Here is a 288,358-nt window from a genome sequence, read left to right as displayed (position 1 = left end):
TCACAGACACTTCACTGTCACAACGTGTTATCATCCCTGTTAATGACAAGCAGGGGAAGATCAGGTTTATCTTGAAAATGACCTTGAAGCTTTCCTAACTCAGTCCAGTAGAGACAAAGAAATGTCACAAATCTCTTGTAATGGTGTCAGGTTTTTTTGTTACAATGAGTCTTGTTATGAGGAAAGAAGTCAGAGAAACAAGGATGAAAAGGACAAGCAGCAAACCAAAGACCTCTCCAAACACAGTTTCTTGAATCATTCAGTAGAAACTTATATTCTCACTTTCATTTGAAACAGTGTTTGGGGTTTTTTTTCAGGACAGTTCATGTCCTCACACATGCCTGTGAGTGGGAGGAGGGCACCTGTGACAGATATTTGAGATGATCTTATGTCATATTCTTGTTAAATCTGATGGAAGTTTTGGCAGTGATTTCAACAGAGCTGGCATTTCACTCTCTCTCTCTCTCTCCAGTGTCCTCTACTGTTTACACATCACAGGCAAAAAGAGCCTGAAAAGAGTTATAATCCAAAGTCAGAAAAGAAGTTAATTTAAAAAAAAAAAAACTTGCAGTAAATATTGCATGTTAAAGCAACATGCAAAAAACATTTAGTGATTATTTTTTTAACAGCTCAAGAGTTTAATATTAAATGAGACAGCATAGCAACCAAAGAAATCATAAATCCAAAGTCTGACTTTTGAAATAGTTGTTCTTTCTAAAAATGGAAATAGGAGGTAAGTACCAAAGGAATTCTGTTTAGAGAGGAGGAAATGTTATCTTCAGCTATGCCTGCAGTGAAGAAAGTACAATAAACCAGTCATGCTTTCCTAAGCTTATTTAAAAGGGAAAAAAGAAAAGGATGGAGAATATGCTTCCAAAGATTTTTCATACCAAAATACAAAGTTTACTATTTAGAAGTCTTAGATTTTTTTTTTTTACACTACTGAAACATCTTTGAGTTGCTGATTTCTCTTTTGTTAAGCAAGCTATGTTACAGTGTGTCAGGTTATACTTGATGCACCTAAAATGTTTAAGATGCTCTGAATTATCCATTGCAAAAAACATCAGACACACCCTCATGCATTCATTCTTGTCCCATTTATCATATGGACAAGTAGAAAAGAAATTAACAGGAGTAAAAATGATACAGTGTTGTGAAGCAAGAAACATGATGCTCTGCATCAAGCTGACAGGGAACTAAATACTTGACAGAAGTCACAGCAGTAAATGTTGCTCTTAAAGTTTTAAATGATTACCTGGCAGAAGCAGAAATACATTTCCAAATCTATTCTGAGACACACATACAACATATGTGAAATACACACCAAAATCTGAAAAGGTAGTCTTTAATCTTCCCCAAACTAAATGCTGTCTTTCAATTTGTTTTCTGAATTATTCCGATAGTATGGACAAATGTAAATAGCTGGAAAGTGTAGGGTGCTAATGCCAGGACTTCCAGCTCTCAGGGAAAGGAACATCCTACTGCCTGATGAGCTCATGGAAGCATAAGCTTATTGAGAGATTTTTCCAAAAGAAGTGAAGCTGCATGTCACAACTACAGAAATGTAAAATAATTATGTGGGTTTATTAGATGGATAGCTATTTAAAGGGTATGTGCCACAAAAGAATGCTCTTTTGAATATAAGACACCTTCATGCAGTCCATGTGGCCGTTCTGCTGTTACAGTGTCAATACTAAAAAAAAAAAAAAGTAAGTGTGAGGTATATTTCCTATGAGACCTATTGATACACATAGTTACAGGAGATGTTGCAAGCCTAGGACTTAAGTTCAGTTTGGAAACAATTTCTCTGTCACTGTTGAAAAATAGATCCTATGTGATGTCCTATGGAGCTGAATCTGCTTCTCAGTGATCATTTGCTGATTTGTGTTATTTTCATGCTTCAAAAAGCATCTTAGAACTCAATAGTAATATATCAAATGCATTGATGCTTGGGTGGTAGGTTATCACTCATCAAGGTAATCTGAAGTGATTATTGCTGATCAATTAGGAAGGAAAAATTTCAGTAGGGAAGATAAGAAAGTGCAAAGATTTTCTGCATTTCTACAGAAATGTAAAAACCGTCTTAAAAAAATTAAAACTCATAGGTAAATTATGAAGTACAAACATACTGCCTTAAAGAATACTGTTTAGTTTTTCTCTGTGTTCTATCTTAAACTTTATATTTTTCTTTTGCTTGATTCCATAGTACTACCCTGAGTTGATTTGTGTGAGTAGTTGTGTGTGGTAACTCCACTACTGAGATTGATTGTCTTTTCAAGACTTCACAGGGAAGGTACTTTGTTTTACCCTTGCTCCTGGTATTTGAATCCACCAAAAGGATAGTCCCCAAATGCCTCTGGATCTTCACTGAGATAGAAGAGGGGTGGACTGGAAAGCTGACAAATCAGTGCAAATTGAACTGGGAAGGAATAAATATCAACAGCTGCTCTTTGAGTCCTTCTTTTGTAGTGCATTCTTGTTAGGGAAAGACATCCCTACAGAAGGTTGGTGCAAGAGGGGAGGGATGTGCACGAGCCTAGAGAGAGTGAAGGGCACTGGCAAGACAATGAACTGTCAGAGAAAAATGGTTGTTGAACCAAGAGTCAAGGCAGAAAACTGCTTAAGGCGGGGAATAAGCCATTGCACGGTAAGGTGCTAGCACTAAGCCCTCAGCCAGCTGCCGTCTCTGTCTGAACATCCAGGCTGTGCAGCCACTGTGCAATGTGCTCACGAACCAGTCTGCACTTCTGCAGGTCTGCTGGCCCCTACCTGCAGCACCTGGGCAGCTGCTTTCTCTGATCACTCCTACCAGGTGTCTAGCATGCTCGCAGGGGTGCAGCGACCCTGTCATGTAAGCATGGGAAACCTACCAACATTCAATTCTTTCAGAGTGATATGCAGTCATAGAAGTTGTTAAACAGTGAGGTCATCTGAGATGTCTGTATAACATTGCTTGGTGAAGAGAGATGGGCTACAGTGCGTACACAACCCTCAGTACAAAAGATACTCAAAATGATGTTGTAACAATTCATAAAGAACACAACTAGGAATCAACCAGTAGTCCTGGGACAACTCCCACTCCCTTTCAGCCCCCAAATCCACCTGGATAAAAGCTCCATGACAGAAAAGGGGAAACTAAGGTGGGGAGGGGGGCAGGGAACACAAGCAATAGGGATGCATGTGATGTATTTTATTATCGAAAGTAAGGGACTTAGAGCATGCAGCAGCGCTAAGGAGGACCACTCTCCCTACAGCTGAATTAGTATTGCCAAGTTAGTAGAAATACTGTAGGTTATGTGGGCCCTGTTCTTTTTGTGCCAGATCCACTTTGGGGGGTGGAGAAAATGGGAGAGGAATGCAGTTGTTCCCCTGGAACAACCAGTGGATAGTGGAAACAAAATCTCATGGTCAGCATGCCATCCTGGCCCTGGGCAATGTGGTATTTCTTCAGATTTTTCTAGAGATATTGTTCCCGCTCTGATGTCTGCCTTACCAAAGGTGTAAGGTTGCGTCAGCTCTCGCAACCTATGCATCATTGATATTATTTCATATTGACAGTAATGTGATAATGGCCATAGCTTGCTTAGCCAGAACTCTCTGGTGTAGCATTAGTAACACTTGAAATTTCTCATCAAATTGTCCTGGTTTCAGCTGGGATAGAGTTAATTGTCTTCCTAGTAGCTGGTACAGTGCTATGTTTTGGGTTCAGTATGAGAAGAATGTTGATAACACACTGATGTTTTCAGTTGTTGCTAAGTAATGTTTACACTAAGTCAAGGGTTTTTCAGCTTCTTATGCCCAGCCAGCAAGAAGGCTGGAGGGGCACAAGAAGCTGGGAGGGGACACAGCCAGGACAGCTGACCCAAACTGGCCAACAGGGTATTCCATACCATGTGATGTCACGTCTAGTATAGGAACTGGGGGGAGTGGGGGGCAGGGGGAATCGCCGTTCGGGGATTAACTAGGCGTCTATCGGTGGGTGGTGAGCAGTTCCACTGTGCATCATTTGTACATTCCAGTCCTTTTATTATTACTGCTGTCATTTTATTAGTGTTATCATTATCATTATTAGTTTCTTCTTTTCTGTTCTATTAAACCGTTCTTATCTCAACCCACAAGTTTTACTTCTTTTCCCAATTTTCTCCCCCATCCCACGGGGGGGGGGGGGGGGGCAGTGAGTGAGCAGCTGCAAGGTGCTTAGTTGCTGGCTTGGGTTAAACCACGACACAAATCTAAGCACAAATCTTGCCCGGCAGAGAAAGACCTGGGGGTGCTGGTTGACAGCCAGCTGAATATGAGCCAGCAGTGTGCCCAGGTGGCCAAGAAGGCCAATCGCATCCTGGCCTGTATCAGAAATAGTGTGGCCAGCAGGAGCAGGGAGGTGGTTGTTCCCCTGTACTCGGCACTGGTGAGGCCACACCTCGAGTACTGTGTTTGGTTTTGGGCCCCTCACTACAGGAAAGACATTGAGGTGCTGGAGCGTGTCCAGAGGAGAGCAACCAAGTTGGTGAGGGGCCTGGAGCACAAGTCTTATGAAGAGCAGCTGAGGGATCTGGGGTTGTTCAGTCTAGAAAAGAGGAGGCTGAGGGGAGACCTTATCGCTCTCTACAACTACCTGAAAGGGGGTTGTAGTGAGGTGGGTGTTGGTCTCTTCTGTCAGGTGGCTGGAGATAGGACAAGAGGAAATGGCCTCAAGTTGAGGCAAGGGAGATTTAGGTTAGATATTAGGAAAAATTTTTTTACTGAGAGGGTTGTCAAACATTGGAATGGGCTGCCCAGGGAAGTGGTTGAGTCACCATCCCTGGAGGTATTCAAAAAGCGAGTGGACAGGGTACTCCAGGGCATGGTTTAGGGGGCATGGTTAATGGTTGGACTCAATGATCTCGAAGGTCTTTTCCAACCAAAATGATTCTATGATTCTATTCTATGATTCTATATTTTTAGTTTTTTCTTAAAACCTCACTTGTCATGTCAAATGACTGCATGAGGAACCCTCGTGACCATTTGAGAAATTACGTCATTTGAATTCTTATTGTTCAGAACCTCTGAAATGATCCAAGGAAGGGTTCTAAAACCCCAATGTAAAATTGCCTCTCTTTAATCTTTTTTTTTTTTTTTTTTTTTCCTTCTTCAGTCTTATCAAAGTGATTGTTGGGGGACAGCAATAAAGAGATAGGGAAGATGATGCTAACCTGTGATACTTTAAAAATATATATCTGGTGGGAAATTCTGTTGATGTACTGTTCCTTATTTATTTACTAAGGTGACATAATTCCTACCACAAGTTTATTGTGTGTATAGTAAAGGATGTGCTGCTTTTTACTGTTTCATGCAGATTTCTGTGGAAGGTAGTGAGTATTGATATGACAGATCATCTGGTAGGTCCGCGCTTCACTGCCCATGAAACAAACTGAGAGAAGAACACAAGGTTACATACACATATACAACACATACCAAATGTATTTAATATCACAAGATGAAGTACAAGATATAACGCATTAATGTATTTAGACTGGTGCAAGGTGAACAACTCTTAGCTAGCAGTGAAGTATGAAGCCGTTGTCAACCCCATGTTCAGAGGTCGGGGTTGGATTAGTTAGGGTTCCTGGGTTTTTATCCAGAGCTTTTGCAAAGTCTTTTTCAATAGCCAAATGTGAGCTTCCTACTCCGTTTCTTTATCCACAAAACATCATAACATTAACTGGACTTTTAATGTTTGTATAGCACTATGAGATCAGTGTTTTAAGTGAAAGTTGCTGCATGTTTACAAGGTACTGATTTGTTCCCATGAAATGGCCCTGGGGCACCTGAGTACAACCATAGAGATGTATTGGAATAAGGGAAAGCAGAATCTGGTGTGAGGGCACTAGCTGCTGTTTTAATAACACCAGTGACCTGTAGAGAACATCAATTAGGCTCCTATTCTACTCACTTCACAATAACTTGTTTTGGTGACATATTGTTATTAAGGTTTTCTGGGATTTAGTTGTTCTTGTGGTTCTAAAAATCAGAAGAGAGTATTTAGTAGTTGCAGGTGTTACTAAACTATCATTACTAAGCTCTTTCAGAAAGAATTTATGATCTGTTTTATAGATCCTACCATGCTCATGGATCTAAGCTTCATTCTTGATGCAATTGATCAAACTAAGCCTTGTGAAGGCAGTAACAAGGCAGAGGAAGGGGATGTTTTTTAGAAGAAATATTCTTTAAGTGAGTGAGAAAATGAGGAGAAAGAAGCAGGTTGACACTATACTGATGTTAGTAAACCCAGCTGATCGATAACCTTGTTGTTAGAAAAGGCTAAGATTTCCCACTCCAGGAGTTTTTTGTACAAACACCTTTATAAGTGGGCAAGTGTAAAAACTGAAGCTTGTGATATGCATCAGGGAAACAGACACAGTGTTTGGGATTTCAGGCCATTCATTATTTACAAAATGCTTGTGGTTGGCGACATTAATTACTTGACTTCTAAAGAAAGGGGAAGTGTTGGTTTGTTTTTCAGCTTAGAAAACAGTCTTTACTATCTAGCATTATTTATGTGTTTGCAAGGATGCAAACTTGTCAGTTGATCTCCTTATTTTATTTAAAAGCTAAAATCATTACAAGTTGATGAAGCAGATGAATAATAGCTGTTGGGAAGCCTCAGATAAGAAGTGTTGAAAACCGTCACTGGAGCCATACTTGCCATTGAAAGGAACTGAGGGACCCTGCCGATCCCAGGGTGAGTGTGTCGCAGCACGGGGCAACAAGCTGACTAATGTCAGATGTGGTCTCTGCCGAAGCCTGCACAAGTGGCAAGGGGAGGGGGGTGCAGAGAAAGAATGTGTTGCAGTTGTTTGACAGCCACTGGTAAATTACGCCTCTTACCTGTAAAGTCTCTAAATCCCCTTTCAGCATCTCACAAAGAACAATAATTGTTTATTGATCTAAACGTTAACAATGTATTGCTTGTTCTTCAATAAGGTCTAGAAATGTAACTCAAGGGCAGTAACTGCTTTGGGTAAACAAGAAACTTGATGGATGTGTGGCTTTTTTTTTTTTTTCCTTTTTCTAAACTATGAGCATATGGTTTAAGTATTTTGTTGTTATCTTGATGTAATCACTGTACACATGTGCGCCTGTATGGGCTAGAGTCTATCTGTCTTCTAAAGAGTCATTTTTCTCAACAGTGTTTAATACTTCCCCATAAATGCCTGGTTTAAAGCACAGCAAAATGCAGAATTGTGTTTCAAATCATTCTTTTTACCTTCCTGCAACATCCGTGCGTTGTCAGCCACTCAGATGTTACATGCAAAAATAAAAAGCAAGGTGATGCAAGATAAAACATGCAGCAGCATAAACACCAGTGGAGAAATTTTCCATATGCTACCAGCATTTTGTGTGTACTAGGCGGGCACATATAAACAGAAACAGAATATGGTTCTTTGGATAACAACCAGTCACACTTAAAGAGGAAGGTAATAATATAGAGATGCATGTTTGTTTATATTCAGTGGATTTTTAAATGAGTCTACTCTGTTTCACTTCAAGATGGAAGTAATAAGTTTAAAATGAAAGTAATTGCTGCCTAGCAGAACAGCAGGCAGGTTATCATCATGGTCTTAGATAATGACACTGACAGCAGTAGGCCATAACCAAGTTATAATATAAAACTATCTTTCACACAGAATGAGTATAAAAACTTTCCAAGTGTAGGCCTTTTTCCAACTTGGTAGATCTGGACAGCTGATAAACCCTTGGATATCTCAGTGACAATTAGTTACTTATCTTTCAATCCTGAAAATGGAGGTTGAAAGTTAAGTAGCGACATAAAGCTAAATACATCTGGGACAGGTCTCTGGTCCCAGCTAGGCAGAAATGACAGAAAATCATTGAGAACAGAAGACATTAAAAGGTCAGAAATAAATTGTGATCAAGCCCTGTTTGACCATTTTATCAGTTGGTATTTTTCTCTCCTTTTAAGAATGAAAACGACATTTTCCCTACTCTAAAGCTGTTTGCATTGGCATTAAGGATTTACCTACCATCTAAATATGTCATCTTACTTAGATGTGTTTCATACTGAAGGCGGGTCATGTTATTAGAGGAAACTTTGATTCAGGAAAACTTTTTGTGGAAATACCAGTGATAATATAAGAAGTAAGAGAGGCAGGGGACTGGGAAGATGTGGCTGCCTGACTTAGGCATGTGTGCATGATGGAACTTCCTCCTTACAAGCCCTGTGAGTGAAATTCCGGCCACCAACAAACCAAAGGTAAAGCTCTCCTTGATTTCAGTGGGATCTGAGGTCTTCATCCTATATAATTTCTATCCCACTAAGCAGAGAGAGTAGCTTTAATGTAACAAAGACTGTAAATCATAAAATATTGTTGAAAAAAACCAAAATATAAGTATTATATATTTTGTGGATGTATCTTTTAACACATTCATACACATACCTTTTAGATTTCGATATTTCTGGGAAAATGCAGTCATTAAAATATTTCCTCTGTCCTCATCTACCATACGTGTATTTACAGTTTCTCAAAGGTCAGCTCTGGAAATGTGGGATTTTTCCTAGAAATCTTCCTACAAATTTTAGACCATCCCTATGAATTTGGAAATATTAATTTCCTATGCTGCTGTAGTCCATGAGGTTCTTGGTGCTGCAGAACTTTTTACTAAGTAATTAGGGCATTGGAGTGAGTGCCTAAATGTAACTGTATTTGGGTTGCTATCCCTACCATGGTCTGTGATCCTTGGCTCCCCTTAGTTCCCACTGCCAGGTACCAATGAGGAGTTAGTCCCTAGCCACAATCTGCTTACCCTGTCATGCTGATGGTCAGCTGTACAACATGATGCACTTCAAGGGTCTCAGCAACCAGTCTCTCCTCAGGCAAAACCTCTTTTTCCAGTTGCCTCAGTCTCATTATGTATCCAGGTGTGTTCATATAGAGACAGCAGCTGGATATACATTAAAGGGAAAAGGAATTTTTTTATTATTATTTCTTGTATTCTAACTATTTCTTATATTTCACTGTTTAGTGTGGTTTTCTTCTTGAGGCTGGAAACTGCTTTCAGCTGCATATCTTGTCTCAATTCAGATGGTGTTTTGTTCTTCATAACTGTAGTACTTTGAAAAGAGTTCTAACAAGAAACTTCTTTCTATGTTAATTCATTAAACTTCAAGATTATGTTGCCCTGGAAATTCTTGGACTAAAAATGAATTAGAAAGAAAAGAAAACATAAGGAATGGCTTTATTGAATGTAGTGGAAGTGTTCCTGGAAATCCTATGCATGTTCCACAGTTTACCACCCTTTCTTCTAGGCAAACAATTTTCTAATCTGTGCCAGCCTGAATGATCATTATGTTTGATCGACAAATCAATTGATAGGAAAACCAAGCTGAAGATGGAAAGAACAGCAAAATAAATGACAAAAATCAATTGACTCATTCTTTGGTTCTGATTGGTTTTAATTACTGTACTCCTGTTTCTTTAAAAATCGTAACACCAGTATTTAAATATATGGCTTCTTTCTTACTGAATGATAGTTTATACCTGATAACTTTGAGTTTTGCTTTGGTTGATAGATAATTCTATAGATTAAGACATATGCCATCATTTCTCCAGATGCTCTGAGCCAACAACAGCCTAAATATTTAATATGCAGAGCAATATATAGTTTCGTGAGAAATGCAGGCAGGTTACTGTTTGGAGCACTTTAGATCTATTCTTTCTTTTTTTTTTTCATGCCCACTAAAAAACATGCTGCAGTCTCTTTCAAATCCTCTCCAGGAAATATATTGAGACACATTGACTATGTCGCTGTGTGTGATGTGGAACTCTAAGTGATTTAGAGGGCAAGTTCTACTTTTTAGGTAGAAGCTTGTAATTCGAATTTACCTACACATAGTTGTGGTAATGGGGACTTTAACATTTGGATATGTGGTTACTACTTGCTTTTCTTTCAGTCGTGCGCATTAGAACTTTAGTACGATTCTTGTGGAATTTTTTAATTACTATTTTTATTTTTAAGCCAGGTGGTACTAAAACTGAAAACTCATATGCATCCAACTATAATTCTATCTCATCTATATTATTGCCTTGTAATCACAAAGGAAATTAGCGGACTTGCTTTCAAGGGCAAAAATACTGAATTTTCTGTGGTTCTTTGTCTCCTTACAGCTTGTCAGTGGGATTGACCCATGAATCAGAATCCATTGCTAGCTTTGGTCTATTAAAAAATTCAATGCTAGCTAGAACCCAGCATTCGCCAAAATCTTGAAGTGCTTAGGACTGAAACATCCTTAGGGGTAAATATTTTGTAGGTATTCAGAAGAGAATTTGCAAATGCTTGGTTGATTTTTTGGTTTTGGTTTGGGGTTTGGGTTTTTTTGGTGGTGGTATTTTTTTTAAATCTCTGTGTGTTTCTATGTAGTTTTGCACATCACATTTGCATGTTGGCTTGGCAATATTTGGTGCTTCTATATTGAATATCTGGATAACTTTTGTTATAAACCAGCTGCAACCAATTGTTGATGATTCTACTTTTGCTCCTGAAGTCAATATAGAATTCTGTTTTTCCTGTAATGGACCTTACTCTGTAGAGCTAGGTCTCAACTGAAATTAATTTTGATTTATCCCAGCATATACTTAAATGCCCAAAGGTGTAAAGTGATTGATTGTCTATAGTGAATGTGCAAAAATACTTCTTTAATGACTGCAGATACCTTTTATCTGCTTACTTCTAATATGAAGACAGGAAGTCTCAGACTCTAAGTTTGCATGATTATTTTAAGGGATGATATCTAGGGGGGAAGGATGTTTGAATGTATTGTTTCACTTTGCTATACGCTTACAAAATTGTATTGTTCTCTCTTCTGTGTTGCCAGTGTCCCCGTTCTCACTTCTGAAACTCTGTAGCAAGGGATTAGTTTCAGGGAACATCTCTGAGTGGTATCTAATGCTGGAGATTATTCAAATTCTAACAAGTTGCTACTGCATACATGCGAACTGAGATTCTTGGAAGCTTTTAACTTAGTGGAATAGGAAGATATTCAGTTGGAGAACAATTTGAATATTCTCATATCAGGATGACCCCTTCAGCAAAATTAGTTTATTTCCTGGAAGAAGCAGAAATATGTTAAATTACATACCAAAAAAAAATAAAAAGTTCAGCCTTGGGACAACAAGGGATATAAATATAATCAACTGAGAGAAAGTCCTGCCATGGAAAGTGGCTAGTAGCCTCTACTTATAGCGGTTGTTGTCAGCTCTGCTTACAACACATGGAAGAGTTGAATGAAAACTTAGTTTGTGAAGTGAACATTTTGTAAGTACTTGATGTTTTTTAAAATCTAAGCATACTTCTAGGATGACATTTGCAAAGGAAAAGGAATATTTCAGGCATTTGTCCTGTAATTCCTTTGGCACATGTATAGTTTTATGATAGAAGTTTACAAACTGAAGAACATACTATCATTATTTTTGAGTACCATGAAGAACTTCTTATTCCTGATGTCATTCTGCAAGGGTATTCCAAATTTTTTTTTTCTCCCCCCCCCCCCCCCCCCAACTGCATTTGCTGTGATACTGTTTCTTAGACTTAGTTCATCATTTGTGCACAGGCCTTTGTGGTACAAATTAATTGTATAGCTTACTGCAGGTGAAGCAGGTTGGAGGAAAATTTCAAACAGAAGGAAATGCTAAGTCCGGCACCTGGAAATGAATAACCTCATACACTGGTACAGACTGAGGGCTGACTGGCTGAAAAGCAGCTGGTCAGAAAGGGATCTGGGGTGTCTGGTGGACACCAAGTTGACCATGGCCTGATGATGCACTCTTGCAGCAAAGGCGGCCAACAGCTTCCTGGGCTGCATTAGGCAGAGCATTGCCAGCAGGTTGAGAGAGGTGATGCTCTCCCTGTGGGGAAAACCCACAAACCATGTGGTAGATGCAGCCATCCAGGTCTTTAGCAGAACTCCAACAGATGTCTTTGCTGCTCAGTTCAGTGTAGCTGGATGGATCAGGTTGCTTATATTCAGCACCTGCATAGGTCTGTGGTTAATTAAACTCTGTTCTAAAACAGGTAGTATGGCCAAGTTTTCATCATCCAAGCACACCAAACTCCAGGATACTTTTGTTAAAGAGTGGAGTCCCACAGTCTTTTATGAGCAGCAGGTTTTTATTTCTTCTTTTCCATCTTGTTGATGTGGCAACCTGCTAGTCCCTACTATAGAGGGTAGAGGTATTCAGTTTTGTGTATCAATTAGGATATGTAACAGCTCTTCTTACAGCAGTAGGGTTTTTTGGCTGAACTTTTTCTTAGCTGGGTGTGATAAACAGCCGTCAGCACTAAATTTATTGTTCTTAAGTTATTCGAATACTAAGTGCAGCTTCCAGAAATAAGAAAGATGGTCCTTAGCAGTCCAAGATTCAAGAAACTGAAGTGCAGGCTATCGAGCTGTATTGGTCAACTGATGTAAACCTATGAAAAGCAGAAAAGGCAACAGCTGTGGGACTGGAGCTGTCTGCATACATTCTGACATGCACCCTAGTGCTCTGCAGCCAAAGATTTAAAATACATCCTTCCTTTGCGAGTAATTTTGTGCCTATGACCAGCCAGCAAGGAATGCATAGCATGTATGAATATTTCCAAAGGCGGAAGTAGGAATAACCTGTTTAACTGTATTCATTTACAGAGGGACAGTTTTTTAAGAAAGAGTAGCTAATTTTAATGAATTATGTAGGAGTCTTTTAAATTTGCATAAAAACTAGCTGTATTATTTTCTCCTTGCTGATGGTTCTGTTGAAGAAAACAGAAGGGGGGGGGGGGAAATTCCTGGTTTTACATGAGATCAAACTATGCTGCCAGTTGTACAGCATTGCTATTACTTAATTCTATGCTTTGTTGTAAGGTAGCTGTGGAGAATGTGTCTCACATCCTAAAGCACACTTTTTTCTTGTTGTATCATCTTTTCATAAGAATTCACTCCCCAAATGCTTTACTTATACATATAACATACTTACAGAGATAATTGTAATGGCAAAAAATGGGTTAGGAACATGAAGAATAAGTTGAGATTTCATCTGAGGTGTAATTGTAAAATGGATAAGAAAGCACCGGAATATTTAAGAGCAGAGGAAGTAAAATAGCTGGCCTTATTTCTACTGTATGTTTAAGAAGATAAGTAGAAAAAGCCTGTCTATTTTTGTATAAGGACTGTAAAATATGATAAAGATTTGCTGTAGTAAAGGTAAGAAAATACTTTGTATATCATTTTTCCCCTATCTGTGATATATCTTTGCCTTGGTAATGAAGAAGGAATTGTTGTAAATAGCAGAGATGGAATATGAGGAAGAGTTTGAGTTACAAAACCATGGGTTCAAATTCAAGCAAATATTAATCCACATTTGGAATAATTTATTTCATCTTTTAATAAATTTTGCAATTCTGATCTACCAGATCTCTACTCAACAGGTTTGAAATTACATTTTTACTTTATATTTTAATGCCAGGTATATCTAAAAGTATGTTCACTTGCAGTATATTGCTCAGCCACTGGCTATCCCTTGCTACCCTGTATGCTCAGTAGCTTTTCACACAGTGGTTCATACTAAACGAAGGAGACTAAGTTGGACTGCAAAGCACTGAGTCTTGATTATGTGGGTTTTTTCTGAGGAAGTTTCTTCTGTTTAAAATGGGCCATATTCAATGATCTATAACTCTGTGCTTGCTGTCAACGTTTGATTTTTCAATATTTAGCAGGCCATTGCAAATGATCAGCCTTTACCTGTGTGTGCGTGTGTATGTATGTTTATAGAGAGATACAGATATGTAAACAATGCTAATTACAAAATTTAATGAATTCATCACATAACTTTCTTCTTGCAACCGGTGTGGAATCCAATGGGCTTCCTCTGAATTCTCTTTGGATATACATGTTCAGCTGTGCAGATCAAATTGCTTGACTGGGGTTATTTAATGAGATGACACCGTTCTTTAGATAAAGTTATCTTTAGATGCCTTCAGATAAAAACAAGAAATTAAAAAAAAACCCAACTCTTTAGTTTCAGTCTCTTTTAAGTATTTGATGACTTCAGATTTTCATTTTGCATTTGAAATCTCATTAATATCTTTTCAATTTTTTGGTCACATATGCTGCTTCTTTCTTGCCCTTTCTTGCAGTGACCACATCTGTGCGCTAACTGTATAAGCAGCACTCATTATTTGCTTATTCAAGTATGGCAGGATATTCAATTTCAGATTTTTGAATTAAAGAGATGAAAGGTGCCTCCCAGTTCTCCAGGTGATGCTTAAAAGAGCTCAGAATTTTATAGTTCACTAGTTAAGATATCTTTCTGAGGTTAAGCTAATGACTTTTTTTATACCTTATTAGCTATCTGACAGTGCACTAACAAAAATATATTAAACTTTAAAAAAAAAAAAAGATAACTAATGCAGTCACATAAAACATCACTTAATACTGAAAGCCCCGAGCAGTATTACACTCAGCAGAGCTACAGTGTAAGTTTAAATGTAATATATTATGAAAAAATAGAATATTTATGATCCACTGTTCCTGTAATCTTCTTTCACTGTGAATATTTCTTTTTTCTTTTTTCCAACTGTTCTATTTTAAATGGTTTAAAAAGCAGGATATGTCTTCCCAGCCATGATTCCTTGTCTTCAGCAAGGAAATCAAATATACAGAGGAAAAAAACCCAGAACCTCAAAGAATTACAACATCAGTTAAGAGCGAATAGCTTTTCTGTGATCAGTGGAACACCAAAGAGCAACAGAATAAATGATCCAACATTTTGCCTTGCAGTATCCACCTATGATGATCTACATTAGTCTGACTGCCCCGTTTCCCTAGCATGAGTTCAATGTGCTTCAAATATGCCTGTTCTCTTGGTTAGAGATGGCTATTTATCTTGTAGTAGAATCTAAGGATTCAAGCTTTACAGCTGCAACATGTTCTGTATAACTGGCATACAAAAGTATAGAAAGAAAATAATTTCTGTCCTGTAGACCTTCCAATCTAGATACAATGAGAGGTAATTGATACGTCCAAGTAAGTGAGCAAGAATAAGGTAGGAGTAAAATAATTCTGAAAAAAGTATTTTAGGCCATGATGATAGCAAAAAAACTGCCTTATCTCTGTGAGATTTTCATAGATCTGATGAGGCAAAAGAGCGTAAAACAAAGAACTGCTGCCTCACCAGCAGCTGCATCTGGATTCTGAGTGAAACAGTAGCAGGAATTCTGAATATGGTTGTATGCATTAAAAAATGGTACTGTTCTTCTCCTTGATATTATTCAAATAGTCCCTTTTACAATCCTACCTTCAGCAGCAATGGTGCTGGTGACAGTAGGTACAAAATGACTAACCCGTAAAATGTCTTATACTCAGGAAGAAATTTGTAGAAATAAATGAGGGAGATGGTGCCAGATATGTATGAGCCAGAACAGTTATTTTGGCAGAAAAATTTGAACAGATAGAAGTGAAGACATATGGTATTTAGGCCAGAGGGGTGGAAACTGCAGTAGCTGAGACACAGCAGAATGAAGACTTGGATGAAAACCTGTTTCTCCTCTCATTCCAGACAGCTCAAGCGCTTAAATATCTTGTGCCTGAGGAACCTTCAAGATCTAGATGATGTTGTGTGCGATTATATGGATGGACAACTCAAAAATGATTACAAGTTGTGTAACTGAGTGGGAGGAAAGTTAGGGTTGTCCTGAATCTGAGACTAGGCTAATGGAAGGACATTTAAGGAAGGAAAAGAGGGAGGGCTCTTTTTTATTTGTGCTGAGATTGGAGGGCAGCTGGGCAATAACAAGAAAACATTAGAAAATAAGGCTAAGACAGGTATAGAGAAAGGAAGGAATTCACAGTCATCTGGACTTTCCTTTAGGAAATACTACATTAATAATATATAAAGTGTGTGTCTACTCCATAGTTGCAAGACTTTCCCAAATGTCCCTGGTTGCCATGGAGATGAGAGCCTAAGGACTGAAAAATAGTTTGTTTAAATTTAAAATTCTACTCCGTAAAACTAAACGTGGTTCTTGCCTTCAGTACGGAGACTCTTTGGGTCAGAGGAAGAGCAGTCTTTGCTCTCAGAAAGAGTTTGGCAGTGTTGGGAAAAGTTTTTTCACTAGTAGTTATAAAGAGCTAAATTCAGTAAATATCTTCTTTACTTCTTCCCTAGAGGAGAAATCATCTGAAATGGGAGTTGAGCCGGTGAGGTTCACCTTCTTTTCTCAAACTGAAATGCTCTGGCACATGGAATAATGCAAACTAAGTAGGATAAAACACTTCAGTCTAATGACTACAGCAAAATGCTCCCTCATCTGTGTATAGCAAGGTGACAGGGATCTTTTCCCCCTGTGTGCAAATTATATAATCCTGCTCATCGTGTGGCTATGAGGGATGGAATAAAGCGTATTGCTGAGTAATTATGCAATGCAGGCATCACATTTGTATGACTAACACAAAGCGGGAAAACATGTTCCTGAAGCTGTGAGTATGAATCCTCTGCTGTTTTCTTCAATATGCCCGGACAGCTTATTGCTTTGAAAGCAGAGTGCAGTTCGGGAAATTTCGAACGGGAAAAAAATGCTATTGCATTTGTTATTACTCTTCTGTTTCCTTCATCTTCTCAATATATTACTGAAAATTGAAGACAAGCTTATGATATGTACATCAAAAGAAAACTTTCCCTATGATGAATGATAGCCAGACAAGGTCAATAGCAGAAGTGATTTAAGCATTTGCTAAGATCTGTTGTATTATTCCACTGTAAAGTTTGCAAGGCAAGAACACACTAAAGCTAATAAATACTGAGCCAGATTCTTCCACTTATGTCTCTGTTTGTAAAAAAAAATCTAATGTTTTCTGGAAATTCCAAATCTAAGATTTCTGCCATGATGTCAGTTGGTTACAGTTTCATGTTTGCTTGAAAAATGCCTAAGATATGCTTCCAGTTATTTAGGAGTAATCAAACCACTCTGACTATTAGTTTTGAAACAGAATAAAATGTAGATTATTAGAACTCAGAAAAATGAAAATAATAGCTGATGATGATTGCTAGATCATATTACCTTAATACTTGTATAAGAAAAAGTGGATATATTTTTTCACTGTTTTCAAAACAAAATATCCTTGAGTTGAATAAAAGTAGTTTACATTAAACGATTGGCTGAAAATATTGACAGCACTAGTAACAAACACTAGCAAAACATACTCCTAGTATATAGTATCACTGTCACCAAGAGATACAAAAACATATTAAGAAGGAAGGGAAGGTGGAAGGAACAAAGAAAAAGGTGTGTAAAATAAAACCACATTTACACATTTGAAAACTATAGCTACCTCCTCGAATGTAGTAATGAGTGAGAGGTGGTATGAACAAAATTTTCTTGATGAAAGATCATTGCCAGGAAAAGAGTCTTCATGTGGCACAAGCTCCCTATAGTGTACATTTTTTATTCTACAGTCTGTTTACTTTAGCACTGTGCTCATAATAATTGCACTAATAGATTTTTGTTTCCTGGAGTGACCAAGTGATGGCTTGGCGGGAATCAGGCAGGCGAGGGTGTTCAGGTGGCACCACCTGTGAGCCTTTCCGTATTCCCAGGGCACAGCCCTCCACTGGCCAGAGTAACCGGGCCATGGGGCAGAAGTTGCTTCGATAGGTCAGTTGGTCTGGGGGGAACTCCGTACAGACTGTTAATTTCCTAGTAATCAAATCTGCCAATTTAGGACATCTTTGCCCTATTGCTTCAGGAATTAAAAAATTATTGTGCCACTGTGAAACTATTTTAATAAAGATTTTATCAATATTTAATGCATATTAGGCCTTAAATAGAAAATATTTATAAGGAATAAATGGTGTTAAATTAAGAAGCATAATTTCCAGTAACTTCTTTTTATTAATATTTAGAGAATTTCTCCTCTAATCCTTTTTAACAGATCATTCTGCTTGGGGCTGCTGTTTCAATAGTGCTCCATTCTTTGCCTTGTCTTCTAAGTGCCTCATTTAATTTATATATAAAAAATTCAGTAGGTTTAATGTTCTAGTTTCTCATTGTTTTAATTAAAATGGAAAACATGTCCCTTTGTATACCACTTCAAGTCCTGAATATTTGAGCCATTTAAGGCAGCTTTAAAGAAATCTTTCTGTAAAACTATTTTTCTGTGTTGTTCCTTAAGATAAAGTGGACAAGACAGGTAAGATGGTAAACTTTCTTGAACTGAATGTTGAATCTATTAGAAGTGTAATGATCAATAATAAACAAACTTTGCTTTACCAAGGCATCTCTAGGTTTTGATTTCCTCTAAATTAACCCGGCCCACAGATTTCAGTGGATTTTTTTGATCAGATCTCCAAATTTGTGTGCATATTTTATGGCACAGATTGCTCTGACAGCAGGTTACAGAGTTTAAAAGGTCTTTGCATTCCACAGTTGTTGCTAATGCTGTTGAGTTACATGAAACCCTCCGTTTCTGGCAGTGGGAGTACTGTATCTTCACAGCGCCTGCTGCCTCCAAGTGGGAAGCCTTGGTTTAAGTCCAGTAAAACCAAAGGAAAAAGTAGTGTCAACTTTCGAGAGACTCAGGTCAGAACCTGTGAGACCAGCAAATCTGTTTGCCCACAGAGTTCTCAGAAATCCCTGTTGCAGAGGTGGGCTGCAGTTTTTAATTTATTTCCATTCAAAGCTTTAACAAATCAAGTCTGAAAGCCAGAAACTACTTCCCGCTCAAAGAAGTACTAAAATGATCAACTTCAGTCAGGTAATCTAGCACTAGATCAAAACCCCCCAGGGAAATATTTACATTTTGCCAGTTTACTCAGAGGAACGGCTCTAGGGATCTGGAGATATCCTCTGCATATATATTTTTAATTTTTTTTTAACTGAAGGAAACACTGATGCCAGAGCTGAAGCTAGTGATTTAATCATAGGATTGCTAGAGGCTGCAGTACCCTATCTGCTCAGAAATCAATATCTTTGCTCTCAGTTATATTAGAGAAATGTTTACTTCTTCACCTGACCAAGATATTAATTTGTATATGCTGTGTTGTCTGGGGGGAGGGGTTAAGTTAATGATTTGTGGGGAGAGTAGCCTAATTCATTTTGAAATCCTTAATGCTGAACAATTTTCCTGTTATTGACTGATTATTGTGTGTGTAAATATAGCACCATTCACATGCATCAAGATGCTCTACAGAGGATTTGAAATGCTCTGTACGTAGGAAGCGAGGCACTTTGCTAAAACACAGCCATCAGCAGGGCAGCGTGTAGTAGCAACCTTTGTGTTGCTGGTGCTGCTGATTTCAGCTCAAGAGGTGAATAGGAGAATTCAGCTGGTGCATCAGGGGAATTTGAGTAGGTGAAATGCAATTACCCACGTTGGAATATGATCAGGATACCAGTGTTAAACCCCAGCCTGGTGAAAAGCGTGCTGTGGGATTTTTAATGACCATGAGTCAGATAACGTTTTATTTCTCATCGTGAGGACAAAACCTCTGTTAGCAGAGTGCCTCTTGCCACTTGCTGCGACGTTAGTTTAATATGGACTCGTAGGGAAGCGTGTCACCTCCTGCAGCCAGCAGCCATTGCCACGTCAGCCGCCTGCTCTGAGGAGGGCGAGGTGGAGGCACGAGGGAGGTGCAGAGATTTGCTGGCTGTCACAGGGAAGCCTGTGGCAGGACACGGGGCTGGGTGGGATGGTAGGGGCTGCTTTGGTGCGACTTTCCTTAATGGCTGAAGGGATTTCCTGGCTGGAGCGAGCTTACAGCATCCAGCTGTCCCCAGAGGTCCCCTGTCCACAGGCTGACCCACCTCCACTTCATTTGCTTAATGAGAACTGACGAGATCGCGGCTCAAGGTGGTTGGCTACAAAAAGCACATTAAACATGTCAGTGCAGGTGATTCTCCCACTATATAAATTGACAGTGTAGGATTAGCTGGTATTGCGTTGGAAATCTATTAACATTTGAAGCGTTTGCTTGAGTTAGAAGTCTTGATAGAATTACAATTACTTTCCTTCTCCTCTGTGAGCTTTGTTGCTATCTTTGTGCACCTGGTAATGACAAGACTTATAAACCAAGGAAGATGTTTTCCAAAATCTTATGTGGAGCCATATTCCTCTTTTTAGATTTACAAGCCTGTATGGGTAAGGGAGAAGAAGTAAATGGAGGGAGGAAAGATAAGCAGAAACCCACTGGCTTCTGAAGTTTGACAGCATATGCTGAAGCACAAAATTGGGAAAGTGGGGAGACATAAAGGTCATGGCCTTGGGACCTGACATGCCTTGGCAACGTCCAGAATTGCACACGACACGGGTAAGAGTATTTTGTTTCCTATACACTCAGTGCAGGGTGATGCAAGTAGAATAACAAGGCATGATCTCAACCAGGGAGCTGGATGCATGCAACCTTTGCTGACTGGGATTCTGTGTCCTTCTGGGTGCAAGCTGGCAGTCAGGAATGAACAACGTGCTAGTGCAACAGGTCGAGGATATGCAACTTTTTCTTCATAGCTGCATCTAAACAGTTAGGAACCTGCAAACTGCCTCACTCCCCTGGTAAGTGACTCCTGGACAGCCTTATAATAGCAGAGGGAAGAATTACTACTACTAGTTTTAACATGATGTGTGTGGAGCGGTACTACAATTAGCGCAGCATAAGAGGAGGTGAAGTCAGAAAACCAGGTGGACAAGTGAAGCCACATGGATGGTGAGTTTAGGACAGAAACCTGGGAGACAGCTGTGAAGGGAGGATGAGTTGGCAGGGCCTGCTCAGCAGACACAGAAAGGCAAAATGGAAGGAGATAATGACTAACATCACCTGGGGAAAAAGTGAGTGGTCTGTCAAGGACACAACCCTTGGGCCTTTCAGCCCAAGGAGAGAAGGATGATGTAAAGGAGGTAATGTGGTGATCCGTACATTAAGTGTGAGCAGGGAGGAAATCAGAAGGAACTGAGAACTGGTCTCAGGAACTTGACCTAGAAACAGTGAAGGAAAATGTAGATAATGGAAAAATCTTGCCTCCTATATGGAAGCAGATGTGTCATTGCATATTTTTCCTCAGATCAGAGGTTGCTTTAAATTAATGAGGTCAGAAGAGAGCCAGCCATCCCATGTGAGCTGCAAGAAAGAGGAGCAGCATTAAGTGGTTATGCATTATTTATAAAAACAGCATTTGTTTCTCATACTGTATTTCAGGTCTCTTATAGGAACTCAGAAACATCTTAGATTTCATTTTCATCGGTCCTACTATTTATTTTTTAACTTCAGAATGTTTTAGCTCAAACTGTAATGCTATTCTTTTCAGACCTTGATCTGTGTGTGCCTCAAATAATTCATCTTCAGGCTTAGTTTAAGTCTTGATCCTTACGACAGTACTGTACCTATGTACTCAAGTGAGTCCTCCTGTTGAATAATCTGTGTATGTCTTCTGCTGGTGGAACATTCCAAAATATTCCAAATTATTTTTGTCTTGTCTGTCTTGATCTTCATGTATGAATATTAAAATATCACTTAACGTTATGTACTCACCATAATGTATTTTAGTCCTTCCCTTGGCATAGCCATCTTGGAGTCGTGCCAGCAAAAAAATCATCCTTTATCTAAATATAAAAAATCATCAGTGGACTCATTCCCATTAGGATTCTTTTTAGCCTCTGATCAGTTTGTGGACCTTATTTCTGGCAGACAGCATGACATTTCAGCTGATCTTCACCCTCTCCTCCAGCAATGTCTAGATTGCCTGTACTTCCTACTCCTTTAGCTCCTTCAGGTAACGCTTCCTGCATAAAAGCTTCTATCAGGTACTCATTCAGGGGTGCCCAATATATATGTCACATCTGAATCCAGTTATTTTTGTTCATAATTCTTTTATCTAAGTAACAGTTCACCTGCTGATAATGTCGACAGTTTTAAAGCTCTTGCAGTTCATTGCTTAAGGGCTATATTTCCTTTAGTTGGTGAAGAAGAAAAAGCAGCTATGAGATCAAAATATAGGATTAACATTTACTGAATATAGCACAGGTATGCCAAAGGAGATTTTTTAAATTTTGGAAGTTCAAATGTATCCTGATTGTGAAGCGGGGAAATCTAATTACCATTATCAATAACCTATCCAAAGTGCTCGGAAAACTAATATTTACTAATCACTAACAATTTGGTTTTCCAAATATGATAGGTTTTGATTTTTCTCATCCATCAATAACTTGACTTTGATATAATTAAAAATACAGATGCTAATCCAGTCCTGAAAACACTTCATTTAATTAAAAGCAATAATTCTATAACATTATGTGTAGTTATTAAATTTATGTTGATCTTTTAATATACTTTTTAATCTCTATAAGGAATAAAAATATTTGATGTTAATTTATGCAATCTACCATTAGATATATAAAATAAACCCTGTAGTCCACAAAGGTCATATTGTCAAATATCCTGTAATGTGTTTTATGGTACCTTCTAAGAAAAAAAAAAATTAAAACCAGTTCATGAAACAGGAGCAGTTCAAAGAGAGATGCTTCCTAAAATCTGTAATGCTAAATCTACTGTTAACTCCAACAATCCAGAACTTTTAAGGAAGAATGGGAAACAATTACGTTTAAGTTTATAATAAAATCCAGAGCAGAAGGAAATGTCAGACACACATCACATTTTGAAGTAAGAAACTCCTGTGAACAAGTCAATATTTGCACTACGTAATCAAAATGGAGTTAACAACCAACTTCTATGTACAGGTCTGGGGAGATAAATGTCTCAAAATTTGGATCAAAGGAAATATTCCTCCTTCATTTTAATCATGAATAAGCTTGGAAACTAGCTGTACTTATTTAAACAAATGTTCCTTACAATATTTCTTTTTTAGTATAAAACTGATTTGGGTTTGATTTTTTTGTGTTTGTTGGGGGGGGGGGTGTTGGGGTTTTTTAGATATTAGTTCCGTTATTTTAATATTCTAACTAAAAATGCCCTAATAATATTAGATAAACCAAAATATGTAGCATACTGAGACGCCTCTATTTCCACTAGAGGTTATAAATAGATGGGATGTTTCTAAGCGTGGATGAGTGGAACAAATGATTTATCGACTAGATCAATATCACTTGCGGTATCTAAAACAAGAAACATGTGAAGGGAGAGCAATATTTTCAGGCAACACTTTTTTTTTTTCTTTTTCCTAAGCTTGCCTATAGTACATCTTGCAGTCCTATAATAGTGTTGGAAACAAAAAAGATCCTCTACTTATTTACCTGACCAACTGGCAGGTAATTTACAAGCCATTTTCTACGACTTATCTTCAAGCCTACAAAAGAGGGATCCCCCAGAACATGATATGGCATACAGACTCTGCTTTATGCAGCTATAGTCAGACAGACTGGAAGATACACCAATGTCCTGGTGAACTTACCTGTAATAATTCTGATAAAAATAGAAGAACCAGGCTGAGGAAAATCAGTGTTCAGGTGATGCGCTGGGGTATGTGTGGGGGGGTGATCAGTGCTCTATTACCCTTTTTTCTCTGTTTTGAATGATTTTATAACAGAATGGCTGAGTTAGTCCACAGCATTTTACAACCCCTCTCACTTTCCTCCAATGACTAAATCACTCTTTCTCATCTTTTGGTAGCTACTGGCCAGTCTTCATTTATGATGGATAGACAGAAGGGGAAAGGACCCTATTTGAATTAATGAGGTTGCCAAAGACCAAGCAACACAGAGGTAGCAGAAGAGAAATTTATTCAGCTCCATCCATTGTACTTGCAGTGTGAAAGCAGGTGTCTGTTGTTTTAGGATATTCAGACCTTCTCAGTGCAGCTCTTTGGTCAAATGTCAGGCTATACTTGAGGAATATGTGGCTCAAATTTTAAGTTTCATTGCAATCTCTGATGCTGGCCTCAGGGAAATTTCATTTGTTAGCTCCCTCTTGGACAGCATGAAGACATCTTGACTTTCTTGCCCTGGGAATGGAATACTTTTCACTACATATCGCAGTGAGTGAGTCCATCTCCCCCAACAATAAGACAAGCTAAGGAGGCCTTGTGTTATAAATATTTAAGCCAACTTTGTCCCATAAGAGGTTTGGGCTGAAGAAACAAAAATTTTTTTTTTCTTCTTTCCTCCCTGAAGTTTTGAAGAAGGTGACAGAAATTCAGTCATCTGTCAGATTGCTCAGGAACTACTTTGTATCTAAAGATCAGGAAGGAGTGAGAAAATCATGACCAGAACTGACAGGGAAAGCACCTTAATATATAAAAAGTGCTTTCTTATTCCTGGAGACCGTAACTGTATACATATAGTTATATACATATAGCATGTACAATGTAAGTACATACATATATAAATACACACTACATATAAAGCAATTTACATGTATATAGATAAGCTGTATAATATGTTATATACATAGAGTTATGTATATATTAAGAAATAAAGGCCATATGCTATAGAATTAATATCTTCTTTCTTGTGGTACTTACCACTATTTATGCCAAAGTGACACTTAAAAATGTGTTACACAATATCTAAACACAGACAAGGCGACAAATTCCTTTCCTGACAATTGCATGTTCTAGACCAAGCCACATCTTCAAACTAATTTTTGCCTAGAGCTAGGGAAATTCTCTTATTCATTCATGCCAGTGGCAAAACTCCCACTTCAGTGGGATCAGGGCGTGATCCTGTTGACCGGAGTGCCAAATATCAAAAGAAATGAAATGGCTAAACAGTAAGCAACACATAGACCCTTGTGGATTTCAACATGTATGATCCTTTGGCTTAAAAAAAAGGCATAAGCTTCTCCATTGCAATGAACGGAATGGTCTACAGTCCGGAGACCTGGACAAATGGGTGATATGGTCATTCGTGCCTGTCATCCTCTTGAAACACTATGCAAGTTCTGTTTTTCTATCAACCTTTATATACCTTATTTTCTACTTCTATGTGTTCAGGTTGAAATTTTCCATCCTGGCTGGAGCTGAATGCACACACAATGGCAAACTGTACCCCAAACTGTAATGTGGTACATGCCTTCTGCCTGGTGAGACTAAGGCAAGAGCTGTAGCACATTATTCACTCCTCTCTCCTCATGCAATATAAATGTAATCTTATAGCACATCATCTTCAGGCTGAGGGTTTTGGAAGTAAGGAAACATGGAGATTTCAGCCTTTTTGAACCTGAGGTTGGAGAAAAATGTCATGGGTTTTTTCTCACTTTAAGACTTGAGCAAGTGAATAACCTCCATACTTTGAAACATCAGATCCACCTTTGCTGGAGAGGAGAATTTGATGGTTTATACCTGATGCGCAGTGTTTGTTGACTCTATGGAAAATCAGGTTGACTTCTAAAAGGCTGGAAAACCATCTGCAAAATGGTTGCAATAAACAAAATTCAGCAAAATTAATGAGACTTTGCAGCTCTGTTTCCAGATTTTGAAGCCATTGTTAGGTGCAGAGCTACTACCCTGCTTTTTTGTCATTTTTTTCTGCAATTCCAGCTCTGGGTTGTTGATAGGTGTCCAACCAGAGCAGGACATCAAAGCAAGGAAGGAAACTGTCCTTCCTGTGCTCTAAATGCCTCCCTTAACTTTATACAGTACTGACAGCTCCAAGGAGAGATGCTGGCAGGTCTGAATGCTGTAAGGGTAACAGCTGAAGGACAGAGGACCAAGATTTTGGGAAGCTGACTAAGGAGAAAAGCAAAACTTGTGGGTGTAAGGGAGACTACAGATCTATAGGCAGGAAGACTGATGCTACTAGCAGGCAAAGGAAATGGTAGGGACACCAGCAGCAGGTGAGGAGACAGAGGAATTGGAAATTGATTTTGACTTGTACTTCAGGTGGCAAACGGATATGGCATGATGGGACACCTGGGTTTAGGTGACCAAAATAACTGCTCAGGAGCCACTTGAGAATTTGTTTTGCCCTTTTCCATCTTTTCCTTGTTGCATAAATAATTGTGTTCTTGTTTGCTTCTCACCACTCGCCCTCCCTCTTTCAGAGTTTAAAATGTGGATTTTTTCGTTCGGGGAATAAACTAGTTTTTGAAGGGAAGGTTGTAGAGAGAGAGGATTATGTATTCCAGTGTCGTTTATGTGGATAATTCGGAACATGTATTGTGAAAAGGTTTGCATTTGCAGGACTGGCATTCTGAAGCAATTGAATGGTGCCAGGGAGAATGCATTTCTCTTTCTCCCTCTCTCACAGAGTCCTTGTGTGATGCTAATCAGAGCAGATTTAGAGAGTGCATAGTAAATAAAGCCTGAACAAAGGGACATATCCTGAGGAGAAGTAAAGAAAGTATTGACTAGTTGTTATGAAGAGTAAAGTGTCTATTGTGTACTCTGAATGGCACAAGTATTGTTGGGAAAAGGGGCAAATCGTAGGATTAAAGCCAGCCTGTAAACACAAGCATAGTGTGCCGATTTAAAGTTCCTGGGACAACTGCAAACGGTGTTTTCCTAGGGTTTTTTTGAAAGCTTGATTTTGAAACGTTAATATTCTTTAAGCAGGGGATTTTTGTCTTCACTCTGAATAATTGTGTCTATGCTGATTCGTAAGTACACCTTTTTGATGATAACAGGTCACCATGCAGATCTTTGAAAAACTCTCTTGGCAAAAAGACCTAAGGTTAATGCCTGGTATGAAGCTGTTATTCCCACCTTTACAGTACACAAAAAATTACTGACCTGCCTGAAGAAGAAATTAATATTTTACCACTGGTTGATTTGCTGGCAGGATAAATCTCTTTAGCTTGAGGATTTTCTGTTTAAGTAATCTTAGAGCAATTTATTTTGTTTCTAGCTAAGCCTTAACAGTAAATGTATAGGATAAAATATTTGTGCAGAGAAACTAAACATTTGAAATGTCATGGTGGATCAAAGATGGCTATATTTCCTAAACTATAGGATGCCAAGGGTTATCCGGCAAAGTTGAAAACAGTAAGAGAGACATACTGAAAAAAGTTTAGTTATATATGTTTAAATACTATGTCAATGAAAATTACACAATGAACTTGCTTACTAAAGCAATCCAGCTTCATTCCCAGCTGGAATGAAATAATACAATAACTATTGTAAATACAATAAAAATTTTTAATGTTATTTGGTTAAATATATTAACAAATAACATTATTGGTTTTTCCTGAAATTATAAGAAGATAAAGAAGGAACAAAAGACCTCAGGTAGGCATCGTAATGGCAACGGATATGGAAAGACTCAGTGCCTTCTTTGGCTCAGTCTTTATTGTGGCAAGGTTGGCTTTTAGGCCCTTGACATATTCTGTGTCCAGTGTCAGAGTCTCTGGGAATGAACACTGCTAATGGTAGAGGAAGACCAGGCAAGGGACCGCTTAAGCAAACAGGAGAAGCATAAGCCTATGGGACTGGATATGTTCAAGGATATGAAGAAATAGTCTGAATTCATTGCCAGGCTGCTTTCTGTTGTCTTCGAGAGGTTGTGGCCATTCGAGGATGTCCCTGATGACTAGAAAATGGCAAATCAATCTACATTCATTAAAGCCAAGAAGGATTCAGAGAACTATAGGCCAGTCAGTCCACCTTTGGCCCTGAAGAAGGTTATGGAGCAAATTCTACTGATTTGCCATTTATAGGGATGCAAAAACCATTGTGACTGGTAACAGCTACCTTGCATTCACTAAGAGAAAATTGTGCCTGACCAACCTTTGATTGCCTTCAAGGATGAGATGATTGGCTTGGTGAATGAGGGGATAGCAGAGGATAATGTTTACTCTGACTGTAACAGAGCCTTGGACATGGTCTCCCATAGTAGTATTTCTGCAGCCAAAATGGTAAAAATAGGCTGGACAGCTGGAAAACTTGCTAGGCTGCCAAAAGTTTATGAACAGTGATGTGAAGTCCAACTGGCAGGTGATTATTAGTGGCATTCCTCAGCAGCTGGTACAGGGGCAAATACTGATTAACGTCTCTATTAATGTGCTGAGTGGTGGGAATGATGATAAATCCTCATCAAGCTTGCAGATGACACCAATGCAGGGACCAATCAATACACTGGAGGGAAGGACTGTCATTCAGAGATATTTCAGTAACCTAGAGAAATGGGCTGACAGAAATGTCATGGAGCTCAATAGTGGCAGACTGAAGAACATAAGGCTAGGGGGAGATCTAAATGTCACTTTCAACTTCTTAAAAGGTATTTATAGAGAAGATGGAGCTAGACTTTTGTCAGAGGTTCACAGCAAAAGGGCAAGAGGTGGCAAGGGAAATGTAATTAGATCTAAGAAAAAAATTCTTCACTGTGAGGTTGGTTAAACACTGGACCAGGTTGCCCAGAGAGTTTTGGATTCTCCATTTCCAGAGACAGCTAAATTTAAATTATCCCTGCATTGAGATGGAAGTTAGATACAGACGACTCCCAAAGCTTCTCCAACCTGACATATTTAATGATATTGTGAAGAAGAAACTGGTGATCACAGAATTCTAGGACCCAAGTTTGTAATGTTAGAAAAGGCTTGTTAGATGGTCAAATTTATCATTTCCCAAGAAGAAAAAGAGATTATTGCTTGATATGTACATAGAGAAGGTCTTGGACAGACTTTCCTGTTTGTGTGAATGTAGGCCAGGAGCTACAACAGTTACTGTCCTCCACAAAGCATTGCAGGCCATCTTTTGATCTTTGAAAGACAAATTGTAGCAAAGCAGCATACCACACACATAGCTTAGCTTTATTTGCAGCATAACTGAGAATGGAGTTCATTCTACTTTATGTCCCGCTGATAAAATAGAATCTGGACCTTTGGAAGGACTTGGGTAGGAAGTATTAGTAATTCATTTACTGGCTGAAAAGTGCACAAGTTCGTAAGCGACTTCTGTCCCAGAAACTTCTCAAATCTTCTCTTCTGGAATATTATCAAATATTTTCAAATATTTCTTTTAAAGGGTTGCAGTCCCTAAAGATATATTGGAACAATTCTTGTTCTATGTAGTAGTTAACCAATATGTAGTCATACTGACTGAGATCAGATGTAGCCATTTTCTTACATTTGACTAGCTCTATTTTAGTTTTGAGTATTGCGTGCACGGTAATCTTCTGAACAGCTTAATGCTGCTCTCCCATATGCTATTCATATTAATACAGGTTTTGTTGTAACAGGTATAGGAAAGTCAGAGTTTTAAAACCTATTTGAGGTGTTAGTAAAACTATGGTCATCCTAAGGAAAGAGGAAAGACTTCAATCATTTCAAAGAATTTAGGATGTATTTGTGAGTATGCTGATAATTTTGTTTCACGCTGTGACATATTCCCTGAGGATCACTGTGATTTTGGCATGCTTCCCAGTACTTTACCGTATGGGAGAGAGCTTATGGTTGTCACAGTCACCAAGTTTCTTCCTCTTTTAACTCTTGTGATACCAGTTCTCAAACCAATGCAGGGAGCTGAAATGTATATGTAGATACTTGGGAGAATGTTCTGGCAGATAAGCACATCTTCAGGAACGCAAATATCTTAGTATAGACTCACCTCATCCCATGCTGAGGAGCAGTTTGTGGTTCGGTATCTTGTTTACTTTGCTATCATCCTTACTTCCTCTACTCTGTATGGACATGCAAATGTCAGTTTGACAGACCAATTGTTACCTCCTGCACTTAATCTAGTTAATAAACTCCTTGACTCCCTGAAGGATGAAACTCCCCTGACGATTAATAGTAAGTAGTGTGCACTTGGCAGTATGCAACTGTTTTTATGTAAGTCTGTACATTTGCAAACACAATACTATTGTCCACTTGGGGTAAACACATGTAGCTTTTTACAGACTCTGAAGCTAAACCAGACTGGAAGCTAATAGGTGATAATTTTAAAGTAATGAGAATTTATGGTGACTTGTCCCTCAGCATCACTCTTTAAAGTATACCATAAGACATGAATATGAAGGTGCACTTGCAAAATAAGTTAATTTAAAAGACATTATATTAATAAAAATTTCTTGTTTATGCCAATAGTATAGTATTATAGGTCAATATTGCATAAAATCATTAGCTGTCCATACACTAATTTGCACTATAAAATGAAGTTAGAGTTAAATATACTCTTTTTAATTTCTTTCCTTCAAGAAATTGAGAACTATTTCTTTCAATAATTTTCCAGAAAATTCAGCATGTGATAAGAACATCTGTGTCCATTTTCTTGCTGGCAGTATGGCCATAAACCTGAGGAATTTGAAAATTACTTTTTTTTTCAATCTGTTTCTGCCATGTCTGGCCTTGATTCTACTCACTTTGCATAGATGGAAACTATTGCTCTAAACTGTTTTGTGGTTTGGGTTTTTTTTAGGAGAGATGTTTTAACTATGGTAGTCACAAAAATTACTAAAGAAGGAGGATTTATGTTCAAAGTTTCTTTTAAAAAGTCAATCATGACTGCAGGAAACTTAACTGATTGTTCAGTCTGTACACGTTAGATGGGCATTGAAAGGAGAATCTTAATTTTCTAACATTTTGTTAGGAACATCAAGATCTATTATTTCCAAGATGGATGCAGGACACTACATGGCTCAGGAAACTGGTAATGCAACACCGAGCCTATTATTACACAATTCACAGCCTCAGATTCAGACATGGTGATGACTGAAAGTCATTACCATCTGACAACTGCTCCATAAATTTACGTCAAACAGGATGATGATTCCAGTCTGGTTTGTTAAGGGCATCTGTCTGCTTAATAAAATCATCTCTATTATTGGTTTAGATTTCAAAGACTAAACAGGAATAGAAAACAACCATTCAAAAAAAGACTCAAGAGTGCAGCAGGATTGTACAAATAAGTACTCACTGCCCTCATGCCTCTTGGGAGCTTTCTGGAATCCTTAATTGATTCAAAGACCTCAGCTGCTCTTGAACGCTAAACAAACTAAAGGCAGTTTGCTTAGCTGTTTTCCTTGAGAGAGTCTGTGATATTTTCTCACAAATATAAAGATGTTGCATTCAATCACTGATGCCTCGTGGGGTTGGAATGGGGATCAGTCTCTCCCAAAAGCAATAATTTTCTGATCTAGAACTTAAATGTTTTCTGAACCTCATGAGAAAGTTTTTCAATCCCACATTTCCACTGTTGCAGTTTAATGCTTTAAAGGATTTAAATGCTTTAAATCCTTTAAAGGATTACATCTTCAGTGTGAGACAGTGATTAGTTCTCTGTTTCAGGGGAAAACAGGACATCTGACAAGCTGTCAATGCCATATCTTTTATTATGTCTTGTGTTCGTGTTCTTTTGTTCTCTGAATAAGCAGCATAAATGTCATGATAGTATAGATGTGGGCATATAAATAACTGGTTTAAGTCTCTTTCATGCAACTATGTTAAAAATAGGTATGAAATTCAGGAATTTAGGTCAGATAACTTTAATTGAATACCTGGAAAATTATCTTGTTTATAATAGCAGAAAACAAAATAAAACAAAAACATATGCTTCTGTTTTTTTCTATCAATCATAGTGTGTGCGAATGTATGGGTATTTCATAAAGTAATTTTTTTTTAATTTTTTTTTTTGCAAATGACACGAAGATTTTTTTATTGTGAACTCAGGCTTGGGGGTTTTTTCCTTTTTTTTTCCTTTGCACCGCAATTCCACATGGGATTAAACCTCTTATACTGATTGTATTCAAAAGTCATTTCATGTAGCAGCTACAGGGCAACGACTATTCAGCATTTATTTCAACAGTTCTGACAGGTGTGCAGATGGTGGTTGCCCTACTAAGTTGCATCTTCTTAAGTTAGTTTCTCTGCTGGTGTAAACTGATGTCGCTCTATGAAATTCAAAGGGTGCGTTTGGATTTAGCTACAGATGCATGAGATCAGAATAGTGCATTCTGAGTATGCATTCTAGGCGTATTCAGACCATGTAATCAAAAGCTGAGGCAAGAACTAAATATGAAAGCTACAGTCTAGCATCTTCTTAAGTGAGGAAGGAAATAGTAAATGCAGAATTCAAAAATAAGTATTGTGGTTTTGGGGTACCTAAGCATGAGTGTAGTAAAACTGAATTTTTAAGTATTTGATTTTCCTTGCCCTTCTCCTCTTATGTCCTCGTTTTCCTTTTGCCATGCACACAAACACCCTCAGTTTTGTCAGGATGCCTGTTTATAGGGCCATTCTTTCAACCCAATCAAGGAATTGATTTGGGCTAATAAAAAATGCAGTTAGGGAAGGCTTTTTTCATTTTTAAGAGAGAATCCTAATCAGAGCTGTAGCACAGGCTAGCAAATGATCATGCCAGCACAATAGAAAGCAAAGTGCGCCATAAGACAGGAGAAGGAGTAGTTTAAACTGTTATTGCCACTAAACACTCTGCGCTTGAAACAATAGTTTTAGAGGAGTTCCAATAAATATGTACGTACTGCTGTGTGCTTTCAACAAGATACTAACAGCTGCCCACCAAAGTTTCCAACAAGTGTAAAAGGAAAAGACAAGTGGGTTTATTTATCAGAGATTCAAATTAAGTGGGAATACTGGGTTGATAGCAGCTGTGTGCCTTTACTTAGAAACCAGCTACACGATATTTTAGAGATGCTGTTTCTAAGCTTCAGTGTGTGAGTCAAGAAATTTGACTCATAACCTGATACAAAATAAAAAGCAGATGATATGAGAAAGTGGCAGACCAGAGGGATCAGATTTGCTGGCTGTTACCTTGATAGCTTTTTTGGCTGGCGATAAAGGTGACCTCAGATTTTAAGCAGCCAAGGAGGTGCACAACCTGAACTAGGGTCAATATCACAGAAGGAAATAAAAGACATGCTCTGCCCCAGAGTCTAACACATAAAATTGAATAAGCTGTCATCTTTATGTAACTATTTACTCTAGGGTGGAAATTAGTAGTTACCTTAGCAACACTAGTATCACCCGAGACATAGCCACACTGACTCTGATTTACAGAGATGCATTTACTTTGACAACGTATTAAGTAACCTTTCTGAATGTTTTATTGTGTTTTTATGACGAATGAGATGTATTGCAGCCAAGAAAAATGGTTTCTCCAGATTTTAAAATGCTACATGCTGGTCAGACCCCTACCTGGCATAAATCCAAAAGACTTCATCGCCAATGAAGTAATGTTGATTTATTACAATAGAAGAACCAGCTCATCATTTTGAGTAGTGCCATGGTTTATTACCAGTCACTCTTTTTACTTGTCAGGTATAAGGGGGTTTGATTTGCTTCCCACAGTATTTGTAATATCATGGTCATGAAAATGACAATGGTTAACAGCCCTTGGTGCTGCCAGATCTACTGGGGTAATTGAAATGTGTATTTACTGCTAAATTCAGGGTTGACTTAGATTCCCTTCTGTCACAGAATGCTTCAAATATTAAGGACACAACAAAGAAGTCATTACTGAAAGCACAGCCTTCTATCAGGAAAGTTCTGAATTTGGCCCTGTGATACTGCGTGGTTCACATTACATGCTAGTTGAACTTTTTAATCCAGTAAAGTTGCCACCAGTCCGAGCTTCCTTGTTTACATACCACACAGCCATCTTCAAAAGGTACATTAAAGTATATTGAGTCGTATTTTAAATACTCCAAGCAAGAGCGAATCTGCCGTCTTCCAGGCTAAATTGTTATTAGCTCTCAATACAGGGAAACTGCACCTTATTTGGATGCTGAATTTATTGAATTTTTAGTTATTTCAGCTCATGTATTGTGAGTGAATTCTGATACTGCAGATATTCAGGTCACTTTAAAGTATAAGTACTCTGCATACACTGGGAAGGTTTATCCTTATTCTTCTCCATTGTAAACTAAACAGATTGAATGTTTTTTCATGCATGCCTTTCTCTGTCATTTTGGGGACCTTTCTTAGAACTCTGGTAAAATCTCTCCTTGGAGCACAGGCACCAAATGGTGGGACATGGTATCCTTCTATTTCCTGTAGACACCTTGTCCTTAGTGGCAAAAAGTCTTTCCTAATTTTGTTTCATTTTCTTATACCTCCTAGGTCTACAGTTTACTGGGTGCGAGGAGGCTAGTTATTGATTTTTATTTTGTTTGTCCAGTTCTTTTCCCATCTGGAAATCTTGTCCTGGCAAATTTTGAGAACTTGTTCTTTGGCCAGGGTTTCCAGGCATGTTTCAGCCCTATTCTAAATGGAGGATTTCAACCATACTGCAAATGGGCCGTAAGGTACATGCAGAAAGCCGTAACAGCTACCACATATTCAAAAATCTGAGGCATATGCAGGATGAGCATAGCACTGTACCAGCTACTAGGAAGACAGTTAACTCTATCCCAGCTGAAACCAGGACACTGTGGATGGAAAAAAGATACAGAATAACCCCATTGCTTTCTGAGAAAATACAAATTCTGTGTATAGACTACAAAGATACAAGCCACATTTGTAAATAGTGGTATACTCTGAAGTTTCCGAAAAGTACTGGACTCGCTGTGCATGCATTAGGCAATTCCCTAACAATACGTATGTGCTGCAGTTGTCCAGGAAATTCCAAATCAACATAATATGTGTATTCCCGTTTTATATAACCAAGGAAGAACTAATCCATTTAACTGCATCATTGACACCAGAGCTCATGTCCAAATTGTTCCCTGAGATGGCTCAATAGACTTTCTTTGATTGATGCATTCTGGAGCAAACTCTTACTACCCTGCAGGGTAAAATCTTCATTCTTTATTACCAAGTGCATTTCCTTGTGTTTTGCCATACTAATACACACTGTTGCTTTGACAACATCCTAACTGGTCAATTCACACCTTTCTTTAGCAGAAAATTGTTTTCATTGTTACTTACTATACTGTAACCTTCATGCTATCTGCAGATATCACTAGGTGTCACTTAGACTGCTGATAAAATTACTGAATAATTTTGGATGACAGATTGATACCTACTGGACTTTGCTCATAATTCATTTATACCCTATAATCAAACATGATTTTTAGAGATCTGTCACTGATTCAACTCTTATTCCATCTATTGTGCCCTGTTAAATTTTTGTTAAAAATCTTGCCAAAATGAAAGTAGAAAGGAGATAAACGCTTTTAAGAAATGCTGGTATATTCCATTGATGGCATTGCCATATAAACTAGGCAAGTAATCATGCCCAGAAAGAGATAACAGAACTGAATCTTTTAATAAGACCCGCTTCTCATGACCAGCATCAATTATTTTTTTAACTTGAATTTCTGTTGATGCTATAGAATCTTGAGTGAACTGGTTTTTATTTTTGTGTAAGGTTTTAATCAAGACAGTGTTTGTTTAGTAGCCCCAGCAATCTCTTTATCAGAATCCTTTTCTAATATCAGAACTTGCTCTTGACTTTTTAAATCCTTTAAAACTTTCTCAGATTGATTCAGACCTTTGATTCAAGCCTATGTCCCTTGTTTGTGGGGATGAACTCTTCAGCTATTTACTTGAAAACATCCACTCCAGTCAGGTCAAAACATTATTTTTAAAGGGTTACAGATTCTGCTACTGCATCATATTCTCTCATTATGATAATGATAACTACTTTGTTTCCATCCCTGTGTTAAACTTGCTCTTCTTTCCATAACATTTTATTATATTTGGAAACCTCTTCTTGCTTTGTACCAATTATGATTACAGTTGTCAGGTGAATGTTTATTTACCATTACATCTGATTTTTTTCTACCTATGGTTAATAATGGCCTGCTTCCTCATCTAATATTCTTTTATTTTCCTAATATACAAAAGATGTATCTTTTTCTTTCTCGCATGTTGGTTACAGGTTTGCAGGTTTTTTGGTTTGGTTTGGTTTGTTGTTTTTTTTACCTATGGCAGAAATCTTGGTTCTTGTCTTCTTCTAAAATTAATGTTTTAAAATTAACTTTGTGTTACAATAGGAAAAAATGTGAAATACATTTTCAAATTAATTGATTCATCTGTGGCCAATATAATTTTATCAAATACAAAGACTGATCAAATATTTAATATCTGTATTTTCAGTGGCAATGAGAGGTTTTAACTAATTAAGATTTTAATGGAATTAATCTGTCCAGTTTGGGGTGGGAGAGGGTGTCAGTCATTTCCAGGTTTGGTGGTTTTTTGGTGCAGGAAAATAGTTTCCACCTCAAAATAACATTTCTTTTTTCTTACTGGTTTTTACCTGCCTGTTATTTTTCTTCATACTCTTTTCAGTTTATTTTGCATATGCTGTCATCATTTGAGATGAGATCAGTGTTTGTTTAGCTTTTATTTATTCTTCATATTTCTATTCACTGAGAATAACTTGAAATACTAAGTGAGGTCCTTGGTGCTGTATGGAATTTCTGTGATTTGTGTTTTTTTAATAGACACTCAAAACATTACTAATGATACAGCATAACCCTGGAGAAATGGTTGGAACAGGTGAATATCCATTCCCTTGTTCCTATAAACATATGGAAGACAAGATTACTTAAATGTGCCTGCCTGGGAGCTGGCTCCTGGAGTTAGAGATCTGGCTTGTATCTTCTCATCATAAGCTACCTGAAGTGTTTTTGAAATGCATGGAGTGGATTAATTCCTGCATGTGTTACTGTACCACTGAAACACTTGTGAGCAAGATGTCTGGTACTGGTGTTTGGGGCTCTCCTTTAGCGCTCAACTTTTCTGGGTAGGTATAATAGTGCTCTTCACCTCTAATTTCCAATTCAGATTCATCCCGGACCACCATTGACCAAATATTATTCTTGTACTCTTCATGCTTTCTACTGCACTCAGGGGCTCATCCCACAAATGAGCTTTGGCACCCCTTACACTGCAAGATGATACAGTGCAGTGCAGGATTGAGTACATCATTGCTTGAAGTAGATCTTAATAAAGGCTACTTATTTGTTTACATTTCAGTTTAGTGTGCAGAAGTCTGAACAGACACACATAGAGTAGAAGCTCTCTTTTTCTGAAGTGTTTCAACTGTAGAAACAGTCTTCAAGGTGCACAACTGAACATGATGCTCTTGAGCCATGGTTCACCATCCTGCAGCACCAAGCCTCCTTGCAGAACAGCGTGGCTGCAAAATCTGAACACTTTCACTCTGAGGTTTTCATTGCTGGAGTTAGTAAAAGTTCTCTTTTCTAGCAAGCTATACTACAAAGCAGCTACCAGGTATTAAAGGTGTCAGGAGTTAAGGAATGACTTTCTAAAAACACAATAAGCTCACAAGCAAATGTTGTGGGGGAAAAGGGTTCGGTTTAAGTGACAGATGAAACATTTTTTTTAATTGCCTCGAGAGCTGCAGAAGTGTCTAGAGAATGGATGATCATGTGAATTCTAGTGCATCTAGCCCTGCAGTGTTGCAAGGACACAATACAAGTGCATGAAATAAGGAAGATAATGGGTAAAATAGAGATGTATAACAGCTCTAGAAAAATAAGAAATCAGAAATTTGTTTTTCTAATTGTAAACATATGGATAACAGTAACAGTTCCAGATCTGAAAGTAAAGGTTAAAATCAACTCCTTAGGTGCAGAGGAAGAAAAGAAAACATTTTTTGCATACATTTTTGGATCCTGTGGGTTTCTCCCGTAACGGTTCCCTTGGAATTGCTTCTTTCTTGATAGGAGGAACTAATCTTTATGTACAGGAGCAGTGCCTGAAGGAATCATTAGGGCAATGAATATTTCAGAAAGAGCATGGGGAGCACTTCAGGGAGAAAGGCATATCAGCAGAAAACCTGTTCTGAGGAAGTTTATGGCATTTTAAATCATTTCCTGGCCTCTTTTTTGCATGTTAGAAGATCATTATATTGGCAACATACATGCATCACAGTTTTGAAAGCTGGATTTTTCCCTACTACAAAGGGAGAGGGTTACTGATAGCTGTGCGAGAAATGTATTGTATTTCCTATCAAATTTGCCACAATAGTGCTTGAATTCCCTGGGTTTGTGATGGGGGTGATGAATGCCCAAAGAGTCGGCATAAAAAGCTAGACCTTGTCAATCCAGGAATATGTGGGGTGAGAATAGGTTAGTGAACACACCGAGAGGTGGAAGTTGGTATCTTGCTGCTGATCACATGCTTGTCCTCTTTGTAGTGACATGCTTCTGGAAAGGACACCAGGTCCTTCTCTGCCTGAGTTCCCACAGAAGTGAAATGAGCTGCTTTCACCAGAACAAATGTATGCATTGTCTCTATGCAAGGTAGGGGCTCAGAGTTCTTGCTGCTTATTCCTTTTGTCGTTGGGAGCAAGCCCAAGTAGGGACTCCAGTCTGCAAAGCTACCAATTGGGTGTCATTTGTCTCCTTCTGCAAGCCTCAGCACCCCATTGATGGGAACCAGTTGTGGCCACAATGTCCTTTGGAGGCCTCCCTGTGAGTAAGCTACCCCACACAGCTCAACACCCATGTCCGTTTCAGCACATATGCCTGCAACTTCAGGAACCCATGCTCCTGGGTCCTCCACACTTTTAAGGCCAGGCAAGCTAAGAGGAAGAGGACTATACAATTTTTTTTCTTCCTGGTCTTTCTTAGTCAGAGAGGAAAACAAAAGGGAAGGAGAAGAGGAGGTAGTCACAGTTTTCTTGTCTGGGGGCTGCCTACTCCATGCCACCATCAACAGCAGGCTTTGTTTCAGCTCAGTCAGCCCTGAGTGCTGTGTCTGCTGTGGCAGACAAGGTCTTAATCAAGAGACCTCCAAGGCTCATGTGACCAACAGTGACAATGAACAGAGTGCTTATTTGATGTTTTGTGTTGAGTTGTACTATAGCCAAAGCTTTCCTTCCTCATGATTTGTGAGTGATAATTCCCAGGGGAGTTCTCAGTCTGACTGAGGTCAGGCTTTTGTAGTCCAGCCAACAGCTCTGCCCTGCCTGTCTGCAGCTCACTAGTGCATCATAGCACATGGCTCTCTGTTGTGCAACTTTGTGCCTGGGTGGTAATGAAGATGGTTAAAGGATGGAGGAAATAACCAAGCTAACCCTAAAACTGCTGGATATCTTGGAGGACTCTGGATAAGCTATTGTGAGTCAAGTCTGGTGCAAAGGTATCCCTGGCTCTAGACTTTTGGGGCAGAATTGAAGTATGAACCACCTTCTTCATGCTGAAATGTCCTCACAAAGATGTACAGCTCCGGTGGGTTGACCAGACACTCACCCAGCTTCTCTCTCACTCCCCCTGCTCAACAGGACAGGGGGAGAAAATAGGAAAAAAAAAAAGCTCATGGGCTGAGATAAAGACAGGGAGATCACTTACCAATTACTGTCACAGGCAAAACAGACTTGACTTAATTAATTAATGGGGAAATATTAGTTAATGGGGAAAATTAATTTATTGCCAATTAAATTAGAGTTGGAGAGTGAGAACAAAGACAAAAGCTTTCCCCCACCCTATCCCTTCTTCCCAGGGTCAACCTCAGTCCTTCATTCCTCACTCCTCTATCTCCTTCCCCTTCCAAGTAGCATAGGGGCTTGGGGGGTTGTGGTCCATCCATAACAGCTCCTCTCTGCTGCTTCTTCCTCTTGATAACACTTTTCCCCTGGTCCAGCATGGGTCCTTGCCATAGGCTACAGTCCCTCAGGATAAACCTATTTCAGCGTGGGGTCTCCATGAGCCACAGTTCCTTCAGGCAATATCCATTGCTCTTGCATGGGGTCTTCCATGGGCTGTAACGTGAATATGTATTTGTTCCAGCATGATGTCTCCCAGGGCTGCAAAGGAAGCTCTTCTCCAGCACCTGGAGCACCTCCTCCCCCTCCTTCTTCTCTCACCTTGGTGCTTACAGAGTTGTTTCTCACACTTCTTTTGTTCCCTCTGTCTATTGTTCTCTGCCCTTCCTTAACTATGTTTTCCTTGAGACACCACCAGCTTGGCTGATGGGGTCAGCTGTGTCCTGTGGTAGGTCGATCACGGAGCTGGCTGTGTACTGCACACAGCAGCCCCTGGACTCTTCTGGCACCTGGGATTTGCTGTCCTTTACAAAAGTGTACCATGCCTGGTTGGGATGGAGTTATTTTTCTCCACAGCAGCCTGTATGGTGCTTTACTTATGAAACTGTCTTTATCTCAACCTATGAGTTTTTGGCATTTGTTTTTTGATTCTTTCCCCCATCCCACTGGGGGAGAGGGGGGGGAATGAGTGAGTGACTGGTTGGGGGCTTTTAAGTGCCAGCCAGGGTCAACCCACCACAAAAAGTCAGGATTTTGCCAAACAGGTGGCCCTAGGAAGACAGCAGCTCCCAGCTTCTGCTGAGTTAGAAACCTCTGCTTCCTGTATAGATAATATACTTGTCACAGCTCAAGGCAGCTTGTGTCACAGATCAGGAGCTCCAAAGTAGAAGGAACCTCTCATTACAGAGTAGGGGGAGAGAAACTGTCTTGAGATGAAACCTCACTAAAGAGGTTTTAAAACAAATTTAAAAAATGAATAGGAATAAATTGCCAGGGCCAGATGTCATTCACCCATGAATATGAAACTGTTGAACTGCTAACTGTGGTTTGCAATATATTCCTTATATCATCCTCTGTACCCAAGGAAAGAAAAGTGGCAAAAACTTTAAAAAAGAGCTCCAGAGCAATCCTGGTTAATATAAAGAAGTAAATCAGATTTCCATGAGAATAAAATTGGTAGGAGCTATGAAATAAAGAGAATTAATTAGCAGACCCATGAATAAATATGATGCAGCAAATGAAAGTAAATAGTTTTTTTGTAAGAGGAAGACATTTCTCCCTCTATGTGATAGATACAGGTGATACAGTTAATGTCATTTACCTAGTTATGTAAAAAAGCCCTGAAAGACAGGGCTTCCTGAAAAACAGGATATTATCATTAGGAAATGTCTTTGTTGGCTGGTAAATAATTAAGAGGTTAGGTTTTATAATGGAAATTCATTATCGATGAGGTCCCGTATCCTGTGTTTGGGACTTATGGTGCTTAATATGCAGGCATATTTTGAACTTGGAAAAAGGGATGAATTGTGAAGTTAAAGATGATGATGCCAAGTTGGCTATAAAGATGCATTCTGTTCTGAGCAATTAAATAATACAGTGGCAGGAAACAGTGTAAATACATGCTAAGTAGTAGATATTTCCAGTTTTGTGTATATTTACATATATATACACATGTGCATACATTTGCAGCCCTGATGAACTTTAAATGTTACCACACAGGAGAGACCTTAGGTTATTATGAAGCTCTTAGTTTTCGGAGAAGTCAAAAAGCCCCAAGTTACACCACTACGTATATTTCTAGTATACCAAGAGTTTGAATACTGTGTGACATTGCGCTTACCCCATCTCAGAAGAGGGAGCATTAGAGCTCAAAACAGGATGTGGAGAAGAGTAAGGTTAATATGGCTTCCACATGAGAAAAGATTAAAAAGACTAGGCTTCTTTATCATGGAAAACAAGTGGCTGAAGTGAGGTATGGCCTAAAAAGTCACTAGTCAATGGGAGGGGGAAAGGGTATAGGTAACAACACCTAGTTGTTATACAAGAAGTAGGGGACATGAGTTAAAATTATTGGAAAATAAGATTAAAGCAAGTGAAAATTTTTTTCACTAAGCATAAATTGTGGTGAACATTGTCACACATTTCTGTGGTTGTTTGCATACAAATGAGTTCAAAAAGGACAGGGGCACTGACAAGTGTTAAACTTTGGGGGTCTGCATTTACCCGTTGTCTTAGAAAATCTGTATGTCACAGTCTGCCAGATCCAAGTAAATGTATCAACATAAAGATCAATTTAAAGCTATCTTACCTAATCTTACCTAAACATTTCTTCCTTATCTGTCATCTTACAGTCCCTGGCATGGTGGAGAAATTTAGCCCTTCCACATTAATTAGTTCTTTCTGTTTAACTTCTATTTCTATTATTTTAGAGCAAATAAGTGCAAATGCACACACCCCCCCCCGACACACACACACACACACTGGAACACCTCCTAGTTTCATGCCAAACTTAGTGGAGAGTTGGGGAGGGAGGGGAAGAAATAAAATTTGAAACATTTTTTGTTTAAACTTGTTCCAATATCAATGTTTCAATCTTTCATTCTTATAAATTTTTAAACTATGTTTTCTTCAAATTAATTGTTTAAATGTTTAAAAACAAATTACCAGATTAACTAAAACATTAGTTTCCAATTAAACAATACTTCATCCTGAAAACAGAGAAAATGAGTACTACAAAAAACTGTGCTCTTGGTATTTACTGAATGTTAGATCAGCAGGCATGTTGATAATCAGTACCAAGACTTAGATGGTCACAGGAGCTAAATTTGTCATGTCTACATGTGTTTCCAGATTGGCAGTTGGGAACGTTGAGGTATGGGAAAGCACATTTTGTCATTTCTTTAGCTGTAACCATCTCTATGAGAAAAGGAAGATTTGGCTTGAAACATTCTACCATAGTGTGTATATAATCCTAATAATACCTAATATTAATATTATATATGTATTATATATTATTTTACTACAGCATATGTTTTTTTTTTTTTTCACAGGTATATATTAATCCTGGGAGGAAAAGTGGGAAGAGAAAGGGTGAATATTTCTAAACTAATACAGAAAAGAACAAGATTTCTCACCTGTGAGAAGGGATAAAGGCCAAAACTTGCTAAAGCAGCAACCTAAAGAGGAGGTCCCTAGGCTGTAATTGGGCATCTGTCTGCTTTGCTAGGTGCCAGACACCTACAAGAAATCATGTTGAGAGGCTGGTTGCTCAGCACTCTTCAAAGCAAACAAGTGCCTAAATACAGCCTTTGGGAACCCAGCTTGAGGCAGCTATATTTAAGATTCTTGTCCAAAATGCAACACCCCTTGTAAGAAATTTCTAGCAACATTTGGTCCTGGTGGTGTGTCTCATGATTTTGACTGGGAAAGAAAGTTATTTTTTGAAACTTCTGAAAATTAAAAGTTTACTTTTCCTGAAAAATCTCATTTGTAAAATTGTCATGTCCTCTTCCTCTCTCTCTCCTTCTGTCTTAGAAACACATCTCAACCTTTAAAGGACAAGTGCCTCTACCTTGTGAAAGTGTACTTCAATGTTGCTTTTCAAAGTTTAGATCAAGTGATGCTGCCAAGATATTTTCTTCTGTGGCAAATAATTCACAGATTCCAACTCATCGGAGAATCGAAAAGCTTTGTCTTATGCTAGTGTAACTTCAGCAGTATTTTTCTGGACTGAGGATTAAGTTTGCTGAAGCAAAAAAACTGCCGATCTGTCTGATCTATTTCAACAGTGTTGCCAGACGTAAAGATGATTCATCAGTGTTCCTTCTCTAATAGTAACTATCTCAAGTGGGCAGTAAAGAATGACCAAACTGACTATCAGATGGGAAAGAGCAGAAGCTGGAATGGTATTTGCCTTGCTCACTTTGTACTTGGCTGTGTGTCCATGCATTCTCATCTAGAGTTGCAGGAGTTGCTCGAGCATTTAATTACTTGAATCCCAATGAGCTGAAACTGCTTGGTTCAGGAGACAGCATAATAAAAGTATTCTCTGGAGGTGGCTATATCACTTTTTTTTTAAGCTTTACTGACGAGCTAGAAATAGTCACAGATTTTAAGTGTTGCCAATGATTATATTCAAAAAGCATGGAAAGCATGAGCCTACATTTTCTACTACGCCCATGTTCCTCCGGGAACAGCAAAAGAAGGGAATATGGGCTTCCCAGGGAGTTGCTTAATTATCTGGCTGACTGCACAACAGCTTTGGCCTTGTCATAGCCACTGTTATAAACTGCACCAGTTGATAAGGTCCCAAAAGGGGACAGTCTATGGCTAAGCCCACCTATTCCTGTATCACTGCATAACTAGCTCAAGAAATGGGAAGGCTTCACATTAGCTCACGTTGTTCAATGCCTGAAGTAAGTACACAGACTATAGGTGTCTTGTCAATACCAAGGTGGCAAGAAGGATCAGAGTAGCCAAGAGACTCAGGGAAGAGCTAAATGTAAAAACAGTACACACTTGGATTGGGTATTTCCCACATATTAGAGGAAAATGGGTCTTCCAGCTTTCTGTATGAATGGTGTCACTGAAGTATCTGGTATCCAACTAAGCATGCAGCTACCATGTGTCAGTAATTATAAATGACATAATTCTTTCTCAACTTTGCTACTTCACAGTGTTTGTGGGTTTTTTTTCAGTTCTTTGTTTATTCTATTTTTAAACTATTTTTTCCCATATAGTTTGCATGAGAAGGTCAAGGTTTTCCATGTAGTAGAAGAAAAAGTGCATGGACTTTGGATACAAATCCAACCAGAGAAAAACATCACCAAAGAAATCCAGACAGTCAGTGACTCATGTAAAATACAGCTTGACATTTGAGCATGCAAGATGATTCGTGGGATGTGGCTTAAACATCTCCCAATTTTCTATGTCTCTTTATAGAGAAGGCTGTCAAATCTGGAATAGAATATAAGATTTATTTTTATTTCAGGGTAGAAATAGTCTTTTTGATTTTCAATATGCAATAGATGAGCACTTGCCAGTGCACATTTGTACAAAGCCAAAAAAAGAGCATACGTGGGCCAAACAGGAGCAGAACTAGAGTTACAGGCCCTGATTTTTCTCCACAGCATGATTTATATTGATACATTCATTGTGTCAAATGGCATAACTTTGTATTTTTGCACTAGTTTAAGTAAGGAAAGGTCATGCTGCTGGAACTCATATGTTCTAACTTAGGTAAGTAGAATGGAAATAAGAATTCTCCCCTTATATATGAATAATTCTCTTCAGGCTTCCACTTAATTATACACTATGGACTATATAAATATGACCCTTTTGCCAGCTGGGAGATCATCTGAGCTCCAGCTTGACAAGCCTTATTTATAGCATGGAATTCTTTCACTTTAAATATTCCATTTTCTGGGATTATCTTCTGCTTAAGACAAAGTATGTTCTCATTGGCTTTGCACCTGAAAAGGATGTGCATGATAATCAATGCTAAGTTTGAAGAATGGTAAAAAATAACAAAATAAGCTCTGAACTTTCCTCATATTGCTTTTATTTCTCCTGGGGAGGGAGGCATAATAGGCCCTTGAAGATTTGGCTGGTACTTAATCACATGACTCAATATCATCATCACACAGAGATGTACTTTTATTCAAGTCATGACACAAATTATGTCCAACCCATGTGGGAGGAGCTGTTACTTACCTCCCTTCCTTTTCAGCTCCTAAAGTTGCTTAATCAGGATAGGATCAAGCTGAAACCAGAGGTTCCCCTTTGCATCCATTAACAAATTGGACAACCCTCGTACGTTTAGTCGGCTCCACTGAAGGCTGCAACAGAGCTGCCCTTGGATGTACACAGGATGTACACGTATCAGTGCTCTCAGAAGGACTGATTGCTATGTGCAGTTTTTAGACCAACGTAGCTATTCTAGGTACCACAGCTCAATGAGGCCACCTATTGCCCCAACTAGTCTCAGATTGGTTCCACCTGTGCCTCTCATCTTTTTCATCAGCTTTGCATGCAAATGTCTCAAAGAAGTACAAAAAAGTGAGATTATGCCCCTCACACCTCTAAATTGATTATTCAGAGCTGTATGGTTATTTATTCCTTTTCTGAAGAAGTTACATAGAGTTCTTGGGTAGAAGTTGGCTCAAACTCTTTGTGTTACAGCACATACGAGCCAATCCACAGGGTGTTGCACAAGCATGTAGTAAATTAGTGTCAGAAGCAGAGAGAAATAGAGGAAAAGTTGTGATAAGCCTCACATATTCATGTTATAATTGCCTCCTAGTCACTCCTACTGATAAGGTTTATGTGCTGTTTCTTCCTCCAAGCTCTGCTTAAACTCCTATTTTAACCATATGTGCCTTTCTTTTGGTTAACACAGCGATTTGATTGTGCTAGTAGCGTTATTTTACTGTCATAGAAGTCTACATGGAGAATGGGAGGTGATAATACTGTGCAGTGCAATTTTGCTTTGCATAGTACTTGCCTGTTTCCTTAATATATTCACTTTCACTTCTAATAACTATTTTGGAAAGACAAATATCATAATCCATGGATAATTAAGAGGCTAGACTAATTCTGTCATGTCAGTGCTTTCTTAATCTGCCCCTAATCAGATTAAACACCTTAATTTAGAGGTTATTGACGTTGCAGATTGCAGAACACCTAGGGATCTGTTACAGCCTATCATGTCATAGGGATTGTTGTGATTTTAATGACCATTTATAACTTAAAATATTTTGTAAAGAGTAGAAAGAGTGGTTTTGGAATGAAGGAATCCAAAAGTATATTTTAGCATAAGGAAAAATGAAAGTACCCATCTGTCAGGATATTAGCTGGTTTGGCTCACTTTTCAGAGAGGAGTCACTAAAAAGAAGTCTTTTCTTAAAGCTTTCTGATAAAATTTTGACTACTGTAATCCCTGTCTGTCTGTATATATATAAATACATACATGCACAAAATCCATATACTCTGCTATTTACACTTAAAAATGCAAGAACTATTTTCTTAAGAACTTTCTGCAACTTAGAGTTGCACAATGAGTTGCACTGTAAATATTAGAAACTCAACACAAAATCAGTCCCTTAATTACAGAACCCACATGCTGTTTGCTCTTTATTTCAAAATCAACTATAGTCACAAATGTTTTGGTATAGTTACTAGCAATAGCCAATGTGTAGGAGGACTAGTTTAAACTTGGAATTTATGTTCTGTGGCCAACCCTGACTCACAAAACATGGTTTGTACCTAATAAGAACATATTTTAATCACAGGCTGATTGTGTGTTGTTAATGGGATTTTATGAAATAAACCCACAACATTTTCAGGATGTATCAGGAAAAGCCTTCCAGTGAAGATGAAGAAACTGTAATTAAAAAATTGCATAGCAAGTATGGCCAAGTTTTATTTTTATCTCTGTCCCAAAATATATTTGAACAATTATCAGTAGCTTTAAAAGACATTCTCATTTTGTGATTTTGTTAATTCTCTTCTACCGATTTATTTTTTCTCTTGAACAGAACAATATGTTTTTAAAGGACTTGATTTGTGAGTGTGTACTTCTGATCATGCCAGTCAGTTTTGAACACAAATTGAATTGCGACCTTGACTACGGAAGGTTATGACTTCTTTGTACTTAGCCTTTGCTTACAGCATCAGCAATTGGCACACCGTTGGTAGTGCCTATTCTCTCTTGAATCTGCTTTGGTAAAAGAGGTCATCACAGAATATCTGTATTCTTACTTGGTATATGCTGTGAAGAGCTGTATTTAATTTTTAAGTGAAGTAATTCTTGCTCTCATCTTAAGACATAAGGCCAAATTTATCCTGAGTGAAACGCCTATTAAATTTGTTTTACTGTGGATAAGTTTATTTCCTTGTGTCAGGTTCCAGCCTAAAGCAATTGCTTCTGAAAGTTTATTTTGTGATGTTTTATACATGTTTGCAGAAATGTTTCCCTCTTTAAATAATGCCAAACAGCGTGCTGTACAACACATACAGTACAATACTTTAAAATGTAGGCTCTGTGATTTTGAAATATCAATGGACAATTGATGACAGAACAGTGGAAATGATTAATTTGCCTCAAAGCATATAATGCTATTCTTCATGTCTCTCAGACTCAAACAAAGTGCCGAATCCAATTTTTCCATTATTAGCACTATAAACTTTATACTGATATCTGCACAAAATGTTCTTATATAATGTGCATCAATCACTGACGTTGTAATGTGAGAAATAATAGTGTTAACTTGTTTTGCAGAAAAAGGCTACTATTTGGTAAGCTGTGTTCTTTAATGTCATTTAAGAACTTGGGATGTTTTTACCCTTTAGGTTTTGTTCTTAAGCTGTTTACAGAAGGGGGAAGAAATGAAGAGGACAGGAGGAAGAAAAGATAGAAATTATTGCACTCATATCAAATGCTAGGCTAAGAAAACCTCACAGCTAATTGTTTGTAAGATGGACTGGCTACAGGGTTGTAAACTAATTAGGATATAAATCACAGTATGTGACAAGATACTTACTACAAAAAATTGTATCTAACGTTTATTACCAAATGCATTCTGCACTACAGATCAAAATTAACATTTAAATTTGGCCTGCTGACTCCCCTGCCAAAAGCCCAATTCTGTTTCCAGAACTTTGCACATTCTTATTAAAATAAGAGGTTTTAATACTATAATTTTTCTTTTTTGCTTTCTTTTGCTTTCATAATTCTCAGAACATTTTCTCTTTCATTTAGATGCCAATTACAGTTCTCCTGCTGGTTTAGATTGGATGCAGATAGAACCCTAGTATCAAGCATTCACTGATTCTTCATGAACAGCTTTTAACCTGCATGTTATGCATTCTGTTAATTTTTCAAGTTGTGCATTTCTCTTATAGTTTGTATGTAAGGTAATGAAAGTTGTCCATCATGCACCAAAGTCCATCTGCAGTTAAGTTAGTATGCAGACATGACACTGGGATGATTCCTGTCTTGAGAAGCTTATTTACTAGAAGCCGACACCTGAATCAAGCAGGTGGCATATATGCTCGTAGCCTGGTGCTGCTAAAGCAGGTGACATCCACAGCACAGTTGTGATATAGAAACAAGGTAAGTCGGGAAACTCTTATGGAAGACATGGAACACTAAATTAACGATATTGAGGTAGGAACAATGAAGCGATACTGGTCAAAATGTTACTTGGTAATTTCTTCAAAATTAGTCATGAGATTTAATTGTTAAAACTTAGATACCCAGTGCCAATTGAGATGCCATAGGTATTCTGCCTGGCCTCCACCTGTAGCTTGTAGAGAGTCAGCTTGGAGGGAGTGATGTAGCTGAAAATGTGAACCAGGAAAATAGCATCTAGACTGACATGGAGATGACCCAATCAGAGACGTTTTCCTGGCTATAACTCTAGTGACAAGGATGGTGGTGTTTGTGTTGACACTAAGGAACCACTCATATTGAGGATGAGATGGGTCCACCTTCAAAAGGGCCAGAATGGCCTTCAGCCTCACTCATGCTATGAGAGTCGCAGTGTGCCTACCTTTGAAATCTCTTACAAGATCAGAGTGTACCAAAGGACCTTCCTGAGCTTAGATTTTGTAACATGGTAGGCTGGCTAAGCTTCACTAGTTTTTGAACACTGCTGGTTTTTATAGTCAGTGGCCTAGAAAAAACTGCTGTGGAACTATTGCCATGTCCTGCTCAATTCTGACTCTTCAAACCAAATAATCCGGTAAGCATTAGAATTTGGATTTGTAGACATACACCCTAGCAAGTTGGCTGCCTTACCTGTATAAAAAATCATTAGAATTGACATTTTCACTTCTTGTTTTAAAGGGTTTTTTGAGAGAGGACAAAGTAGTGAAGAGACTTTTAAACCAACTGAATTTAAAAATGTCCATTTAACCCAAAGGTTATACAAAGTACTGCATCTGTAATATGATAGTTGTCATGGTAACATTTGGTTTGTTATTGATTACTTAAGTAAATAGCCTCCAAAATCCTGTTGACAATTTCAGACGGCAAAATAAATCATCTTAGTCTGCAGTTCTTATTACATGCATTCATTTATACTGTTCAGTAATTAACAAACTATCACCCTTTATTTGTGACTGTTCTTGTTCACAATGGGAGGGGAGATCAACATTCAGAAGTAAAAATGTAATCCACACCAGAAATGTCTTTTTTATCCTGTTGAAAACTGAAATGCATGCAATGCCTTCACTATGTCTGTCTTTACCTTGTGCGCCCTCAAAATTATCCACCACATGTCATTGGGTATCGTGGGCTTGGATTAATTAGACTTTTGATCCTCCTGGTAATGATGAAGGCTTTTTCTTTACTATTCTGTCTGTGAATTCACTAAGCTTCCCTATTATTTTCTTTTTAGGCTGAAGGTGTTGTGAAAGTTGCCATCTAACTGTTTATGTTTCACATCTCATGTGTTCAGTTTGTCCACACTCCTGAGACCTCCAGAAGACAGAGTACATTCTTTCCAATTTATATTAAGGACCTTCCTGATAACAACAATGAATTCTCGGAAAGTTCCTCATTGTTGTGGTGTTCCAGAAATATCTCTAAAGAAGGAGAGGAGGTATTGGAAATTGTTATTATTGTGTCAGTGCTGGTCATGCTTCTGTGGCCAAAAATATATCAAGTTTCTGAAGGACGTTTGTTGTTAAAGGCCATCTTATGCCTGATGTCACTATTGCAGCACCTGTCATGTTCTAGATAAGTAAAAGGACTTGATGTTTCTGACAATATTCCTGGAATATTAACAGGCACACATTTCTTTTGCCTTTTTTAACAAAACCATATATTTCTGTTGCTGATTAATGACATCAGCAAAATGAAGGTTATTCAAATGGGTTTTGCCAGTGAAATGTCTAGTTGCCGTTTATGATTATCTTCTGCTTGATTCAGACAATAAATAATGCAAACAGTAGAAGGGCATAACAAAGCCTTGCTTTAGACTTTAGCTTCCTCTGCTAATTCTTGGATGCTGATCATCACCCCTGTGTAATCAGTATGATCATAAAGGACTTGGAGCATTTTGATTATGTTGTCCTAGCACTTCCTAGTATTTTTTCTTTTTCAAAAAGCTATTTCTTAAAAGATGTTTTGGATGGCGATACCTTCAGTCATAAAAATTACTTATCATCCTACCTTTTATAAAGAGATTGAATATGTAGCTTTGCGGGGGGTATTTTTCCAACCTGCAAAACGCAAATTATTTTTGTTTTACTGAAAAAAAGGTACAAATAATCCACATTTATGTATCATTTAGTTGGAACGAAAAATTAAACATACATTATTAGTAGATATTTGAAAAATGGAGCAAAGAGATCTCTACAGTAAGTTGAATTATCACCTTATTAAGTATAAGTGAATACTGCTGGAAATTTTCCCCAAAACATCTGCATGTAGACATCTATAATTTTTGTTCTCCAGTCTGCTATCACTGCAATTGTCAGAGTCACAAAATGTATACAGTATCTCCAGCAATGTCATACCTCTGGCCTACATGTGCTGCAGTGTTTGACTTTGTTCTCTTCAGGATACCTGTCATCTACAAAGCAGACAGCCCGCAGCTTTCACAATCTGGCCATTTTTTGGATCTTGGCAGAACACTGTGAGAGCAACTTATTCACAGGGGCTACTTGTCATCATCACCAAAGCTTAATTTTTTGTATTTGCAGAGCATCGCAGGTAAGAACAGAATGCATTACTTGATATTTTGAAGTAGACGTTAAAATACATTTTGTTTGGAGGTGTTTCACACAGGTCCTTCTATATCTGGATGTATCTGGAAAAAAAAAAAGATTCAGCTGACTTCTAGCTTTGCTTTCCTCTTCATCTTTCCTAGAGTTTTGCTCTTTAAACCTTAGCATCAATTTTTGTAGCTAGCAGAAAAGATAATACTTTCAAACCTTAAGCAAGTCAAGTCCAATTGTAATATGCAGGACAATGCTGCAAAGAACAGGATTTACTAGTAATTTTCATAGAAGCCAACACTAGTATCATTTGAACAAAATATTGAAAACTTACAGTTACTAGTCCTTTTGGAAAACATTTTGAACTTTCATAACTAATTCCTACTGTAGATGTGATATGATACTATAAAGTATTTGTCTTACGCATAGTTTATATTGTAATAATACCATTGTCAACACTTAAAATATACTTACTGCGTTTGAGAAGGTAATATCAGACAGTTAGGAATGGATTGGCAGACCTGGTTCAACAAGTCACAAACATACGTGTGAAGTCAAATAGCTCCAATATTTTTTCTCTGTGTGAAAGTCTTCATGATATCAGGACATAAAAAAACTACAAAACAGAATTTGGTTCACTGATCTGGAATGAAAAGGAAAAGTATATATATTTTATATAAAAGGTATATTTTATATATATGATACACAGGAAAAAATAGTATCTTTGCATTCTGGTTTTCTAAATATTTATTAAAAAGCAAGGATCTTGATTATGGCTTCAGTAATATAAATGGAAAACCTGCTCAGTGGAATGTACACTGAGAAATATTTTTTTTATCAACAGTTGTCCTTCTTATAGCTTCACTTTACACTGTAACAGTAACAAGAAAAATTCACTTGAGTAAGTTGTTTTTTATCTCTCTGACAGAGGAAAATGTGTTTAATATTTTTTATGAATGCTTTAGAAATGTTTATGGAAATAACACATTCCTCTTAATCAGAATACTATTTAGATTTTATCCTCTATCATTATGCAATATTCTGTCACATCAGTGTAATAGAATCATAGAATGGTTTGGGTTGGAAGGGACCTTTAAAGGTCATCTAGTCCAACCCCCCTGCAATGAACAGGGACATCTTCAGCTAGATCAGGTTGCTCTGAGCCCCATCCAACCTGACCTTGAATGTTTCCAGGGATGGGGCCTCTATCACCTCTCTGGGCAATCTGTTCCAGTGTTTCACCACCCTCATCATAAAAAAATTCTTCCTTATATCTAGTCTACATCTACCCTCTTTTAGTTTAAAACCATTACCCCTTGTCCTATTGCAACAGGCCCTGCTAAAAAGTCTGTCCTCTTCTTTCTTATAAACCCATTTAAGTATTGAAAAACCACAATAAGGTCTCCCTGGAGCCTTCTCTTCTCCAGGCTGAACAACCCCAACTCTCTCAGCCTTTCTTTTTAGGAGACGTTGCTCCAGCCCTCTGATCATTTTTGTGCACTCCTCTGGATCCGCTCCAACAGGTCCATCTCTTTTCTGTGCTGAGGGCTCCAGAGCTGGATGCAGTGCTCCAGGTGGGGTCTTGCTAGGGCAGAGTAGAGGGCCAGAATCACCTCCCTTGACCTGCGGGCCATCCTTCTTTTTATGCAGCCCAGGACATGGTTGGCTTTCTGGACCATGAGCGCACATTGTCAGCTCATGTCCAGCTTTTCATCCACCAGTACCCCCAAGTCCTCCTCCCCAGGGCCACTCTCAATCCCTTCATCCCCCAGCCTGTATTGATACTGGGGGTTGCCCCGACCCAGGAGCAGGACCTTGCACTTGGCATTATTGAACCTCAGGAGGTTCACATGGGCCCACTTCTTGAGCTTGTCCAGGTCCCTCTGAATGGCATCCCTTCCCTCAGGCATGTCAACCGCACCACTCCTCTTGGTGTCATCTGCAAATTCGCTGAGGGTGCACTCGATCCCACTATGTCATTGATGAAGATATTAAACAGTACTGGTCCCAGTACGAACCCCTGAGGGATACCGCTCGTCACTGTTCTCCATGTGGACATTGAGCCATTGACCACTACCCTCTGGATGTGACCATCCAGCCAATACCCTGTCCACCAAAGAGTCCATCCATCAAATCCGTATCTCTCCAATTTAGAGAGAAGGATGTTGTGGGGGTACCGTGTCCAAGGCCCTACAGAAGTCCAGAGAGATGACATCTGTAGTTCTTCTCTTATCTATTGATGTAGTCACTCCATCATAGAAGGCCATTAGGTTGATCAGGCAAGACTTGCCCTTGGTGAAGCCATGCTGGCTGTCTCAAATCACCTCCCTGTCCTCCATGTGCCTTAGTATAGCTTCTAGGAGGATGTGTTTCACCATCTTCCCAGGCACAGAAGTGAGGCTGATAGGTCAGTAGTTCCCAGGGTCCTCCTTTCTACCCTTTTTAAAAATGGGTGTAATGTTTCCCTTTTTCCAGTCACCAGGGACTTCACCTGACTGCCATGACTTTTCAAATATCATGGAGAGTGGCTTGGCCACTACTGCAGCCAATTTCTTCAGGACTCTGGGATGCATCTTGTCAGGTCCCATAGACCTACACATGTTCAGGTTCCTCGAGTGGCCACAAACCTGATCTTCTCTTACAGTAGGAGTGACTTTGCTCCCCCAGTCCCTGCCTTGTGGTCCATCCACTTGAGAGGTGTAGGAAGAGACACTGCCAGTGAAGACTGAGGCAAAAATGTTGTTAAGTACCTCAGCCTTCTTCTCGTCTGTTGTTACCAGTTTGCCAGTCAAGTTCATCAGAGGGGGTACACTTTCTTTGACCTTCCTTTTCTAGCTGACATACCTGTAGAAGCCCTCACTATTCTTTGCTTCCCTTCCCAAGTTCAGCTCCAGCTGTGCTTGGCCTTCCTGACCCCATCCCTACACAACCAGGTAACGTCCCTATACTCCTCCAAAGATACCTGTCCCTGCTTCCGCTGGCTGTGCATTTCCTTCTTGCCCTTTAGTTTGACCAGCAGGTCTTGATTCATCCATGCCGGTCACTTGCCTGCCTTCCCTGATTTCTTACACATGGTGATCAAGAGCTCTTGCGCTCTATGGAAAACATCCTTAAAGATCTGCCAGCTCTGTTCTAGTCCCTTGTCCCTGAGGGCAGTTTCCCAGGGGGTCCTATTGACTAACTGCTTGAACAGCTGGAAGTTTGCCTTCCTAAAATTCAGGGTACTGACTTTACTCTTCACCTGACCCATATCCCTCAGGACTGTGAACTCCACCAGTGCATGATCACTGCAGCCCAGGCTGCCTCCAATCTTGACATCACCAATTAGCTTGCTTGCATTGGTGACCAACAGGTCTAGTAACACATCCTCTCTGGTAGGGCTGTCTATTATCTGGCTTAAGAAGTTATCCTTGATGCACTCCAGGAGTCTCCTGGATTGCCCACAGCTCACCACGCTATTTTCCAGCAGATGTCGAGTGATTGAAGTCCCCCAGCAGGACAAGAGCCTGCGAGCATGGTGCCACCTGTAGCTGGAGTAAGAAGGCTCCGTCAATAGGTTCCACTTGATCAGGTGGCCTGTACTAAACACCAACCACAAGGTTCCCTTTGCTGCATCAGTCTCTAATTCTGACTCATAAGCTTTCAACCTGCTCATGGCTATTCTTCAGAGACAGCTCTTCACAATGTATCCATTTCTTGACATAGAGGGCAACCCCTCTGCCCCTCCTTCCTCGCCTGTCCCTTCTGAACAGCTTGTAGCCATCGATAGCTGCACTCAATAACAGCATTGCTTTAAAAAATCTAAAGGTTCTGTGTGTAGCTTTGACTTCATGTAACCCCTTCTTTGAGCAAGTGAATCCCAAAGTATGTAAAGCGTGTGTCAATTTAAGACAAGTTTTCAGCTCTCAGAGCTGAAGTTCTGACTTATGTACCTGAAACTCTGTGAGCCCAAAATTAGTTAATCACAGGTTGAATTAATGCTGCTTAATGCTAAAGTATGAACAGTTTTAAAATATGAAACCTGAAATGGTTTGTACATAAGATTATTATGTGTTTTTTAAACCACTGGGTTATGGGTACCCCATTTGTGGGTAAAGTTGTATCATTATGAATACGCCTACTACCAGTATAGTTATTTCCCTGCCAGTGTAGAAATGAGCTTTACTAGTACAAGCTTCTTTGTAACAATTTCACAGCAACAAGAAAGTTGAGGAACCATTTTAATAATACAGGAGATTTGAAAGGCATGGATTTTGCCAAGCATGCTTATGAAAAGAACAACTTTATACAGAAACTGCACTGAGACTTTTCCTATACATCAAATCAGCCATGTATAGATGTCTGTAGAAAGAATTATTCAGATTCCCTAAGGAGTTTAAGCATCTAATGATGCTGATGAACACCAGCTGAGATTTTCAAGGATCTTTAACAAGTTAGGTACTTATGTCCCATTGGATTTATCTATTTAGTCACTTTGGGGGGCGGGGAAGCTGTTAGACTGTTCTGAGCAGATTTAGCTGCTTAGACACTCATTGAAATACTTGCCTCATTTACAGTTAGGGATTGTTTTTTGTTTTAAAGACTTGACAAAAAAATCTATAAAACTGCTGTTAATGACTACACTAATGTATTATTTTTTCTAGAAAAATATTTTTCCAAAGTAGTAGTAATCTAAACTACAGCTCATGAAAGATTGATTTATATGGTTTAAGGAGCATATTGCAATTATGCAATCATATATGCATTTAATAATTTAACTAACGAAAATATGCAATTAAAAAAACCTGCAGAAATGGTCATAAAAGGTGGGAGCTAGTGTCTGAAACTTGGACTAAAGTTTTCTATACTATTGAATAAAACAAACCAGTCTGAATAGGACACTTTTATCTCTAGCGTGGAGACTTTGAAAGTAAAAATGGTTTATTTCACACAGTGATTTAGCTCAGTTCAAAGACCCACACATTTAGCTTTCTTACAGAGCCCTACTGCAACCAGAGACTGACAGATGAAACAAGTCTTTTCATTTTTGTTTTATTACCTGCCATAGTAGTCAGTTATACCTGATCATATAAAAACATATCATAATTTTTATTAAAGCCCATAATTTAATGTCAAGATGTTAACCTTTCCCCATATTATTTCTTTCTTTCAGTTTTCTGAGCATATGGTTCTTAACTGTTCCAGCTAAACCCCTCATGTTTTGACTGCAGTTGCCCAGAATAAAATTGACATTTCTCATAAAGATTACATTCATTTTACCTTTTTGAAAAGCTTCTTGAACTTTAGAACTGCCCTCAGCTTTCTGCAATAGATGATTGGTTTCACCTATTTTTATACTCTTCTTTTCTAAGTTTCAAGGCTACAATTAAAAGTCAGTTTGTTTTAGCTTTTTACCAGTCAGAAGCTAACAGGTAACTCATAAAAGATGTGAAGTCAGTCTAATTTATTTATAAACTGTGCAAAAAGCCTGGTATTTTCATTCTGTAAAGGAAGCCCAAGATTTTGGTAGACTGGCAGAAAGAATTACTTATACTCTTTCTGTTGTTAAGCTTCACTAGAGAGCTATAAATGTTAAAGAGAAGATTAAATGAAAGGTGAAAATTTGAGACTGCTCTTCAGCATGCTTTGTTTAAATTTGACAAAAATAATTTCTGCAGACTATATTTGGCTTTAATTTATAACAGTGAGAATCCAGTCACTACTTTCACATGAAGGCAATGAAGGCAGAAAATGAAGGCAAAATTACATATTATATTAAGACCCAATGTGTAAACACCAAACTATCCATATAGGTTCCTTTCTTGTCAGTCCTTTTATCTGTAATTTACTTCGTATTCATACTTTCAGACTACTCTGTATTTTCCACTTTCAATTAGCTGAGCTTTTCAATATAGCAACTTAAATTAAACTTTCAATTTAACTTACTGCAATAAATTTTGTTAGATGTAAGAAAAGCAGTTTGCTAGACCAAAAGGCTCCAACTGTTAAGAAAATGAGAACCTGCCAATATTTTATGATACTGGCTACAATTCAATAGCTACTTATATAGAACATAGTCAAGCCTTTTACATGATACTTTCAGTATTTTTCTTAGACATATAATCTTGAATGCTATCAGTACATAAGCCTCACTGGGTAGTGATAATCTACTCTAAATAAAGCAAGACAGTGTCTTAAAACCCAAAAAGAATCATATTTAACATTTTTATCCTCCCAAGGCTAGGCTGAGAACAGAAATTAGTGCGTGCTCTCAGACAAATTGCATTAAACCAAATGGGATCTTGAATAAAAATAATATTATTTAAGTTATAAAATGTTCTACTTGAAAATGTTTAATCCAAATGACTTATTTTTAGCACTGCCAAGAGCAATACGCAGTAGATCTACAACTACGTTACTGAATTTCTGTTTAAAGCTGAATAAAAGGCATCTGCACTACTGCTTTTATAGAGATTATGTGTACGTGTGTGTGTGTATATATATGTATGCATATGTGTATCTGTATGGTATTCTCATTCTGATGTACAAGAGTTTATAAGCATAAGAAGCATGGATAAGTAGGACTTACATCAGTATTTAAGAAGATGCGAATACGCCAGTTATTTCCAGCAGAAGGTAACAGACTGACATGAGAGATGTGATTGATAGCTGATACATATGATCTGTGGCATGGAGCATGCCAAATGTGCCAGCCACATGGCACAATGGGCACTCTCAGAACTACAGTATTCACCACACCATGCTTATAGTAATAGAAGTATCTCTTAATACTAAACCCAGAAATTTATTTAGTTCTGCAGATGCCGTCATGTAGCAAAACTTTTAATGGCTCTCTTGTACGAGTTGAAATATACGTTTATGAGTAGTAAAATTTTGCTTAGCTGACATCTCTCTTACAGCTCAGAAGTCTGGTAAGAAAATGTCAGGGGGTACAAACCAAATATATAGAGAGAGAATGACTGCTCGCTCTTAGTGTGTGTAGAAGACTCATCAAAACCAGACAGCTGTATCTTAATTTCCATTATGCTAAGACTCTTCTATGGTCTATGTCAAAGTGAGGGAACCTTAGCAATGGCCTAGAAAAAGCTCCTTGTGTAATAAACTTCCCATTCAGCAAAGTGCATAATTATGGGGTTTGTTTGTGTGAGATTCCTCCTCTCCCCCATCTGATGACCTAGGAGATACTGGGGTGCTATCTAGCATGTGCTAGAGTGTGGCTACTCTCTTTTCCCAAACTAGAAGAGCCAAGGTTCTTAAGAAGCCTAAGAGCTAGATGTGGCATGAAAACCCATACGAAAATGCTCCAATATATCCTATCCTATCCTATCCTATCCTTTCCTATCCTATCCTATCCTATCCTATGCTATTCCATTCTAATCTATTCTATCCTATCCTATCCTATCTATGGAAGATTTTGTATGTCCTCAGTGCATGTGAAATAAAGAAATGTTTTTAAGTCAGCTTAAGCCCTTTTTTTAGAGGGTAGAATAAACTACAAAGAACATTGACCGCAAAAATATTTTTTTTTCCCTTAACAAAAATGTGGGGGGGTAGGGGTGTCCCATACTACCCATGGGGTTTTTTCAAGATTTTATTTCAGGTTTTCTCTGAAAAATAAAAAGATGGCTTTTTTAGAAATTTAAAAGACTTCTCTTCCAGTATATGGTAATAACAACAAGGGAAATAGCATAGGTACAGGGAATTTAACAGCTTGGGGTTTTTGTTGTTTGGGGTTTTTTTGGTAGTAAGGCATGTAAAGCAAAAGAACTAAAGCTCTGCTTTTGCCTCATTGACATGGATGAACTTTCACAAATACAAAAGAAGATAGGGTTAAGCCAAAGAAGAGTATACAATGAACAGGAACAGGGCCAGTTCAAGGTTGACATAGCGTGATCTCACAAGTTTGATCTAACCATTTGAAACCAGTGGCATCATTTTTATGGAGTTGTATACTTCATGAGTTAAATATTGTTTCAGAAGTGGTCATTATTGAAGAGCAGTATAAAAGGAAAGAATAAAATACAAGAAACTTGCAATAAGTATATTTAGTGTATTGCATATACATATTCTGTCCTAAGTTTCTCCCATGTAATACTACTAAATGCAAACCAGTGCAGAATGTGGATCTCTGGTTACATTTTCTGGGAATTAGAGCCCTGTTTAGGTCAATTTATGTACAATAAAATTTTTGCAGTGTGTGGCCTTCTAACCTGCCAAGATCCTAGCTGACACTTCATAAATGAACATCTGAATATCTTTGCCTGAGCTGCTTCACAGAAGAATTTCAGCATTATTCTTAACTGTGCATATTACCCAAAATAGTTCTGGAAATAAATGTTGATCACTTGAGAAAAGTGTTTTTTAACTGCTGACAATACTAAGGCAATTTCAATAGCTGAATTGTACCAAATTATACCATACATTTGCTTCTATATAATTCATTTTAATTTCTTATCACCAGTCATCTCAGCCATTTTCCAGAAAAAATTGTTTTCTTAGATTACATATTTAAAGCTTTGCAAAGAATCATGGCAAATATCTGCAACATAAATAACTTAATGGTCATAAGTTTTATAATTAGATTGGCTTTTTTTTTTCCCTTCATTGTGTTTTTGTTCAGGCATGCTGAACCATCTTTAGGACATTAAGTTTCATAGATTAGTTCATGTTGTGTTGCTTCAGTGTTCATTTTAATTTTATCACTCATTTGAGACAAGATAAAAAAAGGTGAGGGGAAAGTGGCTATACATTACATTGGTTGCTTGCTTTCCAATTTGTCTCTACCTCTTGAAAATAATATGAGAATCTATACACAAAATCTTCATGCTGTTTTCCAGCCTAGAAACTCTACTCAGCAATTAAATTGTCTTTACTGGTTTCTACAGTTTACTGTTTATTGTTCTGGTACTGTTTTAATTGACTTAATGCACAAAATGTCTGGGGGGTCAAGATTTTTGGCTTTAAGCAAGCTAGATGTCATAGCAGGATAGGAAAGGATGGGGAACCTTTACATACCAACAAATGACTTGGGCAGCACAGATAGCTTGTCTGCTTATTAGTCATTCTCTGACAAGTCAGAGGTCAAAATGGGAACAATTTAAGTGAGGATTTGGATTATTTATTCAAGACAAATTCAACAACTTCAGTATTTTCCTTAAAATGCTGCAAACTTTTTTTTTTTCCTTAACAAAACTCTGAGAAATGTGGCAAAGATAAAGGAAAGATTTATATTGGAAGCAATTACTGTGAATGTCATGTAAATGTATTACTCATAAGAACAACAGCTGTAGAAAATTATATGTTTTTACCTTTCTTTCACTTAATCAGGTAGCCAATATTTGATGCCTTTTGATTTCTATTAGGAAAATGCAATATGGATCAGTTAACTTCTGATATAATCGAGTGTAATTTACAAAAATGCAGAGGAAGCTGAACATAATAGGAACAAAACTCAGGCTTTTCCATTGAATTGTCTGTTCCAGAAGCACCTCTCTCTTTCTCTCTTTCTCTCTTTCTCTCTCTCTCCCCCCCCCCCTTCTCCCCTTCTCTCCTGTCTTTCCCCCTTTCTCTGTCTTTTTTTCCTTTTCCTTTTCAACTTTGCTGGAGTTATGCTAGCTGCTTGTCTCAGTTTCTGCTATCCTTCATATTTCTGGTTGCTTCATACAGTTGTTAATGTTGTTGCAGCTATTAGTATGTTGACTTCTGTATTTGTAGACTAAGCTAAACTAATTCCTTGGTCCTTACTCTTAACTTCTAACAAACTTTCAGCCTCATACAGTAGCCTTCTGTTCTTAAAGTTATTGTTATAAGAACTGGGATTACCAAAGCTTGAATGAAAGGGTATAGCGTGCTTATTGAATTTAAGTAGATCTGTGATGGAACAAATATATACATGGAAGGAAGATCAAGGAGAAAAATCTCAATAGTATGGAAACATTCTTGGAATGAAATTGTAATGTAGTTTTGCTTCAAAATGACTATTTCAGTAGTTGCTTTCTGGTTTTCAAAATCAATGGTATAAAGGTTAAACCACAGAATCCATCAATTTTGAAGTAATGACAAAATTTAAACTGAATCATGAAACAGCTTTATTGAGTAATTTTGAACTTAGAGTGGAAATTCATAAATTATGCCAATTGTCATATTGTCAGAACTCCTGCCTTTTCCACAATTCCACCAGTGTCTTTCTCTCTTGAGAATATAATCTTGAAAAAATTTAATCTTGCTTTTTTATCTTTCTCTTGGCATCCTAACTTCAAACTAATTCCTGACTTAGAATCACTTAATTGCCAAAGAGGGATCTTGTCAAATACATTTTGAAAAATCTGAATAGAGAGAAGGCTAATTAAATTATCCTTACAATAATAATTCTTAGAATTCCTGCATTTTTTCATGAGCTCCCTTACCTGATCCTACAGATGTCAGTCTTTGGATTAATGCTGTTTCTGTGTATTCTTCACATTCAGAATTTATGTAGATCTTCCAGGAGTTTACTCAGGATCAATTTTATAACTTAGTTGTCTGTTGTGGTGAGTTGACCGTGGCTAAGGGCCAGAGACTCACCCAGCCACACTCTCACTCCCCCTCCTCAATAGGACAGGGGGAGAAGATAGGATGGAAAAGCTCGTGGGTCAAGATAAGGACAGGGAGATCACTCACCAGTTAGGCACACAAGCAAAACAGACTCAACTTGGGGAAAATTAATTTATTTTTTTGCCAATTAAATCGGAGTTCAATGGTGAGAAATAAAGATAACAACAAAATTACCTTCCCCCTACCTCACTCCTTCTTCCCAGGCTCAACTTCACTCCCTTGCTCCCCACTCCTCTAACTCCCCGTGATGAGCGGTGCAGGGGGGATGGGGAATGGAGGTTGTGGTCAGTCCATAACAGCTCCTCTCTGCCACTCCTTCCTCGTCACCCTTTTCCCCTGCTCCAGCGTGGGTCCTTCCTGCAGGGTGCAGTCCTTCAGGAAAAACTTGCTCCACCGTGGGCTCTCCATGGACCACAGTTCCTTCAGGGCACATCCAGCTGCTCCACCACAGGGTCCTCCATGGGTGCAGTGTGGATATCTGCTCCAGTGCGGTCCTCTCCACGGGCTGCTCCAGCAACCTGGAGCACCTCCTCCTGTTCCTCCTTCTCTCACCTTGGTGTTCACAGGGTTGTTTCTCACACTATTTTTGTTCCTTTTTCTCTCTGTCCAGCATTTTTTCCCCTTCCTTAACTATGTTTTCCGAGAGGCGCCACCAGTTTGGCTGATGGGCTCAGCAGTGTTCTGCGGTGGGTCCATTGTGGAGCTGGCTGTGTCCAGGACAGGGCAGCCCCTGGACTCTTCTCACAGAGGCCACACCTGCAGCCCCCCTGCTGCCAACGCCTTGACACCAACACTCAATGTATCTCTATGTCATCCCCCTTTTCTTGTAGCACTTTTAAGGTTTTAAAAATAGGGCTAGCTTCCCCACTTCAAATCTCATATTTATTTGCAATCCATCAATAACTTAATTTAAAATTGAATCTTAGTGATTAAGCTGGAAACGTGCTGTCTGAAGCTTGTACTCATTGGAGGCATGGGATTTGCTTCATGTGTGACAAGCTGTACGAGCTGCATAGTATCATTTGCTATCCCTAACTGGTAGAGGTAACTCCTTATTCTCCTTACTCTGGCAAAAACCCCAGATGTTTATAAGCCTTGTTATGCCCAGCACTCATCACCATTATTTTAAGAGTAATGAGGCTTTTTTTTTTTTTAATAAACCCAGCAACAATTGACTCAACCTCTGATACCCATGAACTTTTATGTTGGACAGACAGGAATGAAAATTACATTGTCTTTTGAGGATGCTGCATGTCATGCTCTGCTTACTGCTTTTATTCAGCTACTATTTAATAAGTAGCTAGTGATAATAAATATTATTTACTTCTCTGTCCTAACCCATCAAATATTTATTGAACCGAATGTGTGCTGTGAGACTTAACTCAGTGGACTTATCTCATTATTTCTTTGAGTAATACTCTAGTGACCAAGAGTTACGCTGTGCTCCCCTGCCGCACGCCACGTGGCACCTCCCGGTACAAGCAGCCCCACTGCGCTCAGCGGTTCCTTAGTGAGTATGGGACCGGGCAGGGAGGGAGACACGTCAAAAATCGTGTTCCACTGCTGTGCACCCTATGAATAAAGCTTAATGAGAGTTACAGCAGAATAATGTCACCTCTTGTACAGGCTTTCAAGGAAGAACTTCACCTTGACTTGGGGTTCAGAGCTACCACCACCTCCAAAGGTAGGAGGATGTACCTTGCCTCTTAAAGGTGAAGGAAGTGGTGTCTCAGCTTTATGCAGCATATCTGCTTTGTTTGGAAATACATAAAGAAAATCTCCATTTTACAGATGGGACTTTGAGTCACAGAAAGAGTAAATGATTTGTGCAGTCACATAGCTGAAACAGGGAATTGCATCTGGATTTTTGAAAACTTAAGCCAGGACCTTTTTCTGTGATTTTTTTTTTTTTTTTTAAACTAAAAATGCATTGATATTGCAAATGAAGATGAGTATTACAAATCCATCAAATTTTGGACTTCACTTTCATGGTTATTAAAATGCCCTAACACAGGCTTAGACAGTCATTCAAATGTATATTTTTATTTGAATTTGTGTTTAAGTGGGATAAAGTTCAGTAGTGTTTGTTCCCTGAAGTTTGACCTGGACTTGTTTCTAATTTACAAACCCTAATATTTAAGCAATTTAAAAACTAATGTAGTTTATATATGTTGGATGCTAATAATTCTGTTCTATTGTATAAATATATATTTACTCTGGGAAATCCTTATGAAGCTGAATTAAAGGCAAATGTAAACATCGGGGTTAATTTTTGCACATTTTCAAGCACCTATCAGAAGGGAAGAGTAAAATTGGTCATTATGAGTACATAGTGATGAAAAATGGCTAGACACAATAAAGGATAATTTCTTTGGTTTCCAGAGCATAATGGAGTATGAATCATATTTAAAATTAATGGCTGAGAAGACAGATCATGATTTGAATGTCATCAGTAGCTATTTTACTCGTCCCTAGAGCAGCAACAAGCCTTTTATGAGAGATGAGTTCCCGCAAACAAGCCCTTCTAAGCTATCTGAAAGCTCCTCATTTATAACAGAGCTTTAGAAAATGTTTTATTTTTACATTTTTCAGTGCTTGGAGTAGGGGGAGTGGACTGGGAACACCACCTCACTGTCCAGCAAGTAACATACAGGTATTTGTTTGCAAGCAGTTTTTTAATGTAACTTTTGGGGGGGGTCATGTTGGCAGCGCATGTCCTCATTTTCAGGTGGTACGTAGTCCTCCTTTATCCTTTTCTACTTCCGAAATAAATGCGAAATTACTTCAGCAACTTCTGGTATTTTCACTTTTGGGCAGTGCTGCATCCCCAAGCCTTCATTTGAAGCACTACACCAGCACTGATGTTCGACACCCTTGAAGAGTGCTGCCAACGTTCCCACCCCTTGCCAAAGCACTTGTCCGTGTCCATACGTCAGGCCACCGCAGCACTTGTGCCCGGACCCATCCTGCCTCACCTGCGAAAGCTGCTCTCAGACGCCCACTTTGCTGCCTGCTCTGCAGAGCCTGCTGCCAACCATCGAAACCTGACCTGGGTGCAGTGCACGTAACCTAAAGCCTTCAACCGACAGTAGGGCAATGCCTAACATGAGTGCTTATTAAACTACCACCTCTGTTAAGCATTTCTTAATCTGTTTATTCCTGCATACAGGGAATGCATTACAATGCTACTTGTTCAAAAATAGCATATCTGGCCAGCGTGGCTTCTGCTTGTTTGTGGGAAACAAAAAGGAGAGGAAAAAAGCAACACACGGTATCTGTCTATGGAAAAAAATGGTGCTTGCCCTCAGCATTTTACTTACAAAATAAGTGGACCTCAGTAGTCATTTTAGTCATTGGAGAAACACCATAGTGTAGGGGGACATGCTATTGTTTCTATTTAAGTGAACCTTTAACTCCTGTTATTGTGTACACGTGGTAGGCAATAAGTAAGGATAACTAATCGCCAATGAGTCTTTTTGCAGAAGAAGGCATCCTCATGGTTTTGGTAGTCAAAGATATCAAGCAGCAATGAAAAAGGAAAATCTGGGGTTTTTTGGCTTCTATGTATACGTAAAGTAATTCATGCTTTTTGATTTTCAGCATCAGCAACAGTCCTGTGCTGAAAGTTGAAGTCTGCTGCTGGAGATCAAACTTTTAATAAAAGATGAAGTATGCCTTTTGTTTTAAAGGACTATAGGTAAGACCTTTCCTGACATTCAAACTTTGTGTTTACTAAAGCTGCTATGTACTTTCAGTTCACAGGCTGTCCTTAAGCTGTTGGAGTTATTATAGTGGTGTATTACCTTTCATTCTTCCCACCAAATCTCTCATGGCTCATTCGCCGTGCACGATGATATTCTGTGAGGTTGTTTTCATTTTTCAGTAATTTATATCAGAGAGTATCCCAGATTTAGCCATAACTCTATTTCACTGGCAGGCTCCTCTCTCCTCTTCCTTTTGGAATTGCCCCTTGAAGGGAGGACTCATAGAGCACGGCCACTTAGGATCTCAGTTTAAAGGGCCTGCCAAATGATAACTGTTTCAAATCCGCATGAAGGCAGGATCACAGGCTGAAAGCAGGTATTGGAATGGTTCATTCTTACAAACAGAGATAGACCAGAAGGGTTACTTCCATGTATAATAGCTGAAATAACAGTCTGACTTCTGGTTTAGGGCACCATTCTTCATGCTGCACTGTCCTATTTATAGTCTTGTAATGTCAGAAAAACATTTTCTATTCTATTTAGGTTCTCCTATTCTTTGGCAATATCTACAAAGATACAGAAGCTATTCTGCTAAAGGTAGCTGAAATTTTGTTGAAGAATGTTTCCCTTCATGTCATTACAGTATATTGTTTTGCAGAAGCTGAAATGGGTACAGTGAAAGTTAAGGACTCTAATGACCTGTAGCCTGACAACTACAGCAGTGGCCTGAGATTTGGAAGGCGCATATATGCTCAAGTTCTTGCTCTGGTAAAAACATTATTGGGGAGATATATATACACACACATACATACACATGCACACATACATATATATATATTATATATCTATATATATTTAAAAAAAATAACAAAAACAAAGTAAAATTGTCTCTCTTCATGTCACTTTTGTACATCCTAAGACATGGTATCCTGACCACTGCGTGGCAGGATTCTGTCCTCTTAATGAATACTTTCTAAAACAAAAAAGAAACTATTTGAATACACAACCCCCCCTCAATGTTTTGTATAATTTCTTTATTGCAAAGAGACTTGATAAGCTTACTTCTTATTTCAGTGTGATGAAAAGCTAAATGTCAAAACATTGGAATTTAGAAAATGTGATTGCTGTCTCTTGATCATTTATAGTGGGTCATTATCCATTTGCTTTACCAGATAGGCTTGTGAACTAGGTAGAGTAATCCTCTGCTCCTGATGACTCCTCAGTTATTGAAGCACAAGGACTACAGGAAAGTACTTCTCTTTTTCATATATGGAAGATTGGAAGGGATGGTAATAGTGGGAAGTTCATGGGGACATGAATAAATGGAAGGCATCCTCTCATGTGGGAAGACAACCAGTACAAGTTATAATCTAAGTAGTCTAAACTGCAACTTCTAAAAATAGCTGTATCTAGGCATTTCTCTGTTGCACTTCTCATTTTGTGTAAGACATACCTGCTACAGCATTGTGATGTGTAGGAGTGGATCTGATGGTTTAGAAAGGCAACCCAAATTAAATATGAACAGCTAGGTCCAATGCTTATAGAAATACATTAGAAAAACATTACACAGCAGCAATAATTTGAGATCCCAAACACGTTTTTTCCCCATTAATGATATTTTAAAATGCAGAAAGCACTTCTGTGAAGCATGAAGGATGGTCAGGGTTAGCTAATGAGGCTGATAGGTACAATTGCTGCATGCTTGATCTGTCTTGGATCCTAATGCTCATTTGGACATGTCTTATTATTGTGTGGGTGTTAAGTCTGTCCAAGCTCATAATCAATAGATATATGGTCATTCATAGTGTTTATGCCCCTATCTTAGAAAGCTGGAACAAAGTGACCAGGATGTAGTTTTCTAGGTTCATACAGAAAATTTCTTATAGAAAATCTGAGCAAACTAATTGCTGGCATTAACATGGGAGTCATATGAGCTGTGATAATGATACGGATAATAAAACCCGCACCTCTGGCTATCACTTTATCACCTACGGGGTCAGCAAAGAATTTATTCAACCTGAGCTGTATTTTATAATTGGCTATTTGTATCTGGGAAGATTTTGGTACTGTATGGTAGCTTCAGATATCATTCATTGACTGTAAAAGGGCCTAAGTGCATCAGAAGAAAGAATGGTGGGGACCCACAGTCAAAGTGTGTTGGAAAACGTAACCTCAAACCCCCATAATTTTCAGTTTTAAACACACGGGCCTTTGAGATTTAGAGGAAATAGCCTGAACTGGCAGCTTAGCAATAGCTTAGCAGATTTATAAAAACTGTATATCTGCCAAATGAGGATAACATGATGTTGCGTGAACATACTGAACCAAGCGGGGCAGTGCTTTGCTAAACACAGTTTTGTTTTGGTGATGTGACTCCTCAATTTCAAAAAAGGGCAGGAATTTCCCACCTTTAATTCTGCACTGGGTATCATGGCACATCACATTAATGAAAGTCCCCCTATTAACAGGATGCTAACTAGCCAAGGACTCTTAACTGTCTGAAGGTTAACAGTAGGATATTTTTCAGTTATTTGCTAAAAGCTGAATTCAACATGAGACACGGCCACAATTCATTCAGTCTGTGTTTAGATGCCCAGTTGAGAACAGAATTTGGGAGTCCAATTTTCTGAATTGTAGCATATGCAGCAAGAGAGGCATTTTTAGGAAGCAGCTCATACCTTATAACCCTCCAGAAAGCAATTCGGCCTGCATTTCTTTCTCTGTTAGCTGTATAAAAAGCCCAGGGAGAATATGATTTTAATTTAAGCTAGTTTTGCAAAGACTATTTGACTTGGGCTTAGGTATTCTGAGTTTATTATCCCAGGCACATGGGCATAGGTGTCTGCCAGTATCAGTAAGTTAAAATGACACCCACAGCAAAGAATCTGGCAAGCATCTCCAGTCTCCAGCATGAATTGTGGCTTACTGTTTGGTAAGACCCAAGCCCCTTTGCCAAGAAAGAGGAGCAGAAGAGCTCTTGTGTAGTTGACTGTAGCCTCTGAGCTGACAAGGGGTGCTTTTACCTGCCATTTCACACACACAGAGGTGTTAGCTGCCATTCTCAAAAAACCATTCCTACAGCCAGTCACCTGTAAAAGGTGGAAAGAAGATACTAATAGCCAAGAGGTGACCAGGAAGAGTTTCTTAAAGTATCCCTTGTCTTGTACTCCTTGTTCAAACAAGACAGAGGAGCTTAGCAGGACTGGTTCATGGCTGACTACCAGCCCAAAGAATTACCAGATTTCCACTAAGGCATTTCAGTAGTTCTGGTTAGATGCTTTAGCTGTAGGAAAATTACTTAGAATTGACCTAAGTTTTGACCATCTGGGTCTAACATGTGATCCCAAATCTCCTGCTCCTGGATTGCCTATGGTGACATGGCTTTTACTTGCAAATTCTTCAGGTATCAGATCTGCTCCTGAGCTTACTCCTGTTTGGAGCAGCTATGTTAGTAGCTTCCATTAAGATCAGATCAAGATCCAGGTAATGCCCAATCTGGTAAAAAACTCTGGATGCTCAGCACACACCCACAAGATGAGACAACGGTGGTTACCCTCTTCACTATGCTATTTTTCCTGCACACAGGAGAATGAAAAGATTTTTCATCTTTCAGGAAAGTTTCATAATGAAAGGACATATCAGCTTAGGTACAGAAGCAGTAAATCAGATCAGGTTTAAGCTATTCAAAGTGTTTTTCTTATTGTGATTAAAAAAACCAAATACAAAACCAATAAAATAAAACCCACACCAAACCCTCAACAATAGTAAAGCAGCATACATAGAAATAATAAATAAAAAATTATCTTCATTTAAATTTTACCTTTCAAACTATTTCTGGCTCCAAAATCACTCCACAAGTAAAATTTGGTGAAGTAGATTTAAGATTTTCATTTAAATAGTGAAAAGCAGTAACAATTTTTTTCCCTCAAGCTTCCTGAACCAGAGAGTTCCAATAATTTTTTAACATAATAATTTGAAAAGCATTCACTTACCCTGTTTTAAATCTAGCTAGCTATGTATTACTGATCTGAAGGGGTTCACTCAAATTACACATTTATTTTATTGTGTAAGACTCAAGACCATTGTAAATTTTAAAATCACTCTTAGAGTTTGGTTTTACAGGAATAAGATTTTACAAAACTAAAGTGACATAGTTCTAGAACCTTTTGGAATTTAGTATTGTTTCAAAATATGTTATTTGGTAATAAAGCTTCAAGGCAAAAATTTCAACTACAGCATAACGTAGCAGAGGGATATTTCAGTCATTTCTGCTTATTATGCCAGCAGGCAGGTGAATCACATCTGAAGATCTCTATAAAGGCTAGTCATATGGTGGATCTGGGCCATAACTTTGCTAGGACCTTGCCAAACTATATGTGCTGGTTTTTTACATTCCTACAGGACATCCCATATATTTTTGCTTTTTTCTAGTTTCCCCAGGAGCAGCTGCACCATCCCACTATGGTTCTTAACTAGGAAAACAGTATCTAGCACCTGTCTGTTCTGGCAGAGAGCTGCAGCCTGCTCACTGCCTCCTCCTGGGCAGATTTTAGGATAAGGACACAGCATTGCTATATATGTTGAAGGATTTGTTGTAAGCTGGAACTGATACTCCTAGGGGCTGGAACATAAATGTAAACTCAATGACCAGGTGATGTGGCAGAAAAAAAAAAAAAAGGTTGCTGCAGGTCTGTGCTACTGTCTGCACGCTGTCAGACCTCATGAGAATTTTAGATTATATTTGCTGCCTGAATTTTTGCTATTAACTGGAGGATACAGTATCAGGCAGTTTTACAACTGTGGCTGCTGCACTGAAATATTAAAAAAGATTTTTTTTTTTCCTTGGACTTTTGACCTGCGAGACAGGAAACTCCCTGTTCTGAGAATTAAAGCAGCAATGCAGTTTAGATTTCAGTTGCAAGAAATGGAGAATTCTTGGTAAGACAATTGCTGGGTTAAGGATTTGTTTAAAACAGAAAACAACTCGTGAGTAACATAGGCAGCTAAATTGCACCATCTGGAGCAAGAGGCAGATGTAAGCATCTTTATTTAAGAATCAGTTTATAAATAATAATAAAAGATGTGTGGAATTAATTTTCTCCTTTTCTGCAGGTAGCAACATTCATGGGAAATAGCTTTGTTAGTTCAGAGTATACCTATGTAGCACATGAAGCTTTGTGTAGACATCTGGAATAGATATTTCTTAATCATTTTATATAATAAATCCAGAATAACCGGTAATGATTAATAGGCAACATTGCTTAAGGATTTCAGAATACCTGACAGCCTGGACAAAGCAGAGGCAGATGCTTTAGACAGGCTGTAATGAAGACTGAGAGTTATCAGCAAGGCAGGGAAGTGACCTTTTATTGTGGCACGAAGTGCAAGTGCCATCATACACCTCAACACCACACATTGCAGAAATTAGACTGATCCACTGGCTACATCTAGATGATCTTGTTTTCCATCTGGTATTCTGTGCCTTTCAACTTTAAGTTGGGCATTGAGAAACTGAGGCACATAAAATTATCAGTCACCTTCTAAATTTTATAGAGAAAGTGGTATTTTCATAAGAATACAGTCATTTTGTTTTCACAGTACTAATTTGTTGTTAATGATTAGTGAAATGGTAATTGCATTTGTTACTGAAAATTACAGGGCTTGATATAAAATGACTGTTTATCATTCAATGTTTGCAGATGGAAGGAAAAGAGCATATGAAAAACAATTTATATGTCATCCTCAAAAACTTTTTAAGCTTCATCAAAGTTCGTTCAAAGTGAATATATAAATATAAAGATAAAATAAGGCAGTAATCTATGTATATTCAAGCAGAAACAGACTAAGATTTAGAGCCTCTTAGGATAAAAAATAATGAATGAAAAAGACTGCTTAATTAAAACTTAATGTTAAGTTGTGCACTTTTTAAAAAGGTCCATCTAATTCAGTGCAATTTATTTCCAGATGGAAGACATGCATAAGAAAGATGATACTCACAGAAAAAACCCCAAAACTTTAGCGAGACCAAGGCAACCATTAGTAAAGCAACCATTAGCACATTTATAGAGCTTCAGTAGGGGAAGATCTATGAAAAGAGGGTGTTTTAAGAAAGCTGCCCACCAAAGAAACATAGAAAAGTTTAGATTTTGAATATATGGCTATTTTCTCATGTCAAGAACTCTGATTTAGTTCCAAAGATATTTTATGGTCTGTACAATTAAAACGTGTGCATAAACACAAATGTGCATTATGCTGCCTATTCAAAGAAACCTACTAGCTTAATTATTGTGATGTGAGCTAACATACCAAGAAAGGACGAAATTGTTTGTTTTTCAGTGGATCTTTGTCTCTAGTGAACAGCTAGTCAGCATCAGGAAGCTGGATTTATCACAGAGTCCAAAATTAGGCACTAGTGATTCTGTTTGGTGAAATTTAACTTAGATTTAATTAGAGATGGACTGGAGTCAAGATACATGTCTTCAAAAAGCTGTTGTTAATGCTGAAGGGGTAAAAGTTACCTTTGTTTTACTGGACCTCCCAGTTGGTAGTGACCCATGAAAATTTGCCTTTTGGGTTAGCTGGCTGTGGCCACCATGGGCTGTCAAACCAGTGCCTGGGGCAGAGTTAGTGCCCCTATCAGCAGGGTGACAGGCATTCGCGTATGCTTGAGAAATAGGGGCTGGCAATCTATCAGTGTCAACGCTGCTTATAAAAACCCTGTGCTTGGGTTTATTTCTCGCAGGTGGGGAATGAAACTGCAGGCGAATGGCATTCTGCTTCCTCACAGCCCTTGGGCAGCTCTTCTCTTTCCTGGACCAGACGCTCCCAGCCTCCTCAGCCTCATCACCATGTTTCTAACACTTTCCGGTCGTGGTGCCCCCAGCTCAGGGTACTGCCTGGCCACGGCCCCCCTCTGCATTGCCCCCGGCATGCCTGAGGTCTGTGACCTGCAACCAGGTATTGGGAGTGGACACCCACATGCCTGGACAGAGGTTTTTAGGTATTAGTGACATCTCTACCTTGGAGACGGGGTTGTGTGCGTACAGAGCTCCTTTCAGGACTGGCATCTCCATCTAACTTTAGGAATTACAGTATCAGCAGCAATACTGAGCAGCTAGAGCCTGTCCCTCTGATCCTGATTCTACAATTGGTTTGTTAACTAATCCAGCTGCATTTCACATTGATTTGTGGTAATTATCTTCACATGTCTGAGGACAGAACCTGACTAACATTTTTCTACTATTCATTACCACTAACTCTTTTATTTTTATTTTATAATGACTATTTTTCATTAAAAAGTATCACTCTTGAAAAAGTATCTGTGTATTTTACCATTGTCAGGAAAAAAGCTAAAAGTCCCATCATGAATCAAAACAAAAACTATCAAAATCTGTGGGAAAGCAAAGCTATCAGCAGGTTTAAGAAGGCGGCTTAATATTCTCAAAATATTTTCAGAATATTTTAACTTTTAAATTAGTATTTTTGAAAACATAGTGTTCAGTGCAGCGTGTCAAGAATTTGAAACTTTCTTCTTAGTTGAAAAAAAAAAAAAGTTAGAAATTGATCTTTCCCCTATGTGTTGACTTGGCATTGTCTGGTGATCTGAGAATCCTGTAATGGCAGTGAGCAGCTCAGGAATGACTGAAGAGCACCTCCGAGCCCAACATTTTTTCCTGTCAGACAATGATGCTAGAAGTTTTAAAAGGATTGCTCTTGCAATATTGTTTTTCAGCAGTGTCGTGGAACTTGAATATCTGTAGGTTGCTGGTCAACAGTTGCTTTCTCATTTGTGATTACACTTTTTTCATTACGTTTAAGAGCTTCGCTACAGATGAGTAGCATATGGTCTCGCCTAAGGAGATGAGACTTTAATGAGATATAGAACACACCAACAAAATGCATGCTAAATTGCAATGACACGCTTGTGTTGGTAGCATGTGATGTTGTGAAACTAAATTCCAGACAAGACAATACAAACAAATGTACTTCAGCAGGCATGCAGCCACCAAACTTGTTTGCAAGTTGGTCCAGGAGACAGGGCAAGTGGGGGGGCTGCTGGGAGGGAGGAGGGGTAGGGTTCTCTCCTCATTCTGCTACTGATTTGCTGTGCAATTTCGTAAAAGTCATTTCACCATTTTTCTCTCATTTTGCACATGGACATAATGAGGCATGGTATTACTTACTTGCAGATGTAGAGATAAAGTGGTAAGTATAACTACTGATGCAGAAGGGTCTTCCCAAAATTGTTGCATTTATCTTATATACATGCGATTTCAAACAGATAGCTAAACAATAAAAATTACAATCAACAACAACAGAGTGTAAGTGATATGTGACTTGCTGTAACTTGGAGCCATGCACACTATTGAATTAAGGCCACTGATAATTTTCCGTCAGGGAATACAAGAGCCAGTCTTCTATTCAGCTCAAGGAGCGACTACTGAGCCTGCAGAAAGAAACAGATAGCAGTACCTCCGAGAACCTCTGACACTTTGGCTTTCATGCCTGGACTCCCAAATCACCCATTTTTTGCAAGGAAGAGTAAAAGTAATAACACTAATAATATTGCTGTGAGTAGTTCACAAGGTTTGGAAGTGTTTGGTAACATCATTACTCTGTCTTGGGAGAGATTAAAGAAATTAAATGTTAAGATTCCTAGCCAAGGAATACAGTTCCAACAGATATAACCTAGGGTGGCACCATTTGGAGGATAAAATGAAGCTATAACTGTTCCATTAAGACTGCTCCACTTGGGTCCTTCTACCACTCTCTAAGCTTCTTCTTACCCTCCCTGAAATGCAGAGAAATACACCTCAGAAAAGTCAAGTGTGTAAACATCTCATTTTTCTACCACGCTTAGGCAGAAACAGCCAGCTAACTAAAACCAGCAGCTTTCATCTATTTAGCCTTCCCAAGGCATCCCAAGTCTTGTGGTAGAAACGTATTTTTAAGAAAAAATTACATTTTATCTCTTTATGAAGAGTTTATTCATGTCTGTTTGACCTTAACAAAGTTTGGAAAGTTAAAAGTAAAGAAAGCTTGCAGTGCAAGTTACCAAGAAATTGCATTTTTCAGGTACAAGAATTTTCTAGGAAGTACCACAAGATTTGAACTAGAAATAGTCTCAAACTGAAACATTCAATCATCTGTGGACTTTAAGGAAATCCAGATCTCTCCGTGAACTTCATGGGTCATCTTCTATATCTGTTGTAGAATTTAAACTAAAACCAAATCCTGGATGCAATTTTACCTATTTAGAACAGGGCTGAAACCAAGCTGATCATTACAATCCCAGTTCTAGTATACTTGGGGGAGGGAAGATCTGAAGACAGCAGTTGCATCATCCATAACATATCTCTAACATATATGAACTGCAGGTGAGTGCAGATATTCTTACGTTGGCTTTAAAGTGGGTAACTCTGGCAATTTATCTTCAGGAGCACAACATTAGCTAGCTCTGGTTATCAAACCAGATGCCAAGGTGAGTTTTGCACCACGCTGATCTTCATGACACCTTTAGTGGTCAGACAGCGGTAGCCATATGAGGTAATTTAAAGCTATCTTCAATATGCAACATGGTGGTCATTTATACGTATGCTGTGTCTTTTACTACTGATGTACTCTGTTAGCTGCTTTTTGAAAGATGGAAATCTGTCTTAATGCTACTAGCAGAAAGCATTTTCTTGTACTTTACAGAGCAAAAGGACAATGATAACGTCTTCTTACAGCAGTCATGGAGCAGAAGGAAAAATCAGTTTCATTTGCAGTGAGGATTTTCACAGTATGCTTTGGTTTACCTGACTTTGTTGAGAACAGGTTTTGTTGAGAACAGCAAGCTGGATTAACACAGGATGGGCAGCCTGTGGCTTCTGAGTTGCGTGCACTTACCAAGCCATCTGAGGGCACTTTCCATGCCAAAGCTCCACTGTGGTTGTGTTGCCATGGGAAGACCAGGTAAGAAGTAGGGTAGGTAATCTGAGCCCCAGGGGCTGTTGAATTGAGATTACCCCCAACTCAGCTCACATTATCTCCTAACAAAGAGGCGAGGCCCAGAGAACACCTTTGCTATTTGCTACGTGTAAGTCATTTTAAGAACTCTTTCAAACTTCCTGTGCCTATGGTACACGCATGTGCTTTTGGCAGGGAGCTGTTAGGATCAAGAAAGATTTGTGGAGACTTTTTCTTACTGTTTCTATGCCAGCTAGTTTCTACAAAATAATATTTTCCCATCTTAAGGAAAAAAGAAAAAGTCTTTGAAATCATTCAGACAGAGACCAAGGATCTGAGCCGGGGCCTGTGTGGATCTGACAGTGTGGGAAGATGATTGGAGAGGGAGCTGAAATAGCCAGCTCGTAATTTTTATTCACACTTGCTCACTCATACTCTGTATTCATGCTTCTCTCCCTGCCCGCACACCCTTATTTATCTCTTACCTTGAGCCAAATATATTGTGCTATTCTGAGAGATATTTTCCAAAGGAGCTGCAGCGTCTCCTTGGGATAATGGCTCCTGGTAAAAAGATTCTTTTGTTCACTTGGTTACGCACAAAGCATCATCTGTTTCCTCCTAATAGTTTTTCTTCTAGGTAAATGCCTTTTAACAATCAGAATTAGAAACAAATTATATGCAGCTATTCAGACCTTGCAAAGAAAGAACTAAGATTGTCAGCCTTATGTCTTTGTGTTTTTTCCTGTTTGAAAAGTGGGCTAAAGTACAAATGCTGCACCGTGCCCCCTGCTCTCAAGACTATATGGATGATATTTATATACATCTATATTATATATATTTTTTAAATATATACTATAATCTGTATAATACATATATCATTTTTGCAGATGTTCCAGTGATATCAAGACAGTTAAGTATATGGTAACAGGTTTTTTCAGTCCATTTAGCCATTGCATTGCATGAAGGGAAAGATTATATACCTAAGTGACCTTTTTCAACAGTGAATGGTAGCTCTTCAGTCATATTCTCACTGTCTTTATTGGGGCTATTATCATCAGTAAAAATCCTCACACTTTTTCAAGATAGGGACTATGCATCTATACCATGGAAACATGATTATCCGTGAGTGTGGTACCTGGACAGCTATGTGCTTAGAAATTTGTTTTGCTTTTTATTATAGAGAAAGATGAAGAAGAACAAAACTTTGGGAGAGAGAGTTTCCCTTATTAAATATTTACCATTTCAGCTCCTGAGTCAGGAAAGGTAAGCTCTGATTACTTTTTATTTTTAGTATCCAATCTACTTGGAAATGAATGGAATGCAATAACCTTCAAATCCCTTTAGAAGTTGTGAGTTACATGAAATAATTTATTTGAAAAGCACCATGAGATAATGGAGAGTGTATTGGGTTTGCATGGCAAGGTTTTGGTAGCTGGGGGGCTACAGGAGTGGCCTCTGTGAGAAGCTGCTGGAAGCTTCCCCCATGTACAATAGAGCCAATGCCAGCCAGCTCCAAGATGGACCCACTGCTGGCCAAGGCCAAGCCCATCAGCGACGGTGGTGATAACACCTCTGGGATAACATATTTAAGAAGGGGAAAAAAATTGCGGCAGGCACAGAAACTGCAGCCAGAGAGAGGATTGAGAACATGTAAGAGAACCAACCCTGCAGACCCCAAGGTCAGTGCAGAAGGAGGGGGAGGAGATGCTCCAGGCACCGGAGCAGAGATTCCCCTGCAGCCCGTGGGGAAGACCATGGTGAGGCAGGCTGTCCCCCTGCAGCCCATGGAGGTCCACGGTGGAGCAGATATCCACCTGCAGCCCGTGGAGGACCCCACGCCAGAGCAGGTGGATGCCCAAAGGAGGCTGTGACCCTGTGGGAAGCCTGCGCTGGAGCAGGCTCCTGGCAGGACCTGTAGCCCCATGGAGAGAGGAGCCCACGCTGGAGCAGGTTTGCTGGCAGGACTTGTGACCCTGTGGGGGACCCACGCTGGAGCAGTCTGTTCCTGAAGGACTGCACCCCATGGAAGGGACCCACACTGGAGCAGTTCGTGGAGAACTGCAGCCCATGGGAAAGACTCACATTGGAGAAGTTCGTGAAGGACTGTCTCCCGTGGGAGGGACCCCACGCTGGAGCAGGGGAAGAGTGTGAGGAGTCCCCCCTGAGGAGGAAGGAGCGGCAGAGACAACGTGTGATGAACTGACCCCAACCCCCATTCTCCATCCCCCTGCACCACTGCAGAGGAGGAGGAGGTAGAGAAAATCAGGACTGAACTTTAGCCCGGGAAGAAGGGAGGGGTCAGAGGAAAGTGTTTTTAAGATTTGGTTTTAGTTCTCATTACCCTACTCTCATTTGATTGGTAATAAACTAATTTCCCCAAGTCAAGTCTGTTTTGCCTATGACAGTAATTGGTGAGTGATCTCTCCCTGACCTTACCTTGACCCACGAGCCTTTCTTATATTTTCTCTCCCCTGTCCAGCTGAGATGGGGGAGTGATAGAGTGGCTTTGGTGGGCACCTGTGGTGGGTTGGGAAATAATATAAGGCACCTTCTTCCTGCAAATACCCATTTTCTGACTCCACTTTTTCCATATTTAAAATTGGATCTCTGGAGATAAGAATATGAATTGATTTTTTGAAATTGTTTTGTGTTATGTTAATTTAAAATGATCAGCTACCACAGCAGTAATGATCACAGAGGATTGTTCTTTTAAAACAAAGATAACATATCATTGATCTGATACTGCAACCATAACCTTCAAAATACATCAGAGATTTTTAAGGCCACAAGGGAGTTTTTTGATCAGCTAGCCTGACTTTGTGCACATGAGAAGCAAAGAGAATTTCACCCATAGTTCCTGCACAAACTGTTTCTGGACAAACACAAATACTGTTGTTTGCAAGGGTTCTGAAAGTGAAAATAAGGCTTTCTGCACCAGACTTTATGTTCACTAGGTAATTTAACTTCTTTTGAAAGCACAGCTGAGTATTTCATTTTGTTATACACTTTGACTTGAGATATTTATTAAAATCATGAGTGGATCCTGGAAGTGAATGAAAGAGATGAGTTATCAGTGAACATTTGAGTAAGAAATCTGAGCCCAAAACCATGATAAAATGTTGAAGTATCATTGACCCAGTACAGTTTTAAGAAGCTAGGTCTTAGAAATAAATGCAAAGAAAGGAAAAATGGCTAAACTCTTAATCCAGTGAAACACTAATGCATGCTTGTGACTTTCATGATGTGAGAAGTTTCATCAAAGGCAATGAGACTGTGAGAAGTTTCATCAAAGGCAATGAGACTGTTAAAAGTTTCAGAAGATGGGCATAGGCATGCCTGTAAGTGCTTTAGTAGATGGGAATCCAAGTGCCTAGGCAAAATCATTAATTTCTTTTAGCAAGGAGGTAGTACAGAGTTTATGAGAAGTTCAATAAAATAAATTACAAAACAGAACAATAAGAAAACTTCTTTTCAATAGTCATGTTTGTCGTATTACCTAAGGATCAACCACTAATGAGGTTCCCACTGTGCAGTGTAATGCACCTTAGAAAACACTAGATGCTACTTGCTCTGCAGAACGTGCAAGGTAAAGAGAAGAAAACATATCATTTTCATGCAAACGCTGTCTTCCATTATTTACTTTCTTATTACTTCTTCTTGCTTTATTCTTGATTATATATTCAGTTATGTTGTTGTTTTCCCAATGCAGAAGCCTTTGCTTTGCATTTCTTAGCACCCAAAACTACTACTGAAGACAATAGGGCATACCCCAAATATTGCAGCAGCTCTGCAGGTGAGATGTACCACAATACCATTTTAAAGACTGAAGTGCTTTTTTTTGAAGAAGCCAGAGTACATAATTGAACAGAGTTGCCGTCATTAAAATGTAATTAAGGTTGTGAAGCCCCTGAGCATCTTAAATTGTGGCGTGATACAATATTTATCAGGCTTCAGAACACATAATCACATCTATGGCCATTCAGCCACGTTTTGCTTTTTCACTAGGCAAGATTAACCCTCTGTCACAGTTTAATGCAGCTAAACTTACCACTTCTGTATGTGACACCTTAATAATTCTGAGGTGGAAGAGTAAGGACTAGAGTTGCACAGAAGACCAAGCCATTGAAGTGCCAAGAAAACACAGACTCTTAAGCATTTGTTTAGAAAGATGCTTTATTTTTTGTTGTTAATGAATAATGGAGTGAATATAAAATTCTGACAGGCATAATTCTATTGAATAATTCTGATACCGCAATCTACAGGTGACTCACAAGCAACAAACTGATTGATGTTAAGTTTTATGCAGGAAATAATCTTTTAAAAGCTAGGAAAAAAGGTAAATGTGTAATTCATATGGCTAATATTTGAGGTATTTTGAAGGCAAGTTCACACATTTCCTGTGAGTGTCTGCATGGGTTAAAAAAAAAATACAAATGACCTTCAGTTAAAAACTTGGCAACTATTTAAAATTCTACTTCTAAATTTAACTTTGTCATGTATGCTTATTAAGAATATAATTCATCGCCTGGGAGTCTGGTCTGAAATACCAGTATCTATCATAAACACTGGACAATTTTTCAGTGTATCTCCTTTCAGACATTGGCACAGTATCAGCTTCAATGACTAGGTCAAATTCAGGTGTTGGCAAATGACACCATGGGCTTTAATGACAGATTCGTGAATCTGCTGATGAACATATACTACTGTGGTTCAAATGAGTTATGAATATTTTGATTTTCTGTCACATTAAGAAGTTGAGTCAGAAAGGTCTTGTGAACTGTACCTAACTCAGAACAAAACAATGCCACCCTTACACGCGGAGGCCTTAATTAGCTGTTAAAAGTTCTGTCCTAAGATTCTCTATTTTGTTTGTTTTTCCAGGTAGGGAAGACTTGCTCTGGAGGGGAAACAAATATAGTCACCAACATATTTTTCCTTAGAAATAACAGTCTGTAAACAGAGCAGGTTTTTAACATTAGAAACTCGGCATTGTTTAACAGATTTTTGCATGCTATGATGTTACTTGTTATACTTTCATTTGTCATACATAGCACATGCATGCAGTAAGGTTTGTGTTGCTCATCAGTCAGGAGATGAACACAGACACAGTCTGTCTGTCTAAGCCAGACAATGGAGATCAAATCCAAAATTCCTTCCAAATTTAAAAGCAGGAGCTTCAAAATGAAGCAATTTACCCAATAGCTCAACAGATTGAGGACTACAGATGCTACTGCATTTTAGAGCTGAAGACTCCACTTCCAAAGTTATCAATGCAGCTACCACCATTTCCACACAGTAGCTATAGCAGCAGTAGGAAAGAGAATTGTACCTGTTTTCCACAACGTAAAAATTGAAAATTTTGTTGGTTAGAGAGGCAAAAAAAATTCCTCTTAAAATGGTGGAAGACCTTACTAATTTCTTCCTAATCCTGCCCCTGCTGTTCCCTCAGATCATTGCTCATCTTCAGGTTGCCCTTTAGAGAGCAGCACGAGGCCCTCTTCGTTCCCTCACCCTCTGACTCCACAAGCTCAGCCATCAATGTGGGAGTTTCACAGGTTCTCCAGGCAATGCTTTCCAGCCCTTGGGTTGAAACCGGGAGGCACATACAAAAGCTTCCCGTGTTAGAGACATACTGGGAACCATTTGGAGCCATCATCAAGGAGAAGCTTAACAGATGGACAAAGCATAGGGGCATACAGGGGATGTGAAGTGTGTAACCGCTATCTAGACTACATATCTGAGAAGTGATTGCTTGTTTCTGAGGGGAGGTGGACTTGATAACACAGATCACTTTTTTCTGTGACTGCAATGCAGAAGTTTCTCTATGCTAATGTTGGCATTGACATTGAAATTGATGTGTGGCATTTAGGCAAGTCACTTAATCAATGTGTTTGTAAAATAAGGATAATAACATTTATTTGCCTGCCTGAAAAGGATGTGGTAAGGACAGACTAGTTAATGTTGTAAAATGCTATTTACTAGTAATTTCAAATATTATTATACTGCAGACTTAAACCCCTCCTTGACCGATAAATGAAATAGCTGAAGAACCAAATAGAAGCCTGAAACGTAAAGGTGATAGAGGTCTCAGCTAAAGTGGAGGTGGTTAATCCCCATTTCATTAGTTCATGGAGCTAATTATGCTTTAACTGAGGCAATAAATATCAAAAAAGTCTCGAGCATATACCTGCTCTTACTCAGAAACAGAATGAGGAGAAATATTGTGGGATTCAGATTTGATTCACTGTGTAATGTGCCACTGATAACGGGTCAAGGGAGGAGCTGGGTGCAACACAGAAAAATATGTGTTCAAAGCCTCTGTTCTGGGATGCAGGGGCACTCAGGTGTCCTGAGAGCAGGAAGAGCACTGCAGGTAAGACAGAACTAGATGCATCATTACCATTTTCAACCCAATTAACATCCTTGCTCTTCAGGATTAAGTAAGGTCTGTAAATTGCCTTTTAGGTATGGCAGGTTAAAAAAAAAAAGGAAAAGTCCTGAGGGTGAGAAGGATGAATATAATACTGTAGAGTAGCATGAAGTAGATGAAGAAATGAACTACAGTAAACTGGCTTATCTGTGAGCTGTGCCTGGCGAACTCTTCTGAGGCCTCAGACTGCCACCACTTCTCCCACAGATGTTTCTCAGAGAAGGGAGGAATATAAGCTGGTTGCCTAGGGTGGCTAAAGGATCAGGTCCTCCAGAAAAATTCCTTTTTGCCACCTGTAATGCTACCAAGAATCATCCCATTAAAAACAATCATGCTGAGTTAACGCAGCAGTTAAAATAAACAGCCTTAGGTTTTTCTACAACTGTAGTGAAGGGTCATAATTTGATCCTTCCTTATCCTGAGTGAAAGCCAACCAGCAGGATAAGTGCCTCTATTAGAACGTGGGGGGATATCTGCTTCATTAATATTACATGTATCTCAGTTTAACTGCTTGATATTTTCATGATGAATTTGCTTGAAATTAATCAAAGAATCAAGGAAGCAGGGAACCAGACTGTGATTAGTGATATTTCCAATAACGGATCAGGAGTTATGAAAAGAGAAATGGTGGACTTGTTAACTGAGGGATGACCCACTTTGCCTACCTCCAGGTTACAGCCCTGCTTTCCCATTTTTAAGTTTTACAATCAAAACTCAGGGCAAACCCAGCCCAGGAAGGAGGTAGGTGGCTAGCATCTCCAGAGCAGCAGTGAAAAACACCGCGACGGGTGCTGAGCGGGGGACCCGTGACACTGGCAATACTGCTTGGCATACCAGCGGTGAGTCGACTTACTTCATGTATCGGAGTGGATAAGCTTTACAGCAAGATACAGGTGGAGAAACATTTTGCTGTTTTCTGTAAAACAGTTCTAGGAGAGATTGTGAGTCACTGCACACTGGTCTACTACCCAGAGAGAAGTGTCATGCAGAGGCAAATCGTCGTTTGGCTTACCGTGTTAATAAGGTTAGAAACAAAGAGATGCCTCTTTGGGGCTTGAACAAAAAGTGGTAGCTGTAGGACATTCAAACTAGAAAGAATCAAATGTACTGAAATCCAGCCATTTAAGGGACTCAGTTCTGAGAAGGAGACTTAAATGCAGAAATAAAGAATACGGGACGCTGTAGGCTCATCAGGTTTAAAGGACAGCATCTCAGGGGAGTTCTGCTACAGTAGTCTGTGGGCAGAGCCCTGTCACTCAGAAAGACTGTGCACTGAAGAGATTAGGTAGAGACAAGGTCCAGCAACTGCTCTTGTCCCATAGGAGACAGCACTACTGGATATAAAGGCACTGCTATCTGCCAGTCAGTGAATGCTGAAAAATACTTCTGGGAATATTTGGTCAAATTGGTAAAAGAACATGCTCAGTAATTTACTGTTTCTTTTGGGTTTTGGTGATCGCATTTTAAATGACTGTCTGAGAAAAATCACTCAAACCAGCATTTGAACTAGCCATGACAAAACGTCTAGCACCAGCAATGTGCTAAGTATCCACAGCAAACAGGAATATCATGCAAGTTTAGTCAAAACAAGCCAAAGGAACTCAAATTTCCAGATATGAATGCTAGTCCCAGGTTATCTGTGGAATTCCTTCAGACCAAAAATAATGCAGACAAGATTTCGAATTCATAGAAAAGATTTTAAACAACTGGAGAAAAAGTTTCTAAAAGAATTAATGCTTTGTATTTCCCTTCAATACCAGAGTCAGTCACAGTTAAGTATTTGAATAATTGTCATATTTTTTATTAGGTTTTTGTTGAAAAATTGGCCATGTTCTAATAAGATAGTATGAATTCTTATTAAAAGCATGAAAATAAAGCATTGTAAATTATGCATTACTACTTTTTTTAACTATTCTTCATCTCTGCAGCAGCAGTGGTGGCCATTTTCTTTGAATAACAGACTTCTTAGCTAATCTTCCTCTCCCGAATTATGCCGAGATTGTTTATTTAGCATTTTTTGCTCTAGTACCGTGTGCTTAGAAGGTACACTGAAATCTTTCTTCTGTACTTTGTTGCTTTGTGACAATAATGACCTAGAGATCCCTGTTCTATTGGAAAAACTCTATAGAAGGATTGCACTTCTTACTAGGAACAGTGGATCCTTAACTGGATCTTAGACAAGCACTGTGACTATCCAGTGCTCGGTAGCTTCTTGTTTGCCTTGCAACTTTGGCAGTTATCCTGAAGTCACACATTTGGCAGTTCATAAACTCTAGACATCCATCTACAGACACTTTAGAGAAAATGAGTATCTTATTTCAGCAGCTGAAAGGAAAGTCAAGTAAGGGTGCATATATTACTAATTTCTTAGGGATATATTTTACTCACAGTGCACTGCGCTCTGGGAGGCGGGTCAAAAAAAATTATTTTAGATTGAATGGAAGAAGGCATTGTAGCATACATCTTAAACTGTGGTTACACAGTGATACTCTCAGCGCTGGGGCAGAGAACATGGGAAAGGGTAAGGGTGCTCCTGTGGAAACAAAGAGACATAGATCTGGTGATGTACATACAGATCTGGTGATGTACATATTCTCTAGCCCTTCTTCTTTACCAAGAGTTTTCCATGTGTATTGTAGGAGAAAAGGAGTGTTTTGCCTCTGCCTTCAGGCCACAGGTGTCCCTGGCACTGCTCACCTCAAGTTCTAAGGTTCAAGCACACTAGTAAGTTTTCTTACTAAGGAGTCTTCTGCTATCAGTGACATTGCTGCAAAGCCAGTAATTCAGCAGTGGGTCATATGAGGTCCAGAACAACAGTGGATCAAATAATGTGAGATTACTGACTCAAAAATTCTATGTTCAATTCAAATTCTCTCTAAAAAGAAATAGGTGCTGTTTTGCTTAGAACAGAACCATATATTTTTACAAAATCTTGCCCCGCTTCCCTTGTTTTTACTTCATTGGACCTAGTTATTCCAGGCAAGTGACAGTTTTAATCAACAAGAAACTCAGTTTTCATTGATACAGCAATGTCATTCTGTCAGCAAAGATAAATTCACTGAGTGTTATGGTAATTAATATGTACATTGGAAAAAGAGACATTCCATCCACCTTTAATGAGCTATTCTTAGCACTAAAAGTATTTCCTAACCCGTGATAGGAGAAGGAGATTTAACCTTACCCTGTCAAGCGTAACAGCTAGACCAAAAGTGTTACAAGAGGGGGAATTCCAAGGCATCTCAATTATACAGCACCACATGAAATAATTATATTTGGTTACCCTTTAGAAGGATATGTTCTTAAGGGATAACTTTTACATACTGCTCCTCCAGACATCCTGACTGTGCTGCTTTTGATTTTTAAATAGCTCACACAGCTATAACCTCTGCATATTATCTCTAACTATGAATGACAGTATTATAGTTACATGCAAATACCATATTCTGGGAAGACTTTTTTTTTCTTAACTAACCAGGATTACAATGCAAGACAAAAGAAATTAAAGGCTTTGTTGAATTTCTCTAACATAATGGAAAGTTGTCAGAGAAGATTTTTTACTTTTTACTAATAGAGCTAATACACAATGCAAAAGAATTTTTGAAAAGAAGAGAATAAAACTAATCAAACCTCTTTCAGTTAATATGCAAACTTGCACTCAAAGCAGTACATAAAATACATTAACCTGAAAGGCAAAATGTACCAGATTCAAATTAATAAAAAGGCTTGTTTTCATGTTTCTGAGTATTGAATAGGTTATAAAATGAATGTAATTTACTACAGAAATACAACGGAACCCACCTCAGTTCCCCACGATTGTGTCAGTGTTGAAAGAGGTCTTGATGTTTATGAAAAATTGGTCCCCAACATCATGTGAGCAAGCAGGACAGATGCTAAAAGCTGAAATACTTCAGTTTATTCTAAAGCTGAAAACCTGACTAATCGTTTAAGTTAAACTTGCAAAACATTTCTAGATTTAAGAAAAACAGTAGACAACAGGTGACAGTTTTTCTTATTGTTGGCTTTTTTTTTTTAATACAAATATCTATACTTCATTCTATAGAAAGGAAATTAGAAAAACAAGAAACAACATATGGCAGTTATTCTTCTGTTGTTGGCAGTGCTGTTGGTTTTTTACAGTTATGAATACCCATGCTTCATTTTACAGAAAAGGAATGGCTCCTTGTGCAACTCCTTACAAAACCAGGGAAATATTCTGATGACACTTGTATCTCGTATTCCATTTCTGCCGCTTTACCAACATGCAATGAGATAACGGAGGAACCATAAAGCCTATCTCCTCCATCAGCATGGGGCTCAATTTTCTTCCATGTAACTTTAAATTCCTTAAGGATATCAATGCCACATGACTTACTGTAAAAAAAAAGAGGGAAAAAAATTACATTAAAACAAAAAAGAGCTGGAGAAGTGATAGGGAGAAGATAAATATGCAAGGAAATAAAGCAGCAAAAAAACCTAAAAAAGAGCATTAATTTGGCAGATGACAAATTTAATAAAGGCAATATTTATAAAAACAGAGCTAGCATGAAAATTCCCCAAACATGAAAAGAATTATATGGGAGAAATCAGCTGAAAAGTTTTATTTCAAGCAATGTAATACAACTCAAACACAAAGTTCTTCAGAAGTCTTCATGTAAATCTTATTCAATGCTACAAGTAACCCAGCAATTTGGACATAAACAGGAAAAATCATAGTGTTAATAACTTGTAGTAGTGCTAGAGTGGTTTCAACCTACCAGAGTATACATTTTTGGCAAGCACAGATGCAAGATTAAAAGCAATTTCGTTCATTTAAATATACAAAGAATGTGTATGGTATTTTATAGTGCTAGGAAAAAGATAAGAAATAAACAGTTGGTCTTGCTTTTTCCTCACTTTCAGGATGTCTAATACATGTCCTCATTAGTCAGCCCTTTTAAATGTTAGGTATATTGTATGACTTAAGCCAGACTGATATTCACCATGAGTGTCTTTTAATGGTATGATTGGAATAACAATTTGATTGTACAGGAGGTTATGTTCCTTGAGCACTCGAGGTTTTCCAGATGACAGGAACGTAGTCACAGTTCACAGAAATCAGATGTATGTACAAAAAACAAACCAGTGACGATGTGAGTATATTTTGAAATGACAACTGATCAAAAAATAAAGGAAATAATAGAACACAGAACTCAGAAGGATGACTGAGTTTCTGGCATTATGGAACACATGCGATATGAATACAAAGAAAATTTTGGTGGATACTGCTAAATTATGTGCTTTTCAGTCAGACACACAAGTAATTTAAAGTAAGGGAAGCTAAAACATCCTGTGTAAAATCACATAGGTAATACTTGCCCTTAAGTTCTGCAGAGGAAGATTTTGTGTTCATAGGATGATGGTCCTGATTTAGAGAATGACTCAGCTCCCAGGATAGAAACCTTTGTGAGTTTTTCTTGTCCATGTGTTGAAACAGATGACAACACAGGAGTTACTGAAGAGACAGCTGAAGGAGTGCATAGGTCGAAAAGCCACAGATAATTCATGAACTGTAAGAGCAATTCAGTATTTTAACTGTGTGCAGCTGAAACAGCAGAAGGAGGAAATAGAACAAACAATTCTAACAATTTGGACAATGATCTTATGAATGAAGAAATCTCTTCATTTGCATAAATTAATGCCTGAACTGCAAATGGTAGAAGAGCCAGATAATGACCAATAGAAAAATGTCAGGAGAGGACTTAGTGTGGTCCGTGAGACTGAGTTTTAATGGGGGTAAGACATGAAAGACTTTTGAAAGGATTCCTTCTTTATAGTGTACTAATATGGCTGGTATTTGACTACTACCGACCTGACTGACCAGAGACAGCGAACTGTATCACTGATAAAAAAAATGTTAAATTTATACAAGGTTGATGTTAAGGCAAAAATATATATCTATAACAATAATCTTGCCTAAAACACTGTGTTATGAGTCAGTGATGACACAAAGTAAATGGCAGATGGGTTCCAGAGACTCGGTATTCCTAGTGGTCCATGTATTGTCATTTATCCTACCACAATTATTCATATTTCAGATTCTTTGAGGAAAGAGAGCTGGAATAAAACAAGACATAAAAATATTTGTAATTTTTCAGCAGGACAAAGCATTTTGAATACTTAAGTATTTCTACAGCATATTTATCTAAGAACAGTTGGTTAATGTAAGAGAGTAGCGCACAATCAGCTGATTTGCTTATGGCCCCAACAGTCATAGATATAAGGCTTTTCATAACCTGTGTCAGAATTTTAACATAAATTTGGCAAATTCTGCAAAACCAGAACAAATTGGAAGAGATACTAGACTCAAGTTTTTTATATTCCATATTGACAAACTACTAAATTGCAAGCAGACTGTAAAATGGGCCTTTGTACTGCAACATTATAAATGTTCATGATGTCTTCCATTTATAGATGCTTTACTCGAGTAGCTAAATGACAAATTTGAACTTAACAATGCAATGACCTCCAGTTTTATACAGCTCTGCTGACTATGTATTTCAGCAAAACTACTGTGAATTTCAAAAATCAACCACTGCTCTGTAACCCATCTCCTGGATGCTCCACTAAGGAATTACAGTTTTATATTGCTGAAACTACTGATTTTAGTAGAGTTAACGTTTGCATAATAGTGGAATAAAATTGCAGAGGATGGCAGATATCTGCTGAGAGCCCTGGAGTAAAGATATTGTGCAATATTCAAACTAGCTGGGAATAAATGAGAGGGAAGCAGATGGTGTAAGGAACAAGTTTAAAAATAAAACCAAACGTACCTAAGACTGAGGAATGAGAACCCCCCAACACAAACATCATTGTTCTTCTTGTGAAGACCTCAGGGGCTGATGACTTGTCGTAAAGCAAGCCCGCTCTCTCGTCTGCATCGGGAAGACTTAAACTGCCAACCTCAGGACCTAGAGACACACTGGAAAGGTGACGATTACATTAGGAAAGTGAGGCTTTTCTACATTAATCAGATAATTTGGACTGTTAGAATATTTACTGGACTAACAGTAAATTCACAGCACTATGTATATGGTGTAGTACACAAGATTTGAGTGTAACAAATCAGTGGAGAATGTGGGCAAACCCTTCTGTGACTCCTTCCCGTATGTTGGTGAGCAACAAACTCTCTGCAATAACTTCTGTAGATGGAAGCCTACGGTCATCATAGAAGACCAGGAATGCAGTAGGTGTACATTCCTGTATCCTGGCAGGTATCTAATTTACAGTAAAACAAATTAATTTTGGGCAGCCCAGGTGATTCAGGATCACTAACGATCCGAGGAAAGCAGAGAAATGGTAGTTGCATCGCTCTATGATCTGGCTACGACTCACTCCAGGCAAACTTTGCCTGGCTAGTGGCAGTCTCTGTGATGGAAGATGACAGTTTGCTGAAAATCTGAGAAAGAGGAGAAAACAGATGGCAGTCAGAGCAATCTAATGATAGGTGGACACTGGATGGAGGCCCAAAGTTTGCTGACACTTCTTTTAAAAGCCTCTGATCATAGTCCTAGGTGATCAGATCTCTGCCTCTGCTCCCTTCTCATGACCCAACTGAGTAGAGACTTTGTTTTTATTATGGCTTATCTGTAAAGGATAAAATCAGGTAGACTGACAGGGGAATCAAGGAAGTAGAAAACCAAGTCCAGCCCCTCACTAGACATGCCCACTCTGCTCCTAGAAACATCCATCCTCCTCTCCTTTTTAGAAGAAATGGCTGAGCTGAGGGAATGGCATATTCAGCAGGGACTAAGTCTTTGAGGTACAGATTCTTGCAAATCAGTCAGTTCCTGCAGTAGCAACTGCCTACTATGAGTGGATATATAACACTATATGAGCTTTAAAAGGAAGACTAGAATTTGAAAGATCAATCATCTGGATGGTCACAAGCCAAAAGAAAGCAGAGATATATTAGAAGCAGAAAAAGTTGTCAGGCTCAGTTCAAAGTTTTGTGTATGGTAGAGATGGACAAGCCTTGAATTAGGACCAGAGTGCATTTAAAGAGCTGTAGTGGATGTCATGGACACAAAAATGTATTTAGTTTTAGGGCCTATAGATACTGGCACAGTATGGAATGAGCTAGCAACCCATATGAGGGAAGAAGTGATCTAGGGGACACTACCTAATAGTAAACAAGAAAAACAAAAAATGCGTGAGAGTGTATGACTTAGAAGCTGTAAAAACTGCCATTTTTGTCAGCATTCACTCTCAAATATTCTTCTTTGGTAAAAGTGGCAAAAGGGGGATAACAAAGTAATAAGCAGAAAAGTAGTCCATGCACATATGCAGTGGTAGGAAATAGTGTAGTAAGAAAACAGTCAGACGTAGCACAAACACGCACATGGAAACAACGCAAAAGAACTGGGGAAGAGATGCAGTACTGGGACAGTATTTCCAACAAGCCCCCTACTGCATCACTAACTGAAGACTGGCATAAGGAAAAAGGCAATTAACTGCTTATGCCTCACCTTTACAGACACCAAAGTACAATCTGATCACTGGGGATGGCATGCCATCCCGGTGGAACTATGGGACAAGTGGAAAATGAAGAGCCTGAGAAGATAATATAATGCAAAAAGATCGAATATTTGGCACAGGCTGTGATCTGTGCAATCCAGAAGGCTATTTGACTAAGCAAGCAGAAGAGAATGAAGTACTAACAAAGAAAGAAGGTGAATATTCAAGCAGGAGAAACCAGAACTTCTGTGAGAAGTGTGACTGCTGATGCATACATCCTGTTGCAGGAGCTGATCACACAAATGTGAGAAATATCTGCACTGAGTGGCTGGTTAAACTGAAATCAGATTGGGCAGTGATATCAACCATTTCTTGAGTAGGATTAGGTGACTGAATCTAACATCCAGGGAGAATTTTGAGAGATAAACAAAAGGCTCCATGAGATATCAAAAAGGAAGGGTGTTTGAAACTGAGGAACACTGACTGAGAGCCATTAGCCTTTAAACTATTCAAATGGAATTGGGATCACATTAACTGGGAAAACCAAAGGTTACCCATATAATAAATACATGATTGTAATTAATATCTTACAGTGAAAAATCATCTATAATTGTAAAGATTGCTATTTGAATTAAAATATAAACATTTAGCTGTTTGTTAAAAAGAGATGGAACCAAAGCTAAACAAAAACAGATGGAGGATTACTAAAGTTATCTAATAATACAAAGTAAATTTTCTTACTACGTAGTAATGAAGTAGTTGTTTCATTACTATGTACTTCAACATAAAGTATTCAGGAAACAGAAATGCAGCTAATTAACCTGGATATCCTCAGAAACTCATACTGAGGGAGGTGCTTTAGCCTGGATAACTAAGATTATTACTTATAATATTGCTTATTTTATCTTCCACAGATAGCATAGTATAAGCAATCCCTTCCAAATGTATGCACACTGTAAGCTGCATATCGCTTAGTTTTCTTTACTGTGTATTTTTATTATGATACATGCACATAGGAAAAGTGAAAGCCATATTCCTTTTCTTCTAATTCAAATGCCATGGCTGAGTTTAAGAACAAGAGCAAAATATGAACCTAGGTAATAAAAGACAAAGGATCCAACCTAACAGATTCATCTCCAAGCAAGAGAAAACCTGTTTCTCTGTGTGAAGACAGATGTACTTCCTACTAACCTATGCATATCTATGTTCCGAACAAAAATGTGTGTCTGTGTGTATGTGTTTGTCTTGGATGAAGCTTTCTACATTTATAAAATATAGAATTTTGAGTGCTCTAAGAAGAAAAGGTGAATCACTGAGTTATAAAAATATTTCCTATGGAAAACTGTATTGCATCCAATACAATCACCTATGGCAATAGATTGCACACCTGGAAGTGTAGCTCTGTATCATTGGGATTGTAAAGACTGAACCTTCATTTATTGTACTGGGGATATTTTAAGACATATAAAAAATGGTGGAAATCAGGGGTCCTTAAGCTGACAGGGTATCAAAATGTTACTTATGTTTATAATACATAACCTTGCATGATTATTCAACTAGACCTGATCAGGTAACTTTGGAGATCTATAGCTATAGCATTTCTGAGATGAGAGAGGTGCATTTATGAAGATGGATTATTGAACATGATAGATGTACTTCATAGTCTCTTTAGGCAGATTCCAGAAAAACAACAGCTCAAGACATGCATTACATATGTAAGGATATTAGTTTTCAATGTCTTGACAATTGATTACATCAGAATTTGACCGAGATGTCATTATGAAATTGCTACAGTCATGCCATTATCTATGTAGGATTCAGTTATGTTCATATACATCCAGAAATCACTGTGAACTACCTCATAGTGTGTAACATGCCCAATGATAGGCACACATGCAATGTAAAGATACAAATTACATCATCACCTTAAAAGTAAGACTATAGTCTCCGACATCTACAGAAACCTCAACTTAGCTTTTACACCCTACAGTTGTAATTTTAGTTGTTATACTAGCTTTGGTGATTGTACAATGGTTATCCATTATTATACCCTCAGACCCTTAAGTGTTATCATCACACAAGACCACACCGGAAAAAATGATTGTTTTGCAGAGCCATCACTCAGTCTTGTTAAGAAGCCTTGAGTCATAGGAGAGTTTGCAACCTCTCTGCTGGACTCATGTAACGATTAGCCTGTGTTTAGCAGACCATCTATCAACAATGGGAATTTTAGCCTGGTACGTGTGATTTTTTGCCATTGCCATTGCTTGCCTAGTGCCTCTGCGACTATTGCCAAACTCATGTGGGCTTGTGTCTGTGAGTGCCGCTGAGGGAAAGGATTTGACAGCCCCAGGCAGTCCTTGCATGACCTACAGCGTCCTTTATGTCAACTGTATCTGGGAGAGGCTGTTGTGCAGTTGTCAGACTTCAGCTAGGAACCTCAAAATTGAGGAGGGAGACACCCACCCCTCCCATGAACATCAGGATGTGTGTGGCAAAGACCTCAGGAGGCCAATGCCTTGTCATAGCACATATGCCCCCATCTGCCTAAGGAAGACTTAAACTGTCAACCTTAGGACCTAGAGGCACACTGGGAAGGGAGGTATAGTATTAAGAAAAAATGCATAGGTGCTAGAAAGTTTTCTGTATAACAAGTTAAATTGCACTATTAATGAGGGTGGGGTTTTTTTTTCCATATTAATCAGATAATTTGGACAATTACACTGTTAAAACATTTACTGGACTAACAGTAAATTCTTAGTTCCATATATGGTGTTCTCTTCTGCCTATAGCAAAATTTTGAGTGTAGCACTAAGAAACTTATCCCTGTCCCGTCTTTCTGTTCATTCAAAACACTCCTGGTTGCACCTGAGAAATAATTCGGTCAACTGCTACCGACGGCCATTAAAAACTAAACCACAACTAGTGCTGCCAAGATCTAAAAGAATGTCTGCAGAAAGCATTCTGGACTTCGAAAGTTCTGCACTTTACACACAATTTGCACCGGAGTCACCTACTTTTACTGTGGTGAACTCAATACACATTGAAATTCATGAATGCGACTTAGGTACTCTTCTGCTTTTTGAAAGCTAAAATAGTTCTACACATACTAATGAATTTATATTGACAGAGCTGTCAGAGCATTAGCAGTGTGCATCTCCTCCTTTCTTCTCACCTCACTCGACCTCCCCCAGGATTAGACCTGTTACCCTCTGAACGAGTGTCTGGCAACCTCACTTTCTCTTCTGAGTAAAAGGCCAGAGTGCCCAAATGCCCGTAGTGTTTCAGGGAGGAACGTGAGACTATGCAACCAGCCTTTAAGAGACCTCCTAGATAAGATTATTTCTCAGGGATTTTAGGAAAGACCTGACAATGAACAGGAACACAAAATTGCTGCTGAAGCTGTGGTGTTTCATTCTTAATTCCAAGTGTATTGCATATAAACCATACAATATTTGGCTAGCATTAGTAAGTTGCTTGTTTAATAGCGATATATTGTTACAGAAGCCTGCTGCAATAACAGCAGGAATGTTGCTCTGGGACAACTGTTCTGGAGAGCTCAAGCTTCTTATTTCCTAAGTGTTAGACATAAATACACATTGGTAAGACAGAGGTGACACTTACCAAGTATGGTGGGTATGGCATTAGGGAGAGAGTCCCAAACGTTTTATGTTCTTCACCCAACACATAAACACATATGGAAATACCAGGCAATAGCAGTATTGGCAATTGTAGAAGGTTGTTACTATTGGCAGTAATTAATTTAAAGAAATACATATCGAAGGCGTAAATAAAACAGAGTATATACAATGTCCAAAAATATTATGATATTCCTAAAATTCTTCTGTATTTTGTATCTGTGAAGTGTTTCACAAATTCTTACTTGAAACTAAAGACTTTCTGCTAAATTAAATCCTTTTTTTTTAGCGAGACTCATAGGCATTTTCATAACAATTATTGTCCTACATCTGCTCATATTTTTTTATTTGGTATCACACTTTATCACAGTCTTGATTACTGTGTAAACAACTATGAAAGATACTTACATTTTCTGATACTCTGTTATACAAAATAAGGACACCAAATCATAATAATACTGCAATATTGTGAAAGCAAGAAGCAGCCATTATCTAGGACTTTCAGGTTGTTGGAATGTGTTTTCATTTTGCTCTCCATGGGAAGTGCAAATGGCATCCCCATCAACTGTACTTACTGGAATTTTGACAAGCCTGAAACTGGCTTTTTAGTATTTCAGATTGTACATTCGTTTTGATCTTTAAAGACGTGCTGTTATTTAAAGCTCCTGATACCATGACAGGGCAGAGGTAAGACCTTAAAAGATAGTCTCAATGAATACCTTACATTTCTTAAAAAAACCCAAACCAAAAATGAAACCCCCAAACCTATAAACTAATTAATGGATGTACTAACGGATTCTCAGAATGCTTGCTGCAATTTTCAAGGATATCTGCTTTGTTCTTTGTATGTAATCAAATAGTTGAATCCTTGCTAGAAGTGCAGGTTTTAATTATGGAACTGTGACATGCTGTTGAGGTCTAGCTTTGGCAGCAGATGTGCAACACTGACCATTTCTTTTCTCCTATGTGTCTCACCTTGGAGAATCCAAAGATAGGGATATGTAGCTTGTTTAATCTCCATTCCCAACGTTTGACCTGAGAAGTCTACCAAGATAAATGATAATTTTGTAAGGGAGGCATTTGTATTGGATCTGGATGACAACTGTGCAATTAATTTCTTATGGATTCTTGAACAAATGATAGGGTAAGTATGGCTGGCCAATGTGGCAAAATAAGCTAGTTTTCTTTCAAATTTTGAACTCCATTTTGTGTTTATGTACTGAACATGCAGAAACCAGTCCAAAGGTGTGAAGCTGCAATGTGTACCGTAACATGCTCAGATGTCCGACACCTCTATAAAGGACCCAGGGAACCCTTCAAGAATCCATTCTTCTGGATTAATGAAACATGAAACTTCTTGAAAAACTGCCTCTGTGCACAGGAACGCTTTTTCTTGATAGTGCCCATTGTGGGATCCAGTATAGGCACAGGAGAGAGCTCACATTCCGGTGTTTCTCAGTCCTTGGCCATAGACTACTTCTCATCTTTAAGATATCAAAATGTGCAACGGCAATTGCATGTCCATGCATCTCTCCACATGCAACCAAGCGAAGTGGGCCAACCACACCTAGATGTAAAAAGGCTTTCAGGAAAAGGAACTGGGAGGAGTTCTGCCCAGACTGAAATGACGACAAATCTTGGATATAGCCTTCAGGTGTTGAATTTAAACATACAAAGGACATGCCTTGTGACTTGTCACTTTGAGAGATCAGTAATTCTTAAATGTTCTCAACAGCAGAGTTAAAAAATATCTTGCTGTCTTTGGTACCTGCCATCTCTTCTCAGATGGATTAAACTAGGAGTCTATAGACTGCCCACAGCTAAAATGGAGCACAGCTGACGGAATAGGCTAATGAGTACTTTGTGGTACTTGGGACCACATTGTAGCATCCAGGTATGGATGTTTGGAATGCCCCATTTATGTCCATATTGGAATAAAAACTGGGCACACATCACCCTTGGCCGTTGCCCTCTTTCTCTCCCTGAAGGCTAGAAGGTAACTCCAGCAAACCCTCACCATATTCCTGCTCTGGGCAATGTGAGAACCAGCATGGCAGGAACCACACTGTAACTCATGTATGAGTTATCTATCTCATAGCTGTGGGATTGGGCAGTCTAGAAATTACCAGTAGTGCATGACAGCTATAGTGCAGAATCCTGTACCCCAAAGATGACTCTGACAGGTCTGTAAGCATCTTACAGAGCCAGGCCAGGACCAGGGACCAGGTCTGCTCTGAGCCACTTGGTTTAGAAGCACCTGGAGCTCAGGAACTGGCTCTGCAAGAGCCAGTCAAGGCCAGAGACCACACAGATCTGTTGTGGCTGAGATAGGAACAGACTTTATTGATGAAGGAGAATCTGAACCAGCGCCCTAATGAAATAACATTTTTTCCTAACCCAGTTCCTATAGTTTAACATCTCTGTCATCTTTTGCAAAATAAGTGCAAAATATTAGTGAATCAAAATGGAGGTACTGCATGACAAGAGTAGCCATTTTTCTTCAGTACCTTCTAGATCTTGAATGTTCTTTAATCCAAAACTTTGATTTCTATTTGAACTTTGCATATTTAAACAAATCTAAATTGATGTTACAATAATTGTAACTATACAGTTACTGCTCAGCACTGCTAGCAACATTGTAAAGTAGACATGACTTAAGCGTGAGCATCCTTTGAAAGCCTAGTTTAGAGCGGATTGATACACTCCAGCCTCAGTGGCAAGTGAGTGCCAGACACATGCCCTAGACACCACTCCTATGTGATCCACTGCTGTCCCCCAAAAAGAGCAGTTATTAACAAGCAGTCCTCCTCTTCCTATTTCTAGTGGCAGCAGCAGCTGCCAGCTTTGTATCAATCTCTGACAAATGCACAAAGATGCATTCAGCTGTTGGGACAATATTCATTGTCTGAACTGCCATTTTTGCCTGCAGGTAGAGGACTAAACGGCAGTGTCCTGAGAGCCAACCTCGGCCTTTGAGTCTCAGCTAGATCACGGTGTAATAGATGATCACAATAATATATGCCTCAGTATCTTTGAGTTACTTGTGACAAAGCAGGCAGGTAAAATCATGCCCAAGCTGTAAACTGGAACATGAGTAGATACAAATGGTACGGTTCTCAATTTCCCAGTTCACAGAGTGTTAGATATAGCATTTGGGCTTTGTCTATTATAGGGAGAGGGGCTATTTGCAAAATTCAACTTCCTGAGGTTCAAGGTTGCTTGGATGTGAGGCAGGATACTGTGTCATTTCTACTTAAAATCTTCCAAATGAAGGTTAAGAAGCGGTCCCTGTCTTCAGGGAGACGAAAATCACAGCTATATTCCTACTGTTTACACAAATTGCTAATGCTGATTTATAAATCTCTGTTTATGCCACACAGCTAATAACGGTGCTGTGAACTTGCTTGAGCTTCCTGACAATGACGAAAACCAAAGAGACTGTGCTAAGAGTGAAGCTCCTGTTTCCTATGCTCATAAATTCACAGGCTGCAGGAATTGCTCTCCTACCTCCACTTCAACAGCAGATGACCTCTCCAGTACCAAACACCTGGAAGCCCCAAAGCAGCAGCACAGGTTAACACATAACTATTGTAAAAAACCAGTTTCCTGGCTCTTGATAATCAGCTGGAATTTCTCTCCTTTTAGTTTGCTAACTAGTTAACTGTGAGAATGAGTGACACGTTCACGAAAGAACATGATGCACACAGTATGATGCCAAGAAGCAAGAATAAGAAGATGATAAGAGTTGTTAAACTTTGGTTTAGTACAGGCACAGGAATCACTGCCATGCAGAAATTTTGAGAAGCATAGGTAATTTTAAAAACAGATTTTCAGTCTCCAATGAGACTGAAGAAATGGTGGACACTGGGAAAAAAGAAATCCTGATCTATCAGAGCTGGATATGATAGGTAGTTCTGCTACAGCATAAATCCTAGTTCTTTCAGTAACCAAACAAAACCTGCTTGGACCTCCTGCTTGGGCAACTGCTATAGCAAACAGTATGAGTATTGTCCTACTCATTCTTAGGACAGGGAATACTTTTTGCACGCCATAAGGAGAAAAGGACAAAAGTACTTGGATTTTTACGTGTGTCGTTAGAAACTGCTGCAAGGAAAGAACTATAGTGTAGTTAAACATACACTGTTGATGAAACAAATCATTATGGAAACTTTCACTGTGGCCAATTTTGGGTAAAGTAATAAATGAACCGCTAGCATTCATTACATGCTGTGCTGTTTGTTAGTTATCTGGCAGACAGGAAGGGGAAGCAGCACGAAAATTCAGAGGAAGCCAAGATAGGGGAGATGAGTTACAAACTGAGGATAACAATTTAGGAGATGGTTGTGGAAACGAGGTAACGTATCTAGGAGCTGAAAAGTTTATAAACCATGGCTGAAAAGCATTCAAAAGAGGCCTCTAAATAAACGTTCTCACTACATGTCTAAACAAAGCAAAATTGCTGGACCTTAAATAAAAGTGCTAAATGCTGGCCTAGAGGCATGGTCAGGCTAGTGATTAGTTGCCTTGGATATTTGGTGGCCTATCCAAAAACGAGACATGCTGATATTAGGTCAAACTTCCACAGCAATCTACCTGTTCTATTCAGCATTTAGAGCTGCATTAGGATCAGCTGAATTAATCTTACTTTGTTTAGGATTCTTTATGTGTCCGGTTAAGCGACATTTTGCTGTACAGACACGGTGTTTATGAGAACTCATGGATGCCCCCGGAGCCTTGTTTTGCTGACCTTGTGTGTGAGTACGCCAGCACCCTATCAAACGGTCGAGAAATTTATTCCAGCGCTCACGATGACACCAAATCTGGTTGGGGGGGTGGTGGTGGTGGTGGTGGGTTTTTTTGTGTGTGGGAACGAAGAGCTCACCCGGCAGCAGACGCACTGAAAAAGACATCAAAGAGGCACTAAGAAAACAAACTGGGGACCGCCGAGCGACGGCAGACACCCCTCTCCTGCCGGCGCTGCCCTGCCCTGCCCTGCCCTGCCCTGCCGGGGAGGTCGGCTCCGACAGCTGCTTTTTTGGTTTCCTTTACTGACAGAGCACAGCTCGCTCCCTCACCTCACCGCCCAGCCCCGCAGCGGCGGCATTTCGCGTCGCCGCTCGGGGCTCCGCAGCGAGGGCAGCAGCACTCCCTCGCCTCAGGGGTGGCTCCGCCGGCGCCGCGGCCCAGGCCCGGCCCGCGCTCACCCGCAGGCCGCCGCCGCCGCCGCCGCCCGCCCCGACTCCCTGCACTGTTTTGAGGCGAACGGCTCTTTGACACTCCCCCCCCCGCCCCCCTTCCCGCTATTACCCCCCTGCGGGCAAAGAGCCGGCGCTGCGAAACCAAACCCCACGCTCGTCCGCGCCAGTGGGAGGCAGGGACAGGTGTGCCCCCAACACCCCTTCCTCGGCTCCCGCAGCCCCCGAGGCACCCGGAGCCCCGACACCGCCGCACCGGGCACCGGCGCGGGGGAAGTGGGGAGAGAACACGGCGCGGCGCAGCGCGGCGCAGCCCAAGCGGCTGGCACGGCGGGCGGGGAGGGGCGGCGGAGGCGGCCGCCTCCCGGCCCCGGCGGGCTGCCCCGGCCGGTGGGCGGCGCCGGGCTGTGAGAGGCAGGGGGCGCCTCGCCCGCCCGCCCCGGCCCCCCTCCCCGGGTGTATATAGCGGCGGCGCGGCGCGGCGCGGATCCCGCGGCGGGCAAGATGGCGGCCGCCGCCAGCACGCAACCCCCGCAGCCGCCGAAGCTGCCGCAGCTGCTGGAGCGGGACCCCTACCTGGCCCCCTTCGAGACGGACTTCCAGCGCAGGTACCGCCCCGGCCCGCCCGCCTGCCGGCGGCCGTGGCCTCCGCCGCGGGGAGGGGAGGGCCGCCTCGGCAGGGCGAGGGGCGGCGGGCGAGCAGGCGGCGACCGCCCGCCTCTGGGGGCGCCGGGGCGGGCGGGGGGAGCGGCGGGGCGGGCGGTGTCCCCTCCCCCCTCCCTCCTCCCTCCTCCCTCCTCCCCGTGGTGGCGGGGGCTGTCCCTCAGCCGGCTCCGGGGCGGCTCCGCTTCCCGCCCCGGCGGTGGCGGGGAGGGGGGGGGGGGCCGGACCCGGAGCTGGGGGTTTCGCAGCGGCCCTTCCGACGGAGGCGCCTCCACCGCGGGCGGAGCTGCCGCCGAGGCCCGGCAGGGCCTCCTGAGCCGAGCATGGCGCGCCGCTGCAGGGAGGCCTCCAGCGCGGGCCTCGTCGCCAGCGTTGTGGGCGGCCGTCCCGTCCCCCGCAGCCTCGCCGGCGCTTCAGGCGTCTTCGTTGTCCCCCTTGGGCCCGCCTGAAAGCGGCATCGCTTCGTTACGGCGGGGGGGGGGGGGGCTGGTTCACAGGCGAGCCTGGCCCTTGGAGCGCAGGCAGGTGCGCCGCGGGGGGAAGCGCCGTGGGCGCCTTGTGAAGGCGGTTAGCCGAGCCGCTGTTGCCAGTAAAAGTGTTTTTCACTCCGGCTGTGGTAACCTGTAAATAAACTGCTCCCGAATCGCTTCGTTCTGGAGAACTTTCCTTTAGGTGCATTTTCTGTGATATCCTGGAATCCCCAGCTCAGCTGTTCATCAGGCTTAAAAACGATAAAGTAGCAGAGTGTGAGCTAGGTTGGTTTCAGGTTGCCGGTCCGAGCATCCCTTTTTTTTGCCTCTCCCCGGGAACTGCGACGCGAAGCCTCTGGCCGGGCCGGGCGGCAGGCCTGGGCGAGAGCTTGCCAGCTCAGGCAGAGGCGACTTGCATCCTGCAGAGCCAAACTGCTGGCCTTGAAAGACTGCTAAAACCTCCCTGGCTGTTTGAAAAGAGGACTTGGGAGTTTTTAGGTTGCATTTCACTAGCGGTCCTCTGATCGAATTGTACTACTAACCAATGCCCCATATCCCAGAAGTCTGGAAAAGTCTATGTGTGTGGGAGGGAAGCAAGAGGGAATTTGAATTTTTTTTTTTAAAGTATTTGGCTTTTTTCACTTTACTATATTACACATGGTGCTTTTGGCTTAGCATTGCTAGGTGTCCTGTTGGGTTCTGGCAGAGAATAGTGGTAAGGCTTGATCTTGAAAATGGGATTAAGAATTGAGTAAACTGCTAGGCTGATTTACAGAGCATTTTCTCAAACTGTAATCTCTTAATGATAGAATGACTGAGTGTTTTAAACAATGATTCCTGGCAAGCTTGTAGTAATGTATGCAATGCTGTAAAACACCTAATTCTTTCAGTGGGGTGTCAGGGTGTAGGAATTAATAAGTGGGTGGATCTGGCTCTTAATAAAACCATTCTTTAAAACATCTGGGCTTCCCAAATGTGCTTGCCATCTAAATGGGCACATTGTGGATGATGGTGTCTGTGTTTCTGAGGATAGTATGGCTGTGTTGAACACAGTGAGTTTTCAAAACTTTTGTGTACTTCCCAGGTTCATCCATCTCAAGCATAGAGCTTCATATGATCTTGTTTGTATCGTGTCCTTTCCTAGCTTCTGAACCTGAAACCGGTCACTTATCATGCAATTATTGTGGAAACATGTATACTGTTTATTAGTATAGGAAGGGAAAATTTTGTGACAGCCTGTGATAAACGGATGTCTTATTCCATGCCCAAATAAGCCTGTCCTGTCTTTCATACTGTGGATGGTAGAGAGTGCCAAGGAGGAGGAGAGTAAGCAAAGGGAAATGCCCATTGGTGTCTCCATGCAATGCTCATCCCAGCTTCCATGAATTGTGATCCAGTCTGTATTTAATAGCTCCAGGTGCGTTTTTATCTAGAGCTCTTGTATTGGGAGTGCCCAGGGGAAGGGAGTTTTGCAGCTTAATTGCTGCTTGTGTGAGGAGCCAGTTCTCTGGGGTGACTTGAGCCTCTCCAGTATTTGGGTTTTGCTTACTTTTTTCCAGTTCTTATACTGGAGGAGGTGGTGAACAGCCCTGTACAACTCTATTCGCTGTGTCCATGAAATCCTGAGCAGTGTGGAGCTACATGATGTCTGTTCCAGACTGAAGGGTCCTCATGTGTTTAACTGGTTGTTGCATGAAGGTGGTCCACGTCTGATCCTTTGCTGTGTTGTGTGTCTTTCCTGGCCCCTTTTGAGATGGGAGTTAAACTGAAAATAGTCTTTGAGTTGAATACTGTGTGGATTAATATAGTTATGTAATGATATGCCACTTGCATAACTAATCCTTCAAGTAAAAGTGTAAAGCAAAATAAACCTGGCAAGCTGTCCAGAAGCAGAAATGTATTTAAATGTATTTACCTTTGAAGCTCCAAGCATACATACAAAGTAAAGTTGCAGATATTAATCTTAAATCTTACTGGCAGTAAATTCTTATACCTCTAGAAAGGTAGCAGTTATTTTAGATGGTGACTTAAATGTTGATCGTGCATTTTTGGGGCCTCTCATTAAGTAACCCAATGGATCAGATGTATCCCACATGTAGTGTAGGAAAGGCTGTGATGAAACAACCAGGAATATGTGCTGCTGAGCAAATCTGTGTATTGTGAGTTGATCAACTGTCAACTGCTTGCCATGGCCTCATAGGTAGGGCAGGAGGACTAATTCTTAAAATATATTTGGTATTAGCAGTTCTTTTGTAGACTAGGAAAACTGGATAGAAATTATACCACTCAACTGCTGAACAAGTAACAATCTGTTCATTATTCCTTCTGATACTGCTGGCTGGCTTTCTCTCTCTACCTTTGCTCCTGATACACCCAGCTAGTGGCATTTTTTGCCACTTGAATAGCTTAAACGGCAAAGATACAGGTAGTCTCTTGGCTCCGAAGGTTGAGTTGCTCCTGACAAAGGGGAGAGGAGGCAGCTGTTGTGCCTGGTACCCTGTAGCACCAAAAGTGATTTACTTGCTTGGTTTAGGAAGCTTTGGTAAAGAACAGAAGTGAAATAGATTTGATCAAATACAATATGTATGGGTACTTTTACTGTAGTAGTTGACTAAACAAAATAATTAAGGACTGATGGGAATTTTGTAGCTTATAGCTATTATATTGTGAATTGCCTAGAGAAATAAAAATCAGGAATTTTAACAGAGGATTAAGGATGCTTGAGAAACAAAGCTTTTAAAATGTTTGTCTGTGGAAATATTTATACTATGCCTTGTGCAAAAACATATAAAAATAGTCCTCCCTTTATCTTGCTTAGTACCAGTATGTTCTTCTACGGGGGGGGGGGGGGGGGGGGGGGGGGGAGTTGTGGAATAAAAGATTTAGTGTCTATTTTTGGCAGTGACGTCAGCAACTTGTTGACTCACCCTTTGGGCTTGAGTTTGTCTGCTGTTTTACCCATAGCACTGTACTAGCATAGCTGGATTATTGCTAGTGGAAAATTTTATAACTGTTTATGCATGACTGTTGTAGGATGCACAGTTAACTTGATTATGATGGTTTATTCTCACACTCAAAGCAGGGCCATTTCTGCTCTTGTGTTGGGTTGCACAGAACCTTGTTCTGTTGTGCTGAATCTCTGAAGATGTGCTTCTACAGCCTCTTTCAGCAGCCTTTCCCAGTGTTTGGCTACCCTCACTGTGAAAATTTCTTTCTCAATACTGTAACTTCCCTTGCTGCAACTTTGTCCAGTGCCTCTGGTCTTTTTTTCCTGTGTACTTTAGAGGAGAGCCTGGCTCATTCTTTGTTCTAGGTGCTCCCCTGCACCTTTCCCTTTAGATAGGTTAAGACCGTAAGTGGACATTAGCAACCCATGCCTCCCTGAGTTAGTTTTTTTTCATCTCCAGTCTGAAGAAACCCAGCTCTCTCAGGCTCTACCTGTGTGCTATAGATAGTAGAAGACAGACCAGGAAAAAACAGCTAGCTTTCTACAGAGGCCTTAGCTTGTCCTTGTTCACCTGTGCCTTGAGCAGGTGTGGGTCTATCTTGCTGGAGTTCACATCCCCCTCTCCTACCCTGTGCTGTGCCCCTTCACCCCTGGGAGGGTGACCATATCTGCATGGCAGCATGTCTAATACTGAGATCTTTGCACATTCTTCTATTTTTCCTTTTTTGGGGTGGAGAGGGATGTTGAAGGATAAACAGGCTTTACTTACATCAGCCTGGATTCTACAGTGTAATATAATTATACTGATTCACTTTGAGAATTGTCAGATTCATGGTGAAATGAATCACGATGTTGCCTCAAGTTCTGAAAATTTTCCTTTTGGTTTCAAAGACTGTCTCCTTTAATCTCTTGTAAAGTATAACTTCCTGCTTTAGACAGCTGACTTTTTTCCTTTTTTTTTTTTTTTTAATAAAGCCTTGATAAACACTGAATGGGTGCTCTGATGGGAACAAAGTGCTTCTCTAAGTGATCCTAAAATGTGATGCTAGGACCTAGTTAAGTCCTAAGCATAGAGTATGGACTACCATAGTTAAATGGGTGACTAGCAGGAAGAAATGGACTTCTGGTCACATTCCCTCCTCAGTTCTTTGTCATGCATGGGCATATTGTTGCAAATGGTGTTTGTGGGGAAAAATAGAAATCTGTAATTTTTCTTTTTTCTGAAAGCCTGAATTGTGACCCTGAGTTGGGGAGGGGGGTATCTTCTTTGGAAAGGGGGGCAGTCCTTTCGGTATATATAGTGAACCATTCAGCCTTGACCCAAACACACGCTGTTCAGAGCTTGCAACAAGAATCTACTTAAAACCAAACAAAACCCCAAAGTGATCATGTTTGCATAGGATATCACTGTGCTACATTGTTTGACCATCTGTGATACCTTATCCCACAAGTATTTTGTTAACTCCCAAGTGTTATTTAGGCTAAAGACTTTATATAATTTAGCATGTATTTTTAGTCATTTACCTCTTAGAAAATAATTGGTTCAATTATAACCATTAATGCCTGTGGTGTAATTGCATTTTATGGAGTTACAAACTGGTGTTAGAAAGTGCTGCCCATTAGAATTTTCTGCTATAGCAATGTGTATGGCTTAGTATATTTTACCAGCCCCTGCAACTGCCTGTAATCTACTGACTATGTAGTCCTCAGTGAAAGCTTTTTCTTTTTTTAATAGTTCAATTTATAGAGTAAATAAGTAAAAATGTACCACTGCACAGCTTCAGTCTTTATCTTGATGAAAGAAAGCATCAAACAGGACACTGATTTGTTCAGCTAGACAAAATACCAGCAGTAGTGCTTGGACATAGGTATGGGTTGAGAGAGAGAGGGAAGGTCCCATTTCTTCTGAAGTGTTGGTGAGTTTTTGGTTGAGAAGACTGAAAAACCTATTCGGTGGCTTTAGTAGCTGGATCAATTAACAAGATGTCTGTCAGCTGGTTCATAGGTTTCTAGTAATGTTCTTGGACCTCTGCCCTCTTACAAAAGGGAAATACTTGCCATTCTCCTGTTTGTATCTACCTAATATCAGATCACTGATGCTTCATGATGGTTCTGTCATTTTTTTTTTTTCTATTTTGAGGTGCACAGTGGTGGGTACTTGACTGAGGTATTGAAAAGATGTGGAATTGGGTTCAGTAGGACTGACTAGGAAGGCAGCTTTTGGGGGTCTAACAACTTTGGGAATGGAACTTGAAGAGTGATCCAGATGGAATGCTAGTTTTAGGTGATGGTGAGGAGGGGAAAGGCTGGAGTGAGATCTGTCATGGAATTAACACAACTACTATGTATTATCATTGGGAGCCATGATGCTAACTTAGAAAAGCTGGATTTGCCCTTTCTGTTTTGTCTCATATAGGCTGCTGTATTGGGTGCAAAACTAAATGTTCACAAAAAACATAATGTCATACATTGTTGTCTTTTTTTTTTGGTGGCATCCCATAAGTTCAGTTGACTTCTGCTGAACTACTCAGATTCCAGAGCCCTATAGAAACCAATGTGTGTCAGTTTAATGGAACATATGCTTCTGCATTATGGTAGTCCTTAGAATGCTCTTGTGTGTAAGAATGACTAACCCTGATAAGCACAGCTGACTGCATCACTGATGACCTTAATTTTTAAGTATGTGAGGAAATAGCTACATAGGCCAATGCACATCTAATATATGCATATCTGGTTGTAGTCCTCATCAAAAGACTTATGTTGGCAATTGTCTTAATAGCTGCTAGTTTTACAAAAAGGCATGAAAGGATTAGGACGTAGGTGTTGCATTTTGTTAGCAAGGCAGTTGCCTCTGTATATGAATAAAAACTATGTACTCTCTGAAAAACTGAGTGGAGGCCCTCTCAGCTGTATTACACAGCGTTGGCATGTCTGAAGATGTTGCATGGGTTCTGAGAATTTGCCCAGAATTTTAAAACAATAGATTATATGACCAGGAATCTAATTACTGTCTCATTGTAATAGTGAAGAAAAGGTTTGTCTTGCTGAATACTTCAAATTCAAGTACTTATGCATGTTTCTTTACTACTTCCAAGCTGTAAAGAAGGCATTCTTATTATGGAGGACTTTTTAAAATTGACATTCTATCTCATAAAGGTGCTTTTCTCCCCCTGTTCAATTTCAGTATTCATGTATACCCACTTCTTTCCTCTGTCTCCCTATTACCTTCTATTTACTCCCACTATGCTTTCTAATCCTAGCTGCTCCTTCATCTTCTGTCTTCCACAGAAGCTCCTTTTCACTTGTGTAGTGTCAGAGATCTAAAACCTCTCACTCATGCTTCAGTTTACTTTGTACTTATGAAACTTTGCTTCATGCAGTTATTGATTAGTCTAAAAAGAAAATAATGTCTTAAGGCAATGTGTCAAGTGCAACAAGATCAGGTTTTTGTATTTGAAATGTTTAAAACATGAGTTTTCCTCTGGAAAAAAAAAAATATTCTGCTAAAAAAAGTTTTTAGCTGTAATACGTCTGCCTCTTCCCCAAGTGTCTGACAATTTATTTGTCATTCTTATAGCACCTCACATTAACAAGTTGAAGGCCAGGTATTGGTGATGATTCCTGGCCATGCTCCAAAGAGTAGGCGTCCAAACTGCTTGGAACAACAAAGTCAGCTTCACCTCATGTTGCTATTGGAAGGACCTTACCAATGAATGTTATTTGGATGTTACTTGCATTTAAAATCTAGTGTAGGCCCTTGATCTAATATCTCAGAAGAGATGTCTGAAGACCTGTCTAATGACCCTGGTCAACTAGTTCATTTATGTGAACATCTTGAAACTGTTCCATTAGTCTGGATGTTTCTAATGCTAAATTTATTTTAGCCTGCTCTCTTGGTATGCATAAAAGCCTTACTGACAGATTTTTTTTTTTAAACATGCAGCTCCAATTCTATTGACTGTTACTTGAAGGTAGTGGTAGCTCTAATGCTTTCTATTTGACACCCTCCTCCTTTCTTTGGCACTGTTGCTCAGGCATGATACACTTACGGTTCCTGCATGTCCTTGCTGTTCGGGTGTGCTGTGGTGTTGGACTTTGTGGTAGCATGTCTGCCATTGTGCTTAGTTTTAGAGAGAGAAGAATTTCACAGTGGAGCATGAAGTTCTGGTAGGGGTAGACCTACTCTCCCCAAAGTAGGAGTACCACTGCTAGAAGGTTATGCTGAATTCATAAAATGTAGCCTAGATCCACAAAAGGAATTGCATGATGCTCAGTCACACAATTAACTTCTAAGTGTATAGTTCATGGAATAGAAAATGTGAGTTTTGGCCGTTGTTATGTGAACTAGTCTTGCATTCATTGAGCAATTTGTCTCTATTTGTATGTTCCACAGTCCTTAAAAGGAGGTTGGGATCTGTGTCCTCCCAATTCCAAGTGATGCTGATGTGAGGCACCAAAGTAAGGCTTATGTTCCTTGTGGTAGGAGTAGAAAAGTGGAGAAACCCTGCTAAAGCAATACTTTAGGAGAGTGTGGACTTCAAGTATATCAGTATTTCTTCTTTAATTCTTCCCATTCAAAACCAAACCAAAACCCCTGTCTTTTTGGTCAAGAAAAGGCTTATAGGAATGTGGATAAGCTAACGTATGCAAACAGACTTCATTGATCTTGAAGGGTGGTTAAATACTGTTGCAAAGATGTGCAACTGGAAGAGACTTATTTTTCTATTTCTGGGTGGTGTTTAGGGTCTGATCTTCATTTGCCCTCATCTTTGAGAGAGGGAGCTGATGGAGAAGGCTCTTTAGGAGACATTGTATTGGGACAAGTGGACAATAAACTTTCAGTGACAATCACAAATGGATGTAGGTAGTTTATAAGTGTGAGGGATTTTTTTTTGACAAAACGATGCATTGGGTGGTTATTAAACTCTGTGCCAACTGTGTGTGCGGGGCCAGACTTCTGTTTGAGGGCACTTTCTTTTTCCTAGCATGTCACTGACAGGTAGGCTACATGCATGTGTAGGATATGTGCCTCCAGGCATTCCCCATGGTCACACGTGAATGTGGTGGTGTCATCAGATCTAAGTTTTTGGAACTATAAGCATTTGGTAAGATCCTTTGGAGGAAAGGCAGGAGGGCTGAGGGGATTGTCTAAAAGACTCTTATTAAAATCATGCTGAGCTATGGTGTGTTTTAAATGAAAACATGCTGCACTACCACAACTGTTTGGAAGTTGCCCATCTAGAATGAATTCATTGCATAAACATAGGAGTCAGCAGCTCATTTTAGCAGCTTTAGCAGGTATCCTGATTGTACTGTACCTGCTATCCCAGCAAAAAAAAAAAGTTTAATAAATTCTGTTGTTTGTGCCAGGCTTAAGTAGATACCTTAGGTATTTTAGGCTGTCTAAAGTGCCCTTGGACATCCCTGTTTATGCAAGCAAGTCTTACTGTTAACATCATTGTTTGATACCTATTGTGGTAGATAGCCACAGTATAAATGTTCCTGGTTTGGCAGGGATTGGTAAGCTCTAAGTTAATTAATGCTTTCCTTTCTAAGATTTACGCAGCTTATTTTGAAATTATGAATCTTTGATCACTTCCAGCAAGATTTAATTTGTCCTGCATAAACAGTTCTTCCTGCCAAATGCCACTCCTCTAGGAAATTGTTAAAGTTTAATAGAAATATGAAGTGCTGCATACTGCTTTGGTATGCCAGCTTTTTTGAGAAAATTTGGGCAGCATGCCGGTTGTAAATACTTGCACAATAGCTTCGTATTGTTACACAAACAGTAGCAATGACTCCACATAGAAGCATTTGTAAAATAGTAGATGTGATGGTTTGGGACAGGAGCTGGTGCAGGGGCTTTGCAGAGGTTAGATCTAAAATCCACCTTTTTTGAGAAGAAGAAATTGGAGAGAACTACTGAAAGTATCACAATCTGTATACTTTGTACATAAAGGTAAGAACTTAAGGCAAATAAGTACTTTTTGTCAGTTCTCAAATCCTTCCTCAGTTTGTATTTTGATTGGACTTGTCATCTGATGTTACCTCCTCTCTGTCCCTCCCTTCTGCAACTGCCCTCCTTACCCCCCCAAACCCTTAACATCCCTAGGAGAAATGGGGAAAATCCTTCCTTTGTAAGAAAGGAGGAAACGGAGTTGAAAAAAGACATGCTTTACAACTCCAGGGTCTGTTTAGACTGCAGCTTTTTTATGAGAATGTTAAAGTAGTGGAGAACAAGGTAAAACTTGTGCATGCTGAATGAGCCAGGTGACTCAAATCTGCTGTCTGAACAAACAAATCCTCCCTCTCAGTTGACATGAACTCCCAAGCTTTAACTTAATCTTTGGAAAGCTCATGGATTATCATATCTTTCAAGTTCAATACATGGATATTGTTTGTACTAAAATATTTCAGTTTTTTAGGACTAGACAGTGTGTGTCGAGTACTGCCAATGGCATGGACTCTGTGAACATGTATGTGAGGTTTTCGAGTGAAGCGTAGCCTGTTGGAAAAGGTTTTTAATTTCCCTTTTTTCTAGGGATCAGGTATGTTCTGTAAATTTTTCATTCTTACTTAGAGGAAGTGATTTAGAAAAATAACAGCTTTAAAAAAATAACCAGTGTAGCAATAACTTTAAATTTTTCATCTTGCAAGTAGTGTGGTGGCTGTACTATCTTGTCCATTTGGCCCAGTCTTTAGGAGGCCTAATAGTTGCACCTACTTGCCCCCATTTTTTTTCAGTTAGGATGCTACCCTCTTTGCCTGGGGTTTCCTTCTTTGTTTAGCTCTTTGCTACTTTATTGCCACTGGATAGCAGTTCTAACAACAGCAGGTACTTGTGGGATACTGAACTAATTTCAGTATGTAGCACCAGTAGAAAAATAGTCTTTTCATTGACAGACTCCAAAGGGATGGGAGAGAGACTGCAGCAAACGATAGCATTTAGGTTAGCTACTTTGGTCTGTATCCATTGTCTAAGCAGTTTTTTCCCTTTAAGAAAGCAAGTCAAAATAGGCATTACTGTCTGTTTTGTCAAGCAGTAAGGAAGCAAGCCTAAAGTGATAAAGGGGTTTTTAACAAGAAGGGATTAAGGTAGCAGTTTGGTACTGGTGACAGTATTAGAAAGGTTTGTGTTTTTCCTCTTTCTTCCTTGCACGCCTCCCCCCCCCCCCAAAAAAAAAAAAGAGGAAAAAAAAAAAATGAAGACGGCATCCCTGAAGCTTTTGAAAGAAAGGCCTGTGCCTAGGCTGTGTGGAGATGTTGTCACTTGATCTGCAGGTAGCTGTTTCTTAGTCTGTGCAAAATTCAAGGTAGTCGGTTATATCTTGGCTTTCAGTGGTGTAAAGTTTGATTTGAGTGTGAAAGCTAGCTTTTCCTTTGTTTGCTGTACTGCTTCCTTCATAGCTTTTGGAGAAAGTACATAAAAATAGCTTTATTAATTGCACTTTATGTACTTAATGCACAACTGTATACACATAGAGAGCGCTTTTTTGGAGGAGTTTCTAGCTAGCATATGTATGTATCCAGCCTCCATTGGGGTTCATTGGCAAGCTTAACCGCAGTTTATGGAATTCATTGACTTAATCTATGGCATATTTGATATGAGTTTTCTAATGAGAGTGAGTTCTTTAATGATTAATTTTATAAACACCTGAAAGTTTTTTCAAAATATTGCTGCTTTATTTTATAATCCCATTTACAACAATTGGAAAGTATTTAAGAAAAAAGGCTCCTAACAGTCTTTTTTTGAATAGCAGCAAACAGAATTTAATAGTAATGCTATTGCAGTGTAATTTGAATGTTGTTATAGTGATTAGTTCTTTCAGACAGAAAATTAATAATGCTTTTTAGCATTTAGATTTATTTGCTGAACTTCTTTGGATTTTCTTTGTATCATCAAAAAATTCTGGACAGAAAATCTTTTTCTTGTTACTTCTTATCCTAAAATAAATAAATGTATGAGTTCATAAATCTGACTATTTGTTACTTCACTTGAACACTGTAAATTAATGTAAATAAAAACACCTCAAGACTGAAGATGGGCCTTCAGCTCCCTCCCCTCCCCTCCCAGTTTCAGATGCCACAATTTTGATTGTAGGTATATGTAGAACTTTTCTCAGAAGTTCAAAGTACTAATTCTATTAGCTGGTGTGATAGAGGGTTTCTGGTTTTAGGGTTTTTTTGTTTTGTTTTGGGTGGTTTTTTTTGAGAAAGGGGCCTTGGACTATAATGTCACTGTATAAGAGTGTAATGTGTGAAATGTGTATTTTTTCATGTTACTAAGACAGACTACGGATAAAAAGCTCAAGTTTGCATAAGCAGGGCATGACTGGGGGAGGTTAGAGTTGTTAATTACCAGACTTAATCTATAGAGTGATAATGCCAGGTACTGACATTATGTGGGAAAATTTAGCTGTGTCACTTGTATATAAATTCCACTCCCCTAGCGCTAGAATTTGCCATAAGTGAATGCTGACTCATAGTGTGAGCTGTCTTTTCTCTGATTTTAAGATTTTCTTTTTTTCCAGAGGCAGGTCTGAGCATGTTTTAGGGCTGAAAATGGCATATAAATTAATTTCAAATTCACTTTGTCCTCACAGACAGGCACAGGGCACTCCAGCTGGTTCTCATGCAGTGACTGGCTGCTCATGCTAGTGTTCAGGCTTCTCAAGCCCTAAGTATGAGGCCCAACAGACCAGACAGGGCCTGTTCAATGTCACCAGCTCTTCAAATACAATGTCTTCTGCAACGCTCCCAGTACAGTGTGTTTCAACAGGTTTCATGCATGTATTGTTTAAACTTAAACTGCTTATCTTAACTTTTTTTTTCAATTGGATTATAAAAATACAAGTTCCTTGGTGCTTATAAAGTTCTTAATGGCAGCAGAAGACTCAATTTATAAATCTGACTGTTGAAAAATATACTTTTTCTCCTGAGAGAAACAATCTGCTATTTTTTCCATGAACTCATAACAGGATGACAAAGTAGTAGTATTCATAGTACAGAAGTTAACCTAGTCCTTGATACCTTTAACTGGTAGAAACTGTCTGTAGGTTCCACAATTGGTAAAATTAAGAAGAGCACAGTCAATTTGTATATGGTCATATATGTATTTCAGCTGCAACTTGTGAATTTTGGGAATGACATGAAAAACTTTACTAAAAGATTAGGTACCTAAATAGACCTAATCATTATTCTCACTTTAAAATTTAGCAAATTTGGACCTAAATAGCACTTGGATGTCAACTATTTTAGCACAGCCTGTAAACCAGGAATGTTGTTACTGCACAATAACAATGACTGGATTAAAGTATCTTTGCCTTCTGAATAGGATCTCTTTTGGACCATGAAGTTATGGACTGAATATTATAAGATAATGAGTGATGTCTTTGAGTGTCACTATCAGGCATTGTGTTTTTTGACCAAGCTATTTGTTTTTTTGCTTAACAGTAAATAGTAGGAACAATTTCATAAACAAAAACCACATTTCCTTTAATACCAGAAGCAAAAACTTCATCTGAGCTGTGGGCCTTTGAATTGCAGAACAAGTAGTAAGGCATCATCTTCCCTAATATTATAAATAATGTATTGTCATCAAAGTAGACATCAGACTGAGCTTTCAGCAACAGTCATGGTTGACTTTGAGTGGTGTGCAACTCAAAATGGCGGTAGCTGTAAATGGCAATTATGTCCATTAAGTGTCATTGTGGAACACTTTGACCATAAGGACTTCTGACAGAAACATCTCCCAGGCCCTACAGAGGTAGGAAATGCCAAGCCTGCCAAGATCTGATTCTTTTCGAGATATCCTCCTGAGCAGCTTGTTCATCCTTATGTAGCAGGGATCAGTGTAATTTGCTGCAAATCCAGTACCTGTCAGTTAATGTTCAATTATAACAATGGCATCCTGGCTTGTATCAGAAATAGTGTGGCCAGCAGGAGCAGGGAGGTGATTGTTCCCCTGTACTCGGCACTGGTGAGGCTGCACCTCGAGTACTGTGTTCAGTTTTGGGCCCCTCACTACAGGAAAGACATTGAGGTGCTGGAGTGTGTCAAAAGAGGGGCAATGAAGCTGGTGAAAGGTCTAGAGAACAAGTCCTATGAGGAGCAGCTGAGGGAACTGGGGTGGTTTAGCCTGGAGAAAAGGAGGCTGAGGGAAGGGAGACCTTATTGCTCTCTACAACTACCTGAAAGGGGGTTGTAGTGAGGTGGGTGTTGGTCTCTTTTCCCAGGTAACAAGCAACAGGACGAGAGGAAATGGCCTCAAGTTGCGCCAGGGGAGGCTTAGATTGGATATTAGGAAAAACTTCTTTCCTGAAAGGGTTGTCAGGCATTTGACCAGGCTGCCCAGGGAAGTGGTTGAGTCACCATCCCTAGAGGTATTCAAAAAGTGCAATAGACAAGGCACTCCAGAACATGGTTTAGTGGGCATGGTTGATGGTTGGACTTGATGACCTTAAAGGTCTTTTCCAACCTAAGTGATTCTATGATAACAGTATTTTCTCAAAATTGCTTAGTCAGTTCTGGGGTGTAGGTTGGATAATCATTGCATTACTTGTCAGGGAAACCAAAAAAGGGAGCGATTGAAGTAGGTCTAGTATGCAGAAAGACATTGCCAGTATATCATACAATGTGAAGTGGTTGTACAGTGAATACAGTTTATAGGTGTAAGAGCATCCTTTTGATAACACAAATTGTTGCTGGTGCCCACTCCAACCCAGACAAAACTTGTAGTGACAAATTGCTTGGTCTAATGGCATCTGCACTAAGGATTTTTTGCAGCAAAAAGGATATTGCTCACTGGTAACATTTGCTAATACATTAACAAGCACTTCTAATATAAACCTGGTTTTAGAACAATAGTCTTCACATTTTGAAAGGTCAGAGACAGCTTTTAAGTGCACTTGCAATAAGTCCTTTAGATGTTGCTGTGACTGAAGTATAAATTTTGGCACCACACTTGTGCAACTTATGGACTTATACGAAGAGAAAACAGATTGGACTTCTGGTATTTGGCTCTACTGGTTACTGTGGGTCATCAATTTCAAAGGTTGCTCTTGGCATTGTTGACTTGTCAGCAGTGTATGTTGGCTGTTTAAGTAATTGTAAAAATGCCACTGAGACTTCTTCACAGATAGGTTTTCTTTAAATTCTTAATGAGGTTTGCCTACTACAAGCAACAGCATTTAGTTCGTGCTAAGGAAAGCAATGAGACAGTAGTAAACTGGTGATTTTTGTATTTTTTTGATGTTTTCCAAACTAAGTTTCATCAGTCCAGTCCTTCTTCAAAATAACAGATGTGCTGAGAGAGTTAGGATTCTTTGTTGTATTGTTCCCTTGTTCTGTTTTCTAACTTTTTTCTTGGTCATTCTTCCCAGGCTCCTTGGGTTGTCTGCCAGGAACTGTAAGAAATCCAGGGATTTGTTCAGAGGGGAGAAGACTTTCAGACTCTGGAACCTTTTCTGGCATTCATTCTGTCAATATTACTTCATGATAGGTGTCAGACAATGTGGTGCTTACCATCATGTCTGTTACAGTATTTAATACAAACACAATACACATGTATTGAGTTGAACAGGTACATATTTTAGCCTTCAGTGTTTCGTAAATCAAGTGCAATAGTGATGATGAATAGTTGAGAAGAAGCAGGAGAATAAAGGCCAGAAACTGCTCGTGCTGTGTCTTGGTGTTTGTGGGGTGCTTTTTGTAGCATTACTCTTGTTATGTCCAGTGAGTGCTGCTAGTTGGAACAGGATGGTAAGATGGAACTGTGCCAGAGAAACAGCGGCATAAAACTTTAAAATTAGTAAAGCAACTTGTTTACCACCTTGTTGGAGTGGTTGAAAGGTGACACTTGTTTCCTTCTGGCACAGAGAAACATGTTGTTTTGGCATGATGGCTCCAAACCCTAGCTCTGATGTTTCTGATCATGCAAAAGCATAAGTGATGATCGGGAGAAAAATAAGGATATGCTGTTGTTTTTTTTGTTGAGGGACCAACAGTTCTTGTGGCAAAGAAACTGTGTAACAGAAAAGTATGAATAAATAATAAATTGTGGCTGGTTTTGTAATGTATGTAATACTTTGTAATGGTGTATCTCAGTAAAATTTTTCAGATGTCAGAGTGTTTTTATTTTAAACCAGGAAGGGTTTTTTTTTTTTTGTGGAGGTATGGGGTGTTGTGTGTTTTTAATGCCTGTCTGTAGTGTATTAGCTTACTGAATCTGTTTTGCTGAAGTTTTTGATTCTTGTACATCAATGCAAAGAAAGTACTCAATCCCCTGCAGCTTGTAAATGACTTTTCTGGTTTTCTAAAGTTTCGTGCAGAACAGGCTGACCAAGACCGAGATTTCATCAACAGCTCTCTTGGAGAAGAGGGAAGAAGGGAAGTGAAAAAACAGTTAGTCAAGAGTGCTCTGGGTCTCACTGTGCTTTATCAAGGTGGTGTTCCTTACAGAAGAGAAGAGGTATTGTAGGAACCTCAAAATTCAGTGGGGTATGAGCTTTTACCTGGTAAAATACAGACTATCAGGTTTGTAAGAGGTAAACATGTATCTAGAAAACAGTAGAGATGGCACTAGTGTTGTACATGTGTTCTGGCAATGAATGCATCGTTTGTTAGGTTAGAATCTTTGGCTTAAGATTTTCCTTTCTCCTGTTATTTCTATTCATACTCTTTCATCAAGTGATCCACTTGTAGACTATGAAAGAAACTATAAGGAGATTGCAGTGAAGAGAAAATTGTGGTCTTGACAGGTGAACTAGGGAAAAGTCCATTTGTGATACGGAATAAAGTGGGAAGTATAACTGGGGAATATGTAGTTGCTTCTGTTCATCCAGTATGAGACACTATAGACTTGGGGGGGTGTGATAAAACGAAGCTTTGAGGGCTTAAATAGCTATAAATAAGTGTCCAACTCAACTGCTTCCTAATTGTTTGCCAGGCTGTGCAAACTGTGCTTCCCCCCCCTGCCCCCCCAAGCACATTTAAAGAACTTGCCATTTGGTGAAAAAAATTGTGCTCTGTTCTATACTTCATCTGTGTGCTTTGTGCTATATAAGCACAATGGTTTTCATTGGCTTTATTGTTGCTTCCTCTAGTCTCTACTTCAGGTATCAAGATGATGAAAATTAAATTTAGGGGTTTTACGAAGATAGATCTTGCCTAATACAGATACATGTATGACCTTATTTGAATGACAGACATATTTATTAAACAATCTTAAAATTGTATATATCCCTGGCAAACAAGCTGGTCTGTTGCAGTGTAGGATGTCAAATGTTAAGTCTAATGTTTCAGAACTTTTATTGACTTGGAAGCCTGGATAGATAGTGAGCTGTTGAGGATAAAATGTTAGGATACTGTTGCATATACTACCATAGGATTCTAATATATTTTGCTTTCTATACCTTTCATAATACAGCCAAAGCAAATTTTGGCAGAAGCTAGTGGGATTTCATACACACACAAGCATGTACACGCACAGTGCCTATTGTAATATGAATTTGAATTCCTGTCTTGTCATATAGCTTTATTTTTCAACTTCTAAAAAACTTCATTGCCTCTACAAAAAGAAAATGAAAAAGGGTTGGAGGGGTGAGAGCCGAGGTAGAACTGGGAGTAGAGGGAAAGGGAAATAGGGAATGAAGATTTGCAGACCACCTCTAGAAATTGTGATGAAACCTAGAGTTGATCTCTTTCAGAAAGTGTCAGACTTTGCTGCTGTGTTCTGTTTTCCAGCTATGAAGAAGAGTGTGGTGTGGTGGTTGTTTGTGGGTAGGCTTTTTTAAATGATAGTTAGAGTGGCTATAAGATGACTGGAACAAACAGGTTGTAATTGCAACCTGTAGTATTACTTTTCATGATGGTTATTGGCAGTGACATGGTAATTGCAGATCACACAAAATCTCAATAACTTTTGTAGTGGAGTATTGCTTCTGCTGGCTCATTCCTTTGTGCTCTGCTGTGATAGCTGATGAGAGAGAGCTGGTCAAATGTGGGGAGCTTAAATAATGGCATCATTGTACTGTGTATATGTGAGTAAGATGACTATCAGCCTTCAGGTAGAATAATGGCATATTTCAGTGTGACTCTTCACTAATTCTTACTGTTCCGATATGCTGGCTAGATATCGCTGAGAAATTTTTATTAGTAGGTGGAATCACATAACTGCTTTTTGTTAAATTCCTGGAAATACAAGTAACTCTCAAATCTTGAAAGAATAGTTTCTGCACTGTTAGTGATGCAATTTATATTGGATATGATCATGTTAGTACTCCACTGAATACCACATATGGGAAATGTTTATACCTCACAAAAACCCAGCCAAACCAAGATGATATCATGATAAATTTCTGACAATACAAAACTCCCATGATTGTTGCAAAAGAATCTTCAATTAACTAAATATTATGAAAGGGTAAAATATATTAACATCTTGTGTGTTTTCAGATCGTGACAGATATTCTGCATTGCATCTTCTAATTGCTCTTTACATTAGTTACCTCATTCATGCTTTCTCCTCCTGCCAGAACCATTTTTCATCTTCCTTGTAAGCATTTGTTGTGTACCTTTTACACAGGGAGCAATCCATAGTATATATTGTGGGTGTGCAAGCCAGCACTTCATAGTCTTTGGGGAGTTTGGGGTTCTGAGGCTGATAATGAATCTTTCTTTTGCAAAGAAGTGCAGCACATGATTAGCTCACAAGGTACTGGGAAGAAATTTGCTCCAGAGCATTAATTACAAAGAAAGATTTTCAGAAAGATGGAAATTTTAATCAAAGACCCACATACTTAGTAGTAATCTAGACCTGATTTTTTTTTGCATTGTTTCTGTAACCTGTAATGTCTGTGGTGCATGTGGGTTGCATCTTAAAGTAAACTTTCAGAACAAAAGTATTTCTGGAGCAAAATGTATCATACCAATTGGTGATTGTGTATAATTGTTATAACTCTTAATATTTCAGTGTTACTAAAATACATTAATCAGAACATGCTGCATACTTATGAAACTTACAGTTTTCATAAGTGGTGTCAGGGGTGAGGGAGTAGAGGATGTTTTCAGTGTGTATGGAGCTGGTGGCACGGGACCATGCAGCTCACAAATAATGGAGATTACAAATGCAAGCTAAAGTTACAAGTGATCATTGAATATGGCAGCATGTGTTCTTCAGTTTTCAGAGTTAATAGGATGAGATGAATTTGCTATTGAACTCTGTCCAACATATGCTATTCATGGATTTGATAAGGAGCCACTGTGTGTGTGCATGTGTTTTGTGTGACTTTTTTGGGGGAGTGGGGTTTTGTATTTGATTTTTTCTCTCTGATTTTCTGTGAATTGTCTGAGCAGTGAGGATTTTCTGTATCCTTACAGTCAGCAAGCTTTGAAGTTCACTGAATGGACTTCAGAGTGAGCTGTCCTAGATGCAAGTTACACTTGCTTCTAGTTTTATTTTGGCTTCTGGGAGAAGAAACAAAGAAGGAAGTTTAATTATTGACTGATGTAAGCTGGGGTAGTCTCTGTTGCTTTCAGTCTCTTCCCTCTACAATAACTGGAAAACCACTTTGACAACTACTTGTTGCTCAGAATTTATTCTTAAAGCAAATATAGAGGGTGCCTGATGTTGAAATTTGGTCTAGAAAGAGCTAGTTGACCAGCAACAAGGCAAGATGTAGTTTTAAAGCGTAGGCTTTGTGTGCTGTTTGTTTTAGTAAAAAGTCGCTGTCATGTTCAGTGCCACTTGTGTTAATAGGTATCTGCCTCTACTAAAATATTTGTTTTGAAACATATGTAAATAATAAGTTAATAACAGCTTTTGCCTTCATGCTACCTTAAACTTTTAACAGAATGGATTTCATTATTTTTCATGGGTTTTTTTTGTATCTTGGCTATGTGTGAGCTATTTGAAATGTTAGACACATAATTGTATCATGGACACTTGTGCTTGTTTTGAGAACTATGTGGAGAAAAGTAGCCCTCTTGCTTGGAGAGTTCAAAGCCTGACTTTGCTCCAAACTGAGGTGAGGGGAAGGGGGAAGGCCTTACTAAAAGGGAAGGTTGTGGGCGAAGAGCAGGTCCTGGCTGTAGGCTGCTGCTTTGTGCTCGCCCCAGAGCTGGGAAGTGCCAGGAGCCTGTGCTGCAGAGGAGCTGAATGGGAGGGCTGGTGGGGAAGCCAAGTCTGCTGATCAGGTCCTGTATGCTGTTAAAGGGTCTTAATAGAAGGGTGTGATTTCATTTTCCTTTTCCCTACCACATGCCTCAAAAGAAAATAAACTATCTGGGCTCTTGGTAAAAGCTGTCAGGTTGGAGAACTTCAGGTCAGCTTTGTGTGTCTGTGAAGCAGCATGCTCTGGTAGTGTGCTTTGTGTACTGGCTCTCAGCATTCAGCTTTCTGCTCCTGTATTTTTTTGTTGTTCTCAAGATCAGAGTTACCTTTGCAGCTTGCTTTTTATGAGGGCATAAGCAGAAACTGGGAGAACTGCTTGCTTTCTGTATAATGCAGGCTGCATACTCTGGGATAAGAAGCTGCCTACAGGAAGGTAGTAATGTGGTTGGCTTGAGGTGGGATAGTGCTCAAGTAAGACCACCTTTCCTCTGGACAGCCCCAGGAGGGGGACTTGTCATATAACGTATGGAAGTTGAAATCCATATTAGCTGTGTTGGAGTATAAATGTGAGCCCCGCAAACCTCAAGTGTTACATAAGTGCAATGCAGTTCTAGTAACTCTTTAATGCTACAAAAGAGGGATGAATTACTGGTTTGAGCTCTTTCATATTGTTCAGATCAGTTTTTGTTCATATTGTTCATTACATGTACTGATGTGGCTTCAAAATTTTGTTTTTATTGTGGATTTTTCTCAGTAAGCAGTCTGAAAGTTTGTATTTAATTAGGCATAATTGATAATCTTAAGTTTCTCTTGAAGTCATCTGGCAAGCTGAAAATTTGTTTTATTCAGCTGTATATACAATGCATGTAAGGGAAAGAAGAACGTATGTTCAGTTTAGTCCTGAGACTTGCTAATTGTTCTCCTCCTCACACTTACATGATACAACACCTGTAACTTATGTGCTGGTAACCTTGAACGAGTTTCTCTTGCTCTTGTGACTCCATGTGGGACATGAAACTCTAACTGTACTAGCTGTGTGATATTTTGGGTTTGGGAAAGAGGCCATGGTTCTGGCCTGTGTTTACATGTTTGACCTGTGCTAAAGAACTGGTAGCGAGAAGGCCCTTTCTATGAGAGCCTCTTAACCATCTGGTCTGTTGCTGAAAGCTTTTTGTCATAACCAAATGCAAGTGTTTTGTGTAACATAACTCATTGGGATGGCACACCAGGGCTTTCTGAACAAAAGTTATCTGTAAACTTTGTCAAACAGTGTACCTACTGATGGTCTGTGGCTTAACGTTTAAAAGAAATATAATAATTCCTTTAGCGTGCACATTCTTAAAGGCGCTGAACGCTCAGCTCAAATATGTGAGAATAATTAAGAATTTTTCTTAGATTAAATGAATGATGGACTGTAAGAATCCAGGCTTCCTTCAAGAGATCTTGAAATGAGGGAGATGCATACTTATAGCCTTTTGTTGTGTAAGAGACTGTGTAATGGGTGGGCATTAAACTAATTCTAGCCATCCCATTGCAGTGAGTCAAACTGTCTGGTTCGCTCCCTGGTGATGTAGAGGTATGCTGATTTATCTTAAGGGAGGCCTGCAAAGGAAGACAGAGATGTTAAACAAAACTGCCGTAAATAGTAATGGGTACCTCTTCAAAAGCCTCAAAGAACATTGTGGCTGTCTTGAAAATTTAAGATTAACTTTTTATATCCTGGAGACTGGTGTCCTTTGTAAAGCCAGTTCAGAAAGGAGACATGGTAGCATTACCTTTCCTTTGGCCCCCTCTGTTGCAGAATACTCAGGGATATGGATTGTCTCTTGTTCTAATTAGTTATCCAGGAAGAAAGACTCAAAATTTGCACAAGTAATACTTGGTTAAAATGGTTAAGAAAGAAGAAGAAAAAAAATCTATAGTATTGGATAATACCAAGTATGAATATGATCTTGCATCAATAATCCCTCACCCAAAGTCTCTTTTACTTTGTTGATGGAAACTCTGGAATTTCTTGTCAATATTAAATTGGTTTACATTTCCAAAATGCTTTGAAACAATACTGAATATATGTATAAGTAAATTTTGTGTGTGTATACACACATATATGTATAGTGTGTGCTATGCAATTATGTAACTTCTATGTAAGAAAAATAGAAATAACTAGGTACATCAATTCCTTGTGAATGTGGTTACTATAATTGTAACATTTTACAGGTAATACTGATGTAAAAGTTCACCTGACACATGTCAGTAACTACTTTAATTGATTTTAAATTATATGGCAAAGACTTATGCTAATAAGGTATTTGAGGAAAAATTGCCTAACAGTAGCAAAACTTTTTTCAAAGTAGCTGCTGGGCTGTTTTGTCCATATTTTGTCTGTTTAGCACTGTGGAATTCCTTTATCTGTGTGCAAAGATACACACACAAAGAAAATTAATGTAAGCTTAGGGGAGGTGTATGTGATTGCCAGTAATCTAAGATATATTAGAAAGCTTTGGCATTTGCAGTGCTTGTAGTATTTCTGTCATTATCTGCATTGTTGTGTTTATATATCTTGCCATGTTCTTTGTTTTTCTTAAGCAGAACTGGCTAGTTTCAGTAGGTGTAAAGTACTATCTGTGTCCCAGCCTCCTCCTGCTCAGAACCAGGTCAGTGTTGAATTGGGACTGGATTGTTCAGGATTTTGTTCTCTTGGGTGTCAAGGGCCTTCTCCGGGGCTCTGGTCCTAAGGGAATTTTTTTTCTATCTTTGGCACCCCCTCTGTCAATTTTTGCATATGTTTTACACTAAAATCTTTCATCTTGTACCAATTCGGATGACGATTGAAAAAGTCTTCTAACTGGCAGTGTGCGAATTGTATGTGTTAGGAGGGAAAGAATAGGAGATTATGCTTATAGATGCTAATGTATGTGTAGCCTTGTAGGAGCTGAATATGAGTTCAGGCTCTCCAGGAGAAGAAGAAAAGGTTTAAGTATGGAATTTTGGGGGGGTTATATGCAGTTTACAGGTTATAGATTTATTTATGGAATAATAAATACCCAAGGTACTCTGATGTAATGAATACATTGTGATGAAAAAATATGTGTTAATTCTTTGCGTACATAACTTTTTTTCTTCCATTATGCCTCAGAAGTCTTTACCAGCTTTATTCTTGATGCATAGCTCATAAATGAAGAGGTTAATTTCCTGACAAATTATGAATACTTAAAGTTGTTGGCTCATGGTTTTTCTCCTTTGTTATTCCCTTGTGCTGGTGCATATCAAGTTGACCTCAAATAAGGAGGCTGTGCTGACTGAAGCTTTGGGACTAACCTGCTTGGCTTCAGTTCGTAGACTTTACTTTGGCAGCTCTCCAGGCTGAGAATTGGAGCTAGTAGTGTTTTTCTAGGCTTAGTTCCAATAAGAGATATTACTCTTACGTTCTGTTGTATGCCTTTCAGGTGGGAGAGGACAATGAAGGGATGTTGTATGTGTATACAGTTAATGTAAACACCCAGATTTGTAGATAATCATATACATATTTATACTTTTTTCATTTAAGAGTATAGTGCACTGCTTTTTCTATTTTGTAATTTAAATATAGACAGGTACTTTAAAATGCAACTTTTCAAGCAGGTCAGCCAGTGTAAATTGCCTAAATTCCTCTATAAAGAGAAAAAAACATACTAAACATTCATAGGCATGTCACAGTGAGGGTGAAAAATTACTAAAAAGGGAAATCCTATGCAATATATAGTCCATTACTATATTGCTCAACCTTTTTGCTGTTTAAGTTTATCCATCTGAAATAAGTGAATGCTTAGTAATATCAATTTTCTACACAAAAGGTTCTGTGTAAATAAAGCTTATGTCAAAATTTGATATGAAACACTTCTCTGACTGTAGTAGCTGTTTTAGAAGGTGCATATAGAGTCTTAAGCAGACAAGATGAATCTCAAATTGTAAAAACAGAGGGTTTTCTCCACCCAGTAGATAGCTTGTTCATCTTGCATTTCTTAACTCCTAGTATTAGACAAATATTAATATTCCATGATATCTGAAGCTTTCTCTGTAGTACTTTCTAAGAGTAAGACTATGGTTGCACTTGGGTGTGCAGCATATCAGGATGACTAACCCTGGCAATACCAGGCTTTCTAAACTTGTGGGTTTTTGCTTCCTCCTTCTCCCCAACCCCCTGTGTTGTTGCAAGTGGCTTTCTGTGTGTCCCAAGTTACCTCATCACTTCAGATACTTAAAATTCTAGTGTAAACTTCACGGTCTTGCTAAGTCTTGAGTAATTTATGGTAGGTGACTTAAGTCTTGCATAGTAATGCAGTATTAGTTAATACTCTCCCCTCTCTTTTGTTTACAATTTTCTTTAGCCATATCAAATAAAAATTTGAATCATAAGCTTCCTAATGTTGACAGACAAGTTGCGTTATAGACAAGAGGCTACAAAGTAACAGTGACTTCTATGACTATCAGGCTGTCCCTGCTAACATCAAATACAGCTACAATCTCATCAGAAGGCAGGTGTCTTGGAAGCTATGTCATGTGTATTTATGGGCTTAAATCATGTGAAAGCGGGTATGTGGTTGGGATGAATCCAACAACTGCTGAGTGCTCTTTCTGCAGTTCAGTGCTTAAATTTTTGGCATGCAGCAATTCATGTAGTTTTAGTAAGATTAAAGATTGTGTCAAGGAGATACAGTAGCTTAATGTTTCAGAAGAATAGCCGGACTATGTAAAATCTGAACTCTTTTCTAAAGAGGCTTGAATATTCAGTATAATAACTTTGAGAATTTGATGTTTGTAGTTCTCTTTTTTAGATGATGGTGCAAATTGGTTAACGACTAGTGTTTCTTATCTTTGTACTCATTCTTACTGAAGTCTGGAAAAAGCAGCTTTTAGACTGCACCTTGAAATGCTCAATTGAATGAAGTAAGCTGTTGTATACAACTATTCACAGCAGCAGTCAACAATAACACATGCTTCTTGCTTGCTCATTTTCTGTGGGAATAGACTTTGGTTGCCTGGGACTAGTTACACATGCTTCTTAAGTACACAAGTTCTAATTATACTTCTAGTATGTTGATACTAAATTATAAACTCTTTGTATTGTGGACTGTATAAATGTTTAAGAGTGCTTGGCTTTCCTTTTTGGGCCTGTCTTCAGTGAAAACAGTTAAGAATTAAATTTAGACAAACTTGTGCTGTGAAGCCAATGTGGTGCTTCTGCTAAGGTGCCTGAAGCTGGTGTGATAATGTAGAAGGTAAAGTAGCTCGGTGGTGTTCCTCCTACCCCCAAATCTCTCCAGATCTTATTTTCATTTCCAGTCACTGGAGGTAAGGCTTTCTTCCTTAAAATTGTCTTCTAGAAGGGCTACTTTTCTTCATCAGTGTTACAGGGAACCCAGCTAGCAGACCAGGCTTGCTTGGTGAGTTAAATGCATGGTCTATATAAATAGCTCCATACAGCTACTGAGTCTAAATAGAAAATGCTCCTTGATCAAACCAGTGAGGACTGATCAAAACTGGCACAGTGGTTAGCAACCAGAGCAAAAGTATACCTTCCTTCTCATCCTGTGTTTAATACTTGTTTTTCTATCTGTTCTTTATATGTAAAAAAATCTCACACATGCTTTTCTTTCCTGGAGTACTGTGAAGTTTTTTTCACAATAAAATACAGAAAGGTAATCTAAAAGTGGGTGACTAATACTTAAAGGCCAGGAAGAAACCTAGATTGGGAGGGAGTATATTTGTGCGCATGAGAGGGAAAACAAAACACCTTTTCTTTAGCTGGTGTATGAATACATGCACATCCTAAAATTGAGGCTAAACTAATAGGATTTAAAGAGTTATTTAATTAGGTGGAATACTGTAGGTTTTTGGTCATGCTAGATGAGCAGATAACTGTTACAGGGAGCAAGGTTTGTGGTAGTAAAGAAGCTGGGTGTTGCTGTGGGTACCTTTCCTCAAGCCATCTTTTTGACAGCCTCTTAAGTTGGCTATCCATTTAAATCTGTTTAAAGTTTGACAAGGAAACAACCCTGCAGTAAGGGGGATTTTTGTTTGTTTGATGGTTGTCAGGGAATGAGAAGGTTTTTATTTAACTTTCTAACACAACTTTCAGATAGTGAACTGCTTGAATATACAAGCCATTGATCTGATCATTAAATCAAGACTTTGTTTTTAATTTCTGGAACATATTTTAAAAGCAAGTAAAGTAAACTTATGGAAATTAACAATGAAGTTAATTGCAGCTAGAGCAGCTGCATAGTTTTCTGTAGGAAATTCAAATAACAATTCTTAATACATAATGTGCCCACTAAAGTGGGTTGAGTGGCTAAGGTAGTGAGGAATATCTGGTGTTTTATTTGAAATAATCAGAAGTGACTTCTGACTTAAAAGCTTTTTCCTGTTTGGTAGACAACTAAAATGTTTGATTCTTAACTTCTTGGGTGTTTATTTAGAAAGATAAGTCTTTCTTAGCATTGTGTTGAGCTTCATTTATGCCAGTTAATGTTACTTGCAGCGTTACTAAGAATGTGGAAGCCAAACTGATGCAGCAGACTTGAAATCCAAATTTGAAAAGAAACAGATGGCTGCTTATGTTTACTGCTGTGGCAAGCTAATAAAAAACCCCAAACCCCCACAACATTCAAAATAGCTTTATTTAAACAACTAAAATGAAATTAAATAGTTACTGAAGTCCAGACTATCTTGTCACTATGTGCAGAGCTTTTACAACCCATAGGAGGTGTGTGGGCTGGTTCTTACCACACAAATAATTGCTTTAGAAGTGGTACGGACTGACGCTTTCAGGTTACTGAAGACCTTCAAGAGGTAATAACATTTGCCCACCAAAAGGCATGTTAAATTGTTCTTAAGAAGGTCTGTAGTTTTTTCCCCTGAAGCCTCTTGTGTAGCAACTGCTTTTAGTTTGTGTTTGATTCCAACTTTGTATTAGCGCTGTGGGAGTCACTGACTCTTTCCCTTAACTAGACCTTGATATCTATTAATATGAGGATAGTCTGTTAGAAATAGTTAGCAGTGGAATCAAATGGGAATTGATATGCTTCATTAAAAATAATTCTGATAAATAAAACATTTGAGTGAGTTGTTTCCAAATTAAGGTGTTTTTAAGCATGTGTTAATATGATGAGTAGAAACTGTTTTGGAAGGCTCCACTAATAAATACATGCTTTCAATATGGGGTGAAAATTTACCGTACAGTTTCCAGTTAAATAGTACTGAATAACAAGTAGAATTTGTGTACTTAAAGCAAAAATACATTAGTAAACCAGATGAATTTTTGACTGTATTGTGTCCCTATTACAAAGTAATAATATTGTTCCCGTAGCTTACCTGAGAATGTGATTAATGTTCAGTATTACATATTCTAGTGTGTTTTGGCAATATGAAAACCTGAATGTTTAACAAGAACACAATTTCAAATTAAAGTAATAAATCAGAGTTACTGAAGTAAGGCCTGCAGTATGCCACACTCCTCAACGGGCATTTAGAGAGCGGTATTTTGTCCCACATACTTTGGCAGCAAAAGCCTCTTTATCAGCTACTGTCTTTCCAGTCACGCTTGTGTTCACGTCTTTGCTACATGCTCTGCTGATTACCTTGGAAAAGGGCAATGCTGTAACTGTTCAACTGACCTTTCAGTTTATTTTCTCTTGTGTAATATGAAACATGAGCTAACAGTCTTAGTCTACTGATTTTGTGAAAGAAGTCTGTCTCTCTACGCTTCTGTAGCTTTCTGCTCAAATATGATAGAGTTTCTCTGTAGTCATGTTAATTCAAAAAACTCTGTCAACTTTGGATATTGCCACAACAGAGAAGCAAATTATTGTAGCTAAAAGAGGGATTTTAGTATACAATTCATGCATAGTTAAGACTACTTAGCAGAATAGTGAGACTGACTATAAAATGGAGAAAACTCATAGCTAAAGTGTTTATCTGATAAATGTTCAGATGTGTAAAACAAAATAAATGAAGTATGCTACTGGTAAATTTGTTTCCTTATATACAAAGAAAAACATGGAACTCCCATTATTTTGTAATTGCTGTTTGATTTAGATTTTTCCCTCATGATAGGGAAGCTGTCTTGAGCGCTTTGGCAGATACAGAATATGTAGCTGTGCTTGTGGGAAGTTGTGACACAGCTTAGTATCATAAGGTTTTTTGGGGGTGTCTTTTAGTTTAAAAAAAAAAAAAGTAACTATATACCTTTTATCTCAATAGAGGGTAGAAGATAAAACAGCTTTCTTGTAGCAAGTGTTAATACTTGGGTATACACTGCTCTTTCTTCTCCTCTCTTGCTTAAATTGATGTCTTTAAGTAGTTTGCTAGGCTTCTGATGGAAAGAAGTTGCCTCTTGCTTGTTCTAAACACTAGTAATTTTTTTCACTTACCCTGTGAGGTGCATCCATGTGTTTCTAATAAACTGAAGGAGGTGATAGATGAATAAACATATGCGAATGTGGGTAAGAGAGCCTCTAGATATTGTGGGGAAGGGTGTTCTTATAAGTAGGATTGGTTTAGATAAGTCAGTGGAGCAATTATTACTAAACAATTGCATTAAGTTTGCATTTGATACATCTTGTAATCACTCCTGCATTTGGTTCCAAATTGATCACTATGTATGTTTGTTATGAAGCTGATGGCAAAAACATTACAGCTGTCAAATGCTGGTGAAGCCACTAAGTTATCCTAATGTTTAAAGCAGGGAAGAGGCTTGCTTCTAGTCCCATGTATTGTGCAGAAAGCACAGTGCCAGAACTTAAATAAGCAAATAAATAATTTTCTTGCTAAAATACTACTGAAAGGTATTTATCTTTATTAGACTTCCTAGCTTATAGGTCTTTACATCTCTGTTAGAAATAGTAACTGCTGGTAGCACATCAAGAAAGACTGTCGTTTCTCTTTGTTTTCTGCCAGTTTTCATGTTTTGTCATGCTCCTATGTACTAGACTGTGTGTTGTTGTTAGGGCTTGACTTGTGTGTCACTGCACTTTATTTTGAAAAAAAAGTTGATGCTGAATCAGTCACTTATATGAATAACTTTCAACAGAGCAAGTGATTACTCATTGATTATCCCCAAGTAAATATTTCTTGATTTTTAAGATATTGTATTTAGTTTGAGACAAAGCTGCGTTACCTCTCCATACTGAAATCATGGAACATCCAAAGAGAGTTGGAAGTTTTCATCTGTTTGCTCACCATGGAAAGTGCCCAGAAATTATAAGTAACTACTGAAGGAAGGTGTGTGTGGGTGCTATTGCATTTCTTTTTTAAAACTTCTTCCACTTCCAGTGTAGCTTCCAATATTACAGAGTTATTCTAGTTGAAAAGAAGTTCTAAGGACACTCAGATTAATGCATTTACTTGAAGGAGCTTTTTGGATGTAGCTATTGAAAAGCCACTATGTTCATGGGCTTCAGCAATAGCAGACACTACTGAATCTCTTGCCCTCTGTTAATTTGGGTAAATTTTGAAGAAATCTCCTGGCGAGACCAGAAATGTGCAGAGTAGAGCTGTCCTGTCTGTTGGAAAGGAAGTAATGAAAAATTGCATGTTGGCATTAATTACCTGCAGAGTAGAGAAAAATTGGAAAAGTTGCTTTTGAAATTTTTGCCTTTCTTGCTCACTCTTAAGAGAGTTCTCTGCTGGGTGGTCTTTTTAGTAACTAGTAATAAAGCACTTCTTTGGTAGGAATTGTAACAGAAATGGTTTAACTGTGCAAGTTCCTTATTGGAATAACTGTATCCCCAAATTATTTGGATAACAGTTAATTTTATTACATCTGAAAGGAAGTTAATATCATTGGACAACCTGCAGAGTCCTTAGTCTTCAGCTGAAAATGTGTGTTAAATTACCCTGACCTGGGAGAGGGGCAAAGTACTTGTGTAGTGAATAAGTTTAATAGAGCAACTAGAATCTCTGGGAAGCTCAGATTTAGCCATGTACAGACTTCTTGTGACATGTTTCTGAAATAATGATCTTATCTTTACTTTTAACTTGCAGAAAAGCAGAATTAAATTATTGTCTTTTTGGATCTGTGTAAACATCAGCCATCACTGTCCTGTACTTCTAGAGTGTCTGTCTCAGAATTTTTCTAACACTTTAAAGGTTACATGTGTTCAGGTGTTGCTTAATCTATTTAAATGTATATTAAAAAGATTACCTGAATGGGACAGGACTTCTCTATTCAGAAAGTGCAAGTTAATCATCTAAAACTATAAAGTTGATATAATTTAAAATACAGTAAATCTCCTGTACTGAAGTAATCGTACCTACCTGAGAATAACTGTGCCTTTACTTACTATTTTCCTTAAGTGTGATTATTTTGTGTAATACTCTGAACAGGCAAATGAAAACCGAGAAAAGAGAGGTGGAGAAAAGAATGAAATAAAAGCCAAGGCTTCTGTTTTGATTCACTAGTGGCGAATGAAGTTGAAGAAGCAACTGCTATCAGGAATTTGCTTCTGCCGCATAATTCTAGTTCAGTGTGGTCTGACGCGTTTGATTTGCTGGACTGCAGAAATTTGCTTTAGGAAGAACTTGATCCATCCTACTCCTATCTTCCTTCAATCCATCCCCTTAAGCAGCTGAATGAGGATAGTTTGAGGGAATAACTAAATACTGAGTAAAGGAGAAGATGAGAATTGGGGACTTGCTAATCTGAGCAGGGACTTTGCACTGGCTTGGGTATTGGTGAAAGTGTTTGTAACCGCATCTTCAAAGCGATAGCAGCAATATTAGAAAAGGTAATTTGTGAACGGTCCCATGCTCTTTATTTTAAAATACTCAGAGGTGTTGCATCTACATTTTCAACTTCTATTTTCATCTTTTTATTTCCTTTTTTCTTCTTTGAAGTGGTAGGGGTCACAGTAGGAATAGAAATGGGCATTGTTAGTGATGATTGTTTCGGGATTGTCCAGTTTCATATTCCCATGTGTTTCTGCTTTGACTACCTTGGAAGAAATTAATTCTACTCTGGCTTTCCAGGAGAACTCAGTGGAGTACAGCACAGTCTTTATCAGAGACCTTACAGCTGTGCTTCATGAGGTGGCAATTACCACTTCTGTGATTTACTAATGGTGGTTAAAGATACCTGTTGCACACAGTGAACTGCAGTGTGGAGATCAAAAAGCTAGTGCCCCTGATCCAGTGAGCCTGGACCCTGTGGCTCTGTATAGATGTATCGGATCAAATTTGGAGGCAGGAATGCCTATTTTATAGGCAGGCTCTATGAAATGCCCTAGCATGTTGCTTGTTGAATTTGACTAGTTACCCTGAGGGTTGTGGCAGACCACAGGGGAGTCTGTTTTTATAACATAGTTTTCTGGGCAAATTTTACTGCTGCAGATGAACATTTTTTGTCTAGATGTGTAGTGGTAAGAGTTGCTTTAGTACAAAAGTTTACCCAAGTGTTAACATCACATCTTCAGATTCCAACAGTTCCTCTTCTTCCATAGCTATCAAGGTATTTTAAAGAAGTGGTTGCTGTTTACATGTTCAGTGTAGGCACTTGGATGATACCCATCATTGCTAGTTGATGACAGCATTGCAAGATTTTTGACATAATTCTTTAAAGAATGGACTGCCTGTGATATCAGGAGAACTGCAGCTCCTGAGTCTCTCTTGATATATAATTCAAAACCAGCTGTTAATCCTTTCTCATGTTCCTGCAGTAGACTGTCAGAACTAAAACTGGTGACTTTCAATTCCTTATTTGCCAAATTTCTAAGTGTGGCTTTATATGAATAATACATTATTGTAGAAAAATAAACCTTTAAAAATTGTGACAGTTTATTCCTCATCCTATAGAGAAGTAATCTGTAAATGGTGTTATGTTGGTGAAAGCATGGTGCATCTACACTGATGATTTGGGTTTTTTGTTATAGTTTTTTAACCCTTTTGATTGTCCACAGGGATCATAAGGTAGAGTGGGTCTATATCAAAACAGGGAATGTTTTGATGGTCTGTCCACATCAGTAGGTGCATGAGTTTCACACTGCCTTTTTTTTTCCCCCACCACTGGCCCCAGTCTTCCTGCACTGTCACAGTGAGCTTCATTCAACAACTCTGAGCACAGCATGCAATCTCAATATTGTTCCAGAGGTGTGATGGTTTGTATTTTTGTTTACAAGATGTATGAATGCTTTAAAATCAAAACTCCCAAACTAAAAATACTCAGAGAAGTCAGCAGAGCCCTGTTCTTTACCCCTTAGTACTATGACTGGAAAGCTGCAGGAGAATCTCATGTCAGTGTAATTTTGGAGCACAGGGTGATGGTATGTTAGCCCTCGAACAGAGCTGCTGTGTGGGGATGTTAGGAAGATCCTATGATTTCAGCAAAGCACTGTAACAGTTTTCCAGTCATAGTAATAAGTGTAGGGGGACCCAAGAGATTTTTGAAAATGGAGTTCAGAAACCTCAGTAACTTTATGAATAGGGTTGTTCATGATGGTCTGATGGTCACTGATGGTAGAGGACAGGATTTGATGGCCCCTTTGCTTTCTTATTCCTTGTTTTACTGTAATGCTGATACAGCTGCTTCTGTGGAAGGGAAGAATGGTGTGTTGAAAATAAGAGGCAGCATCCCCTAAGAGGCTTCAGGATTAAGCCGATAAATAGGATAAGTGGTATCTCAAAATCTAAACCATTTTTTTTGTTAAGGTTTATTGTTTAAATGAGGAGGAAGGGGAGAAAACAAGCCATTTTTCCCTTTCTGCTTTTGATATTTTAGTTTTTTTCGAACACCTACATTAGAAGAAATGTGAAGAAATGTAACAGACTTAAGTAGCTGAGAGGTTTTTTTTTCTTTCCTTTTGGACTGTAGCTTTATATTTAACACTGACATTACTGTAAATGTTTGTATTTATTGGAAACATGGGAGGATTTGGCTACAGATAGTACCTTACTGGGCATTTTTTTTCATATCCTTTTCCCTTTCATATCTGCAGACTTGGGCTTTCCATATGGATGCCAGATACCATTATCAGTCTTTCCTATTTGCTTTCATGTTTTGAATAAATTAGCATCAATAAGGGGCCAATGTTGTAGAAATAAATTGACACAAAAGCTGGTGTGGACAAAAAGAATCTAAAAGATGAATGGCTATTAAAATGAGCATCATAAGCAGAAGAGGGAATAAAATGATTACTTTCAGTGTTGACACTACAGGTCTTAAATTAAGCTGATTGACTGTTCTATAAACTGCGATAACTACAGCTTCATAAAAAGGTATGAGAATGGACATAAAATGTCTTGAAGCTTTGCAGCCATCTTGGAGTTCAGCACCAGAAAGGTTAAATGAGTGTATCTTGTATGCTGCTAAGGCCTTTTTGGTTATGGTAGTTTGTTTAGACTACTGTGATGCCTAAGAAACTGAAGCTTGTCTGATTAAATCTAAAAGTTTAAAATATTTGAGTACCTTTTTGTCATTTTATAGGGTGGCCAGGAAGGAATTAGTATCTCTGGTTGCTTGGAAGAATAAAGACTTGAAGGCTTTATGTGGAGCCCTAATTCAGTATTAGGGCTTACCATCAGACTACTTCAATAGTCTGCCAAAAGTCTTATTTCACTAAGGCAGTTGACTTTGGGATGGAAGGGGAGGCCTAACTTTTTTATTCTTGTGTTCCATATTGAAGCTACTAATTTTAATATGTGCCTGAGACTTTTAATGGCATCAATAGCTGAAAGAAGTCAGTGGTGATAGGAACTGTAGCATCAAGAGGGTTTTGTATACCATGGTTACCAAATAAATAGAACATTATTTTTTTGGATAAGAACTGTATAGCTTTGCAACGAATTGAAAGATTCAGGCTATCTTTTTCTCTGATAACTGTATACTTCTACTGTACAAGTTTTAGATCTCTAGGTATCCATAAGACAAAATATTTGAGGATGTTTTAGTGATAGAAGTGTGAGGAATAAGAGCTCACCTGAAATGTAAACTGTTGAAGTGGCTTCTGAGTTAATATTGTCTTTACTCCTTCACTATGAAGGTTATTTTACTGGGAAGATACTTGCTTTCTGGATAGCCATTATACTAATTCATGTTTGATGTTTTAATCCTGCTTTTACAGAAAGTCAGCCAATTCCTACACTTCCATTGTAGGGCTTTAAACAAAGCTGCATATAAAGCATGGGATTTAAAGCAATGCTGTGTTACAAATTATGAATGTAACAGTAGGAAAAGACTGTTGTGACCCTGTTTCAAATGATGTTTACGATTACCAGTGTTTCACAGTGAAATAGTGAAGGTTGGGCGGAGCTGCTGTAGAAGAGCTATTCTGTTACCAAATGTCTTGTTCCAAGCTGGGTGTATGTGTGCTTGGGGAAATGCTAAGACTGTGAAGTCTTTTCTTTCCAGTAAGTCTGATGAAAACACCTAGTTTTGGTATTTTAGTTTTAAACCCCATTGGTCTGTTAGCAGAGGTGACATGAATGGATATGGAACTTGAATTAAAAAGCTTGCTTTTAACTCCAGGAGCAAGGAATACACCAAAAGCAGCCCCCTTCTGCACTTGTCAATGTGTGGTGTTGTACCTGGCCATAGTGAGCAACTTAATGTACAACTTTTTCCAGTTACTTCAAACCCTCTGTACCTGAAGTTCTGTGGATCCTGTTGTTGCTCTATTTAGGTTTTTTTTCCCCAAAGGTAATGGTTGTACTTTTCAAGGCATACCTGAGTACAGTTTTTACCTTGTAATCTTCTTCAGTGTCCACTTTAATGCAGGGAAGTAGGTAGAAAAATCTTATGACTTTGCAGTTGCTCATTAAGCTGTGAAGACTTGAAAAGTATGAAGGCAGAAGTCAGCCTTTTGTCCTGACTTGTTGCTCTGGACGCTGTTGTTGACTCTGTTCACATCTCCAGAATTTTACAAGATTGTCTCACCTTTGAAATGTGTCCCATGTGTCCAGAGCCTGTCTGACTATATATGTCATGTGATTATATATGCATAACTGAACATGACATAACTTTCAGTGTTAAGAGGGGATCATGAATGCTGTCTTAACAATCTCATGTCTGTCTTTCCTCTTTAAACATTGGTATGCTATTAGTCAACAATATAAATCTTTGGAATTGGTGAACAAAAATTTTTTTCCTGTCGTTTTCTGTGTAATCCTAGGGTTTCAGTTTGGAAGATAAAAAAAATGTTTAACAAGCTTCAGTAATGTAGAAATGAAAGCCAAAACTTATGTAAAAGCAAAACCTTAAGTTTCCTAAATCTGGATCATGAGCATGCGCTTAACTCAATCTTCTTTCCTTTAAAGCAGCAACAGGATACAGAGCTATGCTTCTGCTGTTTTACAAGACCTTCTATGACAAGTAACCTTGTTCTGTGTCCAGATGTGTTTCATTTCCTGAGAGGAGTTTTTAGAATAGTTCACAGCACAATTGATCCATTTCAGAAGCTGGTGGGTTTTTTGTGAATTTTGAGCAAACTACAAATCTATATTTGATAATTCCAGGGGGTGGTTAAAAAAAATTAAATCTGAATGCTTTCTAGATAATAAATTAAAAACAATTATGGAGAGTACTAGTTTCAAAAATCATGATTTCTGCAATGATGATGCAACAGTAATACCTGAATTAATTTGCTCTATGACAAGCAGTGTGCTTGTGTATAAATTGAAGGAGCATTGTTACTCAGTGTACATGATGCTGTATTACTTGTTCAAAATCTGTCCTATATAAAAAGCTATTATTGTAATAGTGTTTTACATCTCTGATAAACAACTTTTCAAATCTGCTCCCTTCCTTGATCCCCCATCCTCCAAAATAAATGATTTTTATTGAGCATGTAATCTTGCTCACTACTATTGCAAAGTGAGCAAAAACAGTAATCTTTTTTTTTCAGTAATACTCACCATCATTTCTCATATTAAGTGTCATGGTGTCTTTGCTTAAACTTTGAATTTACTGAAAGACAAAAATTGAAACAGTGGATGTACTCTCAGTGCTTCTGTAACAAGAATCCAGAGCTTACAACGTGTGTATTACTGTCAGTGATATTTCCCAAAGATATAAATCACATAATTGCTTTCTGAAAGTCCATTGTCATCCCTCCAACCCCATAAAGCCACTCTCAAATCCTGAATTTGTTTGATGCTTATTTCTTTGGGATGAGATGAATGGGCTTGATTCTTTTTTGCCAGGGAGGACTTATAGAGGAAGAGCAGTAGGCCATCAGCATGCGCGTGCCTCCAGGTTATATGAAGTATATCATAGCCTTTTTCTTTTCTGCAGAGATTTCAGTCCTGTGACCTGCTGTTCTTCTCTGTTAATAAATGTATCACTTCCTTCTTCTCCAGCTTTCAAAGATTTGTATGACTGACTTTTGTTTGAAGATGAAGCTTACCACTTCTTCCACTTCTTCGTGAATGTGGGAAAAACCCCATTCAGCCAACGGTGTTCTTAAAGCTGTGAATATGTATTTGTACCAAGAATGGGGAGAAAAAGATTAATTTTAAGTAGATAGCCTATTCCAGAATACCTTTTCTATTTTAAGTGTGTCAAACTCATTGCTTCAGTTAGATCTTTTCTGGAGTTACAACAGCTACCTATAGCATATACAGAAGGGTTCTTGCTTCAGCAGCAGTGGAACTAGTTAAAAATAAATTCATGCGACAGGCAGCAATTTTGAAACAGCTTAGGTATGGCTGAGAAATAGGAATTTGCAGATAGCACTACCTTCTTGTATAATAGAACCAATATATTTTAAAGGAAGGCTTAAAATTTAGAGTTATACAAATCAAAAGACTTTTTTTCCCAAGGAGAATTGTTCAATAATGGAGTAATTTTGACTTTACCAAATGTCATATGTTGAACTTTTGAGGCTGTTTGTGACTTGCTCTATGTTTCTGTATTTAAACTTTATTTATATAAATCTTTGTGATTGCAGTTGGTTAAAACTGCAGTCAGTCAACTGGGTTTGTGTATATATGTAATAAACTTATACTTGGAAATCTGACAAAATATTCTTCCTCAAGAACTATAAATGAAATTGATTATCAGAGCAGTAGTAGTTAGTAATGCACTTCTGAGGATTATACCCGTGAGCAAATTTTAAAGGAATGGTGCAGGTGGATGGGCAAAAGTTTTAAGTGTATTTGCTATAGTGTATCCTGAGACATTTTGGAATCTTGCTGTCTTTAAAAGTAAGCATCAGTCTTAATAAAAACTTGCTGGGAGATGAACCTTGAAAGCAGTCGTAGTACTCTAAATTAATACAAGTAATGTTATCTTACCTTAACCAGTAAATAGACATTTTAATCCTCTACTTTGAACTAATGAAGGGCTAATTCTAAAACAAAACTTTAAAACAAATCACAGAGCGGGGTCTAAGTCCTGACACTGCAAACAGGCTACCTCTTTTTTTTTTTTTCCTTTTAAACCAATAAGGTGTCATCCCATAGTGCTGTTTTGCTGCTTTACTGTTTCTATTTCCTTTTTCAAAATACAGTAAGTGTAATGAAGGCAGACAAGATGTTCTTGCTGGGATTGTTATTAGTTTTTATACATTTCAGAAGACTTTTCCATTTATGGAGAACATGAACACATTTCTAATTTACATTGGGGATTTCTTATTTAAAACAAACAAAAAACCCATACAGGTAGCATTAATTAAATGCTTAACTGAAGCTTTTAGCTGTGCTTCTTCACATAATAGCTCACATTTTAGGAGTTAAAGTTGACCCTCTTGTTTATATTGTATACCTGATATGTGTTTCTTGAATTGTCGGGAGCTTCTTTGAGAAAACGTGTTGAAAACCTCCAAGCTGTTACTAGCAAATTCTTACATTAGAGGTTTAGGGCATTTCAAGCCCTACTGGTATAAGTAGGGTATGGTCCAAATAATTACTTCCATGAAGTGGTAACTTTGTTTTCCAAATCATTGAAGTGTCAGGGGACTGCAAAGTCTTGCTGATGGTCTCTGTAAAGAGGTTGCCTAAGGAGCTGCTTTCTGCAAGTGCCAGACTAGTTTCTCCATACTTATATGCTGTACTGCAAACTTCTCAGTGTCCTGAGATTGTCTGTCTATTAAAACTGGCTGTGGGAGATGTAGCAGGCCTATACAATTCTCCCTAGGAGGCCTGTGGCTGATATTAATAAGATGGAGGAAAAAGTGCTATGCTGTTCAGAGTGTGAAGTTTTCCTGTTGTGTAGTTATACTATGATTTCTTGACTGCTAATCAGGAGTTGTAGTCTTAGACTTTAAAAGTGCAAACTGTTCCCATAAAGCAGAGAAAATAGACAAACGTGAAGATTGCAACTTTGCACTGTGTAACAACCATGGAAAAATTGTATGGTTGTATTTGATGTTTTTTCTATTTCTGTAGAGGACAGTGAATCTGATATTATAGTTTTAGGATGTAGTGTGACAGTGTGTCTCAATGTTTTTTTAATGTTCTTACACTTGTTAATGTAAGAAAGGCACTTACTAAACTTTCTAAAAAAATCTTATCTATTTTCATTGAAAGGTATTCTCTGTTTTATAACCGCTTGAAGAACATTGAGGAAAATGAAGGAGGCCTTGATAAATTTTCAAAAAGTTACAAAACCTTTGGCGTTAACCAATTTGTCGATGGCGGAATATATTGCAAAGAGTGGGCACCGGGAGCAGAAGCAGTGTTTCTCGCAGGTGACTTCAGTAAGTATTTTTAGGAATATATTTTCTCCTGCACTATGTTTTAGATGAGTATCCTCTTCACTTAAAGACAATTTTGTAGCAATGATGAAATTGTGACAGTAAAAATGTGTGTCATGGCTTAATCTAATAATATTTTACTCTACATTGCAGTAGCCTAAGAATGTACGTGTTTCTATTGTATGGTCAGTATTAGGCATATCTTTTTTTTTTTTTTAAATACCCATAAGGTGATGTAAAGGTTCTAGTCTGATCACACTGTAACTTTAGGTTGTGTCTAAACCACCTGAGGCTCTTCCTGAAGCTCTACAGTTAAGCTTCTATAAAACTGTATGCAGAGAAGAAGAAAAACAGTAGAATAATTTGCTTTATCTTCTTTTACTGATCTAACAACAGTGTTGCCCAAGGACCAAGGCCCTTTGGAATTCCCACTCATCATGAGAGTGTAGACAAAAGTCCTGCTGGAAAATGGTAACCTAAAATCAAACTAACCTACTTGTGAAAGAGTAGGTGGTGCTCTGGAGGGGAGGAGAAGGAAGGATGTTAGCAGAACAGGATGGTGGCAGGATTACATGGAGGAATTGCATTGCTTATTCTGAGAACCAGCAAGATGATTCACTTTTGAACTTGAGACAAAATTATAAATTTGCTCCTTATTCAGAATGCTAGCTACACTCAAATCATGTTCTGCAAATTCTTAAATGGAAGTGACATGCATTTTTGCTCTTAAATCCTGCAATACTAATTCTACTCTCTCCTTTTTTGGGGGGGGGTTGAGGAGTTTTGTTCTTTTTTTCCCTTTCACCTCTCTACTCTATCCCTTCTTCAGGATTAGGTGTTAGTCTATCAAGGTACTAGGAATTTCATTGCTGGCTCTTAGTGAACTGGGACTTTATCTGTGAAATGATTTTGTTCATTTAACTGCATTTCAGAAGTATGCAGTGTTATTTATCCAACTTTTGTTTTGTGGAAATACTGATCTGGTGAATGTTCAGTGTGTGTATTTATATTACCAAAAAGTATATGAATTGCCAATTTGAGGCAGTTAACTACTTCTGCTTAAACAAAGTGTTAAATGTTGAGTTTTCTTTCTTCCTTAGCCCTGTTTGAGGAAACTATTGAAAGGACAAACTCTGTATTTGAGGAAAGAAGTCATGAACTTTAAATTGTATGTCCTTGTATAACTTCAAAATGATAAGACTCATTACATATGCCATAGTAGTATCTGGTGGTGTTTTCTAAAGTACTGTGGTTAAGCTTCTGTAAAAATGTGCGCAGAAATAAATGGACTACCCTGGCAGTGTTTTTCAGATCCATTGCTAAGATTTCTTTCAGTGCTTCATCGCTATCTGGTTTAGTACTGTTTTTTTCAATAGTCCTAAGATCAATACACTAATAAATAGAATAAGCAAAAGAGTTTAAATACTCACGTTGTGCTTCAGTTTCCAAACACAGTCATAAAATACATCTATTTTAATTGTCAGAAATTTCTATTTTCTCTTTTTCTTTAAGAACTCAATGGGAGGGTCTGTGTCCACTATTCACTGTGATAATTTGAGTCTACAGACAATGATTATTTTTATAAAAATATTTTGGTTTTGATGCAGAAGACAAACAGAAAAGTTAGTGCAATGCTGTTTTCAGCCATGATCCTGTTTGATGTGGTTAACCTAGTGAATGATAGAGTAGCTTTCCTTGAAATACTCTTTGTCTTTTCATTGAAATAGACATTGATAAAATAGGTTAGTGTAGTACTTGAATTTTAATATGGGAATCACGTATGTCCTCTGATTCAAAACTGAATAATGAATCATGAGTATAGTTCATCTACTGCTAGATAATAGTGATTTCAGCTATCAATACTGACTGCAAGACAACGAGATGAGGTTATTTTAATAGCTCAACTTTATATGTACAAACACACAGAAAATTCCTCCTTACCCCTCCTCTACTCGCTGCAACCCCACCCATTGCTCAAGGTTTTTATGTGGTGTGATGGGTATAATAGTCTTTAAGTTAAATTACTCAACACAGTTGGAGACTAGAATGTGTTTGTTTTAAGTATGTATTGTAACAGATGGCCATTTTAAAAACAGACTTTTTAATGAAATTAATGTCTAATATTTTGAAAAGAAGATATACCTTGTAAATTGGCTTGGCAGACTAGGGGGGGGAAGTGCATATATACCAGAATATAGTAGCTAAAAACTGGAATGGTTTTCTAAACTCTAATTAATTTAAAATATTTCATGTAATATATCATATGAAGCAGAAATTTAGGACTAATATCTTAGAGTAGTTGTATCTAGATGCTAATGAAATGTGGCAGTAAGAAGTCAAAAGACTAAAAAGAAATTCATTTTAATGTGGAAAAACTGTGTTTGTCCTATATATCATATTCATCAGTCACAGGAAAGTATTCATTCCCACAGGGGAAGATAATGTACTCAGAAAGCCTAGAGGAATGGAAAATTGTCATTCAATTCAGATGAGCTTTAATAATATTCTGATGAGAAATTGGGTTGCAAAACCCTAAGATTTAGATTCAGGTTGCTACAGATATGTTTAATTAAAACTGAATCCCTTTAACCTTCCTTTAAGTTTTCAAGCAGGTTAAAGTCTCAAACTAAATTTATGATTATATTGTATTTAAATTAAGTATCAGGATTGCTTTTAATAAGAATTTTTTTATAAAACTTTTTATAAAGAGAAATGTAATTGAACCATGTGGGGGGAAGTTGGAAATCGTATACAAAGAAACAAACATGGGACTTAAATGACAGCAGCTCTTTAGGTTTTAAACTGAAATATGATGGTATAGAACATAAAACCAGTCAATTCATGCTTTGTTTTTTCGCTCTGTTGTAAGGAGATGGGGATAGCAGTGTTTTCTCAGTGTTTTGCTTAATATGTTGTCTGCAAATCTCTTAGATCTTTGATGGAAAGACACAAAAAATTGACACAAAATATTAGTCCCTGCTATTTAATCTCATAAGTTTTCAAGGATCAAAAACTAGTAAAAATTATAATGGCAAGTGCAGGCTGTGTTACAGAGAACTTAAACTTCTTTCAGAATTTATTATTAAGCTGATAATAGTTGATAATAGCTTTATTATGAACTGTGCTTAAAATAAACATGATTAATTTATTTCTGTAACTGTATACATCTGAAGCTTCAGTCCTGCAAATGTAAAGTTTTTTGTGAATGACTTATGCCTTATAGCAGACAATGAAAGCTTTGATATTAAGATATTTTGGCCCAAATTATGGTATTTTTGTACCTCATTCTGAGACGCTTGTAATGAATGAGATACCAAGAATTATTCTATAAATACGAGCTATCAGTGTGCATTCTTGAAAAAAGCTGGAATCTAGTAATAGCACACAAATCTGTATTTGGATTGGAGAAAGAAAAATACAAATGGAAGAAAATCCCAATACTTCCAGAGTTCTTTTTTGTCTCTTCTTTGAAACTCCATAATTGGAGAGAAAAAGGTATTATATCTGTTGGTATTCTGGTATGATGCTTTACTCTATCTGAAAAGTATTAAATGAACATCCAAAACCATTAAGATTTGTTGATCAGTACTCTTAGCATCTCAGTAAATCGAGTGTATGAGGCAATTAGTGAGCTGAATTTCTGATACTAGAGGCAGGATCAACATTATAGCTACCTTAAAAACTCTCAGTGATAACACACTGAATATTTTATTTGTTTGCTGTATGCTGAGGAACTCGGTGACTACTGGCAATTTATTGCTACTTTACAATCGACTATTTCAAAGTAAGTCACTGAACTGCAAGTTTTCAGGGTAACCCACAGAATTTGTTTGGGAATTAGAACATTCAAAAATGTATTTGGCCATGCAGAGACTCAGTAGGTTATCTGTAAACAATATTTTAATTTAAAAAAAAGTTACTGGCTTTAAGAAGCTTGAAAGAGTAAGTATGTATATGCTAATTTGCAAGTCAGTATTTGATATAATACATTGTCATACTTGTGGTTTCTGTTCTTCAGTTCCCTTTTTGTTTTTCTCTGCCTTCCCTTCCCTCTCAGCTAATGTTAGATCTAAAATGTTGATCACTCTGGAATGTCTGTTCGGTTTTGTTTCTGCTTCCTTTTTCTTGCACTGGTGGGGAAGGTTTCTGCTAGGGCTGGAGGGTGGAGGGAGGGAGAGTGGGGTTGCTGGTTTTGGGGGAAGGTTTATTTCTTAAGTTTTGACAGGCTTCCTTCAGAGCAAAGACAGGGGAACTTAAACCACTAGCCCTCATAATCTGGATATCTGACAGCTGACTTGAAACTTTTCATATCTTAGAATGTTGGTTTTGGTTGGTTTTTTTTCCCCAGACTTGACTCAAACTTTTACTGAAATGGAGTCTAGATACTACTATGATGTGATACTGAACTTCTTACTACTTTCTTCAAAGATTTTAATAGGAAAATACCTGGATTTCATAAGTGCTATACTTCCGTGGCTGCAGACAACTGAAGGCAGTGGACTGAATTATAAGCTGCTATTAATATCCAGGGAGACATCCTATCTGAGAAGTTTGTTTCTATGTCAGTGTTTGAGCTGTTTAATCACTTTTTAAGCAGATTATGTTAATGACCCTGCTATTGAGCTGTTGGAAATTGGGCAATGTAGAAGGAAGATGACCTAATTGGCTACTATGTAGAACAGTATAGTGTCCTTAGAGAATATCTCCATTTATGTTCTGGTTTCATATTCCAAGCAAATGGTATCAAGGCATTTTGTGGGATAGTGGGATTTTGATGCCCCTTCCCTTGTCTGAACTGCTATTTGTTTGGTATCTTCCTCAAGGAAGCTGTGTGAATGCTTGCTGGACTCTATGAGCATCTTTCAGTTTATCAGAAGTATGTGGAATGTAGAAATACAATTGCTCTAAGAGATGAGTTTATTGCACTGGAGAATTCAACCTCAGGTTATGAAGTTTTTTCACTTTTGAAAAAATAGTTACAACATTGCACTAATGTATCAGCTCTTACATTGGAACAAGTGAATGATTTGGTCAATATGCAAGAAGTATTCCTTTCCCCTATGAGAAGCAAGAGGAGTGTTAATTTCTGATATGAAACTCCAAGTTAAGCCGTGAGCCACATAGCTGTATGGCTATATACTTGTCAACGTGAAAACAAAACTAGGAGATGGAACAAGTCACTTAACTTAAGATTTAGCTGGAAGTATTGCATTGGAATTGAGTTTTAATGACAAATGGTAGAATCCAAGCTACTATAATTTGAATTCAGTTCTAGATTAAAGCTCAGTTCATGATTCTTCGGCATGCTAAGGGTGTAGTTCTGAGCAAGAAGTTCTCTTGTGCCTCATGTTGCTGAGGTAGGATGTAATGTTTAAATAATTGGCTGTGTTTGGAAGATCTAATCAGAGATGAGAGAAACTAAAAGTACCAGGCTATTTGAGGTCTTCTGTGTCGGATTAAGACATATCTGAGGCCTGAACTTTTGTAAAGAAGCTCTTGACTTTGTCTATGGCTTATGGGTTTTCCATGATGGTGTCCTTTTTTCCTAAAACCTATTCAAGCTGATTATTTGAACTTCTGCTGGTAATCTTCTCAGTCTTTTTCTGTTTGTAGCTATCGGCAGAGTCTTTGAAGTCCCTGTTCTCAAACTAAGGTATTTCTTTTGCCTTTACGTTCTCAGCTTCTGAATAGTCTGCTATTTGGTTTTTGGTTGGTTGGGGTTTTTTTTTCTTGAGACATTTTTGGCTATGTTTTGCCAAAAAATCTGAAGACTAAGCAGTAAAACTGAGAGAAGCCTGAGCTGCCATTTCTTTGAAGGAAGCCTTCAGTTTTCAGGGTGCTTTAACTTTTTATGCCTCTTGCCTTAATACAAAGGAATATTTTTTTTTTGGTTATAACCTTCCTAAATGAGTTCCTTTCTAGGGGTAAGTAGTAAACAAAGGTTTTAAGTAGGACTGTCTGGGACAGATGGGTATTGCTTTGCATTTAGTCTTAAGTCATGAACTGTGGACATCCAGTAATGAAGGACTGTGGCTGAGAAGAAGGGTTAACAGGAGCATCCAGTATTGCTAGCAGGTGGAGGGAAAGTGTAAGCAACTTGGGCAGAATGGTTAAAGCTGCCTCTAGAGAGCAGAGATGCTTAAAGGGGTAGAGATGCAACCATTCCTCCCCCTAAAGGAGGGAAGAGAGGTGGTTGTAACAGAAGTCATGAGAATTTTTTTTTAATAATGTAAGAATTCAGTGTTTTTGGTGTGTGTAATGAACTCAACTTCAGGCAGTTTCCCCCAGTGAATTTTATAGAGACTGCACCTAAGACTTTTGCTCTAACTTTATTTTGCTCAGTATTAGCGACTCATCACCTGGCATGTTTGGTTCAGTTTTGGCAGTGTAATCAAGAGGTACAGCTCAACTGCAAAGAGTTTCATGAGAGCAATGGAGATGATCAGATATCTCTGGGGAGGAAGAAGGTTGAAAGAGTTCGTAGTAATTCCCATAAGAAGGTATCCTAGTTTTGGCTGAGACAGAGTTAATTTTCTTCCTAGTAGCTGGTATAGTGCTGTGTGTTGGGTTCAGTATGAGAAGAATGTTGATAACACACTGTTTCAGTTGTTGCTGAGCAGTGTTTACATTAAGTCAAGGACTTTTCAGCTTTTCAGACTGCCCTGCCAGCAAGGAGGCTGGGGGTGCACAAGAGGCTGGGAGGGGACACAGCCAGGACAGCTGACCCAAACTGGCCAAAGGGATATTCCATACCATGTGACATCATGCCCAGTACATAAGCTAGGGGGAAAGCTGGTTGGGGGCTGCTGCTTGGGAACAGGCTGGGCATTGGTCAGTTGGTGGTGAGCAATTTTTTCACTTGCATCACCTGTTTTTCTTGGGTTTTCTTTCTTTCTTTTTTTGTTATTTTGCTTTTCATTACAACTTATTTTATTTTATTTCAATCCCTTAAACTGTTCTCATCTCAGCCCACGAGTTTTCTTGCTTTTACCCTCCTGATTCTCTCCCCATCCCACCGGGTGGGGGAGTGAGCAAGCGGCTGTGTGGTGCTTAGGTGCCAACTGGGGTTAAACCATGACAGAAGGTCTTGACTATTATAAATCCTAACAGGTTCCTTAAAGCAGTCTTCTTGCAACTTCTTAAGAAGTTTGTTACTTTTTTCATCTTTTTTCTGTTTTCCCATTTTTGCCTAAATTGTTTATTTCAGACAGTTTAGCTGTTTGCTGTTTAAAAGAAAATTTCAGTTTTAACTCTATTTTTTCCAAGTCCCAAAATCCTGGTGATGTATTCTACATCTTTTTTAAGATTCCCTGAAATAAACTAAATATATGTATTATAATGTATAAACACTATATATAGTGTTTGTAGTTTTAATGTTCTTTTAAGGAGGATTGCTTTATTGCTAAGGTATTGTTTGTTTTATGTTGGTCTTAGTAGTCTTAGTAGATGTTAGTACTGTTTTTTTTATTATTTTTTTGATTGAAGCTTTGGAATAAAACCAAGGGGGAAGACCCATCTACATCTTACTAATATACAAGGTCTTCTGCTGTTAAGCAAGCAATAGTTTAGTAAATACTTTCCTTCTGCTAATGTGTGTATTTTGTCTGCACTATCCAAATACCTTAATTGTGATTAAAAACTATCATCTAAATAAAGGACTGAGTTAATTGTATTTCTGGTTTTGAGCATGGGGAATGTTTTATTATAAAATCTTCATTGGGTTTGACATTGTTCTCTACTGTAAAATGAATAGGTACTAGAATATTTGTCTTACATAATTATTTTTGTCACATTGTCTAGCCTGTTTGATTTGTGCCTTTCAGTTTTGTTCCTTAAAGATTGGCAGTTCTCAGGCTTAAGCAGCTGTGTAAGAGCAACTAGCAACTTTGAAAGCAGCCTAGTCTTTCTCTGAAACTCAAGTTGTCTGTATAGTGTTAAAGACTATCTTTTTGTTGCACAGCAGATAATATTTTTGATTACTGATGTTTAGGAGAATATGTATGTTGATGAAAGTAACTTCTTCATTTCTCTACCTCGCCTGTTGGGATTTCCATGGTGCCAAAAGTGATGATCCTGCTCCAGTGGCATGTCCAGTTTTTTACTGAATTGCTTTTAACCCGGACTACCATGTTTAGTAGCCATATTGTTTTATACTAACTTAAACTAGTCATGGAACTACAGTTTAGGGTGTGAACAGTTTGTTAGCTGTCATAGAGTACCTGCTTAAGATTATTCACTGTACCTCCTGTAAATAGGAGGTCACTGAAGGCTGCTTTTTCTTCTTTCATTGAGGTGTTTGGTTTTTTTGGTGTGGGGTTTTTTTATGGCAGGACATGGCATGCAAATAGATTAGCATGCAGAAAGATTAGCATGTGTTGCTTTAATGTCTTGCAGTTCAATTTTTCTGTGTTGACTGGTTTCTTGTTAGCTTAGGAGTCTCTGTTGCCTAGAACTATGTGAGATAGACATGTTTCAAGGCAAAAAAAGAGTAATTTTCAAACTTGTGGTTTAACCACTTCATGTACTGGGCATGATGTCACATGGTATGGAATACTCTGTTGGCCAGTTTGGGTCAGCTGTCCTGGCTGTGTCCCCTCCCAGCCTCTTGTGCCCCTCCAGCCTTCTTGCTGGCTGGGCATGAGAAGCTGAAAAATCCTTGACTTAGTTTTTAAACACTACTTAGCAACAACTGAAAACCTCAGTGTGTTATCAACATTCTTCTCATACTGAATCCAAAACATAACACTATACCAGCTACTAGGAAGAAAATTAACTCTATCCCAGCCAAAACCAGAACAAAACTTGGTTTGCCACTTCCTTCTAGCCTCAAAATGATTACATATACCTAAGTCTGTCAGTTCAGAAGCTTTATATTCAGTCTCATTCATATGAGTTAACCTTGAACATGCATGCAGACACACAAGACCTTCTCGACAAATGTGTGTTCAGTTAAGCATATCATAATGACCAACCTTGCACATCTCCAGTGTTCAGTGAATCCAAAGAGGACAAAGAATCTCGAATTATGGAATGTAAGCTTGGTTCAGTAAACTTTTTTTAATGAAAAAGGAATCTTCTTCAAGACTTACTTAAATAAAACTGTGGCATTTCAGGCCAAATTTCCTGGCTGTGGTGTTATTGTCTAGCATTGTGTGGTTTCTTAGCCATTGTTAGTAAGTTTGTCTGCAATTTGCCCTTTATTTTTCCTATTTTATACACTTAATGAGTGTTATTAATAGGACATCAGCTTGCCAAAATGAGTCAGTGAGCAGTGTGTGTATCCAAACCTGGTTTGAGCATTCAGTTTATGGAGATTGTTTTTGGTTACTCCATAATCAACAGCTGCTGATTAGTTTTTTACCATAGTGTTATAACAAATATTTCTACTGGCTTGTTTAAGATGTGAGGTTTTTGGTTTTAAATCTATATTTAGCATTACTCTTCAGCCATTATTTTTCATACCACCATGACTTTGTGGTATTAAAATCAGTAGTGTTTGGGGCTGGTGGTGGTGGTGTTATTTTGACTTTGATCAAAGAAGGAGAGGTAGAAATAATTTATTCATTGTCAAATTAGACTTGGAGTATGGTTTCCCAGTGAAAATCTTACACATTTTATTGAACTTCTTTTGAATGTGTATCGTAGTATCAGTTATAAAAGTATTTGTGTCTGCTGTCACTGAAGCTTATTCTGAAACAGATAGAAAACACTGTTATACCTTTGATTCGTAATTGGACACATCTTAAGATAAATACACTTAGTATTATTTCTTATATTGCAGATGGCTGGAATCCATTTTCTCATCCATATAAGAAGATGGAATATGGGAAGTGGGAGTTGTTCATTCCACCTGGGCAAGATGGTTATCCTCCTGTGCCCCATGGATCAAAGTTAAAGGTGTTGGTTCTAGACTTACTCTGTCCAATTCTTGTAACCCTTCTTACTCAGTTGACCTTTTTGTTTTCTTTTAAATAACTTCATCTTCTTTTAATTGTTCTAAGAAGCAGATTCAGTTTATCTACTTGTGCAAAGTGACCTCAATGAGTGAAACATTAACATCTCTTTGTGATGCTTAGGGACAGGCATATGTGGCTGAAATGTGGATATAGTTTTCATTTTGTGACATGATACAACATACAGTATTTACATATTGATAATTTGAAAAATAAGTAGTGTATAGATAAAGTCTTTCTGTATTTGATGCAACTAATCAAGATTAAGATTCTATTCACAAAAATCACCAAGGTATTGAGATTTGATCCTTTCAATCATGGCTTTTGAGGTGATCTTTTTGTGTTGCTTTATTAATAGTACATGCAACTTTGTAAAACTTCTGCCTATCCTTTAGGAATTAAGGGTATTGAGCAGTAGGCTTAGGTTAAGTAAGTTAAACTAAATACAGATTCAGGTAAAACTTAGTTATATTTCATCAGTTGTATTTTGTGAGTATCCATGAGCATAAAATCCTTCTCAGAAATCAATGGAAAGTGTCTTTGAGCTGTCAAATGCTACAGTTGTTACGCTTAGTGCAGATATACATAATGACAACTATCAGTAGAGTTTATTATTTCTAGGTGAATACTGATTTTAGTCAGAGATGTACTTCTGAGAATTTGAATTGTTGCAGTCAGAGCTTGAGCTCCAGAGATACCAGATGCTAATGGGGGACAGTAATGAGTTGTTAAGGAAAGACATGTACTGAAATTATCTATAGACTAGGAAAATTAAGAAACTGGGAGCGTTTCTATAATACTACTATATTTTCAGGGCTCCTATCAACAAAACTGTCACATTGAAAAAATCTTCTTTTTTTCTGTTGAAAATCAGCTTAGGTAAACAAGAAATCTGCTGAAACAAAGATATGCATAAAAATGCTCTGGAAATGCTTACTCAATGTGTGTGCTTATCTCTATGCTTTTTGTTATGGCCTATGAAATCATCCCAGTAATAAATTGAAATTTAGGAATAATCATCCAAGGATGAGAAAGCTGTTTTTGTTTTACAGAGCAGGAAAGAAAACAGTTGTCTGCAACTCAAATACAGTGATTATACAGTAATGTATGAGATTGCAGAATGGTTACTTAATATTTTCCATGGCTTTGAGATGTAAGTAGGTTAGATTTTTTGATTGTTGCCAAATTTACCTTTTATGTTATTTCTACAAAACTGTTGAGCTCACCTACTGTAGAATATTTTGTGCTCAGTGTAGAGATAAGAGGTGTGAATGATGAGAGGTGTTGATAATTATTAACATAATAGCAAAAAGCTTATATTCTTAAGCACATTTGGAAAAACTTAAGACTTTTTTTGTCTGTTCACCTATATAGTCACTGGTCATATCTCCTATTTTGAAGTACAGGTCTTATGGTACTTTCTCTCTTTCCATTCACCATTTTCTTTGAAATATAAACTCCATAAAGCAAAGATTGCATTGTGCATAATTTGTTCAGTATGCAGAATTTTTGACTACTGATTACTCTTGGTACTGATGTACCAGTAAGATGATTTGCTGTAGTTCTGTAGTTGTTCTGAGTCTTCTGAAAAGCCATGAGACTCATGCTGGCAGAGCAGAATATGAGTTTGTTTTCATCTTTTTTATTTATTTTTTTATTTTTTTTACACTGCTATTTCCTTAATTGTGCTTTTACATGGTCAGTTTCAAAGAAAGATGTATGCAGTTGTCACTGTCACTCAAAATATGTGATTGCCAAACAGGTTCATGAAGCTGGACTGTTCTGACTGCCTGTAAGATTTGCTTTTGAGTATGTATATTCTTGTCTTTAAAAGAAAAGTGCAAAGATTTACAAACTTGTTTCATAAGTGTACATAATCATAAGTGATGACTTCATCTGTATGGAACTGCTCCCAGCCCCTCTGTAACTTTGCTAATAATCTTTCATGATGCTTTGTTTTTGTTCTGTGGTGCTTACACAACTGAACCTAACACATGACAATGTGTACTTTCCATGTATTTAGATGGTATAACTAATGTGGAAAAAAAGTCTCCGGTTAAGGTAGTTCTAAAATGATTTATCTGTTACAAAAGCTTGAATGAGGTTAGAATATTCCATATGGTAGGCATGTATGTTACCCTTGTGTTACAGCTGATATTTTTATCTTCTCTCATTCCACTAATGGGTTCAGAAAACTGCTGCTCTTCTGTAAGGTTTCTTTGAGCTACATGGTTCTGTTAGATTATGATCATTCATAAATCTGTGTATTTTTGGGAGCATAAGGATTTGTGTGGTAGAGCATAGTTTTGCAGTTCTTTGTTCATGTAGGAGCTGAGAATAATGGATTATCTGTAGATGGAAATTACTATGCAGATTGCAGAGCTAATGTTTAAACACACAGGCGCTATTGTCTGTGCAGTAGACTAGGCAACAAAAACCGTCTCCAGTAACGAAGGTATTGCCTTTTTTGCTTTACTAAAGAAGCATGGGGAATCACAGGTTTTAAAGTTGCTTTTACCATTATTATTCTTAAATATTTATTTTACCAATAGTATTCTTAAATATTTAAGTCAAAATAGTAAACTTTAGACATTTATGCAATGATTTGATTAATCTGCTAGGGGATAAAAAGTCTCCTCCAGAAGGTCCTTATCTTTAGCTTCTGTCTACACTGTTTTTTTCTTTAGTTCTACACAGGCAAATGCCAAGTTCTGAAATGGTGGCAAGGTCATTCCTTTTAAATAAGTAATTTCTAAGCTAGAATGGGAAATGGATGGAGTGTAGCTCGTGACACTAATTTAGATCAGGTCACAAACTATTTTTGTAGGAAAATAAATGAGGAGCAGAGGTCAACATTTGCCTGTTTTCAATACTAGCAGACTGTCTACTGTACCTCTTCAGGCAGTCTTCTCATAAGTTGTGATGGGTTAACCCTGGCTGGATGCCAGGTGCCCACCAGAGCTGTTCTATCACTCCCCCTCCTTCTCAACTGGACAGGGGAGAGAAAATATAACAAAGAGCTTGTGGGTCGAGATAAGGATAGGAGAGATCACTCACCAATTACCGTCACGGGCAAAACAGACTCAGTTTGGGGAAAAATTAACTTGATTTATTACAAATCAACCGGAGTAGGGTAATGAGAAATAAAACCAAATCTCAGAACACCTTCCCTCCACCCCTCCCTTCTTCCCGGGCACAACTTCACTCCCGGATTCTCTACCACCCCCCCAGCGGCACAGGGGGATGGGGATGGGGTTTATGGTCAGTTCATCACACGTTATTTTCTGCCGCTTCATCCTCCTCAGGGGGAGGACTCATCACACTCTTCCCCTGCTCCAGCGTGGGGTCCCACCCACGGGAGACAGTCCTCCACGAACTTCTCCAACGTGGGTCCTTCCCATGGGCTGCAGTTCTTCACGAACTGCTCCAGCATGGGTCCTTTCCACGGTGTGCAGTCCTTCAGGCACAGACTGCTCCAGCGTGGGCCCCCCACGGGGTCACAAGTCCTGCCAGAAAAGCTGCTCCGTGGGCTCCTCTCTCCACAGATCTGCAGGTCCTGCCAGGAGCCTGCTCCAGCGCGGGGTTCCCACGGGGTCACAGCCTCCTTCGGGAACCCACCTGCTCCGGCGTGGGGTCCTCCATGGGCTGCAGGTGGATATCTGCTCCACCGTGGACCTCCATGGACTGCAGGGGGACAGCCTGCCTCACCATGGTCTTCACCACGGGCTGCAGGGGAATCTCTGCTCCGGTGCCTGGAGCATCTCCTCCCCCTCCTTCTTCACTGACCTTGGTGTCCGCAGGGTTGTTTCTCTTACATGTTCTCACTCCTCTCTCCGGCTGCCGAATACCGCCGTCCCAACTTTTTTCCTTCTTAAAAATGTTATCACAGAGGCGTTACCACTATTGCTGATGGGCTCGGCCTTGGCCGGCGGCGGGTCTGTCTTAGAGCCAGCTGGTATGGGCTCTGTCGAACACAGGGGAAGCTTCCAGCAGCTTCTTACAGAAGCCACCCCTGTAACCCCCCCCGCTACCAAAACCTTGCCACACAAAACCAATACATAAGTAAATATAAACATTGAAGCAGGTGAGTAATTAAAAAATGTGCTGTAGATCTTCTGATACATTTCTGTGTGAAGGGATGGATGCTTATGACAGTTGAGTGACTCCCTTGTGGATTATGACATCCATCTACAAAATAAGGTTACCTGCTAGAAAAGGGCATTTTTTTCTTTCTCCTGTGGATCAGTTGGGAGCTTAGGGTGAGTTAAGTAACAAATACAGTTGTTGTTGTGGTTGTGTGGTGTTTGCTTTTTTTCTTTTAAACTTCTGACAGATATAAGATGAGCACAGATTAAAAAACAAACCCAAACTTTGTGCTTTAATAATTAAGCCTCTTTGCCTCTGTTTCTTTATTCTAATGGGGGTAGTTTGAAAGGTGGTCTGGGACAACCAAAGTTTCTTTAAACAGCGTGTTTGTCACTCCAACAGTGATGGCAGTTGGGGGGCAAGTGTGCTTATCTTCTTTCACGGTTGAAAATGACTGAATTCTTCATTGTCAGAGTATTCTTCATTACCTTTTCACAGTATACAACAAGCTTTTAGAAAAATTAACATGGATAGGCTTCTTTACCAAGTCTCATCATGTGTTGTCATATGCATACAGGAGTTTAATCAGTGTTCCACTTTTTCTTTTACTGTTTATTTATAAATGAGTTTTATAACTGCTTAAAAATACCTGTAAATTAAGTTTTCACTGCAGTCTGTAAGATCCTTAATTTGAAATAGTGTCATTGGAGTTTAGGGGTGGGGACAGTACTGGTAAAAATTGAGATCTTAGTATCTGTAGTGGGGAGCTTGTTTAATATTCTTTTATAGGAATGCCAAGGAACAACACATAAAATGCAGAACAATTTGGACATAGAAGCCAGTAAGAATTCAAACCTAGATGGAAATAATTTCCAAATTCATGGCTAATGATCAAGTTCTAAAATATTTTCATACAGCTAAATAAGAAAAGACAGTAAGATCAGTACTTCCAAAATATTGGCAATTATGATTGAGCTACCTGCTGCCCTGGAACATTGAGTAGGAGATCTGTATAGTGGAACCACTAAGTTTCCTTCCATGCGCTGGAAAGGAAATACTAAAATAGTAGTAATTTTTCAACTTTCTAGTAATGACAGTAGATCTGTGATTTCTGAAATGATTTGACAGAACAAGAATTTTATATATTAATAATTTATCTGACATCTTATCTGACAAGATGCTGGGTAAGTACGTGAAATTAAAACACTGTATGCAACTAAATATCACTTGTACGTTCACAAAATTTAGTTTAATGTAAGTGATTCTGGCTTACTTCTCTTGGGTTACCAAGGTGAGAGTCTGGATGGCTGACATGCCTCCCTAATGAAACTTTTACCAAGACTGAGGTAAAGATTAGGAAGTTGTCTGTAAAACATCAATGACTAAATTTGTTGGTTTATTAAATTTTTGAAGCTGTATGAGTTAACTACAAATAGGTAGCTTTCTCAAATAGATAGTTTTTATGTAATTAAGTGTAGGTAGATAAAAGTAAAAAAAAAAAAGGAAAACCTGTTTTATTGTTAATTTAAATTGGGTTTTAGCACATCACTTCTGGGCACCACAGCAGCCTCCATAACTTCTCTGTGTATTCTGACAGTACTAATCATATACAGCTCAAGGAACAAACAACATAAATTTTCTCTGGAAAGGTCACCTCAGAAAATGGTAGAAACTTCTTAAAAACTCTGCATTCCATCATTTGCTAAATCTATATACTTTCCTCCTTCTCACACATATATCTACGTGTGTGTGTATATATATATTTAAATGGTAAACTTCATAGGTTTTTTGAGAGTATCTTGTGTTGTAATGAGATGATTAGATTTGATATCTTGTGCACTTGTTAACACAATATTCTTGTATTGATATTCCACTCTTACATGTTTGAGTGGTGTCCTGGTTTCAGCTGGGATAGAGTTAATTGTCTTCCTAGTAGCTGGTATAGTGTTAAGTTTTGGGTTCAGTATGAGAAGAATGTTGATAACACACTGATGCTTTCAGTTGTTGCTAAGTAGTGTTTAGACTAAGTCAAGGATTTTTCAGCTTCTCATGCCCAGCCAGCAGGAATACTGGAGGGGCACAAGAAGTTGGGAGGGGACACAGCCAGGACAGCTGACCCAAACTGGCCAACAGGGTATTCCATACCATGTGACATCATGCCCAGTATATAAGCTGGGGGGAGTGGGGGGAATCGCTGCTCAGGGACTAACTGGGTGTCAGTTGGTGGGTGATGAGCAATTGCACTGTGCATCATTTGTATATTCCAATCCTTTTATTATTACTGCTGTCATTTTATTAGTGTTATCATTATTAGTTTCTTCTGTTCTATTAAACTGTTCTTATCTCATCCCATGAGTTTTACTTTTTTCCCCCCTGATTTTCTCCCCCATCCCACTGGGTGGGGGGGAAGTGAGTGAGTGGCTGTGTGGTGCTTAGTTGCTGGCTGGGGTTAAACCATGACAAGTGGTTTCAGTGTTTGCTGAACAGTAGTAATAGGTGCCCTATTAAATTGTGCAAAGGAGGAACTACTTTGAGTCAGAACGCTAACAGATTAATCATGGTTAGAAGTACCTAAAAGTACACTTGTATCGGTGAGGTGCTGGGGAAAGGAAAGTTAGTTGTAAAGAATATTATCAAAACTTAATCCTTACAGTTTTTACCGCTGTATCCTATACTTCGCAGTAGATATGCATGCTCTGTGTTTAACTTGTAAACCTTGAAAAGGAATCAAATATGGTGAGCAGGTAGGTTAATCAGTGTTGGGGAACCAGTGTTAGTAAAATTCATCAAGTGCAATTACTGTCACTGATGAAGTAGGTGGTGCTGCAGCTGACCATACTGATCAGGAAGTCCAGCAGCATAGTATCAGACTGGCTTCCAGTTCAGGTCTCACATGCTTCAAGCAGTCTGCAGTCAAAATGTGAAGGCATTTTTGAGAATGTGAAAACCCAGGAAACTTAATAGTGGAATAACAGGCTGGTGGTTAGTATGGTAGGTATAGAAGTGTAAAGATGTGGTGGGTTTTCTGTAACATAAAATGTAAATAGAATCATAGAGTCATAGAATACCAGATTGGAGGGGACCTCAAGGATCATCCGGTCAAACCTTTCTTGGCAAAAGCACGGTCTAGACATGATGGCCTAGCACCCTGTCCAGCTGAATCTTTAATGTCCAGTGTTGAGGAATCCACCACTTCTCTGGGAGATTATTCCAATGGCTGATTTTTCTCATTGTGAAATAGGTTATGTGCAGGCAGACAGCTTTTACAAAAGGAGCCCTAGGTATCCTAGAAGATACAAGTATGAAACTTGATTTCAATGGGAAGCTTGCTGAAGAAATGTTCATTGTTTTCTTACATGTACAAATACAAACACTTCTAATGTTTCTTGTTTTCACCTCAGCTGGAGGGGTGGGGAATATCCTTCTCATAGTCTGTTAAGTTCCATGTCACTTAAATTTCATGTCTTAAATGGTGTGTAGGATGGAAAAAAAAAAAATCGCCACATCTGCAAAGTTGAACAATGAATGAAACAATTGTTCTGCAGCATCATGGTATATAACCTGCATGCAAAAAGGAGCACATATGGCATTCCTGGTGTTTTGAACTTTAGGCAACAGGACTTAAGTCATCTAGCATACATATTTCTAGACATCAGTGGCGCTGAATGGGAAGTACAGCATTAGTTAAATCTGTGGCAATAACCTTCATGTTTCATTGCTTGATTTGCAAGCCATGACCCTTCAGCAAGTTATTGTAGACTTCTCTGGGTTACGGATTAGGTTTACTAGCAGGAAGAGTTGTTATCTCATTGGGAGGTAAATGGTCTCTTGACTTTGCCTGTTTGGATTTGGTAAACAATGTGCAACTACTCATGGACTCAGAGGTTGTAGTAGTGATGAAGCATTGTAATGCAGTTGACTTGCTCTTTGGAGCCTTTTTTGCAGACTGAGCTTAGCACTGCAAAATATTCTTGTTCAGTTATTTTGGCAGGCTCGGTTCTCCTGTGACTTAGATTGCACAATCCTTGGTAGGAGGTTTTGCTATTTAAAAATACTTACCTCTTAGTTTATCCATATAGAAGACTAATTGTTTCAATTGATATTAGGTGTGTGTTAAAGCAAAGTGTGGGGGGTTTTAGGAGGAAAAGGGAGAGAGATTTTAAAGGGGCTTTGAAATGGAATTTGAAGTCTGAGAGTCCATATGAAGTATATATAAACATGGCTGTGATTTTTAGTGGAATTGTTTTTGTTTTGAAGATAGGGCTGCTAATTATGTAAAGCTTCTGGCACTCTCTTCAGTGTGAGTTACTGGTATGTACTTCCTAATTTTCAGCTGTATTTGTCTATAATGTTAAAAGAAGATTATAGGTCAAGGAGAAAGTGGAAGATAAACTTTAGTATTCTAATGGACTTATTCCACACCTTGGATGCCCAAGTCTTGTCAGATAGCATCTATACTGTCAACGCAGCCAACACCAGAGCTATTTGAGGAGGCCTTCTCTGAGGCATTAATGATAAAGTATTCAAGGTATGCTACTTTAACTTAACTGCTTTCTGATATTCTGATGCACCTAACAATGTGTGGAGAGGGTCAGGTGAGCTCATCCATGATGGTTGACCTCAGAACAGAGGGAACACATTGTCATAGAATCGTTTAGGTTGGAAAGGACCTTTAAGATCATCAAGTCAAACTGTTGATTCTCTGCACCTTTTTATTATTCACCAAAGATAGTGTGACCTAAGGTGTTAGGGACTCCTGAATTGTTGGGCAGGAAGACAACAGCAACAGGAGGGAGAGGACCGTGGAAGGACCATTTGGGGTTGTAGGCTACTCAGTTACAGGACACCGTGGGAGTATGTGGCAGGAAGTGGAGGTGTTGAGTATGATCTGAGTCATCCCCAGAAGATGTTTTGCTGTCAGTTTGAAACAGCCGTGAATGGGAGCATCAAAAAGTAAGCATGCTATGCCACAACCACCCGACTGAAAGGTGCATTATGCAGCAGTTGTCCTTTACACAAATGCTTTATAGTTGAGGATAAGTAATACTTAATGCTTGGGTGCCCCTATTACATACTTCAGCAGGTTCCTTTCTACTTGACATGGCTTGAAACAACTCTAATAAGTTGCACTTATTGTGGGTAATGTACTTTATTACTATAGTTGCTTTTTAAAACCATGTTCTTGTACCCCAAGCCTCTCAGTTACATAATACACATATGAATGCTTTTATATTATGCATACAAATTTTTATAGTCTTTGAGCTACATCACTGTTGTTATGGTAACTTGATTCTGGTTAAGTCACAGTGGGGGGGAAAAGTATTTCTTGAACTGTGAATTTTAGACATTCCAGTATGCCTTTGACTTATTAATTCGATTTTTGGAAAAGATTCTCAGAATCTGGATTCTAGATGGAAAGGAAAGTTTGAATGCTGTCCCTCAGCATAGATACATGTTGTGTTTTCCTTTTTTAAAAATAAACTGGTTGTCCCTCAATACCTAATAAAGCCACCTTTGTGTAGCTAACAGTTATAAAGCCTGTTGTTTCTTCCTGTAGAAATCCATGTACTTTTAGGATAGTTCATGATGATTAAGTGAAGTATTGTCTCTACACTTGTGCCTGTTGAAATCTATTGGGAATGTTTCCATGTGATACTGCTTTCATTTTTAACAACTCTCCTATGGTTTCCTGGATTTTAACAGTTTGATTTTCCTATGACATTTTTATCTCTGTCTACATAGATATTTTTATAATACTAGGCAACTGTCTCCATCTTTTGAATTTTTTATATTTAGATAGATAATATAGTATTTTCTGTATTTTTGTTAGTGTTTACTAATTTCTCTTAGTTTTCCAAGAGAAGCATGGAAATAGAAAAAAGTGCAAAAGATCTCCTTTTTAATCTGATCTAGTAAACTGGTTAAACATGTTCTTAGGTTCTTCACTGAAATTGAAATGCTTAATTCACAAATGGAGCTATATCTCCCTCTTTTGGAAAATCAAGGCATGGCTTCATGACTTGGCTTTGAAGATAGGGTTTTGCTTCTTTCATATCTTGATTTTTTTTTTTAATTTATTTTCTTTCCGTGGGGGAGAAGGGAGGGAGGAAGAAGGGAGAATTGTGAACGAATATTTACTATCCCTAATAAGCTTAGAGTCTAATATCTGATGTCATGATATATTTACAGAAAAATAATCTGCACAGCAAATAGATCCCTCTCCCAATGGCTTCTGAACCACACAGATTCCTCTCCAGAACTTTGTTAAACGTATAAACTACCTGAGAAGTATTACTATGTGTCTGATAGCTAAGGAGTATTTTTTTCAATATTTGATTTAAATGCTTGTCCCTTTAACAGATTTCTTTGCCAGAAAATTGCTTGGAAGAAAAAACCCAAATAAACTGGACAGCTTTGTCTTGACTGACTTAATTTTGACAGTAATCTTAAATTGATGAGGGAAAGAAAAGTTAGAGAAAGGGAGACTTGGAGTAATGTGATTAGTGTGTTCTATTACTTTTTCTTTCCAGTGTAACCAGTTTGCAGTTTAGGAAGGAGAACAGCCTGGCAGAAGCCACATGCTGTCCATTCTTTCAGAGACTTTCAAGGTTTATACTCAATTCACTGGTTAGGAAATAATTTCAGTGACTGCCAGCGCCTTGACAGATATGCTTGATTTCTTGGTTATTTGGGGTGGTAGGAATAGAGCATGGTGAAGTTTTTCAGTGGCAGGTGAGTTCTAGAAAGATCTCCTTTTTTCCATGCCTCTTCCCCCACTCATTTGGGTGGAGGGTCCATTTGGGAGGGTACTCCTGGCTAGGGCAAGCTGAAGTGTTGAACCACTTCAGATCCCTTTTCTTCCTTGCTGTTTCTCCTGAGCTTTGTTAGGCAGGGCTGTGCAGTAGCAAGAGTAGGACCCTAATGAAGAAGCTGCATATGCTTCTTCATTCCTTGCCTTCTATTTCTGAGGCTGTTAAAGAGGGGAATGTTTTATCTGGTTTCTAAAATCTACCAGGTTGAATGAGACAATTCCAGAATAAAGCTCTTAACAGTGTTGTTCTATCCCAAATATTTGTTTCTTTGTCTAAATCTTCTTTAAAGTAAACTGTCAGACAAGGAACTCTGAATTCTGGTCCTGGGTTCTACAGCAGGTTGCATTACCTTACTGGAAAGTGTTCTGCTGTGGTCCCATGTATTAAAAAACAAACATACAAAAACATTGCCTCTAGACTCTATGCTTCTCTCTCAAACCAATATGACCTGTAGAAAGAGAATGGTAATAGTTGCCATGTGGTTTCCCCTGTGTGGTGGGGGGAAGGCAGGGGTGGTGATGTGATTTTTATTTACTTTTGTAAATGGGCTTAATTTATATCATCCATTGGCAAAAGATCATCAGAACTGTCTATTCTCTCCTGAATGCTAAACTCAGGATTGGATACAGTTTGTAGAAGAAAAGTACACACCTAAGGTGTACAGGGAAAGGCATTTTCAGCTGATAGTAAAGCTTCACTTCTCTGTTTCTGTAGCAGCTTAAGGGGGTTGAGAAAAGGATGACAAATTTAAGAAAAAAGTATTATCTTATAGCAGGATTTTATCAGTGACTTGAATGCAGGAACTGTCTTTGAAACTGAACTGCATTTATGAAATAAAACCTAAGACCAGGTTTTCTTACAGCAGCAATATGTCCTAAGTATAAAGTTTTGGAGAGATTAACTTTAATTGGTTCAGATTCTTTTGTATTTTTGTAAATTTGTAGTGCTTTCTCTGATTACACTATTTTTGCAAAAGTAAAAATGTAAACTTTTCTTTGTCTACAGTGTATATTATACTAAAAAAAAACCTCTTAGTGTACAAGCAGTTGTTTTCCTTCCTCATGCCCTCTTAGAATAACTGAGGGAGGGGAATACTTTGATATTTAATTTCTAATAAATTTCATGTAGTGGAAAAACTTGGTTATGTTATTGCAGTATAACTAACATAAACTTCCTAGAGAGTCTTTAAGACCTAATCCTGTCATGCTTTTAGGTTTTGGGTTGAACATACTTTCAAATAAGGTGCATGTTATTGAGGTGAGGTGGTGTTTCCACTTGTGTTCTTGTAGCTTTTACTAGATTTGGGTAATCTTGTCTCAGAAATGAATAAATATGAAGCTTTTGAAATACTATAAATTATAAAATATTGAGATAATAGCTTATTGCCCTTATATAAATAACAAGTCACTGACATTTCCATATTTATATTAAAGCTAGTCCACTCTCTCATCATGTTAGCTATTGTTGGTTTGATGGCCAATTTAATCTCATCGTTGTAGTAAAAGCCACATATACCAATGATCATTCCAAGTGCTTTCAAACTATTAAAGTAACGAAATAATAATACAGTGTTTCAGAGCAGTTTATTGGCTTGCAGATATTCATCAGTTATCTAGATATCAACTCCTCATTTTCTTCTCCCCAACTCAAGTATAAATGGCAAACCACTATATAACAAATTTCCTGAACCACAAAAACATCAGTCTTAATTCTTTATTCTTTAAAAAAAAAAAAAAAGGTCAGCACATGCTGAAGATATCTGAAAAGTAAGGAATTATCATCAAGATAGTATGGCTTACTTTTATTTCTAATATTTGACCCTGTATCATCATCAGTGGAAACAGAAGCAGATGGCATAGGGGAACACATCATAATTGAATACAATGCTCATGCGTGGAATTAAAGTGTGTTTTAGATGCAGGAACTGAAAGCTAAAGGGCTGGATGCTGGGCAGAGAAATTTTCTGATCTTGTATGTAGCTATCATTTGAATTATTTTCCCACACTGTTCTGAAGATCTGTGTATGTGTACACTGGAAGAAGAGGTAGCCAAATGAAGCTGATGTGAAGGTGAAGGTAGGCAAACAAAGCAAGAAGGGGGATATTCGTAAACATGAATTTTAAACATGATGTTTTGTGGCCTGTTACTACACAGTTTCATCTGTCATAACAGCACATCCACATTAAGCTCTGTTTTACACAGGGGTTTACGTTTTATCTAAATTGGTATTTGTGACTAAAATTCTAGAGTTGTCAGACTTGCCAAACTTTATTGGTATAGATAATTTTAAGAAAAAAAGTCTGGCTTCTGTTCGTAAAAAGCCAACAAATTTTACTGAGTCACAGTAGGTTGGAAGTTGCTTGAATGTAAGTGCAGAGTTTTTCTTTAAACGCCCTGAAACATCCACGAGGGGTTGGCAGATGTGCTGTAGGTGATGTGGAAGACCCATGCTAGGCTGTGCCAAGGCAGAATAGTGGGATACCCAAGAGTCTCAAAAATTTTCAATGTGTCTGAAAATCGAACCCCCTGAATCTCACTTGTCCTGCATTGGAAGCACCATTAAATTAAAAGAATTTAATTTTCAGCTTCTGAATTGCTCCAATGTGTTTACTGTCTCTTGTGTATGACACTAGACTGCCCTCAGAGTGATGGTTTCTCCTTAACTGTAACAAATTACTTTTGAGAGTCTTAAACATCATCAAAGCAGACCTGTAAACACTGTACTTAGTTTTATCCTACAGTTTACTCCCCATTTCATAAATTCCCTATACTCTAGTGGGACAGACATGGAACATGTTGTCACTTTGATACTAATGTTCTTGTGAGATTTAGGTCCTGCTGTGTCTTCCAGCAGTCCAGCACTTTGAAAATTGGAAATCACCTTTGCACACCAGTTTTATATATGTTCAAAGACAGCCATTGTTGGTTATATGTTTGCTCTTATTACAGCTATATGTTTCAGTTTCTGTAGTGATTTTTATTCAAATCTGAAAGTTGTTACTTCAAAATTGATGACTTCAGCAGCATTGATGCCTTAAACCTCAGGTTACCAGGACCTGTTTTCACTACCTTGGGTGGACTCATCTATGAAATCCACCACACTAATTACAGCAGTTTCAGATGCTAGACCTCAAGTGTGCTAAACATTTCAGACAAATGTTGAAAATACACCCGACATCCCTAGAATGGAAAATGCAAAGAAAACATGCATACATAACCTTCACATACAAAAGCTGAGCAGTTTAGGTTAAGCTTTTTACTTTTTGGTTTTTTACAACTGTGCTTATATGAATTGTATATCTGTGCCATGTACATTTTTAGAGTAAATTGACTTTTTAATGTCAAATTTTGAAGGATGTTTTCATTCTGTCTTTCTGACACTTGCTTATTTGTGTGAGACCATTTATTTACATGTATTTATACCGATATTTCGCTTGGAAGCCAGAATCATGTGACATTCTGTCATGGTTTAACCCCAGCCAGCAACTAAGCACCACACAGCCACTCACTCACTCCCCCCGCCCTCATCCAGTGGGATGGGGGAGAAAATCGGGAAAAGTAGTAAAACCTCATGGTTTCAGATAAGAATGGTTTAATAGAACAGAAAAGAAGAAACTAATAATGATAACACTAATAAAATCACAGCAGTAATAATAAAAGGATTGGAATGTACAAATGATGCACAGTGCAATTGCTCACCACCCACCGATAGACGCCTAGTTAATCCCCAAGCGGCGATTCCCTCTGCCCCCCGCTCCCCCCAGTTTATATACTAGATGTGACATCACATGGTATGGAATACTCTGTTGGCCAGTTTGGGTCACCTACCCTGGCTGTGTCCTGTGCCAACTTCTTGTGCCCCTCCAGCTTTCTCACTGGCTGGGCATCAGAAGCTGAAAAATCCTTGACTTAGTCTAAACATTACTTAGCAACTACTGAAAACATCAGTGTGTTATCAACATTCTTCTCATACTGAACTCAAAACATAGCACTGTACCAGCTACTAGGAAGACAATTAACTCTATCCCAGCTGAAACCAAGACACATTCAAAGTTCATTAAGGGTTTTGAGTTTTTACATATTATTGTGTGAATGTATTTACCACTAGAGGAGGGGAAAAAAACCCAGAACTGTTCAGGTGAGCTATATCTAGTGTTCATGGAGGTGAATTCTGCATGACTAACTTTGAATTTTCCAGAATCTTGTGTTAGAAATTTCCAATGGGTACGCCAGCTTGGAAGCTATGGGGAAGTAGGGAAGAAAAGACTTTTTCGTACAGAGTTCTAAATAGGTTAGCTGTTGTAAGAGGCTTCCTCCTGTCCACAAAAACAAAAAAGAAGTAGTCACATTGCCCATGTATTATGCAGTTTGATAGTAAAATACTACTGTCTTATGTTTGACAGAGATGTTTAATGTAGATGGTGGCAAGTTCTCTTCATCTGTTTTTTGTCTTTGCTTTTCTGTCCTAAATTTGTGGAGTGTAAATTTAATTCTTTTGATATGTAGATTTCTTTCTTCTTAACTTAGTTTTGGCTGTTTCTTAACAGTTCAAACACAAACTGAGGAGGATGTATTATTTTGTCTAGGAAACTTGGATTTCCTTTCCCCCTGCTGCACTTGTCCTCTTGTTGGAGTGTTTTCTGTAGTGACCAGCATTGCTTCTCCTCCCTGACAATTTTACGTAGTTCATGCTGCTTTTTGTTTAAAAGGTGACTTAAATCACAAAGCTGAAGAAAGCCAAGGGTAAGCTGTAATGTGGGTACATAGCTGTAATATGAAAACATATTAGTGACAAAGGGTTGTTTGGTACATATTATGCGTATTAAATGCCTACTGCAGAACTTCTGTGAACATGCCTGATTGTTTATTACATGTGATGACTAAGTTTAACTATGATTTTTCTAGCAAACTTACCTGTATTCTCCATTATGTTCGTAAAAGATGTATGTTCGGCAAGATATATGCTCTGTTATATGTTCTTAGAAGCCAGCAAAAGTGAAAAAACCTGATAATAGAATGAAATATACAGTGACTATTTTTACCTAGGATTTTCTTTAACTAAAGCTAAAATGAGTGTAAAACAAACAGGTTAGTTTTGATTAGAGGCTAAACTTTTGCCAGTTTGCTTGGTCTACTTGACAAATGCATTTCATGCTATAGTAGTATGCATTTTTAAAGCTTTATTTAATGGGGGCTGTAGCGTTTATATCAAATGGTATGATGTGCCTCATATACCTTAAGGAAAGAACAGGGACATACCTCTTAAAAATGAAGTAGGTAAATCCCAAGGCCAGTTTGAAGAAGCCTATTTAATGAACATCATGATTTTTATATATGTTATTTAGAGAAGATTTTTGAGTTAATTAGTGTAAACTCAGCTATAAAAAGTTGATGAACTAAGTGGTAACTACCTTAGACTATGCATCATAACTTTTAAGAATTAGTTTGAAATGAGTAAAAGCATATTTGCAGCAAAGGTACAGTATCTGTCAGAAAGACTCTTAGGTACTTTGTCAAAAGGGCTGTGTAATGACTATATTAAATATTCTTTATGCATATATAACCTGTAGCAGCAGATGCAGAGTATATATGGCAGCTACTTTTTATATCTGAACACTGCAGAGAATGGACCACAAGTAGTAATAGTTTGGGGTGAGTGGAGCAAGAGTTGTTTATCCGTCTTTCAGTTTTGTGTGCGCTTTATATTACTACTCTTTTTATTACAACTTTTAATTATTTGTAATTAATTGTTTGAAGAAATGCTGAAGCAAATATGGGAATAAAAGCTGTTGGACTGTTTCTGTTAGTTACTTTTTTCAGTCCTGGGCTGAATTGCTATTTGGTTTGAGGTGCTGTTCAACTTCTTGCAGTGTTTTTTGCCTCAGCTAAGCATGATGGCATAGGAGTTCTATATCAGGAAACTTTAGAAAATATTATCTGAAGTCTTTCTACTTGTAACTTGATTAATCAACTTTTTACAATATTAGGAGAGAGGAATAAGAAGTTGATTGAGAATAGAGCTTGGTAATTAAGGAAAGGAAAGCTTCAGTAAACAGGACTCACATAAAATTAAGAAAAGGGTTAAGCAAGCATAGCAAACAAGAATTGAAATTGTTAGGGATCACTTGATAGAGGTCTAAGGAAACTGTTGATTATGTTCTTGTAAACCAGAGAAGAACAGGATTCAACTTCACTAGCTTTGGTGTTGTAATGATTCCTTTTTTGTTAGCTATGTTCCCCTTGACTATGCTTTCTCTGTGCACAGCTCATGATGGTCAAAAATGACAGCAACACGTGAGAAAAATTGAGGTTTCTACTGTTGTGGTGAGGTTCATCCAGTTACAACCATGGCTGGATATATTTGGAAAATCTTCCTTAAGAAGACCTACACTGTGAAGAAGGCAACAAATAAATTTTCTGAATACTTGTTTAAAATAAGTGCTCTCCCCCACTTTTAGAAATTTTCTGACATTTGCATAGTTAAATTGTATGACACATTGTTGGATATCCTTTTCTTTAGAACATGGGAGGTTGTATCTTCACATAATAAAACTGAAAGTTAAGTTTTAAAATAAAAATGAAATCCCAAAGTAAGACTGTTAAGTGTGTAAACCCAACCCTTGCAGGAAGTGGTGGATCAGTACCACCTGTTTATGGTTCTACATTGTTACTATTATATGACAAATATAGGTATGCCTCTGCTTCTTGAACATTTTAGCTGTAGCTTTTAGAATTCTGGCTATGAAAGTTGGTAGGAGCTTGTACAAGTTCTGTAGCAGTCTCTCAGTTCCTGAAAAGTCTAACCAATAAACTTAACCTGATAGATGCTTTGAATAAAAGCAAAACTAGTACTTTAACCAGTTTTTCAGAAGTCATTTTGTTTATCAAGTGCACTGATGCCTTGGAAATGAGGGAAAATATGGTCAATTTGAGTTGAGTGACTACAGAACAACAGAAGTTCTTATGTGATGTCAGAAGAATGGGACGCAGAGATATGGTTAATTAATGTGTGCAACATAACTGTACAAGTGTGGGTTAAAGTGAAATAACTGGCTGCTTATCTAAATATGTTTCTAATATCTTAAGTGTTTTTCATTGCTTAATGGATTAAATTAAAGAGTATGCTTGACTGCTTTTTGTATTTCATAATAAATAAAGTTCTGCCCCAGTATCATCTTTGGATTAAACCAGTACTACATCTAATTAAATAATATTCTTAATTTAGGTTAATTACCTCATATTTCTTAAATTATCCCTCATAAGCCCATGTAATATAAATTACACTAGAATATTAGAGAAAAAGGAACGCTAACATGAATAGCTAGGTGTGGTTATTATATACAGTAATTATCTTATTTCTGTGATGGGTAAATTGGGCCAAACTAATAAAACAAGCAATAGCATCATCAGAAGTGTGATATCAAAAAGAGGAGATAATTTTTATTATTTTAAGAGTAACCTGCAACTTGTCAATGCTATGAGGCAGGAGGATCTTCATAGTGTTGATTTAATTTGCAGAAGTACCCTTTTGGCTGGCTTTGCTAGCACAGTTAACAGAAGAAATTTTCCATGCAACTCTACAGTGTTTTCAATAACTTTTTCTTAGCTTTTTCTGATTAGGTGTTTAGTCTCAATTATTCCTTCTTCCAAAACCTGGTTTGAGTTCTCAGAGTTATAATATACACTGAGAGACACAGCAATTGTACTTCCTTGCTTTACCAGCTTCTGTTAACCTACTGTGCATACATATTTTCACTTTACTTTCTCTTGTGGTTGCGTTAAGGATACAGGCAATCTATCAAAGTAATGAAAGATGCTTGCCAAAGCTGAAAAGGCAATTCTTTGATAATTGTCTTCTTCCAGACTACTTGTTAGGAAATGAGAGCAAAGAAAAGTCACTTTTTTAATAAAAAAGGGAAGGAAAAAAAAAAGTTTAACATCCCCCCTTCTTCATTTGAGGCTTCTTATGATGTTCATACTTCTTCTTACTACAAAAAAAAAAAAAAAGCCCCCCCCAAACCAACAGTCAAACCAGAAAAAAAAGCATCAACTTCTTAGTAACAGCAGAATGAAGAATTTCAGGACTTCACTCACTCATACATTTCTGGGTTTTAAATTTGCAAACCTTCTGTTTTATTGTTTTAATGGCAGCCAAAATACCAAGCAAAACCAGAGTGCTGCTGTTTGTTCTGCCCTGAGGAAGGGGGGAGGTGGGGTGAGAGGGATAGAACAAGGTTCTTTCTGCATATCAGGAAGGAAGGCCTGACAACAGTTGGCTTCATAGGATAACTGCTTTAATTAGACGGAATAAGGGGAGGGATACTGATAGTGAGCAAGTCACCTTCAAATCCTGGGCACCCTGCATTCGTGTGGCATCAGACAGTGCCCTGGTAGATTTTCACATGGCATCCTGTGTGGTCCAGATTCTGTCCTTAGAGAGAAGCTCTCTGTTTTTGTTATTCAAGCTAGTATATAATTCCCTTATAGGAAAACAACTCTGCTCCTAAAGCATGTTCTCATGAGAATTTCTTGCTGCATTTTTAGACAAAGGCAAGGCCATGTGGGTGGTATAGTCACCAGTACCAAGGGGGAGCTGCCTGTAGGTCCCTCTGTTATGCCGAGATGGCTGAGGTTGTCCTGCAGCCAGGGGACATGTGCAGCACAGTACAGACCTGTTTTCCCTAGCTCCTAAATGTGCAACACTCTCCCAGTCAACACCACTACCTTCCACTCCTTAATTCTCATACCCTTTCCCAAGGGTATTTGATAAGTTAGAGATTACATTAATTACTCAATAGAGCAGAGATGGCCTGTTCAAGATCACCAATTTCTCAAATGCAATGTCTTCTGCAAGGTACTGGTACAACATTATCCTAGTAATTATTTCAGTTTTGCTTTTGCTGTGTAAAATCATAATACTCTTTTAGAGTTCCTAGGTTGGTTGAGTTTGGTCACTCTTTCTGGTGAAGTTTTACAAGCTTTTTGAAGGAATTGAAAAGAATGGTCCTTTTTAATCTCTCATTATAAAATAGAGGAAACTAAATACGGAAAGTGAAATAGATGATAATACTTTTTTATCATTAGAATGATGAAGGCATCTGGAGAATCTGAAAGGCAGCAGAAGAAACCCAGCAATTTAAATTTTACTCTTTTGCCACCTTTTGACCTGAAAGCCATCCTGTGCTTCTTGTATTAAGATATTAAAATTGGCTTACTAGATTGTTTGCCAAGTAAACAAATCACAGTTCTCATCTTGATGACATTATACTGCACGTCTATGTAAATTTATAAGAATGTGGTGGGGAAGTAGCAATGACAGGAGAAATTAGGGCACCTAATAGTAATCCATTTTGGAAGGCTCTTTTTCCTATTACTTATACGAAGCTTACATATATATCCTCACCTTTCAGCTCCTGCTTGTGAACTTCACTCCTGTGTCTGACATGTCTGGTTTGCTATCGCTTTGCTAATCATCTCTGTGAACAGAGTCATCCTTCCTTGTCCTGACTTGCATTGTATATTTGCTTGTGTTCTCTAAATTAAATTTCTGAGTAGCGTACTATTTCATTCTCTGCTATGGTTTATATAGGAGGTGTTGTAGAATTATATGTGACTGCATGCATATGTTGCGGTTATTTTATAGGTGGTGATTCGTGCTCAAAATGGCGAACTCCTCTATCGTATTTCACCTTGGGCAAGATACGTAGTCCGTGATGAAGACAAAGTAAATTACGATTGGGTACACTGGAATCCACCACAGTCATATATAGTAAGTCTTAAATATTATTCTCAAAAGGTGTATAAAACCACGTATCGTGTCATCTTGTATCCCTGCTTGGAAGGAAAAAAAAAAAAAAAAAAAAGAGTTGTTCCACAAAAAGAGTAAAGTGATTAAAGTAGCTACCTAAGAAGTGATGGGTTTTAATTCATGGCTTTGACAGAAACAAGTGACTTCAACGATGGATGTTTTTGAGCTACTTTTTCAGTCTCCCATGGAGTATATAAAATATAGTTACCCGTTAAAGTGGTATTTTAAACTTGGCTTCCCACATGCTACGCAAGCTCGATAACTATTCCAGGACTGGGTGGCCCTTCCTGGTACAGAGGAGAGCAGGGAATTATCAGAATTGGGTTTAAAAGTTAGCCACAAATACAAAGTTCAGTACTCCAGTAATAAGTCAATGCTATATGAAGTCAAGACTGAGTGATGTTATTTCATATTATTAGGCTTTTTGGTGTTTTTGCTAAAAAATGGTATGCAGTATTCTGTATTAGGTGCTGTGAGACACGTAGATCCTCTGTAAGAGGGGGAATGGGAAGGTAATTGGAAATGCAATGACCTGTATGACCTAGAGTAAAAAGGAGGAGAGAACATTTAGGGTGCAGACAAGGCCTTACTGAGTTAAGTCAGAAAAAAAAAAAAAGTCCTCTTATGAATAGGAGAGGTGCCCAGTGGAAGTAAAATACGGAGAACAAACCTCAGCCAGAACTTCTTGTTCTTCACGTTGTCCCTTTAATTTCTGTTCACATATGTGTGGTTTTTTACTGGTTTTGTTCTAACTTTTCAAGTTCTCAAAATTTCACTTGAATATTAAACTAACAAATAGAATATAAAATCTTGTAACTTTTTTTTTAATTGGGAGAGGGATGAAAAGAAAAACTTTTTGGGGAAAATAGGTAGGTTTTCCTAAGTTTCTTCAGACAAGACTTTTGTTTTAAAAAGTAAAATCCTGATGAAGGAAGCTCTTCAAGTGCAAGGAAGAGGTTTTGTGATGAACTTCAGTTGCCTCTGTGTTCTTTAAATATTTTCACCCATCTAGAAATACTGTGTACTCACCTACAGACTTGAGGTTTGGGGTTTTTTTTTAATACTAAATAACTGGAATATAGATGATTCTGTGCTGTGGAATTGTGTTCTTTAGAAATAAAATATTTATAAATTTTAGCTTGGAGAAGGCAGAGCAACTTCAAATACAAATACCTGCGAAAAGCAGGTATGCTTAAATAATAAAAACCTATCTTTCTGTTGTCTTTTATTTTCAAAAAGTTTCATAGTAATTCAGAAGAACTTTATAGTACAATGGCTGCTATAAGTTTGTACACTTCAGTGTAATGTAAAAAGGATATATGAAAAGTGTTGACTTATGGATGTCTGGTTTCTTGTTCATGAAGAATGTTGAATTGAAATAGATATTTGCTTTAACAGTTTAGAATGCTTAATTACTTCTGAGATATTCATGCTCTTAGAGGAAAAACAAACCAAACCAAACCTTAAATTGTTTTTCATCTTGTGCAAATAATGTGATTGTGACAACACTTCCAAGTTGTTGTATCCTAAAGATAACTTTTTTTCCTTACAGCATAAGCATCCTTCCCCCAAGAGATTAAAAAGCCTAAGAATCTATGAATCTCATGTGGGGATTGCTTCCCCAGAAGGGAAGGTAGCTTCTTACAAAAACTTCACATACAATGTACTACCTAGAATAAAGGATCTTGGTAAGTAATAAGAGATACTTGCAGAGATAAAATTTTTATGTGCCTGTGCTCATATTAGAAAAGATAATTATCAAGTGTATATAGGTTTTCTGTGTTTTCAGATTACATATACTATAAAAATAGATTCTTAGGGCAGCAAGAATTATAAACAAGTAAAACCTATGGAAAAGGAACATAGACTGAAATACGATATGTGAATCAAAATCTGTTCCACAGATTAAGTAAAATGTGATTGCAAACGCCTAGATAAATATTGCAGGGCAACTTGTTTTCTGCATGGTTTGCTTTCCACTCTAAAAAGGACCTGTTTTTGTGATGTAGTCTTTAGAAAATACTGTGTTCTTAATTGGTTCTACTAATGTATATCTTGATTCTAAGGAAAGACAAAGTAGTATCTGGATAGAAAGGATTGTCCTTTCTGTTTGTCAGAATAAGCGTGCTAATTTTTTTATCCCTGAACAGTTGCTATGAAGTATCAGAAGATGGAAATGTTAAATGTGAGAAATCCCCTTTTCTCAAAGATCTTCTAGTATATTGGAGGGATGTATGAAAGAAACAGCTGGCATGATTATCTCAGGATGCATAGCAAACCTGTTCACCTCAGTTTCTATTTGATAATTATTTTTTCCCTGTGGTGTCTTGCACTGTTTCTATAATGGACAATATTAGAACTTGGTGGCTTTTACTGCCCTGTGATGAAATAGGTTTTGTTACACTCAGCTGTAAAATAACTGTGACATCCATGGCTGATAGCTCTGTGGATGGTGGCTGTGCTTATGTGTAGTGTGATTTTTTTTAATCAGAGTGCCTGAAGAAGCCATACGTTTTTCTTGTAGGTTTACTTGTTGAGTCAGTGTTTCACAGAATGTGGCTTTTGCCTTTCAATAAAGTTGAGCTTGCAGGGGAGATGAGGGAGTTTGCACATCTGGAGGCCCTCAACAAAAAGTATATCTGGATTCCACATTATGTATCTGTGACTTTCTCTACTGCCAAAGAATTTCAGTCATTCCAGGAGTTTAATATGTGTAACAGAATTAAGAAAGCTTTCTGCTTTACCTACAGATTTTTCTTTGGGGAGGAGAAATGTCATGAAAAGGCTGATATACCACAAAATAAAAGCAATATCAAGTTTAGGTAGGGTATACAGAAATAACAGATAATGTTTGTTCTTAATTCCCACAGTGTTTATTTAAGGTAAGTAAGTCTTTTTTTTTTTTAATGTATTTTTAGGGGATGTTAGATTTGGTTTTGGAATATCTTACTTGTTAGGACAAGCTTAAAGACATCAGTATGTAAGAATGCTAAGATATTAATAGTTTGTAGAAATATGTGCATGACAAATAGCAAAATAAATAGCAAGCAAATTGAATGAGATTAATTTGATGCTATGTTGCCATTTATTTATAAAAGTGCTGTAAATAAGTGCAACAAGCCTGAATTGTAAAACAGCAATGAATCTGACAAATTGCTGAGCTCATGCCAACTGTCTTCTAATAATAACTCTTTTATAGCTGTGAAATTTAAAAGGAACAATAAAAAAGAAACTGGTATCTTGTCTAAACTAAAGAATGAAGTGAAGACTTTGGTTAAACTAATAAAGAGAAGTGGTGGTGGTGGGAGTCTCAACAGACTGTAGATTAAACCTGAAGGTTACTTTTTGCTAATAGACCTTATTTGCTAGCTATCTGGGGCATTTGCTGATATTAAAGATAACTTTAGTTAAGATGTGTGGCGACTACTGTGGCTTCACCATTACTATGTTTTTTTCCCTTTAAATTTCCCTCCTTTAATACTGCACTGAACTATCTTAGTGATTCAAGAGACAGCATATCTCCTACCCTCCTGTACTACCTTTGTTCTTTGGTAAACTCAGAATGAAAAACACATTACTTCTGTGTTTTGTTTTTCTTGAAAGACTCTTATAGAGGGGCAGTAAAATCATTAAATTTGGAAGAAGAATGTTTTTGAAGTGGTGAAAAAAGATTCCACGGGGCATAAGGTATAGTAGATGTAATCAGTGACTACCCCCAAATACCCTGACTGCAAGTGTCAAAAGTGAAGCAGAAGTTCAGGACATGCAGATTGGTGTAGTTAATATTCTGAAGTTAAATTAAGATTATATTTGCATAACACTTACTGTTTTCTAAATCTGAGAGGTTCAATACACCTAATCATATGTAGATCACTTGACAAATTGACCGTTCTATTTTTAATGGAAGATCATGTAAGTATAAACTATTAGGTGGAATTACTTCTTGAGAAAGACTAAATTTTAGTTGTTAATCATTAGAGTTAGAAGCAGCTAAAATGAGAGAAGCCTAGAATGGATATGTTACAGGTGTTGAATCATCTTTTAACAACCGTTAAGGCAGGGGCTTGTTTGTTTTATTTCTTCTTTTTTTATAGGATATAACTGTGTCCAGCTGATGGCTATTATGGAACACGCGTACTATGCCAGTTTTGGTTATCAGGTCACAAGCTTCTTTGCAGCATCAAGGTCAGTTTAAGTACTTCAGCATCTTTTTGGTTCTTTTACCTTACTCCCCATCCATTGAAATCAGTATGCTTGTATGTGTGTGTTTGCAAGTAAGTGTTTAATGGAAAGAGAAAGTAATGGCTTAGGTATTTGCTCTAGCTTCCTCTTAAATCTGAAATCAGTTGGGCATAGTGATCAGCTGTTCTGTGAAACACTTTGTATAGGATACAAACAAAAAGTTTGTAAGTAACTTCGGCTGTCATGGCATATTCCAGCTAATCCAGCTTCAGCAGTCTTTATGCATGGGTTTTGTTGTGGAATTCTTGGTAGTAACAAACACAAGGTGTAAGTCATTCTTTTATGATAAACAGAACTGTACACTATTTGTTCATAATAAACTTGATTAAAATCATGGCTCTGTGTATTCTGTAGGAACTTTTTTCCATGCCTGCAACAGACTGTACTTAGATTTGAGGCGTAGGGTGAAAATAGAAGGAAAATGTATTCAGGTAATTGTTAAGAAAATTATGATAAGCCTGAATGTTGTGACTTTTTTTTTCCATCTTGGTGAAGCTCGAGTGACAACTAGGCTAAATTTAGATAGACAGGAAGTTTTAACTGGCTTAATTAGTTGAAAGAAATGTTTGTCAGACACAGGAGACAAATAGTGTAGTACCTAAAACAAATAACTAAGCAGGACAGCAGCAGATGATGTATTTTGGGGACTTTCATAAATGTACATTTACTTTTGTAGTCATTATGGATTACTTTATTCCAGTAATGCAAATATATTCTTGTCTCTTACAAAGTAAGGAAATGTTCAATATTAAATAGAAGCTTTAAGTTGTATCAGTTATCTTTTATACTGAATTTGATGTATTGACAGATTAAAAGGGAAGAATAAAACTTTGAAACTATTCCTGCAAAACATTGCATGCATGCGTGATGTAATTTTTATAATTAAAAAATAGTTTTAATTGTCAGTTTGTAATCAATACCTACTACTTAAGAGGCTGAAAAAATAACCTGTATACGAGTGGAAGCTAGGTGATGAAGAACTGCTGGCTTTGATGCAGTTTTTCTGAGTAATGTTCAGTATTGTCAGCTTACGTTCAGATTGTACCACTCATAACACATTGCATTTTCATGCTGATAGCCGTTATGGAACTCCAGATGATCTGAAAGAAATGATTGACGTTGCTCACTCAATGGGCATCACTGTTCTGCTGGATGTTGTGCACAGCCATGCATCAAAAAACTCTGAAGATGGTCTCAACAAATTTGATGGTACAGATTCTTGTTTCTTCCATTCTGGTCCTAAAGGAACTCATCAGCTCTGGGACAGCAGGCTCTTTGACTATGCAAAGTAAGTGTAAAATGTCACTTCAGGTGTGTTAGTGGTAATTATTTCTTACCAGTTGTATTAGAACTACACTATTCTCCAAACTGGAAAAGTCATTTGGGTTGTTCCAGCAGTTACAATATGCTGAGTTAAATTCCTTTACTTTGCTAAATACTTAAAATCTAAGATGAAATAGTAGTATTTAGGTTTTGTTATTCTTCTGTCCTCTATGGCTGCATATGTACATGTTATATACCATGTTGTCGTGGTTTAACCCCAGCCAGCAACTAAGCACCACACAGCCACTCACTCACTTCCCCCCCACCCAGTGGGATAGGGGAGAAAATCGGGAAAAGAAGTAAAACTCGTGGTTTCAGATAAGAACAGTTTAATAGAACAGAAAAGAAGAAACTAATGATGATAATGATAACACTAATAAAATCACAGCAGTAATAATAAAAGGATTGGAATATACAAATGATGCACAGTGCAATTGCTCACCACCCACCGATAGACGCCCAGTTAATCCCTGAGCGGCGATTCCCCCTGCCCCCCACTCCCCCCAGTTTATATACTAGATGTGACATCACATGGTATAGAATACCCCTTTGGCCAGTTTGGGTCACCTGCCCTGGCTGTGTCCTGTCCCAACTTCTTGTGCCCCTCCAGCTTTCTCACTGGCTGGGCATCAGAAGCTGAAAAATCCTTGATTTTAGACTAAACATTACTTAGCAACTACTGAAAACATCAGCGTGTTATCAACATTCTTCTCATACTGAACTCAAAACATAGCTCTGTACCAGCTACTATGGAAGACAATTAACTCTATCCCAGCTGAAACCAGGACACATGTGCATTGTATGTATTTATATATAATTATGTAGTTCTATTTATTTTTATTTTAAAATAGATTCAAGCTTTTTAATATATAGATACCTACTTAAATATTACATAGGAATATATATTATGTATAATTAAATATTTTATATATTATAAAATAGAATTAGTTTTTTTCATTATATATTTATATATAACATATTATATATGATATATTCTATTTATATATAGAAATAAATAAAATAATAAGAAAAGCTGAAGAAAACTTGCAAGCTCTGGAAATTTATCGTCAAACTGTCAGATTGTTGAAATGTAGAGAAGGTTTTGCCCCAGGACAACTAGCTCCATTCCAAAGAGCTTCCAGGGGTCAATCAACAGTTAATACAGAGCAGGGGTCATTTTCAGTAGGCAGTTTCAGGTACCCAGTTTGGGCACACTTAATTAACTAGTATAAATATAGTGTGTGTCAAACCACGTGTTAATGCCAGATGATGATTAGCATTTAATATTCTTTACTTTGTATTCTCTGAGGTATTGGGGGCAAGGGGATTTATCTCATATGCTGTATATTTCTGTGGTTTAAATGGAGAAATAGACACAGGCAGCCAGCTTATTTCAGTCTCTTTCTCCCATTTTTCCCATGTTTGCTCATCCTCAAACCACCTTGATTCCTCCCTTTTCTTGTCTTTGATTCTTCCCCTAAACGTCCCACAGTGTTTCGCACAACCCCAAAATCTCCTTAAAACATTTCTTAATAAATTCTGCACAGTGTCATTCATGTCTTATTCTATGACAAATTTGCTTCCCCCCCCCCCTTGAGATGCATGATAATTGTGTTTGCCCTTCTTATCAATTACAAAGTTCTGGTTTAACCCTTTCAAGGTTACGTTTGAGTGATTGCTTCAGTGGCTCCATCACTGAGCGACTGTAGAGTTCTGGTCTCTTGTTAATCTGTTAGTTGATAGGTTTTGCGTGCTGCAAGTTCAATTTACTATTTTTCCTCTGTTTCCCTCCCTCGCATTGAATTGCCATTGACTGGATCTGCTTAGATTGCAGATGTTCTTAAACCTTGGATCAGAATTACGTATGTTCAGTTAGTTGCCAAAAAAGATTTTTCTTCTTGTACTCATAGGCTATAGTCTTGAGGCTGACAGTTTCATAGCTTATGGGGGTACTGTTTAAGAAGGTCACTATTGCAGAAGTAATGTTACATAGCATAGGTCAACTCTTTAATGGAAACTCTTGCACAATTTCAATTAAACCATGTGACCAATGTAGTAACTATGCACTATGTCACTTAATAGGATGAGCTCTTCTTTTTTTACTTTTTATTTGGGACTATTAAATTGATGAATTCAGGGGACCTTTTGAATGGAGATTTTAATTATTATAGCAAATGCATTTTAGTATGTCTAATCATAATAATTTCCTGTTTGAGTTGCTTCCTATTAATCTTTAAATTGATATTCAAATAAATTCTATTTCAGATAATCTTGACGCTTTAATATCAATACAATGGTATTTCACACTTTATTTCATTTTATGCTTATGTACAATCAACAAGTGTGTGGTACCGACTTCTCTAGTGAGAAAATAAATTGAATACAATTATGGACCTTTCTCTGTTCCAAGCAGAGGCAGGTTCTTCCTATTGGGAAAGAAAGTGGTGCTGGTATTGAGTGTTTTGGAAGGATTTGTAAATGAAAGAAACAGCAAGCTGCTTTGTAGGTAGCACTTGGCAACGTTAAGCATTTATTCAGAACTGAAGAGCTTCTTACACGGGTCTGTTCAGTCAGTGCCTGTACTCGTTGGGGAGGGACATGACTACATAATTACTTTTTGTCTTATATGATGGGAATAGATGCCAGACTGAATGCTGGAAAGGGGGAGGGGAAAGAGCTGTGAGGGGGAGAGAAGAGATTAGGAAATAGCAGAGACCAGAGAAATTGAATCTATGCTCTACTGATGACTAAAAACAGTGCTCTGGATGACTGAGGGTCCCTGATACATCAGTCCCCATCCCCTGCCCTCTAGTGAAATGCAACAACAAATTTGGGGTTCCTTTTTTAAATTTTTAGGAAAACCCCTCCTTCCCCTTCAAGCACAGGAAGCTGTGAAGTGAATTGTTTTTAGTCATTAAGGGCTTCTTTAGTCCTAATATCTGAAACATTAAATATGCTATGTGTGTTTATAGTCAAATTTTAAGGCTTAAAAGATATAGCAATCATGTTTATTCCAAGTAGCTCAGAACTGATTAAAAAATGGGTTTTTTTTTTCCTCTTTTTTGTGTGTACAGGTCCCAAACATTGGGAAAGAATCAGAACTGACATTTTATTGAAAATGTTATTAATTTCCCCCATTTAGGCTTTATTGACATGCCTGCTAATTTCCATACTAGTAAATGAGCAGCTCTAGTCTGAAAGAGGGGAGTATAAAAATCTCAGAGAGACTCGAGTTGCTTGTAGATGTTCAAAGTTTGCTGAAAATAAATGACACCAAACACAATCTGTTGAATGATATACTGAAAAGCTTGCTTTCTGAGACGAATCTCTTCAGCTAGTACAGCCTTCTTTCCTGTACAATGCTTGTACTAAACCCCTTTCCTTCTGTAGTGGGAAGAATTGTTAAATCTACAGGTACTTAAACATCAAATACAAAGAACGCTCAATTTACTTTGGAATTGAGAGAAACTAATTCTCTGCCATGAAGGAGATTAAGAAACAATTGCTTTATCAGTTTAGTTTGTCTACATATTCTTTGAAAGCCAAAACGTAAGTAAATTTGTCTCACAGCATTTGCAAGATTATTCAGTTGTATGGGAAGGGGACTGTGAATACTTACTATAACAGAAGGTGGCAAAAAAAATCTATATCCATGCCAAAAAAGGACTGTAATCCATGGTGTATTTTAAATACTGTATTTTTAGTAATATTCACTTAAGTAGAGAGTAGCTCCAAGAAAAGCAGTAGTAAAACTGTTCAAAGGCCAACCTGGAGGTTGCATTTCTAGCACCACAGTGCAACTTAAGAAGATAAAAGTGTGTTTTGGATTGTGGACTTTGAGACAATGCTTATGAGCAGTAGAATTGTATATTTTTTTAATCCATGTTTACACAAGTGTTGTACAAACAGTGAACTTTTTGATAAATTGTAAACAGCAGCTTAAAAATTACTCTGTTCAAGGTGTTACATGAGAAAAAAACTCAATTTCAGTAAAATGAGCATTTAAAAGTAAAATAACTGGATAAGTAAGAGAATATTTTCTGCTTAACTTTTTTTTCCAAGAAAAGTATTATAAATTCTGCTTTAAAAAAAGCAACAAAAAACTTGCTTCAGAAATAAACTTCCACTTTCATAATTTTGGCACATTTTTCCAGTTTTTCTAAAATCTGGATCTGGGCAGTTGTTTTCCTCAAACATGTTAATTTGGTGAATCTTCCTCTCCTTCATCTCTATCTCCTCCTGCTCATCCCCATGTCCATCACCTTGCCCCCTTCAGCTGCCAACCTAAAAACCAAAACCACAAAGCTTGAGTGAGGATTGCGGTTTATTTTAATAATACTTTTTAAAAACAAACTTTTATATCCTTTGTCTTGGTTCCTATTAAAAATGTGGCTTTTCTATCTCTCAATTCATGAAAGCTAAATGCTGTAAGGTAGAAGGGATGCCACAAGCTCTGGACCTGTAGTCTAGCTGGCATTGTCTAGTTAATTTTGTGGTAAATTAAGTACCTTGTCTCTGTTGTGATCCTGTTTAAGATAGGTCACTTGAAATAATTGTAAACACCCTATCATCTTAAGTAAGTATTCTGCTTGTAATTTATTTAGCACAAGCTAAGTATAACAATTTTTCCTTCCTAAAATCGTATTCAAAGATTTTTCAGCTGCCAAGTGCATTAGAAGTGATGCTGTAAACTCTGGAAACCAGGTGGGATCACAACTAGAGTGGTTGATTGTGTTTTGATTTAAATTCATTTCTCCATATAGCAAACATATCTAAAATACTAATCAGGCAAAACAATTTAAAAATAATTGAGAACAAGGTATTACCTAGTGAAGATAAGTTGGTTTTTTTCAAGTACTACATAATTAAAACATGTAAATCATGCTGCCTTTCTAGGCTTATTGAGATTTGAGAGTATTGTTTTGTTTTTTAAGGCTCTGATTTCCTCTTCTCTCATTAGGTTTTGTTAGATTCTACACTTTCTTAATCCAATTCTAAGGGATAATAGGTATACTGATACATTTCTGTGAGCCTTTATGAATAATGGTAGAAATAAAACTTGGCAGAAATCATGTGATGCCCTATGTTTTGTGTTTGGTTTATCTTTTTTTTAATTGTGTGACCCTTTTCATCTGAACACTTAGCCAAAATTTTAAGTTCTTGCTCAAACTAGAAGAGTTCGGCACAAAAGTCAGAGGTCGAATTACATTCTGGTTCTAATTACAAAGCCCTGCTTCCTTGAATGCACCAGTATGATCAGCAAGAAGTGATGTTAGTTACAAGGTTCTGGGGCCAGCAGACATCCCTGGCATCTCTTCTGAGGCTTTTTTCCCAGGCCCTGTTTTCAGTGCTTTTTTTTAAGCTGATTTTATGTGTCCATCCTTTGGTGGTTCTGTGAAGGCACCAAATCGTAGCTAGTGGGAATCCTTCGGCCTGTTCACCTACAGGTTTTTTCTTGTTTGTATTTGTTGGTGATACTCTCTGTTTTGGGAATTAAGGCTTGTAAGTGCTGTAGAGGAAATGAAATTTACTTAACTAAGCCATGTAATGGGAGAAGTCTCTTCTTTTCTTTATTTTTTTCTTTTTCAGTTTTATGAAGTCTCAAGTGACATCCATGCCAAATGTGCTTTGAAATGCTGTAGGTAGAGTTCAGAGTATAAACGCTGTGTCCCATAAGCCACAATTTACATCAGGGCAACAGATGACATGCTGGTCCCCTGCTGCCTAACCAGATGTTCTCTCCAGCTCAGTCTTCTGAACTGTTGGTGGAGCAGCTGATTGTAGCTCAGTGTGTTAGCCTTTTTTCAGTTTTTCTCAAAGTGGGTCATCAACTACTATAGTTCACAAACTGCTTTTAGCCTGCTGTCGGTGCAACAGAAATAGGGCAGCTGTCAGGTGCCAAAGCGTGTATTTTAGTTCTGGTTCAGATGGCCTGTCCTCCAGCTGCACCTCCAGAGTTGTGTGGGTCACCTGAAGCTTCTCTTCCCTATCTTGTGTTCCAGCCTCCTGCAGGTATCTCAAGTGCTCTCTTGCATCTAAAATGGCACAGTACACCTGTTTGGATGCTGAGACGATGGCCTTTTCTGCCACCCAGTGTTTAAATCCTATATAGACTTTATGCTGTGTTTTATGGGGAAAAAATGTCCACTGATGTCAATTGATAGTAATTTACTTCACTTTGGGATCTGACTCCTTAAAGGCATGTTGATCTTCTAACATCAATAGCAGCCTTTCTTAAGGTTGGTATTTAATTTTTCCTTAAACGGCTGTTCTTTACCTGAAGTTTTTTCCTTTCTTCTTATTGCCAACTTTCCCAATCTTTAGCTGCCACTGGTGTTAGGTGGAATGAATTGGGAAATACATTTCAGAGATCAGGGTTTGGTTAGTAGGGGTACCTGTCTGGGCTCATAGTTCTCTTAACATAGATGTCCAGAGAAATTTTTTTGGCTTAAGTAGGCCACAATTCAATGTTGAGCTCTTCTAAATATCTGTAGAAGTGAAAACTTGTTGCCTTATGTGGGAGCATCACCATGGTTTCTAACAGTCGGTTTTCAGGAAGAAATGGGTATGCTGCTACTCTATAACACTTGCACGTTTAGCATTTTAAATTGATGTAAGTTGATGCTTTATGGAGTTCTATAGTATTAAAGATTATGGTTCCTTGCCTAATGCACTTAAGAAAAGTTGTCAGTCACATCAGCGTGAGTTACAAAATGCAGATAACTTGGTATGTGTGTTCTTACTGTCCATCTCAGGGTTACTTTTTTCACGTGTGTTTTACAGAGTGCAAAGAGGGTGTACTTGACTGCAAACTATTGCTTATTAATTAACACACACAAAGGACAGGTAGGATTTAAAAACCGCTAGTACACTTACAGCTTCCAGTAAGGCACCTGAAGAGTCTCAGCTGGCCAGGCAGGCATCAGTTGGGCGGGAGAAAGGAGACTGCCACTACCTGTAACAGACCCTTGATGGTGCTGGATTATCCTCTTCAGACTCCGTATGATTTTTCTTTTACAGTTTTGCACCTTTCTATGTTCTTCCTTTTGAATCTTTGAGCTACTGACAAACCTGTCTTTGTCTGTAACTTTACCTTTCTCACCTTGCATAGCTCTAGTCCTTTTCCGCAGCTTTCTCTCAACTAAGCAATTTCCTTAGAAGTTTAAGCTATACAGGTTTTGGGACATAGCTGATCCCTCAGTCAGGACGGGGAGGAGAGGGAAAGGTGGGAGAGAAAGATTACTGAAGAATCAATGTATCGTATACAAAAGAGTTGACTTCCCAGAGCGTAGGTGTAGTCACTGAAGTGTTCTGCAGCTTCTGAGGATTTGGTCAGGTACAGGTGACATTCTTCCAGCTGCATTTATGCGGTAGTAATGACATCCATTGGCAGGTCAAGTTTGTCACAAATATGTATTCATTGGAGAGATACCTTGGCCATAATTCCAGCTAGATTAAAGGTAATTCAGTGAGCTAGATTCCCAGTAATTTGATTTTTTTTTTTTTTTACATTGTTGATTGTAAGGTAATTACAGTAGGAACAGGGATATAAGTTGTGTTTTATGATGTAAAACCTTTAGTTATGCTGATTTTAATTCATTTCCTGCCAGTCTTCCTTCACTACATTAGCTTAGGAAAGCTCTGTATTTAGAGATCCCCATAATATGCACTGGAATTGGATTTTGCTAGCAAAGATTGTTTTTTAATGACTTTTAAGAAAGCACTGCTTGTAATGCGATAGTGAGATGTTATTTTTTTCCCCAGAGCTCATAAATGTAATTATTTTGATTACAGATTGACTTTAAAAAACCTGCCTGCATATGTCCTTAACAGTCTGCTTCTAATAGACTGGACCTTGAGGATGACTATAAAGGCATAAAAGTACTTTATAAAACTTAAACCTTAAAATTTAAGACCTTCTGTGTCTGTGAAAATCTTTGTTTCTTTGTGTTTTCTCTTCCTTTTGGTAACCCTTGTGAATGTTAGCAAGTACTTTCAAGTATGGGGACATAGCAGTTAATAAATTGCCTTTCTTGAGGGGAGTGAGTACTGGAAGCATTGACAGAAGGGATGATATATTGGAACTTACTGCAATATAATCAGAAAGAATAAAATAATAGTGCAAAAAAAAAATTTCAACCATAAGCATATGAGTTATAGTATATGCAGTCTAGACCTGCTGTAGAATTGCTTTAATTTTTTAATTAAACATTCATCTAGAAGCTTAATTGTTTTACTGTACTTAAATTGATGTAACAGGCTGGGAGGCTTTAAATGCACAGATGCTCTGAAACTCAGAGCTTCATGTAAGATACGTGTAACTTTCTTTGAAGTGTCCAGTTTCCCATATTAACCTCCAACATAGCAATCACAGCTTTGTGTGAAGTTTCTAAAATGTAGCTGCACAAAATGTGGTATAGTAATAAAGCAATATTTTGATATGTGAAGAAAAGGGACACTGAAAAATTGCAGCCAATTGTTCTAAATTTTGTCAGGTAGCATATTTTGAAATATAGAGGTCACCACTTCTAGGCAATTAAGTTCAATCATATCTTGAATAGGCGCAGTCACTCTTAGCTGAAGTTGATTATGGTATTTCAATAAAGATCTAAAATTAGATGAGATTCAACACACTGCAGAGAATCATTCCTCATCAGTCTAAATGCAATAATTATCTTGCATTTAGTAATCTACACTTAAATTCACAACTTTCACAGCATTCTTATGTGATTACTGCAACAGGTTATATGAGCAATATCTGTTGTGAATAGAACATTGTGCTGGGAAAAAGGGTGATGGTTGTATAAATTTGAGATGAGGGAGAGGTTTTAGAGAAAATCTGCAAATGAAATTGGGAATGTTGACTTTCTTTTAATAGGATTTCATCCAAAGAATTTCTAGGCTAGAGGAAAATTAGGCATGGTACTGCTCATGGCAGGGAAAGAAGATGGGATCATTAAGACAATTGTCACTTTTTTTTCCGATTCTAGTGTGTATATGTTGTATAATGTACAGATCCACTTGAAATCCATTTTTGGAAAGCTCATTGGAGAGAGAAAGAGAATTGATAACAACAGGGGACAAAACAATTAACCATATCTACAAAGTAGAAGACAATAAACTATCAAAATGCTGTATGCATTTCCACAAGTCAGAAGTGTATTTATGGCCAACAGATCAGAAATGATCTGCAGATAATGATGTTCATCTGTTATATTACTTTCAGTTTTGAAAGAGATGCCATGTTTTCTTGAGGAATGCCATTTCGCGGACCAGCGTAAAAACTAAGTCCTGTCCCTAGAAGTTGATTGAAACTGAAAATGGAGGTCAGTGCATCCAACAGAGCTGGCCAGCCTGCTGCTTTGGGTGGTAGCTGTCTCTGTCCTACCAAATTGCTTCTTAGCTGTAGCCACTGGCTGAGATTCAGTTTTTGATGGGACTATGTTGGTGATTCTATGCTAGAATTTAGGGAGGATTTATATGGACACACTCAGCTTGATACGGATGTTCTCTTTAGGGTTATTTAAATGCCAGAATTGCTTTGACTTTGGAACTAATGTGTTATTGAGATAAATTTTATTAGAGTTCATACTTCTAAAATTACTGGTGAAATTGTAATGAAGATACATAAACTAGTTCTGCTGTGATCACATTATAATATTAATGGATGGACTGGGAGTAGCTTTTGCTGATTTTTTTTCTTCTAGGTTCTGTTCTGGCTGATACTGTTACAGGGCAAGTCTGAAGAACTGAAATAGTATATCATGTCAAATCTGTATTAACAAATAAGGAAAATATTGTATGAAAAGCTTTATCCCTGGGAGTAGAGCAAATTGTTCTAAACCAGGTTCGGAAAAAGAGTTTCACTTTTTAAAAAAAATTAAATTTGTGTGGTGTTTTTTTTTCCCTTGCATTTGTTTTGGGCAGTTCCTTGTAAAAAGGTAGCTTTATAGAATTCTGGATAGTTTGCCATGAGAATCACAATCAAACATGTGTTTGTCCTGGTTCCTCTCTGTGTCCCTTTGATAAGGAGGCTAACTCTTTACCCAGTACTTTTATATCTGTATTACAATCCCTTGTAATCTCTTGAAAATTGGTATAAAGTTATTTAGAAACAAAAGAAATTCATCGCCATAGAGATGACCATTATCAGTTTAGATAGCTGACACAAACGTTTTTTTCTAAGTTATCCCACTATGATTAAGTTAATTAGTTGAGTTGGAAGTGAGGGAAGTTTAAGTGTATGAGTAATACTCTGTAGACCTTACTCCTCTTGATGCCTTCAATCTAATTATTGTGCAGCAAGAGTCCTGTCAAATGTAGTTATAAGGATAGATATACATGAACAAATAAACACAAGAATGAAAAAGCACATCCATGTAATAAGTCACTGCTATGTTCTCTATTAATTGTCTTCTGTAGGAGACGTCTCAGTCTGTTAAAACAAAGAGCTGAGAATGGAAGTTCTCTGGAGAATTATTAAGTAAAAGTATGGGGATTTTGTATAATATAATTAGTCACTGTAGTAAGGCTGTTTTAAGTTAGTGTATGTATTAAAGGGCTTCACAATGAAGAAGAGAATGCTCTTTGCTGTCTTTATTCTTATTCTGTCTTTATTATCTTTTCCTTTACGATACATAAAGAAAGTAAAGTAGTGACTGTTGTCATTTTCCTGATTAAATAAACACATTAGATCACCTGTTCTTGGCTGGAGGGATTTATGTAAACACCATAGAATTTGTCACTTCATGATGTGGAGTGAAGCTGTATTCTTTCACCCTGTCAAAATGAGCATCCAGTGCAACTAGAACCTAGGGCCTGTATTTTTAACCCACAGAGCTTCAGAGATTGGCATTATCATTTACTGTTTTCAGTGCTTTAGGGTGATCAGCTTTTTCCCCCCCTTGTTGTTACTTAGTAACATTTTATTAACACTGTAGCACAGCTTTGATTAGGGCATGAGATTTTAGAACACATTTTAGCACAGGCTTATTATTAGTATACCTAAGTTTTCGAAGACAGTTTTCTAATACAGTAAGTAAAAGAGAAATTTGTGTCTTCTGAGGAAAGAATCCATTTGTTATTAAACCACAATTGGAAGTAAAATTATCCCTATGAGGACTATTCAGTTGAGATATTTGTTTTGGTCAGTGTTACATTTCCATACCCTGACCTTTTGCAAGCAGGTGAAGGCAGTGCTAAATTCCCCTTTGCCTTCCTTCCCCTCTCTTCTCCTCCCCTTCTCCCCTGAAGGAAAAAAAAGGGGGGAGGGGAAATTTTTTTTTTTGTTTCATTTACTGTGATACCACATTAGTCAGAATGGTAAATAATTAGAATAATAAATAATAATAGAATTGTTCATGCAAGGGAAATTTTTACATATACTTCATTGCTTCATGTACCAAGGTTGTTTAAAAGAATGACTTTTCAGGGTTCTAAAAGTTTGGCTCATAGCTGTGACTAAACACTTTTTATTCTGAATTACGTAATTTAGAATTGATGGGGGGGTGATTTATTTAGTTGGAAATGGATTAAGGTTGGACATTCAGAAACAAGTACTTAAAGTTGGTGTTTAAGTTTTCAAATCGCTAAACATACAGCTGGCCTTACGGACAACAAGGATAGGTGAAATTCCTTTTTTATTGTTGAAATTCAGCTCTTGGCATTACATTCCCTGGATACTTTCTACGTTCAAAGAATTGGTGAATCTGAGTAATCGGTCAGCCAAACACTGGACAAAACCAAAAAAATCCCAAAAGATTTCCACTGCTTTTTCTCCCTGTCTTCTGGTTTGAATATTTAGTGTTTATTACTCCAGATTTTTAGGCTTTTTTCACTACCCTGTAATCTGGAATTCTGTATTTCTCTTCCTACAAAATAGAAATACATATTTAAACCAAAGCTTAAGTAGTAGCTGGGGGTTTATGACCATTTTGGGGTTGATGCTTAAGTTCCAAAGATTATTTACGATGTGAATGCTTTTTGGAGAAGAAAAAAAGAAGTCCACTACAAAACACTAAAATTTACATTATCAATGTTTTCAGGCTTCCTTTGCCACCACCTTCTTGGATAAGGGCATTGGAAAAGATGAAAATCTACTTTGACTATGTTATAAGAAATTCCAAGGTAATTATTTTGTCATTGGGTTAAGTGGGGAGGAAACTGAAAATCTGTCAGGAAATGGATAAATGGAAACAACTTTAAGCTGGATATTCTTTCTAATGCCTATCCAACATGGGTTAACAAAGCTAGTGACTTATAGAAAGTAGTATGAAATAGTATTCTTATAAACTAATTAATTGGGTACTGGAAAGAATGAATGTTCTGCAGGTTGCATCAACAGTTGTGCTCTTAGCACAGCACCATTGTCATCCAAATTTGGAAAAACAAAGAAAAGATTTGATTAGAAAGAATGTCTTCACCAAGTGCAAGGTATGAGCAACTCATTTGCCTGTAATGCTGAACAGTCAATATATGCAATAGCAAACATGTTTTAAAATATTTCAGAGTCTTAGCTTTAGTCGTCTTTGTATTTTATCCTGGCCTAGACAACAAAATTTGGTTTTTTACAAGGTTATGAAGTTTCCACTTCAGACTTACGTTTTAATCAGAAGTTGCTATCATTCTGCTACCTTTTAAGCCAGGATCAGTAATAGTTGCCCTAAAATATGGTCTGAAATGGGAGATACCTATAGTAGGAACAGTTGCTCTCATTTTAGTTAGAAATCATGGAATTTCATGGAAAAGCCTTACTGTTAAAAATAGATACATATTTCCAGTGTATTAATTATACTGGTAGATTAATACATCCAAATGGAGATCAGTAACAAGTGGTGTCCCTCAGGGGTCCATACTGGGACCGGTAACATTTAATATCTTTATTAATGACATATACAGTGGGATTGAGTGCACCCTCAATAAGTTTGTGGATGACACCAAGCTGAGTGGTGCAGTTGATTCACTTGAGGGAAGGGATGCCATCCAGAGGGACCTTGACAGGCTGGGGGAGTGGGCCCATGTGAACCTCATGAAGTTCAACAAGGCCAAGTGCAAGGTCCTGGACCTGTGCTGGGGCAATCCCCAGTATCAATACAGGCTAGGGGATGAATTGATTGAGAGCAGCTCTGTGGAGAAGGACTTGGGGATACTGGTGGATGAAATATGGGACATGAACTGGCAACATGCGCTTGCATCCCAGAAAGCCAGTTGTATCCTGGGCTGTATAAAAAGAAGTGTGGCCAGCAGATTGAGGGAGGCAATTCCTCCCCATCTACTCTGCTCTCATGAGACCCCACCTGGAGTACTGTGTCCAGTTCTGGGGTCAGATAGACAGACATGGACCTGTTAGAGTGGGTCCGGAGGAGGGCTGCCACGAAGATGATCAGAGGGCTGGAGCACCTCTCCTGTGAAGACAGGCTGAGAGAGCTGGGGTTCTGCAGCCTGGAGAAGGCTCTGGGGACACCTTATAGCAGCCTTCCAGTACTTAAAGAGGGCTTATAAGGAAGGTGGGGACACAGACTTTTTAGTATGGCCTGTAGTGACAGGACAAGGGGCAACAGTTTTAAACTGAAAGAGGGTAGATTTAGATTGGACATAAGGAGGAAACTTTTTATGATGAGGGTGGTGAGACACTGGAAGAGGTTTCCCAGAGAGGTTGTGGATGCCCCCTCCCTGGAAGTGTTCAAGACCAGGTTGGATGGGGCTTTGAGCAACCTGGTCTAGTGAAGCATGTCCCTGACCATGACAGAGGCTTGGACTAGATGATCTTTAAGGTCCCTTCCAACCCAAACCATTCTGTGGTTCTGTGATTAATATACAAGCTCTAGTGCACTAATCAGACATCTTTCAGCAATATAAGTAGATTTTAAAGCTATCAAAAAATGCTGTTGCCTTGTCTTGTGAGTTTCCACTTCTGTGTTGTCTTAAAAGTGTAAATACAGTACTCCAGGCTTTTTGGGGTGTAGAGGAGTGTTTTGTTTTTAAACAGTTTTCCATATAAGCTGTAGACAGTAGTATATGCTTTTTGTAATTTATAACTAATATAAGGACACTGATTATTCTAACTGAATATTTTCAAGATACTATCTGAGGTTTCCATTGTCACAGTTTGATTTCAGTAGATTAGTGGGAGTACAACTGAATACGTTTTGGTACAGTATCTTTCCCACATGTCTTCGGTGAAACTTACAAATTTGGTGGCTACAGAAAGATCAAAACATATGTTCAGATCGTAAAAGGTTTTAAAATAGGTGCTTAATTTTTTAAAAGTACACTCATAGATAAAACAAAGTATAGCTATGAATCAATACAAAAATTACATTGTAGCTATTTTTGCCAGAGACAGTTCAAATAATAATCTCGCTACATATTATATACTAAACAAAGTTACTTTAACAGTCTCTTATAAATGTGCTTATTGTTCTTGTATTAGTCTTCATGAAGTACAAATTATATAGCTGAAATGATAATATCTAGTAAGAAATTGAGATAAAATCTAAGTATCTTTGAACATAAACCTGTTTTTCAGTTCTTTTACATGAAAAAGTATTTATGTAGTACATTTGCAAGCTCTCAACTCTGTTGGCACAGCCTAAGATGAGCTAATATCTTTCTTTACTTACATTCCTGAAAAATGTAACTTTAAAAATTGCAGCAAATTGAGAAATACTGCACTGTGCTATAGAATGGATTCCTATTTAATATGAACCCTGTACTTTTGATCTTCTGTGCTGTTATGTGCAAAGGCAACAGCTTTGCATTTTGTGCTTGCTGAAAGATAATAGGGACTGATGTGTACGTAAATCGGTTTTGCCAGATGGCTGTGTACCTCTGCAGCCATTTCTTGAGTCTCGTACTAGGGATAAGACAATCTTCAGGCTCTCTGAGCCTTCCACTGGAAATCACCTTTTTCTGTGAATATAACGATTCATTGTACAAACTCTTCTGCCCTTCATGCCAAAGTTTGTCATGTAACTGAGCAGTCTTGTCCCGTGGTGCTGAAAAGAACATTTTGGACTGTATCCAGGGTGATTGTTTATGCTGAGGATAAAATCTGGAAGTGTGAGAGGAAGTAATCTAAACTTTGTATTAGCTAATATTAGTATAAAGAGTGAACCTTCCCTACCCTCTGCTTCCCCAAGAGGGAAATCAGGAAATTACCATTCAGGACATGGAGTCAGTGTTTCAGAAGCCTCCTGTAATATCTGTACTGTATGATGACTGATAATTAACGCTTCTACCTGTCTTAAAATTTTCTTCTCCTTTTACAGATTTGGCATTGCTACCAACTGTCTACAAAGGGAGGGATTTTGGTCAATAAAATACAGACAGGCAATGGGGACTTCAGGGGTCCAATATGCCAGTCTCTGAGAGACTGAAGTAAAAGGATATTCAGATAATACCTTCTAAGTAGAAGTCCTAGGATGGTAAAATGCAAGAGTCGCTCCCTTTTCAGGCTTCTGTATGTGATAGTAACTATTCCTTATGAGGTTGGTTTTGCTGTGCTAAAATAAATTTTTAAAAGTAGCTGAGACATTTCATTACTTGAGGATTAATGTTTTGATTTTGGATTTTCAAGGTAATTACCTATTTAAAAAAAAGTAATCTGTAATAGTATATGGACACTGAATGGTAGATTGATAAGGTTTTGTCAGTGTGTTCCTGGTGTATATATGAACTTGAGTCTTTCTGTTACCACAGTAGAAACTATGGTTCGCTATCATCTGCACACAGAAAACACTTCTCAATTGTCAATGCACTTAACTTTTGGAAAACCAGGTATTTGATGATACGTTTATATTAATGCTGGAATTTTTTCAAGGGCAGAGGTCTGGTGGTCTTTAGTGCTTTTCCTTGGGAGTTTTCAAAATGTTCTTTTTTATGAAGAACTTTATTTCTTTGCTTAAATTCCTGTTGCTATTCATTAGCATTAGTAAAACCAAAACTTCCACCTGAGTTCAAATGAAAACAGTCTGCACTTTCATCTGGAAGGCACAGGCATAATACTAATGCTTTAAGTATTTTTTTGTGTCTGTATTTGGTTTTAGGCTGGCATTTTTACACTTCGTTTACCACTAGTGCTTTGTCAGCTGTAGCTTTGGTTTCTGCATGTTTGAGGGAGGGAATGTGCTCAGAATCCTACCTTGACTTGGGTGGAGGTCACGACAGTGTTTCTCAGCTGTGGCTAAAGTGCATGGTTGCAGGAGACAACCATGTTTCTGTTTGGTTCTTTAGACAGAAGGCTGGGAGCAGTTGGTCGAGTAGGAAACACTAAGGGAAAAGTAGTGAATCAGGCACTTCTTCAGCATCCCTCAGAAGTCACTTGTGAGTCTCAATTTGGAAACCAGTATTTTAAAGTAATAAATTAAATGAGGTTTATAGAAAACACTGTTTCAGGCTTTTAATAAGATGGTTTTGAGAAAGTAAGCTTAAAAATGTTAACAGTTTTCCAGGTATTTAATATCTTGTCACTGCTAATGGAATGAATTGATTGAGAGTATAATTTTGGCTTCCTATATAGGGAATATAGAAAGTCGAGGATAATTCTTTTCTATTCTTATACGTGTGTATAATAGCTTACTATTTCAGGGGAGAAAAAACACCTCGCAACAAAGTAGTTAAGTATCTCTTGGAGTTTGATTCTTCACCAGTCCCCTTCTTAAGTCTAGTGCTGTTTTCTGGGGAAAGTTCAGGATAATGGTCTGTTTAAGATCATGAGTCAGCTGATACGTAATAGCTTGTTGGCTTTTTCTACACTACATTTAGACTTAATTTGAAAGCAAACCCAGTGTTGAACAGTAAACTACTCTGAAATGTTTGCGATCTCAGTTCTATTATGGAAGTCATGAATTGCATTAAATTGTATGCAAAATCCTGATGGTACACTTTAAAAGTGTTGGGATTTAGTTGCATGTTGCAGAACAACAAATTTTGTTAATTTGCAGGCTTGATAATGTGACTAAACAAATTTAATATTTGCTAATAAGCTTATTTTGGGAGAGAAGAATTTTAAATTATCTCAAAGACTTCTATTTTATTAGTGTATAATTTACTTAGGTAGAACACAAGTGGTATGAGTGCTAATGTTATCCAAATCATAGTTGAAATCCATGTAGGCTTTATCAGCACTTTAAAGGGTTTTGTAATTTTATTTTTGAGACATTCTCTATTTTAAAATGTGTGTGTCCTGGAGGCTCTGTTAAAACTGCAGGTAATTGTCTTCAGTACTTTTTTTCTTTTTTTTTTTTTTTTCCATTTACTTAAGGAAGCCCTCTGAGCAAAAAGCATCGAGAATATTAAATTTCATTACAATAAGTACATATCTGCTTTGCCTCCAAGGCTGTTCTTATATTCACATTTTGCAGGACCTAACCTTTACTGAGTAATACTTGAGTTATTGCTTCAATTTTTATGGCAAATAACTGAATGCTTTATTTGATATTATTTAGTTTACTCTTATCAGGTGTAGATAGGACTAGCCTGAAAAATTTAAGTCTAGGACACTGTGCTGCTTACTATATGTAATAAACCTATGTATAGTCCATAGTTCCTTTGAGGAGAGAATGTGTCTTTTTGTGCAAATGGCATTTCAGTAAAGTCATGTGAATATATTCATAAACATGTTTAATTCATTGGCAAAATATAATAGAGATAGTTAATGCAGAATTAACCTGCTAAATTAAAAGAATGGATCTTTCCAAAACATTGATCAAACTTCTAAGCACTGGAAATTGGGAAATTCAGAGGAGAAAACTACTTCCCATGCACGAGAATCTTGCTTTTTGCTGGGTTGAGCCCAGGATACTCGCCAAAGAAAACTTGCCTTTTTGTGTGCAAAGCTTCTTAACAGTTTTCAGATAGTTGTAACTTATTCTTGGTGTTTGCACGTGTCTGTGTGTACAGTAGGTATAGCTTTTCTGATTTGGAATTAGATGGGCAGATGACCAGCGTTCAGTGCTTGGAGTGGAGTTCACACAGTGCGTGACTGGGGCTGCTCTTACTTGTGTTCGCTACTGCTTGAGAGGAATCAGCTGCCGAGGACACACAGCACTGTGTCACAGGGGTTAGTTATAGTGACTTTGGGAGAACCTGCAAGAAGGAGAATTAGTTTCCCTCTATCATCTTTTTTTTTTTTTATAGACAAAATGTTAGACTATTTATCACCATTTACCTAGGACATGTTCAATCACCCTAATTTAACTGTGTATTCTATTTGTGCCAATAGCTCCTGAAGGACCTTACTGTATAGTGCTGCTTTGTGCCACATGAAGTAGAATTTTGAGGAAAAAAATGTAAATATTTTCATGGGGACTTCAAAACTACTACTTGTATTTGAATAAAGGATGTGCCTATTTCTAAGAAATCATTTTCCCGAAGTAATTACTGAATGTGAATCAACTCTAATAAATGCATATTGCTATTATATTGTTTACAGCACAGTGGATGAAAGTGCTTTCTCCCTGCATAACACTGGACTTAGGGGGACCAGGATTAATGCTTCCAGAATGGGTATTGTCTGGTATGGCACTCCAGAAGTCCGGTTTTAATGGAAAATCCTCTGCATCTTCAAAGCTGCTATTCTTTACTCTTAAAAGAAAAATGAAATGAAATACTTTTAACTATAATTAAACCAAGAAAACTATTTTGGTTATTTTATTTTTATTTATTAGTATTTAGTATTTTGTATTTATTCACTTTTTATTCTCAGAATATCAAGTTACAGCTTGATTATTGGATGTCACAAAATATATGATATAATAACCAGTGTTCTGCTTATTAGAATTTTTAAATAGAAAAGTATAATTTTATATTTATATATTTGTCAGGGGCTTCTGCAGATTTGGAGTTTTGCCCATGAAAAAGGCAGTATAGAAGTAATCGTGCAATCCTGTATGCGATTAATTTACCAGTATTAACTTTTATGTTGCCTGATAGAAACCAGTATGATTCAGTTTGTGAAAAGACTTCACATCTTCACTGAACAAATGCTTCCAAATTTGAGAATAATCCTTCTTTCACTTCAACTTCTCAACACTTTTTTGTAATGCTACTAAAATAATTAAGGGCCCTTTTCCTGAAGGCTGGGCTTGAAATTCTGAAATACTTTTGAACTTTTCCATTTTAATTCAGGGAATGGGATGTTAACGCTTAAGCAAAGATGTCTTCTGCAGCAAATATTGATAAAAGTATCCATTATTTTTAACTGTTACAGGAAACTTTATGGAATAATGTCCTGTAAAAATATAGAAAGCAATTTTTTCTTATCAGCCCTTTTCAAAGATCTGTATCCTTCTGTAAAAATGCTCAAAACAGTTGAGAGCAAGTGGCTGTGGTGAAAGGTCTTTCATTCCTACAGCCATCTGTCTTTCATCTTAATTTGGTATGATTCTTTCTGTGAGTGAGAGGTATTTAGTAGTTGTGAGAAATATGTGCCTGAAAACTGTTGTGTTCAAGATGACCTAATGCCATCTTGGAATATGGAAAGATAGAATCTTGACTTCCTTAAAAACATGACTGGCTTACACACATCTGTCTTCCTTCTCCTGTCTGTTTTCCAGTTTCTTAGAAAGCTGTGAGATTGTTTACTCTAATCTCAAGCCATTTGGAAACTTCACTCTTCTGGGAATCAACTGCGTAATGGCAACTGCTGTAGTCAGGAAAGCTGCTTAAGCAGCTCATCAGAAGTTCAGCCCCTACTGGGAAAACTGGTTTCAGTGACCATTACTATCTTTAAGCACCCGTTTTGTTGAAAACAAAAGCGAAGCAAAAATCCCTGACCTTTTGCACTGCTGTGCAGAAGGATCTGTACTTCCCAGTGGAAATTGCTGTTTGGCTTAGTGATGCCAATCACTACACGTCTGAAGGTTTCATAGACACTGATCTGAACAAGTGCTGGGTTTTGCTGCCACCACTGCTCTTCTCACAGCTGGTAGACTTAATGTTGGGATTGATACTCAAATGCCTGACCAGAAACAGACTGAGAGGGACTGTTAACAGGTCACATCCACTTTGTGTGACATTTTGTCACCTCACTCTGACAAGATAAATTGGGAATGACATGTCTTCCTATAGGTCTTTGCTTTAAGTCCCTGAGGGCTGGTTAGCTTTTTTCATTGTCTCTTTGGGTAGCAAAACATTCCCGAGGGCCATAGTATTTGCTGTGAATACAGGAAACTTTTATACTAAAGTTTTTCACAATCACAAGGTCATGCTAAGACCCCATCCTAATTACTGATCTAGTGTTTCAGACTTTCATACTAAGGACTGCATCCCCTTCTGGCCTCAGGGTAGACTATGTACTTCAGACCAGTTTAGAACACTTGCTGTGTTCTGGTGCAGACTCTGCTCTTTGAGATTCAGTAGGAGGGTGATTATCTAGGACAGACACAAATGGCTTAACGTTTGGCAAGTCAGGTGATCTAGCGCTGCTTCAGAGGGATGTTGTCCCTGTACCTCCTGAGGTTAAGTTTTGGTATGCTTTCAAATGCCTGCCTTTTAGTACTCAGCTTTGGTTGTCTTTTCTGATTTCAGACGTGTAGGGTTCTTCTTCATTCATTTACTTCCTTATAGTTCAGATTCTTTCATGTGTCCTTAATGTAGGTCTGTCTTTCCTTACTGATATCAGAGTACTGTTTACTCGTGCATGAACCTGAGCAGGCAAATAATTTTAAAGATTTTATTGCATAGCAATTATGCTTTGTCAAAACCTTTAATCTGCTTGCGGTGACCTATGTGCATTCTTTTTCAGTAGTGGGTGCTCTTTGTTCCATGGTTGGGTCCCAAGAGCTTGCAATGTCAATCAAGGTCACTAGCCCTTGTTCTCATGGGGGACTTCAACTTAACAGATGTCTGCTGGAAATACAGTACAGCAGAGAGGAAACAGTCTAGGAGGCTCCTGGAGTGTGTGGAAGATAACGTCCCAACACAGTTGGTGAGTGAGCCAACTAGGGATGGCGCCCCACTGGACCTGTTGTTCGTGAACAGAGAAGGACTTGTGGGTGATCTGATGGTTGGAGGCTGTCTTGGGCATAGAGATCACGAAATTAGAGAGTTTTCGATTCTTGGAGAAGGATGGGGCTCAGCAGAACTGCTACCTTGGACTTCTGCAGGACAGACTTTGGCCTGTTCAGGAGACTGTTTGTCAGAGTCCCTTGGGAAGCAGTCCTGAAGGGCAAAGGAGTCCAGGAAGGCTGGACACTCTTCAAGAAGGAAGTCTTCAAGGTGCAGGAGCAGGCTGTCCCCATGTGCTGAAAGATGAGCCAGTGGGGAAGACCACCGGCCTGGCTGAACAGAGAGCTTTTGGCTGGAACTCAGGAAAAAAAGGAGAGTTTATGACCTTTGGAAGAAGGGGCAGGCAACTCAGGAGGACTACAAGGATGTCATAAGGTTATGCAGGGAGAAAATTAGAAGGGCCAAAACCCAACTAAAACTTAAACTGGCTACTGCTGTAAAAGGCAATAAAAAAATGTTTCTATAAATACATTAGCAACAAAAGGAGGGCTAAGGAGAATCTCCATCGTTTATTGGATGTGGGGGGAAGCATAGTGACAAAGGCTGAGGAAAAGGCTGAGGTACTTAATGCCTCCTTTGCCTCAGTCTTTAATAGTAAGACCAGTAGTTCTTGGGGTATCCAGCCCTCTGAGCTGGAAAGCAGGGATGAAGAGCAGAATGAAGCCCCATAATCCAAGGGGAAATGGTTAGTGACCTGCTACACCACTTAAACACACACAAGTCTATGGGGCTGGATGGGATCCATCCAAAGGTAGTGAGGGAGCTGGCAGAGGTGCTCACCAAGCCACTTTCCATCATTTGTCAGCAGTCCTGGCTAATCAGGGAGGTCCCAGTTGACTGGAAGTTAGCAAATGTGACGCCCATCTGCAAGAAGGACCGGAAGGAGGATCTGGGGAACTAAAGGTCTGTCAGTCTGACCTCTGTGCTGGGGAAGGTTATGGAGCAGATCATCTTGAGTGCCATCACACAGCACATAGAGGACAACCAGGTGATCAGGCCCGGTCAGTATGGGTTTATGAAGGGCAGGTCTGGCTTGACTAACCTGATCTTCTGTGACAAGGTGACCCACTTAGTGGATGGGGGGAAAGACTGTGGATGTTGTCTGTGTAGACTTAAGTAAAGCCTTTGACACCGTTCTGCACGGCATTCTCCTGGACAAAACTGGCTGCTCCTGGCTTGGACGGGTGTACTCTTCGCTGGGTAAAAAACTGGCTGGATGGCTGAGCCCACAGAGTTGTGGTGGATGGAGTTAAATCCAGTTGGCAGCTACTCACAAGTGGTGTTCCCCAGGGCTCAGTATTGGGGCCAGTTTTGTTTAATATCTTTATCAATGATCCAGGTAAGGGGATTGAGTACACCCTCAGTAAGTTTGCAGACAACACCAAGTTGGGCGGGAGTATTGATCTGCTTGAGGGAAGGAAGGCTCTACAGAGGGATCTAGACAGGCTGGATTGATGGGCTGAGGCCAACTGTATGAGGTTCAGCAAGGCTAAGTGCTGGGTCCTGCACCTGGGTCACAACAACCCCATGCAGTGCTACAGGCTTGGGGAAGAGTGGCTGGAAAGCTGCCCGGCAGAAAAGGAGCTGGGGGTGTTGGTCAACAGCTGGTGGAGCGTGAGCCGGCAGTGTGCCCAGGTGGCCAAGGCGGCCAATAGCATCCTGGCTTATATCAGGAACAGTGTGGCCAGCAGGAGCAGGGAGGTGATTGTTCCCCTGTACTCGGCACTGGTGAGGCTGCACCTCAAATACTGTATTCAGTTTTGGGCCCCTCACTACAGGAAAGACATTGAGCTGCTGGAGTGTGTCAAAAGAGGGGCAGTGAAGCTGGTGAAAGGTCTAGAGAACAAGTCTTATGAGGAGCGGCTGAGGGAACTGGTTGTTTAGCATGGAGAAAAGGAGGCTGAGGGGAGACCTTATCGCTCCCTACAGCTACCTGAAAGGAGGTTGCAGCGAGGTGGGTGTTGGTCTCTTTTCCCAGATAACAAGTGATAGGATGAGAGGAAACGGCCTCAAGTTGCACCAGCGGAGGTTTGGATTGCATGTTAGGAAAAAGTTCTTCACCGAAAGGGTTGTCAAGCACTGGAACAGACTGTCTAGGGAAGTGGTGGAGTCACCATCCCTGGAGGTATTCAAATGACATGTAGATGTGGTGCTTAGGGACATGGTTTAGTGGTGGACTTGGCAGTGTTAGGTTTATGGTTGGACTCAAAAAGATCTTGAGTGTCTTTTCCAACCTAAATGATTCTGTGATTCTAAGATTTCTGAAGTAATGACATTTCATTAGCTCTAAGGAGAGTTGGGTGTGAAATTTTTAGACTAAGCTGTCTAATTGGTGATTGAAACTTTTTAAAAGTTTTCGATGTTGTACTGGACCTTAAGGAAGGATAAAACTCAGAGATCTGTAATGCACTGTTACTTGTGTTACTTAATGCTTTTTTAATTTGAAATGTCATTTAAAAGACAAAGCTGCTTTGCAGATGAAAGATCAAAGGTTACAAGTCTTTTGTTTGGCACTTGACATCTTTTCTGTATCTCAGTACATAAATTGTCTACTTTCAGTCTTATGAATTCTATACAGGTAGCAAAGCAAATATCTAATCAAGTGAAACAGAAAGGTCATGTTATGGATCAATTTCTCTTTAAAACAAAAACTCACAAGGCAGAGAACAGAGGTAAAGTGATAAGCAATTGATTGTAAGTAGTAGGTGGGGAAGGAAAAGACAGTGGGGTAGTAATTAAGATATTTGATAAATTTGATAAAAAAGCTCAGGGAGCTAGATCTAAAGCTAATACTTATTTTCAGTTCAGAGGCTTCAGGGGAAAAAAGTGGCTCTCTATCATTGATATGGCTGAAAGAGATATAGATAAATCTTTAATGATGCAAGCTCCCTGTTAAGGAAGTAGCAGTGGGAGACTTAGAGAATTAGGAACTATCCCCATTAGCTTGCCCAAGAAAGCACAGTTAGAATTCATGCAGTATGGGTAACATTTTTCCAAGCTTTGTGTGAGTAAAGATCTACTGCTATTGAATGTGTTAATTTCAAGACTCATCCATGTACAAGATTGTGATGGACAAGAAGTAGAGAGACCTTACAACTTATGCATCTAACCTCTAAGTTCTCTCTTGGCCCCCAGATCACCTTCACAGTGCAACAGCTTGAACTGCTTTACCAAAGGGATCATGACCACACTGATTGTCTTTTAGGTTGCTTGCTTATGTTGGGGATGTTAAAAAATCCATTTCATCATATTGCTTTATTTTAATCATATCCAAAATACTGTGGCACTGTGAAGGATAATTCAAGAATACTGCAAGAATGTTGCAGGCATTCTGAAAACTTACCAGCTAAATTCTCCTGGAGCTGGAAGTTGGAGTGTAGAGAGGACTCTGTCCTCAGGATTTTTGTCAGTTGTCTTCTGTTTATTTTAAAATAATGTTAAAAATTCAGCGCATGTTAAACTGAAAACTTCAGTCTTCTGTAACTTCTCACCTATTGATATTTGTGCCACTACTATTAATTAGTATTACTTGTTTTCAGAGTAAGCTTTTTTCTTAAAAGTTATTTTGTGTCCAAATATTTAACTTTGAAATATGAGTAAGCTTAATATTGCTGAAATAGAATGGCTTGTTTCTTTTCTAGCTGTGCAGGACACAGTCATGCAATGCTCTTTCAGAAATCCCAGGTCCAGAAAAAGTAGCACTCTACACCTCTGGTTGTTACTGTGGGGAAAAAAGTTAATACACTGCTGCTTTCTCCTCTTGGGATTGATACAGGTGAAGTGACCTGTTGCTGCTGACCCCTTCTGCTCACAGATTATCATATGCCCAAGGAGGATAGCTTTTTTGTTTGTTGTCTGCACGGTTCATTTTGGAGGCATAATGCAGCCTGCATCACCACCGAAAAGCTCTTTTGGTCTGTTAATGACTGTATCAAGTTCTGTTGACTGACAGAGATGTGTATGTTGCCATAGAATGGCGTTTGGTATAATTAGGAGTGCAGGTATTGGGAGTAGTCTAGTGGCATCAGTCAGGATTGTCCCTTGGCTAAAAAGTGGGCGCTTGCTGCACTGCTTTGACTTCTCAATCTCTTATGGCTAGAGATGGCTTGGTGTTGTGGCAACAATATTACCTAGATAACAGCGAGGAATTACTTCTCCATGTAAATGAAGGAGGTTGAAATACAGAGAGCTTATTCTCTTCGTTGTTTTCCAAATGGGATAAGACTGGTTACCCTCTTGTATCACTCAGATCCAACAAAGTGCATCTAAGTAACAGGCAAACTGGTGTATGCTGGTTAACAGCAGTGAAAAAAGAACATCTCCGTATCAAATCTGGATGTTTAGTTCATAAAATAACTTGTACCAGCTTCACTGAAATTTAGCATTATCAGAGTGCCAGTTTCTTTATGTTTAGCAATCCATTGGTGGGATTTAAGCCAGTCAGCTGTTGAAATGTTTGGGGATAATTCAAAAAGTAACATTTTAGCAATGCAGTGCTATTATGTGTTAAGTTAATTAAACACTAAGAATTGAAAATGGGCAAATCATCATAAAGTCTAGATTCTCAGAAGGTCAGCAGTTCCACTCTTTTTTTTATAATACATAATAGTAAATGCAGTTCCTGAATGTCAGCATTAATATGGTTCAAGAATTACAGCTTCAAACTGGTTTAGGTAGGACCAATATTTTTTTGTCCCTAGTGACAAAATTAACTGGTTTAAATGCATTACTTGCATCTGAGTGTGTTATGTTCATCATGGATTGGAATTTAGAATTCTTACAGTGAATCATTTTTTTTTTTATTAGTACAGGAGATAAAAAAAATAAATAATGAGTGTGACTTGTAAGCAATTTCACAGGTTTTCTGCTGACCTAGTACAGGAAAGTTGTTAAATTTCTCATCACCTTGTGAAACCAGGTCATCTAGCTAGATATGCTCATTTCACTTTTTCAAATGAGAAATTGGTTTTTAATGTGTGAGTTACTGTCCCCAAGGGGGAGAAGAAAACCAGCAAGACTCCTCTGCAAAGACCTTCTTTGTTTTGAATGATGTCTGAGTGAATTCTGGATTACTTAAATTTCTTGCAGTGTAAATAATTCTGTTCCTTAATGATAATACAGCATATATTTTCCTCTCTTAGATCATGCATGCAGTGAAAGAACTTTCTCAATTTTATGGTATGCAAAAATGTGAGGGATTGTAAGGATATAATTTAAGATATGGCTTTTTCCCCAAAGAAATTACCTTCTTAATGAATGCTATCCTGTTTCCATATCTGTCTATAAAATTACAAGAATGTACATTTAGAAATGTTCCTGAGTTACTGCTTATATGGTGGTTTATTTCAATTATGCTATAATTTTGGCCTCTACTGGCATTCTGCAAAGTTATTTGTTATTTCTGTCAACTTCTGTTTCTAATGCTGCTGCTCCCATAAACAAATTGACTTGGATGAAATCATAAACCTCTGCATGGTTTGTGTGATTTGTGTGTTTCAAAAAAACCTGTTGTTCTGGCTCGTGTTTTGGAGCTGTGTAGTTATCTCTCTAAAAGTCAATATGGCTGCTAGTATTTGACATCCTTTCTGAAAAATATCCTAAAACTGAGTTTTTCCAAGTTTAGACTAGAATCAGAGTTAATATGTTTGTTTGTTTCTTTGTTTATTTACAATCTTCTGTCTCGTGCAATCAGATGGTTGGAAAACATCTGCTGCTCCTACTCAGGTTTTTGATCTCATGAATTTGCTAACTAATCTTTTGGTTCAACAAATCCATCTTGTTTGTTCTTATCTGTGGTCACTTTTTCATGTAAAAGTCATTACAGTTTTTCTTACTGTTTCTCCATCTTTTTCTAAAGATCAATCTTCAGTGCCAACAAAGGTGGAAAAAATTACATTTATTATCCATTTTGGCTCTTCGGAGTATGTTTTACAAATGTACAAATCCTCTTCACCATCCTAAGGACTTTAAGGTTATGAAGTCAAGCAGTCTGTAATGAGGAGAAATAACTTTTAAGTCTGGCTGGTGCTTGTAGCAATTAATCTATTCTTTGTACATGCATTACCTGTGTGAGAGAGTATTTTTATTGCAATACAGCTACTGCTTTGACTTTGCTCACAGCATTTAGCTTGCAGCAAATAGCTTTCTGCAAATCTGATGCTGGGTCAGAAAAAGATACAGCGAGCATTTCCATGAAGTTGTATTTTGTGACCAGCTTGCCAGTTCATAGGACTTTCGATACCTTTCTATTTGATACCATTCTCTCTCTGAGATAAATTGTTCATTCATTGCAAATCATCTCACCTGAGAAATAACAAATATATAAAAGGTTCTGTAGACAAGCTCCTGAGATCTTCCTAGTATAGTGTTCTATTGTGAATTGGATGATTTGGGGCAAGGCAGAGGAACACAGGGATGGAACAAAAAAATCTGTCATGTAATGCATGCACAGAAAAGGTATTGAACTGAGGCAACTTGCATTGAACTGATTTGCATTTCCTAAATTTAGAGGGTTTGGTAATATTTCTGTCTTTATATGCACAAGTGGGTATCTGTGTGCGGCACATGCAAAGAGAAGGAGAAATACTATAATCCTATTGAAGTAAATAAGAACTGACTATTTGGTGAGATCAGGATTTTACCAGCTTTGTAGTGTGTCCACAGCCTCCCCGTCTTTTTATGTAATACCACTAACTCCAGACTTAAAGCACTCTTCATGAAGTTTTTTGGAGGAAGGAAGGCAGGGACATTTGTTTTGTCAAAATGGGGTTTATTCCTTGTGTCATAATTGCCTCATAAGTCTACTGTCTCCAACATCTGTTAAATAAAGTGAAATGTTGAAAGGGTTTCCTTCATTGCCTTATGCCAACTGCACGCATGGGTAAATTGTACCAGTGACGCTGACTGATGTGGTTTGTGCTAGGTGTGTACCCCTTCCGTCTCACCCACCAGAGGGTCATTGGTGAGACCCCGTATGCTGCCATGTAGCTTGCATTCTTCTGTGCACAGAAACTTGGTAGTAAGTAGGGTCATAGTTGTGCTATCTTGGGAAATTGATTAGAGAGAAATCATAGCATTGGTAAGTGTTGGAGACGTGGGCAAAAAAAGTTTCACTGCCTCACATGGTTGGCTGATTGAGATGGGTGGGCTCTTTGGAGCCATAGCTTGCAGCAGATGCACCTGAGGCAGCCCGTGCTGAGGGTGGCGGAGAGTGTAGTGGTACAGAGGGTCAACAGTGGAAACAAGATATGGGGTCTTTTGAAGCTACTGAGACCAGTGTCCTGGTAGAGGAGGTAATGAATAGTAGGAAAACTGTTCGTGAAACTATTTTGTTCTTTGATATGAATTTAGTTCACAAATGCCTCCACGTGCTTATTTGCTTTGGAACCTCTTGTATTTTTTATTTCATGTCCATGCTTCCTTTGTGTGTGTGTGATACCCCATTCCTGTTGTTCTGAATTTCAAAAAAAAATCTCCTCAACTTCCATAAGTTGGTTTACTCTTTAAACATGTAAATTTGCAACACAGTAGGTGATTTGGTAATCTACTGTTGACATGTGATTTGTAAATAATTGGGGAGGGAGGCAGGTGACAACAGCTTTTCAACTTTTATTATGCCTAGAAATTGCTGTAAATCCATAAAATCTTGGGAATGAAATGTTACCTGTTATAATTTTCTTTCCATTTCTGTAAGATCTTTTCCCGTAGAGTATAACCATCTTTAGAGAGGCAAAGGAAAAGTACAGTGTCAAGTATGAGTACTAAAATGTAGTACATGTGTTCAAACACTAACCTTAGGTGTCTATATAGATAGTTGACAATTTTTCCTAAACCCCTATCTGCAATCTTAAAATTATGTGCAGTAAAAGACAAAGTTTAAGAAAGACAAACTTTTTAGGAAAACACTAATGAAATATGGGGAAGATGCCATTAAAATGGTAAAATGCTCAGTACAAGTACTGTATATGCAAGTGGGGAACATGGTATAAGGAACACTAGTTGATCCCAAGGTTTCTAAAGCTTACAAAATACATTAATGTTATTTCAGCTGGGAAGTTTTGAGGTTCCTTCTGTCTAATTTGAGAATGTGGATTGAGGACTATCGCTTTGATGGATTCCGATTTGATGGTGTTACATCTATGCTGTATCACCATCATGGGATTGGTGAGTAATTTAATCAACTCTAATCTCAGCAGTCCTGTTGCAGCGTGGTTGCTGTGGAAATAGTGCTGTAAAGTTCACTGAATGCTCCAAAAGTTCCAGATTTGCTAATATCTTGTTGTGCTGCTATATGGATAGATCTGAAATTATGAATAAATTTGGTGTTTATAAAATTGCGTATTGCAAAATATCTGTGTCTTTTTAAAAAAGTGACTGTTGCATTTAAAACTTCCTGTTTTACTAGGCACAGGATTCAGTGGAGATTACAATGAATATTTTGGCCTACATGTGGATGAAGACGCTTTGTGTTACCTAATGCTGGCCAACCACATGATTAATTTCTTGCATCCGGAATGCATAACCATAGCAGAGGTAAGATCAGAATTTGCCATCCTCAATGACATTAATATTGATTAGTTTGCTTTGGGATGTGAATTTCCTGTTAATTATCAAGTCACACTTCAGGCACTCAAGGAGTGACATGAGCTGAGAAATGTTAATTAGTGGACAGACTTTGCCTTGTGGGCAAAAACAACTGGAATATGCACTTTGGGAATTTTCTCTGCAATAATGGGTCTTTAATTAATGCGGGGTTTTCTTTTTTTTTTCCTTCATTTCCTCGAACTTGTAATGAGATTTGTTTCTATTAGGTTATTGCTTTTGTATGATTGCCATTTGTCACTAGTGATTAATGGTACTAAAGATTAACAGCCCTAGTGTGGTTTTGCATATTTTGAATTATATTGGCATAATTGACAATTCCCCTTCAAAATAAATGCAATAAATTTACAAATGTTGAATGTGTATGCTAATTTAAATTTAGTATTAAGTTTCTCCAGGTTTCCGAGGGAGTAAATAGACTATATTACTTGATTGAGATCAAATAAACTTTTTTGACAGGAAAATATTATTGTAGTCACATGGAATTGCAAACAGTAAAAAACACTAGAACATTAAAGTTCTATGAATAGGTACATTTTTACTGATATTTTCTCTTTATTTAAGAGAGAAGATCATGTAAGCCTTGAGGATTTTTCTGTTACTATGCTTAAATAATTATTTTCATTGAAAAGGTTGCATCTATCTGATATCATTAGGTACTATATGGATTTCTAATAAAAATTTCTGTATTGCTTAAGATTTCCCTACTTGCCTTCAGAAAATGAATTACTGCTTAACTTCATTTCTTACTTATGGTGAAGTTTTATGTTACAGACAACCACTGCTAAAAGCGTAATGACAAGCTGTCAGAAACAGCATCTGGTGAGCAGTCACTAGTAAACTTGAGGTGGTTTCATTGAGCTGTAGGCTTATTTCAAGTGAAGTTTGTTCATTTTCTATGTAGTCTTAGGTTGTAAGCATTCCTACCAATGAAATTCTGAGTTCAGTCTGCTTGTATTGCCAGGCTTAAGAGTTCTTTTTTAATAAGATGTGTCTTCTGTTTCTCTTGCTTGAGTTGAAAACTGCTTCTGTTTCAATACATCATTTTCTGCCTGGGGGAGTCACTACACAAAATATAGAATTGATCAATGTGCTGCATGGTTAAAGGAGAATTTCAGAAGGAGAAACTATTGACATAATTGAAAATTATAAAAAGCAATGAAGAATGTCTGCTTGCCTACAATGATGATGGAATGAGTGCCACATAAGAAAAAAGTTTTTGTCTAGCCATAACTAATTATAATATATTCCTTAATTATTTAACTGATAATTTTTAAAGCTTTTTAATATTCTGTATATTCACTGTCTTAGAAATTACTAAGTTTTTTGGTATTACTGACTATATGTTTATTTTTCATTTTGGCCTTCTAAATAAAGCTGTGGTTAAAGTTTTGTATAATGAGAAGAAAAACTGTTAAGTAAAATTACATCATGCTTGAAGTCTTATAAAAACAAATGGGAAAAAAACCCACTGCTGTCTTTTTTTTTTAATGCAGCTCATTTCAAACTAAGGTCTGAACAAATGCTTAGGCATTGGCTGTTTACAGTTGGTGGAAAATATACTACACAAACTATCGTTGAATTTTATTTTATTTTTCTTTAGTGTTCTGGTAAAATCTGTGGATATAGATAGATATAAATAGTATTAAATTTGGCATTTTACTTCCCCAAAATCTGGCTTTCAAAATTGTGACTAAAGCAGATGGGAGCTACTTAAATCTCAGTCTCAGACCTTGTCCAGGTAGGCATCATAGCATCACAGGGAAGGGCTTTTGTTTCAGGTCATCTTGTCCTGCATAACTCGGAGAGTATTAGTCTGTTTGTATTCTTTCTGACTGATTTAGGAGAGCTATTGAACTTCCTTTTAGAATATCTAAAAGTTTGGAAAGAATTTCCGCTTCATTATTTGGTATTTACAACATGTGGAATGGGGATGCAGTTTCCTGTGTGATCTAATGACTGCTGAGTAAAGGGGGATAGTCCCCTCCTTTGATCTCCTGGCTTTGCTGTTCATACAGCCCAGGATGCTGCTGGCCATCTCTGCTGCCAGGGCAGGCTGCTGGCTCATGCTCAGCTTGCTGCCGGCCCAGAGCCCCAGGGCCTTCCCAGCTGAGCTGCTCCCCAGACTGGCAGTCCCCAGCCTGTATGGATGCAGGGGTTCGTCCATCCCAGGGGCAGGATTTGACAATTGCCCTTGCTGAACTTCCTGAGCTTGCTGTTGATGGATTCCTCCAGCCAGTCAGGGTCCCTCTGGATGGCAGCCCTGCCTTCTACCTCCAGGATGCCATCCATGAGCTTCATGATGATGTGGTTGGTCTCCTCACTTATGTCAGTATGGGGGCGGGGGGAGGGTATGTGTATGTATGTATAACTTCAAGTGCGAATATCTTTTTCACTAGTCTAATGCAGCAATTGGATTGAAAACTGGATTGAATCCAGAAAACCAGAATGAGCTTCCTAATTAAGCCCTGGTTCTAGTCAGAATTTAATTCCATAAATTCTCTTGTGTAGACACAAGAGGTGTATGTTAACCCATAAAGACTGTGGTGGAATGGCTTCTCACTGACGTAAGTTAATAAAATGGAGTACTGATAGATATTTTGCAATTATTGGAGATTTGCATTTTCTATACAGATAAGCTAACTTTAGAAAAAGAATGCTATGTGGCATAATTGCCTAATGAAATGGTGAAATAAATATTTTAAGAACTTTGAATTACGAATTTAAGAATGATCAGCCTCCATCAATATGAATTTGGAAAATTATGCAGTAAGAGCATGTCACTTTCCAGGGCTAGCTGGATCAATAGTTTTGGTTTTGTGCATTTAGGAAAAGAGTAGACATTGTATTTTTCTTCCTTACTGTACTTTATATTCAGCCTTTTATTTTTATGCCATTCTTTATGCAAAATATCAGTAAACAAAATGAAGGTTTAATTTGTCTTTCATTGACTACTTTCTACTTTCTATTGATTACTTGGAGCTCAAGAGAGCTAATTATTTCAAATTCTGCATCTACTGAGGTCTCTTCCCTCTCAAATATCTACTCTATTAAAATACTTTGTACTAGAGTATTTGATGAGAAAAGTCATAATGCTTTTTCCTGGAACTTTTGCATTCAAACAGCAAATGTGAGTGTAGTAATCGCTGATTTTTATGTTTTTATTTTTTTCTCCCTTACCCAGGTCAATCTGTGAAGCTGTTTATAGTTTACAGAGTATTTGTATAGAAGTATTATCGTATGGTAGAAAATCTGAACTAATAATTGCAACGCTATGCAAATTATGTTGTGGGTTTTTTTATTTAAGGATGTTTCTGGAATGCCAGCTCTTTGTCGTCCTGTTGCAGAGGGAGGAGGGGGTTTTGATTATCGACTAGCCATGGCTATTCCAGATAAGTGGATACAGGTGAGAACTTTTTAAAAATATGTTCTGCTTTTCAAAGTGGGATGTTTCTCTATCTGTGCATACACAAAGCCACTTCTGAATCCTACTGACAAATTTTACTCTCTCTTCTGTTAATGTCCTATTAAAAGAAATTCTGACAGGCTTGAGTACAGGTATTAGTGGCTGAAATGAGAGCTGTCAGATACTCATCTTATGAAACCTACGTGATAAGTTCAGGGACTATTCTTTCCATTCAGCTGATATGTTTTCTTTGTGCAATACACGTAGACTCATTGTGTTTGCATTAACCTGTATCTTGCAACAGCTGTAGAATGGGTAGTCTATATTGAATGTGAACAGGTAGATAAGTAGTTAACCATATGCATATAAATATAAAAAAAACTCCACACTGAAAACATGCGATGAACCCTCCTGAAATTGGACATAGTAATTGGCATTGAACATAGTGCTTAAAGTTTAACCAAAGTAAATGTAAATGAATTATACAAACACCAGCAATTATTACAGTGGGGTAACAAAAAGTATAATAAAAATATAAAAATCTGTAAATGCTCTTCAAGCACAATAATATACTAATAAATACTGACTACAATAAGGATTTAAATCACCTTTTTCCTTAATACAGAGAATCACAAGAAAAGGAATAAAACACTAAATAATCTCAAAAGGCTTCTAGTGATGTTTTAGAGAAAGTTTTTCAATTAGATAGAAGATTGCATCCAAATCCCTCAGGCTATCATCATGATCTGGAAAACAATAAATGTTTTATATGGCCATTAATGCTTCAATAAATATAGTGAGTAGCTTAAAATAAAACCAAATTAACTTATCTTCAGCATCTTTTACTTTTGTAACTAGGAGGTGGAGAGCCGATTGAAAAACAGTTTTCAAACCTCTTTTTGTTCAGAAGACAAACTTGTCAGCTTTTCCAACAGGGACAGCATCATTAAACTTTGGAGCATGTAATTTAGATCCTGGAATGCATCGAGGGCTCATTTTTGTAGTAACAAGAAACATCTCTTTGTGATGGCTTTTTTTTTTCCTTACACCTTCAACTTCCTTACCACACTTTAGGAAGGGCAAAGATGAGTAATTTCCTAGATGGGCAAAATGCGAGTGGCCGAGTTCATATTACAAAGAAAAAAAACAGATTGTAGAATTTTACAAGGGCAAAAGATGGATAATCTAATTTAGCAATCTCTGATATGGTCTGCTTATTTTAATTTGCAATACTCGGGGAAGAAGTGTGCCTATTCTGCAGTAAGTTCTGTTCTTTAACTGGAAAAAAATATCTTGCAGCCTAAGCATGTGCTTAACATGGGACAGCAGATGGAAGGTTAGCATGCTGATGGCATGTTGGATGTAAATTCAGCTATGATAGTCTAGGCTGTTTCCCAGCAGACTCCAGTTATATAGGAATATGTTGATTGTACGAGATCATAGGGTGATGCAGGCAGGAATCTTCTAGCTAAGGAAACTGCAAATAAGCAACCACAGCAGAAGACCTTGAGTTAGAGAAAGAGGTGATGCATGTAGTTCATAACATTTCTTGAGGCAAAAATAAAGCTGAAATGATTGGAAGGGAAAAGTTTAGAAACAGAGTCTATCAGCTGTTTTCAAACTGTCCTAGACTGCTTGCTGTCATTTCTGTCCAGCTATTAAGTAGGTTAATAGCAAGTTTTCTAGGCAACTTCCTAAAATCAGTTTTAAACCTGAAGGATCTTCAGGGTTCCATGAACTAATTCTGAGGGATCTGTAAAAGTAAGATAAGCTGTTTGTCATAACAGTGGCTATACTAGTTCAGATTAAAGATAGATGTAGTACATAACATGATGCTGCATAGGGTCCTGAATGTGTTCAGAGCCAGAATTTATGGAGTCAACCCCCCCAGTCCCCCTCCCCCCCCCCCCCCCCCCCAAAAAAAAGGCTGTTTAGGAATACATGACCAGTTACGGTCAGAATGTTAAATTTTACAGCATCATATCAGCCATTTCAGTGTCACTGCCTTTTTATCACTTTTATTTTTATGTCTATATATTTACGTACATGTATTTAAGTTGCAGTGCTCAATGGAGGTCTATAAAGTACTATAGAAAAAAGAAAAGACTAGCACTGAAATTGGACTAGATTTAGAAGAGGGAGGAAATAGTGTCATATGAGGCAGAAAATTCCTATTGACGTGATTTAATTTAAATTGCTAAAAACCAGGAGCTAGCATGGCAAAAAACGTAAAGCTTTTTTTGTATTACAAAGCTTTGGCATTGAAAGTGGTTTGGAACTGACCGGCAATTCACAGATCGGGCAACGTACAAGTCCCTGCGCTAAGCACCTTCTCATGTTATTGTGTACTTCATGGCAATAGCACAGTGCTATCTTGCAGTGATCCATTCTCCACCACACATCCCAGTGGTTAAGCTATAGTTAGAAGCTGCCATATGCCAGGGTTGCTTGAAATACAGGACTTCCAATATTGTGTGTAGGTAGGTGTGTGCCCACATATTTCTTCCCAGGTTTTGGTGCAGTGCTTTCTTGCAGCTCCTATCAATCACATTGCCTGCTGTATGAGAGGATTCACATGATAGAAGGCAAGTCCTGTTGTCCATGCTTATACGTGGAAGTACAGGAGAAACAAAGTGTTCTAGTTATTATATTTCTGTAGTGGAATTCAAAAGAAAAAATCTCTTCGGATTATCAGAGAAAACTCATCACTTCAAAACTTGGGTGCAGGAGAAGTTAAAGTAATACAGTTCACAATCCATTGGAAATTCTGTGCCAAGATAATGAAGAAAGGTAGTAATCTGCTGTTAGTTAAAATAGCAATAACTTTTCAATGATCTTTCCTTTATTTCTGCAGATAATTAAGGAGCTGAAAGATGAAGACTGGAATATGGGCAATATTGTGCATACATTAACAAACAGACGGTATGAAGAAAAATACATTGCATATGCAGAGAGTCATGACCAGGTATTTTATCTGTTTCTTTGTTTATATTTAAACAAGTAAAAGATGAGGTTTAGAGGTTTGGTGGGTTTTGTTTTTTAAAAATGAGGCAGAGTTGAGAAGGATAGGCAACAGTTTCAGAGATAAGTAGATCTGGACTACTGCTTGGGTTTTTTGGTTGGGTTTTCTTGTGGGCTTTTTTTGCTGTTTTGTTTTGATCCCTCTTTTTAATTAAGGAATCCTGCTTGGAGCGTGTGGGTGTTCTTATTTTTCAGTTTTGTTTTTAAGAAATGAGTCCTAGCTTCTTGGTTTGCCTGCCTGTCATAGGACATAGGAGGACATATGAATGCATATAATCCATACTTTTGAAAATCTGGTTTCCATAAAGTAAGCTGGAGCACTATTTATGATAAGCATAAACAATATCTCAATTTAGCAAATTTGTTCACTGAATCAGTGTTTGCAGCCGTTGTATTCCCTTCAAGAATATATTTCCTCTCCGAAAGTATTGCAAACATCCTGTTTTGAGATCTAAATGAAATGTTCTTTAACAGTGTGGTTCAAAACACATCAATTGTAATGGTTCTGTATACAGAAAAATGAAAAAGTAATGATGAGTTTGGATAATACTCACCTCCCACAATCTTTGTAATGGTTGTATCTGAAGAATCAGGAAACACATTGGTTGAGTATTTAAAATGTTAGAAAATCACTTTTATTTTTTAAGTAACCTACCTTCAACTTTCCTCTACATAATAGAGGTTGATACTCTATTTCCTATACCTTCTATAATAAAAGTCAACAGAAGTGTCCAAAACAAGGCCTATATTTTATTTTTAAAAAGAGAATTTTGAGTTTATCCGCTTCATTTTGTGTACCTATTTACATTCTTATCTCAGAGACTGTTACACAGTATTCACTTAAGGCATGAGAGAAGAGTCCTAATCCTGGTAAAGAACTTCAGGTATTACTTAGAAATGCATATTATTCTGTGATTATTTGCTTTTGTAAAAGCTGATTCTTCATCCTAAAGCATGACATATAATATTACGGTTGCTGTTCTTTTATTTCATGCTGGATTTTATCAATTGAGTTGTTTTCCATATCAGTATGTATTTTTGGGTTAGAATCTCATACTTGAGAAGATCTATTTGTTTTGAATTTAAAAAAAAAGACTATTGCAGATGTACACCAGGATGATATGTGAAAAGTAAGACAGAAAAACAAAATGGGAGTGTAGATAAAATTCAGTTTGAAGATACTTGAAGTGATGCACATGAAGGCTGAAACGATTCTAGTTTCTTATATGTTGTAATGGGCTACAAGCTGACTATTAACACTCAACAGGGCCTCGTGGTTATAAGACTTGTGTGAAAACAGCAACTCAATGCTAATAGCTTTCAAAAAAGCAAATACAGTACTGGAATTATTATGAATGGAATGGAGAGCAAAGAGCAAAATCAGTATGCCACTGTAGTCTTTCATGGTTTGTGTGCACCTTGAATGTTGGAGGCAGATTTGGTCCTGTATATCAAAGGATATACAGCATAACTGAGAAAAATGCTGTGAGAGAGTTGGTAAGAATAATAGCAGGTGTGGATTGGTTTTCATAAGAAGAAAACTAAATACACTAATATTCTTCAGGGTAGAAAAGAGATCACTGAAGGGGGAAGGATAATGTTTTATAAAAATGGCTAGCATAGAAAACATGAAGAGGGAACCCTTCTCTTCTAATGGAAAGATTAGGGGATACTAAATAATACTAACAAATGTCACATTCTGAGTCCAGAGAGGAGTTGTTCATTGCAGTCTTCAGTCTTGCCATCGTTGCATAGGAATTATTTTTTTTTAAAGATAATTTTTTACTTGAGGGAATCATCTATATATGCTGTTACACTGCTAGTTGGAAAACTAAAGGATGATGGTGCTTTTCAGCTAGACCTGTTTACAACTCATCTGTCCCTCTGGAATCTAGTGAGTTTTCATGTTAGAATATAAAGTGAGAATTGGGCTAATTGAACAAAAAATAGCTATTTTGCATACAAATGCTCCAAAATGTTTTCAACTACCTGCATGCTAATATATTACAATAATCCTTTTTACATAGCATTTGCGTGGCCTTTCTCGAGTAACAGTAAGCACTAGCAAGTTAGTAATTCAGTCACTGTTTTTAGACATAATTACTAGTTTGTTTTTTCTTTTGTGTGAAGCCACAGAAAACCAATCACATTCTTGATTGCATATAAATGAATGTTTCATATTCAGTCTGCATCTTTAAACCAGGAGTGTTGTTAATAGCCCTTTATTTGTACATCCCAGGAATGGAGATGTTTGCTTTTTTATTTTCTGTGTTTTCTATAAAAATTCCAAAATGGTAGGTCACTTGTGGTATATGGAGTTGACACTAATATTTCATATTTGATATCTGTAGGCAAAAAGGTTCTTGGAAGTAATTGAGCAGTTTGAACCCATCAGGTGAAATGTAGGACCACAACAGGGGTTAGACAGCTATTAGTTTATTGATCACATACTCGTACTCCAATCAGTGTGAGGAGCCCCAGTAACCATGTGGAGGGTTGCAAGGGGAAAACAAATGGTCGGGTCTGGCATCCAGTCAAGGCTCAGCTCCAGGACGTTCCTGCTTCAATTTACATACTTTCTCTTTTTGGCAGCAGATTATATCTATCACACCCACGTGACTACACATAACACAATACAAAGTTGTAGTAATTAGAAGGTTACAGTCACTGTGACCTCATGATCATCGGCGGTGGCAGGGTATTTTCTTTGTGAATAGAGACCAGATCATGCACACCAAGCCATGTCCTTGACTCCTCGCCAGTCTTCCGAGTCCTCCCTTTACGATAGAGTGCCTGCTTTAAAAAAATATATTAGAAACGCTTCTAGTATACCCAAGGGTTTTCTTCACCTTTTTTTTTTTTTTTTTTGAATTGTTATAGGCACTTGTTGGTGATAAGACATTGGCGTTTCGACTGATGGATGCAGAGATGTATACAAACATGAGTGTGCTCTCACCTCTTACTCCAGTTATTGATCGTGGAATACAGCTTCATAAAATGATTCGTCTCATTACTCATACACTTGGAGGAGAGAGCTATCTGAACTTCATGGGTAAGTAACCTTAGGAACAAGTCTTTCATTTTCTCATCTACAGAATGCTTGGCAGGGAAATAAAACAGTCTGACACGATCTTACATCCACAGTATTTATCACCATGCTGACGTTTGGAGCATAAATGCTTTTGTAAATGTTTAGTACAAAAGGTAATATGCATTGTTTTTCTGTCTGTAAGATGTATTATAAGAAAATAGAATCAATGGGGTTCCTAATTGTAAGAGAAATAACTTTTAAAAATGTGGTAAGCTTTAGTTCACATTACTCTGATTTACAACTCAGACTAGTATTTTAATTGCTGTTCTGCAAGTTTGTCAGGTGGTGAACCTTGCCTTACACAGCTGGGTTGTCTTTCATCTCTATTCTTCTACTGTCCTAAACTTTTTAGGGTAACAGTGAATTTACTAAAGATAGCTCTGTGCTTATTTCAGTTATTGTCAGGAAGTAATCTGGCATCAGTTGAATTATGATTCATTGCTTCTTAGTCAAGAGCAGGGGCTTAATGAGGGAGACAAGGGCAAATCACAGAGATAGGCACATCCTGCTATCGAAGCGGGGAAATAGTAAGGGTTAGCAATACTTTCTTTTTCTTCATAAGCTGTAAAATACAACTTTTGCCTTGCTTCCAATAGTTAATCTCATTTCATCAGCAAGTTACAGTTCCATGTAGTCATCTTAAAAGTTGAATGTTGTTCTTAGTTTTATACAAAATGCTGAAGCTATTTATGCTTGATGCTCTTTATGATATTCATGATATTCATTCATTCCTTAATTTCTTTGCAGAATAATCCTTTATAGTAAAAATCATAGTTCTGTAATGTGGTATGACAAGTTCTGTATAGCAGTTGTGATTGTCTCATGAGGAAAAAAAGGTTGAAATCATGCTGTAAATGACCATCTCAGTCTTCTGACAACAAAACACTTGAAAATTATAGAAGTTTTAGCTTAATACTGCCTTCAACTTCTATTGTTAAATGTTTTGTATTATCAAGTTAAAGGGGGTTGTTGGATGTATATTGCTCTTCTTCCATGATAGTATATTTAAAAATACATTTTTCTAATTAAAAAACTGGAGAATAGTAATAAGGCAATGGTGGCGTTTGATTTGAGCATGTCTGTACTGATATATGTTTTTCTCCTTGGTATTAGAAGAACGCTCAAAAAAGACCATGTTCGTGGGTTTTCTTAAAAACAGTTAAAGCAACTTAAGTACAGAACAAATCAATTCAGTATATGGTATACTAGCAAAACTATTGCTTTCAATAAAATGCAGAAATTTTTCCCAAGAGTGAAGAAAAGTTAATGAAATAAATATTTATTATGTGTGTATTCAGGCACCAAAATGTGCAAGGTATGATGTGTGCGCTTCTGTTCAAACTAGTGATACTACAATAGTTAAGGAAGCAGGTGTTTAAAAAATATGCCAGCTAAACTGCAGATGTCTCTGGCCCAGATTGACTTCGTAAGGTTAGAAAAATGATCAGTAATTCAACATGGCATGTTAAATCCAGTGTGTCAATGCAGGTTGATTGAGCAATTAATATTGTGTATCCTTGAGTACTGCAAATGTTTCGGTAACTATGTTATAGTTTGCTATATGTAAAAGGTGAAAAGATTGTAATAAATGTTGGAGGAGAAAACATATAAATTCAGAATGCTTGCAATCTGGTGTACTTAAAATGCACATGGCAGCATGCTATCTAGTTAAGCAAATACAGTGACAAATTAATTCTTTAACTTTCAGTTTTGAGTGAATGCCAAGAGTGAGGAAGAAAAGCCTCCTGTGGGCTGGGGGGAGGAGTAGAAATCTCCTTTCACAACATCTGGAAAAGGCACTCCACATGCCTCTGTGCTTCCCTAGGTCCTTCCATAAATGTCTTGTACCTTCTTTTTCTGAAAACAGACACCAAAGCAACATACTGCTTTCTCAATGCTTTGCTCACCTTAAGGAAAAACAAACAACTTCTAAAAATATGTTGTATCAGGAGTGGAAATCTGTTTTCTCAAATGTATACTGGAATTTCTCTTTAAAGATCTTGAATAATATTTAATTACACCTATGTTGGAGTATCATTTGTACTCCACATGTGCAAGGAGATTCTTGTTGAGAGAAGTTGTACCCCATTGAGCACCGAACACTGATTGTGGCTTTCTCCCATGTTTCTCACTTTTCATTCTGGATGGTTCTCTGTCCTTCTTGCAGGCATCTATAAGAAACCACTGCAAAAATCCATGAAGTCGTTATTATTTTTCATGTTTCTTGTTGTTTAATTTTCACTGAATGCTTTTCTTTTCCTTCTCAATTGCATATATCCCACTACAGGCAATCAGTGATGTATGCAAGCTTAAATGTGAATAGGAAAGTTTTGTCATTTCAGTAAATTGGTTCACTTGTAACACAAACCATTGGGAGCATTCTTTCTTCTGGTCTGTGTTTCGGTTTTCTGTGCAGCTTTGCAAGTCATCTCTGGGGCTTCATGTGCCCATCTGGCATGGAAGACTTAACCTAGAAAGCGAAAAACTCCATATGCTTGGCTGAAAATGAGCATGACAATTATAAACGTCCTGCTGTAGTGAATGAACACTCTGGAAGGCCAGTTTGTTTAATAGTAAAAAAAGTAGCAATTGTTTTGAAACTTGCGCTATGTCCAGATCCTCTGCTTTCAAAGCAGGTAGGGAGTAACAATCCTAATGCAGCTGTAGTTTGTTCAACCCAACTCCTGTTTTAAGACAAGAGATTGTAATACTGAGACTGGCCAGTAGTGGTCAGAAGATGTCATACAACCTTAGGAAATCATGAAAATTACAAGTTCTTCTGCACAATGCTTTAGTAGGGGCACAGGTGATGCTTCTTTAAGGGTTTCCTCTGCCGCAGCTAAGCTTCAATGAAGATGTTGACATAGTAAACATCTGATTGTCTGAACTTATATGACACTTAAAGAGAAAGCCCCAAGCATTCACAGTGTGTGCCTATATTAAATAGTGGAAGTAATTTTATTATTGGAAATAATAGAGAAAAAAGTCTCTATTCGTACTCAGGTATTTTTTTTGTAGTCATAGTGATATTGAAATAAATATGCATCTAATATTAACTTAATTAAAACCAGAAATGTATGTGGAAAAATACTTGGAGACATAGATCTTTGCCCTCTCTAATATGAAGTTTTGAAAACAAATCCAAAATAAAACCCCTGTATCTGACTAAAATTCTTTATTGTCAATTTAATCCCCTACAAAATAACAAAAAGGCTTAAGATTTGAGTCTACTTCCTCAATTGCTAAATAAGGACTAATAGAAGTTGTTATAAGACTTCTAGAATACTACACAAACCTTCTGATCTCACCTTGAAAATAAAGCAACCACTGTTGTTACCCACTGGACAATGTTGAACTTCAGTTTAAAGACTATCACATACTTCCTGAAAATAATAGTTGAACTTACCACTACAAAACTGTTCTGTCTGTACATTGTTTCATTTTCCTTTGGCTTCATTTTCCATCCTTTCCCTGAGGAAAAGCTGCAGACAACTGTAATTGTTTCTTCCCCTTAAATTTTTTTTTTTTTGCTCTTGCTCATTGCCTGTGCCCTGCACTTGCATAGCTCTTTCCCAGTCCCATGGGGTTTCTGTCAGTTCTTCAGTGAACTTGCTTCCCTGTTCCCTCCTTACCTTGCAAGATACATCTGTTTGTCTATCTAGACAAACAAGGGTAGCTGGTTTCTGTCCTAGAAGAGACATAAGATGCAGCCCAAGGGCCCTTAAATAGCATTTTATGTCCTTGGAATCCTTTATAGCACAAATATCTACTGTTTTATGCCACTGTAGGGTCTTGCTTTTCAGCTTGCTAACAATCATTTTCTTGCTTCCTTCTTCATTTTAAATTGGCTTAAACTCAAATCTATTGATTTAAATGGAGATTAGTTCCTACATGAACTTCTAGCGCTATTTTTCATTACTTTTCTATAGTAAAACAACTCTTAATTAGAACTCCAGAGACCAAGTCTGTCTCCCTGAAAAACAACTTTTATATATATTTATATATATATAAGCTAGAAAATGATTTGCAGTAACTAGAACATTTTTTGCAATCATGAGCATTGACTGATGGTGTTAAAGTTTGGGTTGACATTTACCTCTGTTTCACTAATATCAAGTCCATCTGTAAAGCTTCCTTGTTAGGTCATTTACGCAGTAGTTTATCTACTTTCTCTACGCTTAGAGGTTTTTTTAGATGTGCTAAAACAGTTTCTTCTCTAATGGTTTGGTATGATGAGACCTTGTTCTCTCTTTGGCCTTAAAAATAAAATAAAATGCTATGCATCATCTATTCCTTTGAGTATTTTGGAGAAAGAAACTTAATTTTTTTTTTTTTTTAAAACTGCAGGATTTTGTGAACAGAAGGCTTGTGAAAATATGTTGACAAACAAGAAAAGGAATGGTGTAAAAACTGTATAGTAGCACCAATATCAGGGTGGGAAATGTGTGTACGATTTACTTTAAGAATATTAATTAAAGATTTGAAATAAAAATGATACAACATAACTTACAATATATATGAGAATATTAGTTAAAACAGAATCTGAAATACTTCTTTTTCTATTTATTCTAGATAAAAAGAAATTTTATCAGGAACAAGGATATTTAGCGTAAACCTAAGGGGTTTTGTTTTCTTAAATATGTTGCAAGCAAATCACTTTTTCTGTACACTTTCTTACGCATATTACTCCTGTGCATTGGTTACAGTGTGACTTTCTAGACCATGATCTAAGAAATGGCCGTGCAAGAGCCAAGGAGAACTTTAAACTAGTTCCCTTCAGTCAGCTCCTTTTGATAAACAACCTTGAAGTGCTCAGTTGGTAAAGACTCCAGATTACGATATGTAGTTTGAAGTCATCCTTCTTAATATGCTTACCTAGTATACCTGGCAAATGTGCTTTCTGTGCTGCCAGTTCTACCAGGTGCTTTAATTTCATGGCAGTGTGACAGAAACAATTATCTTCATTTTAAGGTAGAAAACAAGAAGTGTGTAATGTGAAACCTTACCTACGGTTTGGCATAGACTTCTTGTCCTGTAGTGATAGACCACCTACAACTTTGTTCCGTAGTACCCTGTATGACCCCACTCACAACTTGAGGTGGGCAGTGGCAGGGGGAAGAATCCAGATGCATAGATGAGGCTTTACTAATTGCTTTGAGAGTCTCTTCTGGAAGGTCTAGAGGTGTAAACTGTTAATATTTGCTGTTCATTTAGAGTTGATTGAAACAAACTTCATTTCTACACTTGCTCAAAACACATTAGAGTGACTGGGAGAAAAGCAATTAAAGAGAGACTGTCTCATAATTCAAAACTAAACCACACACACACACAAACTGATTTTCCCTATGTCCCATCTCTTCTTCACAAATTAAGTATGTCCAAATACTAGAAAACCATTGTGGGAGTTGATTGTACTTCCTCCTTGAGAAGGTAGGGAAGGAATCTCCATATCTGCGTGTATGTAATTTGAATACATAAATAAAACAGTTACTAGCAGCAGTCTATACATGTGGTGGTGTGTTGGTCTCCATGCTATGGCTTGTCAAGTCAGGAACCTTCAAACAGAAGCCTTCACAGTCAGCAGCATCCTTAGAACTGCACAAGAATCAACAGTTGCTGCAGTCGTGTTCATGGATTGAAATCCGAGTAGGATTTTCCAGAGTAGGAGCGAAAACCCTCTAAATTGAGGTAGTTGTTGTGTATGGTGCTCCTTTTTTCTTTCAGAGTAATGCTGATGTTTCCTTAGTTTGTTCTTAAGTCTGCAGGGTATCAGATATTCTGGTATTAGTGGAGTGTATTTGCAGTAAATCAAGCCATTCTGACATTTTGTTTCGGTTACAAGGTAGGTTTTTTTGAAGGATGGGTAGTTTTCTAGTTGTTTTTCTCTGTTACTGATATAAAGAGATTTGATTTTTAAACCTGAGTTATTTTGGAGGCCACAGATTTTTTTATTTATTATGCTTAGTACCATCATTTAACCATGGTGATGGTGTTACTGAGACTTGTGCTAATGTCTTGAGCTTTTTTCTTAAAGAGTCCATCTCTTGCCTTGCATCTTGTATGAATTGTACAGCTTACAGTTCAGACTCATAACATCTTTTCCGTCACCATGTGTGAGTGCCTACAACCTGGTCTACTGATATAATAGTTTGTATGATGTTAGGGCTTCTTAAAGAATAATAAATGAAGTTGTAAAACAAATATATTGATGTTGTATTAGAAACAAGAGTTCCATTTCTGTTTGTATGACAGCCTTCATTTTTGCTTTATTGTTGTTTTGAAGAACAGTCATGCTAGTAGGCCTCTATATATAATAACTCAACACTATATATTATAACTACACTTTCAGCACAGGTTTTTGGAGGCATTTCTCTTTTCAAGCATTCAGAATCATAATTTATTACAGAAATAATGACAATCATATTGTTATGAAAAGCTTTTATCACATCTGGATTTCTAACTCTACAGGGCATGGCTGTTGTTCTGTCCTTTCATAATTATTTGTTTGTTTGTTTTTCTCCATAGTTACAAAGTTTGGAAACTCTTTTCGGTAAACTATAATTATATACAGATGGCATTGATTAGTTTTACTTAGCTGTCTTTTATGAAAAAAAGAAAATACTGTCTAGTTAAAGATAAATCTAAAGACTACAATATTCTGACTAAATTATATTTTGTTTTCAGTTTCTTCACCTTGAATTCAAATAAATTTAAAATCAATAGGTTTACCTCACTTTTGGGCTTTTTGGCTTTTTTTAATTCAGAATGTAAGCACTGTAGTAGCAGCTCTGTCTTAAAAATCTATCTCAAATTTATTGAGAGTTGTGCATATAAATGCACATACTCGTACATAAGGAACTGTTTTGATTAGTTGTGAGATGTGGTCAAAAATTAAGATTTCTGTAGAGGACAGAATATTCTTGCCTGTTAGTATGGAAGTGTGATAATTTTTGTAAATTTGATAATATATTAAAAATTGGGGTTTATATGTATGTATGCATATGTATATAAAAAGGTTTCTTTGCTCAATGATTCATTAAGTATGTAAGCAATTAAGTGTAGTCATCTTACACTTTCTATGCTGCAGTTAACTTGGATCCAAACAAAACTCTTTGAATGTTTTCTGTTTCTGTAGTTTTCAGGTGCTTTAAGATGTTACATACTGTAGTTACTCTCAAAATTTTTAAAAGCTTGGTGCATCGTATGAACTCTTTCTTATCCATTAGGGCTTTAGAAGAGCCTTGACATTGTATGGCATGTAAAAGTGTCTTCGTGTGATGATTGTGTTCGTAACTCCTTTTTAAGAGAAAAAAAATTATCTAGCTGGTTCCCTCTTCTGAGTACAGAGCACTCTTGGAGATATGTATGTGTTTTTCTTATGGTCACGTGAAGATTTGGTCCATCACTGCATGTATTCAGAATGATAGGTTGACTATACTTATTATAGCTAACCTATAGACTTCTGCTTCTAACAGTCTGGGTCCTTGGTTGGAAGACACGGTGCAAAACTGAAAGGAAGACAAAAGTATTTTTGGATTTTCATGTAAATATTAAGTTGATCTGTAGATGAGACTGAAATCCAACATCCAGGTCTCCATTTGGATTACAAAAAATAATTAATTTGCCTTTTTGATAAGGAGTAGGCTTGTTTGGTGGGTTGGGGTTTTTTTCCCCTCTGTTGTACCTTCTTCAATAAATTCAGGTAATAACATGTAGTTTTCACATAGAACATAGCTTCTGCTTTGTCACAAAGCAGAGAAGTAATGTTTATTTCCTAGTTTATCAACATTGCTACTGACATGCTTAGTGCAGGAGGCCACTCATTTCCTGGATGCCAGATGTCTACAGAAACGGTCTACCTGTTGACAATTAAATCTGTGCAAGGCCATCACTTTGAAGAACTTTGTGTGTAAGAGGAGGGAAAAAGGTTAAGCATGCCCCATTCAAACAGTGGTAAATATGTTGTTTATGGTAAAGCTTTTGTCTTTTCTCTCCCTACTGCTCCCTGTACTTCATACAGTTTTGGTGCTGATAATTTATCAGTACTCGTTTTAAGTTACTTATTTCTGAAACCCCTAATGCTGAAGAGAAGCTACAGCGGCCTCTCACCACACCCAGCTGTCTTTTACTTCTACTTTTTGCAGTCTGTCTGTACTCTGTAATCTGGAAAGGGCTCAGCAATTGCATGGCCAAGAGAAAAATTGATCTATTTTGTCCAAAACCATCTACCAAAGAGTAAAAAATTTCTTCCTGATTATACTTTATAGGCTGGCTTTTAGAGAGAGAGAGAGGTGACACAAACCACATTTTCCTTTATGTCCCAATCAAGTAATTTAGCAACACAAAACTGTAGTAAGCTGGTGTAAGAGCACACGTAAGAATTTGTTAATCAGCAACCCTACCTTTGGCGATGCGTTGTTCTTTTTCAGACTATTTTTGGGCAATGCAGAGCCAAATAGAATTAAACCCCACATGTTATGCAGTAAGGAATTGTTATTTTGAGACATGATTGAGCAGGTGACATTTTGTATTCGTAAAGTCTGAATAATAGATCCTTAGGCATACATTCCAATTTGGATTTTAATGTGTGCTGTTGTGGTAATTTGAAATGAGTTCATCTCAGTAATGTCATTAATTCCCCAAATCAATGTAATTTAAACTGAGGTAACACTTTATGTGGTGACATTGGAATTAAAAACTATGTCTTTATGAGTTTAAGAACTTATTTTCACAAGCCCTATTTATTAGCTTAAAATCTGCTCATTGTCTGAATTTTCTGAGGCCATCAATCTGATGCTCACTCAGAAGTTTACTAGAACATGAATTTAAACAACACTGTAGTTGAATTTGCATTGGTCTTCAAGGGACAAGGTATTTTCTTTGCAAATTTTCATAAGTGGTAAATTCTGCAGAGTAAAGCATATTAAAACATCCTTTATAAATGTTGACCTGTCTTTCTCTGATGTCTTTTGAGATCTTCACTTTGAAATTTCAAACTATGCAGGCTTCAAATGTCACTAGAATTTATCACTGGAAGCATAGACTACATGCTTTGATTTGGAGTGTATTTCTGTTGTAATTTATTATAACCTTGTTGAGGTTTACAAAAAGAAATTCTGAAAGCGCTCTAACCCATTTGGTGTGCTTCCATATGTCAAGAGATTTAATGGAAAAATGCTTTTATATAGTAGCAGTCAGAGAGAGGTAGCTATGTATTGGTGTTGGAGGGAGGAAACGCGTGCAAGGTAGAAGGCAGACCAGGAGAATGTGGGGGTGGAGGAGGCACAATCAGGTTAGTATTGGAGTGGAGCTGCAGGCTCCATTAACTCAGGACAGTCACTTTGTCTTTCCCACTAAAAAAACGCATTCCTGTACATAATTCAGGATAAATTATTTCTGTGAGCTCATGGAAATCGATAAAAATACAGTGAAAATAAGCTATTTTAGTTTTACTTCAGAGTTAAGTGTTACGAGGTTAATCTTGTGTATGAATGTAGAGCTGATTTTAGTCAGCTCTCAAGATGGGAGAGGAGGAATTTATAGTGGAGTAAATTAGGGAGTTTAGGAAGAGGGTGAAATTAGTTGTGGCTGAACAGAAAATTAATTTTGTTAGATTCCCTCCGCCCCCCCCCCCCCCCCCCCAAATAGAACATGTACCTTTTGAGTTAGAATGTCTTGTTGAATACAAAAGACTACTTCTTTCTAAATGTATTATGTAAAAGTGCAGGACAGGAGGAGAAACAGGACAAGTGACTGAACATCACAAGAACAGAGGATTATTCACAAAGCCAAGAGTGCTAGCACAGTCTTTTTATGGCCAGAAGCCCAGAACTTCTATTCAGTGGGGATAGTTACTTGGATCTTTTTGTGAAATTCAGAGCAGGTCCTGCAAGCAAGGTATTTCCATTGTAGCTTCTTAACTAGCATTTTTTAGAGATATTATTTAGAAGTAATCTTATTAATCCACTCCTGACTTGAGTCAGTCCATAGACTATGAAACAGCTCCCTGTTTCATAATCAATGAAAAATCAATAATGCTATACTCTTGTTATGGTGCTGGCTGTGGCTAGTCTTAGAAATATAGTAAGCTATTTATTGATATCCTGCCTTTGTGCTTATGGGAAGGAGGGGAGTGTCTTGATTAAAAATGATGAAGCAGGGAGTCTCTTAATTTAAAATAGTCTTCATTTTCTGAAGTTTAACCTAGACATAGTTGAAGTTTTCAGAAAAATTGTGAAATTCCCTTTTCATATTTAGTAGTTGCATTTATATTTGTAGGCCAGAAAGACTGTATTTTTAATGTTTCATTTGCTATGTGGAGGGCTATTGTTTGGTTTGTACACTGCACATAAGAATACAGGACTAAATCTATCGCTTGTCTCCAAAAACTTAAATACAGGAAGAGGCCAGTAAAAATAAATAAAATGTATCTTAATAAAGGAGCTGTCTACATGTTATGTCCTCTTGGTAATTTTTTGATTCGTGGTGTTTTCTGTTCTATGAATATGTTGATAATACTGAGAGACCAGGCACTCTTGCACAAGTGACAGAAAACAGTATAATGTGTGACTGAAGGGCTTATGTTCCATTCCTCCTCAGTGCTTAACTGTAAATACGGAAATTCTTGTGCTAGAAGAATTTCTACAAGGAATATGTATTGAGAAAAGCCTGTAGAAAGTAGTAGTGAGTATATTGGGTTTAGAAGTTGTAGCCTATCTATCCTTCTGTAAGAAGATTTTTTTTTCATCTCCTAGTTTATAAAGGGATGATGTATCCAAGATACCAAGAGGCTAGACTTAGGGACATAAGAAGTTTTTACTAGTCTTGTGTTACAGTCCTGTCTCTCTATTCCTCCCTCCCACTGTTACCATGCAGTATCAGGTTTTCAAAGGATATGTTGTTTTCTGACAAAAAATGTTCCCTTTAAGACCTAAATAAGAAAACAAGTAGTGAAATAAGTTACCAGCATAGCGTGGCTGTGTAAAAGAATGAAATGGAACAAAAGAGAATGAGTAATGACATTGGCAAATAATTTTTTGCAGATAAAGATGTAATTTTACTTGTTTGAGGATTGTTTTCCCTTTTTTTAAAGAAGATCCATGCAAAGCATTTATCACTTCAGCAAGTTTATTTTTTTAAATAAAAAAACAAAGGAATGAAAAATCATTACTGAGAAATATTTCATATGTCCAATTCAAAATGTCTTTGTGCAAGTAATTTCTAATGGTTTCTTTTCTCTGTTTTGTGTTTTGCTTTTGTCGTTTTGAATTTCCGTATGGCATTGCTGCAGGGGGAGAGGAGAAATCATCTTACCGTTTGTACATATTTGGCTTTCCTCAAACAGTGTAACACAACACTTTTCTGACATTGAAGCAGGCTTTTTTTTCTGAAATCAAAGTTTGCTTCTTCCTTTGACAAAGAATTTTTGTCTTAAAGGTGCAAAAAGCATTATGTGCCCCCTAATATGGTTGAAATACATTTTCAGCTTGGGCCCTAAAAAAGCTGTATCACTTCTTTGTATACAGTGCAATGACAGCATGAAGTATGGTACTTTGAATGCATACATCTTTCAGTGAAATGAAATCCTATTTTTGGAAATAATGTTTTAAAATAATTAATGAATACATGCATGCAAAATAAATTCCAGCAATTACATGAAACTTTGGGGTAGAGAAAGGAGCAGCAGGTGTTAAAATTTTCTTTTAGTAAAAAATTATTCAAGGAAGAAAAGTTGGAGGTAGCTACTTAGATGAGATTGCTTATATTATTTTATACAGCTAGTTCAGAAGTACTTGTTTCAAAACCTGAAAAATAAATTAAAATTTTATCATGTTTTAAGCAGCTGTAATGTAATCTAGAAATAATTTCTGCTCCAATTCTCATTTACCAGTGTAAATGTATTTTGTATCTATTGACTTGGTGTCACAAGGAAAACCTAAAATGATTAGTTAGTTGTATCTTGAGAGGCACCCAGCTTTGTTATGCCTTCAGCTGATTCAGTTCTTAGGGCTAATTTAAATGTGTTTCAACTATAAGATGAATACTGTCATGTTTGTGTCTGTATATAGCAAATTGCTGAATTTCAAAACTGGAAAGGATAGCTGTAATCTGCAAATAAAGAGGCACAGTATAATGGAATGAAGAGAGGCAATAGCTCTAGGCAAATCTCTCTTTCTGGGAAACTGAATCTCATAGATTCACAGTGCTAGACCATTCATCTATGACCATTTACTTGTTTCCTAACTTCCTTTGAACAAAGTTGCTTGAAAAAAACATTACTATTAAGATAGATAACCAGTCTTGCTTCATGATACCTTCCTTTCTTATGGCAATGACTCTAGACAAAAGTTAGCGTTCTGAACTATGAAGACACTTGTTCAGAATCGTCCCTTCCCCAGCTGCCACAAAGACACACCATCCAAAATGCGACTTCTTTCCCACCTGCACCACCTGGCCAATAAGAAAGAGCACTTGATCAGTTCCCAGCGAAGCCCCCCAGATGGAGTTGGTTAGATTTGTTTTTAATGTTAGAAATTCCATTTGATCTTTTCTCAAATTCAGGAAGTAAACTGGAGTTGCAAAAAACCATACTTTTCTATCATGTATATGCCAGTCACTTCAGGCAGGTCACTTTGCTCACTCTTGGTGTCTCCCTAACCTAACTGTATAATCTGAGATCACCTTCCGTCAATATAAATGCAGCTAGATACCAAAATACATAGTTTCCGCTTTCCTGTTGGCTTTGGGTGAGGAATAACATATACTGAGTAGTGTTTTCCTTCATAAAAGCTGGTGGCATGAAGTGATGTGGTGATTTCAACAAGTTATTTATAGAAAGTTCTTAGACTTTTTTTAGCTCTTCTGAGGCTTTTCTAAATAAAAAATCAAGAACCATCACCAGTAGTTTGAAGTCTAGCAGGTATCCTCTGCTTTTGTTTGTGAACCCATGCTGCTCAGCACATGGACATACACCTCACACTGGTGTTCTTAATGTATGGGCTGATACGTATCTGGAGTTACATATGTAATATGCCAGTCATCAGGAAATGTTGGAGTGCGTTACTGGGTCTTCAATTTCCTAGTTATTTGAACAATTTTCTGTACTAAAACCTGAAAATTTGTAGGTGAAATACAAAATCGGCAGAAGCTCTGTGTGATGACACTCTGAGTACCTCTTAAAAGCTTTTTATCAAAAGGCATATTACTGGGAGGCCAAATGGCCAAAATCTTTTCTCTAGTCTTTCTGCCTGTAGTGAGAATGATTACCTGAAGGAAGGGGAGTGGAATAATGCCACTTAAGCCAGCGCATCTTGTGGATCTTCTGATGTCTCTTAAAGCTGTTCCGTGAAAAGGCAAGCCCTGTTCAGAAGTACAAGGGGAGGAGAATGTGAAAGATTACCTAAACATGCAGAAAGGGCATTTTCTGCTACAACTGATTTTTCAAAGAATGCAGTAACATTCAGTTACAGTCTAGTTTGTTTCCCTATTGTGTTTTAAATTTCAACAAACATCTTGTTTTAAGCCTGTTCTCTCAATATTGCAAGATTTTTTTTTTTTTCTTGTCTCCCCACATGCCAACAAAAAATATGATGAAGGCTTCACTGGACAATTGTTCTCTAATCTTACAGATTTGGGAGGCTATTTTATAAATCACTTGCTACTTGTAGCAGAGGTGCCATCAGTACCAATTCTCTAAGTCCTCTTTTTATCTGAGGAGCGATGTTTTGCTTCGGCTTCCAAAGCAATTGCCTGCTGGGCAATTGCTTGATGGGCTTTATCTAAACCTTCTAAATGTTTTTTCTTCTTTCCTCTATTTTATCTTTTCCTGTATTTTTTTTTTCTTTTCATCCATTTCTCAGTTGTGTTGACACTGGTTTAATGTACAGATGAGTTGAGACTATCTTTAAATTACACTTGTAAATCCAGCCCATCTGTTCATCAGGGTACTTATAACGATCTGCCCTAGCTTTTGCATTAGTTGCAGTCTCCACATGCACACGCACACTGGCAGCACCATCCTCAGTTACTCAAACAGGGACCTGCTTCACAAAGTTGCTACGTCTACTCTGTGGAAAACCATTTGGTTTAGGGGTTTTATGTCATAGTCTAAAAGCGTGGCATCAGAAGTTCTTGGTGTCTGATATGATTAATTGTAGATTAGTATTAGATGATAATGCTCTTCAGAGACTGTTTCTTAATTACAATCTTTATGCTATTCTGGTGGTGTAAACAATCATAAAAGTATTTTAATAATATGCAAGCATTATGTTGTTATTGTATTTTAACTTTCCCTTTGTTTTTTATACTCTGAGAAGTGAATAAAGATGGTTCAAGGATCAGGTTTAAATTTTGTAACACTTCCATCCATATAAAACATTTGTATGCATAACACCCATGTGATGCAATTGCAAATCTATGCTAAATTTTAAAAGCTGATGTAGTGAGCATTCCAAGACTAAGCATTTTTGTGGAAGCAGCACATCTCAATGATTTTAAATGAATTTTGATTTTCAACATCATGCAGGTGCAGTTACCCTCCATCTGATAGACGCATTATGTCTTGCAAAAAGTTCAGAATAACGCTTTGAAAACTGTGTGAAACTTGGTCCCTCTTCCAGTGAGAGGGAGAGAGAACACCAGGGCAATTACTGCCTTGAACAGGTCAGAATTACATCAGAGGGTTTTGCTCATTAATACGTACCTTTTGTGCACCTCCATTAGTAGATCTCATTTACAGACAGGTAAGGCATTTCAATTTGCACCATACCTTTTCTGTTCCATGACTGAACTCCATGACTACTTAGTCAGTTCAGTATACTGGCTGATAGTCATAAATAGTTCACTCAATCATTAGGCAGATGTGACTCTTCTTAAAACTCGTCCCTTTTGTAGCATGGCAAAGTACCAGAGACCCTGAGTACTGATCTCTTAACTGTTCTTTCTGAAAAAAACAAACTTGAAAGCCTCAAGATCCATTTCCACATAGCAAAAAAAAAAAAACAACACCCAAACCCAAACAAAAACACCACCAAAAACCCCCAAACCCACAACAGTATGAATTATCTTGCCTTAGGCATCCTGGTTATGATTGACTGTAATGAGCAGAGATCTTGCAACGGATTCTGCTGTTACCATACAATTACTATGCTAGCACTTTGGAAATATGCTAAAACTAATAAACATCCCTTAGAAAAATTGCTTTCAAGTGTCTAGTTAGTCTTAAATAAACCAGTCACCTTCTTTCATTTCTTATGTAGGAGTATCTTAAAAAAAAGTCCCCCATAAAACAAAAAAACCCTAAAGATAACAATGAACAAGCTGAAAGGGAAAAAAAGACACTGAAACAGTGAGTACACAAATAGGTAAATTGATGGGGAACGTTCTTCTGATATACATATGTATATTTATGAACCACTGAGGATACTGCTTTTGAAACATACTTTGCAAAGCAGCAGTTTTGTTCTTTGGAATATTAGTGTATTTCTAAGCTAGTTTTCTTTCCAAATTAAAATGAAAAGTCAAATTTTTGTGAGATGAAAAATCAGGAAATTATTTCCACTTGATAGAATTTAAACTGGTTTTAGTACTGTTTTCTATTTATTTACTCGTAAGCAGAAGGAAAATTAATCAGAATGTAAATGTACTGTTTAATTCAGCATAGTGCAAATGAGAATTTGAAACTCTCAAGGCTTTCCCTTTCCTCCTCAGGTTGCTCAAAACACTGACACTTCCACAAGGAGGTTTTGGCAGGCTTGTATTTTCTACGTTAAGTAGTCAGTTAGTTTTGACTTTGGTTAGTGTCATTCTTTAACCACTTAAATCTGTTGTCTGAGTCATGATAATCCCTATCTGAACTACTGTTAGATGTTTTTTTGAACAGCAACATGTTTTGACTTGTTACTAGATGAGCTACTAGATAAAAATTCCTTCTAAAACCCTAGCAAATCATACTGAAACACTACTGGTTTGAGTGGAAATGCCAAAAAAGTAACATGTAATACTGTGACGTGTTCTGATTTGGGGTTGGTGGTTTTGCTTTGTCTTTAAATAGAGCCAGAAAACATTGAACCAACGTTTGTGTTAGCAACTAGACACAGATCTCATCACTTTTTCCCAGGATAATATCTTATGCAGAGTTACTCAGCTGTTCGATGCTTGAATTGGGACTATGGGCTACAAATGAGAGCAACATCACTCTTTTTTCAGTGGCATGTTGCTATTTTGTGGATCAACAGCTATGCCTGGAGGACTCGCAGCAGTTTCTGCTGATTGCTGCAAGCAGTCCAAGTGGGCTGGGCAGGACTTGTGCAGAGTTACTTATCACCCTGCAAGGCAGCATGGGGCAGCTGATAAGCAATATCTTAAAGCTGTAGGAGGCAGTGGCTGCCAGCTCAGAGCTTCAACTGGATTTTTGCTTCTCAATTGCTGTGACTGGCAGGGTAGTCCCATCTTGGCTAGCCCTAAACTCAACAAGGGCCTCTAGCACTCCTGATGCAGCATCTTGGCTTTTTTATAAACATGGTTTTCCAGTTTCTGCTGGGTCTGATTCACCCTTTACTTTCTCCTTTCTTGAAACTGTCCTTTTGGGTTAAATAACTTCAGTTACACAAACTAGCCGTCAACTGGTAAACTCTAGCATACATATCTGGGATACATTTTGGGCCCTTTAACCTCTTAGAGCTCACACAGTGTATTGCTGTCTGAAAATGGTTTAGTACGAGCATTTGAAAGTGGCAGTATGAAGCGTTTGGTTTTACTTGTTGCCCATACTCAGAGTCCTTTGTCTACACATACAATTCTTTTCATTAATCTTCTTGTCTCATGTATCACATTTACTTTAATAACTGTATAGGAAAGCAGATTGGTTAACTGATATATCCTCTCAGGATTGTCTTAAACTATTAGCAAAGCATATGACACAAAATGTGGCTTCTGTATTTATATTTTCCCCAACATGTTTGAATTTTACAGATGGCTAATATTCATCCCACAGCAGTAGCCCTGAAGCAGAGGGGATAGTTGGCCAATCTTTTTCAGTGTCAGTAGTTGGCATTTATTTTCATCTGCTGTGTATAAAAGAAGAAAAAAAAAAAACCCAAACAAAATCAAAAAACCCCACACAAACAAAAAACCCCACCAACAACAAACCAACCTGATCTAACCTAAATCCTAAATCCTCAGTGCATTATTATTTAGTATCAGACTCGTACATTCTTTTGCTGCGACATAGAAGTATAATAAAAATTTAAATGTCTTCCTGCTAAGTAGTGAAATTGAAGTAGTCGTAGAAACAAAATACACTGCGCTGAGCAGTAGGAAAGCTGGATTTTGCCAGGGCTATGCTTTTTTATCAGCTCGCTGAGGCAAGTCTATTTCCTGAAACAAATTATTTTGAGACCTCTAAGAAACCTGACTTTAAAATGTTTGCAACTCTTCTCATTTTGGAAGGCTTTCTGTATTCTGAAACATTGGTAATATGCAATTCTGGGTCATAAAGTTTGCCTTTCTTCTTAAGAATGGGTTTGGATTTAATAGCCAAGCACTACATGCATTATATTGGAGTGGTGTTATCAGACTCCATAATGATTAAAACACTTGAATGAACACTTTGAAAATATGTCTGTATCTTACTGATCTGTATTTTCTAAACAGTATGTAATTGGAAGATGTGATTATGTTCAAAAAGTTTTTTGACATATGTTGCTATAATGTTTAATTGCCGAGTTAGGAACCTGCAAGGATTTTAATGTAAAAAGTTTTATCAAATGTGATATGTGGCTTATTTTGGAATCATTTTACTGGTTTTTCACACTTCAGTGTGGTGAAATTCTCTGCTAACATTAAGAATCTCTGTATGAGAGCGTTATAAGTTTATATGAAATTTTGTACTCCTTTTTATTTCTGTACACTTTTATTTTGACATTAGGATACTGACTTTTACTTTCCGTGCTGGTTTCTGCATGTATTTTTTATTTTTTTTTTTGTCCAAGGACTCAGAGAAGGCCTTTGACCTTTTACGACTTATGTCAGAGACTAAACTATGTCCAGACAATTATACAGCAGATCAGTTAATTATACCTTCATCAGAACTGAGCTGGACTGTAAAACCTGGGCTATTTAAGCACAGAAAGTTCATATGCCAGTCAGCATGCCATGATGAGATGTGCTGGCATCTATCACAAATATATCAGACTTCTCTCTTGCTCTTTCTTCAGGAGCTCTGCACAACTTTGTCATTTGTTCCATATCTCAGAGCAAAGTGTAGTGCTAGGACATGTCATATGATACATGTCTGAAAGACACCTGCTAGGGACCATAGTCATAAACAGGCTTCTCTGACTCCAGGGTAACTTTTATAAGTGAAGCAGGTCTTTGTAGGAATAGATATCAATTAAATGCAATCAGAGAATACAAAATAAGCTCAAGTAAGGGCTGTCACAACACTGCTACCTTGTCTTTGAAGTACAAGCCATGTTTTCAGCCTGGCTACCCTCATATAAATCTAGAAAACGTACATTTGAAAACAATAATGATAATCTACCAATATGAACTATTCTCTCATATGTATTTTCACTAAGAGGTTGAGGGCTGAGTAGGCAGGTAGCACATCCAAAATGTTGGTGAGTGCACTGCTGAAAAAACGCATGGATAGCGTGGTCACTGTTGTAGTGGAGTTTTTCTATAAGGAGAATGTTGCAAACTGGAAATGTTCCAGAATAGGACTAGCTCACATGCAGTGCAGCTAGCTCTGGAGCTTTTTTTCTGCTTGATTTTAAAATTTTTCTGTTTGTTTCAACTAATTCTCAAGCAAATTTCTTTCTATATCTAAAGTATGGCTCAAGTGAGATACTAGTTACACCTAAGATTTCAACCGTTGTGTAGAATTGTGTTTAGAAACAAATAGACCATTTGATTACATTTTTATATAAATTTATATATAATGTTTATATATATCTGTGTATATGTAAGCTCACAGTGGTGAGACATTACAGTAATAGGTTGCTTTGAAACAGTGCCGAGTCCTGCAAACAGAATACTGCTTGTACCTACAAAATTCACAAATCACTTATGTAACTTTCAAAATGCAAATAACTCCATGTCCTTAATTACATTGAAACATATGTGGTATGTGAACTTAGAAATACTTTTGGTGTTTTACATCAGAGGAGTCTAACATTGGCAGCTATAGCCTTGAGACTGAGCACATCAGAGGTAAGTCACTGGACTCTTAAGAACTGTGCCACAGTGCCCAGGTAGTGCTTGCTTCAGCTGCTGTACTGGCTGTTTGGTGTTTTCCATCTCTTTGAGAAAAGGTGGTGTAGCTAGCAGTATGATGCTGTGCCTTTTTCAAACACTTAACAATAGCCACATAATTGTGTTTTTGAAAATACCTCAGTAATTGCCCAGGTCCACTGAAAACAATGGCAAATGAGAGATGTTTAAAATTGTGAAGGTCTTGAGAAGATGTTTTTTAAAACAAATTATTTTTAGGAAGTTTATAAATACATTCTCAGCGTGACAGGTTTGAGCCAGCCTCAGGTGGAGGACAGGAGGTAGCTGGCAGAAGGAAGCTTTAATGTAGGCTCAAAGCAGTGATATGTGATTCTAGGAGGACTCTCAGGAATGTACTGCTTCTTTGAGGACATAGGTAAGAAGCAGTTCAGAGCTGCAACCAGAAGTATTCTCTGGTGGCTGATTTGTATTGTTTCAAGAAAGCAAGACTTTGTGGGCTTTTTGGGTTTTTTTTGGTTTTGGCATAAGGATGACCAGCCTGATTTGTGGAGAGCGGAACAAGTTCCCAATCAGTGCCTTATCTGCCTTTTTGTTTCCTTGTTGCATCGATTCCGCATATGAAGCATGCGTTTAGATGTAAGTATTCGTAGTGCTTGTAATGATGTATATAAAAGAAAGAAAGGAGCCAACTTCCCAGAATAGATGATATGCTATTGCAGGTGGACTCTGTGTGTATTTGAGTAGTGTCTGAATATGAGAGCTGATGTTCCCTGTGCATCATTTTTACCTTTCACAGGCTTGCATGACTAGGACATCTGCAATCAGGGTAGCAGGGCTGAGGTGGATGTCTGTGCGTGTGCAGAAAAATTAACCTTACAAGGAGAGTCAAGTATCTTTTTGGATATGACTTCTCCCTTACACAAGCATACTTTGCTACTTCCCTGTCTTTCCCCCACCCCAGATAAGACCATTTAATTTAAACATTGTCATTCTGGTGCTCTGCTTTGTTTTTCACTACTGCCCACTTCTCCATGCTCATGTCTCTTCCTTCAAATGACTTCTCCACAACCTGCACAGCTTCTCACAATCTACCTTCTTCTGTTTTGTCCATTGACTTTTACTTTAGACTGTACTGTCTGCCTTTTTTCCTTTTTTTTTTTTTTTGTCTGCATTGTGCTCCTTCTTTCACAAAATGCCTATTTTTTTTTTTTTCCCGTATCACCACCTTACCAAATGCTAAGTTGCCAGTTCTATGGAACAAGATTCATGTATTTTCTTCTCTGTTTATTTGCTTGAAATAGTTGTATAGAACTGTGTGAAGACATAGTGCTGTGTTAATATTTGTCAATGAAAGTATAAAGCTTTATTTTCTTTGAAAGCGTTGTAACATTTTAGAAGTTGAAAGTTTCACTGTCGGCATCTTTGAATGTCACTTGATTAATATTTATATATTCAAGAGTCCTGACATCTGTCACTTGGGGTGTTTAAAAACTTTTCTGTTTCAAATAAATGAGAAATTTCTCAGCTCCTTTTAGATTCAGCCAGTATAGAGAAGTTTGCAAAAATATCTGACACTGTCCAGTCTTGCACAAAGTTGTCTTCCCAGACATCTTTGTTGCTTGCCAGATTTGACATCTATTGCAGTCCTCTCTGTATTGTAAGTTCATAGAATCATAGAATCATTTAGGTTGGAAAAGGCCCTCAAGATCATCGAGTCCAACCGTCAGCCCAACACCACCATGCCCACTAAACCATGTCCTGAAGTGCCTTGTCTACGTGTTTTTTGAACACCTCCAGGGATGGTGACACCACCACTTCCCTGGGCAGCCTGTTCCAATACGTGACAACCCTTTCAGTAAAGAAATTTCTCCTAATATCCAGTCTAAGCCTCACCTGGTGCAACTTGGGGCCATTTCCTCTCATCCTATCACTTGTTACCTGGGAAAAGAGACCAACACCCACCTTGCTACAACCTCCTTTCAGGTAGTTGTAGAGAGCGATAAGGTCTCCCCTCAGCCAGGCTAAACAACCCCAGTTCCCTCAGCTGCTCCTTATAAGACTTGTGCTCTGTATAAGACATGTAAGTTTCTTGTGAATGCCTAGACTCCAAAGGCAAGCTGGTAATTTTTTTTTCTTTTTTTTTAGTTTTTTAGTTTATGAGCTGCTTTTTGAATTGGTCAAACTTTAATTTCAAATTTTCTTATTTTGTGCTGATAACAAATGCATAATTATTTCATTTTAACTTGGTTTGTTCCTATAGCAAGAAGAGAATATTACTGAACTTTCATTTTTTATTTACATCATATTGAAAAGCTTTAACTTTCATATCTATCAAATGCTGTTCAAGTGGTCTCTCTCTTCGGTTTACATTTTCTTTTTCTTTCAGTAATATAATCCTTTATATACTCTTTCAAAATTAGAGGATTAAATTCTGGACTTACTGACACCAGTAAGAAAACTGCTATTTATTGAATATATTAGTGCAAAAAGTTTGCCATCTTTGCGTGACCTCTTCCAGTCTGGTCGTTGATTCACTTTTTAAGCCCATTAACCTGTCAGTTGTGGTATCAGTCGATACCTGGCAGTATGTGACACTTGTTTTTTTGGTGTTTTGTGGTTTATTTGGTTTTTTTTTAACCTTTGTGATGTGTTGTGGAATATTTCTGTTCCTAAATATTTTAGTGAGGTATTGGAAGTGGTTAACTAAATTATTTATACTGTGCCTGTACACATGGAGCATGGTGGACATGTCACAGTATCCAAGTCAGTCTCTTGTTTTTAGGAAGATGCAGCTAATAGAAACAACTAAATGGAAACTGCTTCAGTGTAACAGCAAAACAAATAGTTTATATTGTTACTCAATTTTTTAAATACTGTATGAGAGCATGGAGTAAATTTTAAGTCTGAAATATATTATTCTACACTGGGGGAGGGGTGCCAAAATGTAAACTTACAGAACTGAAAGTTTCTAAGAGTAGATTAGTAAAATAACCATCCTCTCAGGGTCCCTTGTAGTCTAGATAACTTCTCATGTTACTCTTTTCTTGTCTGTTGGTATGAACTGCAGAAACTCTTGAGCTCTGCTCACTAAAGCATTCAAGGGAAACATTACTCTGCCCCTAGAAACTGAATACTATTGTCAGTGACACTACTAATATTTCATTGAATACTCTTTTGATGGAACACTACAAATAAATAAATGAAAGACTGATTTATTCCAAGGAAATGTTTTTTTCTGTCTAAATATAGCTCTGCTAAATAGGAACACGCTGGCATAACTGTCATGCGCTCTGCTTCTATTGAAAAGTAAAGTAAATCATAGTAAGCAATGCTATGGTCTCTCCACTATGCCTGTGACTGGCTACTTCTCTATGTAAGCAAGCTCCTCAGCCATCCAGCCTTTCCTAATACAGGTATAGAGGTGGTGCTTCTGAGCACAATTGCTTGTTTTCTTTTTACTTGGGCTTTTTTTTTTTCTGTAATTGATCTGACAAAAGGTGTAGATTTGAAATAAGAGGACTGAACAATGCTATTTAGTATGGTTGGAACTTTTATTGGAACAATTGGAAAATTATCTCCTTTAAGAACTTGGAACTGTTTTATCAACATTATAAAATTGTACAGTATGATATCTCCAACTTTTTAACATCAGTAGGAAATAAGTGAAGACAGGCCAGCCTTGATAGGAAGGGGGAATGGGAGAGAAGCAAGTCATTTATTGGTATACCACAACCCAGAAAATTCTATTTAATTTTAAACATTATTTGAAGAGGGGGCAGAACTGTGCTTAAGTGTTACCAAAATCTCTCCTGAAATGTGAGACAGTAAGAGTTTTGGGTAACTGCGCTAGCTCCTTTTTGGATACAGTATGTGAGGATGCATCAGCTGGCTTAGAGCTGTTTAAGGGATATTGTTGAAGATGGGAACTATGAGGGAATGTGTTGTTTTCAGAAGCTAAAGGTATTTCTGTTCTGTGCCATGCAGATGTATGAGCAAGCACAGAGAGCTTAACCTATTCCTATAGTGCTTTGAATTATAGTCATTCTCCCCCAAAAGCTTCTTAGGTAAGCCAGACACAGCACTTGGAAATACGCAAGAGAACTATGGTGTCAACTATGTCATTTTGATACCATATGAATCTGACAGAGATGAAGTAAAACATATTTCACAGAAGTTTCGGGTGGGAGTTTATTTCTTTTGGTTTCTGTTTTACTTCACAGCAGTATTTTGCTCTTGAATTCAGTTGAAATTTTTAAAAATTACTTTTTCCAGTTTAAAATGAGGACATACATGAGAGAAGAATACCATAACTGGTTGGGAAAAATGTAATTTAATAGGATTTCTGGTTTTCTCTTGCTTGCTAAATAGGATGTGTTAGGAATAGATTACAATAAATATGATTTGATGAGAATATTTTAGAAAAACTTATCACTGAACTTTGAAAGTGCTGCAATCAGCTAAATATAGTATAAAAAAAGCTAGTTAGATATTGCAAGTTGTAGTATATATAAAAAAATTGAGAACTTCTGATAGAGAGGAAAAACTTCAGGACATCTAATCACAAGTAAAGATTAACTGTATTTATCTGGGCTTGACAACCTGTGTACCAAGCAGTAGCATGATGTTATTTGAAATGGCTGGTATATTAAAATAGGAAAATCAGAGTACTGGACCTTTTAACAGTAGTATAAAATTAGTACAGTATCTTGCAAGAGCACAGACTCAGTAAACATTTGTCAGCTTCTGTAAAAAAGAAATGGTAAAGTATGAAGCCTCTTGAATTTAAGCAAAGTCTGTGATATCAGAATATTTGCTTTCCTGGATGATTTGTTTGTATTAACCTGTGCCTGTTTGCCTTGATGACTGAGGGAATAATAAAGCTGATCTGTTTGACAAAAGGCATTTATTGTAAGTGACATATACTACAAAGGTATCTCTTTTGGAGGAGAAAAGATCAGTAAGCAGTAAGTGCCCTTTTTATAAAACTATAAAAAGTAATAAAATACTTGATGATGAATATAGTTTCTAAAGTTAACATTTTCCTGCTGAGCAATGTTGTACAACTTTGCGTTGCCAAAAGCTTTGTCGTGGATGTGTTTATATACACACAGTTTTCCTGGGTTTGTAAAATTTTTTTATGTTGTACTTTATTCTTTCTGATTTGAAAATCTACATTTTCATTTCTTAAGTAAGAATAGAAACCAATTTTCAGAGTTCTTGAAATGTTTTGAGTTTTAGTCATACCAGTTGTAAACAGATAAGTGAAGGGAGGATGATCATCTGCAGAATCTCCAGGATCATGACAAGCAAGTCTCCTACACCCCTGTAGGAGACTGTGGTCCCAAACTCTTTGAATCCATAAGCAGTTTCTCTGTCACCCAGTTTTGGCTTTTTTAATATAAAAGTCTCAAAAGAAGAGATGGAGAGTATATTGTCCCAATTAAGGTTTTGCCAGAGCTAATATTCCCCAACACACAAATCTTATTTTATGAAACAGTCTTATACAGAAAGTTTCACAAGTGCTGGTAGTTATCAAAAAGCAAAAAGCTGTGGTTCATATATCTAAGGGTAACATTCTGAAAATTTATTTCAGGTTATCTTGAAGGGTTTTTTTAATGTGATTTATTTGTTTGTTTTCTTCAGAGCTTCAACAATTAATCATAGCATTTGGAAGAAATTGCAGTTAGTGTTGCAGTTTAGTCCTTACGATGTTGGGGAGGACCACCATCATAATTTTCTTCAGGATTTCTCAGGGCAGAGGGAGAGGCTTAAAGCTTCCCTGGGAGAATGTTCACTATTTAAAAGCTTAGGTATTCAAATGATAAGTAGGACATTTGAAAGTGCTACCTACCTATGCTGACTGTGTGAAAACGTAGTACAGGCTTCCATGTTAGTTTTATGCATATAGTCTGTAAGAGGATGGGGGGGCGGGGGAGGGAGAAAAAAAAATAATCATTGTCATGTCCTGAAAATGAATGGAGGCTGGTGGATTGTGTTAAGAGGAAGCATCATTCATGCTTCCTGTATTCTTCAGTCCTTTTCTAGGTACTTGCTTTTGGCCACTGTTGGAAACGGGCAACTAAATGGACTTTTAATTCTGATTCAATAGGTTTACTGGTATATTAAGAAATAGGACTGGAATGTCATACCTGAATAGTGTTAAAGCCATACTTCCAAACAGTTTGCTGTGATAACACTTAAGATTGAGAAGTAGTAAAGAAGAAGAGAGAGGCTGTAAAAGCAGAAAAGGTCATATTAACAGAAGCCTTCATTTAGTGCTGTATGAATTAAATCAATGTTATTCTGGTGGAAGAACAAGAAACTACATTTCTAGATAAGCTGAAAGATTTCTCCTTGGAGCAACAAGTCAGACATCCCAGGGAATTCCTCAATTTCATTCTATAGCTGGCCTGGTTCTTCTAGTCAGCTACTGTGGATAGAGTACTGTATCCCTGGTGTGATCTGGCGTTAAACATTTTAAGGACTCGACACTTTCCTATGTCTTTGATACATTAGAGGCATGCTTGTGTTTTTCATGACTGTATCACACCAGAGGAGATGCATTCTTTGATCACTTAATACAGGCAAGGTTAAGCATCCCCTCCTTTCTCCCCTAGGAGAGATGAAGGATCTGAGTTTCTAAATAAATATGGTATTTATCCTGATTTTTGTCTTATCATAGACTGGAAGGAGGCAATAGCTGGTATTTTCAGAAAATGGGAGAAAAATACTTTTCTCACAGAACTGGCTTTACCAATACCTCTTTCTACCATTACCTCATGTGTGAGATTTTCTCTAGTCTGTTTTATGCAGGAGTTACAATATTATTGTTTGCCTGAATTGATTTTGTTAGTCTTTTCTGGACCAATATGTCATTGAATACAAGTGCTAGAGAGATTAAAAAAAAATGAAGGTCTCCCAGTGATCTAAACCAAGTGTTTCAGGAGGAGTCCATTTGGAATTTCACTTTATTATATTGTTACATGGATGACAAGATTTAATGAATGCTTGTAATGAAGCTCATTCTCTCATAATTTGAAGGCAATATAGAGTTTCTTATTTGGTTTTGGTAGTATTAATGTTTAAAAGATTTGGTACAAACGTGAGTAAATACAAAGTATCAGAATTACTTTATATCCAAGAGCTTCACAACTAGGGAAAATGAGGATTAATTGTTTGAAAAGTTTATTGTTTGAAATAATGATAAATACCGTATGCTAACTAGATCTAATTTACATTGATTCTATTTATAATCTGCAGATTGTTGCATTGTCATCATTGTTCACAAAGGTAGTGAGGTTAAATTCAAATCAGTTACAACTCCTGAATGAGTTGATTATCTGGCTTGTGTAAATTGGCATAACTCTACTTACTTTGATAGAAATATGTTAAGGTGGAACTGTTGAAATTTTGTCCCAATGTGTTCAGTCTCCAGTTCATCGGCTTTAAATAGGATCTTTTTTATAGTATTTTAGATCGTTTAAAAACTTGTTCAGCCTTCCACATGTAATTAAACTCTTATCTTTGATGTATCAAATAAACTACTTGCTTTAACTGCTTTTAAAGTATTTAATGTCATACTTAATTCAAAATACAAACAAACCAAAATAACAGGCATCTCTTGACACTGCTTGCTGCATCTTTTAAATATGCCTTCAGTTCTGCTTAGCCTGATTCTTTGAGAGAGAATTGCTAGTAAAAATGTCTAAAGAAGAGAGATTAAGAAAACTTTAATGACCTGTGGGGCGAAGCTTCAAAGCAATCATCAGGAGCGTAACTGCTTTGTGGTGTAAATGCATTTCTAGCCTAATAAACAAGTGTGATGTAAATTTTCATTATAGTAATAGGAAGTTAATTTATTTATTAAAATTGTGATCTTGAAATCTTGTACATAGTAAAGTTGTCCTATATGCGCAATATGTAGGAAATATCAACCTTGAATTAATTCCTAGATAAAATTAGTATGCATTGCACTTCAATGATTTGTATTTGTTTTGTTTCTCTAATCAAAATTTCAGCTAATTTCAGCTTTGTTCTCTGCCTCCCCCACATTAGTTCCATTGTCTTGATTTGCATCATTTGTAGCAGCTGGCTTCTTGTCAATCTGTAGTTGGGACCTTTACATCAAACAGCAAATTAATTACAGGAAAAGAAATCCTGATAGTACTTCTATGCTTAGAGGCTTTCACAATTATCAAGAAGTGAATGTTGCTGATTCTTCTCAGAAATGAGAAGTGGAACATGGGGAAGGGGGCAGCGTGTGCATCACAGGTAGCATTAGTTATCTCTAGAAATGAGTGTTGGTCAGTTACCTGTACCTTCCCTTTCCTAGACCCTCCCCTCATTTGTTGTAAAGTTAAATTAGGAAAAAATAGCAATTAAGAAAAAAAAAATAGTAGTGAGGTGTGTATTTTTTTAAAAGATTTTACAATCTTAGAATAGGTTGGGTTGGAAGGGACATTAAAGGTCATCTAGTTCCAACCCCCCTGCCATGGGCAGGAACACCTTCCACTAGACCAGGTTGCTTAAGGCCCCATCCAGCCTGGCCTTGAACACTTCCAGGGATGGGACATCCACAACCTCTCTGGGAAATCTGTTCCAGTATCTCACCACCCTGATAGTGAAGAGCTTCTTTCTTACATCTAATCTAAATCTACCCTCTTTCAGTTTAAAGCCATCACCCCTTGTCCTGTCACTACATGCCCTGGTAAAAAGTCCCTCTCTGGCTTTCTTGTAGGCCCCCTTTAAGTACTGCAAGGCTGCTATAAGGTCTCCCTGGAGCCTTCCCTTCTCCAGGCTGAACAACCCCAACTCTCAGCCTGCCTTCCTAGGAGCAGTTCTCCAGCCCCCTGATCATCTTCATGGCCCTCCCCTGGACTCGCTCCAACAGCTCCATGTCCTTCTTATGTTGGGGGGCCCCAGAGCTGAACACAGGACTCCAGATGGGGTCTCATGAGAGTGGAGTAGAGGGGAACAATCACCTCCCTCGACCTGCTGGTCATGCTTCTTTTTAGATAGCCTCAATGCATCTCAAGTGCAAAAACACTCTCTGGAGTTTATTGGAAGGCCTGCTTGCATCCTAAATGTTAGTTCCTTCTCCCTATACCTCATCTTAAAAACATAACCAAAAATGCCTACTTCAACTTGTTCTGTCATTATGTATGAACTTCTATTTTTCTTTCTCAAAAGAGAAGTCAAGGGACCCTTTTAAAATCAAGCAACACATGCAAAAAACTCATGAGTGTGTTGTCCAGAAGGTGCCCATAGAAACACGTTTAAAGTGCGAGCAGTCAGTGTTTAGACCCTCAACATGCTTTACAGATATTAGTAAGTAATTTAATCTTCTATCAAGTTGCTGCACTACGTTAAATTCCTTTTTTCTTAATGACCATTAGTAATGGCTAGAACAATAACATTGCTTTTGTACTTTGCTGTGCTTCTATTGTTCTTTAAAAAAAAAAAAAACAACAAAATGCAGCATTCAAAGAACTGTGGTGGGGAAACAGGCAAAGCGAGTGGAGGTGGGGGAGTTCGTATATGGTATAAACTTTCTACTTACAGTGAAATACTCTATTGAAATGATGGGCTAGTTTAGTCTAATTTATTTGCTATCTTCTGTTGCTTATTTCCCCTGTTTTTATGTTTTTCTTGAACAAATAGGTATGATTTTCTTGGCTATCTTTTCAAGATACAGATCATCTCTGACTTTCTGATGGTTTTTGCTATCTTTAACTGAACTATCTCATGTAGTCTATCTTTTCAGTAGTGCACAGATCATGAAAGAAGGTAATACTTTGCCCAGCTCTTACAAGAATATTGAATTTAGTTAGATACAGTGTCTGTTTTGTAGCAATATCTTTCCTCATTTTCCGTACCGTATTGTTAGCACAGTTTAAGAGCTCAGTCCAGCATTCTTCCAAGGTCATTTTCAAAGTCCTGCTGTGATTCTGATTCTTTTATATTTGTTTCTGGTTTTGAGCTGAATATGAAATTTAGTGGTTTAGCTTTTGAACGGGAAATTTAATTTACAACTTGTCAGTTCGTTTACAAAACGGATACCACTGTGAAGGATTCTCCTAAATATATATGCAGCCTTTCTTTTTTGTTCTCTGTTCATTTCTTTGTTCCTGTGAAGCATGGAAATACACAAAAATCACTTTGAAAACGTACATTCATAGCTGTCACTGCTGACCATATCCTCCAGGCCTTCCAGGCAGTGCAGGCTGTGCGAGACAGCAGATGGTGGCTGCACATGTAGGGTATCCATCCAGGAAACAACGTTTGCTTTCTCTCAGCATCCCTGTCCTTCATCTTCCCACAAACCTCCAGTTTATTGACAAAACTTGAGTAACTGCTTGTAGAAATGGTTAGGATCCTTTTTTTTAAAAATAGAAACCCTCTTAAATTTGATCATACTGCTTCCCATACATATTTCCAGGTACACTACTTGTCTCTGTTTTATGGTGAGTAGATGTTCTGTGTAATCTCTCTGAAACGTTTGTGATGAATCAACTGTCATAGGCTTTGAAATGTGTGTTTAACTTTCAAGGCACTTAATGCATTTTAATCCTGTGTAAAATGAATAGTCCAAAATGACTGAGAGTCCGCTAGGCAGCGGATTATAGCACAAGGTACAACCATTAAGTCCATTTGGATTTGTCTCAAACTGCAATAATGACAGTATATAAAACAAGAAGACTTTGGATACATGAAAGTCATTCAAAATACTGACTCCAAAATGAGGTGTTGCTGTGAAACTTCAGCTCTGACAGCTGAGATTTGCTTTGGAGATTCTACATAAGGGAAGTTAAGCTTTTTCTTGATTAAATTACAACTTTTTTCCTTATTTTCTAATGGTGTGTTATCTATGTCTGAATAAACCTATTCCTTGTCTTAAAGTCTATTCAGTAGTTCTGTGGGCTAGATAATCAAGATGAGACTGGCAAACTTATGAAGCATTGTTGTTATAGAAAATCAAATTGAAATACAGTGGCGTTTACACATGCACAAAGGGACCTGATCGGGTGGGCACACAGAGGAACCCAGTGATCAGTCATGCTTCATTCCAACCTGAAATGTGTCTCTGGTGCTCGTGACAGTGTGTTATGTTTGGAAAAGGAGCTCCCCTTGCAAGGTTGCTGAATTGACATATACTGTTAGATTTCCCGAGTTGTCACACCCCTTAAGTCACTTGTTTACAGTATCAAATACTGAATGCATCATCACTAAGCACTGCGCTTTACTGTCTATAATCTAGCCTGCTACTTGAACTAGGATGTCTTTTTGAATTTTTCTAGGAAGTGAGGAACCGAGATTCAAGTCATCTTTTTAAATAGTTATTTTTATACCACTGTGGAAACAATGACAGTATTTATAGCCAGGATAAAAAGTTCAAAAAAAGTGGTCAAAGTGCATCCAACTGGTCTTTTAATTGGAGTTTAAATGATGAAATGGGAGATTTCTACCTCTGTGGTTATACGAACGATAGCGCTGATTTCTGTTAAGTGCTCTAAAACAATGGATTTCTACTGTTAAAGTGATGGGTTTAGGTTTCATAGTGACTCTAAAATTTGTATTCCAGTTGACTGAATTTCTGTTGCCCTCTTTAAAGGATGAGAAATTTTTAAGCATGGCATGATAGCATAGAGGTTATAATTCATTTACAACTTTACGTTTCCCCTGGAGTCCATGGATATTTTGCTCTGGTGGTTTCACTGGTCAAATAAACCTGGAACAAGTATGAAAGATCTGAGAGACATTTTAATATCAAAATGACTATATATATATATGGAGAATTATTCTTTGGAATTTAACACTTGTAGAAAGGAAATACACTTTAATGTATCTTTTTTCTGCAGTTTTAGCGTATTTTTAGCACATGGTTTCACAGATCCTTAATATTTTTAAATACAGGTAACGAATTTGGACATCCGGAATGGCTTGACTTCCCCAGAAAAGGGAATAATGAGAGCTACCACTATGCCAGAAGACAGTTTAATCTTACTGAGGATCATCTTCTTCGCTATAGATTCCTAAATACATTTGATAGAGATATGAATAAATTGGAGGAAAGATTTGGCTGGCTTGCATCTCCCCCGGTAAGCTGTATATACTAAATGATAAGTTTTTAGTCATCAGTTGGGTACATGTTCAGAATAACAAGAATACCAAATTTGCATGCAGAAATTTTAAACAGCACTTTATTATGCACTGTGTAATGCCCCACCATATATTTCAAGTTGTCAAAACATGTCACTGAAATATCTTCCACAGATAATAGAAATCTGAAACAGTCTCCTTTTAGCTTCATAGCAAGCTCTTTTCCTATTATTTTTGCTATTTTTATTTAGTAACTGCAGATTGGATAAAGCAGGCTATAAAATTGTCTGTAATCCAATCCAAGGATTGCTTTGGGAAACTAAATTGTTCTGACAATTTACTTTTATATAAATAATTACTCTGTTACTGAGAAAACACTTTCAGCAGAGTATACACTCTCCTGGTCTTCAACCTGGCACTTTTGTATTTACCTTTTTTAGCCAAATATTGCACTGTACTTTTTATCAAAGCAACTCAATTATTATAATTTCTCAGTGTTTAATTATTCCATACTAGTCATAATCCACTTTAAAGAATTTTTTAAATGGATGTCTAGTTATTTATTAATGGCTTTAGCAAATAGAACAAAGGTGGTATGTGCAGCAGTTTAATGTGGCTTATCAAAGCTATTTCTCACACAGGTTTTGAAAAACAAACAAAAAAACATATCCAGTGCTTCACTTTCTGAATTACTAACAGTAGATGGAATGCAGATCCCCATAACAAGTAGACTGAAGATTTGATTTGATAAAAGGAATCCATTTTTTGCTAAAGGAAAGTGTGATAAAAAGACTGTGTTACTGATCTTTAAGCAAGAATTTTTCAAGTACTCTGTACCTAACATGCTTCTAACTCTTTAATTTTACGTTGGCTTATAAAAAGTAAGCTACAGTTTAGTACTCAAAAATCTTATATGACATTACATAGGTAAGCAATTTCAGTTTGCATGTTAATGTCCTTATCTATGTTGCTTGAATCTTTGACTGTTTTACTTGGAATAAGGTACAGAAGCAGTGGGGGTTTTCTTTTTTATGTTAATTCAGTTAGAAATGAAATATTTTACAGTATTAGATTTTTATTTTTTCTTTCCTAGGCCTTTGTAAGTGAAAAGCATGAATCCAATAAGGTCATAGCATTTGAGAGAGCAGGTCTCATTTTTATTTTCAACTTCCATCCATATCAAAGTTACGTGGACTACAGAGTGGGTATTGAAACTCCAGGAAAATATCCTTTTCTTTACTGTTTTGCTTGTACAGAAAAGCTTTAGAAGTTGAAAACTAATTTTATTTCTGTTTTCTAATATGAATGCAAACTGTAGTTAAAAGGTAAGAAACCACTTACTCGTCATCAGTATAATCTTGCTTTAATTTTTAGCGACAGCAAAAAAATAATTTAGAAATTTGCCTTCTTCGTAAGAGATCATTTTGTAGAAACTAAAAGTAAAAATTGCAATTTAAAGACTACATTAAAGTTTCCTTTTGATGCCTTGTTTTTTGGAATTACATTGAGACATGAAAAAGCAAGTAACTCCTGCTTCTTAAACTGTAGAAATTGACCACAATAACATGAGGCTGTGCATGCAGTCACACAGGAAAATGCATTAGCTTAAACCTTCATCACAAAAGTTGTACAATTTCTGTTTTGTAACTGGGTGGACTGAGAATGTGCCCTTAGCTCAGCTGAGCAGTAAATGATTACTCTTGAGTAATTGGCTGGTTTTGCATTTGTATCCAAATTTGTAGCATTGGGGGAGATTCAAAAAATGAATGCTACCTTGCCGGAGGAATTTAATTTGCCCAAATTCAGTTTGTTTCAAGTCCTTTGACAAACACAGTCTAGTAAATCTTGCTGTGTCAGTTTAAAGCACTGTAGTTCCAGTTTTGGCCTACTCTCCTTTTATTTATCAGCAACTTCAGGCAACTACTGCCATATTTCAGTTGCTTTAGTTCAATGTGTTACTTTAACTCCTGAGCACTGCTGAATTGACCTACAGGGTCCGAGGAACTTAGTGGGATTCTGGTTTAGAAACATCAAGTCAAACCCACTTTCTTTAGTGCTTTCTTCTGCTACCTCTGTGCTGCCACTGGAACTCCTGGCAAAGGTAGAGTGGGGTAGTAAATTGGAGTAGTAAAATCTTAATCTGGTGTTGTGAGATATGCCAATACTTGACTGTCATAGGCTTCAGGTATTGACCCATTTAAGTTGATGCTACTGCATTTTATCTGTCTTGTATGAAATTCTTTGAGTTCTACAGATGGAAAAGGTGTAAGTTCAGTGTTAAGGACTACAACACATAACAGAATTAGCATGACTTTTTTGCTCTGATACTTGTACAGATACGATTAAATCCAGTCCACATTTTGCTGTTTACTTTCTGCCTTTATTTTTCAAAGATGCTAGAGGTTCAATAATCAGAAATGCGTAAGAAATATTTTTTAAAAATCTCACTCTTGATAACTTTTGTATCACTGATTTTCTCTCTTTTCCATAGCATATCTTCATCAGGCTTGTATTTAGTTACGATTGTATATGAGGCTGTTTTCCTAACTTCATTTTCTGGTTTGTGCTAAATTAAGTGAATACCTAGACATTGTTTTTTGGGGTGTGTAAATACCCTACACGCATTGTTACAAAAATTCTACTCCTTGGTATTTACAGCTAAGATAAGATTAAGCTGTGCTTAGGCTTGTGAAACTATTTGGGCTTTCTTTATGTTTATGGAAATACTTTTATGACCAGTTTGTTGACTAAATATTTAATATAAGCAGCCTTTTTGTTTTTATCAGTGCTCTAAATTTTTCAGTCATTTCAGAAACACTTCATGTATCTATTTTACACCACCAGAATCCCTTTCTTCTTATATAAATTAGGCATTTACTGTTTGCATAGAATCCTGAACGTGTTGCTCCTGTTTCAGCTGAGGCTGCTCTATAGTAGCTTTTATGAAGCAAATTGTGAAATCTGCTTTTCACTGGTTTTACCTTGCAATTCAAGGCCCAGTTGGGTTTCAGTAAGTTGATCTGTTGCTAGTTCACACTGGGCATTGAAACAGCTTTCTACTGTATCTTGGCCAGAAACAGTCATTGCTAATTGATTGTGGCTTTTTTGTTTGGTTGGTTTGGGGTTTCTTTTTTTTAATGTAAGCAGAAACTCATGGGAAGATGATTGCTATTCACTTAGTAGTAGATGATCAGGGGTCTTTTTACATCCTTTATGTTTATTTTGGTTCACTGAAAATCATACTGAAACTTAACAACAGCTCAAGTGTGTTCAAAACAAGTATGCTATAAACAAGGCATACAGATGATTTTCCATATTTGCAGTTTATATTGTATTTTTTAATATGCTAGTGTCAGTACACGTCTTTTAAGTGTGTGCAGTATAATTTTATTTACATCATATATTATAGATAGTTTAAATTTAAAAGACCTTTGTTAAAGCATAAAGATCGATATTAGCTTTTAGTTCACTAACTAAAGTTTTTATTGCTAATGGAACTGCCCATTACCATCGTTTGCTTTTGTTAAGGTGCTTTGTCTGACTAATCCCTCCTGTCCCAAGCTAACAGTGGATTTTGTGGTTCTCTGACCTTGGTGGCAGCAGAGGGCTCTAAATGCTGCTGCTGCTGCTCTTCTCTGTGAAACATAGTGCATCTTCACCTCTGCTGAGAGCCTTGTTCGTTTGGTTAAGGAAGCGTCTGTCCCCTTTTACAGTATTGTACTCCTTGCAACTCTGAGAGGAAGTAGTTCTCTTAATTTAGTGTTCTTACTTGGGAATCACAAATGTAGAATCTTCCCATAAATCACCTTTTCAACAATCTTCCCCTATTCATTTTATTCTGTGGCAGTTCAATGGATGAACCAGGGGAAATTCCTGAAAACCCTCTGGGAGGGAACTGTTGCCAACTGGCTCTCAGCCTGATTTAACCTTGGATATTTAAGTCTGAAGGTAGGAACCTTCTCTTCCTTCCAGTATCTCGGATTCTGAAGATGCAAATTGTTCTGAATAATAGAAGTACTTAGGCAGACATATCTCACGAGATTGTGCGAGTTCTGGTTCACAGAGCTGGAAACGATCTTCAGGTTTAAAAAGCTGCAGTGTTTTGCATGGTTGTCCCTCAAGGTGAACACAGCAGTGTTTCCCATGCCAGGAGAATAAAAAACCTCCTCTCAGTTGAAAAAAAAAATCTCATAAAGACACTTTGCTAGAGTTGGGCGTGTGCGTTTGAACAAATAATTTAGCTGCCCCAAATTTGTAGTTTTACCTTATAAAAGCAGATTGAATGTATCTTCATCAGACTTTCCTGAAACAGAACTTAGGAAGTTGCAGTGGTTTCTGTTGATTGTTGAAATAAAAATCATAATATTTCTTTTTAAACTGTTGTGCATAAAGAGGAGAAAATAACAAAGGAGTGAAAAGGAAAATGCAAGTTTAACAGGTCAAAACCTTTTGATTTGGTTCGTAAGCATCTTTACGTTTTTTCTTTTCTCTTTGGCCTTTGAAATAGAAGTCTCATTTATGTTAATTAAGATCTCTTTATCTGGGAAGCTTATTTATTATCTATATTAACAAGGTCACTATGTGCTCATCCAAAGTCATCACATGGGATGAAGCGTTGGGAATCCTTTTCTGAAGGAAGTGCATCAAATAAGACAACATACCCTGATGCCTACATCATAAAAATCTCACTTCTGTTTAGTGCCTGTTGCTAGCAAAGTCCTTGGACAATAAGTTGTCCATAAAGACCTTGAATGTATGTAAACTTTTCATTTCTGTTCTGTCTAGGAGAAAGCTAAGCAGTACTGTATCTACCAATTACGTTCTCAGTATCTTTTCATTGATAATGAAGACAGAATCTCTCCATTATCCCATTCCTCTGTGTAAAAGTTTGCTCCTAACCCAAGGAAAACCTTGGAATTGTGGAACTACCATCAAGTGTATTAAAGAACTGCTGAAATCTTAGTAATAGCTGGTATGCAATGTGCTTACGTGCTCATCATCATAAAAGCTTATTTTCAGGAAACTTCATCTTAAACTAGACATACCTAATGCTTTGACATTAGAACGGGAAGATGCAGATAGTCACTGAAACACTTTTCTGAAACTAAGCTCAAAAGCAGAATCATGTTACAGCAGTTCCTTAAGCATCCTCTACTTAGCTGAGTAGCAGTAATGAACTGTATGCGTGGTCTTAAGCGACAGCACATTTGAGGTATTGCAGCATGTGGTAAAAGAGAGTAAGTAAACATACCTCGCTTCTCACGGCGGAGGAGTCCATGTGTAATATTTGTGATTCTGTTTGTAGCAGGACACCCTAAAAATTCTCTATTCTATTCATATCTCCTCTGGTTGCAAGATCAAAAGGCGAAAGTTAGCATGTGGGTGACAGTGCTGTTCAGATTTGGATCTACTTATTTTCTGTAGTATTGGTAACTACGTAAGCTCTTAGCAGTAAACAGGGGCTAACTTACACTATTTCTGTAATATTTCTAAGACTGGTAAAAGTGAGACAGTGCAGAAGAAAAGGATAGCATGGTTTTCAGAGCATGCAGGAGATTGAGGCTCGTTTTGGTACTTCAATTCAAGAAGGATTTGGCTTTATTTTTAGAAAGGTAAGGGTAACAAATATTTTACCAACCACACAGGTCCATAGGAAGTCCACTTTATACTCCACCTAACCAGGAGAGATGCAAATTATGTGCATTCATTTCTTTTAGACGTGCTAAGTCTTTCTTGGCTGAGATTTCTAAGTTACTAATCAAGAATAACTGACTTTAACAGTACTTCGCATCAGGCAAACAAAAAAAAATCATGAAGTTTTCTTACTGCAGCTCAGTCTTCTAGAGTAGTCAAACTTTTATAGTATAGAAACAATGAAGAACTGTTTATAGTATCAGTTCTTAAATGAAACATATCCCAAAGTTAACAACCACTATTGCCCTCCTATTCTTGCTTTCAGCATTCTTTCTTCTTCCCTGCCAACATCCAGCAGGCTGAGTTTTAGTATCTATTTTCTTTAAATACTTTGGGGTGTTTTAATGTTGACTAGCTTTGTTTCTAACTCTTGTCCTGCAATTGGAGCCATGAATTTTAGGTATAGTTTTGTAATGGAACCTCTTAACCTGAGATTTAAAAAAAAAAAAAAAATGTGTCCTATAACTAGGAAATATGGTCACATGTGACATTAAATCTTCAGAACAACCTCTCCACTTTAAAAGGAATTCTTTATGATCCCTTTGGAACTTAAAAGTGAAGCAGAAGTACTTAGAAACAAGAGTTTGTTGTTACTCTTTTGGGGTTTTTTTAAGAAATTGGTGGATTTTTAATTTGATATTCTGAGGCAGTTACTGAATAAGCCTGAAGAGCAAATTGCTATAGTATATTGATTAAATTCTTTTTAATAAAAGGTTTATCTGAATGATATTGGGAGTTGTAGGAGATGATGATCCTTTCACGACCTAGGTTTAAGTTTGTTTAGTGGATTGAATTAATCAAATTAGTGCATGTAACACTTGTCATTAAATTTGTCTTTATTAAGTGGATGGCTCTGGCATATCAGTATATCATAGTAATATACATCACTAAGCTGTTGTCATATATAGCTTCTCAGATATGTTACCAGGTATGTTAAAAAATACAGAGCTTCCTGCCACACTGGCCTACATTTTTGTAGGCATTCCTCTGTTCTGATCTCATTGAAAATGTCATTCTTTCAGCTCTTCTTTCTTTGTAGGCTGTTGGTGTAGCAAACCTTATTGTACTTTTGTAAGAGAAGTGGTAGTCAGTAGACAGTCGTTTTGGTCCCACTTGGTTTGGAAAGTCTTTTTCGGAACAGTCAGCCAGTCAATAGCTATGTGAAGAGTCACATCCAGCTTGGAGTCAGTTTTTCCTTCCCTTTTCTACTACAGTCTTCTCTCTTGTCTTATTTTATTTGACATTGGGTCGGTCCATTCTACATCGTGTTCTTCCAAGATGACGCACACCCTAGTGTGAGGTATTCAATGACTGAGACCTTGATTTTATATGTGAGCACGGAAGTCCGTAGATGTTGAGCAATACAAATTGCTACTAAGCTTATCTCTGTTTGTGTCTTGACATTTCACGTTGTCATATAGTGCTAAAGTGCAAGCAGGAAAAAAAGTCATGGGAAAAAATGGTTACTTTGTTACAAATATTGCCATTTTTACATAGCATAACATATCAAAGTATTGTAATGCTAGAGTGAATGAATACCAGCGTCATAGACTTATTGTTGGCATGAATTTAGGGTGCATGAAGACATTTGAAGTCAGAGTTGTCCATAAGCAAATGGCTAGATGACACCTGAGGTATCACAAATACTGTCATCAAAATGCTGCAAAAATATACTTAAAAAAAATATATATTAATTCAGGCTCTCTGACATTTGCAACCTGAACCTAGGGCGTCTAATGAGCAAATAAGGTCACTTGAATGAGTCACTGGCGTGCAATTGCTGAAGGCAAAGGCACTGCTTTGCAGGCTGCTTGGAAGTGTGGTTATGGAACAGTGCCTGCCTGTTAGAATTCGGGGGGTATCCAGCATGTGGAAACAAAGGACTTAATTTAGGATTAGCCAAATGCCAAATTCTATCAAGGTAGTTGATATGTTAAGGTTAATAGGTGTGAATAAGAAATACAGCATACTAATGTGGGAATGCATCTTTGATCTGTGTAGGAAAAGACACAGGTTTCCAGCACTATGAGTCTGTATAACTATTAGAGTGGCATATGGTATTGCCCAATTTCTGTTTCATTATGTGAAGGAAAAAGGAAAACATTTCTATGCTCATGCTGGAATTTTACTTCATAAATTATGCTCTTTCAGAAGCCTTTTCATGAGAAAAAGGCAGCTTGAGCTAACAAATTATTTCTGCCTAATTTGCTTCAGTTTTGAGAGAGATGAATAATCAACATCTAGGTCAGCTGTCTCTAGTTCTCTGTGGATAAAATTTTGAATGTTAACAGGGAAACCATTCATAAGTTTCCTTTTTTTTTTTTTTTTTAATACCGACTAGACCTTTCTGTGGGGTAGTGGTTGATTCCAGGGCCTGTCTGCAGTAAAAATTCAATATGGAAACCTTCTTTCCTATATTCAAAAGGAACATGGCTGAAAGGAGGGAGAAAGAACAGGAAAGGGGCTTAAAGATTTCAGAAATAACTCCTTTCCCTTCCATAAGATCCCACACTGATTTTTGTTAAACAATTTTTCTGCAGTGTTGGAAATCTCATTAAAATTAAGCTATATGTATATATTCCCCCCCCTTTTTTTTAACAAGGCTTGTTATCTTGGTACAAAAGTAAATCAGCATTTTATGTTCATGATTACCAACCAATATGGATTTACGTACCTCTAAATTTACATTTGACTTAAACAAAAAGCATCCATACTTGGTTGAAGTAAAAAGGTACAGTACCCCACCTCCCCCCAGTATTGTACCATGAGTTGAGTGCTAAATGGCTTCAACTATATTCTAAATGTCCTGAACTGAAGTTTATCAGGCCAAGGTGTTCAATTTAATTAGAAAATTCATCCAAATACTCCAATATGCTTTTTCTTAATTGAAGGTTGATCCCTTAGTCTTCTCCAAAATTAGGACTGTGTGGAGAGGAGGAACAGAGGTACCCTTCATCTTGAAATTAATTATGCTACTTTTTTCAGTGACATTCAAGAATTATTAAAAACAAAAGGGCCTAACCACTTCAGGCTCTTCACAGGCCTCCTTGCAGCTGTATTTTCCTTCATCTTCCCTGTGTTTATAGTGCATTTAATGACTGAGTTCTTGTTTTCCTTAATGTGTCTTAACAGCATGTATTTTGTCCCTTTAGCTTCTGTATAATTGTCTTTGTATTCTTTTATGCCTAGCTTGAAAATCTGGTTTCCACTTTCTTTAGGCCTCTTTCTAGGATATGAGGTGAATGAAAAGTTCATTAATTAGCCATATTGATCTGTGGCTATATTTCTTGTTCTGTGTGCATATTAATAATTCATAAATTATGCTTGTGCCCATAGCTTGTTTTTTACAAAATTGATTCTTTGAGAAATTGCTGGTCTTTGGTATCCTTTACCTTTCTTTTGATCAGTCTTGAGAATAACGATTGTCAGTGGTACAGCTGTTGGTGTGCCTGGCTTTCCTTTTTCTGGTTTTGTTTCTTGTCTTCACTTGTTGCCAGAATCTCTTCTTTTATACAGGTAGTATTTTGGCAATGAAAATTGCTGCCAGGATAGCTTATCTGTTCTTGTTTTCTGTAGGGTGAATATATTCCTTTGGCCCTGGCTCATTACTGTTGCCTTTGACTTCTCAAACCAGCTAGTGCCTTTGTACATGAAACTTATATGTCATCTTCATTTGTCATCCTGGTCACTTCTCCATCTGGGCACTTTTTCTAACAGCTTTTGTACATACTTTTGAAAAACAAGCAATGAAAGCGTTCTCTACCACGTATCTTTTGCTGTTGGGAAAATGTAGATAGTGGTGCCAGTAAATCCGATCTAAAATCTGAATTGGAGTATCCAATGGGGATGGGGATTATTGCAATCTTGGTACTACTTTCCTAGCTACAGGTCTAACAGCAGAGATCTTGCCTTTCCTAACAGAAGCTTGTTCAGAGTGCTGACATCAACCAACTGTTAGAACAGGTTGCTTGGAGAGGTTATGCAGGCTCCATCTTTGGATGTTTTCAAGAGCTTGCTGGATAAAGCCCTGAGCAATCTGGTCTGACCCTGTAACTGACTTCCAGCCTGAGTCATTGTTGCTCCCATCTGTGTGATCCCATCCTATGACTTGTGATCCTTGTCTTTTCTCCTTCAGACTTGTTTATGATGCTGTGCCCTGCCTTTCTGTGGGTAAACTCCTGTGGTAAGTGAAGGTCACCTTTCTTGCCTAAGTGAGCTCTCTTCTCTCATTAACTTGCAACTTTTTAGCAGTGGCTTTCCTAAATAGCAGCTTTTCACAGCTTTTTTGTGTTATTTCTATCAGAAAAGTTCCTGAAGATGAGCAATTGTTAAAAACCACACAAGAAAACCCTACCACAACACCCCCCAACCTCCCCCCCCGCCCTCCAAAAAAACCTCCACACTCACAAAAAACTGGCTCAGAACCATGAACCAAAGCATGATAAGGGTTGATGAGGAGAATTGCTCAAAAACTGTACTCCCAAGCCCATCTTAAATATTAAGGTAGACTCACCCTCTGATTCCCCTAGTCTCTCACATTGAACATGAGAATCCAGTGAATGTGTGGAGTAGAGGGAAGTTCAATATGTGCTTGCTTTCTGTCTGGCAGCTGTACCACTAAAGGTAAGCATCAGTTCCATGACTCTTGACTCTCCACTCCCAGTTCAATGTGTACATCTTAGTATACAAGAGGTAAGTCACTTATGGTCAACAGAATGGCACTTTACTTTTTCATACATTATATCTTTTAATTCTGTGTGCAGTCAGTTTCAGTTTTGAAGAAGGAGGTGGTGAATTAACTCACTTTATGAACTACCCTGAATTGAATTAATTCGATTTTAATTTTTTCTTAGAATAACCCTGGGTTGCATCTTCAAGGTGAACAAACAGATACACACAGAGCCCTGCCTAGGAAATATAGTAAGTTCTCAAAGTGAAACCGGGAAGGTTTCTCTTCTGTCTCCTGAGACAGATTCAGCTAGAGAAAATTAGCATGATACCTTATATATCTGAATCTCTGGTTGTACCTAAATAAAGAGAAAAATGTGCCTAAGTAAAGACAAAATGTAATTTCAGATAATATGTATTCTACGGGTGTATTTAAGGACACTTGCACTTCTGATGGTGATTGATAACTACGAAAGCTTCAATTAAAATATGAAACCTACATCTGTGAACTTCATGTTTTGCCTTGTGTCACTTCCAATTCTTAATTGCTGAAGTACTGAAAAAAAACAGAAGCTATTTTTGTGTTTAATTTTCTAAATCAAAGTAGTACGAGGAAAACTTGGTGCGTTAATGATAGGTTCCTAATCCACACTTCATAAGGGTTGCTCCTTAGTAATTTGTAGTCTTCCACATTGTTGACTTAGAGTGACTTTTTTTAATGAGCAAAGTTGGAAAGACTTGTATACTCAGCTGTTAAATGCTGATGTGAGTTATTCTTCATTGCTTTGCCAGTTTATTCAACCTGACCTCTGAGAATCCATTTATTACAATATTGAAGATCATTCAGATGTAGGCTGCTTGTATCCTATTTGCTAAAACAAGACTAAGGAGCAATGCTGGTACAATACCTGAAAGCTGGCCTTTGATTTTCATCCAAGATGGGCAAAAATATTTTCCAAGAGTTTAAGGGTTGGATTTGTCAAAATACAACTAACACATTAAAGACTTTATTAAGAAGTTTTTATCTTATGCCATCACACTGTACATGTAGCTAATAAACTAACCATGCTAAGAAGCCATTTAACACTCAGCATCAGATGGAGTCAGCCTTGGTTTGGCTGCTACAGTGGCCAATACTTTAAAATTACAGTGACTTGTCGCTCCACATTTTATTTGCATGTTCTACTGTTACTACTGCTTCTTAATGTTTTTGCAAGAGGTAAAATCTGAAAACATGCTGCTTTCACCAGTGTATATATATTTTTAACTCTAGAAGAAGGTATATGGAACATAAAGGCAGACATGTTGATTTAGAAGCTTTTTAGTTCATTTTAAATTTGGAATTTTTTTCTGCGTTTCAGGGTTTATTTTTTAATTCTTCCTTGAACAGTGCTTCAACTGTTTTAATTCAGTGTCTTGTTTCAATAATGATAGAAACTTTCAGCGGTTTGGTATTACACAGCACTGTTAATGACTGAGGAAAAAAAATTATTTTCTTTTAGTCTACTATTTTATAACTTGTATTTGAAAGAAGAAAGCCTTCCTGTAATATCTTTTTGTATGCTGTGTGTAACTATGACAGCATATATACTGTAGCTACTTCTGTAAAGGATTTCCCTTAGGAAACACTGAAAAAGGCTTTATGGGAAAGTTCTTTGGTTTATACACAGAAACAAAAAAACACCCAAAGCTTTCTCTGCACACCCTAAATAAAGTGTCCAGGGTTACCTTTAACCATTACTTTTGTCAGTAAATCTTTTGATCCATGTAGATGTAATGAGAATGAGTAATTTTAATCTTGTCATATAACTATAATTTCCAGCTGAATTAGGCATGGGATCATGCCAGTGTTACTGTCATTGCCCCTATAACTGGTTCAGGACACCTGGCTGATCCCAAGGCTGCTTAAAGGATCAAAAGCGTTCTCATGTCTTCTGTTGTCCATACACGTCTTCAGTTCTAGCTTAAATTCACTTTCTGAAAGTTTCAGACAGAAATTAAGTGTTTCAGCACAATTTTTGATCTTTTCTGGTCTGTACTTTTATCTTTGTCCCATCTGTATTGCCAGAACCATTATCCTTTTGCTTTTAGCCAAGAAATGGTAGCAAGGAATAAAAATGAAATCTTTATTAGGTATTCTTTTGTATATTGAGAAGTGCAGCAAGACATGAAAGCTGATTTACATATGAGTTTAAAAGAAAATAAATATTTACATACATACCCATGCTCTAGTTGCATGCCTGGAAAGCACCAGAGAGCCAGAAGTATGGGTGATTAAACATTTCATTGTATAATAAAATCAAAACTGTAACAGTTCCTAATCCTGATTTTAAAACAGATTATGAAAGGATGAAGATGAAATTATCAGGCTCACTTACAGTCTCTTTGTATATGTCTGGTAACCCTTCCTATGTGTCCAGTCTTGCTCAGTTGTGTCCAGACTTTCTAACCTGATGAATAACCTGTCATGTAGGTAATCTCTGTAATAGGGCTGTCATATATAATACAGAGGACCCGATTTACTTAACATTATTTGAATGTATTTGTTTTGTGATAGATGTTTATGTGAGTCAGTAATCATCATTTTACAACTGGTCAGTAGAAATTCTTATCTGCTCTTCTGCAAAGTTTTTAATTATGCTGGACCATCACCCCGACAAATAGCACTTGGATTCTTTTATCAATAGTAAGGGTTGAGGAACAAAATACAAATTATCCTATTTTATGATTTGCATTTACTTAGTGGTGTTTTATGTGTCATTAAACATGCATAAGATTAAATTTAAAAAATGTGTTAAAATACATATTTCAAAACATCATAAAAGCATAGTAATTCAGTAATTAATTTGGTAGATAATGACAGCCTTTCCATTTCCAGCTCTATCTATACAAGAGTTCATTGCTTTTGCTACTCTTCTCCAATGTAGTGGTTAGGAAATTTAGTCAGAGCATCAAACTGAACAGAAATCAGGCTTTTTTTTCAGTCGGAGTACAGGTAGTATTTCCAGCACTCTGTTGCTGAAACAAGAGAGACCTCACTGCAAAAGAAAATATTTCTATTATGTGCTTAATTAAAATGCACAACTGTTGTTTAATGTTTTTGTGAAAGTAGTCTTCAAAAACTCATGAAATTCTGAAATGTGAAAAGCAGCTTTTCTGTGAGGTTTAAGTTGGAGGGCAAATGGGCATGTTTACCAAACTAGTTATTTTTCCCTGAGAAATATCTAATTTGAGAAGATCTTAAAATTCTTTTTGACACCATTATTCAGGATCTGATTAACGGTATTTACACCAAATATGCTATGTAGCGAGGTGTGGAGAGGCAGTGATGTTAACTTTGTATTGCTAGAGCGTGCTTTTATAGCCTGGATTTTTTTTTACTTTTATAGCCTGGATTAAGGAAATGGGATAAATAGTTTTAAAATTAGCATAGCCATAACAATTGCATTTGCTGTAAACAGTTTTAAAGGAATCATTATAGATGTCAGGGCTTTCAGCAATATTGATAAATGATTAAATTTAATGTATAGTGTAGATCACAGAAGCAAAGAGTGAAGTGCTTCACGGAGACATTCCCCTGCCATGTTAATAAAATATACAGTGGAGTAGTAGCAGCCATTGCTGATGCTGTGTTTGAAAGGACACTGGAGAGAGTAACTAGAAGTTGTAGTTTCTATTTTTGTATGTTGTACGTTACAACAAACGAATGGTAATTTGAATGTGTTCATAAAATAAAGGGGAGGAGAGGTGTGTATGTAGGGCACATATAAGGCATTGAGGACTAAAGCTGGCAAAGTATAATTTTCCTGATTTTTTTTTTTTTTTTTTAAAGAGGTAACAAACAGGAAGATTTTGCCAGAGAATGTGGTGATCTGCTGTTTCTCCCTTTGGGCACCTGCCCTCTAGAAATCAAAAATTAATTTGGTAGTTGTGGACCTTTCTCTCATTTTGCTGCAAATACTTGTGGGGAAAGGATTACTTAACATTAGTGATTTGGTAGCTAATTGACAGCTTTGCATTCTTTCCTCATGTGCATCTATTTTTCTACTTCTTTGCCTTCTGTCAGCAAAACCTGTGCAATCTTCTAAACTGAAATATCTCCAAGTAAATTTGCAGTTACTTTTAGTTTAGGCTACTTTTTATGTGATGTCATGCTTCCATCTTTCTTATTGCTAGAGATTTAAATCAGGAAGACTGGCAGTTGGGAAATTTCCTAAACTCATCGGATAGAGAGTAGTGTAAAAAGACTTAAATAAAAACAATTCTGTTAATATCAAAATCCTTAGATTTTTGAGCAGGCCTATTTTTGAAAGGTTGAGCAAACACAGATGCCCAAGAGCAGTTTAAGAACCACTGACTTGAAAGAGTGTTGCTTCATTCTTTCCTAATCCTATTAAAAACAAGCCCTAGCAAAATAAGATTTTTCCATGGCTTAAAATTAAGGAAGCAGATTGTGGATTATAGAGCACTGTTATTTCCCTCTCTGTATGTTTTGGGCAGTGGGGAGTGGAGATTGAGGCTTTCTGTTGTAACTTCAGGAGGGAAAAGGATTTTTTAATTATGTCCAAACAAGAAATTCATAGGTAGTGAAAAAATCATAAAATTAAAACTTTCTAATTGTTGTTGTCCCAAATAAGAAGAAATTTACTTTTAAATATGTTAGCTCTTTATTTCCCCATTTATTTCCTTATATTTTCTGATTTTCTTCTTTCAATATTATTTTATCTTTTATTTTTTGCTAAATCTGTTTGAATCCTTTTAAATATCTGTACAGGTATTCAACCTCATTACACTTTGTTAAATAACTCCCCATTTTTACAACTGCAGTCAGAATGTTTGTCTCTTAAAAGTTCTTCTATTACATATAAGCTTTCTTTTGTTCCTCTGTGCTATAATAATTCAAACTCTTTTCTGAAAAACTCTCAAAGGACTTGTGGGGTTTTCTTCTGTAAAATTATATGCTTTTCTCATTAACACTTGAGCAGATTCTGACAGACTGTAAAATATCGCTAAACACCGATTGATTTTGATGGTCACAATTATGTAACTTCTTAAATGTAATTCAAATCCACTTTTTGTTTAGTGGTACATTTTTAGTCTAATTCATCACATAAAGTGCTATGCATATCTACTGTAATACTATAAACTATTCATGGAAGATTCCAGAAGAGACTGGAAGGTGCTTTCTTTACTAGGAGTCACTATACTAAGATGAGATTTTCAAGACAAAATGTCATACAGCTACTATATGTTCTGTATATTTTTCCACTCTTTTCTTATATTTTCTTAATTATTATTTTTGCATTATATTGAGTATATTAGCATGAATTATGTTGCAGCAGTTCTAGTTTTTTTGCTTTCATTTATTTCCCATTTAACAGTAATTTGGCATGGTTCCTTAATAGTTGTTTTTAAGTATCAAATCCTTCTGGATTCTGATGCTGCAGAATATGGAGGGCATCAAAGGCTGGACCACAGTACAGAGTACTTCTCTGAAGAATATCCTCACAATTATCGACGTAATTCACTTATGGTAAGTAAGATTTTTTTTTTTTCTTTCTCCTTTCATCCGAATAACTTTTAAAATTCTTTGGACAAATATGTCTATTCTAGGAGTATTGGGGGGGGGGGGTTTAGTCTTTGTATGAATACACTAGAGATGACAATCTTATGATTTGATTATGACCTATAATGTTACCTGACTTCTCTCTTTTAATATTACATTTAAATTTGCATGCACTCTTGCAGTGTCTGGCACACAACGTTCCTTGCCAACATGCATGAAAACCTTCTAATGTGCTTTTGAATTGTCATTTTTAATGTCATCATTTGCTTTAGCTTCATGTCTGAGAAACTCCATCTTCATGCTTGCTTTTTGATTTAAAGCTCTGTAGAAACTGAATCTTGCGTGGCTTTCTTAAAATCATTTGCTTAACTCCACAAACACGAATTTGAGCACATCATGCATTTGCCAACTGGCTTTCTCCTCCTCAGTTTACAGAAAAACTTTGCAAAATGGAACAGACATTCTCTGATCACATAAAGAATTTCAAGAATATCCAGTCCTAAAGTGGTATGAGTAATGGATAAAGACTTTACCACAAATCACTTCAGATGAAGTGGGAGGCATATCCTCACATACAATTTCTGTTAGCTGAGATGGCGACTAATAAAACCTCTACATTTCTTAATTACTCTTGAAATCATAATTACTTACCATAATTAACAATTTAAATGTCATTTTTCCCATTCTTTATATATGTACATGTATGCATATATACACATATTTCCCATTCTTTATATATGTATTCACATATGCATATATGTTCACAAGCACAACAGAATAAGATTCAAAAAGGCCATGAATTAAGGCAGAGTTCACTGAAAAAGTTCTGAGAATGCTTGTATTACAGACTAAGTTTTCATATCTAAAACATATACATGGGTGAAGGAGTGTGTATCTGTGCATAGGTGTATTTATACACATGAACACCTGTAAATAAGTTACACTTGTAATCTTAACAGGCTACAAAAATGGAGTATCTGCACTGATTTCTGTGGGCCACTCCTCTTCCATGACAGAATGGAGACATCAATTTCCAGTGTCACATCTTAACATCTCTCATGAGATCTAAACTCCTGAGAATTATTGTCACTTTTAATCTCTCTCTCTCTCACTCATAGTCATCCTATTTCATTGTATCCAGGGTATTGGCATTTCTCTCGTTTGCTTGTTTTAAAATAGTTTCATTACATGAAAGAATTCTTGTGCTTTCATCGTGCTTGGTGTAAAGGATCTTGGGAACGTTTTGGGGGGGGGTTAAGTATCTATATATGACAATGCCCTCATAGTGTGGGTAAGTATCTATGCTCATTTGCACACAAAGAAACTAAGGCTCTAAGGTTTCATTCCTGAAGGTTAGATAGCAAATTAATGCTTCCAGAATTCTTGCTTCGTGTGTCCAATTCAGATACCTTGCTTTGGTGATTGGAGAGCATCTTAATTATCTACCACTAACTTAACTTTTGCAAGCCAATTAACTGTAATTTGGAATGTATATTTCACATTTAGACTCTTAGACGGTGAGTGCAAGTCATTCAAGACAAAAAAATGCTACTAAATGGGAAGATGCAATTTGCTAGGAGCATGTGGAAGATAAGGCATGTGATAAGCAAAGCAGCAAATGCACTTTTGCAGCATAAGCTGCGGCATGGCAATGGCACTTCTGGGTCAGAAAGAAACCCAGCAGCATGGGTCACATTAACTTTCTTTTATGTCCTTCAGCAATCCAATTTACAGACCACCTTCAGCCAACACCCCAGAAGATGCCACAAGCACTACATAGAGGTAAAATGCTAGTAAAAGGACACCACCTAAAAGTAATTGGGGGAAAAAATCTGGAAAACCTGACTAAATTCAGCAAGATAGAACTCTTAAGAGAGAAAGAACAAAAGTTACAGTAAATACCTTTAGCAATTTATGTCCCAGTTCTTGGGTAATCAGGCATCCTTGGGAGTTGCTTTAGTCTTAGTTGCAGTTTCTAAAATCCAAGTAGAAGTCTTCCCCTCAAATTTCTTTTCAAAAAGCATACGATGCCACCCCAATAAATTCATAAATGTTTTCCTTCTGTTTAACAATTATCTTATTCTCCTTAAATAATGCATGAGACTTAGTTTCTTGTTTCAAAAATTTTAGTTCCTCCTCCACCACAAACTTCAAAGAAATATTTTTTTAATGACAGATGCACCTCCCTTAAGGTGTGTAAGTAAACATTGTCAGCAAAACATGCCCAGAGGGCTATGACAAAATGAAGTCACAGGCAATAATTCTGCTGCTCAAGTCAAGCTTAAATAGTGCACAATGTGTTACAAAAATAGAAGATTAGATGTGACATGATGCGTTCTAGAAACATCACCTAATAAAAGAAATACTCAAAGTGACATTGCAAAATGAGAAGGGAGATATGAAATTCCTGGAGCAAAGAACCCTGGATGAAGAGGAAGCTTTGTAAGCACTGCTAGGCATTTCACTGTAAAATTTTGTTGATTAACAGGTGATGATTCAGGTTTGTTTAGTAATGCTGTAGAGGGCCAGATTTCAAAATCATCAGACACACCTTGAAAACTCCATAGAAAAATGCACAAAAAATGTCCTTTGTAATATGACTGATTTAAATAATTATTGTAATCTAATTTTTCCATTTCACTGCTTGCTCTGTTCTGGATTGTTAACAAATATATGAAAGGTACATAGCTTTCCATGTAATCAAACTTTCTAATAACAAGCTGTTAACCACTTTGTCATTGTAAAAATAGATTCTTTTTACCACAATTTTATTTCTCTTTACGTCTCCACTGTGGTATTCTCCTAATAGTCTTTTTTGAGGTATGTTTTCTAAAAGTTGTCTGTTTTGTCACTGCTTCTATAAATTTTTAGTTTTGCTTATGTCTTATCATCTCTTTGCAAGTTGTAAATTAAGTGCTGCACACACATTTCAACTCCTGTCAGATCCTAGTGGCCCTTTATGTACAAAGTAATTTGTTGATACCTTACTTGGTTGTTGTAGTTGGATGTGAAACTTAGATTTGGAGCAGGGTGGGGGGAGGGGGCAGGGAGAAAAAGAACCATTTTTAATAATACTCATCATTCAGAATGTCTTGTCAGTCTTTTCTAAGGCATCTGACTAGACTGAATTTTACTGTAAAATGGAACTAGATGTCAATTTGTGTTCTAGTAACTTTAATATTTTTGAACCACACCAAAAGTTAGGATTTATATGAAAACGGTGGGGTTTATACTTTGATACTTCATGCACCAACAGAACTGAGTAATAAGCAGGCTAAATGGAAGTTGCAGAGTATGTTGTGTCATTGGCAAAGTAGTGTGCAGTTTATTGAGAAATATAATTGTTTAACGTATTTCAGCTTTTATAGATTTACCTTTTCTGTAGTTCTTTCCAATTAGTTTAAAAAAAAATAGATGTCAAAGTATTCCTTTCCCCCTGTCCCCAATACTGCTTTTTTTCTGATTCTCTATTTTTGGCATCCACGGATACAATCTTTTCACAATAAATGAAACTGAAATTATATCGTTTGTTTTAAGAATGTCCTTATTGCTGAGTTGGGTTTTTAACCTTGACCTTAATGTATACTATTCAATGTCAAAGTGCAACTTCCTGCTTCCTTGAGTCTATTGACAAATTAAAATACTCACATAGACTGAAGTGATCTAAAAGCTTTTAGTGACCTTAGCTTTGAAAATACTCATTTGAATAACTTTCACGATAAGGATTTATGTATTGAATTTTAAGGGACTGATGTGGTCTTTAACTGTTTTCTCTCCTGACATGCACAGATATACAGATCATATGAAAGAATGTTTGTAGTTAGAAAATTAACTGTTTTAACTAGGGGAATCAGTAAGACTTTAATACCAGCAAGGTCTTTTTTGATTTTTACCTCTTGGTGATTAAGACTTAGAAATTCATTTGCTCATATTCATTGATTGTTTGACTACTTAAAACCACAAGCACGTGTAACGATTCCAAAGTTATTCTGTTAGTCATTTTCTTTCATCCTGTCTTAATTTTTTAAGTCTACTTGTTTGTCAGGGGGGTTCATTGTCTTTTTAAAGTACTCTTAACCTCTTTGAAGAAAGAGTGCAGAAGATAATAGAGGAGAAATTTTGACATACAGCCTGTGCAGTATATGGACTTCTTTTGCATAAATGAAGCAAGATGGTCTGAGAAATGATTTTCTGCATATTCATGCTGTACAGCTGTAAATTGAAAAACAAACTCGCAGGCAGAACTTCACGTTATTTTAAGCATATCTTCTTTGTCATATGCAATACCTAGCAAAATGAAAACCAAAATGTCTGAGGTTTTGTATAACAAATTATAGTCAGAAAGGAAAAGCTATCATGTATTTTATTCATTGATGGTTAATTATATTCTCAGAATAGTGTCAGTGTCTGACAATTAGTAGTGATACAGAGACATGAGATTGTCTAAAGTCCTCATTTTAATTAAAAGTTTGGGATAATGTTGGCACAGACTCCTGTGACATTGCCTTCTGCATCTGCCAGCTGCAATATGCACTATCAAATATTTTTCTGCAGTGTCTGATCTAGCTCTGAGTTCTAGTAATTCTCCCATCTGTTGCAAAATGACCTTGAAATTATTTTTAGGGCTTGGTGTTTTCCAACCCTGAAAGTGGGGTGAAGTTCATTGCAGTTCCAGCCAATTTCAGTTGTGCTTGCACCTGGTACTGAATCTAGTCTGACAGTTCTGAAAGTACCAGTTGTCATTTGCAGAACTTCTTGCTTGTGGGTTTTTAGATACATGTGGAGATTGCTGTGTATTGTAATACTCTCCCAAAATATGTAAGGTGAGACTTCTGCTTATAGCTGCTGTTGTTCACAAGTGCTTCCTGTGTTTGGTATTCCTGTATTGTTCTTAGCTTTTCTAATCTCTCATTTCTTGAAATTATCTGGATATTTGCAGGAAAAAAAAAATATAAGGAGTAAGCATTTGTATGGCTGAAAAGCTTCTTATGTTTCTGGCAAGCAGTAGTAGTACCAATTGGGTTTTGCCTGTTTGCGTGAGAGCCTACGTGAATAGACTATGATCTCAGAAGAACACCGTGTATGTTGGTGGAAAACAGGTTGATTGTAATAAATGGGCTTTTGTCTCTGTATTAGGGTGGCTATACTATTTTAGTGCCAGAAGCCTTGATCTGTGTGGGTTTTGCCTAGTTTCAGACAGTGTAACTGCCTCATAGTTTAAATGGACATGCAGTATAAAAAGGTCAGAGGTGATAACAAAAAACAATTTTGTATGTATTTGACTTATAAACAATGTTCCTATCCTCCATCATCCTGTTAGCACATCTGCCTGTGAAGTCAACTGGAATTATTCCATTTCATTCCTGCTAAATACTCCATTGAGAATAAAAAGACTCTCAATGATAGTTTGATGACTAAAACTTTGAACATTAACTTTGTCAAAAACTTATATTTACAGCTAAGTCATCCTAACTCTGTCCCAAACAGATCTGATGTTCTCCCTTCCCCATATTCCAGTCCCCCATCAGAAAAGGCCTCATGAGCCTTACTGTGTGTGCTTTTAGATGTCCTCCTGTTTTCCTAAAATAGTGGATTTTGTATGACACCTTAGAGGACCTGAGGTAATAATAAGCAATTGGTGTAGAAAGCAGAGGCCCAATACACTTGAGATATCTAAAGCCCTGAGTAACCTGGTCTGACCTCATAGCTGACCTAGCAGGGCATTTGGGCCTTCTGAGGCCCTTTACAACATGGATGAGCCTGGTGGGGAGGAAAGAGCTGGGAAGGGTGTTTAAGATGAACATAGAAAGCTTGAAACAGAACAAGAGGTTCAGAGGATGATTTGATTGAATGATAGTCAAGACATTGGTTAGCTATGAATGTATTCTCTTTAGTATTCTCTACTTTGGGTTTTCACTTCTGTGAATGTTCATCAAGTGAGCCTTGTGAAATGGTGAAGGAGACATGAATGGGATAAAACGTGTGATCAGAAAGATGCAGGTTAGAAGAGCAGAGATCAGTAGAAGTGAAGCTGGTAATTGGAAATATATAATTCAGCAACAGTATATGAAAGGGAAAAGGGAAGACAAGAATAAACTTCCGAGACCCTCCTTCTAGGGTACAGAAAAACATAAAAATTACATAGCTCTGATAATGCCTTTTACTGATGAATACCTAGGTTTCCTATGATGGTTTTAATGGACACACCTCTATACTTATACTTTACTATACTTATCTATCTATAGATAGATAGGTATCTCGGGCCATGTACTATATACATAAAAACCAGCTAGAGATAATGAAGAGCAGCAAGAAGGTGATTCTACAAGTATACTAATAGGAAAAGCAGCTTAATAAAAAATGCAAGTCCCTTGACAAAGGGAGGAGTCAAACCTGTGATGGGCATTATGGACAGTACAGGAGTTCAATGCCTTTTTTTACCTTGGACTCCAAAGGCAAAGCCTGCTCTCAGACCCTTTTGTGTGCCAGTACAGTACCGAAAAGGAAGTAGCAGAGCAATAGGTTGGGGACATCTTAAAGACGCTATATATAAATGGGATACACCCGGAGGTTTGGAAAGATTTCAGTGATGTGATTGCAAGGCTGCTGACTGTCATCTGTGAAAAATCATAGTGGTCAAGGGAAATTTCTGACAACTGAACAAAAGCTGTAGTAAAAGTGAAAAGGAAGGCTTGAGGGATGTGTAGGCCAGTCAGTCTCTCCTCTCAGTCCCTTGAGAAGTTAAGGACCACCTCCTCTTGGAATCCATGTCCAAACAAGTAGGGTATATGAGATGGGTCAGTCAGAAAGCCAACCCGAATTTAGCAAAGGCAAAACATGCATGATCAATTTGATTGCTTTCTGTGATGAAATTACTCTAGCTGTGTGTGTGAGGTTGCTACAATCAATGCAGTAAAACTTTCAGCTTTGACTCCTACAGCACTCTTGCCTAGAAGCTGAGGAAATACAGGCTGGATAAGCAGATTGGTAGGTAGGTTAAAAACTGGCTGGGCTGCTGCAGTTTTAGTAATCAGAGGCTCAGTGTCCAGCTGCCAGCTGGTATCAAGGAGAGTGTCCTAGGAATTGCTGCCAGAGCTGATAGTGTTCAGAGTCTTCAGCAGGGACTGGAATGATGAGACAGAGCGTACCCTCAGCAGATTTGTAGATGACACTGAATTAGAGTGAATTGTTGATAAATTGAATGTTAGAGGTCCAATCCAGATGCATCTTGATAAATTTGAGGATTTAGCCAACAGAAACTTCATCAAAATTAATGAAGAAAAATTCTGCAGAGGAATCCCATGCATCAGTAAAGATTAGAAACCAACTTGCTGAGTAGCAGCCCAACTGAAAAGGACCAGGGTTATGCTAGATACCAAGTTGAATGGAATGGAGTTTGTCACAGACACATATCATAATGTGTCAAAACAGATATCTTCATTAATGCATTTTAGTGTGTTGGAATTCTCTTTAAAATTCTTAATTATAATTTGGACCTAAATAAGTTAAAGGCAGAAAAAGGAGAGGAAAAAAAAATTCATGGCAGTTTACCTAGGAAATGCAAAAAGAACTGCGGTTGCCATTTTTTTCAGTATTTAAGGAAGACAGAACTGAGTAATACAATAGAAGCATGGTTGTTTCAGTGTCTGGGAATGTAAGCCTTTTATTGTATGCTATTGCACATTTATTTGTATAATATTAAGTACTGTATGTATGTGTTCTGATACAAATCAGAACAATGGATTAAAATACTGTATGCAAGCAGAGTTCTTAATCTAAATCAGATATAGACATCAATTAAAATATACCTAATGTTACTAACTAATTAGCTTTTAGCTAAGGTTTATCTACATTTTTATATATTTGAATATGTCTCGACTCAAACATAAAGTAAGATGCTTGCATTTCAACTTTTCCTGTCAGTAATGGATTCCTGACTTTTTTTAATCATGCCACTTGGTGGCAAATTGTAGCATATGCTTGCTGCACAGTCTACTCAGTGCACCTCAGTACACACGGGGAGATGTTACTACAAGAGCAGTAGTTCAGGTGAGAGGTGCTGAAGGAAAAGGAATAATACCTGAGTGGAAAGGCTGAGGAAGTTCTGGGATTCAAGGCATCAGAAGAGGAAGGAGCAGAGGTGAGAAATCTGGGCTGAGAAGGCTAAAAACCCTGCTGGGATCCTTGGCAGATAATCTTTCAGATTTCACTTTATCTCAGGAAAGATAAGCAATTGGTCACCTTCCCCACCCCCCCACTCCCCCCCAAATGTTCTGTGTTCTGTCTATTTAAACAAATAATAAAGCCAGAGCATATACACTGTAGTATTTCTGGAAATAGTGTTGGGCTGAGGGGGAGGAATAATCCTGATACATTGGTAATAAGAATTATCTAGTACTTGTGTAGTGTTTTTCCTTTAAAAAAAATTGTATAGCAGTGGAATGAATAATTAATAATCATATTTAATAATTATTAATATATAATCAATAATTAATATTTATTCATTGTTCATGCCCTAATTGTTTTGTTGCTTCTTGCAGTTTTATTTAAGCCTTAGAGGTGGTTACACTGACCAATGAAATAAGTTGATAAGATTAGGAGATAATGCTGTATGTGGCTCTTCTATGATTTAGCAAGAAGCCCACCAAGACAAAAAACACTGAAACGCATGTTTAATTTGCCCAGGTAAGGAAAAAACATGTGTCTAAAGTAATAAGCTGGCAGTTGCCTCTCTTCATGGCAAACAGAAAACATATCTCTTATCAGTATAAATACAATCATTTGCACAAGTTCTGAAATTGTGCTTAAAACCAGTTTTAAAATTCTGGTTGGCAATTGAGTGGTAGGAGTGGGATGCTTCCATGCTGCTCTCAGCTTCTCAGCTGATGTAAATTGACTTTAAAGGAACTGGGCTAATTTACTCCTCCTAGAATCTAACATATTATTGACCAGAATATAATTGAGAATTGCTGTGTCATGTATTAATGTTAATTTTTGTTCACTTAACTGAAGTAACTTTTTACACATTCTTTCTTAGAAAAATTATTTCTATTTGTTCATTCTCCCTTCTCACTTCATCATACAAACCCAGAGCACTGAATTTCTCAATACACACTTTTAAAATCTCTCCTTTATCTATATGTTCTGAGCTAGCTGACTTCATTAAGTATTTCCTCTCCTGCACAGATTTGTAGAAGTTATTTATCACTGAAACCTTAGGAGAAATCATTAGATTTGATGCCTTTCAAGAAGCATTGGACATAGCTCTGTCTGGTTCAATGAAGATCAGCTGTTCTTTTCTTTTTTCTCCTTTTCCTAAAGCTTTTTGCTTTATTCCGTTTTGAAAACTATGAAAGCCTTTTATGGCATTGGGCTCTAGTTGGCAGATGACATAGTTGAAATTGCAGAATATTAGACATTCCACAGTGAGGAAGGATAGTCTAAAAGAGGATGTTGTCAGAATGAAGCCAATAATCTTCAATCTTGTGTTACCTTTTATAATTGCATTTTTATTGACTTATTCAGCAAACGCATTCATACACTTGACAATTGATGGAGTACCATATATCAAGGTAATTGGTAGGTAGTACATATCGGTCTTGTTTTCAGATAGTGACTCTGCTCTGCTTGGAAGGAATGTCATGTGAAATATATTGCCACGGGTTCTTTTGTGATCTATAAGGAGTCTTTTGATTATATATGTTCGGGGTCTTTTTTTATGGTAATTTGGGGGAAAAAAGGTAAGAGAATGCAATAATTTAATGGTTAATTTTGAATCTGTCTAGTTTTGAGAGTGAGTTTTATTGTTTAGACACTGAAACTCTATAGATACCAAGAGTGAGAAGAATACATTGCTGTGTCATGTTGCTGGTATTTACCTGTATGAAATGACATCATAGACCTTGGGGCAACTTTAATTCACAGCAGAAGAGTGTTGCAAAACTGTCATTTATCATTGTATGGTTGGTCTATTGACCTACCTGTTCAGGCTTTTGAAACTGGTTATTCTAAGTCATATGAGGCCCTCTACTGGTAGCCGCTTTAAAATATATCAAGGTAAGATTTTTTAAAAAACAGAAAAGAGGAGAGATTGCAATGAAGCTGTCAAACTTTTAGGTTATTGTGTAATTCAAGTGCTGGGGACTAAGCAGTCGATAATCACTCTTTAAATGTGGTTAATACGACCCACAACATTGCACAAATGACAAATTTTTAACAGTTAAAATATTTCATGTGTGTTTTTTCGTATACTGTTATTTAGAAATTGTGTCCTGTGAGGTTGATGTTTTTTTCAGCTATTCTTGTTCTGTCATATTTTTACTAGGTGTACATTCCAAGCAGAGTGGCTATTGTGCTTCAGAATATGGATATCCCAAAATGAAGTTCTCTGTAACTATCACTGAAGAAGCAAGTCACAGAAGAAGTGCTGATACACTGTACTAGTACTAAGTATAACAAAACTTGCTCTAAGGAAGCTTCCTGAAACTAAGTATAGTAATATTAGGTGTTTAAAATGTAAGATTAATATTCACATATAATTGCAGAGCTCTTGACTTGCTAGAACCTCTTTTGAGGAAACTTTACAAAAGAGGCAGAAAGGAAAACATTGGGTTTGTAGTTCTAGTAGTACAAAATCACACTTAAGATATTGCAAAGCAGCAGGTATTCTCAATTAAATTGTTGTTTACAGAATTTTATCAGGAATAACAAGAGTGATCCTGCTCTGAAGTTTGTAATTTCTTGTAATACTCATTTTGCTAGTGAATTCAAATGTTCATTATATATTAATGCTTCTTACTAAAAGTAAGTAGTTTGCTTAAATAAAACAGAAGTTTTTGGCTAAAAGGCAGCCTTGATGGTTTGTGGGACCTAATTTGAGGCTCCTCTTCTTCAATGAAGTCCAACATGGAATTAGAAATGTTTATCCAAATGGATGAGAAGGTCCTCTGAGAGTATCATACTTTGCCATTTTTTATTAAATTAAAATTGCACAAAAATGCTGAACAGCAAAATGAGCAGGCCGATTGGTGACCTGCTGATGCTTTTGTGCGTTTTGCTTATTTTCTCCCAATCAAATCACTTAGTCTGTGCATCTCACTTGCTACAGCTGAAAAAAATGACGCAACTATTTTATTTAGATGACTAAAACGTTCAGTGAGAAGAGTGTTTTGTTCTTACTGCAATGCTACCACACTGGAAGATGTACTTAAAATGTAATTCTTCCCATTGCATTTATTTCACTAATGTCAGGACCTTGCAATACTGATTTCACTATTTCAGAAGCTGCCTTTCAGCTTGGAACATGATGATGTTCTTGCACTTTTATAACTTTTGAAACATTGCTTCTCATGAAGAAGCAGTCTCAAAATACAGTGATCAAACTAAGGTGTTTTTTCGATAAAATCAAGGTAGTTAATTATTGGAGTGCTGCTAAGATTATTCAAATGAGTTCTTTCATGAGCTACAACTTTTTTGTAAAGAGTAAGATTTTGTATATTTGAAAATGTATTGCAGAGCATTCTGGAAAATTAATACCAAATTAACGAGACATGCTTTATTTTGTTCCATTTATTTAAAAACATATTTAAATTGGTTCTGAAATGAATGTCTTTTGTACAAATCTGAGTTTTCTAACTTTTAAAGTAGTCAAAGAGGAAGATGTCCGTGACCATTTCCAAGTCATAATTTTACCCAGTTTCCTACGTGAGCCATTGTGTAAATTACTAAATAGATGTGCCAACACTGAAAATCTATTCACAGTTCTTGGAATGCTTACTTGTGGCTTACTTCTTAAGCAAAATAAGGGATGGAATAATGCAGCATGATAGAAAACGGTCTTTTGCAGAGTTCACACTGAACGGACTTTATGAACTTCCCCAGTCTGCTATGTTCTGTGTGACAGAGAATTTTATATTGCAGTTGAGTACCATAATACTGTTTAGGATCATGCTTCATTTTCCTCTACACCAGTTTGATCATTGTTTGCTAGTGGGCTAATAAAAGCATTCCCGTTACACTAAGACTTTAAAGAAAATACACTGAACTGTTTTAGCAACTGGAACTGATTATCTTTTTTTTTTTTTTCCAGATTGTTTTCCTTGTAGTGAAATAATGAGCAACTTCTAATACATGTTATATTTACATTGTATTGATCTAATATGTTTTATAGGGTGGTTTGTTTTTTTTACTGGCACCAGTTCCAGGTTTCAAGATGTAATGCAAGGCAATTGTCTGTGTCAAACCTTTTTTCAAGAGAAGGAATAAATGTATGATGTGAAGTATAAACTGTGTAAAATTACATGCAAAATAAACTCTGAGGAGGATAAAACAAATGCATATATGGTTTCATTGCTTGGTATGGTAGTCTTATCACTGGAGGAAAGTATTAGATTTTGCTCCGTCGTTGAAATCGGGAACTTGTCTCAGTCAGAAACAGTCTAATGAGATTGGTAGAATATTTGTCCTGTGCACATTTTTTCTTTTATGTAGTGAAAGATTAATAGAAGCAGACTACAAGATTTGCAAGATGAACATGTAACTATAGGAAGCATAATAATAAGGGCTTTTTTGGAGTCCACCTCCACATTCTAACAGTGGGTGTGCTCCTGTCTGTCTTGCAAGGCTGGAAAATTTTCCCTTGCAATACCCATGGAAAGACAATTTCTTCCTCCTGCTCTTTATATTCTGAGGGATTTTGAGGAGGAATTCAGCTACTGCTGTTTCCCTTTCTGTCTAGCGTCACACTCAGACTGCAAGACTGAACCAAGGTCCCTCCTTACCATTACACACTGAGGCTTGCAGCTGCCTGTCACCACAACTGGTTGAAGCCTCAGACACATTCTGAGAAGCACATGAGCTCCAGAGCTATTTGCTTGGATGCACCTCAAATCAGCACTCTTCAGTCAAATACGATAGTTTAGCTCTGTCACAGAAGTAAATTAAGTGGTCCATGGTGATGTATCCCTGGGCACAAAGCTCTCCACAGAGATTTAGACATCATGGAAGAACTCTCTTTAAAGATAGTCTCTCTTAGTGTAAGTGACTGATAAGGATTTATATTTCTACACTTAGAAATATATACTTCCCTGTCACCTGAAAGAGTACTGGTAATTCTTGGTAGTTCTAGCCCCAGAAATTGTTATTCTATGGTCTCTCTAACAGTCCATGAGAACTCAAGTTCATCCTCACCTGCCAGTTTATCTAAAGATTCAGGCTGACCTTCCCTCCATCTTGCATCGTGTGTGCTGAATGGTTCTTTCTACTGAATAATTCTTCTCCAGATCAGGCTATTCTTACAGTAACAGTCATCCACTAGACTGGCGTATTCTATGGGCAGTAAGTTTTGATTTCCTTGCTGTTTTCTTCTCCTCCTACAATTCAAGCCTTACTGTCCTGAGGTTTATTTTGAAGAATGGAGTGGTTATTTCAGCTTGGTTGAGTACTTCTGGAAAACAGATTTTAATGGAGAAACTGTTTGACCTTTCTGTTTGTTTTTTTTCTCCTATGAAATTTGTCTTGCTCACTATATTCAGTTTAGTGAAGAGTTTGTTAACCATGTGCTCTGAAAGACAGTAATGTGGTGTAGCTAATCCTCTGACAAAGGGAGACCAGCTGTATGAACAGTAAGATACCAGACTAGGTAAGCAATTGTATGGTACTCGGACGTAATGCAAGGTGATATTTTTCTGTATTAATCTGTCAGTCATAGTTCTGCTTTCAAATGATGTTTTAAGCAGCTTGAAGAAGTTTTACTTTCCGCATTTTTTATGACTCCAGGTTCTTAACTGCCCATTAATGGTTAAAGGAAGAACTTCCTGTTTATTTAAGTCTCCCTTCTCAGAGCTCAAAAATAACTTTACTAATTAAGTAGTGAAGGGTGAAGGTTAACTGAATGAACAGCAGAAATTGTTTTCTTTAACTTAAATAAATGTGGATATTCCGTTCTGGATATGTTGAGGTCTATGAGCCGTCTTTCTTCTGCTCCATAATTTAACTTTCTGAGGAGTTTAAGTATTCAGCATTTAAGAGTTTCCTCATTGACTAATATTTCCAAACTGGGCATGTTATAATTGTTGCAGGACTGCTACAGAGATGAAGCAGTATTTTACATATTTTCATACATCATACCTTAGCTGGGATCTGAGTTTCATAAAAGTCAGCCTGTAAGTGGCATCTTCCTAACAATGAATGGAACTTTTTTGCCAAGGAAGACTCTGTACGTGTGTGTTTTCACACCTCATAGTACATGGTGCAAATGTTTTGAAGGGGTTGAGGGTGTGGGTTATATGCTATAATGGAGAGCTATTTGTTATGCCAAACATATGTTTTAACTCTCTTTTAGATTTCCAGATTATTTAGAGTTGTATCAAATTCTTGAGGAGAGAAACAGCATCTTTCTGAAAGTTTCATGAGCATTTAAAAAAATGAAAATCCAAAAGTTTTGGTCATGCTTGCTTTCACTTACAGAGAGAAATATTTTTTTCTTCATGCAATGTTTCCTTTATGTAGGCTTTTTCATTTTTGTTTTCTCTGAAAATAAGTTGCAGTAATAGTGATAGGCTGACATATGACTGCTCTTATTAAAGAGGATTACATAAATTGTTGGGTAAAAATAACTCCAGTTAAATACATTAAAAATATTCTGCTTATGGAAAGGTAAAAACAAAAGCTAATATTGACTCATTAGATGAGACAAATTATATTTTTCATGCCTGTGAGTACAAAATGTATCCTGTAAATGTAAATAACTCTCGGATTATTCATGGTAAATTAAAGCCTAAAATGAATTAGGAGAAAATGTAAGAATTTGTAGGCATTGAAGTAACAGGTCTCTGCTTAGCTGATATTTTTGCATATTTACAAAGCTATTCTGAACCCTGAAAGAAGATCTAAGTGTTTAATTGAACTAGTTCTGAAAACTGTCTTCTAAAGTTAAGACAAAGACAATAATTTCTCAGAATATTAGGAGAGGATTAAAATCGATGCAGTACTAATCACCCATGCCCTTTGACTCCAAGATAATCTTCAGCATTGTTCAAAGCTAGGAGGGAACTCTCTCTAAACTTGCTTGTTTCTTCTGACTGTACCTCACAAATCACAATTTAAATGTATAGAACAAGGACAGTCTATGATAGGGTGATGTAAATTTAATGCATTGAATATTCAGTGTTTGCTCAGGTTATGAGGTTTATGGCAAAATATATACAGTGCATTTAGGAAGAAAGGTATGTCTGCAAACACTGAAGAAACTAAGCTGCAAATGCTGTCATGTTGTGGTGTTTTCCCCATAGTAATTTTTTGTTCTGCTACTTTCCAGTACTCTGCTTGAGTCTTTTGTAGCAAAGGAACCAACTCTGGTCTATTTTCTGTTCGCTTTACTGGAGAGAGGGATTGGGGGCAAGCAGCTAGCTGTCCTGCTGTACTGGGTCTGGCTGGGATGGAATTAACATTCTTCACAGCAGCCCTGTGGTGCTGCGTTTTGAGTTTGTGCCTAAAACGGTGTTGATGACGTATCAATGTTTTGGCTGTAGCTGAATAATACTTGCACAGCGTGAAGGCTTTCTGTTTCCTACTCTGCCCCCACTCGCCCCTTGCCAGGAAGTGGCTGGACATCTGCGTGCTGATGGGAAGTCATGAATGAGTTCCTGTTTCTGCTTTGCTTGCACATGCAGCTTTTGCTTTCCCCGTTAAAGTGTTATCTCGATCCACAAGTCTTCTCACCTTCCTTCTATTTCCTCCCCATCTTGGTGGAGAGGGGAGCGAGCGCACAGCTTGTGAGGGTGTTTGGCTGTTTGCTGGAATCAACCCTCCACCAAAAACTGGAGCAAGCTGTCCACCTCAGAAGGAAGTTGGCTGGCAAGATATAAGTAGGTTAAGTCACTTGAAGTAATTTCAAAAAAAAGGTAGGGGGTAAATCCCAAACTTGCACAGTTGCCTTTCACAAAATACTGAGTGTACTTGCGTTTACCGAGGTTGTAGAGCAAGATAACTGGAGTAGATGAATTATCCTGCTATTAAAGTATCACCTGTGTGAATGATCAGACAAAGTCTATGTATTCAGTCTATTTCATGCTAAAAATTCTTGGACCAGTTCTTTTGTAGTAGTAGCACTTGATTATCCTTGTAGAAAAGTGTAAAAATACTTTTCTACTTCAAAATGTAACTAATTTTTAATGTGAATTCCTCCATAAAAGTTCATTCACTATTAAGAGGAAAAAAAAACAACCTTCTATAAAAAGACTACCCTCTGCTACAGTAAAGATATGCAAAACTAAGTGAAATGAAAACCTGATCTTTAGAATGTATGGAATTTTAACCATTATTTTTGTACAACGCTCCTTTAACATATTGACTGCTGCTTCTGTTGGGATTTTTTTTTTTCCTTTTTTCATCACAGTGGTATTAGGCCAAATGCAACACTTTCTTTGAGTCTTTCTGTATTCTGTAACCTATGTAAATACTATTTAGGAATGTTTGAGGCAATCACAGTTTTCAGTCTTCAGTAATAAGTTGGGGTTAGCTTTGGTTTGGGGGTTTCTAGGGTAGGGATAAGAGGGGAGGCTTAAGATATTTGGTGGTTTTTTTAAATGCCACTTAAATTTCTGCCTTTGCAATTCCACTGATCATTCTAAATCTTTGACTCTTGGCATGTTTTTGTCAGACAACAGTAAACCCTGTCTAGCAGCAAAAACACGTCTTTAGACTAGCATGAGAAAGCCAATTATGTAAACACATCATGTCCAAAAACTGAAATGTATTTTTCTATCCAGGACTGTTTATCTGAAGGAACTAGTGTTGATCACTTCATGAAATGGAGCAGAAGGGCTGTATGGCATAGAGAACAGGGTTTTGTGTGGAAAACTGTTTTCCCAAGGCAAAAAATATCCCAAGATTTCAAATATGGGATTTTTTCATGAAAGATACTGGATTATGACAAGTGAGCATTTTCATAGGAAGATATTTGTCAAAAACCATCCCAGAACAGTTTTATACAAATAAGAATACTAAGCAAAATCAATGCTTGCATTACGTGCAAAGCATGGACACTAACAGCTCTCACATTGTTAGTGTAAGCAGCTGTGTGGAGAGGGCTTTCATTAAATTCATTGCATAAGTGAATCCCTGTACTGTTCTTCTGAAAATATGAAACTTTTTTTAAAGTGCATGTAAAGTGATAGGGCTATAGGGTTAGTTTGCCATAGGCTTCCTTTGGCTTCTAAAATTTAAATCAGTTGTGTAACTTCTGCCTGGTTCCTGTTGGGGAGGGTTGCCAGGCAGTGATTTGGCCAGGCTGCTAGCTTCAGCATCTTCTTTCCCAGATGGGTCAAGCTGGGTGGTGGTCCTTGCACAAATGCTGGTGATGCCATGTCATGAACTGGACTGGAGAACTGATTTGGTGATAATATAACTCTTTAATGGCACAAGGCTGCCAAAATCTGTAACTCTGGCTGGAAAATGGGCTCTACATTTGATAGACATCTCAGTCTTCCTTCAACTTGTCAATGCTGGTGACTATGCTGCATCCAATATGTGTGTGTTTTTTCTACTCATGCTGTGTAACAGCTTGCTATTACACAGAACTAACTCTTCCTTCTAGTTTTCAATAACCTCCTGGATCTACCAGCCCCTGTTTCTCGAACTTATCGGACAAGTGTAATACAATACATCATATTCATGGATTAACACAGTGGCCACATGTCCTTCATGGCAAGGACCTGTTTGGGTTTTTTTTAAATCCCCAAGGAATCATTCAGTAATGTGATTAAGTATTTTAAAATAAATTGAACATGGTTTTCCTAACTGGGGATAGCTGGTAGGAAGTGATAGTGAAAAAATCAGATACATTTAATGCAATTTTAGCTTTTTCCTCCCTTTTTTTTTTAATTTTTTTTTCTTTTAATCTTTTCCTGTGGATGTAGTAAGCACAAGGTATCACTGGTGGTTAATGCATCCCTAGAAATGCTATCACCAAGCACACACAGACACATTAAAGGGAACATAAAACCATATTGACATATAGCTAGAAATTAACTAGGGACAGCTATTCTATCGACACCAAAAAAAAAAAAAAAATCTAATTATCCAGTTCTCTGTTGGATTTAAGTACTGATGGAGTGGAAGGAGGTGAGTCCTAATCTTCCATCACTGCACAAAGAGAGTTACTCTTTTTCAGAAATCTTCACATTAGTTCTGGTACAAAACATGAAAGGAGCAAATATCCTGGAGTTATGCATCTGCTGCTGCTGTGGAAGCTCTCGTCAGGAAACTCTTGCCTTGCAGTGCGTACTTATAGTGGTTGATTGTAATAGTCTCATTTAAACTTGAGTGGTGATACACACCTTGTTATGTAAAACACTGCGCAAAGTTGTTTAAACATGAAAGAGAATTGCTGATGTTTCATTGGCATTAACTCATAGGTAGACATTCCTATGACTAATTAGATACACTGACCTTTAGTATTAACAGCCTTGATGGGTTTCAAGCCATGATATGCTTTGATGCTAGGCATAGCTTTCAACCTGTCTTGTCTGCTTTTGCTTTTTTCTGAACAGAGCTTGTGAATCTTCCTGTTTATTTTGGACAATGTAGGCAGATGTCTGGTGTGCTAGGACTCCCTACAGAGTCCTGCCACCTCACAGAACTGTGCCATGCTTAGTCCTGCATGCCTCTAGCTGTTTTCTCTCTATTACGTCAAACCGTATGGACCTTCTGAGCAGCGCTTGTGTCCTTATCCATTCCTGTTTCTCTGGATCCCACCACTGAGCAAGGTGGGTATGTCGATGCAGGTATTTGCAAGGGGTTTGGCCCATCAAAAGATCTGTTAAGGCCAAATCTCTCAGGTGCTTGGAGACAGAGGGGACTGCAGCACAAATAAATGTGTTGGCCCGTGTTTTACTTCATCCTTAAAGGTCACAAGAGGCGCAGCTTCTAACTCCTAACTTCTCCAGATTTTACAGATTCTATCACCCTGATTTGGTGGGTCCTTTTCAGGGCTGTCTGTGACCTGAAAGGATTGGTAGTAATGTTTCAGCCGTTGCTTTCACAGCAATTACTATAACAGTGCAGATGTAAGCTGCAATCAGAGATGTGCAAATGAACCATCTTCAGCTTCTTAAATTTGTTCCTCCGTGTCATCTGCTGAGTGATGCTTGCATGTTGCTTGTGGGGAATTTTTCCCATGAGGAAAATTGTAAGTCTAAACATGTCCTTGCGTATATTTCAAGTCTGTTTCCTTGGTGCCCTATACATCTCTACTCTGAAAAGCTGATATGTGGCAGATGACTTGCCCAGGATTTGAGAGAATCACTCCACAGCTCACCAGGTGCAGCTTTTTGCACTGGGGGAAGCAAAACAAAGTATGAAGATGTGAAGGGCTTGTGAAGATGCATCACGTGCTGAGGTTGCTTTGATGCCCAGTGGAAGAGTCAGACTTGATATGAACGCTGCTGCAACCTGCTGGATTGGTACAATCAAACACACCCTCTTCCCATCTCTTCCAGGGGAGTCGGTCATATCCATACCAGTACGCAGGTACTGCATATGCTCCAGGGATTACAAGTACAATGTCAAGAACTCAGATGACAGAATGACCAAGGTAAACAAGGATATGAAACACACACAAACACACAAAATTTACTGTTTCTTAACTCTCTTCCAGTTCTTACTGGAATCGATCAGGTGCTCATCCTCTTTCACAGTGACCGCTGCTGGCAGAAAATGCAAGCAGCCAGCAGCAGGTATCTATGTGATAATCCTGCTTATGGGGAAGCCAGGTTTGCTTGGGGATGGACTGCACATCTGTGTGGAGGAATCTGTGTGAAGCAGGGAGGGAATAAGTATCCAGATATATCTGTTAGGTATCTGCAGTGAAGCTGTTTCTCTTGCCTTTAAATCTTCTGTTGATATATCTCTTGGTCACAGAAACTTGAGTAATCAGGCTTTATTTTTTAAGCATACATTCTGCAGTATTTTGTACCCACTTCTGTTGCTTTTCTGCATCTCTAAGTCGCATCATTAGCAACAGCAACCTACTGCTGCGCAATATTTCCGCAAATTACACTGCTTAATTAACCAAGTGATGTGTAATAATACTACATGACATTTTTCTAGAAGTGTTACCTAAAAGACCTGAACCTCTTGGAAGTGATAACAAAAAAGTGGTAGTAGAGTTCAGAAAGATAACTGTGCTGCAAATGGTTTGGTATCTCTGCAAGTCTGCATCTACAGCAATGATTCATGTCAGAGAAGTAATATGCAGGTTTGAAGCGAGTCCCCTGATGGTCTCCACTTGCCATGTGCTAACTCAGTTCCCAGAGCAGTTTTGGCACAAAAGAGTAGATTCTTTAGAGGTGGAACTAAACAGTCTCTTCTCCAAAAGCACTCTGAATGTCCCTTGGTGTGTAATTTGTTCAGACCCCAATATTTCCATGCATGGCCTCCACCCACTGCAAGGACTTCCCATGTGCATCTAATAAATCTTCCTATCAGGAAGCTTCAGATTACATGTGGAGGTAAGACTTTTCATCACAGAAGGTGAGACTGCATCTAATCTACAGTATATTGCCCAAACCACATGTAATAGCAGTGGAGGAGCTCAGCATCAGCCACTTTGATCAGTTCCTAAAATATTTGCTAACGTAGATGCAGCGTAGTAGGCCAGTACTATTATTTCTAAATTTGCGAGACTTTACTGTTGTCCATCCGTATTACTTGGCTTAAGCCTTGTTCTTTATGTAACACTGCAAACCAAATTAAAGATACAGAAATGTTTCTGAAAATGTTTACACAGAACTGATCTTGTGAATCTACAATTATTTTTACAGTTATCTTAATGTAGCCGTATGGCATAATAACAGCCTTTAGTCATTGTTCTTCTGCCTGCTAAGGCAAATAATGGGCTTGTCTAATGTAACAAACTGCAGTCAGTAGCAAAATCTTTAATATCTAATTTGCTAAACCTTATTTTGCACTTTTTCATCTGAAATGCAGATTTAGAAATTGAAGTAGTATATGTAACATTTCAGTGCACAAAATCATTACCAACAGGATATTTGGATGGCAGTTGTAGTTTGGTTTGGGAGGTGTTTTTAGCTGAGACTAATTTGTCTTCATGTGCCAGAAGATTTTTTAAAGTTAACAAGTTTTATGTTGTGGGTTTGGGGTTTTTTTATGAGTTTGTTTATTTATTTAGCAGCACATAGTGAAACATTTAACTTCACCCCCTAAAGACTCTCCGTTTCATTTCCAGTCTGCTGCACCTGAGGGTTGCCATTCCCATTGGTACAGCCATAAGCTCAAAATCAGGAATTGGTTCTCAGTCCTCACTGAGTTTGGTGCTTCCTTGTGCCACAAACATGTTCCCATAAGGGTTCGTGGGGGATGATTTGTGTCCCCGACAAAAGTGCAGGAGAAGTAAAAGTGATATTGGCCCACTTTACAGATAGGGAACTGTCACATAGAGGATATATTTCAGGATATATGTTACAGTACTTTGCTGATACAAGGATTCACTGCTTCCAGATCCTGCAATGCATTTCTCTTACTAAATTCTTCCCGTATTTAATTGCAGTCAGGAAGAGCCCACCTTTGAGTTAGATGGGATGAATACTGCTCTTGATGCCCTTCACATATTTTATTTTGCTTATTTTCTGCTGCATTTTATCATTGTGCTGTAATGTTGCATGCTCTAGCAAATGGAGTAATTGGGGAGGGTGTCATGTCATACGTTAAAGGTACATCAAAGGTATAAAATGCTGTCCATAAAAGGTCATACTGTGCTTTTCACGATGTCAGCCCTCTTTGCAGCAGCTCCTCAGTTGGAGCTTCAGAGCTAGTTGGTTCTTGCCTGGCTAGCCCTGCACAGCCACTCAGATCCAGACATGGGCAAATGTATATTTCTGGAGTAGGTAAATAAAACCTCCAGTTGCTCCCCATATCCGGTCACTGGAAGCATACATTGCCCAGGCATGAGGTGGCTACAGGGTGAGGATTATCCCAGAAGTCACATGGGCGGACTGGCATGGAGTCACGGGATAAATGAATGTTGTTCCTCACCCTTGCCGGAAACTGACAGGTGAGAAGAAATGGTGTGTTTTCTTGTGTTGCAATATTCTGCCAGTTTTAAGTGCTTGGGAGGAAGATAGTGTCCCGGCACAAGGAGGTCACCAAGGCTGTGCTAGGTGCTGTCACGCTGCTGTCCCATCCTGTTCCAGCTGAAGGCAGCACAGGTGGGTCACGGCAGGAGGGAGCCCAGGGCATTTCCAAGGCACTGCAAGCTTTCTGCCTTCTCCTCCCTGGCCTCGCCTTGGCACAGCTTGAACTGGTGCAGGGGCAACAGGCTGGTCTTCTACATGTGATCTTCAGTAACTCCAGGGAAGTTGTGATGTATACCAGTAAATATAAAGCTATTCTTATTGAAGGATGTGTTTGCTGTACATACTGAGATATATAGCTAGTGTGTTCTCTGGCACTGCATATGAGACCTTGCTTGATTTCCCTAAGATTAACACTATTTTCTATGTAAATACTTGAAATGTGCCTACTGTAGATATCCATGCACTGTATTGAAACCAAATATACCTTTATGTCCAAATATTAGTCAACGTAAGCAAAAATTAATTTCATTTAAATATAAATTAAATCATCAAGGTTATCGAAACATTTTTGTTAATCCAAAGCCTACGTAAATGGTTGTAGCCCTGTGCCAGGCACTAAAATCAAGACAATGGAAGGACCTGCGGGATGAAAACTTAGTATTTTTTTAATTGGAAAACCTTACACGGAAGTCAGTACTGTGATGGTTACAGTGGTCCCATGAATCTGATGCTTATAGAGGCATATCAGCTGAATAACAGTAGTTTAGTAATTCTTGCTTATTGTTATTGTAAGGAGTCTCGGACACAAACTTCTCCAGCAGTGTTGGGTTCTGGCCTTGCTGAGTATAGATTACAGCATAGTAGTTAGGAAATTCTGACTTCAAATACATTTTCTGCTTATAGAGTAATCTCTGTTTATGTATTCAGTTGATACCACAGAAAGCAAAAATTATTTATAAATACAGTTTAACTTCCATTAAAGCTTAAAAAAATTTATCTTGAAAAATTTTTAAGAGAGCTAAGCGAAAGTATTAAAGCTGTCATTCTCATTCCAGTCCTCCCAGGAAAAGTCATCCTTCAGTTTTCATAAAAATCCAGCAACAACTAAAATGGATTTCTCTGTCTAGGTAGAGCTAGTATCTCCTCTCTGGGTGAATAATTGAATTTATTGGGTTATTCAACACACTGATAATGTACAAATTTTTTAGGATCACATTAACAGTTTTTATCTTTTGTTACCAAAGTAAAACACAATCTTTTGTAATACTTGAAACACTTCATTTTACCTAAAATAACAAGATCAATTTTGAAACAGCTGAAGAACAGAACAGAACAGAACTGATGGACCAGTTTTGCCAAGGGTCCAGTCATGGTTTTTAGAGGTCTCAGTGTTAATCTGATATGGACCTAGGTGTAAAATGACTGTCCTCTTACAGAGCAGTGGTGAGGTTGGTGGGAAATACCAAAATGCTTGTTGGTTCAGAAAAACATGAGTCTCTGCCCTAGTGATTAAGTACACCCATATGGGAGGTGAGTATCTGGGGTACAATTTCTAGTCCCCCCAAAATTGTTGGTCACGTGTGCCAACAAAGCAGCGCTTAATGCACTAGAGTAGCCCGTGCGCCTGAGGTATCTCTCTCTCTGTGGGCCGGGGTACCTGCTGGAGAGGTGAGCAGCCAAGGTTGTGCCTCGGGAGCTGAGCGAGAGGGAAGCTGGGCTCCGCGCCCTCCAATGGCCTCAGCCACCCGTTTGGCTTCCAGGTGACACATCTTGACTCGCATGTGTAGCTAGTTTACATCTGTAACTTAGCAATGCCATGACCCCAGGCGCAAGTGATACTAAGGCATCGATTTTGTTCTGTGATCTGCAATACCTGGCCCTACTATGGCTGCATCTTCTGTCCTCCCCTTTTCGAGGTGCCCTGTAGCCCACCTGCACACCCACGCTGTCTCAAAGGGGCACGTGGTAGTGGTGCATACAGTCCTGTCTGTGGTATTAGTTTGGCTGAACAGTCAAATTGTATCATAAACCTGGCCAACTTCCCCCACCCCAGCAGGGTGCACTCCACAAAAAAGTGTGTGTGTGTATGTCTCTAAGTGTATGTGTGGCATATGTTTGTGCACACAAATACAGATCTCATTCTTCTATTTGAGTGCAAGAAGATTGCATGGATATTTATTAGATTCCATCCTTTTTACGGTCAGGAACAGCTTATTTTTCTGTGCCTGAACAGACCTAACACAAAGAAGTTCTGGTTTACTTATGAAATTCCTAGACACTTCTGCAAAATAAATCAATAATAAACACTTAACATACGATCAATCAGGCTATTTACGAGGATGTTTTTCAGGAACGGGATGAAAAAGCTGATCTTTCTGTTGGGGAATTCTACTAATGAGCCTTTTTTATAGGCTCTGCACTCATTAAGGAAAATACACAGACAAGCAAACATCACATGTCTGTATATTTCTTTCACATTAAGTATACTCAGTTAAATATTAAGTGAAACTGTTGTCCTAAAATCTTGCTAAAGCAGCCATTGCATCTGTGTAATTTTGAATGCTCTAGCTTGAGTAGTTTCAAAGCCATTTGTTTGTTCAGTACTTTCTTTTGAATTGAAATTTCATTGAACTGGCTTCCCTTAAGCAAGTGAATGTAGTCCATCAGGAAAGTTCTGGGATCACAAATTCTAGGTCAGTGGGAATTATTATATTTCCTCCTTAAGGCTGTGGTTTTGTTTTTGTAATACAGAGATGTAATTACCGTAACTCTGATACCTTAGGGTCAGAATTACATGAAGTAGAAGGCAGGATTCAAGACTCAGTATACTGAGTATAAATTTGCGGAAGTGTTTCAATATTGTAAATTAGCACTAAAATTCTGCCTACTTCATGAAACTGCATATGGATTATGAAACAGAATTTGGGTTCCTACAGATCCTGATATATGTATCGGTCAAATAATGATGTTCTAATAAGAGCTGGTAATGACTGGCAAACTATTACATCTTTTTGATTACTTTGCCTTCACCATTCTTAGTACTTCTGCTGTATCACCAACCTGCTGTGTTGTGATTTACCTGGTTATTTTATCACAAGCTCTCTCAACAAGCTCTGTCGACAGAAGTCACTGAAAGTGTTGTGCTTGTTATCTCGTAATGTTTGATAACCACTACTGCTAACCTCCCCGAGTCTGTGTTTGTTGGGGTGTGTTTTGGTGGTTGTATCTTTACGCGCTCAGGTACTTGCTTTCAGGAATGGCAGTGCCATGGACATTCCTTTCAGCACAATGCAGCCTTGGCCTAAGGAACTTTTTCTTGCTTTCTCATCTGGTAATAACTTCAGGAGAGGAAAGGGGAGAGGGGTGCACAGGATGGTGCTGAAGTGAATAAGCAAAATGAAGTCTAGCGCTTGGTATAAAACGCTACAAAGTGACTCGTGTTACACGCTGCTTGTCAATGAGGTGCTGCCGTGCCCCATGACTTCTCTTTGGCCAGTCTAGAAGGCAATTTAAGCATTTGCTTAACTAAGGAATGCCAGTGAGTTAAAAGCCTTGAATTTGAGTATATGTTGCATGCCTTTAAGTTTGTTTTCCTTTTTCTTCAGGACTGGAGAGCTCAGTATCATATAGAATTGACACACAGATATTCAAGAAATCACTCTACTTGACCTACATTAACTCCTAGTGGACATCCTACATCTTGTCTTTTGAAAAAAACAAAACTGGAATTACTCTGTAGGGAATCCTGCAAAATCTCATTTAAGGTCAATGAAAGCAGCCACAATACTGTCAGTGATTGCCAAATCCAACCCATGCCATTTATTTTCTGGCTCCCTTTTGCTTACAGTTTGTCAATTATAAATATGTTTCACCTTAATTATTGTCAAGTGCAAACCCTTTTATGCTCTCCTGATTTATATATATATTTTTAAATTAAATTTTGGAGGACTGTAGTGCTTATGATGGAAGTTAAACACATTTCAAATCTTAATAAGCCTATTTTTATATTATGCTGCTTGAACTACAATCATGCTAAGGGATCGGGTGGGGGGAATATAATTAATGGGTTCCTCTTGAAGTAGAAAAAATTATTCATTTTCGATAAAAGATCTTTTGATAATTTACTCTTGACTTCACTACTTGATTTATCTCATCTTCCCACATGAATTTGTTTTTAATTTTTTTTTTCCCTTGCCTTCTGAGGTTTTCTAGCTTCAGTAACAACTCTGAGATGGTTGGATTGATGGACTACAAAATTTAACATTTTTTAACTGAACGAAAAAAGAGCTTAAACACTTGAGCTAACAAGCAATATAACCTTCACATAATAAACTAGAAATTCAACTTTCCAGTGCCTTGATATAAGATGCTGGAAATTGATTATTTAGTTCATCTACTCCATGTCCCTGCTAGGCCAGTATAGTTCCATAATGCAAAACTTCTCTTTTAGTGATTTGCAGAGTCTTTAGACTGGGTCATGTATTGGTACTTCCATTGTTTCCCTTAAGTTACCATTTATAGACTGATATGTATTGTTGACAGTAAGGTTTGGGATTATATCAGCCTCTATTTCTCTTCCTTCTTCTCTTCCTTCTTCTCTTCCTTCTTCTCTTCCTTCTTCTCTTCCTTCTTCTCTTCCTTCTTCTCTTCCTTCTTCTCTTCCTTCTTCTCTTCCTTCTTCTCTTCCTTCTTCTCTTCCTTCTTCTCTTCCTTCTTCTCTTCCTTCTTCTCTTCCTTCTTCTCTTCCTTTTTCTTTTTTTCAGAGCTGTTTAGTTCTTTCCTCAAATGTTACCAGTACATCTCTCTAAATCCTCGTTAAACAATTCGTCTGTGTAAACTTATCAGTGTTATTACATGCTAACAAGGCATTCTCAGTGCACGTATTTTTACCTCATTTGCAGCCTGTTGGTGTGCTCTCAGAATAAACTAAGAACTATCAATCCTGGTAGGGCAGACGTACAGTTATGTTATTTAGTATAGAGTCAAGATACTACTTTCACTACTACAATGATTTTAAGAAACTGACATGCTACTTACTGCAAATGCAAAGAGATTAGAGTAATTAAAAGAGCAAAGGAAAGGAGGAAAAAATTAGAGTAATTGAAAACTTTAAAATTTCCCTGGAACTGAGGCCCTGAACTGCATGTAGGTGTGTGTTTTGATAGGCAAGTGCTTCAATGGAGACCATGATACCTTCACCATGAGCTGATGCCTGGAACACAGGTGGACATTCAAAGTACTCCAGCATGATGAATGTTGATGAAAATGGTAGAAGTTGAAGACAAACTGGTTTAACCCAGACAGGAAGAATTTTGATGGAACTGTGAACTTCACTTAGGCCTGTGAGTGAAGCAAGAGATGGAGATACTTTCTGAATTAGTTGACCATAGGTGACAAGTCAGAAATTGAACCTACCTGAATTAAATGGTAAAAATCTTCTATCATATTATTGTCAACATTTGAAAACAGGAAAAAAAAACCCCAAAACTTGAGGACAGGGAGGAAAGTTAAATAGGCTTTGGCAGATCAGTTGGAGTTATTACTGAAACAGGGAAGATTGTAACTCCATACCCTGGAGAACTTCCTGCTACTTTCACCACTGCCTGTCCCATTCTTTCTTCCGTTGTTTTCATCCACCCTATCCCCTTCTTGTGCACTCTTGTTGCATGCATGTTTCTCTGTTTACACCTGTG

The 288,358-nt window shown here is 37.8% G+C and overlaps 1 protein-coding gene and 1 long non-coding RNA gene across 6 annotated transcripts; one reads left to right on the top strand and one right to left on the bottom strand.

Annotated features, from left to right (window-relative positions):
• Nucleotides 1-79,505: 79,505 nt before the first annotated feature.
• On the bottom strand, nucleotides 79,506-99,889 carry LOC128145320 (uncharacterized). 4 transcript variants are annotated; one of them, XR_008236428.1, is made up of 6 exons: nucleotides 99,683-99,889; nucleotides 98,557-98,808; nucleotides 88,590-88,738; nucleotides 87,132-87,873; nucleotides 84,395-86,147; nucleotides 79,506-81,717 (listed from the first exon to the last, which is right to left on the bottom strand). It is a non-coding gene; the product is annotated as an uncharacterized LOC128145320 (long non-coding RNA). The 4 variants fall into 4 exon arrangements; XR_008236429.1 differs by having other exon boundaries at nucleotides 85,579-86,147; nucleotides 99,683-99,884; XR_008236426.1 differs by having other exon boundaries at nucleotides 79,506-86,147; nucleotides 99,683-99,883.
• Nucleotides 99,450-272,903, top strand: GBE1 (1,4-alpha-glucan branching enzyme 1). Of its 2 annotated transcripts, XM_052795218.1 has the most exons (17): nucleotides 99,450-99,714; nucleotides 137,793-137,962; nucleotides 147,741-147,856; nucleotides 168,454-168,579; nucleotides 170,171-170,306; nucleotides 172,713-172,803; nucleotides 173,939-174,148; nucleotides 203,240-203,355; nucleotides 203,597-203,724; nucleotides 207,101-207,199; nucleotides 210,054-210,164; nucleotides 213,101-213,272; nucleotides 244,458-244,642; nucleotides 245,737-245,867; nucleotides 260,421-260,538; nucleotides 262,291-262,353; nucleotides 270,896-272,903. In XM_052795218.1, exons 1-17 carry the CDS (start codon nucleotides 99,611-99,613, stop codon nucleotides 270,950-270,952), a joined length of 2,133 nt encoding a protein of 710 aa, XP_052651178.1. In that variant the 5' UTR covers nucleotides 99,450-99,610; the 3' UTR covers nucleotides 270,953-272,903. The 2 variants fall into 2 exon arrangements, with proteins under 2 accessions (XP_052651178.1, XP_052651179.1); XM_052795219.1 differs by lacking the exon at nucleotides 262,291-262,353 and having other exon boundaries at nucleotides 99,451-99,714.
• The last annotated feature ends 15,455 nt before the right edge of the window (nucleotides 272,904-288,358 follow it).

This window comes from Harpia harpyja, chromosome 8, assembly GCF_026419915.1.
Source record: "Harpia harpyja isolate bHarHar1 chromosome 8, bHarHar1 primary haplotype, whole genome shotgun sequence".
NCBI lineage: Eukaryota > Metazoa > Chordata > Aves > Accipitriformes > Accipitridae > Harpia > Harpia harpyja.
Note: the sequence above shows the minus strand (reverse complement) of the source record. Positions and strands in the feature narration are given on the sequence as shown.

Excerpts from the sequence above, each read along its gene's own strand:
- GBE1 (XM_052795218.1), top strand. The coding sequence starts at position 99,611 with ATGGCGGCCGCCGCCAGCACGCAACCCCCGCAGCCGCCGAAGCTGCCG. Across the intron at positions 99,715-137,792 it reads GAGACGGACTTCCAGCGCAG|GTATTCTCTGTTTTATAACC; the intron begins GTACCGCCCCGG and ends TTTCATTGAAAG. Across the intron at positions 245,868-260,420 it reads GGTATTGAAACTCCAGGAAA|GTATCAAATCCTTCTGGATT; the intron begins ATATCCTTTTCT and ends AGTTGTTTTTAA.